Source organism: Ochotona princeps, chromosome 5 (assembly GCF_030435755.1).
Source record: "Ochotona princeps isolate mOchPri1 chromosome 5, mOchPri1.hap1, whole genome shotgun sequence".
NCBI classification, from domain to species: Eukaryota; Metazoa; Chordata; class Mammalia; order Lagomorpha; family Ochotonidae; genus Ochotona; species Ochotona princeps.
The window spans coordinates 77,771,567-77,985,305 of record NC_080836.1 but is presented as its reverse complement, the minus strand read 5'-3'; the positions used below and the strand labels follow the sequence as shown (position 1 = coordinate 77,985,305).

General features: G+C 39.5%; 1 protein-coding gene across 3 annotated transcripts; it reads right to left on the bottom strand.

Moving 5' to 3' along the window:
- Positions 1-11,365: 11,365 nt before the first annotated feature.
- Positions 11,366-187,094, bottom strand: NBEAL1 (neurobeachin like 1). Of its 3 annotated transcripts, none has more exons than XM_058664871.1 (55): positions 186,925-187,094; positions 152,987-153,078; positions 144,713-144,874; positions 137,355-137,436; positions 136,755-136,882; positions 123,958-124,040; positions 120,386-120,471; positions 113,474-113,780; positions 112,491-112,597; positions 102,007-102,093; positions 100,013-100,096; positions 97,640-97,738; positions 96,972-97,552; positions 95,124-95,256; positions 94,420-94,539; positions 93,574-93,877; positions 92,533-92,618; positions 90,977-91,066; positions 87,022-87,181; positions 86,226-86,359; positions 85,609-85,768; positions 85,405-85,507; positions 83,784-83,940; positions 82,686-82,844; positions 81,174-81,333; positions 80,458-80,546; positions 76,984-77,559; positions 76,517-76,692; positions 75,644-75,797; positions 75,221-75,349; positions 65,047-65,352; positions 64,807-64,956; positions 61,618-61,775; positions 59,872-59,996; positions 57,798-57,924; positions 52,359-52,507; positions 51,654-51,787; positions 48,812-48,913; positions 47,833-47,928; positions 47,331-47,455; positions 45,061-45,201; positions 42,487-42,617; positions 40,187-40,296; positions 34,195-34,312; positions 31,209-31,306; positions 30,010-30,126; positions 26,799-26,888; positions 25,130-25,239; positions 24,633-24,805; positions 23,596-23,690; positions 21,415-21,531; positions 20,883-21,044; positions 18,053-18,201; positions 15,814-15,949; positions 11,366-13,049 (listed from the first exon to the last, which is right to left on the bottom strand). In XM_058664871.1, exons 1-55 carry the CDS (start codon positions 186,973-186,975, stop codon positions 12,948-12,950), a joined length of 8,160 nt encoding a protein of 2,719 aa, XP_058520854.1. In that variant the 5' UTR covers positions 186,976-187,094; the 3' UTR covers positions 11,366-12,947. The 3 variants fall into 3 exon arrangements, with proteins under 3 accessions (XP_058520854.1, XP_058520855.1, XP_058520856.1); XM_058664872.1 differs by having other exon boundaries at positions 83,784-83,937; XM_058664873.1 differs by lacking the exon at positions 102,007-102,093.
- Between the last annotated feature and the right edge of the window lie 26,645 nt (positions 187,095-213,739).

Sequence of the window (213,739 nt, the reverse complement as noted above, 5' to 3'; positions counted from 1 at the left end):
ATATTTAGTCAGTTTAATTCCTAGGTATTTAAGATTCCTCTCCACTCATTTAAAGGAAACTGTACTTACAATTTCTCAGCCATGGTGTTATTTCTGTATTTTAGCACCACTGATTTGTGTTCATTAATTTTGTATCCTGTTACCCTGCCAAAGTCTCTTATGAGTTCCAATAGTCTTTTGACTGAGTATTTTGGTTCTCCTATGCAGAGAATCATGTCATCTGCAAATAGAGATAATTTCAATTCCTATTTTCCAATTTGAATTTCTTTTTCTTACCTAATAGCTCTAGCAAGGATTTCCAATACTATATTGATGAGTTGTAGGGAGAGTGGACATCCTGTCTGGCTTCAGATTTCAGAGGAAAAGCTTCAAATCTTTCTCCATTCAGAATGAGGCTGCCATTGGGTTTTTCATATATCACTTTGTGTTACAGAATGTTCATTCTATGCCTATCTTGCTTAAAGTTTTCAGCATGAAGCAGTATTAGAATTTGTAAAATGCCTTCTCTGCATCTATTGAGATGATCTTATGATTTTTATTTTTCAATTTGTTGATGTGATGTATGTATCACATTTATTGATTTGAGAATGTTGAACCATCTTTGCATGCCTGGGTTGAATCCCACCTGGTCTGGGTGAATCATCTGCCTTATGTGCTGTTGGATCCTGTTGGCTAGTATTTTGTTGAGGATCTTTGTGTTTATATTCATCAAGAATATTGGTCTGTAGTCCTTTTTTCTGTTGTTTCTCTGTCTGGCTTTGGTAGTAAGGTGATAGTGGCTTCATAAAAAGAGTTTGGAAAGATTGTCTCTCTTTATTGTTTGGAAAAGCTTATGGAGAATTGGGGTAAATTATTTTTGAAATGTTTGGTAGGATTCAGCAGCAAAGCCATCTGGTCCAGGAGTTCTCTTGGTATGGAGTGCTTTAATTACTGATTCAATCTCAGTCCATGTTATAGGTCTATTTAGATTATTAATTTCTTGAGTCAATTTTGGTGGATTGCATGTGTCCAAAAACCTATCCATCTCTTCTAGGTCTTTTGTTACTTGTAATAGTTCCTAATAATTATGTGTATGTCTCAGGTATCTGTTATATTTCCTTTCTCATCTCTGGTGTTATTGATGCATACCTTTTCCCTCCTTTTTTGATTAGTTGTGCTGGTGGGGAACCTATTTTGTTTATTTTCTCAAATAACCAACTCTTTGATTCATTGATCTTATATATTGTTTTTTTGGTCTCTATTTGGTTTATTTCCTCCCTTATTTTGGTTATTGCTTTTTTCCTGGTAATCTTGGGATTGCTTTGCTGTTGTTTTTCTAGTTTCTTCAACTGTAAGGTTAGCTCATTTTATTGGTGCTTTTCTAATGTCTTAACATAAGCATTGGTTGAGATGAACTTTCCTCTGAACATTGCCTTGATTGTGTTCCTTAAGTTTTGATTTGTGTGTTGATGCCTTCATTTGTTTCAAGCAATTTTTATACTTCCCCTTTGTTATCCTTGCTAACCCACTGATTTAGTAGCATATTATCCAGTCTCCATATATTTGCATGTCTCCATATATTTGCATGTTTTGACTTCTTGGTCTCTAGTTTTACCCCATGATGGTCTGAGAAGATGCATGGTATAATTTCGATATTTTAAAATTTGCTAAGGCTTGTTTTGTGGACTATAACATGATCAATTCTTGAGGAGGCTCCATGTACTGATGAAAAAAAAAGTGTATTCACTGTCTGTAGGATGGAAGGTTCTGTAGATATCAACTAAGTCCATTTGCTCCAGTGTTTGGGTGAGTTATGTTGCTTCTTAGCCGAGTTTCTGTCTCATTGATTTGTCCTCTGATGTTAAAGGGGTATTAAAGACCCCCACGATTATTATATTGGAGTTTATTTCTCCCTTTAAACTCATTAATATTTGTTTCACGTAGCTAGATGCCTTGCCATTTGGGGCATATACATTTATTATGAGGATCTCTTCTTGTTGAAAGGATCCTTTGATCATTATGTGGTGTCTTTATCTCTTTTAATGGTTTTCACATCAAAGCCTATATCATCTGATATAAGAATGGATACATCTGCATGTTTTTCCTTACCATTAGCTCAGAATACCTTTTTCCATCCTTTTGTTTTGTTTCCTTTTTGTTGGTGAAAGGTGTCTCCTGTAAGCAGTAGATATGGGTTTTGTGTTTTAATCAAATCCTCTAATCTATGGCATTTGATGAGCTTAAGCCATTTACATTCAATGTTAATATGGATAGGTGGCAGTTTGGTCCTGTCATTTTAGCATTTAGCAATGAGATGTTCTTTGATTTAGTCTTCTGTTGGCCTTTTACTGGGATTGTTCTCCACATTTGCTTCTGCTTTTAGTAGTTGCTTTTCCTTTTCTCTGTCAAGAGAACATCTTTGAGTATCATTTGCTTGCTCTTGGAAAGCCGCTTGCTACATCTAACACGAGGATCAAAATGACCGTTTCTGAGGTGAAGATGAAATGAAGAACGTGTTATATAGTGCTAGCTGAATAGGTGGGACATAGGAAGTCACAGGAGTAGGTTATGTGGGCCTGATGAAGCTGGCTGTGAAGCAGTTGTGGGAAGCGAATGAGCGATCAATGTCTATTTCAGTAATTTCTATGGTGTGATTTCTCAAGGAGATTGTTTGGATATTTCCTTTGTATCTGTTCACAGTTTCTTTACCTTACCACTGTGAATAAAGTATACTTTATGTCTCATTCCATTCCTATGTAATTTCTGTAAACCATATGCTAAAATCATGTATCTCTATCTTTTGTTTACCAGAACACTGTAGGACTGAAGGATTCCTGTTGAATGAGCATATTTGGGCAGTTTAGAAGCAGATGGGAAATGGCCTGAAAGAGGACACGTGGTGTGGATGGGGCTGAGTTTCCAAGGCATCAGTAGTCTTTTAAAAACAGAAGACAAACAAGGTTGTTTGAATATCATGGGAACAAAACAAAACTGGTACCTTGGAAATAAGAAGTGGTGCTGGTTTTTGTTTGTTGTTTTGTTTTACTTCATTTTGTTATTTTATGATACAGTTTCATAGGCCCTGGGATTTCCCTTATCCCTTCCCCAATTCCCTCTCCCTCTCACTGAGTTCCACTATATCACTATAGTTCTTCATACATAGACATATGTCCATCATTGCGGACATGGACAATGGCAGAGAGTCCAGCATCCTATTGTCAAGATATAGTAAACAGTTTAATTAGCAGTCCATCTTTGTCTGGAAGTAAAGATGCATGCTGCACTATATCCTCACATCTGGATATGAGAGTCTCCATGACAGAGTTACTATACATCCCCTTAAATGAAAAGCCACAAAACATAATCAACAACAGGAAGAAAGAAATTAACAACACTAGGAAATTAAATAACATGCTACTGAATGACTAATGTGTTGCTGAAGAAATGAAAAAGAAAATCAAGAACCATCTTGAAGAAAATGATGCTACTGTATGATCTGTGAGTCACTGAAATTAATGAAGAAAGTGGTTTGAAGAGGTGAAACTACCAAGAAAATCAAAATCCATGAGATAGAGTTTCTGCTGACCTTTGTTGGTGAAATGTGTCTCCTATAGGCAATAAATAGATGGGTTTTGTTTTTCAATCCAGTCTACTAACTGTGATGTTTGAGTGATGAGTTTAAGCTATTTACATTCAGGGTTAATATGTATGGCTGGTAATTTTGTCCTGTTGTTTTAGCAATGGGTTGTTAATTGACTTAGTCTTCTGTTATTTTACTGGGATATTCTTCACATATGCCTTTGGTTTGGTGGGTGTTATTCCTCTGTCAAGAGAACATCTTTGAGTATCATTTGTAGGGCAGGTTTAGAAGAGGCGAATTCTTTGATTTTTTCTTTATTTTGGAAGAATTTTATGTCCTTTACAAACCCAAAGGAAAACTTTGCTGGATATGTTATTCTGGGCTGAAAATGTTTCTTTTTTTAGAATCCAGAATATGCCACTCCATTCCCTTCTGGCCTGTAGTGTTTCCTCTGAGAGGTCAGCTGTGAGCTTGATTGGAGTTCCACTATAAGTCACTTGATTTTTTTCACAAGCACATTTAAGGATCTTTTCCTTAGGTTAGTTTGAAGAGAGCTTGATTATCATGTGTCTATTTGACAGCTGTGTGATGTCATGGACTTACTTTATGAATGGAAGGCAGTCTTACTGAAGCCTGTAAGTAATTGAGTTTTGACTGTCTAATGACCGAGAATCTTACCAGATGACTGATGCACCCAGTGTCCAAGTCTGATGAAGCATCTGAAGGAAGGTGTTGGATAGTGGATGGATGATGCAAGACACAGGGTAGGCCTCATTTCTGTTGTCCTACTAATCTGAATCTAGAGACAAAATTAAAAGCAAGAACGTGGAGCACAATGTAAATTATGTCTTATTGCTGGTTAGGTTCTAATAGCCTTAACAAAAAAGAATGTATAATGTGAAAAGCTGATGGACAAAAAGACTATATAGACAATGTTTAAAAAAAGAACCCTCCGACTAATGTATTATTTCTTTAATCATAAATACTGACTATGGCACATGACTTTTTATTATGAGATAAAAATGTAGATTTATTTTGTGGTAGTTTTAAAATGAATAGCTAACTGCACCATTATATAAGGGATTCAATAAATGAAAGGAAAGATGGAATTAAAAGGTAAAGTTTCCTGTGAGAGATATCCTGTGAGTTTAATTGGCATTCCTTATATGTCAATTGATTTTTTTCACAAGCACATTTAAGGATCTTTTCCTTGTGTTCAATTGAAGAGAGCTTGATGATGTGTCTTGGTGAAGATTGCTTTTGATCAGGCCTGTTGGGAGTTCTGTGCCCCTCCTGGATCTCCAGGAGATCCCTCACAGGAGATCTCTCACAGGAAACTCTACAGGCAAGAAGAGAATGGAGTGACATATTCCAGATTCTAAAAGAAAAAAAATTTTCAGCCTAGGATAACATATCCAGCAAAGCTTTGTCTTTGAAAATGAAATAAAATTCTTTCACAGTAAAGAAAAGCTAAAAGAATATGCCTCTACCAAACCTGCCCTACAAATGATACTTAAAGATGTTCTCTTGACAGAGAAGAGGAATAACACCAAACAAAACTAAAGGCAAATGGAAAGAACATCCCAGTAAAATGACAACAGAAGACTAAACCAATGAACAACCCATTCCTAAAATGACAGGACCAAAGTACTACCCATACATATTAACCCTGAATGTAAATAGCTTAAGCTCAATCAAACATCATAGATTAGTAGACTGGATTAAATAAACAAAACCCATGTATTTGTTGTTTAGAAGAGACACATTTCACCAACAAAAATCAGTGGAAACTGTATCACATGGGTTTTGATGTTTTCAATTAGTTTCATCTCTTCAAAACACTTTCTTCTGATTAAATTCTTCAAAGACTCATAGATCATACAGTAGCATCATTTTCTGCAAGAAGGTTCTTGATTTTCTTTTTTTCAGCTACATGTTAGTCATTTAGTAGCATGTCATTTAACTTCTTGGTGTTGTTAATTTCTTTTTTCTTTCCGATGTTGATTTTGTTTTGTGGCTTTTCATTTAAGGGGATGTATAGTAGCTGTGTAATGGAGACTGTCATATCTAGTAACATGTTACTTAAACTCATGGCATTGTGAATTGCTATCTTTCTTTCTATTGTTGATTTTGTATTATGACTTTTCATTTGAGGGGTGAAATGAAGACTAACATATCCAGATGTGAGGATGCAATGTAGTATGACTTTCTACTTCCAGACAAAGATGGACTCCCAATGAAACTGTTTACTATATCTTGACAATAGGATGCTGGACTCTGCCATTGTCCATACCCACAATGATGGACATATGACTGTGTATTAAGAACTATGCATTAGTAACGAAATGGGGGGGGATTGGGGCTAGGATAAGGGAAATACCAGGAGCCTGTGGAACCGAATCATAAAATGATAATAATAATAAAATGTAAAATGTGAAAAAAAAGGTAAAGTTATCCAGGTATCAACAATTTTGAAATCTATGCAGTTTTGTCCTAATGCACATTTTCCATGACCTTTTGAAGACTTCTTATATGCATAGATCTCAAAATTTTTTGCACCAAAATAAACTTACCATTTAACTCTATTCTCCAGACTTTTTGAAATGTCATTGTTTATGACTCAAAGAGGTCAGTTAAAATAACCTTGTGACAAAGAGGTATGGAAGAAATTCTGTCATATCAGAAATAAACCATCAATTTTCTGCTTAAGAAATACAATATTCAGACTTTTGTCTACTCAAATAAGACTTACTTCAGATGATGAAAGTAATAAAGTTTTTATCTGATTCAAACCCATTTTCATATACAAAGCTAATTTATTATGTACAAAATAAATGCACATTTGAAACTCTTAGAATACAAATCTCCAAAGGATTAAAAAAGTGCAAAATTTTCAATTAATTTTTTCAATCATGCTATACAAAAACAAATCACATCAAGCATTAGCTCATATACACATTGAATTTTCTACTATATCACAAAGTAACAAATAAAAGATAATCTTACAATATTTAATTTTAAAGAATGAAGAAAGAATGTATTGCACCAAACTAACAGTGATGTCATTATAAGAATAGTAATCAATATTATTTACATATTTATTTAGTCTTAACTTGTTCAACTTCAAACTTTTTTGGCATATACATATCCACTGAGTCTCAATTGCACAGTCAATATTTAGTTATAAATAAGAATTAGTATTATCTTTCCCATGTTCAATTCCAGTAGAATAAACGAGAAGGAATATTTTAAGATAAATATACAACTTTCTGAATTTTTAAATATTTAAGTAGCAGCACAATTTCCAAGTAATTTCAAAAAACAAGTCATTCTCCATTTTGAGCTAGCTCACTATGAATCAACCAAGTATATACACTTGCATTTATGATTGCACCGCATCTGGAACACTCCAATGCTATTTAATCTGACCAGAAGGATGAGTCTCGTATGTTCTGCCCTAACAAAACTGCTTCTGTAACAACAAAAATTACAGAAAAAGGCTGTATGGCCAGGTATCTGACTACTTTTTCTGACATGTTTTATTTCAAGTCTATAAAAGCCTTTAGGGGAAATAAAGCTCCACTTTTTAATAGCTTCTGAATAAAACAGAAGAACAATGCATTTTTCTAAAAAGTTTGCTTACAGAAAGCTAACTAGAAAGTAAGAAGCAGCTATAAAAATTGTGGATTATGTTTATGAATCACAGTCTTTAAGAGTAGTAAAAAGCAGAATAGGAAGAAAGTAAAAAATAAAGAATTGTGACAGAGCTGTGATATGTTACAGGAAGTAGCATAGAAATTATTACAAATAATTAAAAATTTAAGAAAACAATACAAATTCCAAATGAAGAAATACTCTTTTTAAACCCTATATAAGAAATTTTTAAAAATTAAATCTGACTACTGTAATTTTTCTACCAGATCACTTAAAAGTGCCAATTGATTAAGACTATTTTAACATTAAAGATAAGGTTTTGTTCCTTTATAAATTTGTAAATGGAGCCACTAATTCATAAAACACACTGCTTAGATAATGTGGGAAAATGTTATGAAAAAAGATTAAGAAAAAAGTTATTTTAATATTGTCTGGTAATATAGTCACTACCACAAACCCTCTAGTTTTGATATACATTAAACTGAAATATATTATTGCCAAAATAAAATCCAATTTTTACTTTTTTCTTCTAAGTTAATCAATAAGGTATAGTTTTTTTTAATCACACCTAAATACTATCTTTTCTCATTATAATGCTACATAATAGCAGTACAAGCAAGTAATCATTTTGTGTAGCTGGAATTATAAATATATGTAAATAATAAAGTATATATTATTTAAATAAACACAACTGTACTAACAGTCATCTCTCAAACAATAGTAGGTAACTTTTTAAATGGTAAAATTGTGTTATTATTATTATTATGGTCATATTTGCAAAATTGTAGATTTCCAAGGAAACACTAGAAAACTGTACCAAGAAAAACAAAGGCTATATTAGTGGCTTTCTATTGTCACTTCCGTTCTGAATTTTCCGTTAAATTCAGATTATGGCTATGAAGACAAAGGTAAATGCCACTGTGTCCTTCACTTGGAACTAAGACATTCGCGTCATAAGTCCAAATCCTGCCATGTGTGTAGCAATCACCCACATGGGACAAATGTCAGTGAGATAAAACATGAAGATGTGCCTATGTAGTTATTGTCTATCAGCAAAAGTGTCAAATAATGCAGACATTTTTACAAAACGTTCCTACACTGAAGGAAACTATACAATTCTATATTTTAAGATAGCCTTATGCTTTTTGAAAGTGGAATCATTTCCATTTTAAACTTCAATTCCTTAAACATTAATGCTTCATTTATTGTAACATCTACTAAAAATTAAAGATTATCTTCCTACTGAGCTGTATTTATGAGAGCCTTTTGAAGTACCTAGAGAATTTACCCAAGCATCTGAAGTTATTTGAAAAAAATGTATTGATTATAACCCTCAAGAGAGAAAGATTCAAATTCCATTTTAAGTTTAGCATTTCTTACTTGTGCTTTTAGTTATTTAATATATTACTCAACTTACTAATGTAAAATACTCACTGATAGTCATTTAAACTAATATTAATAGACATACTTTTTGAGGTAAAGATTAGTTGCTTCTTTCCAATGCGAAAAGTTTGAAGAGTGTTCTTACTAAGAAGAATACAATTCAAGAGTGTTTGTTTTCAGGTACGAAAACCTCAGTGATATGACAGCTGATAACACGGTACTACTGCCTACTGTCATCAGAAGCAGCACCTCTGACACAGCAAAACTACAGAACTATCTGTGTACAGTTAGGTTTGAACAAATCAAAAATGGGTGTGTAAGGTAACTAAAATCAGGCAAAGGAGTATGGCAAATGGATAATTAAGATACAAATGTTTAAGACTGTTTACTGGTTGGAGAAGAACAATTTCAGCTGAAGAGGGGAACAAGCTCTAAGATTGACAAATGAAAACATCAGATTAAAATCATAAAGCACACCATAAAATATTTCATTTCTTATACCTTGGTCAAAAACTGCATCCTTAAGACAGATTTAACAATGTACTTAAACAGAACAACCTTTACACACACAGACACACACATGTACATTCATGTTAAATATATTAAATATTACTATTCATCTTTAATATAGTCCAAGCACCTAATATATTTTCCATGGTAAAGACAATGCCACTTACGGATATGAACATATAAAAGGAGTGAACTTATTTAATTAAGAGATTCCCTTAGTGTTTTTTTTTTTTTTTAGTGATAGCAACATAAAATGCATTTAAGGCAAGGGCCATATCTTTACTGTCATTAAATCCAAAATCTGGTATCTAGCTACTTTTCTCTGCACATTACAAAAGGACAATTTTGATATGCAATAAAAACACAAAAAAGGGGCTGGCGTAACAAACTAAACCTGCATCTGTGGCACCATCATGTGGGTGCCAGCTGTAGACCAGGCTGCTACACCTTCAATCTTCCTCCCTAAACATAGACTTGGAAAGTAGTGGATGATGCCCCAAGTGTTTGGGCCCCTGGACCTAAATGGGAGACCTGGAAGAAGTTCCTGCCTCCTGGCTTTTCAGATAGGACCAGCTCTGGCTGTTGTGACCATTTGGGGAGTGAACCAGTGGATGGAGTGTCTCTCTTCTTCTGTACCTCTCTCTCTCTCTCTTTTTTTTTTTTCCTGTAAATCTGCCTTTCAAATAAAAATAAATACATTTTAAAAAACTAAATAAAAGCTAGTAAAAACTCATGTCCCTTGCTCATAACAAAATAAACACTTGTTTTTTTCTCCTACAATTGAATGCACTGGCATATAAAGAAAGCTAATAGAAGCTTCTCACAACTGACAAAAACTACACAGGCTAAAAAAAGATTTGAAGCCAAGTGACCAACCTCATTTTGACAAAATTTCCTGATTTTCAAGTCCTGATCAAGTTTTTCTTCTTTCCTCCAATTTCATCTAAGTTATGACAGAATATACACTGGGAAAAGCTGTAAATAACTGGCTACATCTTCATTTACTAAGTGCACTCAGCTTTTGCATGCTTTAATATGTCTTTACTTTCTAAAAATAGATTCATTATCTTAGCATAATCCTCTCTTCATCCCTAACATGCTGAGATTTTTATTATCATCATTGCCAGCATCAAGAAACACAAGTAGATGAAAAGTGAGGTGATAATAGATTTAATAACAGACAAGCTGAAATACTAAACCAATTAACTAAATGCTAACCTGTTAGCCCATTCTGATGATACTTTTCCTCTCATCAATACAGAAATGATTTACCTTTCATCTCATCAATACAGAAATAATTTCTATAGATGATAACTAAAAAGTTCCATCTTTCCAATTACTTCGCAAAAATATTTTTATTTTGTAAGATTTATCTGAAAGGCAGAGTGACAGAAGAGACAAAGAGAAGTTTCTTCCATCCTCCACTTCCCTCCCTGAATGGCTGCAGTAGCCAGGAGCAGGAAATAAGGAGCAGCAGCCAGGAAATAAGAAATCCATTGAGGTTTCTGACAAGCATGGCTGGGGCCGGACAGATGCATCTAGCGAGCTGGATGGGAAGAGCCAGGACTGGAACAGGCACTCTGGTGAGAAACACAGGTGTTGCAAGTGGTGGCTCAACCAGCAGTGCCGTAACACTGACCTTTTTCCAGTAATTTCATCAAGTGATTTTTAATTCAGAGGGTTATGTTTAAGTGAAGAATATACTACTCAGTGTATAGTTCCACATTTGCTTACATTTGTAGATAAAATTTAAGTTTAAAGCAGAGAGCTGGAGGGAAGTGGAGCAGCTGGAATACGAACTGGCGCCCATATTAGATTCTGGCGCACTCAAGGCGAGGACTTTAGCTACTAGGCTACCATGCTGGGCCCTTAAAATCTATTTGAAGAGCAGAGAGGAGAGACTAGGGATGGCAGAGAGCTCCCATATGCTGGTTATTCTGTAGGGCTTCCAGGAGCCAACACTGGGTTGAACCAATACAGTTTTCCCACTTGGGCGGCAGGGACCCAGTTACCTGAGCCATCACTGCTGCCTCCCAGGGTCTGTCTGATTTAGTTGGAAAGCAACTAATCTTAACACAGAAGCCAAGGCAGGGCAGAGTCTGATATGGAACATGGACATCTCAACTGCCATCTTAACTACTAGGCTAAATAGCCACCCTATGAGCATCTAGTATTAATCTGGGTAGATTATAATTAGCTCTACTGACTTGCTTTGAGACGTACCTTAAAGGCAAACACCTGAAGTCCTCAGAAAAGGAAACCTTAATATTTGCAAATGTTCTACTTATACACCAATTCAATACTGCACTTTTTACCTAAAACACTGCTGCATGTTTCTGAATAAAACAACATTTTAATTAATTGGAGAGATAACCCTTCCGTAACTTGTATTAGCCCTGACTCATAACAAATCAAATCTTTTCACAAGATCCCCCCAAAACAATCCTTCATTTCACTCACAGGATGATAAAGGGTCAATAGAAAAAAGAAACTGCGCTGAGAGAAATCCTCCAAGAATTCATTGAGAAGGAAATTTGGTTTAAGAAAACCTATGATTTCTGGAAACACAGACCCATCCCAGAAAGCCATGCAGTCATTCTTTCTTAAAAATACAATTAACATACAAATTTCTGCACAATTTTAAGGACTCATGAATTCTTCCAAACCCACAGAATTTCAGATTAATGACACTTGTGGTTGTAAAACTTTCTGACCTAACTGAAAAGATGATAAACAAAAACTAGGTTTAACAAACACCTTTGAATTCCAAACTAAATCAATCAGACTTTCACTTTAAAATCTTGTACAAATATACAGCAACATTTAACTATATGATAGAATGGGCCATAATCCTAAAAGTTGTACTCAACATGAAATAAGTATATTTTTATAAAATAACTATTCCTAAATTATTTTAAATTATGCCTATCTTTTCAATTCATTTATCAATGGGATGGATAAGTGAATTGAAAAGTAAAACATCTGAGTATAATTGTTAATTAATTGTTTCTAATTCAGAAAACAAAGTACTTGATTTCACTATCTGAAAAAAAAACAAGAGATTCTAACCTTTACAGATGTGAACTGTGCTGCAAATTCTACTTAAAGGACCTAATGGTCAAAACAGAAAGCATTTTAAAGTTATACCATTAATGAAATACTTACTTAAAAATATATCTCTAGTTTCTCTTTTCCCTATTCAACTTTTATTGTAATAGATAATACATCTCAGTACGCATAGGAAGACACCAGGTAGTAACATAATGAGCCAATCTATCAGTTTCAGTGCTCTTGTTTTAATCTTAACACATCAACTTGGAACTTCGCTGAGTGTTGAAAACGTGAGTATGTCACAGATTCCTTTGAATATATCTCCAACTAGAAATTCAATACAAAAATGCATATTTGTAATGGTGATCAGTGAACAGGAAAATGATTCAATAAGGTACTACAAGTCCTGTCTCTCAACCGCCTCATTTTTTTCACCTTGTTATTAGAAGAATTATATTAAAAAGTTCCCATTTAGAATATGTAAACAAACTGGATCTAATGAAAAAAATTAATAATCTTTAGAAATGGGCTACTAAATGGAATCAAATGATTTTCTTAAGTCTATCTTGGTATAGATCAGTAATTGGCTGATCAGACTGGATTCATGAATGTTAATCAGAAATTTTAAAAGCTGATAATAATATAGCTATGTGTTTTTAAGCATCATACCAAATTATAATCTCTAGATGGTTTTCAGGGATAAAAGCACTAAAACATTTCAGAGTTGAAACATGTGTTAAAGCGACAAGGAATAAATCACATTAACCATGACAGAAGCTGGAAGCAACAATCACTGGGAATCTTGAGTTTTATATTCAGTTTCTCCAGCTGAAATCTGGGTGAGCCGCTTGCTGGATCCCCACAGCTTTCGAGAAAGTTGACCTGAACGCATCTGTTTAAGATAATCCAGAGAAATGAACAAATATTAAAAAGAAAAAGAAAGAATGAATGAATATATAAGACAACGACTTTGTAGAATGTAGAATGAACAGGTTTTGTTAGCTTAATCATTAAAACTCTTAAGATTCTTCATTAATAACAAAGAAAGGTTTCTACATTGATTAGGTCTTTCAGATGAAAAAGGAGGTCTAATGCCAACGAGTAAATTGAAAATGTCTCAAGCACATCCAAATCACCAGTCACCTCTGCTTTATATAACCAACAAAAGTGTTGATCACTTCACAAAGCCAGCTTTTCAAACTAAGCTTAATTAGTCAAGACATATGATTTTGGGGATTTAAAAATTTTATATTTGAAGTACTATTAATGTTAATCATAGACAAAACATGTAAAATAATATTTTGATAGAAAGCAACAATTTTGATTTAAAATTAAAAAAAACATTCTAAACATTCTACTTAGCAAAAGAGTGTTAGAAAACAAAAATATCATAAACCTTTTGAGGTAAGAATCACATTTTGTTCTGTAACAAATATGTACCGCCTACCACTCTTCCCAGTATACAATCAATATTAATTGAATTAGATAATAATGTTCTTGAAAAGTGCTTATATGTGTGTGTGAGTGCATAAAACCTCATGTGATCTGCTATAATTATTGTCACCAAGCACAACACAGCTACTGCTAATTAATTCTATTTATTTAAAAGGAAGAGAGAGAGAGAGAGAGATCTTTGTTGCTTTATTTCCAAAGAGCTCTTAATAGCCAGGGCTGAGTTAGGCTGAAGCTAAAAGTCAGAAATTGTACCTGGGTCTCTCACACATGTGGCAGATAGCCCAGCACTTGGGCCATCATCTGCTCCCTTCCAACTGGATTGGGAGAGGGGAGTAGTAGCCAGGGCTCTCACTGGGACTTCAACCTTGCTCTATGATATGGACTTTAGCAGCCAACTGACTTCTGAAAATAACTGTGCCCCACAGCCCACATCTGCCACCATCTCTTCTTGATGGTAAACTTTCTAGGATGCTCTTACAGGACTGATAAAAGATTAACCTTGTATGAACACATCAGTAGTTGTGGTATGCTTGCTTCCCAGATGTATTTTCTGAAGCATTATTTCCATAACCTTGCCATCTTATTTATAAACATGAATTTCACACTGACAGAATAATAAACTGGTGCATTTAAAAATACACATTAATCAAGATTCTGATGTTTTAAATAGAAATAAGTCTTGAAACTAAATGTTCATCTATATCATATTCTGGGTTGTCACATTTATAGAATGAACTATAAGTTAATTATGCAAGTCTAATTAATAAATTAGCTACAGAATATTCAAGATATAAAGGAAAGATGCTTTTATTTCCAGTCTTTACATAATTCAGATTGTATGTGTTAAAGACTACATAAATTTTTCAATGATGGAAAATAATCAAATTTATTTGATGAAGAATGCAGAACATTAATTTAGGCCTATAAAATAAAACTACTTATGATTTTTTTCTAATTTAAAAGCAAAATTTTAAAAATGGTAATTTAAAATTTCTTCAGTAAACTCATAAGCTGACAAATTTACCTAAGGTAAGGGAGGGCAGGCAAATTTAAAGACACCTGAACAAATGAGAGAGCATGAAACGCACCTAATGAATAAAGCTTGAATGCAGGTTTTACTTAAGCAACACATTAGCAGAGGCTAGGAGGGCAGCACAAATTTGGGAAATACATTAATCAAGAAACTCAGTACTAAATGTGAAATCATGCTTAAAATTCTTTAAATAAATTGGAAATACTGAAATAGAATGGCTGACATTGCCCAGGGAATCTTGCCTCTGAAAGCCAATGTTCTAGTTACTTTAAAAACACCTGTTTGGTGGGGGTGGGCTGGCGGTTTGGGTGGGTATAGTGGGGGATAGAGGATGAGGAATGACAGGAGGGGGAAAAGGGGAAGAAGAAAAGGGATGGGGAGGTTGAGCCCTTAGACCTACAAAGCTATATTATGGAAAACAAAACAAAACAAAATTTCTATCAAAAAAAAAAACATGAGGATTAAAGAAATCTTAAAATATTTATAAAACAAATATTTTTAAGACAATATGATAGTAATTTCTTCTCTTGAAATCACTGTTCCCAGTAGCATATCAGATTTCTAAGATCAAAGATGACTACAAAAATCATGCTTAATTCTATATTATTAAAAATTTTGGAAGAATCACTGAATTACTTGGAGGATAGCTACCACATTTTCCTAGGAATAGACGGATATCTGAATACTAAGTAATTAGTAAATCAGTGGCAATTACAGCTATTACAAAAAACACTGAAAATAATCACATTCTATGAGAATACTTGTAGTTCCAAATAAGAAATGATGGTTTTATAAGAGAACACTGAATTATGGTTGTGCTACCTATTTTTAAAAAATCAATAGTTTTACTGAGACTGCATTTCATTTTATATAAAGCCTTGATGTACTGAAAATCCAGGTAGTGGTCTTGAATCTAGATTTGGAATAAAAGAATTTTCTGATACAAAGTAGAAGATGGAAACTACCAAAGGTGTGCTTTAAATTATATAATGATAAGAACATTCTTGAGTGATAGCTTTATTTTTTCTTTTCACTTACTGCCTTGTGGAAAATAAAATTTATGTAATGGGGTTATCCATAATGGAGACTTTAGAATCATTTGCAACACAGAAGAACCAAAGGAATCTGCAACAGTACGAGAAATTGGATTCATGATGCTAGGTTTTACCTCAGCTGGCTTTCCAACACCTACTACAATCAATTTGCCATCTTCTAAGCCTACAAGGATATGGCTGTGTTCTTTGGTCACACAAATGCAATGGATAGGCAACCTCATGAATAATGGGTTGATGCTGAGATTCAAACTAGAAGAGAAATTTAAAAACACATATAGTTAGATGTATTAATATTGAATCCATAAAAAATTACATTTGGAAAATGATGGTCTGGCTCTGATTTCTAATTTTACAGCTGTGGAATGTATACTCAGGAAGCAGAACTGACTCACGTAACGGGTTTCATTTACAGCATTACTGAGGTCTTCACTGTCAATATCTGTTTTTTGGCTAACCAGGTAGTGATAAGATCAAACAGCAATAAAGCAACCATATAAAAAGCTTGGTTATTCCCCAGACAATCTAAATCTGTTTCTTCAACTTCTCAATCTATTATAACAAATTTTCTGTTTCATAATTTACCTCAGTAAAACATTCCTGTCTGCTCCTTGACAAAGAGTTACTGCAGATTGGAGAGAAGTCACAGACAAGATAAAGAAACAAACAGGCAGGATTCTGTGTGGATATTAACTAGATTCCTGTCCACAGATTATCACTGGACACTAGTGGTCTTGCCTTGACCTTACCCCTGAAATCAAGTACAGCACAAACTGTACTCACTACTGCCCAAACTTCATTTTCTCAAATCTTCCCTTCCCACTTTCTAAATGCAGTCCACTCCACCTTCGACCTTTCTTTTAGTTTCTGAGCTTTCATCCAGGCTCCTCTGACTACTCAGATCTTAATGTTTTGAAAATTTGAACTGTATACCTAAACAGTACTAGATGATTTAGTTTTTAAATTGCTAGCACACATACACTGCTATTTCTCCCACAACTCTTAAAATTCTTCAGTTATTTGAGTATCACAGTACTGAGCACACACATACTCTAATAAAAGTGTTTTTCATAGAGTTGACTAGTTAGTGAAAGTTGGATAAGGTGGCCAAAACTCTCAAAAAGTATGTGTGGGGGAAGGGATCCTGAGGTTGGTTTGCTTTGCTGTTTGAAAAAATGTTTACGGGCCTAGTGTGAAAGCCTAGTGGCTAAATCCTTGCCTTGCATGTGCCAGGAACTCACATGGGAGCCGATTTGTATCCTGGCAGTCCGATTCCCATCAAGCTCCCTGCTTATGGCCTGGGAAAGCAGTCAAGGATGGCCCAAAGTCTTGGGGCCATATGGGAGACCAAGGAGAAGCTCCTGGCTCCTGGCTTCAAATTGGTTAATTATTTATGACCACGTCGGGAGAGGAAACCAGAAGATTAAGATCTTTCTGTCTATTCTGTCTGTACATCTGCATTTCCAATTAAAAAATAAAATAAAATAAATCTTAAAAGAAAAAATACTTATGATTATTCTTTGATTAAGAAAATAAAAAACTGTGTCACAGGGTAAACTTATCTAACCTGAAACTTTCCAAACAGTATTCCCAAAAACCAAACTTTAAAAAAGAAACTGTGGGAAAGATGGGATTGGAATGGGGACTCAATGCTCCATCACTGAACAAAGAACAACAAAAATAAGGTAGAAAATATAAAAGGAACCCAATATGGAAGCAATAGCACAAAATACCCTGACTAGCAATTTACAAGTAAGGCTTTTTCTGGCAGGTTGGGGAATCCACATAGCTACAGCATACGAAGGGAAGAAAACAATATATTTAGGGCACCTATGAAATAACAGTGCTTTTTACACTAAAAATAGTAAACAAGAAGAACATCAAAGTTGAAAACATACCCATCATTTAGATTTTCCTCTCCTTCACTCAAGTAAATAACAAGATTCCACTACCAATTTTATACACGCAACTACAGATACATGCACAAATATATTAACCTTAAAATGTGTATTTTGCAGCAATTTTTAAAAAAGCAGTTCTCATTCATCAAAGTTTAACTGTAATGTGGACAAACTTCCAAATCCATAATCCAGGTTTGGCAATGTAAGCATTTTTTGCTGGGTCCTCATACTTCTAAAATAATTTTTAAGTTGTGGTTGGAAATATTCAAAATTCACACATTTCATAATCCAGGAATACACTAGTGTTCCAATTTATTTTACAGTCATTGAGAGGCATATTTTGTAATAAATGACAAACCAAAAGAGTAGCAATATTAGATTCTTGATGTTCACTCTAAGCTGGAAACACTATCACCTTTTTCTAAGCACTACTTCAGTCATTTTTAGTATTTACCTGTGAAGATCTCTTATAGACAAGAACCCCTGTAGGCTGCCTGTGACAATGTGTTCTCCAATTATACACATATCTGATACTTGTTCCTTCAGGATTTGAGATCCCAGGTACTTGCCATTTACAGAAAACAGATGTAATGCATTCTTGTCCTGTGAAGAATAGATTAGGAAAATTGAATTGTCTCAAATGAAAACAGGTTTACACTGTCAGTTAAAGCTGTGACTGTAACAATGGCTACTTGGTTTAAGATGCTGAAATAAAAACGTCGTTAATTTAAATAGAAACTGTCATACATTATTAAAATGATTTCAAATCAGCCTGGCAAGCAAATTTTAAATAAGACATTTCACTCCATGCAAAAGAAAAATTAAAACTTCACCCAGTATAAAAAGTCCCTACATCATTAAAGCAAAAGAAAAATGTTCTCTTAAATTTTAAGGCTTTCATCCTGATAGTCTAGTGGGCACCATATGGGCACCAGTTCATGTCACTGCTGCTCCACTTGCCATTCAGCTCCCTGCTTGTGTTCTGGGAGAGCAGTTGAGCACAGCCCAAAGCCTTGGGACCTTGCATATGCATGGGAGACCCAGAAGAAATTCCTGGCTTCAAATCGGCTCAGCTCTGGCTGGCCATTGCAGCCATTTGGGGAGTGATTCAGCGAATGGAAGATCCTTCTATATATCCTCTTCTCTGTGTATCTGCCTTTCCAGCAAAAAAGAAAATAAAAAAAATAAAAATTTAAAAAAAATTTTAAATCTTTATTACTGAAAGAAAATAAACATAGAACTTGAGGCTTATTAACTCATTCACTGCCTTTTGCAAAAAGAATTTAAGTTAGCTAACATTTCAACTTCAGCTTATGAATACCCACATAATGAGAAATTATAGGCCTATTAGAATTCCTAAATTGAAACAGAAAGGCAATACCAATATGGTGGTAGAAATCTGTCTAACGGTAGAGAGAGCAACTAAATGTTGAAAGGAAAAACATCCTCTTTAAAATATGCGCTTTAGTTTGGCTCATTTGATGTCTCTGTACTGCAAGCTGTTTTTTTTTTTTAGGGTTGTCCTGGGTTCTTAGTTCTTTCCAGGTTGCTGGGGTATGTTGAGTCCAACACTCCTTTTCCTGAGAGCCAAACACTTACTACATGTAACTAGACTGCTACCAAAAATGCTTAACTCAGCCTCTACCCCATAGTCTTTTTGAATGTCCACTGAAGATATGTCTCAGGATTGAGCATCTCATTCTGGCTATCCAGAAACACAACAAATGACCTTGGTAGTTGACATTCAGCTCTACAAGCAAATTCCCTTCCTCTGGATCAGAAGATCCAACACAACAGCATGACAGAGATGAGAAGATGGAATAAGCCCACTCTTATCTGAGTGGAAAGAAAGGCTGCCAATGCTGAGATGCCTGTTAATGTGTATTCCTAGCTTAAAAAGAACAGAGACCTTGGTCTTAAGGGAGTTCAAACAGGATCAGGACCTGAGCCTTTCAGATGCCGCTGTAGTTACTCTCTATTTCACAGAAGGGACCCTCCAGATAATGCTAGGATAGGAACGGGTTTTGATGAAGAGTTGGTTTAGGAATAACCCTTAGTACACAGTTCTTGTGAATAAATAAATTATTTTATGTTAAGATAGACTTGTACACCAGTAATTTTGATAACCTATGACATTAGCTGTGATTTTTTTTAAAGATTTATTTATTTTTTTTATTACAAAGTCAGATATACAGAGAGGAAGATCTTCCGTCCCCAAGTGAGCCGCAACGGCCGGTGCTGCGTGGACCTGATGCCGGGAACCTAGAACCTCCTTCAGGTCTCCCATGCGGGTGCAGGGTCCCAAAGCTTTGGGCTGTCCTCAACTGCTTTCCCAGGCCACAAGCAGGGAGCTGGATGGGAAGAGGAGCTGCCGGGATTAGAACCGGCGCCTATATGGGATCCCGGCATGATCAAGGCAAGGACTTTAACCGCTAGGCCACTGCACCAGGCCCTAGCTGTGATGTTTTTCTCTTCCTACCTTAGTACCAAAATTTATACAAAATTTGTAGTTTAAATGTATTTGCTTTATTTTTAAAAAATATTTATTTATTTAATTTTTTTGAAAGTCAGAGTTACAGAGAGAAAGGAAGAGATGGAGACACATTTTTCACTCCCTGGTTCACTCCCAAAATGGCCACAACAATCAGGACTGAGCCAGGCAAAAGCCAGGAGTCTGAAGCTTCTTCTGGATCTCCCACATGGTGCAGGGGCCCAACCACTTGGGCCATTTTATGCTGCTTTCCCAGGAGTGTAAGCACGGAGTTGGATCAGAAAGTGGAGCAACCAGGTCACAGATCAATGCCAACATGGGATGCAGCTTTACCTGCTACTCCAAAATGATTGTTCCGGTTTGAATGTATTTAGTTTACGTTATTTCTTTTTTGCCTTTTTAATTAGACCCAGAGAAACACCAATACCTTTCAAATATTCCCTATGTGCTTTACAAGACCAAAGTCAACAAGATGGAACCCAGCACCAACAACTGAAATGCAAAAATAACTTGCGGAAAGGAACGTAAAGAAAACACTGGATACTTCAGCTAGAGCATAATAAATAGGGTGGATAATTAGGTACTCTTGTTTTCAAATGTTTGAACTGCAATAAAAGGAAATTCTGATGCATTTTTTGCAATTTTCAAAGCAGATAAAAGAATGGATAATTTTATTAAAATCATCCAATTTTTTTTAAAAAAAATAGAATGTTCTTTCCTTTTTAATATCCCCAATATGAGGGAAAAATGCATTATTGATCATTTATCCCAAGTGCATTAAATTGCTGCGTACCTTGATGGTGGTCTTTTCTTCAATGCTGGAGTAGACAACAATTTGTCCTTCCCAAGACACAGCCAAGCTGGGAATGGTCAGGAGCAGAGAACTCTCACAAGGTGGCCGTAAAGTCCTCAGGTATTGGCCTTTCTGGATAGTATGTACAATCACAGTGCCATCCTGGCAAGCAGAAATATTTGAAAATGAAAAGACAAAGAACAAAAAGTAGTAGATGGGATAAAGAAATCTGCAAATCTGAGATTTATTAAAACAATGACATGTCCTTTAGGGACAACCCTAATTGTGAATTTCCAATTCACAATAGTAATTTATTTCATAGTATGTTCCCTTCTAGAAAAAATGGTGCTGACATCCAGAAACAGAATCCAGTCAGGTTTTCTTTTATACTTCTTCACTTTTGCAAAGTCCTACACATACATTGTAAGTAATTTCTACATTTTTACAAATTGCCCTAGGAAAATTTTTTAAGATACAAACATTGCTGACTTGGTAGAAAACATAATTAGTATTTTTAAAGGTGAAATCTTACCCTTGATCCTGACACTGCCATGTCTAGTTCAGTGCTGATGCCAACACTTAATACTTCATCGGTGTGTCCGTAAAGAATCTGAGATGGTTTAGAAGCTAAGCCAACGGGAACACCTCCCTAATATTAAAATAGAAAAGCATATGTAAAGGAGTTTTCTGCTACCTAAATATTTCACTTATTTATTTGTTTTAATGTCAGAGTTACAGAGAAAGAGAGAAGGAGAGAGAGAGAGAGAGAGAGAGAGAGAGAGAGAGAGAGATATTTTCTATGTGCTGGTTCACTCCCAAATGGCCACATTTGCCAGTGCTGGGACAAAATGAAGCCAAGATCTTCTTCCTGGTCTCTGTGAGGATGGCAGGAGCACTGGGATCATCTTTTACTGCTTTCCCAGGCCTATTAGTAGGGCGCTAGTTGGGAAGTAGGGAACCAGGACATGAAGTGGTGCTTACATGGGATGCTGGCACCGCAAAAGGAAGTTCTCGCTACTATGCCACCATGCTGCTCCCTACTCTTCATAGGTTTATACTGCTATACCTTGTAGGCACAAACTAATGCTGCACAGTCTATCCACACAATAGTTATCCAGAGTCTGTCTGTTCATAGAAATATTTGTGTTTCCTATTGGATTCCCAAACTGTTTTCAATTATTTCCAATTCATTATTTGTCTCAAGTTGATAATCTTGGCCTAATTTTTCCAGGACCCTTTTCAGAAAATCTGTTTGTTTATTTGGAAAGTAAGAGAGAGAGAGAGAGAGAAAATGAATATGTAAAAGACATTTAGAGAGCAAGAATGAAATCTTCCATTTGTTGCTTTACTCCCCAAATGCCTGTAGTAGCTGGGGCTGGCCCAGGTCAAAGCCAGAAGCCCAGAGCTCAAATCTAGGTCTCCATGAGGGGCATAGGAGCTCAAGATTTTAAGCTAACTTCTGTTGCCTCCCAAGGTGTCCATCAGCACAGAGCTAGGATCAGATGTGGAGCTATATCTTGAACCCACACACGGGGCTACGCAAATATCTCAACTGTCATCATCACTGCTGCACCAAACAAACAAACAAACAAACAAGGCAGCCAGGACTTAAACCAGCATTCTTACCTGTAATGTGAGTCCCAAGTAGTGATTTAATCTACTCCACCACAAAAATGCCAGCCCAGCCCTTGTCTTGAATTTCTTATGGTTATTAATTTTTCTAACTGGCTAAATCTCATATGTGTCCCTCCCAATGCCCTCGCTTTAATCTTTTTCATTTGTACTCACTTTATTTCACAACTTTCTTCCTCATCATTAATTTGGTTGCAATCATATAAAATCTGTTTCTTAACATTTATGAATATTTAGATTTATATTTGTGATAGTATTAGTTTTAACCTCTGATCTTTTATAATCCCCTTCTCATTTATCATTTCATCTTTGAGCAATTTCATGGAACTGTTTTCTATGTGCTATTCTTAATATGTTTCTATGATCTCTTTAACTACTGAAACGTAAAAAACACAACTAGTGAAACCCAGTAGCAAACACTTTACTAAAACAGAAAATAGTAAGGTCACTTCAACAAAAATCTGAAAAAAATCAGAGAAGTTCAATAATGCTCTATTATACACACACACACACACTATGAAATATCACTCAATCATAAAAAAGAATGAAATTCTAAAAGACAGATGCAACTTGAAACCATTATGTTGAGTGAAACAAACCAGCCTCAAAATAGACAAATACCCTATTTTTTTTTTTTTCTGAAGAGCAGCAGCTCATTTAGAATACAAAGAACTAATGCAATGAAAGGAAATGGTCACTTTGGGAAATGAATAACATTTTTAGCTCATCCTAATACTCCAGTGGAAGTGTGGTCTTCTTACTTTTTACTTGCTGAATTGTACGATGAGTGGTGACATATGCCTCCAAGTGTGGCGTGTATTAAAAGCATGCCTTCACAAGGACGGACAAAGAGAGGGAAGGGGGAGAGATTCTGAGGGAAGAACAGGGGAGTGAGGGAAGCGTGCTTGTCTTCATGGAACTGACCTTATGAAATGTACAAAAATTCTCTTTATATTAATACATTTTAAAAAAAAGAATAGGTCAAACAATTATTCACAGTAGGAGAGATATATTACCTTACTAAAATACTTTAATGTTTTGTTAGGGTGGTCTAAAAAAAGAAGATTTAATGTGTGACTACCTGCTGTGTTATTTGCCAAATCATACATGTAGTATCTCTGGAACCAGAAATCAAATGTATTCCACAGTAATCCGTAGCTAAGCAAGTCACAATGTCTGTAAGAAAAAAAGAAATTCAATTAAATGGCTTCATTTTTCATTAACAGCAACTTAAAAAAACTAACATTCAAAATATTATTTAATCTGTTATTCCATCAGGGAGGAAAGTAGGAATGATACTGGGAAAGAGTGACGTAGGAAATTGGCAATGTCAAAAACACGTAGGAAAATTTCCCTTGAGATCAATCAGCAATAGACGTTGGACCTGGGGAATGTCTACTAGAATTTACGAGTATGTTTGAGGGTTTGAAATGGGTCTTCAATTAATTCCCATAAACTCCTCTGCATTCTCATCCCCCAAATCCTTCAATTTCCTATGGGAATTATAAGACTATGGAAAATGCAAACTTAATAAACATAGTACAAATTATGCTACAAATTTACAATATAAAAAATATCTAACGAACCATCAGCTGCTGAGCCAGGTGACACCTTAGGGGTCGGGGGCACAGAATTAGCAATAGATTGCACTTCCCTTTCCTAATGGGCTTACTGGGGGGAAAAAAACTACTCAGTACTTTACTTTTTTTTTTTAAGAGTTATTTATTTTTATTGGAAAGTCAGATATACAGAGAGGAGGAGAGACAGAGAGGAAGATCTTCTCTTTTTCCAACTTTGTTGTTAGTACACCAAACAGTTTATGTCTTACTTTGACACAATTATTACATTTTACCTTAAAATTCTTATTTCTGTAAGTCAGTTTTAAAAAGACTTAGCACTAGCATCTTCTAGACATTATGAGGACGTACTTAACTTAAAAATTCCTTTATTGTGCCTCCAATATTACTCCTATAGAAAAGCACATATTATTTATAATATTGTACTATCAAAAAGTCAGCTTCAAAAGTAAATTTTAATAATCTTTTCTAGGAATATGTATTATTCTTTAATTGGAAAAGTCATAAAATTTTAGTTTTCTTTATAAAGGTCAATGCTTACCCATATGTCTGATATTGTGTGAAATAATTTTGCCTTTTGTAAGGGACATCACTTGGATGCTATTATCCCAGTGTCCAGCACTGAAGAGCAACTTTGCATCATGCGATACTACAAACAATTTGGAAGTGACTTCCAGCCCTGGAGCAAAAGGACCATTGACACTACGCTGAGTTCTGTAAACACAATTAAATAATATTAGATTTTTCCTTAAAGGGTTACTTGTATCAATAGCTACTCTCATAAAATCTCTCCAAAACGAAAAAAGAAAAATGAGTCCCAAACTTCTGTTAAGAATGCCCATTACTAAATAATAAAGATTTTAGGAAATACATTTTCTTATGTTCTTCATAATTTTTTAAAAGTTCAGTAATTCATTTGAATAAGCAGAGTAACAGGGAAGGAGGAGAAGGACTTGAATAAATTAATGCAGCTGCTTTTTCCTAGCAGTGAGGTATTGTATGTTGAAGCTGCTCTGACTTACACATTGATTTACTTACTTTGGATTTGTCACAGTTTGATCCTTGATGAATGTGAAGTAATTAGAAATGTTTCTATCATAAGGCAGCCATCCATGCGTCCCAATAATGTAATTCATGCTTACTGTTACCTAAAAAGGAACAGATGAAGACAAAAAGAGAATAGTACAGAATAACCAGCTGCACAAGAGGTCATCAATTATTATTTTGGGAATATTATGGTATGGTGTACTTCATCTTGAACTCATTAAGAAAGTTTTAAATGGATAAAGCGCTAAATGTCATTATAAGAAAAGGTGTCAAATGCAATCTCTAGTATGATTATTTTTTCCTCATAAAATTTCTCAAACATCATTAGCACATATTTAGTTAGAAAATTTCAGGGATGAGTATTATTAGAAAAATGAGGCACATAAATATATGTATCACTCAGAATACAAGACAGAAGAAGAACTGAAAGTGTCCCTATAATGACAGTCCTAAGGCATATATTCTTGTCAAAATGAAAAGCTATTAACCAAAGAGAAAAAGACAAAACAAAACAACAAAAAATTATTAACTATCTTGATCATAAAAAAAGTAGTTTGAACCTTTCCACTAAATTAAGGTATCTTAAAAAAGACATGAAAACTGAATGTTACAAGAATTCTGCCATGCAAAAAACATTGTTTTTGTATGTCTTTCTAGATAGCAGGCATTAGCACAGGCATGCTTCTGAATTCTCTACTACTTGCTGTGCTATTTTCCATTTTTATCATGTCTAAGTGACAAAATACAAATTATCTATACGTAGGTCTGGTGTAAAAGTCCCAGATCCCCTACTAGCTAGCTCTGGCAAGCTGACTTTTGCTCTTGGATAAGTTACTTATCTGAATTTTAGTTTCTTATCTATAGAGGGAAATAAATAATACAACATATGTCACAGGACTTGAGATTAAATGAAAAATTCAGAAAAAAATGCTCACCCCATATGCATACTTTGGTATATTTTGCATTATTTATCAAGATCATTATTACAACTTTATAGTAAATTTTAATACAAGATGCTATCTCCTGCTTTTCTAATATAGAATTTCCTGGTTACTACTATGTGTTCTTTCAGATAAACTTTAGAATTACAACAACAACTTTAAAACTATGTAAACAGAAGATAAATTTGCAGATTTGCTCAAGTTTTTTTTTTAAAGATTTATTTACCTTTATTGGAAAGTCAGATATACAGAGAGAAGAAGAGACAGAAAGATCTTCTATCCTCTAGTTCATTCCCTAAATGGCCACAAAGGGTGGAGCCAAGCCTATCCAAAAGCCAGTAGCAAGGAGCTTCATTCTGGGTCTCCCACGCGGGTGCAGGGTCCCAAGGCTTTAGGCCATCCTCCACTGCTTTCCCAGGCCACAAGTAGGGAGATTGACGGGAAGTGGAACAAACAGGACACAAACTTGCACCCATTATGGATCCCGGCTCATGCAAGGTGAGCACTTTAGCCACTAGGCTACTGCTTCAAGCCCAAGACTAAGGTCAACTTTTCCATAAAATTTTCTCTACTATTTAAAAGATTTTTTTTCTCTTTCTTTCTAGTAATTTCTAATGGATGTGCATATAACATGTATGTATTAACATATATATTAACACATATACATGGACATGTATATATATACACACATAGTATGCAAATGGTATAAAACTACTTACCAGTAACTCAGGACTGCCTTGAGACATAAAAGAACGTGACTGATTTTTGGGGACAACAGCCTTCAAGAGTGGAATACCATCACTAATACCCTATAAAAGAAAAGAGGCTTAGTGGCTGGTTCTGCTCAAATGTATTAGGTATAGTAACTGACAATTTCTATCTGTTTAAATAATGATGACTTCTATAGCTTAGCACTTTCATTCTACCAAATAATCATTTACTATCAGATGTGGAGAAGGCACTATACAATGCATTTGGATGGCCAACTGGAAACTTCTGATTTCGATTTCTAAGATCAGTGATCATTTAAAAATGCCAGTGTTTTAGGAGCTTTTTCCCTTACTATCCTGATTGGGACATAAAATAGAAAACAGACCATGTATGAATACACTTCTCAAATAAGTCAAATGGTAAAAATCGCTGTAATTTAAAGAAATTTCCTTATGGGTATAATTACAAAAAAAGAAAACTAGTTATATTCTCTTTAGTGAGGTACCTCCCAAAAAGTCACAAAAGCATGAGTAAATGTAGTTCTCACAAAACGTCTGCCATTATTTTACTACAATGTGAAACAATGCTTTGAATTCACTTTCTCCATGTGATTAATAGCTCAAAAATTATCCCTAAAATTCATTAGGCAAATGAGAGCATTATTATTGGGTATATATTATGCACCAGGACTTTTTCTGAGAGCTTCAATTTATAAAATTTTTAAAAATCAGTGTTTATCTTTTCTCCTTATAATGTGAATTAATGAGTTGAATTTAAGAAAGGATAAATGAAAATGGTGTCTAAAAAAAGTCATTCATTAAAACTTTGCTTTCACTACCACATTTTCTTCACCATTTTAATATTTATGAAGAGGCAATCCACAGAGGCCTTCTTACTTCATGTAAATGCATGAGGAAACATGTCTCACGATAAAAAGGGATTAACAATTTACTGGTACTCAAAGATCCTGCTGTGTGTTTATTATCCTGTTCCTAGGGAGAGCTACTGCATTGATAAGTTGGGCACAGAGAAGTGCAAATGTGTACTCTGATGATTAGACACAATAAAACAGTTCTATCAGCATCACACAACAGTACTGCAGGCCAATCAGATTATGGGTAAAATGGGGTTTCATGGATTGTCTTAGGTGCAAGTAAACAGTTAATACAGCAGAGCTAAGGCTGCTGTCCGTACAAACGCCTGCTGCAAGGTTGGCACTCGGCTGGTATTTGGGACTTGGCTCAGAAATATGTTCTTTATAATGATACAAAACTTTCCCTAAATAACAAGCCCAGCTCATTATGCCTAGATGCTCTGCACAAACAATATGGTTTATGCTGAACACCTGCTTTTCTTCTGGAATCTGAGTACTGTTTCAATGTGTTCTGAGTTCTAAGGAACTATCTTAGGCACTTCCAGAAATCAATCCTTTATATAGTTTGTATTATTAAACAATAACCTCCTCAATCGACATGAATCTAGGAAAAGAGTGATATTAAGTTTTTCTATCTTTTAAAAAATATTCAATTCATAACACTACTCATGTGAATATAAAATTCATTATAATAGCATAATTGTTATAAACCTTAGATTTTTATACTAAATCATCAAGAACTTCTATAATGTTTTCCTATTGTACAGAATCTAAGAAACATTTTATGCTGGTACCCTAGTGCAGGGATTTACAAACTACAGCTTGTGAACAAATTATCCTGTCAGAGTGTGGGTAAAATGTTATTGTTGGGCAGTGTGAGGTTCCTTTGTGTGGAGAAAACTGCTACTCTGCTAGGCCAGGAGGCACCTGGACTTTGGGAGGAACCCGTATTAGTGATAAATCTGTTCTTTGCCGTCCTGCAACTTTGTGAACCCAGGTGCGGGGGGGGCAAGGACGCAATTCTTCTCTGGTCCCAAGAACAGGAGGAAGATAAGGGTGTGAGAATGGGATGAGCCACATAGATAATGGGTATGGGAACAGAACAGGCTGCCTGTGCCTGAAGGCCATAAAAATTAACATGTCTAAGGTTGTTACTTTTGATGTATTTCCCAGCCCCAAAGGGCCTATATAAGCTTCTGTCTTGGGCTTGTTCCAGGTCCGACTGCCCTGCTTGGCTGGCCTGTGTGCCTCAGGTGCGGTCTGACCCCAACATGCCAGCACAATAAACTCTGCTTGCTGTTTGCATTACCAGCGAGACTCTTTGTCGTTCTCTGGGGGTTGAACAGCTCGCACCCTGATGTCCAGGGCTTTAGCCCGGACTCTAACAATCTCAATTCCTATTTGTAGGTGGTGAATAAGCTAAGCTGTTACATCTTAGGTGGTTACACACAAACCTACGTTCCATACTAACTTTGCCTCAGTTGACAAACCATATCTCTACAGTATTCTAAATAAGTTAGTAACTTTTTAATCTTTATTTTTTGTTTCAATCATAGATACGAATGCAGCTCATAATATTCTGAACTATTAAAAATCATTCAGTATGTATATTAAAACACTTATTTTAAAAGTTATTTAGTTTCATTTTATTTTAAAGGTAGAGATAAGCATCTCCTATCCACCAGTGTATTCTCCAAATGACCACAAGAGTTGGGTCTGAGCCAAGCAGCAAGGAGGCACCTAGAACTCAGTGTGGGTTGTTGTTGTGGGTGGCAAGGACAAAAGTACCCAAATCACCACCTGCTGCCCCACACGGTACGCATTAGCAGAAAGCAGGAAGGGAAGCAGAGGCAGAATTTGGACTCAGAGGCTCTGATATGAAATGCAGGTGTCCTAAATGGCATCATAATCCTCGTGCCACAAACCCAACTCATATTTCAATTTTTTGTTTGAATCAGAAGCGACTTTTTCAATTACAACATTAACTAGTCATATTTAACCTGATTATTCCTCTGACCCTATCAATTAATCATATGATTTACTGTGATATATTTTACAGATATGCAGGTGTCATTAACTAAGAATCATGAAAGTATAACCTCCTTCTACATGTAACCTCCATTGTCACAAAAAGCATCTTAAATTTAATTAAGATGAAAACAAGCCAGCAAAAATATCTCAGAGTACCACAGAACAACATATTCGATAAAAAATTTTTGTAAGTCCACAAGATCATTACAGAATAATTCACTATTTGAATAAATAATCCAAGAAAGAATGAAATCAAGGTAAGGCATATAGAAGTCACAGAGCAAACTTTCTGATATTACTCAGTTGGATTTTACCTCTATAAAAAATGACTTGAGTTCAGGGAGGTGCTGAAATAGGTTTAAGGCTGAAGTGTCAGATTTGGTCTGCTTCTGTATTGCCTCCTCTGCTGACAGTCTAGGAGGGTGTGGTTCCTTCAAAATAATTTTCAGGAAAAAAATCATTAAAATAATTGTATTGACACATCTCTTACTTGGCTTATTCCCACACACTGGACTCCAGCAACAAAGGGTGACCACGTACTGTTGACAATTCCCTGCCATTCTCTCAGCAGAGTCACCAACCTTCATCTTCAGGTCTATGGAAACCCATTCTACTACAAAGTTTTTACTATAGAATCTCTCCTGAATGTGTAAGTCAGAATTAATAACTCTTGTCTGCTTATTTCCTTGGTGAATTATTTACTACCCATTTTAGTATTCATTTATTCCTATATTGGATTATATACAGTTACTCCCCAACTAGCTGTTGGTCTCTTCAAAAAAATATTTTATGTATGAGAAGCAGGAAGAGAGAGAAACAGATTATTATAGAGGGCTACCCAAAGCTAAAAAAAAAAAAGGCTTATCTTGGGAACAAAATATAGCCATTTGCTTCTAACTGTATCAGCCCAGGCTCCTCAGCACAGAGCAATGGTATTAGATGATGCTAAAACAGTGTATAGTTCAGTATGCATGTGGAAGAATTGTTAGTATATCTAATATTTCCAAAAGAAACTGGAAAAATTATCAGTAATTATGTATACATATAGAGTTTTGAATCAATTTCCATAGCTGTCACAGAATATTAAGATATCCAATCAAAAATGTGTATAGGGCCCGGTGGCATGGCCTAGCAGCTAAAGTCCTCGCCTTGAAAGCCCCGGGATCCCATATGGGCGCCGGTTCTAATCCTGGCAGCTCCACTTCCCATCCAGCTCCCTGTGTGTGGCCTGGGAAAGCAGTCGAGGACGGCCCAATGCATTGGGACCCTGCACCCGCGTGGGAGACCCGGGAAGAGGTTCCAGTTTCCTGGCTTCGGATTGGTGCGCACCGGCCCGTTGCGGCTCACTTGGGGAGTGAATCATCAGATGGAGGATCTTCCTCTCTGTCTTTCCTCCTCTCTGTATATCTGACTTTGTAATGAAAATAAATAAATCTTTTAAAAAAATACTGCTAGTTCTACTCCTTAGCAATTTAATTCTATACTGAAGCTGTTCATAACTTATATGATTTACCTTTAACAACTGACAAGGTGTTTGTCCAAAATTATTAATCATTCCTTCCAAAGCTTTTCTTTCCTTCTCATCTGTCAAGGCATCCAGATCCACAGCTCCTAAAACCACAAGTAGTCAACTCAGTTAATAAAAGAAATCAACAATCATATCAACAATTAACATATCAGACATGGATTACTATATTCTCAACAAAATGTTATTCTCTTCTTTAGTTTCTAAATACTGCGAAAATTTAATTCTCTTTAAAATAGCAAATCTCCAAGCATTAAATATTTATACATTTCACCATTTACTTGGAGCTGAGATATTTTTTATATTAAAAAAAAGAAAAAGTATTTATTTGAGACAGAAAAGAGAGTGAGATTACAGGATTTTATTCATTGATTTACTCTATAAATAATTAAAAGCCAACTGGGTATTCCTTTGCTTCCTTTGCAAAATTACACTTAAAGTACGACTAACTGTCACCATCATGATAGTCAAGCTCAAATTATAATAGTAACCAATGACTCAAAAATATAAAATTTTAAGCTATTACTTAAAACAAAGGTTGGGGGTGGAGGGCGTTGGGATGGCTCAGTAGCTAAATCTTCACCTTGCAAGTGCCAGTATCTCATGTGGGCACCGGACTGTGTCCTGGATGCTCCACTTACAATCTAGCTCCCTGCTTGCAGCCTGGGAAGGCAGTAGAGGGTGGCCCAGAGCTTTGGGACCCAATGGGAGACATGGAAGAAACTCCTGGTTTGGGATTGGTCCAACTCTCACCATTGCGACTATTTGTGAAATGAGCCAGTGGACAGAGGATTTTTCTGCTGCACCTCTCCTTAAATCTGATCTGCCTTTTTAATGTATTTATTTTTATTGGAAAGTCAGATTTACAGAGAGGAGGAGAGAAAGATCTGCTGTCCACTGGTTCACTCATTAAGTGGCCACAATGGCTGCAGCTGAGCTGATTCAAAGCCAGGAGCAAGGAGGTTCCTCTGGGTCTGTTATCAGGGTGTAGGGTCCCAAGGCCTCAGGCCATCCCTGACTGCCCTCCCAGGCCACAAACAGGGAGCTGGATGGGAAGTGGAGCAGCTGGGACCTGAACCAGTACCCATATGGGATCCTGGTGCATGTAAGGCAAGGATTTAGCCACTAGGCTATTGCACAGGGCCCAAAGAATAAATCTTATAAAACACACACACACACACACACACACACACACACACACACACACACACACACACACAGAGGTAGGGAAAAGTGATACTCTAGTTAACAGATTATACTTGAAAAAAATCTGAGTAGGCATGCCATGTGTTAGAATCAGTCCAACCATTTTTTTAAGGTTCATTTCATTTATTTGTAATGCAGAGTCAGAGACAAAAAGAGAGCCAAAGAGGTCTTCCAATGGCTAGGGCTGGGTCAGGACCTTCTTCCAGATCTCCCTCACAGGTGCAGGGATTCAAGCACTTGGGCTATCCTCCACTGCTTTCTCAGGCACATTACCAGAGAGCTGGACTGTAACTGATTCAGCCAGGACTTCAACTGGCATTCATATGGGATTCTGGCACAGGCTATATTTACAGGTATGGCTTAACCCACTATGCCTCAATGCTGATCCCACATTTTGCTATTTATAAATATTTATTTATTTGGAAGTAGAGTAACAGTGAAAGAAAAAACAGAGGTGGGGCAGAGAATTTCCACTCACTGGTTCACTACTCAAATGGCAACAGTAGCCAGGGTCAGGCCGAGTGGAAGCCAGGAGCCAGGACCTTGTTTCACCTAGACCTCTCACATAGCTGGCAAAGGCACAAGCATGTGGGCCATTCTCTACTACGCTAAGACACATCCTCCAGCAGCTGGATCAGAAGTCAGGCAGCCAGGACTTTAACCAATGTCCATACGTAATGTTAGTGTTGCAGATGGTAGTTTAATATGCTATGCTAAAAAGGCTGGCCCCTTAACTGATCACACGTTTAGTCATACCTAATGTAGGTTTTGACATGTCTAGTAATTGTGTGAAGTCACTAAGTCCAGGCTCTTAACAGCCATCCAATATTATCTCCTTACAAATCTATTACCTGAATGGATATAGATACAGCATGTTAAAATATGCTTGTTTATTTACCAAAAAATCATTTTAGCTCTGCTCTGGTTCACATAACTTCACATTATTATTAACCTTGGAACTAGAAAAGAAAGAACTATTTATTAAAACCATCAGCTTTTGATCCTGAGCTAAACAGTGTCACCTATCATGTGAAGAATTTATTTGCAATTGTGAAGGCTTCATTTCAAAGTCAGGGAATGGTTTGCAATGACCCTTTCAGTGACAATTTAGTCCTAACAATACCTGCTTGTGACAATTTCTGTCACCTTCTATTGACAATTTAATACAACACCCAACTGAATGGAAACGTATGCTAGAGAGCAGAAATCAGAAACTTATGACTGTACTGAGATTTATAATTAAATTTGCATATACATGCTTTTCATTAGTACTAATCTAAAAAAAGCATCAGATTCTTAATCTGTCAAACAGAATGCCACTTTTTTTTAGCTAATCTTTCTCATAGTTAATATGTTCAAAACACTATGAATAAACATATTGAATAATAGCTCCTGTCAAAATAATGCAAAGGGGTACTGTTTGGCTAATGGTGTGATGCCAGTTAAGACAACTGCAACACACATCTGGGTTCAAATCCTGCCTCCATTCCCAATTCTAACTTAATGCTCATGCGCATCCTGTGAAATGTCAGGTCATAATCCAACTGGCTTGGTCCTTGCTACCTACATGGAAGAAGTAGATTAAGTTTCCAGCCCCTTACTTCCACCTGGCAAAACCTGGCCACTGTGGGTATCTGGGGATAAACCACCAGATGAGAGCTGTGTCATCTCACTTCCCCTCTCTTGGTTTCTATTACTTGTCGTCTATCTCGCCCTTCCAAATAATAAAAATAGTAACATGAAAGAGAAAAAATATGTAGCTTTATACCTTCATAACTACAGTAATAGAAAACATTGAGCGCCTCCACTGCCGCTGGACCTCTTTGCTTATAGCCAAAAATCAGATCTATCCATTCATGAAGATGAGCAGAAACATATTCAGACTCCTAAAAAAAAACACATTTAATAATCAATAGAGATACTTTCAACTGTAAGTAAAAAACAAAAGAAACATTTTCATGTACAAATCTAAATGGCTGTAAATAAAACTCTTAAAGTCATATAAAACATTCATTCAATATCTATTACATAAACTGGTTATTCATACCCACTATGACATACAGCATATTTATTAATATTGACACACTTGTCTCCAAACAATGGGTGGGGAAAATAATACAATCTATTAGTAGCCAGAATGTCAGTAACTAAAGAGTTCATGTTATTGTGAAATGTGCCTTTGTGGTAATGTTCCTACGGCAACAGCTATCTAGAGATTTTTCATTTAAGAAAAAAGAAAGGGGGCCCGGCGGCATGGCCTAGCGGCTGAAGTCCTCGCCTTGAATGCCCCGGGATCACATATGGGAGCCGGTTCTAATCCCGGCAGCTCCACTTCCCATCCAGCTCCCTGCTTGTGGCCTGGGAAAGCAGTTGAGGACGGCCCAATGCATTGGGACACTGCACCCGCGTGGGAGACCCGGAGGAAGTTCCAGGTTCCTGGCTTCGGATTGGCGTGCATCGACCCGTTGCGGCTCACTTGGGGAGTGAACCATCGGACGGAAGATCTTCCTCTCTGTCTCTCCTCCTCTCTGTATATCTGGCTGTAATAAAATGAATAAATCTTTAAAAAAAAAAAAAAGAAAAAAGAAAGGGTATTTGCTGTAGTGGTTAAGTGTTGCTGAGGACTCCTAGTTAGCGAGCCTAGGTTAGAGATGTGTACCCAGAACGGCAGCAAGTGATGGCACAGCACCTGGATCCCCGCCACCCACATGGGAGACGTAAATTGAGCTCTAAGTTCTTGATTTCCACTAGTCCAAGCTTGACTGTTTCAGAAATTCTGGAAGTGAATCAGTGAGTAGAACATCTGTCTGTCTGCGTTTTTGCCTTTTAAGAAAATAAAACTAAGTACATTTAAAAAGAAAAAAGAAATAAACATATCGAGGAAATTAAAAAACCACACTGGGGTGGAAAAAATAACTGTCAGTGACTCCCCCACCAAGCCTGCTCATGAAGAGGTTGACTGGGTGGCAGGCAGAGACCTGGTGCACTCTGCATAACTCAGCTTTAAAGACTGGAGGAGAGGCTCCCATGGTTTAGTTACTTGAACTCATGGACTCAGGCGTGGAGACCTCTTGACAGAATGTATGACAGTGACAACTGGCTTCATTTAGCTGCCTATAATAAAGATTATTAGGAGTGTCCTGATTTTCTACATGTTTTGAATGGAAGTATATACCCTATAATAAAGGGTAGGATTGGTTAAAAAATTAACTACTTGATTTTGAAACAAAAGAAACTAAGATCTTGTTGACTTTGAAAATAAAACTAATTTTTTTATAATTTTCAGCATATAAATGATGCTCAAAATGAGAAATGATCTAATAACTGAATCAGAGTATCACCATCAAAATATGACCTCAGACAAGTTTAGTCAGTTCAGGGACTGGCTGTGAAACAACCTGTTGAGGACCATCGTAGTGCAGTGGGTAAGCTACCACCTGTGATGTCAGCATCCTAACAACCTATTAAAATATTATAAATTTAAGGTTGTATCTCATAGGCCCAGTCAGCTGAAAAGTCTAAGGAAATTTTTTTCCAGAGCAGCATCCCATCTAGTCTGGAGTACAGGCTGTTTTGTTTTCGTTTTTAAGACTTATTTATTTGGGCCCGGCGGCGTGGCCTAGCAGCTAAAGTCCTCGCCTTGAAAGCCCCGGGATCCCATATGGGCACCGGTTCTAATCCCAGCAGCTCCACTTCCCATCCAGCTCCCTGCTTGTGGCCTGGGAGGGCAGTTGAGGACGGCCCAAAGCATTGGGACCCTGCACCCGCGTGGGAGACCCGGAAGAGGTTCCGGGTTCCCAGATTTGGATCAGTGCATCGGCCCACTGCGGCTCACTTGGGGAGTGAACCATCGGATGGAAGATCTGCCTCTCTGTCTCTCCTCCTCTGTGTATATCTGGCTGTAATAAAAATGAATAAATCTTTAAAAAAAAAGACTTATTTATTTGAAAGATAGAGTTTCAGAGTGAGACAGGGAAAGAGAGAGATCTTCAGTTTGGTGGTTCATGCCACAAATGGCTGCAATGGCTGGAACTGGGCCATTTTGTAGTCAGCTTTCCTAGGCACATTAGCAGGGAGCTGGATCAGAAATAGAGTAACATAGACTTGAACCAGCGCCCATTTGGGATGCCAGAGCTGTAGGTAGCAGCTTACACTGCTATGCTAGCCTCAAGAATGGATTATTTTGTAAAGTAGTGTCCAACAGAGTTGATAAAGTAGTTCAAAAAGAACTATATTAGCTCAGAATAAGAGATAGAAACTGTATATGAAAAGAAAAACCTTTGCTTTACAACCTACTGTGGTTAGGAAAGAAGCTGACATAAGACACTGATGCCAAAAAAGTTCTTTTTAATTTAAAATAAAGAATTAATACAGCAAGCCCAAAACTCAAATGCTGGTCCTAGAGCACTTAGCAAGCAGCCTGAGGAGGCAGAATCGAGATAAGCTACTTAACTGCAGCTGAAGATACAGCTGCTCCAACATGCCTGGGAAAGTGGCTACACGTGACCAAGAACTTGAGCCTCTGCCAGCCCGGAGAGGCCTGGATGAAGTTTCTGGCTTTGGCCTAGCCTAGTACCAGCCACTGTGACCATTTGGGGAGTGAACCAGCAAATCAAAGATCCATTTCTCTCTCTCCCTTCCTCTGTAACCTTTTTTCTTTTTAAACATAACTTAAAGAAAGAAAACAAAACAAAACAAGAGAAAACCACATTCTCAAGAAATAGGACAGAACCCTAGCAGAAGATGTGAGAACATGTCTGTGCTGGCATTCTCAACTGGCACACCAGTGATCACTAGCAGCCTCCTGTTTTTCTCCCTGTTCTGGATGGGGAGTGAATGCCATGGTTCTTCTGCCTGTCAAACCACTGCTTTGTGGTCAGTGAGGGCAGATTACTTCTCTCTTTACATTAATCTTCAAACCCAAGGAGTCCCATTTGAGCAGTGTCACTCACACAAAAACTTGATTTAGACAACATCCTGAACTCTAAACTCTAGACCTAAAGCCCTAACACAGCAGTAAACAAACTACGTCTGTAGGTTGAATCTCACTCGCTATTAGAGTTATGCATTAGTAGAACACAATCTCATCCCTTTCTGCATTACAATGACAGAAGCAGTTGCGGCAAATAAGAGCCTTTGTCTTTTATAGATACTTTGCCAATCTCTGCAAGAGATGTGAGGGGGAAGGCTGAAGAGGCAGAAAGTATATTTGCCTGTAGGAGAACCATGAGTAATTTATGGCCCAAAGAACAGATTCTTTATGGAAGCAGAGACAGAAACAAAGCCCTTTTTTAAATCTCACCATTTAAAGGGTAGAAGGCTTGTTGCTGGCACTGGTCCTTGTTAATGTTTAACCTTTGTAAGAAAGAAATGATATTATGCCAACTCAGAATCATAACTGTTAAGAAAGCATAAAAATTTTCACTGTTGCACTCTAGTGGAACCTTGAGTGCCATGTAAAAGGTCTGGGGTCTCTCCACAAACAGGAGATAACCTGAGTTCACATCTCAGGGTTCCTGCATAATCTCTTGATGACTCCAATCCCAGTGGCCGTAAGTGCATGAGACCCTCAAGCAAGACTGACACTTCTGCCCAACTGAGACCAGCCAACTCACAAAAACGTGAGAAGTTAAAAAAAAAGAAAGCCTTTACTTTTAAGCCACTGAAGTTTGTGGCAATTTGATACGCAGCAATATATAACTGAAACACATATTTCTAATATTTTATTAATAGGAAGTACACTTTTCCAAAATCCTAGATTCTACTTCAGGTTTTAAACAGTACTGCAGGAAAGGACCTAAGAACCTTTTGGCTACCCAGTAGTGGACTATCTTTAAAAATTGGATTATTTTTTTTCCTAATACTTATCACACATAGTTTTTTTTTTAAAGATTTATTCATTTTATTACAGCCAGATATACACAGAGGAGGAGAGACAGAGAGGAAGATCTTCCATCCGATGATTCACTCCCCAAGTGAGCCGCAACGGCCGATGCTGTGCCGATCCGAAGCCGGGAACCCGGAACCTCTTCCGGGTCTCCCACGCGGGTGCAGGGTCCCAATGCATTGGGCCGTCCTCAACTGCCCTCCCAGGCCACAAGCAGGGAGCTGGATGGGAAGTGGAGCTGCTGGGATTAGAACCGGTGCCCATATGGGATCCCGGGGCTTTCAAGGCGAGGACTTTAGCTGCTAGGCCACGCCGCCAGGCCCACACATAGCTTTTTGCTTACAAATATAACCTAATGCTAAATTTCGTAAATTTGATAAGCATGTACTAACAACAGGAATGTTTCCAAATATTGGCTTAATTAGTTACACAATCTGCAACATTTCAGTTTGGATAGACAGTGTTAGCAGTAACTGGCCTACTGTGCAGAAAAAAAGGAAGCATATCTAAGATAGTAACATAATGTCAATGTTAAATTAATCCTCCGTACTCCTTAGCTGAAAACCAGTGACAGTTGAAATTTACCCTTCTTATCAGAAACTTAGTGAGATCCTTCAGGATTAAAAAAAAATGTGCTCATCCTTGGTAGATCTTAAACACATGTGGAAACTTCAAAACATCAAATTATTCCAGCTTGGTAATCAGGAAAGTTACTCACACAGGAAAAAACAGTTTAAGAACAGGAGTATCAGAACTAAGTATCCCTTATTGGAATGGCTTGGGGCTGGATAAGTTTCTAATTTCAAATATTTAATTTTTGAATATTTAAATAGACATAATCAATTTCAATTTCAAACAAAATTTAAACTTTTAATATTTATTTTATACTACTTACTTGAAAGGCAGAGTCACAGAAAGAGAATGAAGTAGATGAGCAGGAGAGAGAAATTGGGAGAGAAGAAAGAGGTATCTTCCACCCACTCGTTGACTTCTGCAATAGCTACAACAACTAGGCCCAAGGTCAGGCCAAAGCCAGAAGCCTGGAGCTCCATCCTGATCCCCCTTATTGGTGCAAGATCTGCTGCCTTCACAGGCACATTAGGAGAAAGCTACATCTGCAATGGAGGAGTCAGGACTTGAACCAGCACTCTGACAGAGGTTGCCAGCATCACAAGCAGTGTGCCTCAACGCTGGCTTCTACATCCAAATCTGTGAACATCATGTTAGTGCCTGAAAAGTTTCCAATTCGGGGTCATTTTAGAGTTAAGATTTTCGGATCACAGATGCTCAACCCCTAATTCGTTACATATTGATGGGGTTACACTATATTCTTGGTACCTCAGAATATTCATATTCTCAAAATAAATTACTGTATTATGCTTTCTAAAAGACATATTTATGTTAGATTACAAATTATTACAGGAAAATAATTAACAGATATATTTTGTTTCATGCTGTGAAAAACAATAACTAATGTTGTGTATGAACTAAAATTGAAACGTCAATGAGGTGACCACAGAATGTGGTTAAGAAATCACATTTGTTTTTAACATATTGGTTACTCAATACTGTATCAATTAATTCCACAACGAAGTTAATTGTTGCTGATGGTATGTTGGAGCTTTTACTTGATCGGGATGATACTCTGCTGGTTCTGCCCTCAGACCAGCATGCTTGCAAAGAGGAAATCTCAACTGAACTTGAACTGTGGTTATGCAACAAGGTGGAGGAATCCACCATGGGGGGAGGGTGTGGGGAGGGGTGGGGAGAATCCCAGTGCCTATGAAACTGTGTCACATAATACAACATAATTAATGAATAAAAAAAATAGTGAAAAAAAAAAAAGAAAAACAATGATAACTAAAAGTCTTACCAGAGCTTTTCTATGTTTATAGATGAAATCTTCAGGAGACTTTGCCCATTTGGGGAGAATGACATCATTTACCAGTTCTTTGGAAACTTGTAAGCGACCCAAGTTAAACTCTAAGACATGAAAAAGATAAATGGATCAAATAATTTGTCAAATTACTGAAGTAAAACAAACACAAATGAAGGCACATTGCAAAGCAAATAAGTGGCATTTTTTCCTTATCTAGTAGAGTGTATTCTATTAGTTAATTAACAATAAATAAAAATGAAACAACAATTTTATGGTAAGCGAGAACAAGAATTTTTGCTCCTGAGAAAAGCAGGGAAAATTATGTAATTCACCCTAAATTATCAAAAAATGCAATACCGAGTATTCCTCTTATACTACAAATAAATAATATAGTTCTTCTATCAGCTAATTTAGAAAATACACCCATAGAGCTTTTTGGTGAAACTAATACTTAAAACCCACTCTGAAGACTTACAGCTGTCTTATGGAAAAATAACATATTTACATATCACTATTTTAAGTATATTATTGCATAATAATTTGCACATATAGACAGAATACAGCATTTTGACAAAAAAATTTCCCAAGTATAAGGTTTTCTTATTCATACAATGTGGGAGGAAAAGTGTTAACATGAAAGAGCTTCAAATAAGATTCTTAAAATTCCAGTCCTATAATAGCAGCATGCTGCTTTAAAATACCACTGTGTCTCAAGCTGGAGAGGGGTTTAAATGTCATGGAACAGCAGGATGTCCAGGATTTGGGCTATGTTAACCCAACCACTGTGGAGCAGATACTGCTTGCTGTCCCCCTTTCTCTTGCTTGGTGAACCCTGATTTTGCTTGTTTAAAAGCTTTGCCCTTTATCTCAGGGTCCGTTTTAGGCGCCTGACTTACTGACTGGAGCATGACTTAACTCTGGAGAATGAAGAGGGGTTATGACAAAGGGTTCCTCATTCAAGAGAGGACATAGTTGTTCCTTCACAGACACCAGTGAGCCTATGATTCACCAAGCTGCTTTTGTCATCTGCAAAACGTGACAGGAAACAGCCCAAGACAAAGAATGGCAGAACAAAAATACGTAAAGAAATTGTCCTTTACAAAAGCACCACACCTCGAGGTTTTACCAGGGAAATCATTACAATTCCTTTGTACAATTTGAGTTGATTTTATTCATCTGTTCATGAAGGCATACTGTCAATTTGCTTTCTCTCAGTTCATCTCTGACAATGAGGATACAATGGGAAATGGAGATAGCATCTGCAGACAGCACCTGGCTCTGATGAGTATCATAAACTGTCAGGCCAAAAGCGGCTTCAGTTCCACATTCAATTTCAGTCTGCACTAGGTCCAGACTCCAGTCAGCAGGTTCACCTTATTTACCTTTCCTTAAACTCCGTCTGACTGCCTTACTGTGAGAATCTGATGCCCTGTCTCCAGCACGCTGTTTCACAGCACAAGACCAAAATGACAACGCTGTCTCCAGCGGAACAACTGATTCTACTGAACAAGAAGGTGTGAAACTTTCACATTACACATGACAGAAGGAACCACAAAGTTAGCAATGACCTTTTAACACTGCTGAATTGAATAGTCAAAATCTCACCAGCATTTTATGCTTAAAAACATAAAATTACCACGTGTAGAAAGTATTTGTATATTTTTGAAGACTGTATTTAGCTCCAAGTTTCCTGATTTGAAAAACATAATATGGATTTTCATAGAGTAATAACATACCCTGTCATTATTTTCAATTTGATTCCTCTTACAGTCTCTAACATATGAGTCAGCAAATTTTTCCTAAGGACTAAAATATAAATATTTTTAGCTTTGTAAATGATGTAGTCTCTGTTGCATCATAGTAACCAGCTATAAATGCTACATAAATGACTTGGCGGGTTTTATTCTAATGAAAAATCTAATAAAAACTTGAGTTTGCCAATGGATTTGGTCCAAGCACTCCAGGCCTAAACCTGCATCTTCTCTAACTCAAGACTCCGAAGCCAAGTGGGATACACAGCTGAAACAGTACACGGCCACTTGCATTTCTCTAATGAACACCTTATTCTTAACCAAAGTCTCTTAATTAAGTCTGAGTCATTTATCTTCATTCTTAATGGTACTTCCCTAGTAAGTGAGCCGTGTGCCTGAGCCTCAGTTATACCTAGTACAGAGTAAACTACAGACAGAATGAACCTAAAATAACCCATGCAACACTACAGAGCTGTCTTAAAAGACATTTTTTTCAGTGTTCTCCACTGGGACATGATTAACTTTTTCATCCATATTTCTTACGATTTTGATTCTCCAAAAACTCTGGGAAATAGAAGAATTCAGGAATAAGTTCTTTCACATCATTTGGATTATCCATGAGAGTTTGCCAAGTAGCAGGGAGAGAATGGAACTGTCGATCTGCGCAGTCAAATCTGCATGTGAAAATGGGATGAGAGCAAAAAGAAGGCATGAAGCAAATGTTTTAAGATCCTTCAGGTTTCTTACTATTACTCTTTTTCTTATTCTTTCTCTTTAATGGCTAAAACACGATTTGTTCCATTGTTAAAATATCCTGTCTTCCAAATTATATCATCAGGACATCCATGCTCTAATGCAATAATTTTAATCCTGGTAAAAATGAAAACATACTCAGCCCTGAGAAATTTCAGCTAAATTTTGAAACTTTTCAAAAAAGATTTATTTATTTTAATCGGAATGTCATATTTCGAAACAGAAAAGGAGAAACAGAAAAAATCTTCCCAAATGGTTCAATCCCCAAGTGGCTGCAACAGCCAGAGCTCAGCTGATCCAAAGTCAGGAGCCTGGAGCTTAGTCCAGGTCTCCCACGTGAATGCAGGGTCCCAAGGTTTTGGGCCATTCTCTACTGCTTTTCCAGGGCACAGGCATGAAACTGGGAGAGAAGTGGAGCAGCCAGGATATGAACTGGCCATATGGGATTCCAGCACATGCAAGGTGAGGACTTTAGCCTCTAGGCTACCATGGTGGGCCCAAAACTTTTTTTTTAAGCTTTAGTTACTTGATAGAGTTACAGAGAGAAAAACAGAGAAAGAGAGAAAGAGATATGGATCCTCCATCTGCTAGTTCACTCCCCCAATGGACTCAACAGAGAGCTAGGACCAGGCTGAAACCAGTAACCTGGAAATGCACCTGTATCTCACATTATGCTTAGCTAGAGCCCTCCACTCCTTTCCTGGATGTAGTAGCAGATAACTGGAGCAGAGGTGAAACAGCTTCCACTTGAAACAGCACTCTTGTGGCATGCCAGCATTGCCAGTAATGGCAGCTCACCCAGTTGCCTCAATATTGAGAATTTTTACCTATGTTTAGTGGACATGTGTATGTCTTCTTTGGAAAAATGTGATTAGATCCTCTTTCACATTTGGAAAAATGGGAAAGTTATTTCAGTAAGTCAGTTTGAGACGCCTCAAACCAGCCTGGTTATTTATTATCTGTTCACTGTCATTTTATTTTGAAAATGTATTTATTTTTACATACTTGAAAGGTAAGAGGAACAGAAACGGCAAATTCAATCAAAATGGAAAAAGAATTAGATCGCAGGCACTCCTATGTGAGGCGCAGGTGTCCCCAGCTGCATCTCCCACCAACTCCTCTTTGTTCGCTTCTAATTTCAGTTATTTGCCTTTTCGTTAATTAGTTGTCTGTATATATTTTAGATGCAAATCCCTTGTCACATATACAGTTTTCAATTTCTTCACGGTGTCCACTGACATCAAAACAGAATTTTAGAATTATGAGAAAAAATAATTTATTCATAAAATGACTAATATCCAAAAAGACTCAATCACACTTTCTTGCATATTGAGGGAGGAAAAATTACTGGTTATCCCAGTAAGCATAACATCTGGGAGTGGTTACTAATCTTGGGGACAGAGTTTCTTTTTTCTTAAGATTTATTTTTATTTGAAAGGCAGATTTTACAGAGAGAGAAGAAGACAGAGAAAGAGGTCTTCCATCTGCTTGTTCTCTCACAAGATGGCTGCAATGACCAGAGCTGAGCTGATCCAAAGTTGAGAGCCAGGAGCTTCTTCCCAGTATCCCACATGGGTATACAGGGGCCTGAGGACTTGGGTCATCCATCACTGCTTTCCCAGGATATAAGCTAAAGAGCTGGAACAGAAATGGAGTATCTAAAACACAAGATATCCAGCCTGACAGAATCTCTTTTTAAAAAGTGAAGTCTCATTGGACATCAGGCATGGAAGTCTGAGGCTAACTGTGAGAGATGAAGCTACAAGGAAACAATAAAATAGGCAATGTTTAAATGGTTATTGATTAGGTGGGAAAGGTAAAATGGTAATGGTTAAAGAACAAGGCAATTCAGAGGTGTAGGGATGCAGGTAGCTGGAGGACACAGCAGGAAGGGTATTCTCAGAGAAGTCAGTCTCCTCAGGATCATCAGGAGAATATGAAAGATTGTAGGTAATGATATTCACAGGCACATGTTAACACAGTGGTATCACAGATCTGTCTCAGCTGCTACAGTGTTGAGAGTTTCTCTTGCCAGCTTTTTCTACGTCTCTTGATAAATACTCCTGGGAGGATTATGTAGGAAGTGGTTAGGTTTGACTCTCAGGCATAGCAGATCCAATTCTAAATCTCTGCTAGGGTCCTCAACACAGTATGGATTCCAAAGGTATTCTGAGATCACTAAGTGAACAGCAATTTCTGTGAAAGTTATTTGTGCAAGTCAGTTTGAGACCCCTCAAACAAACTTGGTTATTTATTATTTAAACTGAAATCTAACAGAAAGCATAAAGGGCAAGACATTAAGGGAAATGGTTTACAACATTAACCCATAATCAAAAGGAAATAGAGTATTTACCCAAAACATACCTTCCACTCTGAAGCTGGATATGAAGGCTGGTGAACGGCTCTACACGAATGAGATAGTGCATGACCCCCGCAGAATTTGAATAGTGAGTACCATAGTGAAACTTATCAATAGTTCCCATAGGATCCTCAAAATTTTCATATCTAAAAAAAATTAAGGTTTTTATAGCAAAATACTAAAATTACAAAAGTGAGAGAAATGTAATATATTGCTGAAAACACAGCTTTTTTCTTCTTAAGATGCATTTTTATTTGAAAGACAGAATTAGAGAGAGAAGGGAAAGAGAGAAAAAAAGATCTTCTATCTGCTGGTTCATTCCCCAAATAGCTGTACAGGTAGAGTGGGGCCGGCCTACAGCCAGGAGCCAGAAGCATCCTCTGGTCACTCCCATGGGGGCAAGTGCCAAGCATTTGGGCCATTCTCTGCTGCATTCCCAGGCCATTAGTAGTGAAGGGGATCAGAAGCATAGCTCCCGGGACTAGAACTGGACCCGAACAGTTTGCCAGCAGAGCAGGAGAGGCTTAATTTAGAACACCCCAGTGAGAGTCCCCAAAACAGAACTTTTTAAGACAATGCATTTGTATCACCACACCATAATAATAAATGAAGGAAATTTTATTCTTTAATATTTTTCCTAAAGAATGAAATTTCAATAATACTAGATTCTAGAACCATTTAGTGTTATGCAATAACACAATATTCATGATACAAAAATTTAAAAACATGGAGAATTAAAATACAAGAAACTTGAAGTCAACAATAATTCCATTTCCCAGAGATAATTAAAATTAACCTTTTGGTGAATATTCATCTAATGCATGAGTCAATAGTTAACATTCAGTTTCAAAATAAAGGTATTAAACATAATTTGTGGTTTACAGGTTATTTTTGCATCTGAAGACATTTTCAGTTTAAAGTTGTTTATATCAAGACTAAGCTATACCATTAAAAGTCAAAACTTAAATCTTTGGCTGCCAATAAACTGTTATCTATACTGGGCCCGGTACTGCAGTGCAGTCAGTTTAAGCCACTGCCTGTGCGTGTGGCATTCTATAGTGGAGACAGTTCAATGCTCGGTTGCTTCCACTTCCAGTCCAGTACCACTGCTAATGCACTTGGGAAGGCAGCAGGAGATGGACAAGTAGTTGGGCCTCTCTGAAGGTCCAGGTTCCTGGTTTCAGTCTGTTCCAGTATGACCTTCGCAGCCATTTGGAATGTAAACCAACAAATAGACAAAATTTTCTCCTTTTACCCCACCTTCTCTTTCTCTCTCTCTTTCAATTACATAAATAAATAATTTAAAAATAACTTATATGATTATTTCCTGTTCCAGGTTTTTTTCTCCTTCTATCGTTTTTAACTTAAGAAGCACAGAGAGAGGGACAGAAAGAGACAGGCAGAAAGAGAGGCAATTATTTACTCACATCTACTGGTCACCACCTACGACCCCACAAGGGCCACAACGGTTGGGCTTGAACTGGGAAATCAATCCCAGATGCCCTTGTGGCGGGCAGGAACTCGATTATTTGAGCCATCCTTACTCCCCCCCAGGTCTGCATTAGCAGAATACTGGCCTTCTGATGTAGCACGTCAGGCTAAACACCCACCTCTAGGACAATGTTATTTTAAAAAGCCAAAAATCTTTTGGTCATTGCTAGGAAAAAATGTTTGGCTAATAGTGGTGTTAGAATATACATACCTAAGGGCCCGGCGGCGTGGCCTAGCAGCTAAAGTCCTCGCCTTGAAAGCCCCGGGATCCCATATGGGCGCCGGTTCTAATCCCGGCAGCTCCACTTCCCATCCAGCTCCCTGCTTGTGGCCTGGGAAAGCAGTTGAGGACGGCCCAATGCATTGGGACCCTGCACCCGCGTGGGAGACCCGGAAGAGGTTCCTGGTCCCGGCATCGGACTGGCGCATACCGGCCCATTGCGGCTCACTTGGGGAGTGAAACATCGGATGTAAGATCTTCCTCTCTGTCTCTCCTCCTCTCTGTATATCCGGCGTTCCAATAATAATCAAAAAAAAAAAAAGAATATCCATACGTAAAACAAATGTCCAGTGGTAAAATATACTTTACAGCAAAAGTACTGAGGAAGATTGCAAATGAAGAATTTAAAATATACAATAAAGAACCATCCACTTAAACAAATTGTTAGTTAACAACTTATAATATTATTACCAAAAGTCATTAACTGAACATTTATCTACAAGATCACAGACAGAAAAGGGGAAATGCAATGGGTATCTTTCAAAACACATCAAAAGCACTTACTTTTCTCTCATAGTTTTGGCATTTTTATCATTAACTACTCCAATTGGTTTGGAAAGATCTCGGAATACAGCAGGGTTATTAAGGTCCAATTCTTCTGAAGTATAATCTTGTAAAATCCAGGGAAACTAAAAGAACAATTTACAATACAGACATTCCTTCTTGGGAAGATTATGTTCCCATATTTAGTATCAAATGCTTATCTAAAGGCAAAAGGGGATAGTGTTTAGAAATATTTTTTTCTGTCACTAGCATTTATTACTCACTAGTTCAATAAATCAGAAACATAATTTCCTATAAATCCATTGGAATACATACAACATAGTGAAAGAAAAAATATTTTATTAAGTTACTCTTCATGCTTGTACACTTCTTAAAAATCACAGAACAAAGACATACAGGAAAAAATGATATTTATTAAACATAAGAAGAAATCTGCATCAACTTTTATGTATTATAAAATTATAAGGCAACTTCACGTTTACTAGATTTATATACAACTTACCACAGGATACTGTGCAAGGTCATTGTAGGTCCGTCCTGCCATTGTATTTATCTGAATGAGGTAGTCAAAATTTGATATCTCTCTGTTCACCCATTTCTAGACAGCACAAACAGAGCAACACCAAAATTTTATTTTTTTTAATCTCATAGAAATCAGCAACTATCACTGATAGGACTAATGCTACTTTTTGTAACCATTATCTACCATATTCATACTGAAAAGGAATGGAGCTCAGCAAAAGTAAAGGTTTATTGCTAGGGAGCTAAATCTGCATGCATTTCCTAAATTAACTTCTTTTTTAAAATTAAGAAAAAGAATGGAAATGCAATATATATATATATGTATATATATTAATTTTTATTGCAAAGTCAGATATACAGAGAGGAGAAGAGACAAACAGGAAGATCTTCCATCTGATGATTCACTCCCCAAGTGGCCACAAGGACTGGAGCTGAGCTGAGCTGATCCAAAGCCAGGAGCCAGGAGACTCTTCTGGGTCTCCCACGCAGTTGCAGAGTCCCAAGGCTTTGGGCTGTCCTGGATTGCTTTTCCAGGCCACAAGCAAGGAGCTGGATGGGAAGTGGGGCTGTTGGGATTAGAACTGGTGCCCATATGGGATCCTGGTGCATTCAAGGCGAGGACTTTAGCTGCTAGGCTACCCTGCAAGCAGCACATTAGCAGGGAGTTGGATTAAAGTGGAGCAGCCAGGATTTGAACCAGTACTATGAGATGCAGGCAATGTCTTAACTCTTTATGCCACAATAGGAATCCGAAAGGAAAATTAATGAAGGGTATATACATTAACTAATTGACATAAGAGATAGAGGGAGGGCCCTGTGCGCAAGGCAACAAAAGGAGGATTCAAACATCGTCAGCTAATAAAAATTAAAAGAAAACAATCAGAAGCATCAGGTTTTAATTTCAAGCAACTATTTGAGATATAAAAGGAGCATCCAAACAGTGATGTATAATTTCTTACCTGTGTTAATCCTGATGCTTTAAATAATTCTTGTGGTGATCTGGTTCCGTAACTATTTGGAGAATGAAGGGACAACAGTCTGCTATATATTTTGTTTCTAACCTAGAAAAACAAGGATTCTATTTTAATTGATTAATTCATTTGATTAACTGGTTTAATTTAATTCTAATTGATGCATTAATTAGACATACAATTCAACACATATATAATGATAACTCGACAAAATGTGTAATACTCAAATAAGAGTAACTACCATTCCTCATATGCTTGTCATTTATATGTATTGGAAGTATCAGGTTTTTTCTAGTTACTTTAAAATACAAACAAATTTTGTAGGCTACAGTTATTGTACCAAACTACAAAATACTAGAACGAATTATTCCCTAATTTGAATTTGGAAGCCATGATTTAATCTCTCTATCCTCTGTAATCCTCTAAGTCTTTAGTGATCACTATGCTATTTTCTTTTTCTGAGATGAACTATTAACAATGGCACTTAACAGTTTAAAATGTGATGAAGAAAAACTTAGATTAGTCTTCATGACAGCTCTACTAAGACAACTCATGCTTTAAAGTACAAAATTCAGTGGTTTTGTAGGATATTTAGAATATTAGTCACGAGATGGTAGCACTATATTCTTGGACTTCCCAGCTTCCAGAAACATGAGCCAAATAAGCTTCTATTGCTTATAATAATTACCCAGTCCAAGGTTTTAAACTGAAACATTTCATAATGTCAAGCCATGTATAGTTTGCAACAGTTATAACTGTGTAATGGGAATATTAGTAGGTTTGAAGCAGAAAATTTTCTCAAGTTTAGCTCAAATTTAGTCCTCCCATTAATTAGATACCTTGATAAATCAGATTACTTAATCTAATTTATAATAATCTTTACAGTATTGTGAATTACTCAGAGCTACACAAATGCAAAGTGCCAAAGTTCATCTCTGTATTTTAGCTTTTTCATCCATAAAAAATTAATGGAATTTTCCATATTTTAATTACAAGATTGTCATTAAAATTAGATTCAGCATACAAATGCACTTTAACACGTATAAAGTGGGGAGCTGGTGGCATTGTGACATTTTGGTATTGCTGCCACCAAAGAAGTACACATTCCTTATGGGTGCCAGATCAAGTCCTGGCTGCTCCACTTCTGACCCAACTCCCCGTTAATACACCTGGGAAAAGCAGGGCAAGATGGTCAATGTGCTTGGGCCCATGTTACCCAAAGAGGAGACTCGGATGAAGCTCCCGGCTCATGGCTTGAGCCTGACCCAGCCCCAGTCAATGTGGACATCGTGGGAGTGAATAAAAGATTCTCTCTCTCTTCACTCCCCTTCCCACATTCCTTTTCTCTTCCTCCCTCTCTTCCTGCCTCTTACTCTTTCTGTAACTGAATCTGAAATAAATACATAAATCTTTAAAAAGAAAAAAACAATCTGTGAAAAGGGCTGGGTATTTGGTATAGCAGTTAAGACAGTGCTTAGGATACCCAATGCCTATAAAATTGTGTCACATAATGCAATGTAATCAATAAAAAAATTAATAATTAAAAAATAAATTAAAAAAAAAGGATATCTGCATCCATACTGGAGTGCTTTGGGTTTATGTCTCGGCTCTGCTCCTAACTCTAGCCTCCTACTGAAGTGCATCCTAGAAAGTCAGTACATGGTAACTCAGCAGTTTGGTCTCAGCCACGCATGTAGCAGAACTAGACTGAATTTCCAGCGTCTGATTTTGGGCTTGCTTAGTCCTGGATATTATGGACAACCAGTGGATAGAACATGTCTATCTGTCTGATTCTACGTATGTCAAGTAAAACTAAAATAAACAACTTAAAAAACATTTGTTTTTAAAAGCCTGGTAACCAAAGATACAGAAATATATGGCATTAAGAGATAATAATACATGGCATTTATCAGACTTAAATTACATGACACAGCTTTTGATATTTTGATAGTTTATATTTTTATACAAAGGAGTATTTTAATAATAAAAGGTATCCTTATAAAATAGGAAATGTTATTAAATGTTCTATTTAAATAGAATATAAAGAGAGGAAAAGAGGCAGGACTGCACATAAGATAAGGTATGGACAATATCAACCTATTAGTGACCTCTTCCATTCTTGTAGACAGAGGCAGGGAGCTAATCCAAATACAAGCCTCACTGCATACAATAGGTGGACAAGGAAGGAAAAAGGAAATAACAGAAAAACATCACTGCACAACGGACTCCCAGCCCTGGGAGCTCTCTTCCATTTGGGGAGCTTTGTTACTTATCCCAAAACAACTCACATTCACTTTCACATATGACACCTAAAAGAGTGTATGCTAAGACAAGTGTAATACAAGTGTGACTCCAAGTGATCAAGAATGGGAAGGTTGGAACTGAGTGTCTGAAGTAACAGGATCAAGATTACACAGCTGGTGATGGAGTTAGACCTTAGCCCCAAGTAATCTGGTTGCAAATCTGTGCATCTGTGCATGTTAACAGCTACACTATTTAAGAATTTATTGCATTTCTAGAAGAAAAAGATGCCCCAAAATTGTGGATACACAATTAGACTGCATACTCTCGGACTCTTATTCAATGCTCTACTGACTTTTTGATCTATTCATTTATACAAAAATCAAAAAGCACCAATGTTCTGACACTCAAAGATAAACTCCAACAAAACTTCATACACTGATTAGCCCCAGGGTATGTCTTTTTCCTCTACTTTGTCTTGATAAAAGGTTATATATAGTCCAAAGTGCCATCAGAGCTCACTAGGCAGAAAATTATTTCAAGTGAATGCTTTAGGATTGCCAGAAAGGTAGCATTTTATATTACATACTTCTTTTCTGAAATTGAGAAAGTAATTGGATTGGTCAACATGAAAAATCTCAAGGGCTGATCTCCTTAAGTTGTAACGCCGTAAATGAATCTCTCGAACTTGAGAATGAGGCAACTTGAAATCAAAGCCTACCCCTGAAAAAGAAGAAAATTTGTCATGAAAATACCATATAAAATTACTCAGCTAAGCAAAAATACCTCCGAAAAAAGGTAGCACTTAAGGAAAAGGAACTCAGTTGCTGTATTTCATTTTAAAAGCCATTTGTTCAATTTATTGGATGTTTAAATTTTTCAAAAAAATATTTTAGAATTGTATAGCTAATCTCCTGCCTTTCCAAAAGAACAGAGAATAACAAAACTTGTTGTATCTTAGAGACAGTTTTTCCTTTTCTCTTTATATTGGCATCTTAATCATACAAAAGATTGGCTGAGAAGCCCAAGAATAAGTATACATACTGAGGCAAAATAAAATAAATTTGTGCTTTGTAACCTTAGATCCCGCAATTCTCCATGGTCACATCTACTAAATATAATATTCTCCCTAACAGATTATTGAATGATAAATTAATCCGTGCTTACATTCACTTCTACTTTTGCATGATACACTAAAATTTCATGTTTCCTTCTGTTTTCATCTCATCCCACGACCGATAAACTATGTATTTAGCCAGTAAACAACAGAAATCATTCTCCCCAAACTTCTCACCATCCTCTTTTTCGATACTGCCATCATGGAAGTAAATGTGCTGAGTAGTGATTTCCAACCTGCCAGGAATTACATCAATTATTGTGATGAGTTCACAGTCCTCCATCAACACTAATTTTTCTTTTTGATCCTGTTCCTCTTTCTCGTCACTATGAAAACAAATTAAAATACACCAAATGAACAAAAAATACTTTTACCAATTTATTTTGCCTAAATGGAAAAGAATACCATTTTAAACTACATATGCTACAGGCAGTGGCTTCGCAAGCAGTGGCTTTACACACAGAGATACAATATTGGTCCTTAACACAGGTTTTCAAGAGAATTAAAAACTGACCCTCTGATACACAGAAGATTTTAGTTTCTTTCTTTTTTTTTTTTTTTTAAGATTTTTAAATCTTTTTTGAAAAGGCAGAACCACAGAGAGAAGGCAAGACACAGAGAGATCCTCCATCCACTGGTTCACTCCCCAAGAGGCCACAATGGCCAGATTTGAGCTGACCTGAAGCCGGCAGCCAGAGGCTTCCACTGGGTCTCCCACGCGAGTGCTGGGCTGTCCTTGACTGCCTTCCCAGACCACAAGCAGGGAGCTGAATGGGAAGCGATGCCACCGGGATTAGAACCGGTGCCTACATGGGATCTTGGCACTTGCAAGGCAAGGACTCTATAGCCGCTAGGCTAAGGCGATAGGCCTGATAGTTTTTTTTTTTTTTAGTGTTATGAATATGTCATCTCTACCTTCTATCCTGAAGTAAATAGAAGACTTACTCATCTTAAACAGAATTACCAAAATACTTTGTATTATTGGGTTGGAGTAACTTTCATACTATATACATACATTACTTCATTTTCTACTTGCCACTATAAAAACCAAAATTTTGCTTTTTAAAAAAAATTTCTTTGCTGTAATTAAAAACAAACAAACAAACAGTAAAAAGAATTTTATTCCAAAAGGAGTCACAGGAGAAAACTCTGCAGGTATCACCAACTTTGCTGATGATTTTCTCATGTGACTCCTTTTGGGATAAAACTAGTCTGAGTCACTGTAATCCTGGATGTAAGCAAAATATAGAGTATCTAGAACCAAAGAGTAACTGTCTTAAAGTACTTACTAAATGACATTATGCTAATGAGTAGAGTTCCCCTTCTTTCCTTCCTTTCTTTTGATTGATGTGTTTGAAAGGCAAAGCTAGAGAGAGAGGAAAGGGAAGAAACAAGGAGAACCTTCCATTCTTGGGCTCACCATCTGAATGACCGCACTGGCTGAGGCCAAGCCAGACTGAGGCCAGGCCAGCATGAGGCTGAGAGCAGGATGCGAATTAGTGCCCATACAGGATTTTGATGCTACAGGAGGCAATACAACCCACTATGCCACAATGCTGGTTCCTGGAGTTGACATTTCTACACTTAGCAGTAAGTCACCTATGTCACCAATAGGTTAATTGTTCTTTCTAGTTTTTCCTTCCAATTAAAGCATTCCACCCAATATAAGGTGACTCAAGTTTAAGTGAGCAATGGCATTAGTAGATCTATTTATTGTCTCCAGTTCCATTGTCACAAAGATGTTAAAGTACTGACACTCCAGTGCTTAATTAAGTTGATATTTCATCAAAATGAAAAACAATTTACCCAATTGTATGGTATTTTTTGATTCACATTTTAATAAAATGGTTTTTAATGTATAAACTAACTGTACAAATGTTTATACAAAGAAGTATATAAATGGCCAAGAAGTATAGGAAAAGATGCCAAGTCTCATTAGTTGTTAGGGAAATGGGAGAGTACTTCATCCAAACCATTGAATATGGTTCTGATACATTTTTTTAAAGCAAAATAAATAGAACAATACGAATTAGATACTCATGGGGATATTAGAATCCCCATACATTGCTGGTGTAGCCATTAAAGGACATCTGGCAATTCCTCAAAAAGTTTAACACAATTACCATGTAACTAAGCAATACTGTACATAACTGAAAATACTAAGTTCACACAACATCTTCCATATAAATACATATGTAAATATTGTTAATAGCCAAAAACATAGAAACAACCTAAATACTCATCAATTGAGAGATGTAAACAAAATCTAATAATCCACAAATTTAGCTATCTATTTTTTATTCAGCTATATAAAAGGAGCAATGTACTACTCAATGTACAACATTACACAAAACAAAGTAAATAAGCAGAGGCCACATATTATATGATTTATAAGGAAAGTTTAAAATGGGCAAATCTATCGCAACCAAATTCTATAAAACACACAGGACACATGAGGAAATCTCAGGCTACTACTATAAGGTTCAGGATTTTCTTCTGATTATGATAAAGTAGGAAACAGTGATAGTTGAGTAATATTGTAATATAATAAGACACCACCAAATTATACACTTAAAAGTTTTAATTTTGTTATGTGATATATATTTAAAAAAAATGTTTACTTGACAGGTAGAGTTACAGAGGGAAAGGGAAAGACAGAAATCTCGAATCTGCTGGTTCATTCCCCAGATTGCCACCTTGGCTGGCCTGGGCCAGACTGAAGCCAGAGCTAGGAACTCCATCTGGGTCTCCCCTGTGGGCAGCAGGGGAGCATCTGCTGCTGCTTTCACAGACACATTAGCAGGGAGCGGGATCAGAAGTGATGCATCTGGAATTAGCACAAACATTTATATGGGTTTTTGGTGATGCACACAGTAGCTTATGCTGCACAGTTCTCATAAAAAACAGCTAGACTATAAAGGAGCCAAAACCAGAAGACAAAGTAAAAACCTTCCCAAAAAAAGAAAGACTAAAGTGCAGCTATCAGATTTTTCTTTGAAGAAATACCAAAGGAAACTGTTTATGTTGAAGGCAATATGATACCATGTTACAAGTGATTCTATGATTTCATAACAAAATAAATAAAGTGCTTAAGAATGGTACTTATGGGCCCGACACGATGGCCTAGCAGCTAAAGTCCTCGCCTTGAACACGCCAGTTCTAATCCTAGCTGCTCTACTTTCCATTCAGCTCCCTGCTTGTGGCTGGGGAAAGCAGTCAAGGACAGCCCAAAGCTTTGGGACCCTGCACCTGCGTGGGAGACCTGGAGGAAGTTCCTGGCTCCTGGCTTCAGGTCAACTCAGCTCAAATCATTGCGGCCACTCGAGGAGTGAATCAGCAGATGGAAGATCTTCCTCTCTGTCTTTTCTCCACTCTGTATATCTGACTTTGCAATAAAAAAATAAATAAATCTTAAAAAATGGTATTTGTGTAAGTATATATTAAAGAAATTATACATATATATTTTTCTTCCTTTAACTGATTAAAAGGCAACTACACAAACTAGTAAAAACATCCTTGGGCCTGGCATGATGCGTTAAATGGTTAAACTGGCTAATCCTCCCCTTGAAAGTGCCAGGATCCTATAGGGGCACCAGTTCATGTACCATCTGCTCCACTTCCCATCCATTCTCCTTTTTCATGGCCTGGGAAAGCAGTAGAGAAAGGCCAATGATCTTGAGACCCTGTATTCCCATGGTAGACCCTGACGTCTGTCTTTAAATTGGCTCGGCTCTAGCCACCACAACATTTGGGGAGTGCATTACTGGATGGAAGATCTTTCTGTCTCTCCTTCTCTCTGTAACTCTGCCTTTCCAATTAAAAAATAAGTAAGTTTTCAAAGTGTACTTTTAGGTTTAATAATATCTAAAGTTCTAATATATGAGATTATTAGTAATATAAAGAGGTAAGGAAACTACAATGTATATATATTTTTCAAATTTCTTTATTTTTCTTGGAAAGGCAGATAAGATTTACATAGAGAAGGAGAAACAGAGAAAGAATCCTCATCCACTGGTTCACTCCACAAGTGGCAGTAACGACCAGAGCCAAGCTGATTCAAAGCCAGGAGCCAGGAACATCTTCTTGGTCTCCCACAAGGCTGCAGGGTCCCAAGGCTCTGGGCCGTTTTCCTCCGCCTTCGCAGGTCACAACAAGGATCTTGATGGGAAGTGCAGCATCCAGGACCACAAGATGCGAAATAAGGATTTAGCCACTAGGATATTATGCTGGGTTCAACTACATATTTTCTTTAGGGAAGTTTTAGTATATGTGCTACTGAAGCAAGCACATAAATTTTTAAGCTACAAATTCAAAATTTTAAAATATGCCAAAAGCTATTCAAGTTATCTTTTTTCTACAAGAAAATGTACTAATAAGTGCTTTCACAGAATTGGTTTCATTTAAGTTCAAATTTATTGGTATAATGCCATCATTATCAGTAGTATTCCTATTAAATCATTTTAATATTTGTACTAATATTTCCTCTTTCATTCTGGAAAACGACAATTTCTGTGTTTTGTTTCACCCCTCCACAACCTGACTATTGGTTTACATTTTAAGCTATTTATTTTTTAACATCTAGTTTTTTGTTTTCTTTAATCTTGTATTTTCTTTCATAGATTTCTTCTTTTAAAATATTCTTTGCTTTTACTTTTCTTTTTTTTTTTTTTTAAAGATTTTATTATTATTGGAAAACCGGATATACAGAGAGGAGGAGAGAGAGGAAGATCCTCCATCCGTTGTTTCACTCCCCAAGTGAGCCGCAACGGGCCGCTGCGCGCCGATCCGAAGCCGGGAACCAGGAACCTCCTCCAGGTCTCCCACGCGGGTGCAGGGTCCCAAAGCCTTGGGCCGTCCTCGACCGCTCTCCCAGGCCACAAGCAGGGAGCTGGATGGGAAGTGGAGCCGCTGGGACCAGAACCGGCGCCCACATGGGATCCCGGGGCTTTCAAGGCGAGGACTTTTAGCCGCTAGGCCACGCCGCTGGGCCCTGCTTTTACTTTTCATGCTAAACATTTCCACCTATGCACAACTTTAGCTATATCTCACAAATATGATACTCTGTTTTCATTAACAATTGAACTGAATTTTTTTCTACCTTCAAGTTATCCCAATTTTACAAAGCTTTCCTCAATAGTATCAGTAAAGAGTGACAGATTCCTAACAGCTGATACCTCATTACCTGTTGGATATTGCAAACACATAGTATTAGTATTTCAAGCAAATATCTTCTGCAATTTTACAATTTCATTTCTCAAAACAAAGTAATCTAAAATTCTGGCTGTCAGCTTTGCGGTGTGCTACTGCCATGGCACCCACATTACACATGCTCTACTTCCAATCCAGCTCCCCACTAATGTACCTGGAAAAGTAGCAGAAGAAGGTACCAATGGTTGGACACCTGCACCCACATGAGAGATGGGCAGAAGAACCTAGCTTTAGACTGCCCTTGCTCCAGCCTATCTGACCATTTCGGGAATGAACCAGTACATCCAGTGGATGTATGATCTCTCTCTCTTTCTAATTCTCCTACCCTCCCTTTCTCTGTAATTCTGGTTTTCAAGTAAATAAATATTTTTTTAAAAAATTAAAATTCCTTCAAGTAATTATACATACATATTTACTCTGGCTGTTAAGTCTTCCTCAAGAAGTTCCAATTTATCCTCCTCCACATCATTAACTTTTACTTGTTTTACTACTTCCAAAAGCAATGAATCACTGGAAGGCTGAGAATGCTGGACACCTGTAAAATACAAAATATCTACTAAATACATTACAAAAAATGGTATTATAGTTCATCCATAATTTCTAAATGGAACTTTGATAGAGTAATCTGATGTTTCATGATAACCTTAAAATTTTGCATGTGATATGTTATCTAGTTTTAAATTTTTTACTGTGCATCTGTACTACAGAAATACTAACAGGGCTCAGTGCAGTAGACTAAGGGCTAAAGTCCTCGGCTTGCATTCGCCGGAATCCCATATGGGGGCTGGTTCGTGTCTTGGCTGCTCCACTTCCCATCCAGCTCTCAGCTTGTGATATGGGAAACCAGTAGAGGATGTCCCAGTTGAGACCCTGTACCCCCATGGACACCCGGAAGAAGCTCCTGGATCCTGGCATTGAACCAGCTCAGCTCCAGCCATTGCAGCCACTTGGGGCAATGTACCCACAAGGAAACCTGGAAGAAGCTCCTGGCTCCTGGCATTGGACCAGCTCAGCTCCAGCCATTGCGGCCACTTGGGGAATGAACCAGCGGTTGGAAGATCTTTCTCTCTGTCTCTACTTCTCTCTGTAAATATGACTTTCCAATGAAAATTTTAAAATAAATAAATCTTTTTTAAAAAAAGAAATAACAAAGAACAAACTAATTGGAAGATAATATACAATGTGAGTTGAAGTAGTATTTCCTGAATACATAGAATGTAACAGAAGATTCTGATACATACATAAGCAATAAATAGCATATGCTAATATATACATCCATATATATATATACACACACACATAAATGTGTGACAGGGAGTACTGCCATCTTTTAGCTTACTCCCCATGTGCCCATAGCAGTCGGAATTCAGTACAACTAAGGCCACGTCTACCACACGGGTTCCAGGGACCCAACTACATGAGCCATCACTTGCTGTCTCCAGGGTTCATATCAGGAGGCAGCTGGAATTGGAAGCCAGAGCCAGGAATTAAATTCAAGCATTCCAACATAGGAATGCAGGCATCTTAACTGACAGGTGAAAAACCTGCCTTTAAATATAATATTTCTCCAGACTACTGATTTTGAAAGAGTTACACAGAGATGGAGAAACAGAGAGAGACTGATCTTTCATCTGCTGTTTCATTCCCCAGGTTGTCATAATGTAAACAGGAGTCAGGAGCTTCATTTGGGTCTCCCACATAAGTGGAAGGGACCTAAGAACTTGACCCACTTTCTACTACATTCACTTCATTAGCAGTGAATTGAATCAGAAATAGAATAGCCAGAATTTGAACTGGCAGAGCATATGTGGGAATGCTTGCAAGACAGGCAGAAACTTAAGCTACACAAACGGTGCTTTTCGATATAAATATAAAATAGAACTAATATGTTATAAAAGGAAGATCTAAAGGATTTCTGAGAATTCTATTTAAATCCAATATAAGTATCAACAAGAAACAAACTAAGGAAAAATGACATTATTTCACTACAGGAGACACAGCAGTTCAAATGAAGTATAGAATAATTTTAAAGTATTTTTTTTCCTTGAATAATTACTATCAGTGGAAATACAAAGTCAGCACAGATTTATATTAAACGTTACAGCATGAAAAAACTTAATCACTTAAATATCAATCATGAAATGCCACCCTTGGGAGCTGATGTTATGGCACAGAAGGCAAAGCCATTGCCTCTGATGCTGGCATTCCAAACAGGCAGGTTCATGTCCTAGTTGCTCTATTTCAAATCATGTTCCTACTAATGGCCTGGAAAAGCCAGCTAGAGTTGGGCTAAGTGTATGGGTCCCTTCCATCCATGTAGGAGACCTGGAAAAATCTCCACTCCCCTGGCTTTGCCCTGGCCCATCCTATCTGTAGTGGCCAGCCGGGGAATGAACCAGCAGATACAAGCTGTCTCTCTCTTTTTCTCTCTAACTCTAATTTCAAATAAGTAAGCCTTTAAAAATCAGTCATTAGAACTCACCTAAATTATCTCTCAAAGCACTAGCTTCTTCATGGGTTTTGAAGTTGTAGTTTGGAACCAGCTTAAGTTTCATGCGGGAATAATTTTCTACGTTGGCTAGTTTCCAGTGAACTGGATTCTGTTTCCTAAGATTATTCATAAGCAAATAAATTTAAAAAATTAGTGAAAGTTACAAAGCCTGGTTGACACAAATAGTACTTTACAATTGCTTTAGCATCATTTTATTTAAAAGTTCATATTTACTGTCTTAAAGAATATTAAGCATTTGATCAAAAGTTATTAGAAAGAAAAGAGATCAATATGCAAATCATATCTGATAAAGACCTATTAAAGAGAACATATTTGTACAGAACCTCTTACAAATCAGTAAAATGTCAAGCAACTCAATATTAAAACGAGCCAGTCATTCCAGTGAATATGTCTCCCAAGAAGCTATACATCAAAAAGTGTGTGTTATTGTCACTAGGAAATGGAAAGCAAAATTAAAAGACACTTTTCACTAGAACAAGGGTAGGGAACCTTTTTGCTGCTAACAGCCGTTTGGATATTTATAAGTTCATTTGAGGATAAATAAAATAATCTATTAAAAAGTCAGCATGCTAAATATAGATTTATTGAATTTCTCCCCTTGAGGTGGGGAGAGGGTAACAGGGACTAAATTGAAGCAGCATGAATCCTTTGGAGGTGATAAAAACATTTCAGATAGTAGTGATTAATGTATATTACAAATGCACTGTGTATCCGATACCACTGAACTGTGCATTTAAAATGATTAAAATTGTAAATTTAATGTTACATGAATTTCACCACAGTTAAAAAAGGGTTTTTAAAGGAATGGATAATTCAGTAAAACAAAACTAACTTAGGGCCAATTAAAAACATTATAAAATATTCAAATATATTTCTTCCTTAACCCTAGCTTAAAGAGGTGGTATCAGAAAGACAGACATGAAATGGACCAACAAACTTTATATTATGGGATCAAGGAGGAGAAATAATCACATGATTAAAAAAATACAGACAGACTTCCAATTATTCCAAATCAAATTTACAAAAAGACAAGAAAATTCCCAACGACCAGAATGAGCATAAGCTAATTGGTGTGACGGACGGTGTTGGACTGTGTACTAGCAAACTCGCACAAGAATCAGGCCTGGGATCATCTCAGATGAAGTTTCTTTGGAGATCCCTCCAACTGAACTGCTGATCTTAGAACCCCAACCATGAAGAGACTGTCAGCCAGTGGATTCTGAATAGGGTTCATTGCGAATGGAACTGAGAAACTGGCAAAAAACCAGAACTGATGAACTATCAAAACTGTATGAGCAGGACCCTCAGAGCGCGCCTCCCGTTGGGGATCTGGGATGGGTGGGAGGTGGGGTGGGGCTTTTCCCTTTGTTTTTTCCCCTGACCCCAGATACAGGGTAAAATGATATTGATGTGACTGTGTCACATAATACAATGTAATTAATGAAGTTAAATAATAAATAATTTTAAAAAAAAGCAGTGATAAAAAAAAAATGATATTGATGTGGAAACAATGGTATTACCCACTTTCACCCTGTAGCCCTTGACACTTTGTTCCCTAATCAACTAAGTAAGATTATTAAAAAAATAATTTAAAAAAATAAAAAAGAAAAAAAAGACAAGAAAATTAATTAAAGGTACTCTTTCATAAACTGGACATTATAAAAAGCAGCAGGAGAAGGTACTGGAAAAAAAGAGTAAGAAATTACATACTGGTACCTTTCGGCCCACGGTCCCCTTTCACATGTAAGGTAGAGCTGTACTGCCTTCCACTGCCGAAGAGTCGCTAACTGTTGACTGCTAAGTTGTTTCAGCATATTATTATATCTCAAGTTTTCATGGCGAGCTTTTCGATTAAATGGCTCCACAAAAAACTCCTGAGAGAAATAGCAGTAAGAACAACAGAAGAATCTATTTCTAAGTTTTCAAATTTAACCAATACAAACCATGCACCATGAGAAAGCAGCTTGCGTCAATATGCTTTTATTAGATTACTTGATCACACATGATTAACTCTATTTATGAAATTATACTTCTAGCTAAAATCATAAATACCTAAAGTCTATAGAATTTGGAGATATTAAATTTAAATCCATAGTTGAATTTTTATGTTGTTTCCTGTTTCTTAATCAACAAGTAGCAAAAAATGCACATCTTTATGCTTCTGTTATGACACAGATTCCTGCAAAATATACTATCAAAAGTTTTAAAATATAAAATTATACAGAAGGAAAAATTTTAGCTGTAATATTTTTGCACTTATTTTTCCATTCATTTTTATTTATTTTTATTGGAAAGGCAGATACACAGAGAGAAGGAGAAACAGAAAGATCTTCTGTCTGCTGGTTCACTCCCCAAGTGGCCACATGGTCAGAGCTGAGCTTACCCAAAGTCAGGAGCCAGAAGCTTTCTCCGGATCTCCCACTCGGGTGCAGGGTCCTAAGGCTTGGAGCCATCCCTGACTGCTTTCCCAAGCCACAAGCACAGAGCTGGACAGTAAGTGGAGCAGCCAGGATTAGAACCAGTGTCCATATGGGATCCCGGCGCATGCAAGGCAAGGACTTTAGCCACTAGCTACCGCTCCGGGCCCATATTTATATTTTAAACTCAAAATACACCCAATAATAAATAAATATTTGTACTTTACTAATCACTAGTGATTTGAACTTCTTATGAGCTTATTTGTTACTATGTATCTTTTCAATGATGTTTTATTTAAATATTTTACTAATAAAACTGATACTGTTTTCTTCCAGTGAGTTTTGCACATTTTTTATTTATTGTTTGTCACCAGGTTATTTGCAAAAAGTTCTCCCTATCTATGGTTTGGTTTTTTATTCGTTAACAGTATTCTTCAGAGAACACAAGCTTTAAAACATTCATTTATTCAACAGAAAGACAGTGAACTCCAATTGACTGGTTCTCATCTCAAGTACTTGTATTAAGGCAATGCCAAAGCCAGAATCTGAGGCCTAGAGTGACAACCTGGTGGCTAAACCTTTCCCTTCTTTGTGCCAAGATCTCATGTGCATGATGGTTTGTGTCCCAGCTGCTCCACTTGCCATCCAGCTCCCAGCCTGTGGCCTGGGAAAGCAGTCAAAGATTGCCCAAAGCCTTGGGACCCTGCGCCCACGTGGGAGAACTGGAAGAGGCTCCTGGCTCCTGGCTCCTGGCTCCTGGCTTCAGATCGGCTTCTGGCCTTTGCGGTCACTTGGGGAATGAACCAGCAGGTGGAAGATCCTTCTCTCTGTCTCTCCTTCTCTCTACATATCTGGCTTTCCAATAAAACCAGTTTAAATGTCATGTGGGAGTAATGTTTTATGTTGGCTAGTTTCCAGGGAACTGGATGGGAAGTGGGGAGCTGGGACATGAACCAGTACCCATAAAGGCGTGGAGGGCAGAAGACAGCCAGTTGAGTTATTGCGGCAGGCCCAGTGTTGAAGGTTTTAACACAGATTCTGTACATGGTTTCTGGCACTATATCTGCCTATTTCATCCTTTCTATAATTGTTGTATTCTAATGTGTAGACAGATTGAATTTGTGTATTGACTTTATCTTCTACAACCAGGTGAATTCCTTAGGATTTTCTCCAGAGAATCATGCTATCTACACGTGGTTTTCACTTTCACCTTCCCAATGTGAATGCTTTTTTCAATCTTTTATATCCTTATTGCATTTGGTAGATGCTACAATAGCATAATGCCTAACTACAGTGACAATTAACATTTCTGCCTAGCTCCCCTATCCTGACAAAAAAGACTAAATTTTTCACATCTAAATATGAAACTAGTTGAATTTTTTGGCAGAGGTTAAGACAGGGTCCTTTATTACTTGTTCTATCATAAGTGGATGCTGAGTTTTGCTGATTTTTTTAATCTGCTGATATATTAGTTTTTTCTTCACAAATGATTAACGCAGTCTGTTACATTGATTGATCTTCAAATGCGGAATCAACCTTACACTGCTAGGATAAATTTCATGTGCCGTATTTTATACATGTATGTACGGCCAGATTTGTATCTGTGTGAGAGATACGGTCTGTGTTTTTCTCGTCCTGTTTTTTTATGTTTTCACTATAAGGGAAATACTCCCCTTATAAAAGAAATTGGTAAATGTTCCCGCTCTTCATTCTGAAGAGATTAGGAGCACTTGATAAATTATGCATTAAATGTTTGATAGAATTTACTAGTGTAATCACCTAGGCTTCACATTTGCCTCAAGCCTTTAGTGTAAATTCAGTAATGGATGAAGCTATCCAGGTTATCAGTTACTGCTACCTGTGGAATTTCATGTCTCTTAAGAAATTCACCCATTTCCCTGAAGCTGTTCCCTACACAAGTTCGTATGAAGCAGCTAAAGTTCATGCATGTGGAGTCAGTGGTGATATCAACTATTACATTACTGCTATAAATTTTTCACTTAGCATTTTTTTGCTTTGTCAATGTAAAATGATCAGAAATAATTTTACTAATATTCTATAGAACTAGAATTTTATTTCTTTGGTTTTCCTTACAGTTCTTCTGCTTCAAAATTTCATTGAAGCTATCTTTACTAGTTTCTTTACCACCACTTGTTACAGCTTTTTATTACTTACCCTTTTCCAACTTCTTAAGGTAAAAACTTAGTTATGAGTGAGGCCTACCGTCTCTTCTAATGTGAGCATTTAACACTGCAAATTTCCATCTAAGCAATGTTTCACCACCTCGAGAGGCATTCATTAATAAACTATCAGTTTAATATATTTTTCACATAATATGAACAGAACATTTTACTGTTGTTTCAGTTATTGACCAGTATTTTCTCCAATTCCAAAATAATTCTCAAATTATATTATTTACATTCAAATATTTGGCTTGCACTATTCTTATTTGAAAATTAAATGCTTTTATAACATTTAATGATTTTACCTGAAATTTGAGCTTGCTTTCTCCTCCTTCCCGGTCTCGTTTATGCATATTCACCATTAACGCTTCATAACAACCCTTCCAGTAAAGTGCCATATTTCCACGATCATCATAAAATGTATGTGTTTCATACTGCTTCATATAAGGCACAATCTTGCATAAAAAATATATTAAAAGCTTAATACACATGTCTGTGAAAATGATAAATTAGCATAAACAGCTCACACAAAAAAGATAACTTACATATTTTTCTATGTAAACTTGCCATTCATTTGAATTGCAATATACTTGAAAATCTTCAAAAAATGAGGAGCTACCATTTGTGAAAGGCAAAGAAGGTAGGTGCAAGTGCATGAAGAGAAGTTCATAAATTTTGGAAACCAATGTCCGAACAAGGGGTATAAGAAATGAGTAGATTTCAGTCTGTTCCTTGATTGACTGTCTTAGAACATGTTCCAGTTTTCCTAAAATATAGCATGCTTCATCCTGATTTTCAATCACTTTGGTTTGAAGAAGGGTATTTAGCTTTGCTGAAGCCACCGCACAAACCTGGAGAACAATTGAGGTGAGAAAAAGCAAAACAAAGCAGACATTTAGTGACAGCAGAAGTTCGCACTCACTCTACAAGTTCTGAATTTTTATATACTACCAAAAATTGTGGAAGGTATCATATCTTATTTTACTTATAAGTTAATAAGTTAATCTGCTATAGTTTTACAGATGTTGGAAGAAAACAAAGAGATCCTGGTTCAGAGAAAGATCTACAGCAAAAGCAACAAAGTGTCAGAGTTTGGATCTGCTCCCCAAAGTGCAATTGCTACAGTGAGAGATGCAGAGGGCTAGATGACGCATGCAAATGGACTGCTTGTATTACAGGAGAGCAACACCATCAACAGGGAACACAAAACTTTTCTTTCTCAAATTTAGTTTTGCTTACATGAAAGGTAAAGTGACAGAGACAGGCAGACAGAGTAGATCTCATCCATCTGCTGGTTAATTCCCAAGATGCCTACAACAGCCAGAGCTGGACCAGGTCAGGCCAGAGCCAGGTGCCTAGAACACCATCAGGCTGGAATTCAACTGCCAGAGCCACATCTGCTGTCTGTCGGTGTACACACTGGCAAGAAATTGGATCAGCATAGTTGTGGGCCTTGATCCCTGACAACTCCATTATAGGATGCAGGCACTCCAAGTGGAAGTCTAACCCTGATGAACAACAAGGCATGTCCTGGGAATTCTAAAATCATTTAGGCTGAATCATAATCTTATTGGATGTTGTTATAGAGGGAGACATTATCTTGACTAAAATGAACAGTAAAATGACATTCTTTTTGTTCTAGAAGGAGGTAAGGTCTTTAACTTCCAAAGTTGTTCACTATACAAACAACCTTAAAAAAGACAATTTATAGGCCCGGTGCAGTAGCCTAGCGGCTAAAGCCCTCGCCTTGAGCACCCCAGGATCCCATATGGGCGCTGGTTCTAATCCCAGCAGCTCCTCTTCCCATCTAGCTCCCTGACTGTGGCCTGGGAAAGCAGTCAAGGACAGCCCAAAGCTTTGGGACCCTGCACCCATGTGGGAGACCTGGAAGAAGTTCTTGGCTCCTGGCTTTGGATCAGCGCAGCACCGGCCGTTGCGGTCACTTGGGGAGTAAATCATCGGATGGAAGATCTTCCTCTCTGTCTCTCCTCCTCTCTGTATATATGACTTTGTAATAAGAATAAATAAATCTTTCTTAAAAAAAAAACACAGTTTATAACAAGGCAGAGTCTTACAGGATATGCAAACAACAGATTCCTGGAGAACACTTTACCAATTACTATTGGAAGAAGCACTGTTTTGCTCTGAATACTGCTGCTGGTGGCCATTTGGTGTTCCAAAGTGATGGCACTTTAAGACAAACTGACACATGATCAATGGCCAAGTTCTAAGGGCCACCATTGTGGTGCATCAGGTTAAACTACTTTCTGGGCTGCCAGCACCCCACACTGCAGTAATAATTCAAGTCCTGGTTGCTCTACTGATCCACCTCCCTGCTCTTGTGCCTGGGAAAATAGTAGGAGATGGCCCAAGTACATAAGCCGCTTCACCTATGTGGGGGATCTGGAAGAAGCCCCTGGCTCTTGGCATCAGTCTAGCGCAGCCCTGGCCATCGTGGCCATTTGGGAACTGAATCAGTGGATGGAAGAAATTCTGATTCTCTAATGCATTCAAAAGATAATCCTTTTAAGAAAAATCACAGAAAATACATATCATGAAAGAAATTACATATAGATTTCAAACTGTTTTTGCACCCAAATACCTATGAATTTCTCCAATACTCTCTTATGTGGTTTGGATACACAAATCTTTAATAGTCTAGGTAACAGAAGAGGTCTCAGGAAATCTTTCACATAAACCTTGCCAAAGCAAACAACACTAGAATCTCTTATGTCTCAAGGTATAACTTGAAAATGAGGCATTAGGGCCTAGCAGTTAAAGTCCTTGCCTTGCATGCCAGGATCCCATATGGGATCCTGGTATGGGCGCTGGTTCTAATCCCGGTGGCCCTACTTCCCTGCTTGTGGCCTGGGAATGTAGTCAAAGACAGCCCAAAGCTTTGGGACCCTGCACCCACGTGGGAGACCCGGAAGAGGCTCCAGGCTCCCGGCTTCGAATCGGCACAGCTTCAGCCATTGTGACCATTTGGGGCATGAATCAACAGAAAGAAGATCTTCCTCTCTGTCCCTCCTTCTCTTTGTATATCTGACTTTACAATAAATTAAAAAAAAAAAGGAAAAAGAAAATGAGGCTTTACCACTCTTCCTATATTTCCCACCAACCTCCCTAACTTTAGTCTTTGAATGTAACCAAATGAATTTAATTCCAATAGAATCCAATAAAGAAAAAAGTCATTACATTTCTACAGCCAGGGAATAAAAAGACTAATATTCTGGGGTTTATTTCTTTCTCTCTTTTTTTTTTAAAGATTTATTTATTTTTATTACAAAGTCAGATATAGAGAGGAGGAAGAGACAGACAGGAAGATCTTCCGTCCGATGATTCACTCCCCAAGTGAGCCTCAACGGGCCGGTGCTGTGCCGATCCAAAGCCAGGAACCTGGAACCTCTTCCAGGTCTCCCACGCGGGTGCAGGGTCCCAAATCTTTGGGCCGTCCTCCACTGCCCTCCCAGGCCACAAGCAGGGAGCTGATGGGAAGTGGAGCTGCCGGGACTAGAACCAGTGCCCATATGGGATCCCGGTGCGTTCAAAGCAAGGACTTTAGCTGCTAGGCCACTGTACCGGGCCCTGGGGTTTATTTCTTATGTATTTTTCAAAAATGCTGTTCATGTAAAAGATAATATATTCAATGCTTTGCTTTTAACTTAATATCATGACATTAATAAAACTGAATTCACACAATTAATTAAATGTATAAATATGCTTCCAAGGAATACAAGATAATGTCCTTGATCAATGCCCTAATTCTGAATATATGTATACAATAAACACACACAAACCTAACTTACAGGGTTTTCAAAAACTACATGGAAAATGCTTACTATGAAAAAACTGCATGAATTTTAGGCTTTTTTTGTACCAAAATAAACATGTCTTAATTCCATTTCCCCTGAACTTTTTGAAGTACTCTTGTATGTTTCATTCCAATACCCGAGGAACTACAATACATACTGATGTTCTATCCCCTATTCTAAAGTAATTACTATGAGCTATGCTCCACACAGGTATTTTCAAAAAGTTCTTCTAGGTAATGTCATGTGTAGCTACAACAGGTAAGAATCATTGGCAGAGTACAACTAGGAGGTTAGGGAACCAGACCAAGCTGTACAGATTCTTCATGTATTGAAATGAATCAACAACTACGCAGTCCTTTGTTCTTTTGAGATAACCAGCAAATCTTCCCCTTTTATTTTTTAATGTAATATCTCCTAATGCTTACACACTGGCAATGGAAGAGAACAGTTTGCTGGCCAAATTGACTTTGCAGGCAGCTCCATCCTAATCCCTAAAATGGAAACAGATTCCTTTCCTAGCCTGTACATGTCAGTATCTCAGAGAAAACATGTTTTTCTTTGTGAGAGAATGAAATGACTAGGGAGATTAGTCTTGGGTCTGTTAGTGTTGTAATAGCTCATCTACTCATTTAATGAGTGTTTACGGCATCCCTACTGTGTATTGAGTGATGAGTTAGGCAAATAAGCATATTATCCAGAGAAATTTGATTTAAAAAAAAAACACTGTGCAAAACTAAAGTGGAACAAACAGAGTTTCCAACAGAAGTATCAGGGGGCCAGTGTTGTGGAGTAGCAGTTAAAACCAACTCCTGTGATATTAGCATCTCATATGGGCACCAGTTCAAGTCCCAGCAGTACTACTTAAGATCCTGCTGCAGGCTTGAGGCCTAGGTAAAGCAGTGGAAAGTGGCCCAAGTCCTTGGGACCCTCCATTCCATGCGGGAGACCCAGATGGAGTTCCACAGGTTCCCTGTTTAAGCCTGGCCTAGCCTAGGCTGCTACAGCCATCTGGGGAAACACACAAACAAAAAAACCCCAAAACCACAGCAGTTAGAAGATCTCTGTCTCTCCCCCTCTCTGTAACTTGATGTGCAGATGAGTAAACAAATCTAATAAATTAAGTCTTTTAAAAATAAAATACAACCATTTTAACATCCATTGTGTTAACATTAATGAAAAAAACCAAGAAAGCTATCCTTGTTCTATTTCTTAAGAAAGATAAAGAAAAGAGCTATGATGAACATACATGACTATAAAAATTGTTCAGTATTTCAGATTATCTCCTTAGATTACATGACTGCAGAGAACTGCCTTCCGGCCTTTAGTTAAAACTAAGTGAATTTCTTTAGCAGACAATCATCATTTTAAAAAAATATTTATTTTTATTGGAAAGGCAGATTTCCAGAGAGGACAGATAGAGAAATATCTTCTATCCACTATTTCACTCCATAAGCAGCCACAATGGCTGGAGCTGATCTGATCTGAACCCAGGGGCAAGAGCCTCCTCCAAGTCTCCCATACAGGTTCAGGGACCCAAAAGCTAGGGGCCATTCTCCACTGCCTTCCCAGACCACAAGGAGAGCATGATGGGAAGTGGATGAAGCAGCTGGACATGAATGAGTGCCCATTTGGGATGCTGGAGATTGGAGGTGGTGGATTAGCCAATTGATCCATCATGCCAGATCCTAGAAAAATCATTTTTAAAAGTTCCCAGTTCATATATTTAAAAATTATTTTTTAAAACATACAATTCAAACATATATCATTTGTGTATCCTAATGTTGATTTTTGCCTAGCTTCTCTGCATTTTCCCAGACTTCCTACAATAAAAGGGATTTGTAAAATTTTTTATAGCAATATTTCTTTCTATAATAAAATGGGAAAAAAAAAACCTATTTTGAAAAGAGGGAACATGGAGCAGCCAGAGTTGCAACACTGGCATCCATACTGTTTTTGAGTCTGGCTGCTCCACTTATAATTCAGTTCACTGTTAATGCTCCTGGGAAAGCAGTTGAAGATGGTTGAAGTGCTGAGGCCCCTGTAACCATGAAAGATCTGAAGCTCCACGAGCAGCTCCAGGTTCCTGGCTTCAGCCTGACCCAGCCCCAGTCATTGTTGCTATTTGGAGAGTGAACCACCAGGTGGAAGATGAATCATATTCTCAGTTCCCTTTCTTCCTCCCTCGACTCTTCCTCTTCCTCTGTATAACTGCCTTTCAAATAAATAAGCAACATGGGAACACTAAGAGAAAGAAAAATTGAACAGAAGATTTTCAAAATGTATTATAATTGCAATCAGCTGAAACAAATATTCATAGAAAAAATGACAAGAAGGAAACAACACACTAAGGCTACAACTGTTTGCTCGTAGGCTACAGAATGTTGAAGAGCTTATCTGCTTTTCCCTCTGCATGCTTGTATTTTCCAAAATGAGCACACACTACGTTTTAAATCAGAAACAAACACATACCTACCAAAAAACAGAATCATTAGACTACAACTGTTAAAACAGCATGTATGCCAGAATCTTAAATTTGATTTACAAAAAATATTTTACTCATATAATTCAAACAGTTACAGGAAAAAAAGGAAGAGGCAGACAGATATCCCATGTGCTGATTCACTCCCCAAACGGCCACAACGGCCAGAGCTGAGTCAGGCCGAAGTCAGCAGCTATATGCAAGTCTCCCACATAGTTGGCAGGAACTCACACACTTAGACTATCTTCAGCTGCTTTCTGAGACCATTTCAGAGGGGTGGATAGAAATAGAGCAGTTAGCATTATAGGTGGCAGCTTTACTTGCTACACCACAACATCAGTATCTTCTCAATGTTCTTAACAACGTATCTACTTTATTTATGCTTTTAGAGCCTAGTTCCACTTTGAACCCTCAACCAAATTTTTTATTTCTTTCCTTAAGTTTTATTTCTGATGATGTTTACATAGTTCACTAAGGTGAGAAAAGTGCGGGGTTGGGGAAAATGAGTGAGACAACTGTTTCCACATTTTCTTCTTCCTGTGTCTGAGGGAAGAGGTGAGGTAAGGGGAGAAGCTGCACCAAGCCCTCCCCCTATCTCAGTACTCAGGGATGGGGAACGGCCACCTGATGCTATCACAGGGCCCCCAGTGGAGCATGTTCCAAGAGTCCTGCTCAAGTGTTTTTGATAGTCCTGAAATGCTGTCAATCTCTCAAATCCAAGGATGAGGAAATCCTTACAAGGTCCATTGGCTGACAGTCCACTTCAAGTCTCCATTCGCCCATATATTTGTTGCCAACGTTTGGCTGGGGTAGTGGATCAATTTGTTCTGCTCTCCATCCTCTGCTATGGCATTAGGTGTCTTCTGCAGGCTCCAATGTACTGCCATATTCTCCCTGTGCATCTGGGTATGCCATCCACTGCTCTGTCAAAGCCATTGAGGCCAAGTTCTGACATGCACTCCACGGTCAGACCACAGAAGCTGCAATTCTCGTGGTTGGAGTTTAAGTCCAGCAGTTCAGCTGGCAGGATCCCCAAAGAAACTTCGTCTGAGGTGATCCCAGACCTGATTCTTGTTTGTGCTTGCTTGTACGGGTTCTGACTCTTGTCACCCACATCAGCCTACACACACACACTGGTGGTTGCAATTGCGTGGTCAGTTCTGTCTCCACCCGTCTCCTACGCAAACCAATAGGTGCTATGGCTGGCAGCACTAATGCTGGCACAGGTGCCACCACCTGTCTAGCCAGGCCCATCCCCAGCCCTGGTTCTCAGGCTCACCAGTGAGAGTTGCAATCCATCAGAGGTGCTCACAGTTTCCCTACTGGGCCCACTCCCAGTTGTGGATCTTGCACTCCCCAAGTGATTCTGCAGTCTAGCTTGACAGGATTTGCCCAGTCCCAGCACTTGCCAGCTGATGCTGCGGCAAAGTCTAACCCATACACACTCTGACTTATGCATATATCAGTGGGTACAATTGATTAGCCCAGCCTGGTTCTCCCCCTAACACAACTCACATACAAGTCAACAGGTGTTACAGCCCTGCCTGGCCTGGTCTACCCCCATCCCAATTCTTATGCTTGCCAATGGGGACAGTGCCTCAGCAGGGGAGCCCCAAGGAGCCCCTACTGTGCTTGCACCCCAACCTCCGGGGTCTCACGTGTGCTGGTGGGTGCTGCGGCCCAATCTACCATGACTCACCTCATGTTGGCATTTGCCAGCCAGTGTTGCAGCTTAGCCCAACCCAGCCAGCTCCAAGTTCCAGTCCTCATGTGAACTGCCTAGTATTATGGCCTGATCCAGCCTGTCTTGTACCCCTTCCTGGTTCTCACGTCTGCCCACAGGTGTTATGGATGGGCCCAGCCTAGCTTGCCCCCAGACCTGACCCACACATACGCCAGCAGGTAAGGTAACCTAGCCTGGTCTGGGCTGCTCCCAGTCTTGGTTCCTGTGCTATCTACAGGAACTGCATCCTGAGAGGAGTTCCCCAAGCTCCTATCTCAGGTCTCCTCCAAAGTGGCAGATCTCACATACTGGTGCATCCATGGCCCAGATTTAGCCCACCCCTGCCATGGCAGGAACAGTGGCCTTGCTCAACCTGCCCACACCCATTCCAGTTCTTACTATAGCCCAGCCACACCAGGTCCACACACAGACACAGCTCTTGTGTGCTTTAGTGGGTTCTGAGATCTACCCCAGTCTGTCCTACACCCACCCCGGCTCTCACAAGCACCAGTGGGTGCTGGAGTGTAGCCTAGTCTGGCACAACCCAGACCCAGTCTAAAACCCATCGCAAGGGATACTGCAGTTATGTCCAGCCCAGATCGCCAACCCCATTCAGGTTCTTGCACTCACCAATGGAAACCACATCTCAGCCAAGGCATCCCCTTAGTTCCCCACCCAGGTCTGTTCCCAAGCACGGATATTGTACACACCAGCGGTTGCTCTGACCCAACTTGGCATAGCCCATCACCCAGCTTGGCCTTCACTAGTGGATGCTGCAGCCTGATCTGTCCCAGTCTATTCCCACTCCCAACTCTTGCTGGTGGGTGCTGCAACCTAGCCCTGCCCAGTCTGCTGCCATCGCTGGCTCATACAAACTGACTGGTGTGATAGCCTAGCCCAGCCATCCTGGCTCCTGCACCTGCCAGTGGGCTAAGTTTGGCCCAAACTGCCTGGTACACCCCTCTCCAGAACCAACCCACACACTTGCCAACAGGTGGAGCTACCTTGCCCAGCCTGACCAACACCAGGTCTGAACCACATGCTCTCCAGCGGGAACTACCGCCCACCATGGGAGTTTCCCAAGTTCTTCCACCAGGCCCACTCCCAGACGTAGATCTCATACTTAACAGCAGGTGCTAGGCCCTTACCTGGCATAGCCTGCCTCCTCTGTCCCAGCCTTTGTATGAGCTGGTGGATGTTGTAGCCTGATCCTGCGCAGCCTGCGTTTGACCCCAGTACTCATGTGGTCATGCCTAGCTCAGCTCATCACCACCCCCAGGTTCTTAAGCAAACCGGCAGAAACTGCAATTCCACTGAATTGGGTCCACATATCCCCCACAGAATCTACCTCGGGACATGGTTCTCTTGTGTGCTAGTTAGTGTCATGGCCCAGCCTAACATGACCCATCGCCTATTCTGACACTCACTAGTGTTTACTGTGATCTAGCCCTGCCAGGCAGGTTCCCAACCCTAGCTTTGTATGGGCTGTTGTGTGGCAGTTGGCACAGTTTCATGCTAACTAGTCCAGCCCCCATGCCTCAGTCTGACCCATAAAGGTCCTCTGGCCTCTCCCCTCCAAACTTCCCAGGCTCAGCCTCTTCACTTACCTATAAGTACAGTAACCTTGTCACTGGGAATCCCTCAGAAACTATTCTTCACCTGAAACACACTCCCTCAGGGGTCCTCTCTTCCCACACTCTTCTGCCCCTTTCCCTAACGAATCTACAGTTGCTGTGCCTAGGAGTGCATAGGTTCTGCAGTCCAGCCTTGTGAAGATGAGTAGGTTGTGAGCTGGTCTAGAGCTCTGCCTGCCCACCAGGGTCCCAAGTTCCTGGCAGATGTGTTGGCCTGGGACCTTACTCTTCTACACACTCAAGATCCAGGCCCACTCAAAGTTTCCCAGGCCTGATCCACCAGCACACTATGCCAGCATACTGGGGCTGCCCCCTCCCCTCTCACCTTGTCCAGAACCAAGTGCATGGGGAAATTCCCAGATTCGCTCCGCCTGCCAGGACTTGAGCCCCCAGGTCTCCTCATGCACCTGCCACTACTATCCCCATCGTCCCCTGCAAGCGTGCACCCCAAGGTCCCAGGAGCTGGCTTCTCCCAGGCACCATGGGGAAGGAATGGTGCAAATTATTTTTAAAATCAAGCACAATGGGGCCCGGCGGCGTGGCCTAGTGGCTAAAGTCCTCGCCTTGAACGCGCCGAGATCCCATATGGACGCTGGTTCTAATCTCAGCAGCTCCACTTCTCATCCAGCTCCCTGCTTGTGGCCTGGGAAAGCAGTCGAGGACGGTCCAAAGCTTTGGGACCCTGCACCAGCGTGGGAAACCCGGAAGAGGTTCCAGGTTCCCAGCTTTGGATCAGTGCAGCATCGGCCCGTTGCGGTCACTTGGGGAGTGAATCATCAAATGGAAGATCTTCCTCTCTGTCTCTCCTCCTCTCTGTATAACCTGGCTTTCCAATAATAATAAATCTTTAAAAAAAAATCAAGCACAATTCTCAGTACTTAGGTATTTGGAGTTGGGTGAACAAAAATCATCAGACACAATGTAAAATTACGGATTGAAATCATGGACCTTTTTTTTTTTTAGAATAGAAAGATCAAAACACCAAAAAAAGATTATCATTCACTTGTCACATAAATAACACCTATGCTGCATGCAAGTATAGAAATTAACATAAAAGAATCAACAAACCTGCAGATTGCCACTCCCAATGAATCCTAGAAGCAACTGGATCTGAATTTGAGAGAGTTTTATCCATACTGGATTTTCAGCAAACCAGACGGACAGACAATCAAAGAGTAGCATGATATCTTCTAATAGCTATTGCAATGAAGAAATTAAGAAAAAAAGCAAGTTCAGAATTTTAAATTTATAAATGATGACTTTCCCCCCATACCAATCATAAATATTTCAAAACTAGTCCAATATTTACTTGGCAAAGGCAAAAGTGACTATGCTAGTAACATTTAACAAATTCTGTATGTTCATGATATCTTATCAGTGTTTACCATGTCTGATTAAGTACTAATGAGAAACAGTAGAGAGATATAATATTTCTTTCTTTGCCATGCCCTTAATTATCCACACTATAATTGCAAAGGATTATTACGGCACCTTTTCAGTCCACATGCTTGAATTAACTAGTCCTTCTGACTGCAGAAAGTCCTGTATGATCAGCATGAGTCGGAAGGCATTTTCAGCAGTTATTGGATTTGTTTTTGCGTCTTTGTTTTCTGTGACTGCCCATTCTAACATCTTCTGTAGCAAACTAAGCGTAAAACAAAGTCCTCTTAAAACCACTGTAAGCTTAGAAAGGCAGAAAAATATGAAAAACAACAACACTTAATTACTAGTAGCTTTATATTCATCTCTCCAATGATATATTAGCATTGAAAATATAATTACGGCATTGTGGATAGGATGTAATATTGCAACAACTTTTTCATTATGTATATTTCATTATGTATAGTTAACTAAAAGTTATGTTTTATTTGACTAGGCAAAAAGCTATGGCAATGACTTATTGCCCAATCTACATGAAATACTCCAAATGGTTTATTTAAAGTTGGAAATTGGGAAGGTCAGGGAAAAAAGCCTTATTATTGTTTACAGATGGTCCAGTCCTGTGAAAAATAGTGATATATTTTTCCTAGTGTGCTACTATTACAGAGTGCCATCATTCACAGGGGAATCTAAATGACTTAAAAGAGAAATACTTTTCATGAAAACACAAGTCCTTTCCCATTGCATGGAAACACTTATTGTGAACAATACTGTAGAACACAGTGCAATAAGTGCTCCAATATTGTAAATCTCACACTGTAGTTTCTGTTTTTTTCTCTAGACCCCAGAAGAATGGTAATAGTCAAGAAAAGGCATGGAGCAGAATTTTTCCTTCCCCCCCTCCCATTGATTAACATATTATTACTATTTTCAAGTCCTGCCCAATCCAAAAAGTGGGTGGAAAATCACTAACTGATGGCTTACGTAAGTTTTATTTCATCTGGTGGTCGAAGTAGCTCACTGGATATTCCTGGTTTGGTTAGTGCCGAAAACACTTGTCCTCGTTCAGTCCAAGCATCATCATCTGACTTTTCTAGTCCCTTACACATTACATAAATCAAAATACTTGTCAGTAGTTGAAAAAGCTCCTCCTCACACCTCTGTAAAACAAAATAATATTAAATTACTGGAAGGAAGAGATTATTAACGTACATCATAAGAACTACCACATATATTGATTTTAATTATCTTGTAAGTGCCTTGATAAACCTAGAACCTTAAAAGATCCTTATGCTTTGTTCTCAAGACTTTCAGGTTTCTAGACCTTATGTCATGAGACTTAGAACATGAATATGATACAAAATTGTTAAAATTGCTTAAGTATTTTGGAGGAATAAAAGTACGTAGTCGACATTAACAAGATAAACATTTAGAAAAACAAGGAATTTTACCTCTTGGCTTTCAAGTAAAGAGTAGTCATCACTAAAGCCCGTATCATTTGTGACGCTGCTTTCTCTGTCAGACTGTACAGAAAAGGACTTCACAGACTCCATTGGGGATGGTGTGCTAGGCAGGCTGCCTGGCATCAGACTGCTACTATCACTCAATTCACATGAGTCAATTCCACTGAGATCTAAACTCAAATGCGAAGGGATACTGGGACAAAATTCTTCTTGATTCTCTGATTTAAAAGACAATTCTCCCACAGAACTATCTTCCTGAAATAATGGTACGTTTGAATCAAGGGATTGTCTGTCTCCCAAACTCCACTGATCTGAAGATACATTCCCTGAGGCAAAAGAGTTGGTTTTTTCCTCATCTGTCTTTTCATCGAAGTTCCTCTTAACATCTTCTGCTGATATATTTTGATCATTGTCTTTCATTGGAACTGCCTTACTGTACTTATGAAAAGTATTTCCATTTTCAAAGTTTGTTTTTAAAAACAGTCTAACAAATGTGTCTTGCCATCCCACTTGCTGTGATATTTGATGGGCCGCATCTGACTGGGACTTCAAAATCTGTAAAACCTGCACAAAAATTAAGAGTATAAAATTATTTTTAAATCTATAATTTATATCAAAATAGGGTCTTTTCAATTACGTTAATGATACACTGTGGAAGGATATATTTTCAAAAGATTATGTTCTTAATTAGATTAAGAACTCTTTGGGGGACTAATATTATTTCTTTTTTTTTTTAAGATTTATTTTATTATTTTTATTACAAAGTCAGATATACTGAGAGGAGGAGAGATAGAGAGGAAGTGGAGCTGCCGGGATTAGAACCAGCGGCCATATGGGATCAAGGCAAGGACCTTAGCCACTAGGCCACGCTGCCAAGCCCGACTAATATTATTTCTAACTAATTTTCATATTACTTATCATACACAGCAGAGATGTACTTAAAACAGTGACAGAAAAACAGGCATGTGGAGCAGCAGCTGTCAGGCAGCCCTGCTCATGAAAGCAGGTACCCAACACATGTGCCTTCCCTGTTACCAAGATCTCTAAGAGCAAAGTCAGAGAAGGAGGAGCTGAAGAGCAGGTGGATGAGGAGTCAGCCAAACATGCTCTGGCCAAAGTGGAAACAAAGCAAAAAAGGCCACAGGAAAGGAGGAACTGTAGCACCAATGTCAAACGTTTAAATGCCCTGCTTGGGATGTCCTCAACACCTGTCAAAGTGCCTGGGTTGGGATCTTTGATAAAAACTGCCAAGAATATTTTCCAGTCTCATATTTTTTCATGGTAAAGTTTATGATTACTTTTGTAAAAATACTTTTTCAGTAACAGTATTGTAGAAACAAAACAAAAATACAGCTTTAATTCCAAATTGCAGACATATAATAATAAAAATGCTACTGCTTAGGTGGAGTGAGGCAAAATTAAAGACTAGACACTTACACACCAATGTGTATGATCTCTACTATTTTAGTTCAGTGCTTTAAAAGTAAAACCAAGTTTTTAAAAAATTGTAAATTCAGTTAAGATCTTTACAGCGTTTTTATCACAAAGCCATGTAGAGGAAATAAACTTTACCTCTTGGGGTTTTGAAAATCTCTCTTAAGGCGCAAAACCAGCAGGTGACAATAAATGTTAAGAACTTCAGCATGACAGCACTAACATGAAAAGAAATGAGAAATAGCGACACCTGTCTGTCACTAACGTTATAGTCAGTAAATATACCATTGTTACAATGATGCAGAACATCATTTTTCCCTCCAGATTCGGCTTTGCTTGGCAAAAAATAATAACTTTTTCTTGATTTTATGATTTTAAGGATTTCATTAAAAAGGACTTATTTTATGTCTGTTACACCTATAATGGAGCAAAATCAAGCCACACTGAGAACTATTTTTATCTATTACACACTGAAACCAATCAACCTGTAACCTGCTTCAAATTTTCAAGAGTTGAGTTTGAAAGGGGAAAAATGTCAGTATTACACAGTATTTGGAAATATTAAAATAGCAGTTACTCTGCATAATTTATCAAGATGTCAAATGTGAATACCATTTGGCACAGCTAACACATTTCAGAGTATATTCTACAGGTGAATGACTACAAATAGGCAAAGATATACATAAAACATTCTTAATAGCAGTTTTTTAAAATGATTTATTTATTTTTATTGGAAAGTCAGATATACAGAGAGGCGGATAGGCAGAGAGGAAGATCTTCCATCTGTTGATTCACTCCTCAAGCTGCCACAATAATTGGAGCCTAGCCAATCCAAAACAAGGAGCCCAGAACCTCCTCAGGGTCTCCCACGCAGGTACAGGGTCCCAAGTCTTGGGCCGTCCTCCACTGCTTTCCCAGGCCACAAGCAAGGAGCTGGATGGGAAGTGGGTCGCCGGGATTAGAACAAGCACCCTATGGGATCCCGGAGCATGCAAGACAAGAACTTTAGCTACTAGGATACCGTGCAGGGCCCTTAATAGCAGTTTTGAACATGGGAAAACAAGAGCAACTCAAATGTTTATCAGTAGGCATTCAGATGATGTTTTTTGATTATTGTGGAGAACTACAGAGAGAGACAGGGAGAGAACGAGAAGCGTACACACCAATGAGCCAGAGCCAGAACTCCTAAGTTAAAGGTTAAATGTGTGTTTAAGACACATCACGGTTGGCATAACTGTACAAATATTTTAAAAGTTTTTGCACAAAGTCCAAAAGATTCAGAAACTCTGAAATAAATATGAATTACAAATAATCACTGAAATTTTCATACAAACTATTCTTTCATAATAATTTTTTTACTCTAAACAGGGAATCTTTCCAGGGAACAATGTAGGGCTACGGATAGTAATTCATGTGTTATGCTCACTCTGGCAGCATATATACTAAAATAGCTCACATATTGATTTATGACTATATGAATTTAATTCACTTCAAAAAGAAAACTGTTGGGCCTGGCACCGTGGCCTAGCAGCTAAAGTCCTCGCCTTGAACACGCCAGGATCCCATATGGGCGCTGGTTCTAGTCCCAGCAGCTCCACTTCCCATCCAGCTCCCTGCTTGTGACCTGGGAAAGCAGTCAAGGATGGTCCAAAGCTTTGGGACCCTGCACCCGCATGGGAGACCTGGAAGAAGTTCCTGGTTCCTAGCTTTGGATTGGCGCAGAACCAGCCGTTGCGGCTCACTTGGGGAGTGAATCATTGGACGGAAGATCTTCCTCTCTGTCTCTCCTCTCTGTATATCTGACTTTGTAATAAAAAAAAATAAACAAATCTTAAAAAAAAATGATCGAAGTTGACAAAAAATAAATAAAATAGCATTAAAAAAAAAGAAAGAAAACTTGACAAAATTATGTTACTTGTAAAATAAAAGAAATGAAAACTTGTAGCAGTGGCAAACAGCTTAATATAAAAGTTATTTGCAGCATGATGATGATGCTACTGTTAAAACACGTCTGAAAACTTCACTAACCTTTCTGCAGATGACCACTCTGACATTTAAGTATGTTCTGTGAGACATATATACCACAGACAACAGGTCTTTGAAATTAATAACTGAATCTGTGGTGGAAAAAACAAAAAAATTTAAATTATATTTCAAATATAATCAGAGAAGAAACTTAGTAACTACATAAAGGCTGAGACAATTATTTCGCTCTAGAGTAAAAATTACAATGTGCCCAAATTTCATCAACACCACTAAGTTAAACCTAAATGATTATATTCATTGTCCTTAACTGCCTGAACAAACTGCCACAATGTGTGTCTCCTTTACTATTACTTAATTTTGAAACATGTATTATCAACAAGATTATAGACCACTCATGGCAAAACATCTTGTCCATGATTCTAAATTCCCTGCATATGGCATAAATTTTATTTGTAATAAGTACTAAAAACTTTACATTAAAAATCAGAAATTTAAGAGTATTTGAAATTTATACTTAATCCAAATTTAAGCTCCATAAAAAATCTTTTACACTTATTTTTCCTAATTTCTTTTTCTTCTTAAGTAGAGTCAATTATGAACTAAATTTTTTAATCCACAAGAATTTACTGAAAACTACATGAGGCAACTTCTAAAAAAATCCCTTCTAGGTCAAGCATTAGGTAACGTAAAATAGTAGGAAAATAGAGGGAAGAAACACCTTTTGATGTTTCTTAGTCATATCTTAGCCTTAGTCATACCTGTATTTATGATCTGATGGGTGAGGTTTCTAATAAGAGAAGTACTGACAGGTGCTTCATTAAGGAGGAGCCCCAATCCAGAATAGCCAACTTCTCTGAGTCGAATACGCTGCTTGCTACGTTCGTAAACATTTGTACACTTCAACATTTGTTCCAAGACCTAGAAACAACAAGTAATACATTCCTCTAAATACAAAAAACAAGAATAGCTTGTCACGTAGGTCAATACTGAATATAACATCATTGTATATTGGTTTGTAGTGCATCACCTTATTCCTCAAACATAAAAATGCCTACAACATAAACAGAGAGGAATACTTCACAATATACCATTGTGAAAAAAACGAAATTAAGAGTACCTGGGCTGAAATGTGTCTGTATTTAAGTAATTAGTGTTTAAAATGTTAAATATGGCAAATAACAGAAATTAAACTTTTCATTCTTGAGGGCTAAGGTTTAGTAAACTGATCCAAATATCTTTCAAAAAGACAAAGATCCTTCAGGAAACTTCTGGATTAATCCATTTATGAAATGGCTGTCAAAATAATTTTTAAAAACAAACCAATATTTGTGAAATAATTTACTCATATGCTAAAAAGGTAGCTAAAATCAGTCATCCTACAGTTCTTGAGGTGACATCAATGTTTTTTACAAGACAGACACTGTAACCCTACATGGTAAGAATAATTTTTATGGACTATCCTGAACAATCCCTTGAAAGTTAATGGTGAAGAAGAAATACCAAATCTCCTCAGCAGAACTCTTGCACTGTGGAAAATTAGCACCAGACCATTTTTATTGCACCTTTGTTTTTGAAAGTTTAGGAATTTCAAAACTAGCCTCATAAGCAGACTTTGTAGTGTAACTCTAATGTCAATAACCAAATAGTCATAACAAGAATAAACTATGAAAACATGCTTCTGCTTGTAGAAATATGACTGACTCCTCTACTCGCAGTAGCAAAAAGCTGGAGTGTTTCAGCCTAAGCTCACACTTTGGGATAGTTTGAATAGCTCCACAAACTATATTCTTTTTTAAAAAATCTTTTTTTATTCTATATTCTTTGATAAAACAGTGATCTCTCTGGCTTCAGTTTCTTTCTGCCAGACAGGAATGAACACCCGCTTCATAAAGTCATTGCAAGAAAGCTAAGCACAAGGGTTTGGTGCATGACTTACAGTGGGAACCACATAAAGTTAGTCATTATTAACTGACAGAATGTTCTGCACTGCCACCCAAACACAACATCAGTTATAAAGGAGCTGAGAGCCTTTACGTTAAAGATGGCACCAAAAATCAGATGCTTGATTGAGAAAATTTATCAGACTACTATAAAACTAATTTTTGAATGTTCAAACAACTGAAACATTAAAATACATCAAAATAAGCCAAACAACTTAAAATTAAAAATATATATGAAAAAAACAACTCGGCCATAGAAGATGATATGTTGCAAGTAAATTCATAACATAATTGTTCCTAAATATAAAGATACTCATGAAATGTTTGTACCTTAAAAACGATTTCTCGCAGTCTGTCAGAGTACTTCTGATTCAACAGCAAGGCATAAATTATGTCAGCATTTCCTGGTTCAAACAGCAGTAAGAAAAGCTGACCTCTAGTTGGGCTGGTACGCAAGAGACTGAAGAGTACCTCCAAAATTCCAAAGAGCTTTTAACATCGAACAACACAAAACAAACAACCACACACAAATATATTAGCACCATAAAGTCATAAACCACCAAGGTTGTTTTAACTAAATCCTATATTTCTAACAGTTTATCTTAACTACACTCTCAGATACCTTCTGAACCATTCCTACTCCATCCTGCAAACATGCTTTTGGCTTACTACATTTCCTCTCGTGTGTCTTCTTGTGAATCTCTGGATCTCTGGACCTGGGATGCAGAAGTACTGTTATATTACAAAGACTCAGAGGACCGGGGATCAGGAGTCCAAGGCAAAAAGCTTACTGCAAGTTATTCTTATATCCACTCTACCCAGGTCTCTAAATAATCTTCAGGAATAGATAATCCTAGGAATGTTTTGGTTACCGTCGTTTTCCAAGGACTAAGGGAAAGGGGGCCAGAGAGCACCGTGGCAGACCCTGTCGCCTATGCAACAATCCAGGGAGCCTTTCAAGTGCCGCTTGTCTGCAGCCCTTCCCAAGGACCAAAGGTACCCCCAAGGTTCCCAGCCTGAGCATGAGGCCCGCACTCTTCCAAGCCCCTCACAGTTGCATCTTCTAACTATCTGTATTAACCTAACGAATCATTCCTGTGCTGCTTGATCATTATGAAAAACGACCTCTTTCTCTTTTTTAAATGTATGTATACATATATATATTTATTTTGAATGAATTATGTGGTATAATTTTGTATAGACTGGGATTCCCCTCCAAACTCCCATCCCTGACAGATTTTCCCCATGTTACTACAACGATGTAGTCCTTCAGAAAGAATCATAATTCCAACAGTCTCTTATTTAAGTGTACCCCGCCACTGCTGGTACAGACGACGTCAGACAGTGCAGCATCCCACTGTCTACGGATGTCCAATATGGCATTCTAAATGTTGAGAAGGAAAAAAAGTTTCATCTCAGCTGTAATACCTGCTCTTCTTCATTGGTAGCAGCTATGTAACCTATAATACTTTGTATTTCCTCATGAGTTCCACCTTTGCACAGAAAATACTTAATTAGTCCATACAAAGAAGTTCTTATTGTTCGAATGTCATCAAGAGTTAGTTCATCATATTTACAACCACTTCTGAAAGATAAAACAAAAATGCATTGAAGTTTTAATATCTTATTTTTTTATACATTTTATTATTATTATTATTATTTTATAGTACAGTTTCATATTTCCTTATCCCCTCTCCAGTTCCCTCCCCACCCAGTTCCTCTATATCATTACTAACATATAGTTCTTCATACTCAGTCATATGTTCATCATTGCGGGCATGGACAATGGCAGAGAGTCCAGAATCCTATTGTCAAGATATAGTAAACAGTTTCATTGTAAGTCCATCTTTGTCTGGAACGTAACACCCATGTATATTAAACTCTGAATGTAAATGGCTTAAGCTTAATCAAACATCACAGAGTAGTACACTTGATTAAAAAACAAAACCCATCTGCTTATTGTCTGGAGGAGACACACTTCAACAAAGATTAGCGCAAACTATATCACATGAGTTTCGTTATTCTCTGTTAGTTTCATCTCTTCAAACACTTCCTTCTGATTAAATCATTCAATGACTCGTATATCATACGGTAGCATCATTTTCTTCAAGAAGGTTCTTGATTTTCATTTCTTCAGCTACACATTAGTCATTTAATAGCATGTTATTTAACTTCTTGGTGTTGTAAATTTCTTTTTTCTTCCTGTTGTTGATTTTGTTTTGTGGCTCTTCATTTAAGGGGATGAATAGTAGCTGTGTAATGGAGACTGTCATATCTAGTAACATGTCATTTAACTTCAGGCACTGTAAATTTCTATTTGTTGATTTTGTATCATGACTTTTCATTTAAGGGGATGTACAGTAGTTGTGTAATGGAGACTGTCATATCTAGTAACATGTCATTTAACTTCATGGCATTGTAAATTTCCTCTTTTCTTTCTATTGTTGATTTTGAAACATGACTTTTCATTTAAGGGGATGTACAGTAGCTGTAAAATGGAGACTAACATTCAGATGTGAGGATGTAGTGTGGTATGCATTTCTGCTTCCAGACAAAGATGGACTTAATATTTTAAAAACTTTTTATGAAATGCAAAATCTTTTACAGAATCATTACAATTCATGGTATCTTTTAATTTCTTTTACTCTGAAAAAAAAATCAGTTGAAGAGTTTCAATGACAAAAAATGGTGTATTAAAGTTTACATTTATGTGACATTGAATATATAGCAGACATAATTTTAAGTGCTTTACACATAATGAATTCATTTAATGTAATCCCCCAGAAACAACCAGAAAAGTCATAGCTTTATTATCTCCTTTTCACAAGGAAACTTACCTGAGAGAAGCTAAATAATTTATTTACAGCTAAACAACTAGTGGAATCAGGATTCAAATCCAATGTATGTAACAGACTGTTCACCAATTTAATTCTATATTATCCTGCCTCTCAAATATTAAAAGGTATTAGAATTACTAGGGGAGAGAAAATCTTCATGTTCTAATCAGTAGCAGAGGGAAAACAACTGAAAATGAACAAGGACACCATACCCATAGTAAACCCGAAGTGTATCCAGGAGAAACTGCACACCATACTTCTTTCGGAAAACTCTCCGGCTGTCTTTAATGATGGTTGAAAGATACTGTATATGACCTGAAAGCAAAGTTCACTCATAAACTACAGACTCAAATAAATTCACACAAGTCTTGATAAATTTCTAAAATAACTATAAAATTTTATCAATCAGTTCTCACCAATTCGAAAAGGAAAATCTCCACGGTTCCAAATACGAAAATCAAAGAGCAAATACTGATACATTTGTTGCAGAAGCTGCAGATTTTTTTCTAGTGACACTTGTTCAATTAGCAATTGAACTGCCATCAATACATTAACATCCATTAAGGTGCCTGGCACCTAAAATCAAACAAAAGGATACACAAAGTTCAGTATAAATAATTTTCTCAAATCAGAATGTCTACCTGAAGTAAAAATACAAAAAAAAGTTTGAAAAATATAAACTTAAAAAATATATATAAACTTAATTATTAGTTTTTCTGATGTATCACTGGAACATGTTTTCTTAAGGCCACATTCTTTTTGTATCTAAAATTTAGCTAACAAATAAGGTTATGTAATTTGAAGCTAGCAATTATGGTTATATAATTAAAAGATTATACACCACTTATGAAGTAATTCTTGCATAAGGTGATTACAGAAGTTTTAAAAAGTTGTCCATGAAACAAATAATACTTATTAATACCATCTAAACTATCAGCTATAACCCTTAAACACATTATCCATTTATTAAGAAGATCCCAGCACTAACTGTTAATCTTATAATCTAGTATAGCAACATGTTAGATTGATTCACCTTCTGAAGTAAGGTACCAAGAGTTGCAACTCCATGGGAGTGAATAAGATTTTCCTGGTTGATAGGATGCCTTTGAACGAAGTGTTTCATAATCAAAATAAATGTCGCAACTAGGTTTCTCTCTAGTCTCGACTCTGTAGAAGTAAGAACATGTTAAATATCATAACTAAGTTAATTGCTTTCATCTTCAATCCACTGTTGACTCTTGAAGTGACCATAATAGCAATGTCTGTGTGCCACACTGAAACCAGGAGACAGGAACCCAATCCAGGTCCTCAGACAGGTGGCAGGGACCCAACCACATTACAGCATCACTTGCTGCTTCCCAGAGTACACTTTAGGAGGAAGCTAGCATCAAGAATGGAGCTCCCATATAGAACTCAGGCATCACAAGCAACATGTCAAGTACTATACCAAATGTCCACCCTGTTAATCATTTTTATATCACGTTTTTCTGTGTCACAATACATAACAAAAAGGGAATTAATTCAGTAGTTTGCTTCCAAAGCACATCTGTGCAAAAACAACTGCATATTGCATGATTATATGCATATGTAAATATTCTCTCTAGTTCAAATTAACCATGTGGTAGTATTTCCACAAAGAGTATAAACTAAAGCGTTAAGAACAAAATCAACATCTTCAGTTTTAACCAAAGTATTAGGCACTTACTGAATGACAGTATAAAATCAGGAACAGCTGCTAATAGCTACAAATGGTGATGACATTTTAATCTACTCTTCACTCAATTCCCAAATGTCTCAATGACAATTTTGTGCTAACTTAATCTTTATACCTGATGCCTTTGTGGAGGTCAATACCATCCAATCTTCTTCTACAGGTGTTACTAATTCAGGTTCATTCAATCTTCCAGGAATCTGTCCCTCATTAAAGTGGCTGATTTGCTCCAACAAAGGAAAGAGCACATTTAGTCCACCTATGCAGTTTATGACATCCTGAAAAGAAAATTCTACTTTAAATTTTATAAAACAGGGACAGTTTTATTATTTAATATATACATAGCATGTATGAAGTGATACAACTTTGCTAAACTTTTAAAAAAGATTTTATTCATTTGAAAGGCAGAGAGAAAGAGTGAGAACCAGAGAGAGAAAACTTTCAAATGCTGGTTCAATTCCCCACATGGCCACAATGGCTGGAGCTGGGCCAGGCTGAAGCAAGGAGCCAGGAGTTTCTTTTGGGTCTCCCACGTAGGTGCAGGGACCCAAGCACTTGGGCCATTCTCTGCTGCTTTCCCAGGCACACTAGTAGGGAGCTGCCTTGGAAGTGGAGCGGCTGGAGCTCAAAGGGACACACAGATGTAATCTCCACATAGCAGGTAATGGCTTACTCCATTACACCACAATGAAAGGCCCGCAATGTCCAGGAGAGCCAAAACTGAATAAACACTTGTGAGAGAAGACAGGACAAAGCACAGCCAGAGGGGCTACCACATCAGACTACTTTCACTGCACTTGCCAAAGCTTAAGCATTTCAAACAAAGGCATTCTAAACATAATTCCATAAAAAAAGATTTTATAATGTAATTCTAATAATAAAAGTGCAAAACAACTGTCACTAGAGAATCATGCTCTCAAAACAGGAGAATAAATTATGAAAAAAATTTACTGGTAGAAATGACTGATTTCTCTACTTTTATAAATCTTTTTTTTTTTAGATTCACTTATTTTTATTGGAAAGTCAGATATACAGAGAGAAAGAGAGACAGAGAGGAAAATCTTCCATCTGATGATTCACTCCCCAAGTAATCACAATGGCTGGTGCTGCGCCGATCTGCAGCCAGGAGCCAGGAACCTCTTCCAGGTCTCCCACACAGGTGCAGGGTCCCAAGGCTTTGGGCCGTCCTCGACTGCTATCCCAGGCCACAAGCAGGGAGCTGGATGGGAAACAGAGCTATTGGGATTAGAACCAGCGCCCATACGGGATCCTGGCACGTTCAAGGCAAGGACTTTAGCTGCTAGGCCACGCTGCCGGGCCCTGATTCCTCTACTTTTGACTAACAAACAAGGTGAGGTAGGTGGCTTCAGTCAAAATTCAATGTTTTGGATAACTTAATGAAATACATTGTATGGCCTTTGATAAATTGTTTCACTGAAACAATAGGTATATTTAAATGTCAGACAAAAATTTAAATTTATCATCAATTTTCCTTTTATAATTTAATATTTAAAAATTTTTATTTAAGCTATAACTTCCATTTAAGATATCTCTTAGGGCCAACTGGTTGTACCTTGGCTGCTCTATCACCCATTCAGATCCCAGCTACTGGCTGGGAAAAGCAGTGGGAGATGACCTCAGTGTTTGGACCTCTGCCACCCACATGGGAGGACTGGAAGTAACTCTTGCCTTCTGCCTTTGGCCAGGCCCAGCCTTGGCCACTGCAGCCACCTGGGGAATGAGTCAACAAACAGAAGATCTCTTTTTCTCTGTCTTTGTCTCTCTCTGGAAATGCTTTCAAACCAACCAACCAACCAGCTAACCAACCAATAAGCCAATCAGAACATAAATAAAATAAAATAAAATAAAATAAAATAAAATAAAATAAAATATCCTTTTTAGGGAAATAATACATTTTAGGAGTATAGATTATCTCTGATTTTCATGTCAACCTAAATAACCCTTACTAACTTAACTACTTGGTCAAAAATTCATTGTACATTCCCTGCACTGAACAAGAGGGAAAGGGCCTGGTGTGGTAGCCTAGTGGCTAAAGTCCTTACCTTGCATGCCCCAGGATCCCATATGGGAGCTGGTTCGTACACCAGTTGCTCCACTTTCTATCCAGCTCCCTACTTGTGGCCTGGGAAGGCAGTCCAGGACGACCCAAAGCCTTGGGACCCTGCACCAACATGGGAGATCAAGAACCAGCTTCTGGCTTCTGGCTTCAGATCAGCTCAGCTTCAACCATTGTGACCACTTGGAGAGTAAAGCAGCAGACAGAAAATCTTTCTCTGTCTCTCCTCTCTGGATATCTTTCTTTCCAATAAAAATAAATAAATTAAAAAAAAAACAGTGGGGGGAAAAAGCAATTGGAATTTTTTAAGTACTATGGGAGAGTCAGGCAAACAGTTACTATATACCATGATTAAATGACATGATACTGTACTAAAGATAGCATGACAAGCACAGCTAATTCAGTCACAAAAGTAAGCAGCAGTTTCTAAATGGAAGCAACATTTAATGTATACAATACATATGAAACCAAAGAAGAAGGTAAATAAGAAATGATAGCAAGAGGGCAAGTTAGGAAAACAAAATGTTACTCACTTTAACCCTCAGAGAGGTTAAACCTTGTAGACAGATGAATAAAAAGAAGTATCTGATACAGAAGGAACTGAAATCTGCCACCCTCTGTTCATTGATGCTCAATTCACTACACTAAGATATGTAACCAACCCTGTGGTCATCAACTGATGAAGGGGTAAAGAAAACGTGAGATATATATCTCAATCATCATCTTTTGCTGCAGGAAGTTGGATTTGAAGTGGAGCAATCTGGACTCAAACCGGCATCCACATGGGTTGCTGGAACCACAGGTGGAGGCTTCGCCTGGCATTGATTCCACACACAGACAACATTTTATTCCACTTTATGCTCACAGGCTTAATTGGCCACTGATCCTAATACTTAACAAGTGAAAAACAAGACACCACATGACCACATTTCCAGTGGAGTTTAAACATGGGCTAATATCCCAAAATGACCATTTCATTCCTGCACCTATTTTTGTGTTTTATATTAACTTCCACAAATCCGAGAAAACATATGGTATTTGTGTTTTTGCAACTGGCTTATTTTGCTAAGCACAATGATTTCCAGTTGTACCCATTTTGTTGTAAAAGGCTGATTAGCCCAGCTCCGAGCACTTAGTTCACTGGGGGAGTAACCCAGCAGATAGAAGATTGCTCTCTCTGTCCCTCCTTTTCTCTATAACTGCCTTACAAATAAAAATAAAAATAAATCTTTTTTTAAAAAAATGTATGTCTGTGCAAACACTGTTGAAGAAAGGGAAGGGAAGGAGTGGAATTGAAGCATAGAAAAGGCAGGAGGAAAGTGAGATTGTCTACATGGAACTGTACCTATAGAAGACATAAAATCTGGCCCCTTTAAATTAACTAAAAAAAAAAAAAAACCAAAAACTAAAAAACCTTATGGGACTGGTGCCATAGCACGGCAAGCTAATGCTCTACCAACATTAACAGCATTCCTTATGCATGTGGGTTTGAGTCCTGACTAATCTACTTCAGATCCAGCTATTGCTGATGGCTGTTAACAGCAGTAGAGTGGACAAAGATTTTAGGCCCCTGAAACCACGGATATCTTACACTGCTTTCCTAGGCACATCAGCAGACAGCTGGATCAGAAGTGATAGAGCCAGGACTCAAGTGGGTGCCCATATAGGATGGCGGCACCACAGGTACTTATAACAGTACAGCGCAGGGCCCAAGAATAAACACCTGAAGAGTGAGGCAATACTATGTAGCCTATTTTTCTTATGCAGATTGTTAGGTGCACAGAATAGTCAGGAGGGTAATTATCTCCAAGCAAGACAATCATTCAACCACTATAGTCATTCAACTACTTACTTGTTTATCTTTCCAATTGTACATCAGCATAACATTTTAATTGAGACTTACCTTTCATATCAATCTACTGGTGCTTAAACATCTTCAAAAGGACAGATAAATGAGTGATAAAACATGATGCCCATTGTTTATTATTTTGTTTACCTTAATGTCCCAATTCACTACTTTGTTTCCTGTTAATCTTCCATGCAGGCAGTTAGTAGATAAATCAAGACAGATGGAATTTTTGCAGGCCTAAGGAAAAAAAAATACAAAACAAAAACAGGAGAACCATAGTTAACAACTAAGTGCAATTAGAACAAAAGACAACTAATAATATATGGAACATTTCGCCATTACTGTAAATGTCATACAGCCTAGTCAATGATAAGACGTTAACCACATGAATTTTACCATGATTGCTTTCTGTCTCAAAAAAACCAGGAACTAGATGCCACAGCATTCACTCATCAAAGATCAGTCACTCTCCCTTGTCATCTGAGGCATGAACTATAGCAAAAACTTAATCCGAAATATCAGGAAGCTAGAACTGGGAGGCAGATCTAGAAATCAAGCCCAAGCGCAGGGATGTGGGATACAACCATCTGAACCACTAAGCTAAATATACCCATTCCCATAGCCTTTTACTTCTAGCAGTTTAAACACGACAGGGCTCAGGGCCTGGCACATAGCCTAAATTCTGACCCTGCATCTGCCAGAATCCCATTTGGGTGCTGGTTCATGTCCTAGATGCTCCACTTCCCAACTACCTCCCTGCTTATGGTCTGGGAAAGCAGTCGAGGACAGTCCAAAGCTTTGGACATAACCAATGCAATGCACAAAATGTGAGGAGATTTATAATTGACTTATTAAAGGCTAAACATTTCTGAGAACATCTGCAAGCAGATCAATATCAGATGAATCATGTCTCTTCGTTAGGTAAATGAGTATGTAAAGATATTTAGTGATGAAGTGTCCTGATAGCAAGGTCAATGTGCTTTCATAAATGATTTGAGCTGGACAGAATCAGTATGGCAAAATGCTAGCAATTGATATATTTAAGTGAAAAGTACATGGAAAATCATTTTACCACTGTTTTAATTTATCTCTAGACTTAAAATTTATAAAACTAAGTAAATTTTATTAGGTCAAATATAATCAGTAGTCAAAAGTAATAAAGTTACCAGCGGGCTAACCTAGAAAAAGATATTCCATAACCCATAATCTCACAGTTGAAGCACTGTTGAGATAATGTAACACTGAATATAATGAAGGCAGATGAGGCTGGTAGTAGTAGTTTATTTTTTCTCCTTCTTAAGTAAACATTACTTTTTTTCCTCTCCTTCTTGTACTTCCTATATCACATTTTAAAAGCACTCAGATTGAGCGCAATTGTTTCATCTTTCCTTCAAAAAAAAAACTAGAATACAAGTTTAAACGGCTTCATTTATTCAAGCCAGCCAACGCTATGAATTCCATCCTTGGTCATTCTCATTCCTGCTGTTGAATGATACAGTAGCATCTATGCTGTAGCTCAGGAGATGTACCTTAATATTTACTGCTTCTCACCTTCCTTTGAAACTTCCCAAAATTTCAAAAATGCTAATTCAATTAAAGCCTCTCCTTCTTAATTTCCTACTGCAATGACAAAAGGAACACAAAAGGAATTTTCATTCACAGCACAGTTACAAGTAGACAGACAGTCCCGTGATTGCTCTGACCTTCGCTGTGTAGTGCAGAAGGACGTTACCAGGCAGGTCGGCTATGTCAGACTCTTGACATTTCCAAAGATTTAAACAATTTGGACCTGAAAATTATTTATACACATACACACACATCATTGAATATGGCCTCCTTGGTTCTGTGTCATTAGAACAAAATTTAAAATTCAGCTGCTTAGTTACTTAAATAATGCAATTAAAACATTAAGATATGTGCTTTTATATTACCTCCAATTAATCTAAAACCTTGGATCAATTTCCACTATATATGAAACTTTTACATAGCATTAGAGAATTAACATAGAGAAATCAATCGATTAGTTTATCTCGTGTAAACCAATTCAACTGTCATAGACAAACTTACAAACCATTTAATCAAAAATCTGAATAAACACAACAAAAATGAAACAGTAAATGAGTAAAAAAGTATTCTTAATTTTATAAAATATCAAAGAAATATGAATTAAAACAAGGTTCAACTTCACATGTAATAGCAGAAGGAACAGCATGGACCATTCTATCCTACTGAGATGGTAGTGAATCTGGAACACTTATGTGTTACTGACGGGTATTGGGAATTAACCCATTCCTGCTAACTCATTAAGCAATATGTATTCTTAGCCATCAGTATATTCACTCACTTCAAATATTTATCCTGCGAGTTCATACTTAAACCCACAAGAATAAGAAATATCATATGTACAAACATTACAATACATTTAAAATGTGCTGTTTCTATCAATATTAAAATGCATAGGAAGCTTAAGTAAATCACGCATTTTGAACAAAAGAAATGAAGTAACTATAAGAAATAGTAATTTTTATCGCTTTTCAGCCTAACATAGTAAGTGTTAAGGATATTCCAATACTTTCCAGAAGTTTGCTCCTCCACTTGTGCCTTCACATAGTATATGATGCTGCTTCTTCCCTTTCATCATAAATTAAAATATAAGCATTAAATAAAATATACTGCTCAGAACATATTTAGACAATAGGAAAAACTCTTAAATTTAATTAAATACTATAAGTGTACATGCTCACCTGCTAAATATAATGCCTTCACTTGAGGAGGCTGCAGTGCTTCACAGAAGACAATAACAGACCCCAACTGACCCTCTAGAGATGTGGGACATCCCCACTCACTGTCTTGGGTTCCAGCTGATATCAATTTGGTAGTTAACTTTGATTTTTCAGGTGATCCTCCCCAGGCAGCTGATGACAGAATCCCGCCAAACGATGATCGATGAGGGGTCATGGGAGAAGAAAAGGGAGGATCTGGGATTTGGGATGGTGGAGGAGTGGTAGTCCTTTGCCCAGCTGAACCAATGCAGCAGGAAGTAAAAGGCTAAAAATTAAGAAACACAAAAACAGTTTCAATTAGATTCCTAGCCTCATTTTAAAAATGAAACATTTCATGAAACTACCTCCTATGAGTGCTACTTCAAGTCCTGGCTGCTCCACTTTCAATCCAGTTCCCTGATGATAGGCCTAGGAAGGCAGCAGCAGCAGCATGAGACAAGTGCTTGGGCTTCTGCCCAGCCAAGTGGGAGATCCTCCTGGCTCCTCATTCAGGCCTGGCCCAGTCCTGGCTGTTGCAGCCATTTGGGGAGTGAACCAGCACATGGGAGATTTCTCAGTCTCTTCACTTCTCTGTAATTCTGACTTTGAAATAGCCCTGGGACAGGTGAAGCCAAAAGGCAAGAATTCAATACGTCTTCCATGAGGTAGAAGAACTCAACTGATAAGAGCCATCACCACTGCATGACCTACTACAGTAGATAAAAAATACTTTGAAATTTTGAGGAATAGGTTCAAAGTAAGCAGAGCCTTCTAACACTAACTGAAACTTTCAAGAGTTCTCCATAAATCTGTAAAGGTTACACTTACTTCGTTCATGGCAGGAAATTTCAGAGGAGCAGAAACCTTCTGTTGTCCATTGTCATAGATATAGACGAGACTCTGACCGAAGGGTCTTTTTCCAGGCATGTGAACAATAGTTACGTTGTGCTGATGAAGTAAAACATACATTTAAACTATATTAGTTCTTTGGAGAAACAAAACTGTTCAGAGTACTACTTTGCAATAGTTTGTACAAACTATAAAATATTGAAGGTAAGCTTAGTTAAATGCTGACTAAAATGACATCCTTGAACATCAGTTTCTCCTTAGTACTACAAAAAGTACTTAGGTCTATGCTAGAAAATCTGTACAAATTTGAACAGTGTGTTTGTGTACTGTCCAGCAGAGTATCTTTCACAATCTATTTTTCCAAAAGGAAGTTTTAAATTTAAAAAATCAATAGGCATGTATTGTTTTTATCAACTTACTGTTTCAGTTCAAACTCAAATTCAAAACTAAATTTGCTTCTAGAAAATTGTAACAGATACCATAACATTTCATTTTAATTTTCAGCAGAAAAATGATCACTGCTAAAATGGTAACAGCTAACTGCTTATAGATTAACTTCAATATGAGCAGAACTTTTAAAGTGAAAAATCTCTCAAAAACCACACACACACACACACATCTGATGCTAACTGCTTTTTATAGGAGAGAATCAAGAGATTCAATACGATGTCCTAAGGCCATACCCAGAGGGAATCGCAGAAGCTGTGCTCTGGAAGCATCACCGTGGCATATTCTCTTTTCGTGCACACTGCCACAACCAACATACCTGAATAAGTGATAAAAGCTTCAAAACCCATTCCACTTCCTGTAAAAAAGCTAACAAAAATAGCTATTATCAGAACTTTTGAAGCCAGTTGTTCAGTTTCGTCAACACTGAAGCAGCAGAACTATAAACTATCAGTGACACATTCAAAATCAATTCCCTGGGGGCTGGCATCGGGGCTATGACATTTAAGCTGTTGCTTGCACTGCAGACAGCCCATACGGGAGCACTGATTCCATTTTCTCCGCTTTCAATTCAGCTTTCTGTTAATGCACCTGGGAAGACACTGGGATTTGGCAGATGGCACAAATACCTGGGCCCCTGACACCCACAAACAAGAGCAGAATAGAGTTCCTGATGCCTAGTTTCAGCCTAGCCCGTCCCTCAGCTCTTATGGCTATGTTGGGTGTAATACAGGGCATGTAAGATTTGCCTTTGTGTCTTTCTATTGCTGTCATTCTGTCTTTCAAATTCACAAATCTTCAAAAAATATATAATTCTTCAGCTTATTTTTTTAAAAAGATTTATTTTTATTGGAGAGTCAGATATACAGAGAGGAGGACAGACAGAAAGATCTTTCATCTAATGATTCACTCCCCAAGTGGCCGCAATGGCTGGAGCTGAGCCAATCCAAAGCTAGGAGCCAGCAGCTTCTTCTGGGTCTCCCACATCGGTGCAGGGTCCAAAACCTTTGGGCCGTTTTTTGACTGATTTTCCAGGCCACAAGTAGCGAGCTGGAAGGGAAGCAGGGCTGCCAGGATTAGAACCAGAGCCCATATTGGATTCCGGCGTACAAGGTGGGAACTTCAGCCACTAGGCTATCACACCAGGCCCTCTTTGGCTTAAATTTTTTCTCCACACATTCTAACCTTTTTTCAAAGACATTTTCAAAATCTTTTGGGGGGATGTAAGAATTTTAAAAATATGGGCCCAGCAACGTGGCCTAGCAGCTGAAGTCCTCGCCTTGAATGCCCCGGGATCCCATATGGGCACTGGTTCTGATCCCGGCAGCTCCACTTCCCATCCAGCTCCCTGCTTGTGGCCTGGGAAAGCAGTCGAGGATGGCCCAAAGCCTTGGGACCCTGCACCCACGTGGGAGACCTGGAAGAGGTTCCTGGTTCCCGGCATCAGATCGGCACAGCACCGGCCGTTGTGGCTCACTTGGGGAGTGAATCATCGGACGGAAGATCTTCCTCTCTGTCTCTCCTCCTCTGTGTATATCTGACTTTAAAATAAAAATAAAATAAATCTTAACAAAATTTTTTTAAAATATAAAATGCAGTATTATAAGTGGAATTTCATTAGCAAAATATATCAGTAACAGAAATGTACAAAATTCTTACAAATAAGATTCAGAAAATACAATTAAAAGTCTCAAAATCATAATGCATATTATAAACTAATAGGTACTTGAATCTGGATGTATATACGCACACAGACTTTGAGTCTTCACACAGAAGCACCTTCAGGGCAACAGGGCAATCATTCTCTAAGTTTACTGTTCCTTTCTGTCCACTTCTATACTACACTTAGCAAACAATTTCCGGACTAGCTTAAGATTTTGAACTAAAGGATATTTGAGAAATACAGTTCTCATTATAAAAATAATAAATCACTTCTAACTGAACTGTGTATATTCTAAGAATGAAAATGTTTCAGATAAACTGCACATTTAAAAACCAGATCCTTGCTATATGATTTTGTTTAAGATTCATAGCATATTTTATTATAATAGTGTTCACTTATAATCTATAACTTGTACCAGTACCTGTACAATTGTTTTCTCTTTCCTCCTTTGTTTGCAGTGCCAACAGTCAACTGGTCCTGATCTAAGCAAAACCATGCGCTGAAAGAAAATGCAGACCCAGGCCACTTCTGTATGGAAGGCACAGAAATTCCAGCCATACTGTGAGACAGATTAAAATACTGCAGTGCGCTCTCCAGGCTTAGTTTCCGGGCCATGGTCAGAACTGCCCGAGTGACAGGCACAGTGTAAGGGTGAATACGCTCAGCTTCATCCACTCTCAGCAAGCGCAGCAGGCGACGGATTTCTTCTGCACTCACGGACTGACTCCCCAGGGAACCAAGGATTGCAATCAAGTTCTCAGCACAAGTTTGATGGAGGGAAGAATGAGAATCAAGAGTTTCAATGATTTTAATTCCCATGTTTGCATTGACACAAGTAGTTCGACTCTGTCTATTGATACAACAAATTCTTTTAAGCCAATCAGAGATGAAGATTTGTAAATCATGTGACTCTAGTTCTGGAAGCCACTGGATAAGAATCAAGAGAGGTTGGACATTACTTATACCCAAAAGACCAACCGTAGTATGGTCACCCTCTACAGCCTGAAAAGCAACAAAGAAGATAAAAGGTCAGTTACCATTTATGAAACACGGATGTGAACTTCTTTTAATAAAAGTCCAAAAACTTACCATATTCATAAGTTCTTTAAGTAGTTCTAATGCTGGCTGACCCATAGATTTTAATACTTCAAACATATGTGTATAACCAATTCTTTCTTTAAATACTTCCTAAGAGAATGGGAAACAATATATTAAAGCAGATTCCCAATAAATGAATTTAATAGAATTTTAAATATATTAAATAATACCCAATAAGTTAATTAGCTTAACAGTTTAAAAAATAAGGAACTGAAATCTTAAAAACCATATTTCTTTTTTTTAACATATATTTTTATTGGATTTGCTTTTTTTAAAAATTAATTACATTGCATTACATTGCATTATGTGCTACATTTTTTTATACACTGGGATTCCCCCCGCCCCTCCCAAAACCCTCCCCCCATGGTGGATTGCTCCACCTTGTTGCATTTCCATAGTTCAAATTCAGTTGACATTCTTTCATTGGAGGTATTTACCAAGCATAAAGTCCAGCATCTTATTGTCCTGGTAAGTTCAATGGAAAAACCATATTTCTTCCTAAAATCTTAAAAGTTCTATTTATATATGTGTTGTATAGATACATGTATACATGTACATAAATAGAACTTATAAATAGAACTTATTTTAAGATTTTGTGTATAGATATGTAACCCACACATCTACGGTATAAAACTTATAATCTACCAAAATACAAAATAAATGAAAACAGAAGTAAACGTGTATTACAGAATTATTATACAACTTACATATTAGGTCATACAACACTATATTTATTACTAAAAAGCATTAGGTAAAGTCAAAATGAAAACAGAAAAATGCAAGCAGACTTTAGCAATACGAAGAATCAGACAGTAGGCTAAAAAGACTGAAGGATCCTGGCAATTCTGAGTACCGGTGTGAAAAAAAAAACTGATTATAAAAGCTCTCTCTCTGTTCTTTGTATATAAGTAGTCTAAAATATCTGGAACACCAAATGCATTTAAGGAAGTTCCAATCACATTGATTTCTGAACCAGTTACGTTTCAAAAATCATAAAGTAAATATGAAGAAAACTGGTATATTTACTTAGGCAGAAATATAGATACAATATAATCAAAAGACTTAAAAAACTTAAACAAAACTAGTTGTGGTTGCCTCTAGAAAAGAAATCAGTTGAAAATGAATAAAACACAGCATGAAAAAATTTCATTAAAAAAATGTAGTTACTTATTTTGACTCAGAAACCACGTAAAGTATTTCACAGTTCAAAAATCATATTTTTAAAAGAGATCTGACCGTATTTTAGTGTGATTTTTTAGAAAACCATATAGGCCACCTACTGTCCCATAAACCAATTATGTAGAATTAAAGTGATTTCTTCCTTAGAGAAAATATATTAACTCAAGATTAAAATCAAAAATCAAACTGTAAAAATTAAGATATTACGTTGCATGGAAATCTTACCAGGAGCTATAGCAACCAAACTAAGGCAGAGATTAAGTCTCCTAACACAAAATAATGGAAACTAACAAATATAATTGACGGCAAACTCAGGTAACAGGAAATAACTAATACATTTCAGGTACCAGAAAGGTGAATCATGAAGGATATGATATTTCAAAAGTTCATGGAAAAATAGAATTAAAAAATAAATTAATTTTGGTGCAAAAACTTTGAAATATAGTTTTTTTCTCTTATGACATATTTTCTATGAACTCTTTGAAGACTCATATTACAGGTGGTAGGTCAGAATGTAAGATAATAATAATAGCTAGGAACATTCACTGAGCACTTACCATAAGCCTACCATTTTACATGAATGTCCCTGCTAATCTTTGTGACTGTTCAATGAGCTACCTACCAGTATAACGTGGCAGAGGACTCTCAGTGGTAGTGAATGAGAATGGACATCAAACTCTGAGTATTAGTGACTATAAAATCTGAATTCCCAAGACCATTCAACCGTGAAAAGCCATTCCTAGATTGATCTGGCTCTTCACACATGAAACATGTTTATCTTATAGTCAGTCATACACCAAGGAGACAATACAAGGAGTGACTGCCTTATCAATAGAGGAAAATATGACATAAAACTCAATTCTTTCAATTAATCACAAATTCACTTAAACTGAGCATTTCTACAGTTCAAGCACAGTGCTATCTTCCCATTCTTTGACCAACATTATAAATCTCTATCAGTTTGTAGCTTGGTCATAAATGTTCTTTTTAACATGGCAAAGTAATGTCATCCAGGTCTATCTTTAAAACTATCAACAAACTAATTTTTATACTAAGATATTTTGTAAGCTATCTCACCAGGAATTAAATCATTAGTGTTACAGACTTCTATGCACCATTGTGGGACAGATATAATGGAAAGTGGAACATCTACCACCTTTTAAAGCTTGGGGTTATGTGTTTTACCTTAGCAGCTGGTGACTTGTTCATTACTGCTGTCAAAGCCTGAATGGTTGATACAGCCAAACAATCCAACTGTCCCTGAAATGCCTAGCAGAAGAAAAAAAAGCCAGAGATAAGCAAATGTGTCCAAGACTTTTATTGTTCATTTAGGAAACCATTTGCCCGAAAACCTGAAAAAGTAAATATTTGACATGCACTATATTCCACTTTCAATGAAACGTATTTCTGAAACAATAAAACCTGCAAAAGAAGTTATCTACTTAATAGAAAATAAGGTACACGTCAAGAAGGATAAGGCCACATTCACTCATTACATTAAAATATTTTGAGGAGAAAACATTAAGCTCAATACATGCTTTTTAAAAATAATGGACAATCTCTAGAGGAAGGGAGGGAAGTCAATAATTGCAAATTCAATTTTGTTTTCATTTCTTTTCAAAAACATACTTTAAGTTTCTACACTTTAATCTATTAGTGTGTAAAGATGACTTAAAAATTCTTGTTCACAGGTTGACAGTAAAGTTGTAAGTGAGCATGCCAATTAGTTATGTTACTTACAAACAATAAGGTATATCTAATTTCACATAAAATGCAAAATTTGAGGGAAATACACAAAATGAAATATATAGCTATGAGCACTGTCAGGACTTTGGGAAGGCAACCTTTAGTGCCAAAGTTATAAGACAAAATAAAACTAGCTCTGTGTTGCCTGTCATTATTTCATGTGTTAGATTTCAGCATAGTACATTCACAGAAAAATTAACACCAACAATATCAGAAAAGTGAACAGGACTGTTTACCCATACATAAAATGGTTACCATGAAAACACAGAACAAGGACAAAGATGTTATAAAATAAACAGTCCTAAAAATTTGCTTTCAGGAATACTTATATATGATTTGAAGCAAGTTATTTCACAATAAGTGATTTTCCTCTTTCTCCTAGAAGAATGTGAGTACTAAGGGACTGCTTATATCCCTGTATAGTTGAGCTAAGCTCTTCCCTTTTAGAAAATTATTTAAACAAAGTCCTAATTTTTGTTGAGGTTATTTGTTAAAAAAATACACAGAATAAACATGTTATACATGTAATGAACATACCAAAATGTCTTAAAGCATTCTGCATACAGCAGAATTACAAACAAATAAGACCCGTGCTATGCTTCATCCAAGTAGGAGAAAAAGACCTCATTTAATATATAATTTTGAATTGTAACATTAAGTCTCCAAGGGACTATAATAATTGTAATCTAACACTTTGAAAGAAATCTAAAATAATATAATACTCTGCAACTTCATATCTGGTTTTAAGAACATAAAACAATAACTACAGTATCCCTTTTTATTTTATATCACAACTACTTATGTTAATAAGAGATCTTATAACTACTCTCAAAAAAACCAGTAATTTTTCTCAAACAGAATGTGAGAGCCAATTTAAAAGACTCATTTTGCTTTACTACACCTATATAGAGTTGAACTTTTGTAACAGAAAAATATTACTTTATTCTAAATTATCCCTTAAAGATTCAGAATATTCTTCCCTTCCTCCAAGATTCTAGTTGTCCATTGAATTATAATCATCACTTGTCAATAAGAAGCAAAGAATCAAGATGTTAACAATGACCATACATATTCACAAACAAAACCCTAAGACCCCAATACACCGCAGTGCTTAGAAAAGGAAGCTCCCAAATAAGAGTCACCACCAGGTGGACAGCATTGATAGCATCCCATTCCTGTACTTCGTATCTCCTCAACAGGGCACAATGCACAGAGATAGAATTCTACTGATCTTTTACATCAACCATCATGACACTTGTCCTTGAGACAAAAGCAATTTTTAATTCTAATTTTAAATAATTTCCAAAAACAGTGGATATTAAAGCTAAGTAACATTCATATACTTAAAAGACAAGATGAAAAGTACAGGAATAGGTGCTCTGATTGACTGATTTTGGACTTCAGCTGAAACAAGATGCAGGCTTTGTAGATACCTGGTCCTCATTCATTTCTGTAAGTAATTTGTTGGCAAGGTCTTTCTCGCTCTTGTCTGTCACCTTATTGCTAGCATTTAAAAATAGCTGTTAAAAACAGAGACAAGAATAAGACAGAAAGGACATTAAATTTTCACCTATAAGCAGGAATGAACGGATTTCCATGTCTCTTGAGGGTGAATTTCAAAATCCACTGGGGAAGTACACCACCTTCAGCAACTAGATTACCTGCTTTTATTATTACAAACCAGTACTAGTTTTTATACTATGTAATTGGTAAAAAATAGCTGATATTCTTAAATTATTACAGAATTAACAGAGAATGCCTCACAGAAAAGAAGGAAAGTGGCTAATGAAACAGACTGAAGATTCTGTATCAAATAATGAATAGTATGTGATCTATAGCCAAGTGAGTTTGTAAATAGTATTAAACTAACTAAACCAACTAAAAATATTTCTTTCCAAAAATACTTATCAGAGTCTCAAGTATTCTATGAGGAATGTCAGTGTGCAGCATTTCCCCAAGTCATCTGATAACACATTTCTCTGAAACACTATAAAAGAGTGGTCTCCAAAGCAATCAGGAATTTGTCTGCAAGGGATTATCTGCTTCTGAATAAAATAAAGGAATTAGTCAGCATCCCAAAAGGCCTTCACTTTGACAATACTTTACATAAAAAGAGACATAATGCATAGGAAAGTAAAAGAGAGAGAAAATTTTGCAAGGAAACTTATTAACAGCAGTATAAGAAGTTCTTAGGTTTTTCATTTCAGAAATGAGAAAGCAAAATCTCAGTGACACACTGAAATAATATAATATAAAACAAAGCAAATAGGGGGCCAGCATGTGAAGTAGCTGGTAGGACTGACACCTGCAATGCTAGCATCCCATAAGATCACCAGTTCCTTTTCCTTCTGAACCAGAAACCTGCTACCAGTCAGGGTCAAGCAGTGGAAGACAGCCCAAATAACTAGATCTGTGTCTCCTCCATAGGAGACCTGAAGGAACCTTCTGGCTCCTGATATTCACTGTGGTCATTTGGGGAGTGAACCAGCAGATGAAAGATGACTTTCTCTCTGTCACACCTTCTCTGTAACTCTGACTTTCAAAATAAATACATGAATCTTTAAAACAAATAAGCTGAATAGAATGGTATGATATTAAATGCAAAAGTATGCAAAACTTAATATATACATTATTATACATAATATAAGGGGTCTAAGAAATTTAAGAAAAGTAAATTCATGCTAGTTTATTAGAACTACATCTAGCACAGAGCAAGGACTTCACAAATAAAAGGAGGAACCATTAATACCAATAAAGATTTAAACAGTAATAACACTCCATATTTCCTAGATGCAGGGAAACAGGATTGCTCAAATAAGCTGAAATTAAAGATTAAAGTCTTTCTAGCAGAAAATCACAGTAATCTATATAAAGAATCTTTATTTATATTTCTCAAGATCTACCCTAAAGAAATGTTCAGAAAAACACCAAGATGTGAAAGTTTAATAAACCATGAAATGATTTTGAACCCTTTCTTTAATACTAAACACATGTCATGGTCTTTTTCTTCTCATTAATTCAACTATCCTTGGACAGCTTCCAAAGATTTCTACATTAAAATTCAAATTAAGTCTTGCAATATAGTAAAGCAAAAGTAACAGTTAAATGTTAAATTAAATGTATGATTCACTTAGTCATACTGTAAATACTTAATATGTAAATACTTGGTATGAGAAAACTCATTTTGCCTAGCTCAGAGACTTTACACAACTACTTAGGAAATTCATGCATAAGTTGCTCTGTGCCTGTATGCAAAAAAGACAGCAGGGAAACTTTAGCAGTAAGCTCAAGGCTTTCCATCTGACACATAAATTATTTATGACACTTTAAGTTTAATTGCCAATGTTTCCGATGGGCCTGAATGCTTAAACAATAAAACTATCTAGAATCTACATTATTGCATAAAATTACTAACAACAAAAAGTTAAACAGAAAGCAATCATTAGCCACCTGTACCACCACACAATACATGTAGAGACACACGGAGGATATGGCAGTACACTGAAGCCTGAAAGGACACCTGCTACCATAACAGAGGACAGAACAAGGTGATCAACTACCCAGCAATGGGTTGGCAGTGAATACTTAGGCACACAGAGACTCTAAGGTGGACTATGTCAGCCAGTGGAGTTTGGAAAAATTGCATCATGATTGCAGTGACAAGATCAGCAGCAATACAGAACTGTTGAACTGTCACAACCACTTGGGCAGGACCCTCAGAGCATGCCCCACACTGGGGACCCTGGGATAGTTGGGAGGCTAGGTGTGGCTTCTCTCATTATCTCTCCCCTCCCCTCATATACAGGAAGGAAAAATGAGAATGTCAAAGCAAATAATGGTTTCACCTACTTTCCTCTAGTCCTTGACCTTTTGCAGCATAATAAAATATGTAAAAATTATCAAAAATAAAATTTATATGATTTTGAAAGGACAATAATTACCATTTCTCACATGCAAAACTGTAAGACAAAATAATATCACATTCTAATATTCAAATCAGCTATTTTGTAATAACTGTTTTAAATAATCAGTTCATACATCAAAAAATTAATCTTCAATATATTTATTTTTAAATTATGCCAAAGAATAGCTGTCTCAGGATTTAGGAATTCCAAAAATACAAAGTTTTTCCAAAATTTACTTTAAAAAACTGTCCTCAATGTGGCAGCAGTATATATTTCTTACCAATTACATTTCATTTCCTTTAAGATTAATATTGAAAACACAATCACTTTCAGTGACAAAAGCAAAGATGTTAGTATATTTACTCATCTAACACAAGTATTACATCTATTCTAACATCCATGATATCCCAGAGAAAAAAGCTGACCTACATGACAGATTATAGAACTCATCACTGATCTCTTCATCTCCTTATCATTTATAAAGATCACGGTGCTTCATCTGAATTTTAGAGCTCACACTTGTTAACGACCCCTAATTGTCACAGCAATCATGTTCCAACATGTGTCACACTAGGCATTTTAAAACTAACTAATCTGGGTCTAGTGCAATAGCCTAGTGGCTAAATCCTTGCCTTGCATGCACCAGGATCCTGCATGGGTGCCAGTTTGTGTCCTGGCTGCTCCACTTCCCATCCAGCTCCCTGCCTGTGCCCTGGGAAAGCAGTAGAGGACGGCCCAAAGCCTTGGGACTCTGAACCCAGGTGGGAGACCTGGAAAAAGCCCCTGGTTACTTGCTTCAGATCAGTTCAGCAACAACCATTGCAGTCACTTGGGGAGTGAACCAGTGGACAGAAGATCTTTCTCTCTCTATTTCTTTCTCTCTGTATGTCTGCCTTTCCAATAAAAAAAAATTTTTTTAGAAACCCTCTAATAAATTTGTACATAAATGAGGAGTAATCTTCCATTATAGTTTATATCATCTAACACATGATGCTGCTATTCTAATAGTTCTACAATAAGCTTCAGTTTGCACACTTAAGGCGAGGTACTACAGTGGTGAAAATCAGCAACAATACAGGTACTTCTGTACTCCAAAAGGACTGTTCAGATAAGCAAAACTTCAAATACATTCTATTGTCTCTGTTGCTGCTGCTCCTAATGTATGACAAAGAAGTAATAATAGGAAAGAAAATATTGAAGTCAGAATGCTTATATTTAAATTGTTCACTGTTCACATGAAATCAAGGGTGTCACCCCCACAGACTTGCAAGAGGTAGTATCAATTATTAAAGAAGAGTATAGGAGTAGTTGTTCAGCTTTGAAGTGAAACTGCCTATGTTCCACATGGGATTCTCTGGGTCTGAGGCCCAGCTCCAGCCCCAGCTCCTGACTTCAGCTTCCCACCAATGAGACATTGGGAAGCAGCAGGGGACACTCAAGAAGCTGGGTTCCTGTGACTCATGAGGGAGATTTGAACTGAGTTCCTGACTCCTGCTTCTACCCCTCAATCTAAATCTCAACTATTACAGGCATTTGAGAAGCGAACCAGAGGATGAGAGCTCTCTCAGTTTCCCAAAATTTTAGAAAATTAAAAGCAAAATAAAGAAACGAGAGTGTGGGGCCTGGCATGATAGCCTAGCAGCTAAAGTCCTCGCCTTGCACACGTCAGGATCCCATATGGGCACCGGTTCTAATCCCGGCAGCTCCACTTCCCATTCAGCTCCCTGCTTGTGGCCTGGGAAAGCAGTTGAGGATGGCCCAAAGCCTTGGGACCCTGTAACCGTGTAGGAGACCCAGAAGAAACTCCTGGCTCCCGGCTTTGGATCAGCTCAGCTCTGGCAGTTGCAGACACTTGGGGAAGATCTTTCGATTTCTCCTCCTCTATATATATCTGATTTCCCCCCACCCCCCAAAAAATAAATCTTCCCAAAAAATCTAAGTATTCCTAGTAGCTCTAAGAATATCAAGGAGACAAATGAACAAGAACAAGCATGATTACCTCAAGGGACCACGAAGGGTTTATGTAATAAAAAACTCTAAGATTTCTGAGCCATTTCTTAGAGCTTTGGTACAACTCATGGCAGAGAGACTTAAAGACTGCTCAACTGCTTAAATGATACACAGAGGACATTTGAAGCAACAGACTATCATTATGATATCAGCGGGTAAAAAAAGATGTTTTTGGCTTCGGTGTGAAAGAGTAAGACTGAACTGAGAACAGAACAATTGGAAAGACACTGCAATGACATGGAAAGCAGACTAAAAAAAAAAAGCAGACACACATGAGAGGTATTTAAAAAGTAAAATCATCAGAACTTGGCAAGACAAGCAGACCTAGAAAAAGAAAGTAGGGAAGATTTAGGATGACTTGCGAGTTTTTCTCTTGAGAAAGTGAGAAGCTATTGGTGCTTTGGTCTTTTTTTTTTTTAAGATTTTTTTTATTATTATAAAGTCAGATATACAGAGAGGAGGAGAGACAGAGAGGAAGATCTTCCGTCCAATGATTCACTCCCCAAGTGAGCGCAACGGCCAGTGCTGGGCCGATCTGAAGCCAGGATCCAGGAACTTCTTCCAGGTTTCCTACATGGGTGCAGGGTCCCAAGGCTTTGGGCTGTCCTTGACTGCTTTCCCAGGCCACAAGCAGGGAGCTGGATGAGAAGTGGAGATGCCAGGATTAGAACCAGCACCCATATGGATCCCGGCGCGTTCAAGTCAAGGACTTTAGCTGCTAGGCCACGCTGCCGAGCCCTGCTTTGGTCTTACACTGGAAATACAACAGAAGTGACAAGAGAAAGAGGCAGAAGGAGGAGGAAGACAAAGGCATTCCATTTTTGATGCATACATTAAAGATTTCTAAGACTGAATGCAGTGGAATTCTTCAACAGATGTGTTTATTGGGGAAAACAAGGAGGATTACAGATGATATTTAAAGCTGTTACGTAGTTGACAACTCCTAAGGGTGAGCAAAAACGAACAAAAGATTGTATGACCAAACACAAAAAGTCTGCATCCTAAAAAAGGGAATACTCCAAACCATCTAATGAATAGGCAGTGTTGCACAGAAAAAGTAAATGTGTGGGTAGTTTCAATGTTTCAAGAAGGGAATGGTTAACAGTAAATATCCTGGGAGACAGTAGATAATATTTTAAGTGCTTAGGCATTTGCCTCCCCTATGGAAGACCCAAAAGGAGTTCCCATCTCCTGGCTTTGGCCTGGTATAGTACTAGCTGTGTCGGGCGTGCCAGGAGAGAACCAGCATATGGAAGGTCTTTCTTTCTCTGTCACTTTGCCTTTCAAGTAAACAGGAGGAAAATAAATTTTAAAAGGATATTGAATGTAAAACTTCCCTACAGTCTTTTTGTTGTTGTTCATTTTTTTAAGGACAGAAAATGTTTATTTCAACAAGTAGAGAAAAAAAAAGGGAGAAAGAATTTAAACATTTTATTTTTCTAAAGATTTATTCTATTTGAAAGACAGAGTTAGAGAGGAAGAGAGAAAGAAAACTTCCATCCACTGGTTTACACCCTGAACAGCCACAATGGCCACGACTGGGCCAGCCCAAAGCCAGGAGCAATGAGCTTCTTCTTGGTCTCCCTTGTAGAGCAGGGGACAAGATGATGGGCCAGCTTCCCCTGCCTTCTCAGGCGTACTAGTGTGGAGCTATATCGCAGTGCAGGCTCCCAAGGCCTTGTACGCTTTCATACATGTCTTTATATTTTGCTAACCAAATGCTTTCTTTTCCCAATTTTATTCATACATGCTGTTTTTCTTAAATCAAAGCCAAAATGTAATGTGCTCCACTTGTGAAAATTAGTCACGTTTTCTCTCTTGTGATTTTGCTCCTTAACATCTATCACATGTAGTTCTCTATGTACTCTGTTCAGTAGCTCTCATTTCCTATCAAAACACTGTTATACTGAAAAATATAATCTTATATTGTTCAAAATCCAATTACAAACATAGTAAGTTTCTAGAGCCTGCACTAATTTGCTTAGCCTCCAAACACTCAAGGAGGTATTGCTGACATTGGAAAAGCATCAAGTAGACAGCTACTTAAAATTTTGCCTGTATAATTATTGCTAAATGGTTTAAAGATATCAGAAATTAAATTATTAATGCCCTCTACTGATATAACTCAGTTTGGTCTTGGTTCTTAGTTTTTCATTAATGAAAGCATATTTTGTATGTAAGAAACTACATAATGTATATGAGGAATTACCTAGAGGCAAAAATTTTAGAATTAATATATTTATTAATGTATAGGAAAAACTGACATGTTTTCAATGTTTCTGTGTTACTATAAGCCATATATTATTTGAATAATTATAACAAATGTTATTTAACATTGACAGTGCATCAAATTATCTGTGAAATCAGAATTATGCTAAAAATATTACATGTTTGGGAAGAAATATGGAAATATACAAAATTATTGTTTTAGAAAATACAGGGTATAAAAGTTAAGAACGAAGTTGTTAATGTCAAAAAAAAGAGCTGCACTGATATTTTAGCTCAGCCACTTCCTGCCTAATCTAGAAAGTGCTCATTGTAAGGATAATATATAGAGGCCATCACTATGGCACAGCTGATAAAGTCCCCATTTACAACATCAGTACCCATATGGGTACCAATTCAAGTCCTAGTTACTCTAATTCCAATCTGGTTCCCTGTTAATTCACCTGGAAAAGTATTAGAAGAGATGGCTCAAGGCATCAGGTCCTCTGATGTGTGAAACCTGCAAGAAGCTCTTGGCTACTGACTTATGACCACACACAGTTCTGGCCATCATGGGCATTTGGGGACTATATCAGCAAATGGAAGAACCCTCTCTCTGTAATGCTAAATTTCAAATAAATAAAACAAATCTTTAATAAAAATGGAGGGGGCCCAGGGGTTCAAGTCCTTGCTTGAATGCGCCAGGATCCCATATAGGTACGGGTTCTAATACCAGCGGCCCCTCTTCCCATCCAGCTCCCTGCTTGTGCCCTGCGAAAGCAGTCGGGGACAGGCCAAAGCCTTGGGACCCTGCACCCATGTGGGAGACCTGGAAGAAGCTCTGGCTTTTGGCTGGGCTGAGGCATCCAGCAACGGGAACCAGAGTGGGGTGAAAGCCAGCCATGAAAAGCCACTGTTCCTGCTAGGACAGAAGGTGAACTGAGAAGGGTTGGCTCATGGACCCCCTGGTATGCGCAAAATAAGCACAAGAAGTATGATAGGAAACAGCCCAGAATGGGCCATGGAAAGTTTCCCACTGGCATACATTTGGCATGGGTCAGGGGCAGACCAGGCTGAATCAGTTCATGTCATCCACTGGCAAACCCGGGCACCGGAGGAGAGTGTGGGTCGGGCCAGGTTTGGTCGCGACAAAAACCAGTACACATTACGGAATGCCAGGGTGAGATTACCTGTACTGGATTTGAATGCAGCACCCAACCAACACGCGTGAGAACCAGGAAGCGAGAGGGCAGAGCCAGCAGGGCGATGGAAGGGCTGGTCCCCTCGCCAGTTAGCTACTCCCACTGGATAGTGTGGGCTGGGATGGGGACAGACCAGACTGGGCAGGGCTGCAACACCTGAGTGCCGCATGTGGACTAGATCAGGGAAAAGCCAGGTTGGGCTGATTATTCCTTCTGCTTCTAGCATAAATTGGAGTGGGTGAAGGTTGTTTGGGCTTAACCACAGACAGGTGGCAGAAGCTGGTACTGGGGGCTAATTCTGTCAAGTCAAACCACAGAATCACCCAAAGAGATCATAAACCGGGGCTGAGAGAGACCCAAGAGGGAAGTGGTGGGGTTCCCCCTCTTGGGTCACTACGCCCGAGGGAGGGCATGAAAACTAGGACGGGGGCTGGGGTGGCTAGAAGGAGAGGCACTCAGCAATATCCGTGAGGACTGGATAGTTGAGTTGGTTGGAGGGAACTAAGCTTCAATGCCCATTGACAGGTACTGGAGCCAAATGGGAAGCGGGACAGACTGGACTAGTCTGCTATGCATACTGGCAGGCCAGGGTGGGGGGTGGGCCTGGTGGGGGTTATTGTGGGTCGCCCCGACTGGGCTGCAGCCCCCACTGGTTGATGAAAGAGTCGAGTGCATGCTGGGCAGAACCAGGCTGGACTGCAACACCCATTGGTTCCAGTGCAAGTCGGGACTGAGAGAGGAGCCAGCCCAGCGACTGCAACCACCAACTGATCGTGGCGATGGACTGTGCCGAGCCCGGTGCTTGCTGGAATATGCGGGAATCTGATCTGGGAATACCTCAAAGTTTCTTTGGTGATCTCCCCAATCGAACTGCTGGACTCAGAGCCCTGGCTAGGAGAGGACGGAGGACGGAACAGGTCAAACAGGGTAGCGAAATACTGGGCAAATGAAGACTCTGTGATGGACTGTGACAATCAGTGGATTCTTCAATGACCTAATCGAGCTGGGAGTGATGTGACTAGAAGCGATCCATAAATGGAGGACTATTAAGACCACTTGAGCAAGTATCTCAGAGCATGCCCCACATCCGGGACTTTGGGCGGGTGGGAGACTGGGTGGGGATTCTCCCTCAATATCCCCCTTCACCTCAGATACATAAATAGTATAATAAAAATATATATTAAAAAAAAAAGAAGCTCCTGGCTCCTGGCTTCAGATTGGCTCAGCTCCAGCCGTTGCGGTCGCTTGGGAGTGAACCATCGGACGGAAGATTTTCCTCTCTGTCTCTCATCCTCTCTGTATATCAGACTATCCAACAAAAATAATTAAATCTTTTAAAAAATGGAAGAAAACAAAATAATAAAATAATAGATAAGGAGGTTTTAAAACAGACTAAGTATATTATGGAAAAACTGCAGTGATTTCAAGTTTTTATTTTTTATTACACAGAATAATCTCAAAAAAAATTTTTAAAGCTTTACTTTTATTGGAAAGATACATCACATTTATGGAGACAAGGAGAGACAGAGAAAAAGATCTGCCATCCACTGATTCACTCCCCAAGTGACCACAATTGTCAGAGCTGAGCGATCTGAAGCCAGTAGCCATGAACCTCTTCTGGGTCTTATTAATGTGGGTGTAAGGTCTCGAGGCCTTGGATCATCCTATACTGCTTTTCCAGGGAGTAAGCAGAAAGCTGGATGCACACAAACCAGCACACATATGGGATCCCAGCATGAGCAAGGCAGAGATTGAACTATTGAACCATCATACCTGGCCCAATAATCTCAAATTTTAACTTGACTCTTTCAAAATTTTTTAAAGTTCTCTTATATATTGTATAAACTCAAATGCACAATCTTTGCATTTCAGAGATCTTCTGTCCACGGATCAAACCCCAAATGGAAAAGCAGTCAAGGACGGCCCAAAGCTTTGGGACCCTGCACCCACATGGGAGACTGGAAAAAGCTCCTGGCTCCTGGCTTCAGGTCAGCTCATCTCTGGCTGTTGTGGCCGCTTCGGGAGTGAGCCAGCAGAAGGAAGATCTCCCTCTCTTTCTCTCCTCTCTGTGTATCTGACTTTGCAATAAAAATAAATAAAACTTAAAAAAAAAGTATCTAGATGGCTATGCCACTGTAGTAAAGCAGGTGAAGCCATTGTCTGTTAATGCCCACATCCTGTACAGGTGCCAGTTGAAGTTCTGCCTGCTGTACTTCCAATCCCTGCTAATGGCCTGAGAAAAGCACTAGAAATTGGCAAAGATCCCTAGGCCCCTGCTACCCACATGCAAGACCAGAAGAAGCTCCTGGCTCCTGGCCTCCACCTGGGTGACGCAGACATCTGGATAATGAACCAATGGATGGAAGAACTATCTTTCTCTCCCTTGCTCTCTGTTTAACTCTGAATTTCAAATAAATAAATAAATAAATAAATCTTAAAAAGAAAATATTTAGTGATTAAAAATGATACAATAATAATTTCAAGACAAAACTTGGTTACATAACCATAAAGTTATTACATGCCCAATTCGAATCAAAATATAAACATAATAATAGCTACTTAAAAACAAAGACAATAATAGTAACAGAAAAATACCTTGCAGTTCTGAAGCAATCGTATGAGATGTTCAAAGCAGTTACTGTTAAGAAAAATGGCCTGAAGAACAGGTCTATCTGTACAATCTAACATGGCAGTAATGGTATCTAAAATAAAAAATAAAGTAAAATCACCTATGTCAAAGTGAAAATTTGAAATCATACAAACATTCACACAGATTTTTAGTCAGTTTTTCAGCTGACAAAGTAGGAGACCTGTAATTATTACTTTTATACTGCCTCATGTTTCTATGGAAGTAACATATATTTCCCAGAGATTCATTCAGTTGTTTTTCCATCATCAGAGTCTAACTAATTGTGCTGTACATCTTGACATTTATAAGCAACAACTGGTTATGTCCGGAAACATAGTTTCAGCTATACATTAACAAAACAGCATATGGCAATTTTGAAAATAAGACTTAGGTAAGGAACTACATTGTGTTAATACCATTTGCATTTAACATCTAACATGGGAATATCATAAAAAATCATACAAAAAATAATGAAAAACAACCAGCACAAAGACAGGGAAAGAGGTACAGAGATCTTGAAGAAAAACAACAAAATCAGGAGACTTCTAGAGCAAGGAAAGAAACAGAAGTGACCTTGCCAGAGATGTTATAGAGACTGTATATAGACTGTATATACTTCTGCCATCCAGTCAAAAACCACAATTGACACTTTGAGAAATTCTACTAGCAAAATTTTGAAATCATAATCAACTTTGCTTTTAATACTGATGGTTTCAGTGGATTATATATTCAAAACAATATAGGAATGTGATTTTGTCACTGTTACAGATGTTACAGACAAACCAATTCTGTATTAATTATCTGGAAGTCAAAATATAAACAGTCACATAATGTCTAAATCAATCAACCTTTTCCACACAATGACCAATACTTCAACAACCATAAAAAAAGCAGAAAATAGGAAAATAAAAATTTGACCCAGAGCAAACTGTCTTTATGCAATACTTACTCAACATTTTGATCTGTACAGCTATGAACCGTCTTTCCCATTGTCTGGATCTCCTTTGGTTAGGTAATGCTGAATGATCTGAATTTAACAATTTAAAATAATTCTCCAAAATAGTGCTGGTTTCCACTTGCCGCTGGTCAGAGCTGCTTGTGAGAAGGATATGCACCACTTCTGTAAGGCACTTCAGGGTCAGTTCTATCTTCCTACCCACTTCTTCAGGCTCTCCATCCTCCCAGGAATCACAATCCGCCAAAACACGCATAAGAACTTCCATGGTGGCTGGAGAAATTGCTTGCAAAGCATTCTTCTGAAACATCACAGGCGATAAAAATGAAACTCAAAAACCTGGATCAAGTGTTGCATGTTTGCAACCACAAACCTAAATTTAATAAATCTATAGACAGTTTTCATCTTAATAAGTCAACATATTAAAAACCTTAAACAGAAACTTTAACAGACACTACTACTGCTTTACAACTACTAAGTCGGGCCCGGTGGCGTGGCCTAGCGGCTAAAGTCCTCGTCTTGAAAGCCCCGGGATCCCATATGGGCGCCGGTTCTAGTCCTGGCGGCTCCACTTCCCATCCAGCTCCCTGCTTGTGGCCTGGGAAAGCAGTCGAGGACGGCCCAAAGCTTTGGGACCCTGCACCCGCGTGGGAGACCCGGAAGAGGTTCCTGGTTCCTGGCATCGGATCGGCGCGTACCGGCCCGTTGCGGCTCACTTGGGGAGTGAATCATCGGATGGAAGATCTTCCTCTCTGTCTCTCCTCCTTTCTGTATATCCAGCTTTCCAATAATAATAAAATCTTTAAAAAAAAAAAAAAACCAACTACTAAGTCTACCCTTCTGCACCACCCACAGAAAAATCCCTTTCTACATTGCTCTGCAGCTAGGGGTATCTTTGTGACACAGTTATGTTCAGGGACATAAAATGGAAGGACTCTGCCCTTGACACTCCCACTTAACTCAACCCATTATGTGGACTTAATGCCTGGAGCTATCTTTCTATCAGGAGGAGATAAATTCAAGAATTAAAACAGGCTACAGAGAGCAGAAAAGGAATATTACAGTATCTTAGCTGTTGGTCTCATCACTGAGCTGCTGGATTAATGGCTACGCAACTGCATTTCTTAAGTAAGAATAAAAAGCAAAACAAAACAAAACACCGTCAATTTGGTAGAGCCTCTCTCAGGTTTTGTTGGTTATTGCTAATCCATACCAACAGATTTAGCTATACAGAAGGTGACTTAGTTGGCACTGATTCTATAAATATATTTTTGAAATTTAATAAATTAACTGGTAGCTATATGAAGCTGACCCATTAAAAATGGGAAATTAAAATTACTGCCATAAATCACTAAATTGAAATGAGACAGAATTAAATTATGCCAAGATTATCTGAAAATAATCACACTTTCGTCATTAAGACTGGTATCACAAATAACTATTAATATTATTAACAGTATCAAAATAACAGGTATAAATGCTGCTGTAGAAGAAACTGAAGGACACATAATATTCAGTTTCTATCTCCATGAGTATAGGTAGAACTTTTGACATTTTCTTAGACATAAAGCTCTCCAGAATAAAGATCACATTCCCTAACCTCCCTTTGTTGTTGAGGTGTTGGGGAAATAGGCCTTATAAAATTTTAATCTGGAAAATGCTGCCTTCTTTGTACGCAAAGAACAAAATCTGGCAAAAAGCCAGTTTTTTCACTATCTCTTTAAATGACAGCTGATATGTACCACTTGCTCCTTTCTTCATTATCTTCTTCCATCTTTGCAACCCAATGTGATTAGCATGGCCAGAACCCTAGAAGCAATTTGAATTATGACACAGAACAGTAGGGACAACAACTGACAATCAAGAAGAACTTGAGCCTCTAAAGATCCCAAGTCCCCAGGTAAATATTGGCTATTCATTACTTTTTAAAATAGAGACAACTAACAAAATTGGTACAAGCGTATGGTTAACTATTATTTATAGAAAACAATAAAACTGGATTTATTCTTTTACAAGCACTGTGTTTAGTGGTTTATTTATATTCTTACAACTGATATGGGATAGGATAGTGAGCTGAACTTCAGGCCACAAACCGCAAGTTCCTGCCCCAAACAACTGTATCCTACTTGTCCCATTGAATACCCTCTTTGCTAGGATGCCCTGTTTTCAGGCTAGGCCTGGGAGAAAGTTGCCATATAAATATGGGTGTTAAGCTCCATGTGAAATCTTACAGAGGCAAAAAATTCCCAGGTGACTCCATTACCTCACAAAAGGGGATACTGGAAGGGCCTTGTCCCTGTTTCTAAAATTAAAAGAGGTGCAAAGCTGCTTCTCTCTCTCTCTCTCTCTCTCTCTCTCTACTTCCGTTTTTCCAACCCTTCCCTTCCTTTCCATTCCTCACCTATGCCCAGGTGTGTTGGGGGTTCCTTTCCCACCTTTTAAATAAACATTACCATCTAGGGCACCCTCTATGTATCTGCATTTAAAATGCTTCTCTAAGTAGAAGGTAAGATCATAGAATAAAAAAAACTACACTCTATATCCCCCTCTTCACAACTATCCTATAAATGTTAGTGTTTCCACATTTTAAAAAAAGAAGAAAAAAGAAACAAAACGCATATAAACAGTTATAAAGTCAGTAATGAGATAAACCTAGGTCAGCCTGATTTCAAAAGTTCTGTTCTTACTGGATCAGGCGAAAGTCAGGCTGAGTTGACTGCTCCTGCCAGAGTGGGTGCGGGTAGGTTGGGTTTGGCCATAGCATCACTTGGCAGATGCTGGCACAGGGGACAAATTCTGTCAAACTGCAAAACCACCTGGAGAGTGCAAGATGTGGGAGTGGGAGTGGACCAGTAGGGAAACAGTGGGCACCTCCCTTCTGGGTTACTACTCCAACTGGTGAGCATGAGAAACAGGATTTGGGCAGGCATGGCTAGACAGAGAGTGGCACCCACCAACAGGTGTGTGGGCTGGAGAGTGGGGCTGGTTCAGCTGAACTAAGTTTCAATGCCCATTGACATGTATGAGAGCTGAATGCGATGCGGAACAGACTGGACCAGTCTGCTGTACATACTGGCAAGCACAGAAAAGAGGGCAGGGGTGGGCCTGATTGGGGTTATTGTGGGTCTCTTCCATTAGGCGTAGCTCCCACTGGTTGGCGTGGGGGCAGAGTATGTAGTGGGCGGGATCGGGCTGGGCTGCAACACCCATTTGAAGATGTAGAAGACAGAGCTGGAGATAGAATTAATACAGCAATTGCATGTGCAAAAGCCGACTGGGGTGACAGATTGTGCTGGACCTTGAATGGGTAAGCACACACAAGAATCAGGTCTAGAAGACCCAGAACAGTAGCTAATGGCTAAAGTGCTCGCCTTGCATGTGCCAGGATCCTATATGGGCACCAGTTCTAATACCAGTGGCCCCACTTTCCCATCCAGCTCCCTGCCTGTGGCCTGGGAAAGCAGTCAAGGACAGCCCAAAACTTTGGGACCTGCACCCACATAGGAAACCCAGAAAAGACTCCGGGCTCCTGGCTTAGGATCGGCACAGCTCTAGCCATTGCAACTGCTTGGGGAGTGAATCAACAGACTGAAGATCTTCCTCTCTGTCTCTCTTCTTTGCATATCTTACTTTCCAAATAAAATAAATAAATCTTCAAAAAAAAAAGAATCAGGTCTCATCTGAGGGATCGCCTCAAATAAAGTTTCTCTGGGGATCCCCGACTGAGTCACTGGACTCAGAATCCCAACCATGGAGAGAACTGCAGGTTCCATGATCTGACCGTGCAGTGCATGTGTCAGAGCTGGGCATCCTCAGTGGCTTAGACCGAGCAATGGACAACATATCCAGGTGCACATGGAGGATATGGCAGTACACTGGAGCCTGCAGAGGACACCTGGTACCATAACAGAGGACAAAGACAGAACAAACTGATCAACTACCCCAGCCAAGTGTTGGCAGTGAATATCTGGGCGGACTGTAAAGTGGACTATGTCAACCAGTGGATTCTGGAGAGATATCATCACGCTTGCAGTGGTGAGATAAGCAGTAATTCAGAACTACTGAACTAAAGCCTCTTGAGCAGGATCCTCAGAGCATGGCCCACAGCAGGGACCCTGGGATGATGTTGGGTGGCTGTCCTCCATCCCAGGTACAGAGGCATTTGGGAGGCTGGGTGTGGTTTCTCCCCTTCTCCCCCTTTCCCTTAGATACAGAAAGGAAAAAAAAGAGAGTGCGGAAATAATGGTCTCACCCACCTTCCTGTAGCCCTTGACCTTTATCACCCTAATCAACTATGTAAAAATCATCAAAAATAAAAATAATTATCAAAAAAATGCTTTGTTCTTAACATTATACAAAGCAGAATATGGTTTTTATTTTATTTTATTTTGTTGTTTTTTTTATTTTATTAGAATATGGTTTTTAGATATTTAATTTACTTCATTTTCTTTTTCGTATTCCCAAATCTAAAGAACAAATACGTCAATGAATTGATGTTTTGGGAAAGGAGTCTAGTCACTGGACTTCAATTTAACTGTAGCTATGCCCTCATCACAAGAATCGGGCATTTATAGTAAATAAAACAACAAATTTGAACTCAAGTATCTTCTAAATTTTCATGTTAACTTTTCATTAAAGTGATCTCTTAGGACAAGCCATACACACAACAAGCCTTTTCATATTCAAAAAGAAATAGGATCCAATCAGCTATACACTATTCATCAATAACAATGCCACTTCTATGTTCACCTATAAATACTTATAATCCCAACAATAGTAGAGAAATGATGGGAAGGGGTGATACCAATCTAAATGAAAGCTAACATTTAATATAGAAATATCACCAAGCAAACAAATTGGAACATAAGATTTTTGGTTACCATTCCTTTCAAGAAAACTCGTGATATGCAGGGTGAAAAGGAGAAGACAAAGCCAAAAGGAAACCTAAGTAGGTATTGTAGAGTTGAAAACAAAACAGAGTAAACATGGTTTACTGCTAACTGCAATACTTTTCACTTTTGTAACTTCTGCTTTGCTTGCTTAGTTAAGAACTGTGTGAGTTCACAGGCCAAGCAACCTACATGACCTTTAGCACTGATGGGCCTAAATTCCCATGAATCAAGGCCAAAGTCTGGTTATCGCACAGATGGCTTCAAGGCTGGAGTCTGGTTACCTTAATTACTGGACCTGAGAAGAACCACACACAGGCTCTCCAACCAAGATAGGCAAAAGAATGTGTGGTCTTTCCTTCCTCACCTTACAAACTATTGTAAACTGCCTCTTTCAAGTTGTTGCCTACTACCCCTATAAAAACCCTGTGAACGTGCTGTTCAGGGTCACACTCTGGTATGGGGTGTCGGTCCCAGTCTGTGGGTCAGTTGGTCAATGGGTCGGTGGGTCCACTGCCTTATCTCACATTTTATTAAAACTTTGTTGATTGTCACTGATGTATGTAGCATTCTGTTTTAGCGGTCCTGAAGACACAACAGGGATTATGGCCAGGAACCAAAAAAGGGACAGGATAAATTAAACAAAAGAGAAGGAAATTTCAGTGGTACTCTGAAAGCTACAGTAAGAGGAAATACAAGCAAATAGGAAAAACACCCATGAAGTACAAAGGCCATGTGATGAGTATACACAGGGAAAACAAAAGACAGAACAAACACAGGGAGATAAGGAGAGCTGCTCCAGTACCAACAGAATTCTTATCTCAACACGGTTTTATAAGATCAAATCCAAGTAAATAAGTAAAAATTGGACACATTAAATTGAAAAATGGTCACCTAACTATGCATATATTATATATGACAATATATATTTATACAAGCTTATATAACTATAATTATGTTTCTCTAAAAAGTAAAAAATATTTTCTCAAATCTCCAAGAACAGGAAATGAAAAATTATCAAATAAAGAGCAACTTCCTATTGCTGTAATATTTAAAATTTCCTTCTGATACAAAACAACGCAAATAATGTCAAAATATCCATCTTAGCTTCTGTGGCATCTTCCTGCGTGTAGTCAGAGATTCTTTCCTAATGCCTGAAATGATATTGCTTACTATATTACTGGTATCACTTTATATCTTTAAATAAGATTTAAGTTTTTAAAAACATAATTTCTCAGTTTTAAATTAAAGCACACCTTTTAAAATTGATGTATCATTTGAAAGGCAGACAGAGAGGTCCCACTTGCTAATTTGTTCCCCAAATGCTCACAAGGGCTTAAGCTGGGCTGGAGCCAAACCCAGGAGCCCAGTTACTTTACTACCACTGCTGCCTCCCAGAGTCTGCGTTAGCACACAAAGTCAAGAGTCAGAGCTGGTATCAAATTCAGGAACTCCAATATGCAATGTGGGTATCTTGACCACTAGGTTAAATACTTAACCTTAGATGATAATTTCAGCATATAATCTGTTATGGCAGTATGAAGAACACTCACTGTATAATAACATTAGTAAGAGAATGTATCACATGAGAGAAAAAGTCAATACTTAAAAAGAAGGAAGTAAAAACTTAAAACTAAGAGGAAAAAAGAGGAGGAAACAGGACAAAGTAAGGAAATTTCAGAAATTGTCAGATGTGAATAGAAAATTAGTATATTTCTATTCATCTCTAAGGCATATTTAATACTACTTCCAAATTTAAATACAAGTAATAAAGAATAGCTATGTAAGGGCAGATACTGTTAAATATGATTATTTATCTAGTATTTCATTATATGTGCTAATTAGACTTTTGAAAGACAAGTAAAATAACTAAAGAGATGAGTTGTAAAGAAGATACACATTTTAACAAAAGTTTATGGTTAATAAAAGTATAAAAAGAAATACATCGAGTAAACCATGGAAAGCTTTCCAGGCTGTCAGCTATCATTTTAAATACAAACTTTCAACTTTTCCTTACCTGCCCCCCAGCTACAATGGCTCCAAACAGATGTAATAAGCAACACTTCAGACTTTCCTTGAGATGTTCACTTTCCTGAAAACACTCTGTGAATGCAATACACAAATAAACAAAAATAAGAATTCTCTTTCACAAGACATTTACCTCTAAGGAATGTCTGACATAGAAACATAAATAACTACTTATGAAACAACTAAGATGTTTTAAAGAAAAGTTGAAAATGAATGTTTTCATAGGAAAGGATAAGATAAACCATCTAAGAGGTAGCATTTTAAGCATTTCATTTATTTATTAAGCATACTCATTTAATTGTCATTATACTTCACACAGGATGATAATCTGTGCCCATGTCTAAATGTACAAAGGAAGTTCTGAAGTTAATACTTGCCAGAGGTGGTCACATAACTATTTATCAACAGTTAACAATTACCCAAACCTGACAAAAGTTTTTTGTACTACTATTACAATGACAACCACCACCACTACTGCCTCAGTTATAATTTTTGCCTGCAGATGGTCAATCATAAAACAAAAGTATTGAGCTAAAATATTTTCTAGGTCTGTTCCAGGGCGAGAATTTGAAAACTCTAGTCTCAATAGTAACCTTTCTCCTAACATTATTGATTTTTTAAAAAAATAAGACCATACGATGGGTAAAACAAAGAAAATTAAAACCAAGACTTAACAAGGGAAAGCAAGCCTTTCTGTGACCAATCCTTTAATCCATCACATTACTTCCACCTTAAAAACAACAGCTATGCATATGCAGGCACCCCAGGAGCTGCCCCAGCCCAGAGAGAAACCACTTCCCCATGTATGCTCAAAGTTTCTATATCAAATGCTGTAATATCCACAGAGAATCTTCTACATATTTCTTCATATTCTTTAAATCATCTCTGAATTACTTGAGAAAAAAAAAAAACACTAGGTCTCTGGGCAGCCATTGAAAAAGAAAGAACTGGGGCTTCGTGTGTGCGGAGAAGTGTAGACAAGAAGGTGGGGGCAGCTGAGTTAAGAGTCCCAACTCCTGGGTCTCCATTTGCTATTTTTTTTTTTTCTCCTTCACACCTAGCTGGTGGCAGTAGGTGTTTATATTTGTGTTTATTTTCACTCATTTCCAAATCTTTAAAATGTTCAGGGTTGGGTGAATCCAGACGTCAAATAGCAGGAGAGTGTGGTTTCTGGCAGCACAAAACCACAGCCATCAGCCCAGCATGGCCCTCACCTGGCATGCGCCAGGATTCCATGAGCCAGTTTGTATCTAGGCTGTTCCACTTCCCATCCAGCTCCCTGCTTGTGGCTTGGGAAAGCAGTCGAAGATGGGCCAAACACTTGGGCCTTTGCACCCATACAGACCTGGAAGAAGCTCCTGGCTTTGGATCAGCTCTGACTTTACAAAATACATGCATACATACATACAAAACAAACCATGGCTTATCAGCGTGCGCCCACCCGAGCTGCCACTCGCCTTGATCTAGGCGCCCATCTGTCACTTTAAGAAGGTGGGTGAGAGAGGAACCTTCCCAAATAAATAAATAAACCATGGCTAACACACTGAGACTATGTTCTCTCATCATAATGGAATTACATTAGAAAGTATCTGGAGATCTGTGTCATCAAGATGATACCAAAAGCATTGGCCTGGTATGACAACCAACTGGCTCAAGTCCTTATCTTGTATTGTGGCTTTTCGTTTAAGGGGATGTACAGTAACTGTGAAACGGAGACTATTATATCCAGATGTGAGAATACAATGCAGTATGCATCTCTACTTCCAGACAAAGAAGAACTCCCAATGAAACTGTTTACTATATATTATTTATTTATTTATTTTAATTTTTTTATTGGAAAGACAGATATACAGAGAGGAAAGTCAGGGAGGAGTTGAGCCAATCCGAAGCTGGGAACCTCTTCCAGGTCTCCCACACGAGTGCAGGGTCCCAAAGCTTTGGGCTGTCCTCGACTGCTTTCCCAGGCCACAGGCAGGGAGCTGGATGGGAAGAGGGGCCGCCGGGATTAGAACCAGCGCCCATATGGGATCCTGGCGCACGCAATGTGAGGTCCTTAACTACTATGCCATCGCGCTGGGCCCTGTTTACTATATTTTGACGATACGATGCTGGACTCTCTACCACTGTGCATGCCCACAATGATGAACATATGACTGTGTATGAAGAACTATGCTATAGTAATATAGGGAAACTCTATGGTTTCAGCCATCCACACTGGAGACATGTAATGAATGCAAGCTCATTCTGGCCCTGTCCTAGCGATAGCAGACCTTTGCAGAATGAACCAGCGGATGGACAATCTATCCTAATTCAAAAAGGTCACAGAAGATCAAGGCATGTGGCCAGGTGGCTGACACCTGCACACCACATCAGCATGCCTGGTTTGTACTCTTGGTCTCTGCTCCCAGCTCTAGTTTCCTGCTAATGGGAACCCAGGGAGATAAACATCGACAGCTCAAGTAACTAGATTGCTAATACCCATGTGGGAAACCTGGATTGAGTTCCTGGATCTTGGCTTCAGAGGCTTGTAGGCCCTCAGAGTGAACCAGCAGTCTGTTCTCCTTGACAATCTACCTTGTCTATCTTTCAGAAAAATAAATAAAGTAAAAAGGTTGTAGAGAATGAAATAACAAGGTAAGTTCATTTTCAGGTAAAAATTTTTTAAATTATGTGTATGAAGTGATTGAAAAACTCAAAATGTTTTATGGAAATCTACACATGGAATTCAATTTTTTGTGTATACTGATATACAAACATTAAAAAGATTGTGGAAAAGAGAATTAAAATATGCTTATCTTGCTGCAAAAAAAATCTGAAGCCCATGGAAAGTCTTCAAAAAGTTCATGAAAAATGCATATTATGAAAAATTATATATGAGTTTCAAAACGGGCCAGGTTGATTTTATTTTCCACAGAATTTTTTTTTTTTAAGATTTATTCATTTAATTACAGCCAGATATACACAGAGGAGGAGAGACAGAGAGGAAGATCTTCCATCCGATGATTCACTCCCCAAGTGAGCCGCAATGGGCCGATGCTGCGCCGATCCAAAGCCGGGAACCTGGAACCTCTTCCCGGGTCTCCCACATGGGTGCAGGGTCCCAATGCATTGGGCTGTCCTCGACTGCTTTCCCAGGCCACAAGCAGAGAGCTGGATGAGAAGTGGAACTGCTGGGATTAGAACCGGTGCCCATATGGGATCCAGGGGCTTTCAAGGTGAGGACTTTAGCCGCTAGGCCATGCTGCCGGGCCCTCCACAGAATTTTTGAAGTACATTCACAAACTTCTGATGTCAAGCTGCCATGAACTTTTTAAAGCACCTTTATAATACTATATTAAAATTTATCTATTATCAAAAGGAAAACTCAGAACAGCAAATCCAATAAATTCAAATCAATACAAAATTCAGACCAAAACCAAAAAGAAATCAAGTTACTCCAATGATAGGTTCTAAAGAACGCTCTCTTATAAAATCACAAAGGTCAATCAAGTAAGGTCAGAATAAGAAATAACCAAAATAAGATGAAAAATTAATGTAAGATAAATGAGAAGTGTTACTTACGATAAAAGAAAGGGACAAACTCTACTGTAAGAGAAGCTGGTTTATATTTCTGTCTGCTCTTTTCCACCGTACTGAGGATTCGACTATCATTAAAAAACAAGATAACAACAAATTGTAACATACATTACAAAACACTTATAAAACAAATTCAATATTTTACTTTTAATATATGCACTGCGAGAGCAAGCACATAATGTTTCACTTTTAGAATCAAAATTGCAGACATCTCTAAGACTGGCATAATTTTGAAAGTCTAGCCAATAATTTAAAAGATTTCTCCTTTTGAATTATGCAACATGGTAACCAGGTTAAAACTTAAAATAACTGCAAATTTAAAAAGGACCTAACCCTTAAATATCTCAATCTTTAAAAGAACCCTTTAATGGTGCTGCTAGAGTAACAACTAAGAACAGTAGCTAATTATCGTGTTACACTAGAAATTAATCAGAAATGGAGGCTTCTCTGCTACTTTCTGAAGTTTTGTCTGGATACAACAGATTCATGTAATTAGCTTCTTTCTAAGGGTATAATTCTACTGTGGAAATCATCTTTGTTTTTAATAACAATTATAGTAGTTTTCATAGATGCAATGTTATCTACAGTCTTGGTTTGGGCAATACAAATCACATGGGATTTCACAAAACACTGCAAAATTCAAGAAAAAAAATGAATCTCTTACATGGATACAGCATTGCAGAAATCAATGAAAATTAAAACATAAGGGCCAGCAACCTTGCATAGTAGGCTGTCTCTGCCTGCAGCACTGGCATCCCATATGGGAGCCAATTCGTGTCCTAGCTGCTACATTTTGGATACTACTTGTTTATGGCCAGGGAAAGCAGAAGAGGATGGCTCTGGGGCTTGGGGCCCTGAACCCACATGGGGTTCGTGAAAGAAGCTCAGAGACCTAGAGAACTATTACATATAACAGAAATTTGCTATTAAAATTAATTCAGAATTAAAAATAAAGGGGGTTAACATTGTATGCTTTCAAAAATCAATGTGGCTGAAAATGACTCATCTCGTATTATTTTTAGAACACAAATCACTTGTAATCTGCTGGAGAGATTTTAAAACCATAGCATGTTATTTTCCTTTTTAAAATCTTCCTACTAATTCTTGATTGACCCAATATTTATAATGATGTATGCAAAATGTAGATTTCCCTCTCCAGCATACTTTCTACATTTACAATTGGTACTTGGTACTCCACTACAGGCAAGGATCTTCATTTAATCTAAATATGGCTAAATTAACTGGAGGACATGAACCATCTGAGAAACTGCATGTATATTAGCGTCTGAGAAACTGGTATGTATTAGCTTCTGCCAAGTCCTATATTTATACTTGCCTTATCTGTCACATCTCTAATACGGACTCATAAATTCCTTTTGTTTTCTTTTTGTTACTGTAATCATTTTTGCACAGATATTATCCCAGATATGAAAAGTTGGAAGTCCCAGAGAAAAAATTTTTTTGAAGAGAAAATAAATTTTTTTAAGATATCCAGCTTGTCCAGCAGGATATCCTATTACCTGACATGATGATGAATCAGCAGAGGGGTCACATTAGGCAGGGCCATTACATTAACTAGCATTTGAGAACCACATCCGGGGGTAGATTCTCTGGGGGATGTGTGGGCCAAACCCTGTGGAATTTCTTGCCCCACTGGTTAGCTCAAGAGTTGGGGTGGTGATGGACTAAGATAGGTGTGATCAAGGAGCTTGCCATCAATCACAGGTAAAGGAACTGACAACAGTCTGGACTGGTCAAGGCAGCAGCACCCGAAAGTGCATCCTGAATAGGGTGTGGGGTGGGCCGGGCTGCAACATTCACCAGCTTATACAAGGCCAAATGGAAGGCCAGACTGCACTGGGCACTGGCCTAAAACCCAGTGGCATGTATGAGAACTGGGTCTGGGTTCGGGCCTTGGGTTTGGGGGCAAGTGCCGCTCCTCACAGTGTGGCAGCTGTGGGGGGTGCCCCTGCCGGGTCGGACCCAATGCTGGGGGCTCACGCCAAAGACACTGCCGCAAGGCAGTGAACGAGTCCTCGGCCTCATCCAGGACCCAAGAGAGCTCTTTCCTCAGGGTAAGTGTGCCATGAGGGAACTTGGGAACTGGGTTAAAATTCCTAGCTCCGCCCAGCTGCTAATATCTTGAGGCTAGGAGAGTTTGGGAGGGGTTCGGGCCTTGGGTTTGGGGACAAGTGCCGCTCCTCACAGTGTGGCGGCTGTGGAGGGTGCCCCTGCCGGGTCGGACCCAATGCTGGGGGCTCACGCCAAAGACACTGCCGCAAGGCAGTGAACGAGTCCTCAGCTTCCCCCAGGGCGGCCAGTGCACCATGTGGTGCCAGGCTTTGCCTGCTGGCCCCCCGGCGGCCTGCTCTGGGGTTTTTAAAGATATGTTTGCTGCCTGGGGACACCCATGACTAAGTCCAATTTTAGTGAAGGTGAGTAGTGAATCTTGGGTGATTCCCAGTGACAGGGTCATGGAAGTTTTAGGCATGCATGGGGACTGAGACCTGGTGGTTTGGAGGGAAGCACCCAGGAGACAATTACGGTTAGTCAAATACACCAACCCAATTTGGAATACAGGAATGGCCTGTTTGCCTAGAACATCACTGATCGTCACACACCAACCCAACCCAATACTATGGATGGGGGCCTCTTTGGCAGTGATGGGTACCATTACCCAACTGTTTGGTGGAGTGGTGGAGTGGTCACATTTGGCAGGGTCAAGACTGTATCCAGCACGCGAGAGAATTTGGTCTGGGGGTAGACTTTATGGGGTTGTGTGGGCCCAACCCTGTGGAAATACAAGTTCCCCTAGTTGGACACCCTAACAGGGTTGAGGTTCCCACCAAGGGGCACGTGTGCTGGAATGGGGGTTGCGTTCTATCTAGGAAACAGTTGCAGTCACCCGAGGCACTAGTGTGGGCTGGGATTGGATGCACCAGGCCAGTTCAGACCCCAACACCATCTGGTGTCATGGAGAACCAGGGTAGATGTAGGACTGACTAGGCTGGGTCTCAACCCCCTACTGAGCCATGTGTGAGCTCTATGAGGGTATGGACGAGCCATGGCTGGGCTGAAACATCCAACAACAAGAACCAGAATGGGGTGAAAGCCAGCCGGGAAAAGCCACTGTTCCTGCTAGGACAGGAGGTGAACCGAGTAGGGTTGGCTCAAGGACCCCCTGGTATGCGCAAAATCTGGCATTGGGAGGGGTTCTGATGGAGGAGCCAGGGCAACTTCTCTGGCAGGACACAGACCCGGCAGGTAAGCGCAAGAAGCATGATAGGAAACAGCCCAGAATAGGACAAGGAAAGTTTCCCACTGGCACACATTCAGCATGGGTCAGGGGCAGACCAGGCTGAATCAGTTCATGTCATCCACTGGTAAATCCGAACACCAGAACAGAGTGTGGGTTGAGCCGGGTTTGGTTGCGACAAAACCAGTACACATTATGGAATGCCAGGGTGAGGTTGCCTGTACTGGATGTGACAGCAGCACCCAACCAGCATGCGTGAGATCCAGGAAGGGAGGGACAGAGCTGGCTGGGGGATTAAGGGGCTGGTCCCCTCGCCGGACAGCTACTCCCACTGGATAGTGTGGGCTGGGATGGGGACAGACCAGACTGGGCAGGACTACAACACCTGTGCGCTGCATGTGGCCTAGATCAGGGAAAAGCCAGGCTGGGCTGATTATTCCTGTGGGTGCAAGCATAAATTAGAGCAGGTGAGGGATGTTTGGGCTTAGCTGCAGCATCAGCTGGCAGAAGCTGGCACTGGGGGCTAATTCTGTCAAGTCAAACCACAGAACCACATGGAGAGGGCATAAACCTGGACTGAGAGAAACCTGGGAGGGAAAAAGTGGGGTCCCCCTTCCTGGGTCACCACTCCCGCAGGAGGGCATGAAAACTAGGGCGGGGGCTGGGGTGGCTAGACAGAGAGGCACTCAACAACATCCGTGAGGGCTGGATGGTTGAGTTGGTTAGATGGTACTAAGCTTTAATGCCCATTGACAAGTACAAGAGCCAAATGGGATGGGGGACAGGCTGGTCTACTGCTACACATACTGGCAAACCAGGGTAGGGGGCGGGCCTGGTGGGGGTTATTGTGGGTAACTCTGACTAGGCTGCAGCTCCCACTGGTTGATGTAAGGGCCGAGTATGTGCTGGGCAGAACCAGGCTGGACTGCAACATCCACTGGTTCCAGTGGAAGTTGGGGCTGAAAATAGAACCAACCCAGCAATTACAACCACCAGCTGATCGGGGTGATGGACTGTGCCGGGCCCTGTGCTTGCTAGAACATACAAGAATCTGGTCTGGGAATACCTCAAGGTTTCTTTGGTGATCTCCCCAATCGAACTGCTGGACTCAGAACTCTAACCAAGAAAAGACAGAAGACAGAACAGGCCAATCATTCATCTCAGCTATATGTTGGCAGCGAAATATGGGGCAAACGGAGACTTTATGATGGACCATATCAATCAGTGGACGACCTCATCGAGCGAAACTGGCAGCGATTCATAACTGGAGAACTATTGAAACCACTTGAGCAAATATCTCAGAGCATGCCCCACATCCAGGACTTGGGGTGGACGGGAAACCGGGTGGGGCTTCTCCCTCAATATCCCCCTTTACCTCAGATACATGATGGAAACAATATGGACATAATAGTATTACCCACTTCCCTATACCCCCTGAACCCTTTTTTTTTAACCACAATTAACTATGTAAAGATTGTCAACAACAATACAATAAAAATTAAAAAACAGCTGAACCTCCCCCCCCCAAAAAAAGAGAGAACTGGGTCTGGGAGTGGATCAAGTGGAGGAACTTGGGAAACTCCCCTGGCAAGTCATAGCTCTCGCTGGTGAACATGTGGTCCAGACCTGGCGATCAGAAAAGCTGGGCAAAGTAGCTTCAACACCTGGCTAATGTGTGAATTGGTAATAGAATAGGATGTTGTTGGGAGCACTGCACCTGTGCCCTGCCCTAAGGAGAGCCTGGACCCTACTTCCTCTTGGAGACAGGTTTCAGGAAGTGCCCTGTGATTGGCCCTTTACTGCTTGCCTCAGGCGTGTAAGCTGATTGGAGGATTGAGAGATAGCCAGGGGCCTCGGGGGAGGGGGGAGGAGGTTCTCTGTGTAACGGAAATAACGGACTTAACTGACTTAACTGAAGGCTTCTGGGTAACGGATTTAACGGATAGGAGGGATATATAAGCCAGGGGCTTCTGCCCCAAAAGAAGGAACTGAAGGTTGGAATAAAAGTGCCTCTGAAATGCTCTCCAGTATCGGGTGATTTCTTCCGCGGGACGGGAGACACAGATATCTGGTACCGTGACTCGGACAGAAGTTAGCTGGTGAATACCAGGAAGGTAAGTAGCTGAGCAGATCGCTCAGGGAGCCGCTTACAGCGGGAATTAGTTTACAACTGAGCCTTTTGCTCAGGAAGCCGCACTAGGCGGGGACATGCACATCAGGTTCGCAGGTTAGCGACAAGAAAAACAAAAACAAAAATAAAAAGGTTCACGGTTGGCGACAATAAGGTTCACGGTTGAGTGACTAGAGAAAAGTTAGAGCAATGGGGAATTTGTCCTCCACAGTGCGCATGCAGCACCTGCTGCAGAGATTGTTAAGTGAGTCAGGAGAGTCAAACTCGGAGGATAAGGAAGAGGCCTCTGGAAGTGAGTCTTCTGAGGATCCTCTACCCATTAAAAGCTTGGCTAAATGCTTTGCTCTGATAGTAGTTCTTGGGATGCTGATTTTGTTAGTCAGGCCTTATATTGCTACAGGTGGCCGCTTTTTGATTCATACAGACCTCCATTACTTGACCCTAAGTTTTCTGTTGCCTTGTTCTCTACCTTTTAAATATCTTTTTAGTATGATCAGAAAGAAAAGGTCAAGAAAAAAAAAAAAAAAAACACAATTTTATCTCTTGTAATTCTTAAGGTTTCATTTGTGATGTTTTCAAAAATATAAAATTTTATTGCAAATAATTTGTTATAGAAGTTAACTGTAATTCACTATTAAATTATTTCAAGGTATAAGTTAAATTAATGTGGTATTTATTTTATATAAAGCATTTTTAGAGTTTAAAATAATTCTTGTGTTTTCGGCTGGTTATCAAACTTCTCACTGCTTTAAATTGGTAAAGATTTTGTATTTGTTTTAAAGGTATTTGAATGATGATTTCATGTCAATAACGAAACCTAACCTATAATGTGTTATACTAACAACAACAAAAACCTTCTTCCAGATATTTTTAGCCATCCTTAAAGGGGCATCCCCAAAAGTTTCCAATTCTAGGGTTTCCCTTGGTATTCTTATGAGGCCTCAAGAATGCCAACGGATTTATCTCCCGTTTTGTGGAGACAGTTAATCAGGTTGATTGGATTAAGATTATTGCCAAATGTAGTAAAATTTTGTCGTGTCAAACTGTTGTATACATCCATGGAGTTTTGAAGGTTTAAATTTTAGTTTGCACTTTTAATGATTTAGCTCTACAGTTGTATCTGGTTGTTTACTACATATTCTTAGGATAGCTATATTACTGGGAAGACTAAAATTCGCATTCTTGCAATGATGAAAAGATTTCATAGCGGTGACTTTTCTTTCTCAAGGTCTTTGTTCAAGACTATTTACTTGATGATTTTACAGCTACTGGTTTCTGGAGAACACTACTATTACTAAGTTTAATTGAGAATAATTTTTTTAAGTCTCCAAAAGCATGTGTCTGTGTGTGTGTGTGCGCGCACATGTGTGTCTTAATGTTTGTCATCTGTATAAATTGTTTAAAATTGTTATAATGTGTTACTGTCTGTTTGTTGGTCAGAAAATATTCTAGCTTTTGTGAATTAAGTTTAAACTTCCTGTAGGAAACATTTTAAAAAGCAGGTAAATTAATGCATACATATAATTTGCATATCAACAGCAAAAGCAGGTTGCCTTGAGCTCTGAATTCTGCAGACACTCCCAGAGCTTTCTGATAGGATTGTAAAAATATCTAAGTGATTTTAAACCTTTGCTACAAATTCATTTACTTTGAATAAGATTACTAGTTAACATGGATTTCTTCAATTTATGTCATTTAAATTACTAATAATTGTTTTAAAAAATATATTATATCATTGATACATTTATTATTAACCTGTATTCCTGTCTCATTTATAACAGGAAGTAGGCCTTTGGGATAAATGTTTAGTAAAGCTATTATTTGACAGTTTTCACTTTATACTAACCCTGTAAGAGTAAGCAACCTGGTACCTCAGACCCAAGGCCCAGATCCCGTCCTCATTTGGGGGAGAGGATCAGTCTGTATTTTCCCAAAATACGAAAATGGTCCGAGGTGGATTCCTGAGAGGCTTGTACGGCAAGCTCCTGCTGCTGAGTCTTGTGAAAGCTCGGGTAGTGGCCAAGATGATGGCATTTCAATTGGAAGATCGACGGGACAAGCAAGTATATTAGGCTTTTATATATTATATATCAGTATTTGTTAAGCATTTAGGTCCTGATATTTTCTGCCAGTTTCTCCTTAAACCAGACTATCAGATTGTCTGGTGTGTGACCCCAGCTGTTGGGGGTCTGGAGCTCTTTTTATAAATGGCTCAATTTCTGCCCATGCTTTTTCTTGGAAGGTGGCATACCAAGAGTTTTGTTCAGACACTGCGCAGCGTAATGCTGCTGCAGAAAACCCCCAGTGGAATTTAGAACAGGCAGTGGGAATCTACAGGGATGTCTCTCCAAAGTCATTCAAGGAGCCAATGAGCCTTATGTTGATTTTGTAGCTAGACTTATTCAAACTGCCTCTAGAATTTTTGGGGAGGTGGAGTCAGCAATGCCTTTGGTAAAGCAGTTAGTGTATGAACAGGCTAAAAAATGGTGCTGAGAAGCAATAAAGCTGTGGAAGCGTAAAAAAAAAAAAAGATTAAAACTATGCTATATAAACAGAAAGGGGGAATAGGGATCAATATAGATCCCTAAAGGACAAGCTAGTTATTATTGTTTCAGGTGAGTATTAATACTAGTAATTTTACTGTGCCATCACCCTGCATTGTATTGACTAGTTAAACCTTAGGAATAGTGGCCATTCTTTTACAGATAAAAACAGTACATTTAGAGGACATAAGTATTCCTACTAAAATCCTATGCAGAGTATAACCACAAATTCTTTTGAGGTGAAGCCTCCGTTTGTGCTGTGGAAGCAGCAATGTCCATGATTTTTGGAGGCCAGTTGCAGAATTGCTTTTATCCGTTTGTGTTTCTTGTTAGCAATGCTAGTTAGGCAGAGATTCACTTAACTTGTGGAATAGATTGTTTTCTTTCAGAATGTTGGAATACAACTGAGTACCCGCTGGCTGTGGTGAGGTGCGTGCCCACCTATTTTCCCAGAACGATGACAGTTAAAGAAAACGACCTGTCAGTCCACCTGCGGCCAGAGTATGACTTCGGGGTTACCTCTGCCACTGTAACAGCAATAGCTACCGGCGGTTATGACTGTGTACGCCCTGGCGTGGCAGATCTCTGTGGTTCTTCAGACACAGGAGCAGTTTAACCAACATGTTTGGACTGGCTTGCTAATCATAAGCTGATGAGTGGACTTAAGAACAGGTGGACATGTTATCTGAGGTCCTCTCAGTTTCCAACTTGCAGCTAATCTATTTAGAAGCCTTTCAGTTTATTTGAATGGGACTTGAGATGTTTAGTTTGATAATTTACACGGTTTATTTGTATGGGACTTAGGATGTTCAGTTTGATATAATTATACATATGGTAATCCTGTTCAATCTGTATCTGCCCAGCCCTGGAATGCTTGGGTATTGTGCACCAGTAGGAGTAGTTGTTCAGATATATCAGATTTTGCATTTATTGATAAGGTAGTGATAAAAAATTGTAATTATAGTAGTAATAGTTCTAGAATATGGGAAGATGTTAAAGTTAATTGCAGTCGTGATGTTATCTATAATGCTATTTATGTATGTGTACAAGCTCCATTTACCTGGATTGTGTGTTACTCCTTCTATTGTCACCAATGGGTCCTGAGCATTGAATTTGCCCAGAAAGTCATCCGCTATAAATAGCACCAAAGTAGAGATTGCCACGGTAGAGCAATGGACAAATTGGATACTAAAGGGTCTTTCCTTTGCACGCCAATGGGCCGGTATAGTAGGCCTGGGCCTTATCTTATTAATTATTTCTTTGGGGTCAGCGAACACTTCATACAGCGGCTGCTAGTGCAAGCTTGCTTGCCCTTCACAACAGAGAATCCCCAGAAGTCTGGCTAGGCATGTTGGACTGGTAGTCAGAGACGGGTAAGTATCCGAAAAGGCTTTACCAACCTAAGACAGGCGCCACGTTCCTAGCCACGTGGTTAGCCCATGACGGGTAAGGGGAGCCTGAACTCGGAACACCTAAGACAGGCACGGTCCCTTGCTTAATAAAACAAAAAGGGGGAGTTGTTGGGAGCACTGCACCTGTGCCCTGCCCTAAGGAGAGCCTGGACCCTACTTCCTCTTGGAGACAGGTTTCAGGAAGTGCCCTGTGATTGGCCCTTTACTGCTTGCCTCAGGCGTGTAAGCTGATTGGAGGATTGAGAGATAGCCAGGGGCCTCGGGGGAGGGGGGAGGAGGTTCTCTGTGTAACGGAAATAACGGACTTAACTGACTTAACTGAAGGCTTCTGGGTAACGGATTTAACGGATAGGAGGGATATATAAGCCAGGGGCTTCTGCCCCAAAGAAGGAACTGAAGGTTGGAATAAAAGTGCCTCTGAAATGCTCTCCAGTATCGGGTGATTTCTTCCGCGGGACGGGAGACACAGATAGATGTACTGGGCAGGACTGAGCAAACCTTAGCCTACAAGCAAAACTAGAAACCAGCATGGAGCACAGGTCATGCCGAGCTAGGCTCATGCACCTACTGGTCTGTGTGAGCCAGGGACACTAAGCCACAGTGTCTAAGGCAGACGCCGGGACAGGTGAAGGACTGAGCCAAGCTGAGTCAGAGCAACCACTGGCATGCGTGTGATCTACGGCTGGGAACAGGCCCGGTTGGGGAGCTAAGGGGACACCCTAACTGGGTGGAGGTTCCCACCAAGGGGCACAGGAGCTGGAATGGGTGCTGCATTCTGATCTGCTTTCTGAACGGTTGTAGTCTCCCTTGGCACAAATGTGGACTGGGACTGGAAGCACCAAGCCTGGCCAGACTCCAACACCATCTGGTGTCCTGGAGAACCAGGGTAGACGTGGGATGGACTAGGCTGGGTCTCAACCCCCTTCTGAGCCACGTGTGAGCCATATGAGGGTATGGACAGGCCATGGCTGGGCTGAAACATCCAACAACAAGAACCAGCTTGGGTTGAAGGTCAGTCAGGAAAAGCCACTGTTCCTGCTAGGACAGGAGGTGAACTGAGTAGTGCTGGCTCATGGACTCACTGGTACGTGCAAAATCTGGCACTGGGAAGGGGTTCTGATGGAGGAGCCTGGGCAACTCCTCTGGCAGGACACAGACCCGGCAGGTAAGCGCAAGAAGCATGATAGGAAACAGCCCAGAATAGGCCATGGAAAGTTTCCCACTGGCACACATTCGGCATGGGTCAGGGGAAGACCAGGCTGAATCAGTTCACATCATCCACTGGCAAATCCAAGCACCAGAACAGTGTGGGTCGAGCCAGGTTCGGTCACAACAAAAACTAGTGCACAATATGGAATGCCAAGGTGAGGTTACCTATACTGGATGTGACTGCAGTGCCCAATTGCATGCGTGAGAACCAGGAAGAGAGGAGGCAGAGCCAGCAGGGGGAATAAGGGGTGGTTCCCTTGCTGGACAGCTACTCCCACTGGAGAGCGTGAGCTGGGATGGGGGCAGACCAGACTAAGCAGGACTACAACACCTATTGGACTTCATGTGGACTAGATCAGGGAAAAGCCAAGCTGGCTGATTGTTCCTACTGGTGCAAACAAAATTAGAGTGGGTGAGGGATGTTTGGGCTTAGCTGCAGCATCAGCTGGCAGAAGCTGGCACTGGGGGCTAATTCTGTCAAGTCAAACCACAGAACTACCTGGAGAGGGCATAATCTGGGAGTGGGAGAGACCTGGGAGGGAAAAAGTGGGCTCCTCCCTCTTGGGTTACCACTCCCGCAGGAGGGCATGAAAACTAGGACAGAGGCTGGGGTGGCTAGACAGAGAGGCACTCAACAACATCCATGAGGGCTGGATAGTTGAGTTGGTTAGATGGAACTAAGCTTCAATACCCATCGACATGTACGAGAGCCAAATGGGATGGGGGACAGGCTGGTCTACTGCTACACATACTGGCAAACCAGGGTAGGGGGCGGGCCTGGTGGGGGTTATTGTGGGTAACTCTGACTAGGCTGCAGCTCCCACTGGTTGATGTAAGGGCCGAGTATGTGCTGGGCAGAACCAGGCTGGACTGCAACATCCACTGGTTCCAGTGGAAGTTGGGGCTGAAAATAGAACCAACCCAGCAATTGCAACCACCAGCTGATCGGGGTGATGGACTGTGCCGGGCCCTGTGCTTGCTAGAACATACAAGAATTTGGTCTGCGAACACCTCAGACAAAATTTCTTTGGCGATCTCCCCAATCGAACTGCTGGACTCAGAACCCTAGCCAAGAAGACAGAAGACAGAACAAGTTAATCAACCACCTCAGCTATATGTTGGCAGCAAAATACTGGGCAAATGGAGACTCTATGATGGACTATGTCAATCAATGGATTCTTCAACGACTTCACCGTGCTTGGACTGGCAAGATTGGCAGCGATTCATAACTGGTGAACTATCAAAACCACCTGAGCAGGTATCTCAGAGTATGCCCTGCATCTAGGACCTGGGTGGGTGGGAAATTGGGTGGGGCTTCTCCCTCAATATCCCCCTTTACCTCAGAAACATGAAGGATACAATATGGAAACAACAGTCTTACCCACTTTCCTATAGCCCTTGAACCTTTTTACCCTAATTAACTATGTAAAGATTGTTAAAAATTTAATAAAAAATTATATTTAAAAAGATTTATTTATTTTTATTGAAAAGGCAGATACACAGAAAGGAGGAGAGACAGAGAGAAAAATCTTCCATCTGATGACTCACTCCCCAACTGGCCACAACGACTGGTGCTGAGCCAATCTGAACCCAGCAGCAGGAACTTCTAGGTCTCCCATGTGGATGCAGAGTCCCAAGGCTTTGGGCCATTCTTGACTGCTTTCCCAGGCCACAAGCAGAGAGCTGGATGGGAAGCAGGGCCACGAGGACACGAACTGGGGGTAGGCACTGTGTCCTGAAGTCACTGTCTCTGAATTACCACAGCGTCTCACTTTTGCCTTTGTAGTTCTTTAAATGTTTGTTTGGTAACTTCCTTGCATTACATTGCCTTAATATCTCATTTTTTTTTCTGTTTTCCTAAATGGATTTTGACTAGCACAAGATCGCCAACTAAAAATAAGTGTACAAAATACTGACAAGAAGTATGTTTCAAATTATGAAATACACTTTTTGAAAAAAAAACATTTTTGAAAAATATGTTCTCCACACTTGTTGTTACCATGCTTTTAAAGTTTTCTTATCAGATTATGAGTATTCAGTTGCACTGAAAACACAAATTCAGACAGGGAATGCAATGAATTATTCGGAACTTAACCATTAACTGATTGCCTTTATCATGCTATCTATCTCAAAGTTAAATTTGTGGGTCTCATAAACATCTTTTTAAAAGTTCTCATAGAGTTACCATGGGTTTCATGCTTCAATTGAACATTATGATTTACAAAACATACCCCGAGATTCTATGTCGCCAATTCCTATATGGATCATACAAACTTTCACAAAATGCCAATGCATGAATCACAAATTCTTCAATAGGAGTCTGATCTGCCATTTCCTTTTCCTTTTTTTTGCTTTTTAACTGAGAATAAAGTTAAAAATAAAATTAAAAGGCATGCTCACTCATCATCTAACAGTAAATTATTTTTGCTCAAATTAGCCTATTTTCCCCACTGGGTCTAAAAGAGCCTTTGATCATATCAACTATATACAGCAAATCAAATTTTAAATTTTTCCTAAGACAGGTATAAACGATAATCATTATCTTTTGAAATAAATATGCTCTGTAAAGAGAGACAAATAAACAATGAACATATAAAATCACAAACTGTGTCATTTAATTTATAAAATACTGTAACTGCTTAATTACAACAGGCAACATATATCTTTAAATACATTAAGATTTCTGAAATATATTACCCAACAATTCTAATTCTCTTCTAAATTATTATTGCCTCTGAAAACATGTTACTATATTCACTAAAACTAAAGAAAGCAAAATCTATTTAATCTCAGTAAAACAACAAAAAGGAAATATATTAGTTTACACCTACTTGTTGAATATAGAGTGTTGTCATGGTGATGACATGATTAATATACGAGCAAGTCCCAATTTCTTCCACATTTGACAGATTTCTATGATTGAAAAAAGAACAGTGAATAGAAGGTATGCTCATATATTTAGTTTGAATTTTGAAAATATATTTTAGTAAACAATGTACAAATGACACTGCAACACAAAATCACACTTCTGAGTGCTTTCCCAGTGAAAATGCAAAAAACACTACAAGTAACATTTAACTATGTTGTGTAGGATGAATGTGTGAAACAGCATCAATATATTACAGAAAACTGAAAAATGTCACAAAGTAGGAAAAGAAAAAAATTCACCAACTTTTTTTAACTCAAACATTTATGTCTAAATTTTTCTTACAAGTTTCTCCACAATACATTCAGTTCAATTTTGTGTATGCATTGCCATCATACTATATGCATGGCTTTGTAATTTTCATGTTGCTTTTGGTATACCAGATTTCCTTGACTAGGATAAAAACCGTTGATAGGGGTCAGCACTGTGATATCCAGCCAAAGCAGCCAGCTGGAGAGTAAATCCAATAGATGGAAGGATCTCACTTTCACACACACACACACACACACACACACCCTTATTCCTTCTTTCCCTCCATCCCCCAATTTTAATTTCCAAATAAATAAATAAATCTTTAAAAAAATTTGATTGAAAGGGCAACCAGCATTGTTATACACTAAGACAGCACAATATCCTGTTTAAAGCAGTAATTCAACAGGAGCTTGATGTTTAACTATAATATGGTATTCATTTTTACTGTACAAGACTTGAATATCTTCAAAATATGCTAATATTTACTACATTTAAAACCATTTTCACATTAAAAAGGTAGTTTATTAATTTTCAATTCTCACATACTTTTACCTTGTGAAATAATTTATAACTAAATTTAGTCGATGCTAGGGGAACATTAAAATTAACTGAACACACATCTTTTTAAAAATTATTTACTTATTTATTTACATATTTGAAAGCAAGATAGAAAGAGAGTGCTCCCATCTGCTGGCTCACTCTCCAAATGTCTATAATGCTGAAGCTGGCAGCAGGAAACTCGATCCAGGTCACCCACATGAGTGGCAAGGACCTAACTGCTTAAGCCATCATTCCTGCTTGAGCCAAGAAATTGAAACAAAGAGCTATAGTTAGATCCAGGTACTGAACACAGGCACTTGATGTGGGATACAGGTGTCTTAACAACTAGGTTAAACACCTGTCCCTGAATTAATAGACTTCCCACCATAAAAATTCAGATAATCATGACATCTTGGAGAAAGTGAAGAATAAAAACATGGGTAAAATCAGAAGCCTTTGCAGGAGTTCCGCACTCAGTAAGGGTGAAAACAATCTTCTTCCTGAGAGCAATTAAAAATGATGGACAGAGCCATCACATGAAAGTTGGCTTAAGTCTCTGCTGCTCCACTTCTAACCCAGCCCCTGCGAATGCACCTGGGAAGGCAGCTGAAGGTGGCCAGACTACCTGGGCCCACGCCACCTTTGTGGGATACCCAGACGGAACTCCAGGATCCTGTCTTGGGCCTGGCCCAGCCACACCTGTCACTGTCATTTGAGAAGTGTACCACAGTTGGAAAGCCTCCGTCTCTGTATGTCCTCTGCGCTTGCTATAACTGTATTTCAGACAAACAACTAAATCATTTACTTTTTTAAAAAAAAATCACTCGTCCTCACAAAATGTAAAGGCTATTAACTGAGAAATCGATTCTTACAAACATCAGAGACTATATAAAAAAAGCACAAGAATTAAAAAGGAATAAATGATGACAATTTTTAATTATTCTTCAGAAATTTAACATAATCGTTCATTCAAAACAATGATAACAAACATGTTGGATGAGAATAGCTTTAAAGTGAAATGAATTACAACAATAATAGAAGAAAACACGCAAGAAAATCTAAGTGACCAAGAGTTTGCTGATGATTTCTTCAGACATTTATTTAGTTGAAAGAGGTGGAGAAGGAGTGGCAGAGCGATCTTCCACCTACTGGTTCACTCCCCAGATGGGATAGGCCAGGCCAACAGGAGCCAGGAGCTTCATCCAGACCAGATACTTTGGCCATCTTTTGCTGCTATTCCTAGGCCACCAACAGGGAGCTGGATTGAAGTGGAACAGCTGGGACTCAGACTGGCATTCATATGGAATGAAAACTGTGGCTTAACCCACTGTATCACAATGACAGCCCCCTGCTTATGAGTTATCAGATACAAAAAACAAAAAACATTACCATGGAAAACAAGCTGATAGACTAGACTTCATTAAAATTATCTACCCCTAAAAAAGACTGCTAAGTCACAGACTATGTGAAAATAGTTCCAAAACACACACATGATAAAAAATTGTATCTCTAAATATTCAAAAATCCTTTAAAACTTAACAGAAGAAAAATGTACGACAACTTTTAAATGGGCAAAAAAATTTAAATAGGAACTGAACCAAAGAATATTTAGGTACAAATAGCCATATAAAGATGCTGCACATCTTTGTCATTAGGCAGTTACAAATGAAAACAAGATACCATAAATATCTACTAGAATGACTAAAATCTCAAAGAATGGTATCACTGATAATCGGAAAGAACAGGAACAAAAGCAACTCACAATGCCAGCGGGAATGTAAAATATCCAAGGACTACGGGGCCAGGCTCTATGGCACTGGCATCCCATATGGGTGCCAGTTCCTGTCCTGGCTGTTCCACTCTCCATCCAGTTTCCTGCTTATGGCCTGGGAAAGCAGCAGAGGATGGCACAAGGCCTGTACACATGAGGGAAATCCAGAAAAAGCTTCTGGCTTCAGGTCAACTCAGCTCTGGCTGTTGCAGTCATTTTGAGGTGAACCTTCTATATCCACCTCTCCTTTGTCCTCTGTAAAATCTGCTTTCCAAATGAAAACAGATATTTTTAAAAAGATACAAGCACTGTAGAAGACAATTTGTCAGCTTCTAGTAAAGCTAAACATAAACTAACCATAATATACTGTAATTACATTCCTACGTTTTCATAAAATGAATCAAAAATTTTTATTCATGTCAAAATCTGCATATAGAGGTGTTTTTTTTTCTTAATCTTATTTGAGGAGTCAGTGTGTTCACACATGCAGCATGAAGAGGTAGGGAGAGAGATTTCATTCATGGTTCACCCCTCAACTGTCAGAGCTGATAACATGCATATGTCAAATTCTATAGAAATACACAACTCAAACAATAATCTACAATACGGACTTTACTCGGTAACTGGTTCATCAATTATAACAAATGTACCATACTAAAACAAAAGTACCATACTAAAGCAAGATATTAAAATACAAAAAAACTAGACAAGAAGGGAAGAAAATATATGAGAATGCTCTGTAAACTCAGCTTATTTTGAAACACAAGATTTATTAAAATGCTTAACAGCAGTTTTAAAAAATAAAGTAAAAAAGGGCCTGGCATGATGGCTCCTCATCTTGTAAGTGCCAGGATCCCATTTGCATGCCAGTTTTAGTCTTAGCTGCTCCACTTCCCCTCCAGCTCCCTGCCTGTGGCCTGATAAAGCAGTAGAGGGTGGCCCAAAGCCTTGGGACCCTGCACCCACGTAGGAGATCCAGAAGCTCCTGGCTCCTAGCTTTGTATCAGTTCAGCTCCAGCTGCTACAGCCATTTAGTGAACCAGGGACAGAAGATCTTTGTCTTTCCTTCTCTCTGTAAATCTGTTGTTTCAATAGAAAATATATAAACAAGAAAGGAAGGAAAGAATAAAAAAACGAAGGAATAAATAAAGTCAAGTCTCTGGAAACAGAAACACAGCCTATAACTGGCAGTTAATGAATATGAAATTTATCAGTAGAGAGTAACTTCTACTGAAACAACAAACCCTCAACTGAAAAACCTGTTGACCATCCCTATGCTTCCTATTACTATCAAGAACTAGGTATAAGGGAGTTAAGACGATTATCTATGTAATCATCAACTTTCACAAATCTACAGAAAGCAGTGCAGCAACTGCAAATAACTACCACAGAGCCCTAGTCACATTTTACTGCCTGAGTAAGCACTTTTCCCCATAACCTGTAAAATGCTTGCATTACTTTTCTAAAGATGAGGAAGAGCATGAAAACAAAAGTATGACTAAGGGTCAGAAAGAGATGAAATGTTTTTAACAACTCTTCTCAATTATTCCATCCTTCTTTCAATCTAAGGCAAAGAGCTACTACACTAAAAAAGATTAAAAGGCCAATTAAGTCACTATTCATCAACTAATTCATTATAAAGTATTTATAAAAGAAATTATGTACATGATGGAAAGGGGATTCAAAATAAGCTTTCATCTGTGTGTTTCTACTAAGCTTCCAAACGGATCCTCCTGCATCACAAAATTTAGTATCAGACATATTCTGTAAACCTTGAAACTAAAAACTTCAACAACAATTATACTTGATACAGTAAAATCATAAAAATATTTGGAAGACATGATGCATTTTCATAAGCAATATCACACCATAACAAAAATGCATATAGTTATAAGTGAGAACCACAGAGGAATAAAAATGTATACATAATCCCAACCAAATTGCCCAAAGCATTCTTCATGGAACTGGAAACAATGATCCAAAGGTTCATCTGGAAACACAAAAAACCACGGATAGCTAGAACCATTCTCAAGAACAGGAAGTTAGCAGGGTAGGGCAGTGGTTATCAAAACAGCCTGGTACTGGCACAAAGATAGAGAGGAAGATCAATGGAGCAGAATAGAAACACCAGGTGGGAACCCAAAGAGGTACAGCCAAATAATCTTTGACAAAAAGACAAACGACAATCCAGGCAAATGGGAAGGTCTGTTCAATAAATGCTGTTGGGACAACTGGTTAATAGCCTGCAGAAACAAAAAGATAGATCCACATCTCTCACCATACACTAAGATCAGACCTAAATGGATAACAGATCTAAACCTACATCCAGAAACCTTCAAACTTTTGGAAGAAAATGTTGGAAACACACTGCAACACTTAGGGGTAGGCCCTCACTTCCTAAAAAAGACTCCAAAAGCAGTAGAAATCGAGACCAAAATAAACAATTGGGACCTCATCAAACTAAGAAGCTTCTGTACAGCTAGAGAAACAATCAACAAAGTAAAAAGGCAACCCACAGAATGGGAGAAGGTCTTCCCGCACGACATAGGTGATAGAGGGCTAATCTCCAGAATATACAAAGAGCTACAAAACAACCAAAATGTCAAAACAAGCCACTCAAGAAATGGGCACGGGAAATGGGCAAACACTTCACAAAGGAACAAACCCAAATGGCAAATAAACATATGAAAAAATGCTCAAGTTCCCTGGCAATAAGGGAAATCCAAATTAAAACATCAATGAGGTACCACCTAACGCCAGTAAGACTGGCCCACATGAATAAAAGCACCAACAACACTTGCTGGCGAGGTTGCGGGGAAAAGGGGACCCTACTCCACTGCTGGTGGGGCTGCAGGCTGGTACAGCCTCTATGGAAATCAGTATGGAGAACATTCAAACAACTCAAATTCAACATACCGTATGATCCGGCAATAGCACTCCTAGGAATATATCCAGAACAATTGTTTTATGAGAAACCAACATGCACTCCTATGTTCACAGCAGCACAATCAGTAATTGCAAAAACATGGAAGCAGCCAAAATGCCCATCAACAGAGGATTGGATAAGAAAGCTATGGTTCATCTACTCCATGGAATACTACTCAGCTATTAAAAAAACAAAATGCAGTTCTTTGTGGCCAAATGGGCCAAACTGGAAAACATAATGCTAAGGGAAATGAGCCAATTCCAAAAGGTTAAATACCACATGTTTGCCTTAATTTAAGATGATATGATGTTATGTATAACATGTTATGTTGTGTATGTTATATGTTGTGTATAAACTAAAATTGAAATGTCAATGAGGTGGTCACAGAAGGTGGCTAGGAACTCGCATTTACTTTTAACATATTGGTTACTCATTACTATATCAATTAACTCCATAATGATGTAAATTTTTGCTGTGGTATGTTGGAGCTTTTAATTGATCGGGATGATACTCTGCTGGCTCTGTCTTCAGACCAGAGAGGGTATACCTAAGAAGCCGTTGAACTTGACTGGACAATAAGATGCTGGGCTCTATGTTTGGTATATGCTTGCAATGGGGGAATCTCAACTGAACTTGAACTGTGGTTATGCAACAAGGTGGAGGAATCCACCATGGTGGGAGGGTTTGGGGAGGGGTGGGGAGAACCCAAGTACCTATGAAACTGTGTCACATAATACAATGTAATTAATGAATTAAAAATAATAAATAATTAAAATAAAATAAAATAAAATAAAATTCTGGGACTGCAAAAAAAAAATGTATACATAGTTATAAATGAGAACCACAGAGGAAAAACTAGTATAATAGTTTTCTTTTGGAGAACAGCAGTGACCTAGCAAGCTAATCCTGAAGCTGCAGCACCAGTCTGTGTTCCAAATGTTCCACTTGCAATTCAGTTTCCTGCTTGTGGCCTGGGAAAACAGTGGAGGATGGCTCAAGTCTCTGGGGCTCTGTATCCACATGGGAGACCCAGAAGAAGCTCTAGGATCCTGGCTTCAGATTTGCTTAGCTCTGGCCATTGTGGTATTTAAGGAGTGAACCAGCAGACGGACGATCTCTCTGTTTCTCCTTTTTTTTGGTAAAACAGCCTTTCGAATAAAAAGAAATGTCTTTAAATTTTTTTTTTATTTCTTTAGGATTTTAATCCTTTACTTGAAGGAATTAAAGAGAAAAAGGAAGAGACAGAGACAGAGATCCTTTGCTTCCTAGTTCTCCCCAGACGGCTGCAATGGCCAGGTCTGGCCAGTCTGAAGCCAGGAGCCAGGAGCTTCAGCCAGGTCTCTAAGATTTGTGGCAGGGGCCCAAGCATTTGGGGAATCTTCTGCTAAGTTTTCCCAGGTATATTAGCAATGGAGATGGATAAGAAGTGAAATAGCCAGGTCTTGAACCAACACTCATATGGAATGTTGATGTAGTATACAGAGGCTTAATCCACTGTATCAAAACATCAGTCCCTGCTGTAATAATCCCTTCCTTTAGTGCAAACTACTTTATGCTGTAATACAAATTTTTAAAAATCTTGTTTAGACGTCTTTATAACTATGTTTGGCAACTAAAAGACATCCCAATATACTGTCAAATTGCAAGCCTATTGCAAAATGGGGCATTCACTCTTTCAGGTTTTACATGAATGACAAACATCATTAATGCATTATTGCTATTATCTTAGTAATAATTATTTTAAAACAAATAGGCTACTTTTTGTACCAGTTACCTGCAAAGAATAATGAAGAACTTGACAAGCAAAAGGGACAAGGCTTGTTGTTGTTCCTCTAAACCGTCTGCCATCTTCTGAACACACTGCAGCAGCTGGAGCCTCAGAACCTGCAGAATATTATCAGGAAGCAGAGATATTCCTGGAGGCATATCATCCACCCTACAATGAAAGGGGGAAAAGGTAAGTGCAACATAAGAAAATCTCTGATACTTAAATGAACTGCATGTTCAGCCCCGAAGAAGCCCTCTGTGTTCATTCCAAACACTCTGTGCCTTCTCATCCTTAATGGCCCATCACATACTCAGTTAAGTAAGTTACTAGACGATCACCAGAGCAAAGCAATTAATCTGACTTCAGAGGAGTTTTGCTTGGTGGGGTGAGCAGATGGAGGCAGTCACAGAGGCAGGCAGATATGGGAAGAAAATCAGAGAGATAAGGAAAGGGAAATACAATCAGGTTAGTATGTTCACTTGTTTTATTGTCAACTGAAATATTTAGACTAAAAGTAAATGTACTTCCCAATTAGAAATATTAAATGTGTATATATACTGTTTCTAAAAGCTACCTTAACCAGTGATTAAAAACAAAGTACCTAAATAAAATTTAGTATTTGTCATCTGCTTTACTGTAAGTGAGATTAATCTACATAATGACCACAGCAGCCATGTATTTAGAAGAGGGAAAATGTATTACCAACAAAAGGGAAAAAAGTAAAATGAAAATGTAAATGCAGAGGCCTAAGGATGAGCATGAATGAAAGCTGTTCTTTAACATTTTGAAACTAACAAAAGCCAACTTCTTACAAAAATGGCCACTTTGGTGTGTCTCTTACAATAAAAACCCACACCTAGATCGAAAGTCTAAATACCTGGGTACTAAATCCATAAAATAGAACTGCTCATTTAATCTTTGGAGTTTCTATATCTATATAATTTTAACACCATCCATCCTATTTCACATGTCTCTGACACCAACCATTATGCATCTGTAAAACACAAAAAGAACTACAAAAAGTAGCATATTTTAAATATATCGTCACTAAAACTTAAGCATCTGGTCATAAACCACTGGATCCTAATTTTCCTATGTCCATTAGAAAAAAATTGGCCAAATCTGCTGAGCACTGATTTGGGTCCTGGCTGCTCCACTTCCAATCCAGCTCCCAGCTTATGGCCTGGGAAAGTAATACAGCATGAAGTCCTTGGGACCATACCCACAGGGAAGAACCAAAAAAAAAAAAAAAAAAAAAAACAAACCTCCTGGCTCAGGTTTCAGATCAGCACAGCTCCAGCTGCTACAGCCATTTGGGGAGTGAACCAGTGTATAGAAAATCTTTCTGTCTTTCCTTCTCTCTGTAAAATCTGCCTTTCAAATAATAAATAAAAAAACAAATATTTAAGGAATAAAAAGACCAAATATGCAGACAGCTCTCTGAAGGGCTCCTATGATTAAATAATTATATCTTCCAGTAGTCTCTTCTGCAGATAACATTTAATGTGAAATATTACTAATATCTTTAAACTGAGTAAAAGACTATTTGATTCACTGCAGTCAGAAGAATTTGAAGATATCACCAGCAGTTACAACAATTCACATGATAAATGCATTTTGCCTCTTTATGACCCAACCTACAACACACAAAGGATGTGGTTTTATAAAATGAACATCTGATTTTAACTAAATTACACAGGAAATAATTTACAAAGCACATTACAAAGTATCAAATTCTATTACCAAGTTACAGAAATATCACGGTTTTGGCACCATGTCACTTGAGACCTTGGATTCTTTCACAGTATCATGTTTGTAGGCACTACCAGAAGGCCTCTCATTTTCACATACAGTCTGTTTCTGCCAACGAGCTAAAAAGTGGTGATTGCAAAAACCACTGTAGCTTTGAGAGACTGAAAAAACAGTTAAACATAACTAATTTTCAAGGCTAAACTATCCCTTGCACTTCTCAAAAAACATGTCAACAAGAAAGGAAACATTAGGTTTTCCAATATTTTACCTAGTTACTTAGAAGTATTTCCCTTTGTCATTGGTCCTGACCTTCTATATTTGCAACTTCAAATAAATATATAAACAGTCTAAGAAGTTACCTTCCTTTCTAAAAACAAAGTTTTTTTTATTATTTTTAATTGGAAAGTCAGATTTTCAGGGAGAAGGAGAGACAGAGAGAAAGATCTTCCATGCACTGATCCACTCCCCAAGCGGCCACAATTGCCAGAGCAGAGCTGATCCAAAGGCAGGAGCCAGGAGTTTCTTCCGGGTCTCCCACACAGGGTGGTCCCAAGGCTTTGGGATGTCCTCAACTGTTCTCCCAGGCCACAAGCACGGAGCTGGATGTAAGTGGAGCATCCGGGAAATAAACCAGCACCCAAGTGCAGGCAAAGTGAGGCTATCATGCCAGGTCCCCCCAAATTTTTCTTCTAAAAAGAGAAATTTTTTTACTAATTCTCTTTGTAAAGCTGAGGCTTAATTAGAACATATGTAGAGATGAAGCTGAAATTTTGGGACTATTTTCCTACAGTGATGAGCACTGTAAGAACTTGGAAGCATTTCTTCACATCTGGGTCTTTATTACACAAAATTCCATATTCTTGTTGCAAGTTCCCAAACTCCAGAAATATGTTTCATGTCTCTGCTTGACTACTGAATACCTACTGTAAAAACCAACTAATGGTTGTCGATGTCTAACAAGAAAGAAGTCTAAGTTCCAAGGTTTTAAAATCTGGTAAAAATCCCTGTTATGAATTTTCTTCTTGAGAAATATTTCAAGTCAGTTTAAACAAGAAATACAACCTTATCCGCATTAAGGTAATGTGGCTAGCTTATTACACTCTTGCATATAACATTTACTTGCATTTTTTAATGACTTTACTAGTAAAATCTATTATTTATGCTTTAAGATTGGGGAAGTATCTGTTTCTGAGAGTCAGAGAGAAACAGACAAACTGAAAGAGACAGCTGCCATCCTTGGTTCACTCCTCCGGATGCTGGCATTGGCTGGGATGGGACAACATTGAAGTAGAGGCCCTGAAACTCAATCCAGATCTCCCATGGGAGCAGCAGGAATCCTATTACTTGAACCATCACTGTTGCCTCTGAGGGTCTGCTTTAACAAGAAGCCAAGATTCCAATGTAGGACACAAGCATCTTAACCTCTAGACCAAATGTCTTCCCCACTCTTTAACACATACTCATCTGTGGTTAGACACATTGTTAATTTAAAATGTAGCATTTTCGGAGATGACCTCCCAGAAAAGGAGACATTTATACTTTATGATAATAACAATTGCACATTAGAAACTTCAACAAAGAAAGAGATCCCATTCATTGTTTCAGTCTCCAAATGAGCACAACAGCTGGGACTAGGAGCCAAGAATGCAAGTCTCCCACAGTGGCAGGAATCCAATTACATAAACAGTTACCACTGTCTCCTGGGAATCTAGTTGGAAGCTACAGTCAGACAAATGAAGAAAGTAACTGAACCCAACGCTTTGATATGGGAAACAGACATCTTAAACTGCTAAGCCACCCAGCTATAGACAACTGCCCAGGTTGCACTGTACCTAAGCAAGTGTTACACTGCTAGGAGAAAAGTAGCTAACAGCTGGTGGGCATCCTGGACCTGATTAATGCCAAATCCACGTTAACTATATCAGCATAGTTGCCTATTCTATTTTTTTTTAAGATATGTGGGGCGTAGATACCAGCATGCCAACAGACAGTCTAGCACCCGCACACGCACGGGCCCTGGTTGGGCAGGTAGAGCTCAAGGTTGGCATGGCTACCAGCAGAGGACCGGGCTTGGGGATCTACATGCTCACAGACAAGGGAGGCTGTGGATTGCTTAGGGAGGCAAGTCTGGAGATGTGTGGGAGGGGGGACTGCTGAGGAAGAACTTGACAAGTAAGGAATGACTTCTAAGGGATTTCCACCAACCAGGCTATTGCACTTGTAGGTAAGCAAGGGGGCTGAAACCAGGTGGCTTAGAGGAGGGAAACTGGAGGATTTTTTAGGGCCAAATCAATACATCTGACCTCACGGAAGACCTGAGCTAGAATTGTTAGTACCAACCACTGCCTCCCAGTGCATGAATTTGGGCTGTATAGTGGGGTTGGTCAGGTTGAGATAGGCTCCTAAACCCATTGGTGTGTACAAGAGCCAAATGGGATGCAAAATCAGTCTGCTGCACACACCAGCATGCATAGGAACTGGGCCTAGGTGTGGGTGTGATGGGGGTTATTGGGGATCATTCTGACTGGGCTGCAGCTCTGGCTGGTGTGCATAAGAACCCAGTGTGTGCTAGGCAGGATTAAGCTGGGCCACAGCACCCACTGGTTTGCGTATGAGATGGGACTAGGGACAAAACTGACCAGGTGACTGCAACCACCACTGTGTGCACAGGCTGATGTCACTGATGTACTGAACCAGGCCCTGCACTGGCTGGCACAAACAGGAGTAGCCTAGGGTCACCTCTGGCAAGGCTTCTTTGGGGATGTCCCCAACTGGATCACTGGACTCAGAACTCCAACCACAGCGAAAATCACAGGATCTGTGGTTTGACCATGGGGTACATGTATCAGAATTGGAGCGCCACGACTGTTGAGGCCTGTGCAGTGGATGGCATGCTCAGATGCTCAGGGGGAACATGACAGCCAGCTCACTGAGGCCTGCAGAAGACATCTAGCACCATGGACATCTAGAGGATAGAAGGAAGAACAAATTGGACAGCTCTCCCAGACAAGCGTTGACAGGAAACCTCTGGGTGAGTGGAGACTCTAAGGTGGACTATGCAGCCAATGGACCTTGGAAGGATTTCCTCAGCCTTGGAGCAATGAAATCCACAGCATGTCAGTAATATCAAAACTACTTCAGGGCCCAGCACAATAGCGTAATGGTTAAAGTCCTTGCCTTGAACACGCCGGGATCCCTATGGTCACCGGTTCTAATCCCAGCGACCCCACTTCCCATTCAGCTCTCTGCTTGTGGCCTGGGAAACCAGTTGAGGCCGGCCCAAAGCCTTGGGACCCTGCAACCAGGTGGGAGACCCGGAAGATCTCCTGGCTCCTGGCTTCGCATTGGCTCAGCTCCAGCAATTGTGGTCACTCAGGGAGTGAATCAACAGATGGAAGATCTTCCTCTCTGTATATCTGCCTTTCCAATAAAGATAAATAAATCTTAAAAAAAAAAAAAAAAAAACCTACTTCAGCTTCCTTGGAACATGTTCCACATCACGGACCCTGGGATGACATCTGGTAGCTATCCCCCATCCCAGAGTATGAGGATTAGGCTGCTGGGAGCAAGCCTCTCCTCTTTTTTCCTACTTTCCTGGGATGCAGGAGGATAAAAAGAGATTGGAGGCAGGTGTTTTGTCTGCTTTCTCCCATTCCTTGACCCTCTCCAACCTGGTCAGTGGTCAACATGGGCATGCATCCCTCTCAACTATGTAAACATTATCAAAAATAAAATGAATTTATTATTTAAAAAAACACTGCTGGCTAAACAGCTGCTCCACCTAGAAACTTTAGAAGCTTTCATTCCAATATTCTAAATGAAAATTGAAATCCTTACACATTAACATCCATAGGCATATTATTTAAAGTTAGCTGTAAATCATCAAAATACTAGTACATCGGGAGTCACATTTGACACTAGAATACCACATGTCATACTGGAGTATCTGGTTCAAGTCCAGCATCCTCCACTTCTTATCCAACATCTGTAACGTATATCCAGGGAGGCAGCAAGTAATGGCTCAAGAAAGTGGGTTCCTACTTTCCAGATGGCAGACTCAGGTTCAGGTCCAGGTTCGTTGCTTCAGCTTGGCCCAATTCTGGCTGTTATGGGCACGTAGGGAATGAACTCGGAGGTAAAAGAACTAACTCTATGTTTGTGTATCTATCTCTCTGCCTTTCAAATAAAGTGAAAATAAATAAAAATTTCTCAAGTATTCTAAAGTACAAACAAGAATGCTTTTCTTAGAAATCATTAATACATAATCTTATTTTGATGACAGTTCAATATGTAATACTTTCCAACCTCTATAAACAAAATATAAGGAAAAATCTGAAGCTACATATTTATAAAAATTAGTCCTTTTTTAGCAATATCAAATCCTTTTTGAGTTCAATATATTGTACACAACTCCAACAACCTCTTCTCTGGATTATTGCAATTATTTCTTAATTTCTTAAAGGTTCTTGCTCTAAATTCAAATATTCTCCATAATCTCTATAAAATGAGACACAGAGACAGAACTTCCATATGCTGGTTCACTCCACAAATGTCCACAATATCCAGGGCTGGGACAGGACAATAACAAGAGTCCAGAACTCAATCTGTGTCACCCAAAAAAGTGGCAGGGATCAAAGCATTAGACTCATCCTCCCAGTATGTGCATTGGCAAGGAGCTGGAACAGAAGTGGAGACAGGACTTGAATCCAGGCACTCCAACATGAGAGGCAAGTGTCTTAACTGCTGTGCCAAAGTCACCCTCTAAAATAACTATTGAAAAACAAAGTTGATCAGGATAGTCTCATATGGGAAAAATTTTAGTAGCACTCTTATCCATTATAAAAGGAAGAAGAGGGGTTTTATTTGCTTCTCTATTCTACATTCACCTGGTATCCTCCAAGCAAGTTGTTAATTTTCCAGGTACCCTTTTTCATCATTAACTATCATAATTCCTCACTTTCCTTCTCATCATATAACTGTAACTGGAGTTCCTTTTGTGGCTAAACACCTGCCTTAGTTCTCTTACTTATCATTCTACCCAACTTCTGCTACCTAACAACTATAAGGCTTTCAAGAAAGCTTGAGTTACAAAGACACTGACAAGTGGACTCACAACTGCAGGAAACCAGAACATGAATGGAGTAATGAAGATTTGTACATTTTTAATACCATTTGAAATTTTCCTTTATGATTTTTAAATCTAGTTTTTTAAAGCCTCACTATCTTGCTACTCCTCAAGACTCCTGTGACTGCATTCTAAGGCCAGAAACAGAAATAAGTGTGAATTTGCATATCTATCTATAGTAAAGAATATATATCAAATCTATATGCTAGAGTCCCAGCACTGAGTTTCAAAAACGTTGGAATTTCTGAGTGACAAGAATATCTTTTGTTACATCTAACAAGTCACTTGGGATTACACCTGATTTCATATAAATGAAGTGACTCATGTGGGCCCTTACATATTTTTCATCAACCAGAAAGATCAAACATTAACAGGATGAAACTTTTAGCCTTACTCACATCAATCCTCCGGAAAGGGAGAGGGACTGTATGTGGAGCCCAGTCACATGGCCAATAATGCAGTAAGAGCCCAGTGACTCTCAGGACACGCAGAGCTCAAAGAGTTTTCAGAACACACTTTTTTTCAGGCACAGTGCTATTTTCTGACTTAATAAAAAGCAATAAAGTTCTGCATCCAAGACTTTTCCATATCTTGTCATATGACAATAGGACATTTTTACCAGATATAATCCCCAGCCCAGTACTTTCTCCAAAATGCCTGAGTCTAGTGCATTATTAAACCTGAGAACAATCTGAGAACCGTGAATTACAGCTACTTAGTCAGAAGTGCATGCGGCCCCAAAGACCACTCATGAGAGCAGCCCTGTGAAGGACCTCTGTCCTTGATTTGTCAGCCTAGGTGCTAACACTGATAACTCTAAGAAATAAAATGAATCAGAGGATGCTCAGTTGGTAGTATCTCACTAAAGTCTAAAAGTGGTTTCCAGAAGCAAGCCAGCTATACCAAGAAAACTGGTATGATCAATTAGCAATGCATGCCATGAGAGAAAGAATATCAAGAGTACAAATGGGCGCAGCGTGGTAGCCTACCTGCTTAAGTTCTCCCCTTGCATGCACCACGATCCCATATAAGCGCCAGTTCTAATCCTGGTGACCCCGTTTCCCATCCAGCTCCCTAATTGTGGCCTGGGAAAGCAGTTGAGGACGGCCCAAAGCCTTGGGACCCTGCACCCGCATGGGAGACCTGGAAGAAGCTCCTGACTCCTGGCATTGGATTGGCACAGCTCCAGTTGTAGCAGCTCACTTGGGGCATGATTCATCAGACGCAAGATCTTCCTCTCTGTCTCTCCTCCTCTCTGCATATCTGACTTTTCAATATAAAATAAAATCTTAAAAAACAAAAGTGCAAAACAATTGCCATTCTTGCCACATGTCATCAATAAAACCACTGTGACAAAAATGAATAAATTCACTTAAGGGTAAGAAATTAGTGCTTCTACATACCTGGTAGGCAGCTTTTCAAAGTCAACATCCAAGAATTGTTCATAGCTGGAAACAAAATTGTCCAACCACAGCTTCAGATAATCTGGATCTTTCTGAAACAAGGAACATATTACATTAAATATATTGTTAAGGGACAAGAAAGGAGACATCCACTTCAGACAAATATTTAAGGAAGCAATAATGAAGTCTTTTGATACTGAAGAAGACATACACATAGACCTGTTGTTGCATTTTTTTTTAATTTATTTATTTTTATCAGAAAGGCAAATACATGAAAGAAGGAGAAACAGAAAGATCTCCGTCTGCTGGCTCACTCCCCAAGTGGCCACAACAGCCAGAGCTAAGCTAATCCAAAGTCAGGAGCCAGAAGCTTCTTCCAGGTCTAACATGCAACTGACGGGTCCCATGCCACAGGCAGGAAGCTGGATGGGAAGCGGGGTAGCCAGGATTAAAACCGGTGCCCAGATGGGATTTCGGTGCATGCAAGGCGAGGACTTTGGCCACTAGGCAAAAGCACCAGACCCCGCAACCATAGCTAGTTACTCTAAATAACATTGGCCTCCTTGGCTGTTCCTGAACCATACCAGACATGCTCCCACCCAACAGGCCTTTACGCTGGCTGTATTTTCTACCCTAAACAACTTCTCACCTAAATACAGAAATGGCTAACTCCCTCACCTTCTTCAAGTCATTCTTTCAATGATAAATTTTCTTTTTTTTTTTTTTAGATTTATTTTATTTTTATTACAAAGTCAGATATATACTGAGAGGAGGAGAGATAGAGAGGAAGTGGAGCTGCCGGGATTAGAACCAGCGGCTATATGGGATCAAGGCGAGGACCTTAGCCACTAGGCCACGCTGCCGAGCCCTCAATGATAAATTTTCAATGATGCATATTTTTAACCACCTTTCTTAGAACTGCAAACATTCTCACTGTCCTTCGCCTTATCCTATTCTGTTTCTCAACTCTATGGTATTCAATATACCCCATAATTTACTTATTTACTAGATTATTGACCATTACCCCAGGAATATGAGTTTTACAATTGCACGATTTTTACTTTACTAGTTATTACCATAACAGTGCTTAACAAAAAGGTATTCAATATTTGTTAATGAGTTAATAATAAATATAAAACATAGAAAGCCAAATTAGAAATGGATTAACATGAACATTAAAACTAAAACAAAATCTTCTACGATATAAAATATCTTTCCTACTTTGAAGATAATCAAAAATTTATCAGAACAGAAAAACTGAAAGCAAAATTGTTGCTGATTGAATGTAAAACCTATTATTCATCAGAGGGCACAATTAAGAGAAAGGCTAAGTACAGGGTTTGGCTCAGTTAAGGCACTGGTTAAGTTGCATACGTCCCACACTGTGGTGGTTGAGCTCAACACCTGGCTCCAGCAACCTAGCTCCAGCTTCTTGTTAACACAGATTCTTGGAGGCAGCAGCAATGACTAAGCTACATTGATTACTGCTCTCCATGAGAAGATCTGGATTAAGTTTCTGGTTGCAGGATCTGCTATGCCCAGTCCCAGCCACTATGGGTTCCTGGGAAGTAAACTAGCACATGGGAACTCTCTCTCTCAATTTTTAAATGGTATCCTCACTTGAAAAAAAATTTGATGGTATCTTTCCTTTTTTTTTTTTTTTTAAAGATTTAGTTGAAGGGCAGAGTAATTAAATCCCTTCTAAAAAAAAAAAAAAAAGCACTGAACCACATGGACTCACGGCTAAACTCTACCAAACTTTCAAGAAAAACTTACCCAATTCTCCACAAGCCATTCCAAAGAACAGAAAGGGAGGCAATCCTTTCAAACTCTTCTATGAAGCCAATATCACCTTAACACCAAAGCCAGATAGAGACCCAACAGAAAAAGAAAACTACAGACCAATATCCCTAATGAACATACATGCAACAAAACACTAACCAATAGGATTCAACAATGTTCAGGCATATCATTCACCTGGGTCAGATGAGTCATCCCTGGCATGCAGAGATGGTTCAACATTCAAAACTCAGTCAATGATACACCGCATCAACAAATTGAAAAATAAAAACCACAGATCATTTCAATAGATGCATAGAAGGTATTTGACAAAATCCAACACTGCTTCATGCTGAAAACCTTAAGCAAGATAGGCATAGAAAGAACATTCTGTAATACAATCAAAGCAATACATGAAAAACCCAACACCAGTATCATGCTAAATGAGGAAAGACAGGAAGCTTTTCCACTAAGATCTGGAACTCACCACTGCTATTCAATATAGTATTGCAAGTCCTTGCCAAAGCTATTAGGCAAAAAAAGAAAAAAAATTCAAGGAATTCAAATCAGAAATGAGGAATTGAACTATCCTTGTTTGCAGATGACATGATTCTCTACATAAGACACTACTGGAACTCATAAGAGACTTTGGCAGGGTAGCAGGATACAAAATTAGTGAACACAAATCAATGGCACTAGTGTACACAAATAATCCCATGGCTGAGAAAGAAATTCTAAGCACAGTCCCTTTTAGAATAGCAGAGAGAAATCTTAAATATGTAGGAATTAATCTAACTAAATATGTGGAAGAAATCAATGATGAAAATTATAAAACATTTTTAAAAAGAAATAGAAGAAGACATTGAAAAGTAGAGAAACATGCCATGTCCTGGACTGGCAGGATCAACATCATCAAAATGTATATGTTACCAAAAGTAATATACAAATTCAACACATTCCCAATCAAAATCCCAACATTATCAGAAACAGAAAATACAAAAGCTCATCCGGAAACACAAGAAACCATAAATAGCCAAAGCTATCCTGAAGAATAAAAATCAAACTAGAGGAATCACAATTCTAGACCTCAAGACATAGTATGGAGTAGTGGTCATCAAAACAGTCTGGTACTGGTACAGATACAGAGAAGATCAATAGGAACAGAATAGAAACACCACATGGAGCCCACACATGTATAGTCAACTAATCTTTGACAACAAAACTGAAAACAATCCAGGGAAAAAGCCCAGTCTCTTCAACAAATGCTGTTGGAACAACTGGATAACAGCCTGCAGAGGTAAGAAACAAGAACCCCACCTGTCACATAATAAAAAAATCAGCTCTAAATGGGTCAAGAACCTAAATCTGCACCAAAAAACTATCAAACTATTAGAGGAAAACATAGGAAGCACTCTACAATATATAGGAATGAGGAAAGACTTCTTGGAAAATACACCAAAAGCACAGGCAGTCAAAGACAAAATAAACTAATAGGTCCACATCAAACTAAAAAGCTTCTGTATAGCAAAGGAAACAATTAATACAGTGAAGAAGCAACCAATGGAATGGGAGAAAATCTTTGAACACTACACAACTAATAGGGGACTAACACCTAAGATATTCAAATGGCTAATAGACATATGAAAAAATGCTAAGGCTCCTAGCCATCAGGGAGATAAAAATGAAAAACACATTGAGGTTCCACCTAACTTCAGTGACACCAATATACATTCAGAACTCTACTAATAGCACATGCTGGTGTGAATGTGGAGAGAAAGGTACCCTCCTTCACTGCTGGTGGGATAAAATAACTGTTGTACAACCACTATGGAAGTCAACATGGAGAATGCTAAGAGAACTAAAAATAAACTTGCCATATAACCCAGCTATTCCACTGCTGTGAATATATCCAAAGAAAATGAGATCTGCATATGAGAAAGGGATCTGTTACCCTATATTCACAGCAGCACAATATACAATAGCAAAAACATGGTATAACCCAGATGCCTGTCAAAAGAGGAGTGGATAAACTGTGGTGTATCTACGCCATGGAATACTACACAGCCATTAAAAAGACTGAAATTCTACCATTTGCAATCAAATGGTCCGAACTACAGACCATTATTTTCAGTGCAATAAGTCAATCCCAAAAAGGCAGATATCATATGTTCTCCCTGATAGAAGACAACCTTCATTCAAAATACAAGATCAATAGCCCTTTCAATACTGTTTTTGCTGTAACTCATGGTTTTTGACATTATTATTTTCATTTTCATTTCTTCAAATTGTTTCTTTTCTATCATTAAACTTCAGTGAGTCATTGTTCATTCAGTAGCATGTTATTAGCATGTTATTTAACTTCAAGTTGTAAATTTTTAAACTTTATTCCTGTTGCTGATTCTGTTGTATAGCTATTCATTTAAGCGAATGTATAGTAAATGTATATTAGAGACTATCATGTCCAAATGTGAAGATACAACACAGTAAGCATCTCTACCTCCAAACCAAAGATGGACTCCCAATGAAGCTGTTAAATATATCTTGATAGGGGGATGCTAGACTGTCTGCCATTGTCCATATCCTCAATATCAGGATATATATAGATAACAAAATGATGGATTTATGACTGTTTGTGAAGGACTATACTATTGTTAAAATATGGGGAAAAATCAGTGGCAGGGGAGGGAGTTTGGAGAGGGGACAAGGGAAATGTATCAAAAAATGAAAAATTAACGTAAATTAAAAACAATTTTAAAAATTGTGGAAGGACAGAATTATAAGAGTGTGAGAATGTGTGTGTGAGAGAGAGGGAGGAAGTTCTCTATCCACTGGTTCACTTCCCAAATGGCCAGAAACAGCTGGGCCTCAGTCAAGTCAAGTCAGAGGAAGTACTCAAGCAATCAAGCCATCTTCTGCTGCTTTTCCAAATACATCATCAAGGAGCTGGATCGGAAGTGGAGCACCCTAGAATCCAACTCATATGGGATGTCAACATTGCAGGGGACAGCTTAACCCGTTTCTTTTAAAGTTAAACATACACAGATCAAATGATCTGCTACTTCTCTTCTGGAGACATGAAAACAATATTCATAAACACACTTATATAAAAATTTTCACAGAAGTTTTACTTTTAATAGTCTAAAACAAAAACTATCAATAGGTTAATGAATGAACACAACATGATAGATTTATACAATGGAATGTAACTCAGGTAAAACAAACAAACAAAAACTCCTGAAAACTACCGACAGAACACAAGCATTGAAAGCATCTGAGCAAAAAGATGCCAGGCATCAAAGCATATATCCAGAGGATTTCATTTATTTATAACAAGTTCTGACAAAGAGGCACTCAACAACAAAGAGGCACTCAACAACATCCGTGAGGGCTGGATGGTTGAGTTGGTTAGATGGTACTAAGCTTTAATGCCCATTGACAAGTACAAGAGCCAAATGGGATGGGGGACAGACTGGTCTACTGCTACACATATTGGCAAACCAGGGTAGGGGGTGGGCCTGGTGGGGGTTATTGTGGGTAACTCTGACTAGGCTGCAGCTCCCACTGGTTGATGCAAGGGCCGAGTATGTGCTGGGCAGAACCAGACTGGACTGCAACACCCATTGGTTCCAGTGCAACTCGGGACTGAAAACAGAACCAACCCAGCAACTGCAACCACCAGCTGATCGGGGTGATGGACTGTGCCGGGCCCTGTGCTTGCTAGAACATACAAGAATCTGGTCTGGGAATACCTCAAGGTCTCTTTGGAGATCTCCCCAATCGAACTGCTGGACTCAGAACCAGGAAAGGACAGAAGACAGAACAGGTCAATCATTCATCTCAGCTATATGTTGGCAGCGAAATATGGGGCAAACGGAGACTTTATGATGGACCATATCAATCAGTGGACGACCTCATCGAGCGAAACTGGCAGCGATTCATAACTGGAGAACTATTGAAACCACTTGAGCAAATATCTCAGAGCATGCCCCACATCCAGGACTTGGGGTGGACGGGAAACCGGGTGGGGCTTCTCCCTCAATATCCCCCTTTACCTCAGATACATGATGGAAACAATATGGACATAATAGTATTACCCACTTCCCTATACCCCCTGAACCCTTTTTTTTTAACCACAATTAACTATGTAAAGATTGTCAACAACAATACAATAAAATAAAAAAAAATAAATAAAACATGAGAGAAATGAAAAAAAAAAAAAAAAGAAGTTGTCAGGATCGCTCCTGGTTCCCTCCATATGCCTTTGTAGTTTTTTTAAAAAAAAAACAAGTTCTGAAAAAGCTATGATGACAAAATTGAATCAATGGCTACTTTTGGAATAACCGACTCCAAACGACACAGAAGAGAACTTTCCTAGGTGATGGAGGTTTTTTGTTTTTGATGTAGTGGTTACAAAATGTTTGCACACGCCAAAATCACTATTCTTTGTTAGGGTCCAGCCACCAACATAGGCTCATGGCTTCTGCCTGACAGCTGGGGCGCATTTGGGAAATGAACCATCAGATGGACAATACTTCTTCTTTCTTTCTCTCTCTCACTCTATTTTTCAAGTAAAATAAATAAATACATAATTTTAAATGTGATCATCTTTGACATTTCAAACTGGTTTATTTTATGGTCTGTAAGTAACAAATCAATAAAGCTAAGTTAAACACACACAAACACCCCACACACCAAGAAAAAAAAAAAAACTAGAGGCCAATTCTGCATGTTAAGCCTCCCACTGCAGTGCCAACCTCCCATAAGGACATTGGTTCAAATCATAGCTATTCCACTTTTAATCCACCTCCCTGCTAATGTACCTGGAATGCAGCAGAGGATGGCCCAAATTCTTGGGTCCCTGCACCATGTGGAAAACCCAAAAGCAGCTCCTGGTTTTGGCCCATTCTCAGTCCCTGCAGTCATTAGGGGAGTGATCAGAGCACAGAAAATCTATCTCTCTGGGCCCAGCGAGATAGCCTAGTGCCTAAAGTTCTCACCATGTATCCGCCAGGATCATAACTCAGCGCTGGTTCATCTTCCAGATGCTCCACTCCCCATCCAGCTCCCTGCTGGGAAAGCAGTCAAGGATGGAATGAAGCCTTGGATAGCAGTATCTACTTAGGAGACCTGGAAGAAGTTCTTGGCTCCTGGCTTTGGATCGGCTCAGTTTTAGTCATTGCGTCCACTCGGGAAGCGAACCAACAGATAGGTCTTTCTGTCTCTCCTCTCTATAAAATCTGACTATCCAATTAAAAAAAATTTTTTTGAAAAAAATCTGTCTCATAAAAAGATCTTAAAAATGCAATACTCTGGGCTCGGCAGCGTGGCCTAGTGGCTAAGGTCCTCGCCTTGATCCCATATGGCCGCCGGTTCTAATCCCGGCGGCTCCACTTCCTCTCTATCTCTCCTCCTCTCAGTATATCTGACTTTGTAATAAAAATAAAATAAATCTAAAAAAAAAAATGCAATACTCTAAGATTAAACATTAAAAATGTAAATTTTAGGAGTGATATGAGGCACCAGTTTAAATCACTAACATTGGCATCCCATTCAAAGTGCCAGTTCAACTCTCAGCTGCGGTGCTTTCAATTCGCTTCCCTGCTAATGTGCCTGGGAAAGCAGCAGAAGATGGCCCATGGAATCGGGACCCTATCATCTAAATGCGAGACATGAATGGAATTTCAGGCTCCTGGCTGCAGTCTAGCCCACCCCCAGCCTTTGTGGCCATTTGCAGAATGAACCAGCAAATGAACAATCTCTTTTCTGCTTCTCTTTGTTTCTATTAAATTGCCTTTAAAATAAATAAACTGTGTGTGTGTGTGTGTGTGTGTGTGTGTGTGTATACAAATATATATGCAAGCTACATCTTAAAAAGCACTCTAATTTTTTTTTAAAGATTTATTCATTTTTTTTTTTTTTTTTTTTTTTTTTTTTTTAAAGATTTTATTTTATTTTCATTACAAAGTCAGATATACTGAGAGGAGGAGAGATAGAGAGGAAGTGGAGCTGCCGGGATTAGAACCAGCGGCCATATGGGATCAAGGCGAGGGCCTTAGCCACCAGGCCACGCTGCCAAGCCCTAGATTTATTCATTTTATTACAGCCAGATATACACAGAGGAGGAGAGACAGAGAGGAAGATCTTCCGTCCGATGAGTCACTCCCCAAGTGAGCCGCAACGGGCCGATGTGTGCCGATCCGAAGCCGGGAACCTGGAACCTCTTCCAGGTCTCCCACGTGGGTGCAGTGTCCCAATGCATTGGGCCGTCCTCAACTGCTTTCCCAGGCCACAAGCAGGGAGTTGGATGGGAAGTGGAGCTGCTGGGATTAGAACCGGCGCCCATATGGGATCCCGGTGCGTTCAAGGCGAGGACTTTAGCCGCTAGGCCACGCTGCCGGGCCCCACTCTAATTTTTTTAATTGTCTTCAACAAGTGATTCAGGAGTTTACATCACTTGAGTCATTGACTACTTATCTAAGCACTGATATTGCATGAAGAGAAACCAAGCAACATCTTTCTTTTTTTTTTTTTTTAAGGTTTATTTCTTTATTTCTACTGGGAAGTCAGATATACAGAGAAGAGGAGAAACAGAGAGGAATGGATTCACTCCCCAAGTGACCACAATGGCCACAGCTGAGTCAATCCGAAGCCAGGAGCCAGGAGCTTCTTCTGGGTCTCCCATGTGGGGGCAGGGACCCAAGGCTTTGGGTTATCCTCGACTGCTTATTCAAGCCAACAGCAGGGAGCTGGATGGGAAAGTGGAGCCACCAGGACACGAACCGAAGCCCATATGGGATCCTGGCACATTTAAGGCAAGTACTTTAGCCATCAGGGTACTGCACCAGGCCCCCAACATATTTCAGGAAAAGCATTACACTACAAATCAGAATCTAAAAGAATGTTCCCAGAATATGCAGGAACTGCTGACCTTTTGTGTATTTGTTTTTCTATTAATATACTGTTCTAAACTCAGCTTGAAAATTACCACTATTTGCATCATCACTGAGAAATCAGAAAACAGAAATTAGATAAAAACAACCACCTCTTGTAAGAAATTTGTCAAGTTTCGTAAATTTTTACATTCCCAATCAAAATGTCATTCATTTATTCACTCATTTTTCCATTCAAAATAGAACTGCACAAATAGAATCAGCTGGAGATACCCTGTCATTGTTCCTTTCTAACAGAAATTAGACATAAAGCAGTCACTGAACACTATAAAGAACTCATGCATTTTTCTTCTAATTTTATTTATAAAACTCTATACATCTAAGAATCAAGATGCCAGAATAGGGTACAGACACATTTAAACGCAGAGAAACATTAGCCAATATGAAGCAAGAAGGCACATTCCAGGAAACAGGAGAGGACAGAACAACAGCAGAGGGATACCTGGAGACTGACACACACAGGAAAGCAGTGAAAACAATGGTGTGGTGTTGCAGTGAATGATACACCAGCAGCATTCAGCAAACACAATCTGAATTGCACCAGCAGCCAGAAATCCACCAGCAACAAGGAACTTTCACCGGGAGCTCAGGAGGTAAAACCAGACAAAGAACTGCCCATCCTGGGCCCCGCAACGTGGTCTAGCAGCTAAAGTCCTCACCATGAATGTGCCGGGATCCCATATGGGCACTGGTTCTAATCCAGGTATCCCCACTTCCCATCCAGCTCCCTGCTTGTGGCCTGGGAAAGCAGTCGAGGACAGCCCAATGCTTTGGTTCCCTGCACCCATGTGGGAGACCCAGAAGAGGCTCCTGGTTTCCGGCTTCAGATAGGTGCAGCACCGGCCATTGCGGACACTTCCGTGATTCATCAGACAAAAGATCTTCCTCTCTGTCTCTCCTCCTCTCTGTATATTTGACTTTGTAATAAAAAAAATAAATAAATCTTAACAACAACAACAACAACAAAAAACCCTGCCCATCCTGCTGGTCTGATTGATTTGACCAGGAGCAGAAACAGAGCAGCTGGTCCCAGACAAGCAATGAGGGAACAGGGTGGATTTCACACCCTATTCAGTCCCCTACAACCATATAGGGAGCCCTTTTGTTTAAGGAGGCAAGGGCTATGGGACAGGACTGAACATGAACATGAGCTGAGAGTGAACTCATTTCTGGCTCAGTGAACTGCAACAACGTGACATCCTACAGGTTCCACCCAAGATAGGTCTGGGTAGCCCTCAGACGTGCCGGCCAACAGATCAAGAACTCCAGTAATGGATCATCTGGTGCCATTTTATGAGGTGTGGCAAAAAATTTAAGACTGCAGGGACAACAGTGAGCTGTGCATGCGCTGAGCTCGGCAAGGACTCACTTGGGGAGTGAATCATCGGATGGAAGATCTTCCTCTCTGTCTCTCCCTCTCTGTATATCTGACTTTGTGATAAAAATAAAATAAATCTTTCAAATAAATAAATAAATATTTTTAAAAAATCAATTCTGTAGCATCTGGATTAAACTCTAAAGGTCAGGGCTCCCAAGTGTTAGCCAAGCACAAAGTACCCTAGGGGTATTGAAGATTTCTCTGCACACCCCTCCTAAAACTGTTCTGCACCTCAACTGCTGACATATGTCTTGTTAGAGTTATAAGCCAGTCTAGACTACCCAAAAAAAGGCCAGGTTCAGCAAAATTATGCTTCAATGCTATAAAATGCTAAATATTATAATGAAAATAGAAACAGGACAGCTGAACAGTAATCTATAGCCATTTTAAGATGTATAGAACCTGGTTGAATATAAACTAAAATTGAAATGTCAATGAAGTAGTCACAGGATGTGGTTAAGAACTTGCATTTTTTTTTTAACATATTGGTTACTCAATACTATGTCTATTAATTCCATAACGTTACAAATTGTTGCTGATGGTATGCCAGGGCTTTTAATTGATCGGGATGATACTCTGCTTTGGGCCATCCTTGACTGTTTTCCCAAGACATAAAGCAGAGCCTTATCAGAAATGGAGCAAGCTGGCTATGGCACAGTAGTCTAGTGGTTAAAGTTCTGGCTTTGCATGTTCCAGGATCTCATATGGGCACTGATTTGTTTCCTAGGTGTTCCACCTCTCTTCCAGTTCCCTGCTTGTGTTCTGGGAAAGCAGTTAAAGACAGCCCAAAGCCATGGGACCTTGCACCCATGTGGGAGACCTGGGGGAAAGCTCCTGGCTCTTAAGTTTGGATTGGCTCAGCTTTGGTCATTGTAGCCACTTGAGGGGTGAACGAACCAGTGGATGGAAGATCTTTCTCTTTGTCTCTCCTCTCTGTAAATCTGCCTTTCCAATAAAAGCAAATAAATCTTAAAAAAAAAAAAAAGTGAAGCAAGTGGGACACAATTTGGTACCAACATGCAAGTGGAGGACAGTTAACTGAGTCATTGTGCCCTTACTTGGGTCATTTGATTTCTGGCTTTGGTCCCATAACCTGGGTTATTTGATTCCTGGCTTTGGCTCCTGACTCTTTACCTACTACCCTGCTAATGCAGACCCTGGGAGGCAATTGTAACGGCTTCAATGACTGGGCTCTGTCTTTCTAAATGCCCACAACTGGGTGAGGCTTAAGCAAGCAGCCAAGAAGGCACTCCAGCTCCCCAACAGTCTCAACTACTTGGGCCGTCAACTGCTGACTCCCTGGGTGCCTAGCAACAGGAAACGAAAAGCAGAAACAGAGTTGAGACCTGAACCAGGACACTGCAATACGGCTGTGGATATCCCAAGCAACTGGGTTCCTGCCCTTCACTTGAGAAACCTGGCTTGAGTTGTCAGCTCCTGTTTCAGTCCAGGTCCTCCCCATCCACTGTGGGCAGTGGGGAGTGAACCAGTAGATGGAACAATCTTCCTGTTGCTCAAGTTTTTTTTAAAGTACATTTAATATATGTACAGAAAACACTGCATTTATGCCATTCACTGCAATATATATAAATATATTAAACAAATATAAATATATTAAATTTATATTTCTCTATTTATTTGAGAGGCAGGGAAACAGAGAGTAAGATCTACAATTGGTGGATTCACTACCCAGATAGCTGTTACAGCCACAGTTCAGCAAGGCCGAAGCTGGGAGCCAAGAACTCAGGGGTAGATTCCTATGTGGATGGCAGGCACCCAACCAACTGAGCCATTACTGCTGCCTCACAGGTATACACCAGCAGGAACTTGGAATCAGGAGCTGGGGTGAGAAATGGGACCCAGGAACCCTGATGTGAGCGATGGGTATTTTAATCAGGGAGGTGGCTCCTTTACCAGTGGATTACCTTCTTAGTTAACCCCTCCTCCAAAACATTAAATTTAAACCTATTGCTTAATACATGCCAAACTTCTGATACGTGTAAATTTCCTGAAGTAACTGAATACAAATACAATAAAGCTAAGAATGTTCACATTACAAAGACTGCAATTCCCTTCATTTTCTTCTGATTTTGTCCTTATCCCCCTAAATGTATGAGTTGCCCATTTCGGCATAGCAAGTTATTCTACAATTTGATAGCTTAAAACAACAAACAATAATTATTTCACTGTTCCTTGGGTCAGGAATTCAAGAGTGACTCAGAGGTCCTGTGCTGTGACACAGCCTTGTAGGGCCAGCATCACACATGGCTCCTAGCTGCTCTACTTCCAATCCTTCTAACACACCCGGAAAAGCAGAAGACAGATCAACTCCTTAGGCCCCTGCAGCCACATGGGAAACCCAAAAAATGCTCCTGACTCCTGGCTTCAGACTGAAGAATGGCTAAGATAGGTGGTGCCGTCTCAGCCATTCTCATGAGTTTGTAATGATTACGTCACCTGAAACTGCACTCCTGTGTCCAAGCCTGACTGGACTGGAGGAACTCACTCATGTTAGTGGGTGATAGACTTTATTCCTTCACAACATGGGTGTCTCCATAGAGATAGCCAAATCAAAGCAAATGGCTCTCCGCACAGGGAATGATGCTTTAAGAACAACCAAAAAGCCATACCTGAGATGGAAATAACATTATCTTTAATAACCTCATTTCAGAAATGATATAATACAACTTCTGACAAATACTACTGATAACAAGTACCAATGTGTTCAGGAACTATCCAAAGCTATAAATATCAAGAGGTAAGGATTATAGAGCCTGGTTTTCCAATTAATTCGTCAATGTCCAGCCTTTATTCTATTTCTATCATACATATAAATAAAACCAAAAATTCTCCTCAGGGATGTCATAATGTCCCTCCCACAAACTTGTTATTTATTTATTCACTCATGGTTTATTTAGAAAAGGAGACAAAGAGAAAGCAGTAAGAAAGATCATCCATCTGCTGGTTCAATCTCAAAATACCCACAACAGCAGAGACAGGCCAGGCTGAACTCGGAAGCCGGGAACTCAACCCACTGTGTGTGGCAATGACCCAAGCACAGTGGGCTTGCAAAGTCAGATACACAGAGAGAAGGAGAGACAGAGAGGAAGATCTTCCGTCCAATGACTCACTCCCCAAGTGACCGCAACAGCCATGACTGCCAGAATCGAAAGCAGGAGGCTGGAGCTCTTCCTGGGCTCCCACACAGGCGCAGGGTCCCAAGGCTTTGGGCCATCTTCAACTGCTGTCCCAGGCTACAAGCAGGGAGTTGGATGGGAAACGGGGCCACCAGGATGAGAACTGGCATCCATATGGGATCCTGACGCATGTAAGGCGAGGACTTTAGCCACCAGGCTACCACACTGGGTCCTCTAAAATGTACCTTTTAAAAAATTGTATTTTGAGCCCAGCACGGTGGCCTAGTGGCTAAAGTCTCGCTTGAAAGCGCCAGGATCCCATTTGGGTGCCAGTTCTCATCCTGGTGGCCCCGTTTCCCATCCAGCTCCCTGCTTGTGGCCTGGAAATGCTGTCAAGGATGGCCCAAAGCCTTGAGACCATGCACCCACATAGCAGACCTGGAGGAGGTTCCTGGCTGCTGGCTTTGGATCGGTGCAGCACCAGCTGTTGCAGTCACTTGGGGCGTGATTCATCAGATGGAACATCTTTCTCTCTGTCTCTCCTCCTCTGTATATATCTGACTTTGCAATAAAAATAAATGAATCTTTTTTAAAAAGTTATAATTTTGGGGTCCAGCACAGTAATCTACTAGCTAAATCCTTGCCTTAAAACCACTTAGATCGTATATGGGAGCTGGTTTGTCTCCCGGTTGCTCCACTTCCCATCCAGCTCCCTGCTTGTGGCCTGAGAAAGCAGTTGAGGACGGCCCAAAGCTTTGGGACCCTGCACCCACATGGGAGACCCCCGAGGCAGCTCCTGGATCCTGGCTTGGGACTGCTAAGGTCCAGCTACTGCAGCCACTTGGGGAGTATATCAGCAGATGGAAGATCTTTCTGTATCTCTTTCTCTCTGTTAATGTGCCTTTCTAACAAAAAAGAAAAAATTAATCCTTAAGAAAGTTATAATTTTTCCTTACGTTTTTCAAATAAGGTTTAATTTTAAAATGTATTCCTTGGCTTCCAAACACTACGGATTTTTTTTTAATCCTCTAGCTATCATTTTCTTCCATAACTACACTGGGGTCAAAGCACATGTAGGCGTTTGACATTGTGGCTAAAATACTGTTTAGGACACTCATATCCCACACCAGACTGCCCAGTTCCAAGTGCCAGCTCCTTACCTGATGCCAGCTTCCCACTAATGCGCAGCCTAGGGGGCAGCAGGTGACAGCTAATACTTGGATCCTGCCACATTAACGTGTGATCTGGGTTGAGTTTCCAACTCCCAGCTTAGTCCTGGCCCCACCCTGGCTAATGTTATAACCACTTGAGAAGCAAACCAGCAAACAGAAGGTTTCTCTCAAAGAAAAAAGACAGTATTTTGAAAATTTAGAATTTGTTGAAGTTAGCTTTAAGGTCTGTTTATCATCACTTAAAATATCTGTACTGAAAAAATATATATCTGTACTTATTTGAAACAATGTATACTGGGTATGGGATTTACATAAATTCATTATAATAAATTTGTTAATCCCATTATTTAAATCCTCTTTTCTGTCAACTACTCAGAAAGGATTATGTTTTAAAACCACTAAAAACTTTTGAATAGAATAAAATCTACTATGATTATCACATATTCATTTCTCTGTAGTGCCTAAAATATGTATGTTAAAATTACATCTTGGGGACCAACATTGTAGCACAGCAAGTTTAGTGGCCTGTAATGCTGACTTCACATACAAGCACCGGTTCATTTCTACCTGCTCCACTACCAATGCAGCTCCCTGTTAACACACCTGGGAAAGCAGAAGATGGCCCAAAGCCTTTAGCCTCTGCACCTACAAGAAAGACTCAAAAAGAAACTCCTGTTCCTAGCTTCAGGCTGGCCCCAGCTCTGGCCTTTGTGACCATTTAGGAAATGATCCAGCATATGGAAGATTTCTCTGCCTCTCTTCCCTCTCTCTATAACTCTTTCAAGTAAAATAAACACATCTTTTTAAAAAAGCAAAAGACTTTCACCACTTTAAGTTTCTTCAGTCATCTAAATTAAATCCATCCAATAGCTACTAAGGACTATTACTAGTTTTGGGGTTTTCCCTCCAATTTCTAGACATCCCATTTCTTTTTTACATCTGCCAGCTCATGTCCTTCATTTCTATGGTTCTAAGATACAGATCCTGTACATTTTGCTAACTTTGACATTAAAATGCACTGATGGAAGCACCTGAAATACTTATAATTACCTAAGTCCTTCAAAGATGGTAATGGGTTCACACTGAAGTCCCTTCACTAGTTTTCATATGCATAGTTGGTACTAAACTTGTCAACTACCATTCAAAATGTCTTCAAAAAAACTTAAGACTATGAATAGCAATGAAGTTATTGTGTACACAGAAAGGAATAAAAACGGAGCAGCAGGGTATAATTTAGCATTAATAAAGCAAATATTCATTACTATAAGAACTGCAAAAATTGTGTTTTCTTTCCAACAGTTAAATGCTTTATAAACTTGATAATAAGCAATACTCTCAAACACAGGAAACTGAAATATATGTAAAAAAACTATCTTACGCCAAGAAAGGCAAATGCAGACAAGAGAAACTACTAAACTGCTACCAAAAAAATGAACATTTTCTAAATAATGAGAACTTAGTATGGACAAATCATCCATTATAAATTAAGTATTAAGCACAGTTTTAACTGCCAATAATATTTAAAGTGTTACAAGAAGTAAGTAATGGTTTATCTTTCAATCAAATTTCTGCTTCCATAAAACACAGAATCTGGAGCTGACATTTTCTTTTCAATCATAACAAGCACAGCTACTTCATACACTGTGCCTTCTCATACCAATACATAAAATCTTTTTAGATCCATTTCTGTTCTCTACTTCTCCTGGATCTTTCTCATAGCACTCTTCCCTCAAATCCACTAGTGAAAGTAGGAGACTTAAATAAGTCTGAGTGCAGTTACACTGAAGGTGTAAGCATTTGGGATCACAAGGAAAATTTGTTGACTTTTCACACTGTCAATCCCTTGACTTTGACATCTATTCACTCACAACACAACAAAATCAAAAGTCTTAGGCTCACGAGACAAAAATGGTTTCCACTAACACACATTTAGGCTCTACTAAGATTTGACTTACTGTACCTTACCATCTTGCCAGGTTTTCGAAACTTTTAAGATGCTTTTTAGGGCCCGGGGCAGTGGCCTAGCGGGTAAAGTGCTTGCCTTGAATGCACCGGGATCCCATATGGGCGCCAGTTCTAATCCCAGCAGCTCCACTTCCCATCCAGCTCCCTGATTGTGGCCTGGGAAAGCAGTAGAGCACAGCCCAAAGCCTTGGGACTCTGCACCCAGGTGGGAGACCTGGAAGAAGTTCCCGGATCCTGGTTTCGGATCAGTGCAGCACTGACCGTTGCGGTCACTTAGGAAGTGAATCATTGGACGGAGGATCTTCCTCTCTGTTTCTCCTCTTCTCTGTATATCTGACTTTGCAATAAAAATAAGATAAATGTTTAAAACAAAAAGATGCTTTTTAAAATTCATCCAAAATTTGTGCAATTTTCAGAAGGCTCAGTCCAAACAACCTAGCCTATTGAATTACCGAAAAAGAAAACCTATACTAAGACCATTTTCCATCATACTTTTTGGTTATAGCTTATGCTCACCCAGACTAGTCTTTGGTGCCTATTACTTCACTCTTTAAAACCCTGATTAAAGCTACTTCCACTAAGCCATCCTTGACGATTTTGTCCCATTTGCTTCGGGAAATTGAATCTCGTTACAAAAGTACATCCTCAGATGATGCCATAGTAAATTAAATGCACAGAAACAAAACTTTTATGAAAGAACAGCCAGTTTTAGAAACCATATTAGCACAAACAAAAGAAATGCTCCAATTGTAAAAGGCTTATTTATAAAAGTAGGTTTGGAATACACCAATGCTGGGGCTGGCATCATGGTGTAGCAGAAAAAGCTACCACCTGTGATGATGGCACCCCTATGGATCCGTTTGAGTCCCAGCTTCTCCACCTCTGATCCAAATCCCTGCTAAAGTGCCTTGGAAAGCAGTGGAGGATGGTCTCTGTAACTCAAGTGGGAAACCTGGCTCCTGGTTTCAAGCAAACCCAGCCTTTGGCTACTGTAGTCATTTAGCAGTGAACCAGCAAATGGATAATCTCTCTGTGTCTCTATAACTCTGCCTTTCAAACAAATAAAATAAATAATTTAAATAATACCAGTTCCGGGCCCGGCAACGTGTCCTAGCAGCTAAAGTCCTCGCCTTGAACGCACCGGGATCCCATATGGGCACCGGTTCTGATCCCGGCAGCTCCACTTCCAATCCAGCTCTCTGCTTGTGGCCTGGGAAAGCAGTCGAGGACAGTCCAGAGCACTGGGACCCTGCACCCGCGTGGGAGACCCGGAAGAGGTCCCTGGTTCCCAGCTTTGGATCAGTGCAGCACCAGCCAATGTGGCCACTTGGGGAGTAACTCATCGGACGGAAGATCTTCCTCTCTGTCTCTCCTCCTCTCTGTATATCTGACTTTGTAATAAAAATAAATAAATCTTTAAAAAAAATACCAATTTCTACTGAGAAAGAATTCAAATTTCACCTTAGCTACTTAACTATTAAAAAGCTGTCCATTCCAAAAATAATGAAATTCCAGATCTGACCACTACAGTATAGACAAATTACAATATAGACAAATTATAGTACAGACAAATCAGGACATGATCATATAGATATTTGTAATATTAGTTAAAATATCAAGTCAATGCATGAATGTTATGTTTATTTGGAATTTCAAACATGATGGCCAAGTAAAGAAATGATTGATCCAAACCTTTTGGAAAAGTCAATCAAGAACCATGGTATTTGATTAACAGGGGATGTGTGTGTTTGTGTGTGTATGTGTGGAGGTAATGGGCACACAGGAACTCTTGGTACTTTCTAATTTGTTGTGAATCTAAAATCACTCTTAAAAAATTTATGATTTTTTAAAAAAAATACATACTTGGGGTTTTGGGCCATGGTGCAGTAGTCTAGTAGCTAAAGTTCTTACCTTAAACATGCTGGGATCCCATATGACCACCAGTTTGTATCCTGGCAGCCCCACTTCCCAGCCAGCTCCCTGCTTATGGCCTGGGAACGTAGTAGAGGACAGTCCAACACCCTGTGACCCTGCACCCAAGTGGGAGATCCGGAAGATGCTCCTTGCTTTGAATCAGCTCAGCTCTAGCCATTGCAGCGCTTAGGGGAGTGAATCAGCAGATGGAAGACGTTCCTTTCTGTCTCTCCTCCTCTCTGTATATCTGACTTTCCAATAAAACAAATGAAATCTTCAAAAAATAAAAAAATTTAAAAGTATGTATTTGAGGGGTTTTTTTGTTTGTTTGTTTGTTTGTTTTTAAAGATTTTGGAGTTACTATAACAAGAATGTATTCTTTTTCTTAAAGATTTATTTTATTTTTATTACCAAGTCAAATATACAGAGAGGAGGAGAGACAGAGAGGAAGATCTTCCGTCCGATGATTCACTCCCCAAGTGAAAGCAATGGGCCGGTGCGCGCCGATCTGAAGCCAGGAACCTGGAACCTCTGCCGGGTCTCCCACACGGGTGCAGTGTCCCAATGCATTGGGCCGTCCTCAACTGCTTTCCCAGGCCACAAGCAGGGAGCTGGATGGGAAATGGAGCTGCCAGGATCAGAACCGGCACCCATATGGGATCCCGGGGCTTTCAAGCCGAGGACTTTAGCCACTAGGCCACGCCACCAGGCCCGAGGGGGGTTTTTTTAGCTTGATTTTATTTTTATTTGAAAGGCAGTGCTACAGAGAGAAAAGACAACACAGTTCTTCCATCCATTGATTTACTCCCCAAATGGCCACAATAGTCAGAGTGGGCAGATACAAAAGCCAGAAGCCCTTTCCAAGTCTCCCACATGAGTGCAGTGGCCCAAAGACCAGGGCCCTCCCCTACTGCCTTCCCAGATTATTGGCACAGACTAGATCAATATTGGACCCTCCAGGACTCTAACCAGCACCCATATTGGATGCCAGGGCTGCAACCAGAGGCTTAGCTTGATACACCTGATATCATCTCAAATTTAATTTTCAAAACGTGACTGGATGCAAATTTAGAGATGTAAAATAGAAGAGATGAAATGAAAGTAAATAACAAATGTATACAGTAGGCATCCAATAAAAATAACTTTAATTGAAATAATGTGAAATCATTAGCAAAGAAAAGCAAATCCTTATATATGTATTATTCAATGAATTAACATGTATATGTTGATATGTGCATATATTATCAATATAACATTGATACTTGTTAAGTGGATGTTAAACCTAAAAATAATGAAGTACCACATGAAGGTAGTTTTTCAAGTTTAATATCTTCACAAATTGTAGCATAATCTGCCTCATTTTAGACATCCTGCAAAACTACAAATGCATGTGTGAATTGTTACCTTCATGGAATTATATATGTGGCTGTGGCAAATGTCTTAGTCTACATAGCACACTATGTATAATCTATCTATAATCTATAGTTTGTTCTCCACAACCAATAGATTTTGAGTGACCAGAACAAAACTGCCACAAAAAATGAATTGCATCTTCATAAAAGAAAGCAAGAGTTTCTGCAATGTTGAAGCCTCTGAATACAAATCCAAAAAAGCAAGTAAACCACACTGAGTATATACTCACTTATTATAAAACATTAAATTTTGATTTATTCAACATTTTTACTTTTTTTTAACAAGCCTTATTTATTTTTATTTGAAAGGCAATAGGACAGAGGAAGGGGAAGAAGAGAAGAGAAGGAGGGACAGACAGGAAAAGACAGAGAAAAAGAGAAAGAGATTTCCCATGAGCTCTTTCACTCCCCAAATAGCAGCAATAAACTGAACCAGGCCAAGCAGAAATCAGGAGCCCAGAACTCCATCTGGGCCTCCCACACGCAGCCCACCACCTGGCCACCATCTTCTGCTTTTCCAGGTGCATCAGCAGGGGACTGGATCAGCAGTGGAAAAGCCAGGGTTCAAACCAATACTCAGCTGGCATTACATGTGGCATCTCAGTGTGCCATAATGCCAGCCACTTTATATCTTTTACAATGAAGGACTGTTAGCATTTGAGTGCAGCACTTGATTTCAAAAGCATCTAACTTAAAATCTATAATGAAGATTTTAATAAAGGAAAATATTTCAAATAGAAACTACTGAGTTATAGTAATTATTTTTAGTTGTGTGAAACTTTAGTATTTTCCCAAAATTAAATCAAATTGTAAAAATGTAATTATATAAATTTATAACATACTATGTACACTAACAACTCTTTTATAAATATATATACTTATTTGAGAGGCAGAAAAACAGAATATGGAAAGGGAGCTCCCATCACCTGATTCACTTTCCAAATGTACAACAGGTAGGCCTGAAGCCATAAACCCAAAACTCCATCCAGGTCACTCACAGAGACAGGTGGAATTCAAGTACTTGCACCATCGTACTATCTCCCAGGATGTGCCCCAACAGGAAGCTGGAGTTAGGAGCCAGAGCTGAGTATAGAATCGAAGTACTATGATGTGGGAGGCAGGGTCCCTAATAGGTATTTTTTATTATTTTTTAAGATTTATTTCTTTTTCTTGGAAAGGCAGATATACAGAGAGAGGGGGTAGGGAGAGACAAGTCTTCCATCTGTTGGTTTACTACCAAAGTGGCCGCACTTGCTAGAGCGCAGCCGATCCAAAACCAGGAACCAGCAGCTCCTCCAGTCTCCCATGTGGGTGCAGGGTCCCAAGGCTTTGGGTCATCGTGTACTGCTCCCAGGCCACAAGCAGAGAGCTGGATGGGAAGTGGAGCTGCCGGGACATGAACCGGTGCCCACACGAGATCCTGGTGCATGCATGACAAGGATTTAGCCACTAGACTATTGCACCGGTCCTCAGTAGGTATCTTAACTGCTAGCACCTAAAACTACTTTTAATAACTGTATAATATATTCTAACAATGCCAAATATGCAATATAAGAAATACCATCAATAATCTAGAAAACATGGGCAAGGAAATAAAATATGTAGCATTATAAATCATATTTTTTAACTTGTATTTTCATTTTACTTGAAAGGTAGAGAAAGAGATAGAGAGACCTTCCAGCCATTGGTTCACACTCCAAATCTCCACAACAGCCAGGGACAGCTCGGGCCAAAGACAAGAGGCTGGAATTCAACTGATGTCTCCAATATGAGTGGCAGACTAGAGTGTATAAGACATCAGCTGCGACAGTGTGCACATGAGCAAGAAGTTGGAATAAAAAGGGTGGGCTGAAACCCAACCACTATGATATGGAATGCAGGTATCCCAAGTGGCATTTCAACTGTTATGCCAAATGCTCACCCTTCATCTATGATTTAAAGTTGTTAAACACAGATAATACACACCCCCAAATCTAAAGCTACTATGGTAGGAAAACTACATTTGTATTCACTAAGACGAAGAATGAAGCCAGTATGCCTATTATTTACACTACTATAGAATGTCAAATTGGAATTCTCAGACAATGCAACAAAAGATAACTAAAGGTAAAAAAATTAGAAGGGAAAGGAAGCTCCCACTGTTTGCAGACAACTTTCCAATGCAGAGCACAGGCTGAGGGATCTGCTACGTCACACACAGCCTTCAAAGCTCTCTTAAGAGTCAAAGGAAAATGACAGACAAAACAAGAATCTCCACAAGTATAGAATACATGGATGGTGCTGACAGCTCTTCTCAAGGCCCAGACTGAATCAGATAGTGGAACACTCCTTCTCTAAGCGTACAGGAAGCAGGGAACACTTGGCCCACAGCATGTACCCCTCCTTGCCCTTTCTGAAGTCTTCACTGTGGCATTCCTATAGTTTCTCCATTCAGCACTAAAATAAGCAGGGAGTATGGGGATATTGGGGACGCAGACATGAATCATATTTTCTGCATCCACAGGTCTCAGAATCAACAGAATCACAGTTTGACCTGATACATGTTTCAAGACCACGATTCAGAGTTCTGGAGATGTAATGGGAAGACACACTCTACACTTAAAAGAGGTAGCAACAGTTGTGACCAAGAAAGCGGACTGTGGCAGGCTGAGATTCTTGGTCCTTATTCCTCACTCCTTTATTAAAATTTGCCAGCTAATTTTGAGTTAGGAAAAGAAAACTGTAGGAAAGGCAGAATAGTAATATGCCAGATGTAACAGCCAATCAAGGTTTGTTTCTGAAACTGGGATCCATGAATTCCTAAGATTTATTGAGAAATACTTTCAGGGAAATTTTTCCTTATTATTTCATTAAATACAGTTGCAAACCCAGCTTCTCTTCTGCACCTTCTGGTACTCTCGTAATTCTTATATTTGGCCTTTTAATAGTGTCTTTCTTTTTTTTTTTTTTTAATTTATTTATTTTTATTACAAAGTTAGATATACAGAGAGGAGGAGAGACAGAGAGGAAGATCTTCCGTCCGATGAGTCACTCCCCAAGTGAACGCAACGGCCGGTTCTGCCCCAATCCAAAGCCATGGACCTCTTCTGGGTCTCCACGCGGGTGCAGGGTCCCAAAGCTTTGGGCTGTCCTCAACTGCCCTCCCAGGCCACAAGCAGAGAGCTGGATGGGAAGTGGAGCTGCCGGGATTAGAACCGGCGCCCATATGGGATCCCGGTGCGTTCAAGGTGAGGACTCTAGCCACTAGGCCACGCTTCCGGGCCCTTAACAGTGTCTTTCAGTTCTTGAATACTTTAGCCTGATCCAGCTCTGCTTCCAGCTTTTTGTTTGTTTCCCCCTCGTGACAGGAAATATCTTCTAATTCTGAAGTTCTTTCTTCAGCCTCCTTCATTCTATTTTGGAGATTCTTCACTGTACTTTTAATTTGCTCCACAGTATTCTTCATTTCTGATACATCAGCTCCCATTTGATTCATTTCCAGTGTGACATACTCCTTAAACTCCTTGAATGCCTGCTTTATGTGCTTCTCGCTGTTGACAAGAAGTTTTATACCAAATGTTTTGAATTCTGTATCCCCCATTTTCTTGATGTCTTCCTCAGTGAATTCTGAGGTTGACACATTAGTCATTCAGTAGCATGTTATTTAACTTCATGGTGTTGTTAATTTCATTTTATGGCTTTCATTTAGGGGGATGTACAGTAACTGTGTAAAGGAGACTATCATTTCTAGTAGCACGTTGTTTAAAATCTTGGTGTTGCAAATTTGTATTTTTATTCCTGTTGTTGATTTTGTATTGTGGCTTTTGGTTTAAGTGGATGTATAGTAACTGTGTAATGGAGACTATCATATCCAGATGTGAGGATACAATGCAGTATGCATCTCTACTTCCAGACAAAGATAAACTCCCAATGAAACTGTTTACTCTATCTTGACAATAGGATGCTAGACTCTCTAACATTGTCCATGTCCACAATGATGGACATTTGATTGTGTATGAAGAACTACACTATAGTAATGATATAGGGGAACTCAGTGAGGGGGAGAGGGAATTGGGGAGGGGATAAGGGAAACCCCAGGGCCTATGGAACTATATCATAAAAGAAAGAAAGAAAAAGAAATACTTTCAGGGATCACATTCTGTAAAAGAAACTGTGTGTCCTTAACCGATCCTTAATTAGTCCAAGCAAATTAGGGATGACTTTTCTGGACTTGTCACAGTTCCACCTCAGTGGTCACATGTGTGCTAAGAATAAATGACTATCGTTGGCTATTCAATTTTATAAAGGAGTGCTTTTCAGATTACAGAGCTCTGAAGTTACAGGGGAATTCATAAGAATCTGAGAGTTCCCAGATGCTCAGGAGAGTACCATGCAAAACATGATACACAAACCAGCAAAGGTCTTCTACCCATTTGGTACAAAATAATTAAGAGGAAACATCTTTAAATATTCACAGCTTTCTGGCAGCCTTTTTTTTTAAGTAGTCTGAATTCAATTTTAAAAATTGGTAAGGGTAGGTAAATGGTACAGCACTGAAGACACCACTTAGGGGGTTGCAATTGTGGCACAGCAATTTAAGCTGCCACCTGTAACGCCAGCATCCCCTACACAGTTCAAGTCTGACCTGTTTTGTTTCTCATCCCTCTCCCTGGAAATGTAGTGGCATAAAGGCCCAAGAGCTTGGGCCTCTCTGCCGCACACATGGAAGACCCAAACAGAGTCCCATGTTCTGGCTTCAGTCAGCTCAGGCCTGGCCACTGTAGCCGCCTGAGGAGTAAACCAGCAGATGGAAGCTCTCTTTCTGTCTCTCTTTCTCTGTAACTCTGCTTTTCAATTACATAGACAATTTTTTTTAAGATTACTTTTTTTGGGGCCCGGTGGCGTGGCCTAGCAGCTAAAGTCCTCGCCTTGCAAGCCACTTAGATCGTATATGGGTGCCAGTTCTAATCCCGGCAGCTCCACTTCCCATCCAGCTCCCTGCTTGTGGCCTGGGAAGGCAGTTGAGGACGGCCCAATGCATTGGGACACTGCACCCGCGTGGGAGACCAGGAAGAGGTTCCAGGTTCCCGGCTTCGGATCGGCGTGCATCAGCCCGTAACGGCTCACTTGGGGAGTGAATCATCAGAGGGAAGATCTTCCTCTCTGTCTCTCCTCCTCTGTGTATATCTGGCTGTAATAAAATGAATAAATCGCTTCGGAACCTGGAACCTCTTCCGGGTCTCCCACGCGGGTGCAGTGTCCCAATGCATTGGGCCGTCCTCAACTGCTTTCCCAGGCCACAAGCAGGGAGCTGGATGGGAAGTGGAGCTGCCGGGATTAGAACCGGCGCCCATATGGGATCCCGGGGCTTTCAAGGCGAGGACTTTAGCTGCTAGGCCACGCCGCCGGGCCCTAAGATTACTTTTTATTGAAAAGGCAGATTTACAGAGAAAAGGAGAGACAGAAAGATTTTCTGTCTACTGGTTCACTCCTCAAACGCCTGTAATGACTTGAGCTAAGCCTACCCAAAGCCAGGAGCCTCTTCCAAGTCTCCTATGTGGGTGTAGGCTCCCAAGGCTTTGGGCCATCCTCTACTGCTTTCCCAGGCCTCAAGCAGGGAGCCAGATGGGAAGTGGGGCAGCTGGGACACAAACTAGTGTCCATATGCGATCCTGGTGCTTATAAGGCAAGGATTTAGCCACTGAGCAATCGCACCGGGCCCTAAATAGATAAATCTTAGAAAGAAAAAAAAAGTCATCATTTAGAATGCTCCCATTCCACAACAGAATGCCCTGGCTCTACTTCCAATTCCAGCTTCCTGCTAATGTACACCTTGAGATGCAGTGGCAATGACTCAAGTTGTTGTGGCCCTGCTGCCCACGTGGAAGCTCTGGATCGAGTTCTAGACTTCTAGCTTTCGTTTGGTTGTAGTAGATACTTGGGGAATGAACCTGCAGATAAAAGATTTATGCTCTTGTTTCTCTCTGTTTCACTTTTCCCTCATGCCCACCCCATCTTTGAAATCAATTAAATTTATTTTAAATTAATCAACTGAGGACTTGTATTTTTAACATTGTTCCTCCCATAGGATTCAAAATTGCTTTTTTGGAGCCATTAGCAACCTCCAAAATGTCAAATTCCAAAAATGCTCCAAAATGCTTTCCCTGACTGCTGTGTTGAGTGTGGCCCAGCTAACTACCGCCTTCCTCATAATATCCCTCAACTTTCTGAAGCAACCACTCATTCTTGGTAGTCTTCTCATCCTCCTTATAAACTGTTCTTCCACTCTCTTCTTAAATGACAATGTTCCAGGACTTCTGACTTCGACCCACTTTTCTTCTTACACTGCGAGTATATGTCAATATGACTGCCAATATAATTTCTCAAATCATTATTTCTAGCACAGATCTCACTTCTCAACTCAAGATTCATTTGCTAATGTTCTCTAGAAATTAAAATTGAGCATGCTTACCTGAAAAAACTTTACTAGGCTAACTGTGTGAATGGTGGGCCCATGTAGCAATTTTTAAAAAATGGAAATTATTTAAGGTTCTTCCACATCTAGACAGTATGCTACATGACTATACATTAAATACTACCATTCCGCCATCTGTCAGGGAAATTTCAAAATGTTCCTGCTTCTTAGCTTTTTAGAATACTATATAAGCTCCTCAAATCAAACCACAAAGGTAATTGCCTGAGTGTTACCCTCAGTTCTAGCTGTAAAGAATAACTTTTTGGTTTCACATGTAACAAGCATGGAACTATAACTACTACTACTTACTGCTAAAGATTTTTCCTGTAAAGCCAAAAATTATCTCACTACAATAGTATCAGTGTTAAGTCATAAAAAGCAAGAGTCCTTTCTATATTTTGCACATGCAAGAGACTTATGAAATGAGGGTTAAATTGTTAATTGTTTAGTCCACCTTATTAAAAGCTTCTCTAGGATCATAAAATTGCATTGTTATACTGATAATTTTCTTAATCATTCATTCAATTTTCCCACATCAATATTCAGAAAGAAGTATTTGCCTTTTTATCTGAATAAAATACTTCTAAATCCTATTTTCTTCATGAAGAAAAACTTATTCTGAAAAGGAAAGTTACTCTGACTTCACTGCACAACTATCCATTTCAGTCATATTCCAGATTTAGCAGGACAAAGGGCAACAGCAGGAAATGGAGCATCACCAAGGTCCAAAACAAACTTGGTTTAGAATAAAGGAAAAAACCTCAAATCATTATTCAAGATAATCAAGCACTGTACTTGAAAGCAAAAACAAGACAGCTAAAAAAAATTAAGAAATTATAGGAGCTTCATTTATATTTATAAAAAGGGGAATATTTCTTCAATTATTATATAGAAAAGGGAAAATGGGAGTCATCATGATACATAGACTAATACATGTTAAGTTACAAATAGAGGTTTGTAAATAAACATGTAAGAAACAAAAAGAGGCTACACTTTTCTACTTCCTCTGATTAACCTACATTTAAAAATAATCATTTTTCTCAACAACTTTCAGAGTTGTAAATTAGCTATTTTTTCCTTTGACAGATGAAAAAGCTGAGATGAAAGGAAACGAAGTAAACTGTTTTTGGTCCTTAAGATCAGCCGGAGAACTGAATCTAAATCTTGCCCCCAATTCTGGAGCTTCACGGAATTTTTCACTATAGATACAATATTAAGAAAGATGCTGGGGGCCAGGGGTCTGAGCAGCAGGCTAAGCAATCCCTTGCAAAGCTGGCATCGATTATTAGAGAGTTAGTTCCAGTCCCAGCTGTTCCACTCTTTCTCCAACTTCCTGCAGATACATCTGAGAAAGAAGATCTCTTTCTGTCTCCCCCTCTCTGTCACTCTATCTTTCAAATAAGTAAATCTTAATAAATAAATAGGCCAAAGAACCACATACTTCAACAAACTTCAAAACACCATGATTTTGGGGACCACGATGTAGTATAGCATATAAAGCTGCCTCCCATGATGTCTGCATTCCACATGGTCGCCAGTTCAAGTCCTGGTTGTTCCACTTGTGATCCAGCTCTATGTAAATGCATCTTGGAAATCAGGATAGGATAGCCCAAATTTTTGGGCAGTTGCACACTGGTAAGATACATGGCTGACACTCCTGGCTCCTGGCTTCATTATGACCCAAACGAAGCCATTGCAGCTATTTGGAGAGTGAATCAACATATGGAAGATCTATTCCTCTCCCTGTAACATTGCCTTTCAATTTAAAAAAGGGGGGTGGGGCACAGCAGTGATAAACCAAGCTAAACCTCCACCTGTGGCACTGGCATCCCATGTGGGTACCAGTTTGAGTCCTAGCAGCCCCGCCTCCAATCCAGCACTCTATTCACAGCTTGGGAAATCAGGCAAACATGGCTTAAGTCCTTGGGTCCCTGTATCCATGTGGGAGAGCAGGAAGTAGCTCCTGGTTTTCGACTGGCCCAACTCCAGCCAATATTGCCATTTGAGGAGTGAGAAAAGTGCTTAGAAAATTTTTCCATGTCTCTCTCCTTCTCTGTAATTCTATCTTTCCAATGAAATCAAATAAATAAAAATAAGAACTCCACAACTTGGTCACTTTCTTTTTTAACTCAGTTAATGCATTTGATACTTTACACCACACAAAATAAAAGACAAAAGTAGCTTAATTATACCCAAAAATCTGAGCGGTCCCCCTTGTCTTTTCTGCATATTCTGGTGACCAATTTCAGCACTCCAAAAAGGTTAAACGTCTAACAAAAATACATCCTAATGTTCATCAAAAGGTAACCATTGAGATAATCAGTTTACAATATATGCTTATTTTTCTATGTAAATATAACAATACAACAAAAAAATACAAAAAAAATCAACAAAAAAGTTGTATGGTAATACAGGAAATCAAAGCTGTCACAGCATTATCTCTCTTACACTAAGTACATTAACAAAAATAAACAGCATCAAAAGATAGTCAACAACCTAATTCCCACTACATATAACAAAAACTAAAAGCTTTACACATTAAAAAAGTCATTCTTATCTCCTATACTTAAGAAAAACGTCAGACATTGGCTAGTTAAGTACTAAACTAAACCCCCACCATACAAGACTATACCTGTTACTAAGAGCTGTAAGAAATGCCTTGCTGACCAAATCCTTGGTGGGAATGATTATCAGGAGGCAACAAGGCTCAGACTACAACATTTGAACTGGGAGTCCTACACACTACTGAAAGAATCGCTAGAGATCACAAATGTTGGGAAATCACACATTACCTCAGCTGTATCAGATTAATAATCTAATTGTCAGATTAGATTATTAGATGTTTAACTATTAATCTAATGGGTTAATAATCTATTAGGAAGTTACATGTTTCTAACAGTGCAATTAAATCTTACTCCTATAAGAAAGTGAAAGACTGAGCCAGTGCCAGCTGGATCCACTTCCTGATCCCTACTTACGCTCTGGGAAAGCAGTGGAAGACTGATCTATTCCTTGGGTCCCTGCACCCACATGGAGACTCATTCACTCCTGACTCCTGGCTTCCCAGCTCCAGCTCTTTGCAGCCAGTTGGGGAGTAAAGCAGCGGATGAAAGATCCCCCTCCCCTCTCTAATTATACCCATCAAAGAAAAAAATAAATCTTTTTTTAAAAAGGTGAAAAGTTAGGATAGTTTAATAACAAAACTGCACACTACAAAGAAATGTAAGTGTATGAGATAACAGATACGTTAAGTAGCCTAATCTGGTCATTCCACAACACATACATGTATCAGAATATCACACTGAACCCCAGAAATACATAATTACAAGCCAATTAAAAATCAAATAAAACTTCTTGAAAAGAAACTTTTGCCAAAGTTTTTGTACCAAGGTTCTTTTTAATATTGAGTTTAATAATATATACAAAATCTGAGTAACTTAGTTCAATTTTATTTAAGTTTAAAATTTATTTAAAAATCTATTTAAAAACTAAATTAGTTCAATTTTATTTAAAGGATTTCAATCACTAGCGTTTCAGACAAATATGCAAAAGATTAATAAGCAAAGATATATTCCATTAGCATTCTTTTCATCAACTAGGACTATATCTGAATTAGTCCGTCTATTTACCACAGCTGTTAAAACTTTCCTACTGTTCAGTGACAACTTTTACAACATTACATTAAGCACTGTGTTGGCACCTTAATGATGATCTATTGTGGTGGGGACTACATGGAGCGCTGAGCTTAGCAAGACCGCAAACACAGAGGACAACTTCTGAAACAGATCTTCATCAATGTCCAGAGTTATAGTCAGTCAGGTGTGTAAACATGTTGACAGCAAAGCAATCAGAGTAGCAAAATGGCAGACATCCTGCTTAAATTTTAATCTCTAAAGACAATCTTAATACTTGAAAGTAACTCGTCTCCTTGGGAGAATGCTAGGAAATCAAGTCCTCGTTCAGAAACACTGACAAAGAAACTCCAACATTTATGCTACCTGCCTTCACTTTCGGAACTATCGTCGTCAAATAATTCATGGAGGGACACATCTCTATGAGCTCAACTAATAAAGAAATATGAGGAGAGCATTACAGTTGTTGCAAAATCCTAATAAATTTATGCACATGAAGGAACACTGTGGCCCCTACACTTAGCAATTACCATCACTTTCCCAATACCAAAATAGAACCTGAATCAATGAACTCTAGACCTCCCAGTACAGAGCCACCACTGGAAGAAAGGAACAAATAAAAGCAAGGAAATTCAATAAGCAAAATCTAGATCTCAGAAAAATCCAAGACTTCTTTAATAAATAAATAGCAAAGAATGGCACAGTAAAAAGAAGGGAAGCCACAGACTAAAGGACTAACAAACATTTTCAACAAAATACGATATACACTACTTAAATACTGACTCAAACAATGGAAAGATTCTAACACCAGCAGGAAAGTTTTGCACTGTTGACATATCTGATAAATTGTGCTATGATTTTTTTTAAAAGATTTATTTATTTTAATTGCAAAGTCAGATACACAAAGAGGAGGAGAGACAGAGAGGAAGATCTTCTGTTCGATGATTCACTCCCCAAATGACTGCAATGGCCAGAGCTGAGCCAGTCTGAAGCTAGGAGTCAGGAGCCTCTTCCGGATCACCCACATGGGTGCAGGGTCCAAAGGCTTCGGGCTGTCCTCGACTGCTTTCCCAGGCCACAAGCAGGGAGCTGAATGGGATGTGGAGCTGCAGGGATAGAAGTCGCCCATATGGGATCCCAACACGTTCAAGGCAAGGACTTCAGCCACTAGGCCATCACACTGGGCCAAAATTGAGCTATGATTGTTTTGAACACTTATTTTCTAGATGTATTTTTAAATACTTATGGGTAATATCCTATGTTGACTGAGATGCGCTTAAAATAATTTGGGGTGTGAGGCTAGGGAAATGGAAGTTTATAAGATGAAACATGATTGAATATGAACGGGTAATTGTTTTCTTTTTAAAGATTTATTTATTTTTATTGGAAAGTCAGATATACAGAGAGGAGGAGAGACAGAGAGGAAGGTCTTCTGTCTGATGATTCACTCCCCAAGTGATCCCAACAGCCAGTGCTGAGCTGATCCGAAGCCAGGAGCCACGAACCTCCAGGTCTCCCACACCGGTGCATGGTTCCAAGGCTTGGGCTGTCCTCGACTGCTTTCCCAAGCCACAAGCTAGGAGCTGGAAGGAAAGTGGGGCAGCTGGGATACGAACTGGTACCCTTATGGGATCCCAATGAGTGCAAGGTGAGAACTTCAGCTGCTAGGCTACTCCACTGGGCCCTTCTCTGTAAAGTTTTATTATGGAAATTTAAAACATGCCTAAAGTAGAAAAGAAATTATAGTTAGCTGTTTTGTATCTCTCCTGCATCTTTAACAATTACCAGTTCTGGGCCCGGCGCAGTGGCCTAGCGGCTGACTTGTCCTGAACGTGCCGGGATCCCATACGGGCGCCGGTTCTAATCCCGGCAGTTCCACTTCCCATCCAGCTCCCTGCTTGTGGCCTGGGAAAGCAGTCGAGGACAGCCCAAAGTCTTAGGACCCTGCACCTGCAGGGGGGATCTGGAGGAAGCTCCTGGTTCCTAGCTTCAGATAAGCTCAGCTCTGGCCATTCTGACCACTTGGGGAATAAGCCAGTGGATGAAGATCTTTATCTCTCCTTCTCTCTGTAAATCCGACTTTCCAATAAAAATGAACAAATAAATCTTCAAAAGTTTACAGAGGAAAGAAAAGTTAAAAGCATCCTATAAAACAAACAAAAAATTTAAATGATGATTAAAACAGCATTCTCCCCATACACATCCTCACTCAGAAAGAAAACTGGAAACCAAGAGGTTAGGTCTTACTCAAGGTAACAAAACAGCGAGACACAAAACTAGACTACAACACAGAACTCTACTCCTCAAAGAGATCTAAGAAGCTCTTCAAACTAAACCTATTAAAAACATCTTTCTAAGAACTAAAGAGTCCAGAAATCTCCTAAAAGTCCATTAAAAGCTTTTTTTAAACATCTAAAATGTTTACCAAGTAAAGGGGGAAAAGGCAAGCAAGCAGGGCTTAAATTTGAGCCTTTAAATCTGTAATATTGGTGGGCTTAAGAATTTACTCCATGAAGTATATATCTGGTCATTATCTGATTCAACAGACTGGCAATAGAAAATTGTGCACCCATGAACTTATGAAGTATAAGATCATGTTGTAAAATAGCTAGTCTTTACACATACCTGAAAAAAAGTTAACCTTGCTAACCACACAAATGATTTGCACATTAATAAAAACAGGATTTATCTTTCACTTACAGATAAGCTTCAAAATTTGACCATGAAGGTCCTTCACTGCTGAGGACAGACATTTCAAGAGTAAGCATTCACATCTATATTAAGTCATTAAGAATACAATGTTGTGTATGTCTGTGAACTATACTAGCCTTTCAGTAAGTACAGCCTCACTTAAATAAAATATTAGCTCTCCCTTGAACTTTAATTAATTAATAAGACAATGTAACCCCATTTATCTTTTAATATTCTAAAAATAGAGGTAGCAAATTTAATGTATTTTTTTATTATTGTTAACCTACTGGGCATTTATGTTACATATACACTTGATTTTTGGCAAAGATGTCAGTGACTATTGTAAAAAGTATCTGATGAATTTGACTGCTGCTCCTTTATTGGAAGAGATGTTTATTTCGAAAAGTAATTCTGGCGTTAAATTACACAAAACTCGAATTTAATTCAAAATCCCATATTAAACATTTCAACACTTACATCCGTTTGCAATTATAATAAATATCAAACCAGGATACCACATTCAATTCCAGTGTGAACTCTGAAATTTAGAATTACATATGAATGATATCACTGTTTGAAAAAATAACTTGCTTTTCAGAGAGCTTAAGTATAAAAGAGAAAAATGGAAGAGATGATACAGCAACCAGAACCTGCTGATTGAGAACTTCACGTAGAGTTAGGAGTGCGCAGCTGACCCTCATCACTCCTCATGACAGTAAAACAGCTCCTCATTTGCAAGAGGTGTTTAAGTGGTGTCCTTCTCAGAAACCTAAAGTCAAAGCCACCGCGGAAACATTCCCAAAGACAAGGAAGGAAAAGGAAAAAAAAAAGCCACACTGGATGGAACCATGGACTTGAGTCAGAAGGCGATCCTGAGTGCAGGCTCAGCTCCACCCCGCCGTCCCAGCAATCTCCACATCAGTTTTCTGCTGAAACTGATCTGAAGCAGGAGAATTTAACACCTGCCTGCTGAAGTGTGGTGAGGATCAAATAAGGCAAGGTTCCCCGAGTGCTAACAAAGTAGCCATCACACAGTATCTCCAGCAATAATCTTTTTACACTATTTTAAAAGTTAACCAGGAGAAAAATACCTAGTGCCCTTCCCACAGACACAGTTATTTCACATCTACTATGAAAGTAAAAGCAAGGCATAAACAAAAACAAAAATATTCTACATTTTCCCTTATGAGCATAATTTTACTTACATAATTCTGAGATCACTGAAGGATAAGCATCAAACAACAACAAAAAAAGTCACTCTATGGTGGTTAATAATATGCCAATATTTATCTACATGCTCGAATCTGAAAAGCAGAACAGAATCCCTTGTCTGTATTTTTAAGGCCGGTTCATTAACATAAACAAATACACTGTTCAGTAAATGACAGCAAGGCTGGTTACAAATTTTATAAAAACTATTTTTTAAACATACAAATAAAAAGGAAAGCATTTACCTTTGTGCAATAAAGCATCCAAAGTTCAAACAGCCTCTCTCTAGATGCCATTCTGATTTTCACTTGTGCACTTTTATTTTTCCGCAAAAAAAAAAAAAAAATATGCTCAATACCGCAGCATGTTCATTTTATTTTTTAAGTTTTCATCCACCACAGCAAAGCTCAAAAGAGTTGGGAATAAAAACAAAAAGTGGAAAAAACTGACTGTCTTCTGGCCAGGATGCGAGTCTCCAGTTGTTAACTATAAACTATCTTCATCGGTGGAGGTCGGATTTAAACAAACCTGTAAAAGAAATACCCAAAGCTCCATCAGAAAAGGGACCACACTGAACGATCCAGACATTTGAGAAGTTTATCAGGTTGCTTTGCTAAAAACAATCGGGTGAACTTTTCCACCGATTGCTTCGACTTCACAGAAATTTCTGTGTTTCAAGAAAACCTGAAACACAGCTTGTCACACCAGTGTAACAGCAGAGAACCCTCCAGGGTTAGACTCACAGAGATAAGTATTGATAGATAACCCAACACTGCTTTGAGGCTTTAAAAAGATTGCCCTGCCACTCAAAAATCCTCCACGGAGGTAAAGACTAGGCGTATTATTCGAAGGCAATAGGTCAAATACACAAAACCTCTTAGAATTTTCTAGTCAGCTTCTTAAAGTTGTGGGGAATGTTTGCTGGTTGCAGGGCAGGGCTCGGCGCGGGGCGGGCCGGGCCGGAGGTGGGGGGTAGGGAGGAAGAATTCCTGGTTTGTTTGTCTTAACAATCCTCGGGGTGAAAGTCAACCTGCCCACCTGGGCCTCTCTACGCGCACCCTGGCGGGTAAAACACCCCGAGAAAGCCCCCACTCAGGGCTTTCGGGATCTTTGCATTTCCTCCTGCCATCCTGGGGAAGGCAGTCCAAGATGTGCCAAGCTGTCAAGAAAAAGCTTTACAGATGGGGGCGTCACCAGCCGAGCGATTCTGGAACCGCAATCCACGCCAGCGCGACGGCTCGGGACACGCCCGAGACAGCCTCGCCCCCTCACAGCCGCCCCTCACTCCACAGCCTCCGGAACCCGGCACCCGAGCCCTCCCTATGGGTCGCCACGCGGCCCTCCTTTCCCCGCCGTCCCGCTTCCCCTCACCGCGCTCCCTGCGGGATGCCCACCGCCGAGCCCTGGCAGCCGCCTAAACTTGCACCGGTCGCCCCCTTTTTTCCCCAAGGCGAAGCCCCGTGTCACCTCACAGCTAGGGAGGCGGGGGCCTGAAGGAGGCGGGGCGGCGACGGCGACTGGTGGGCGTGGCCTGGGGCGGGGCGGGCCCCTCGGCTAATCATTCCGGTCGCTGAGGTTTCGCCCGGCCCTCGGGCGCCGGCCCTTCAATGGTTGCGCCGGCAGGGGATGGGGCGGGGCGTCACGGAGCCCCGCCCCACATACCCGCGCAGCCGCAGTTCGCCAGACTCCGGTAGCCCTCCGGGAGACTGGCGCCTGTTGGGGCGCGAGGGTCAGTCTGGTCCCAGCCGTGCGTGTAGGCGGGCCGGCGTGGTGACGTAAACACCCCGCCCCTGTAGGGACGGACCAGGGGAGCTTTAGGCTGATGGCGTCATTTCCGGGAATCTTTGTGGGGCGGCGGGACTGGGAACCCTATTGGGACTTCTGTAAAGAACGTCAGTGAGTTTGAAGTTTATAGTAATGTAAAAGGACAACAGACTTATCCCCCAGGGAAAAAACCTCCTTTTCACTAATCATGCTTGTGACCCATCGTTTTGCCGTCCCGGAGTATCAAACCCAAAGGATTTGTTTTACAATCACGAAAACCTCCAAAAGGGTTTTCTGTCAAGACGGAGTTCGGGGGCGGGGTGGTGTGGGGCATGAGAAGCACATGGCTGCGTTCACTAGCAATAAGAGACTTCCAGGTTTTTGTTTTGTTTAAGAGAGGAAAAACACTTCAGTTTAATGACCTTTGTTAAATCTGAGTATTTTTTTAATAGGGTAATTGTGAAAATGTGTAAGCGTATCCAAAAACAAACTAATCTAATGAAGTCCCATGTGCCATCACCTGCAAATGAGCAACTTCAGAAAAACTGAGCTCATAACCCAGCTTGGCACCTTTGCCTTTCTGTAGCACCTTTGCTACTTGAACTTTCTGGTCTGAGCTCTCACCCCTGGCAAATGTTGTCTTTACAGGAACTCTGCCTGCAGTCTGAGGTTTCTACGAACAGGTCCTTACCTGGAATCTGCCTCCACTTAGGAGTTGAGGTATGCAGGGAAAAACAATGATTCTTAAAGATTTTTAGGACCAAGCATCCCTTTTCTCCAAAGTCAGCTATACAAGGACAAAGGAATGTCATGACCCCTGGGGACCCTGGCTGGTACTTACCATCTGTTGTGGTTCATCACCTCTTCCTGACAGGTGCACTTGCAGTCTCATTGGGCACAGGCAAGATAGCTTCTCTCTCTCTCTCTCTCAAAATATTTATTTTTATTGGAAAAGCAGATTTGCAGAGAGAAGGAGAGACAAGAGAAAAATCTTCCAAATACTCTTTCACTCCTCCAAGTGGCTGCAATGGCCATAGTAGAGCCCATCTGAAGCCAGGAGCTTCTTCTTGGTCTCCTATGTGGGTACAGGGTCCCAAGGCGTTTGGTCATCTGCCACTGCTTTCCCAGGCCACAGGCAAGGAGCTCGATGAGAAGTTGAGTAACCAGAACACGAACTTGTGCCAATATGGGATCTAGGCACTTGCAAGGGGGAGGATTAGCCAATGCAGCCATTGTGCCAACCCGAAGATGGTTTCTTTATAGCTCTAGTTCTCCACATTCTCAAGTTCCCAGAGCTCATAATAAATTTACTTCCTCTGGTTCAATACCTTGCCCTTGAGTTTTCGACACTGTCATGCAGCCCTCAGATAAGCTTGAAGACACCACTCTGTTTCACCTACAGCCATCTGCAAACTTTTCCTCTAAAGAGCCAGAGTAAATATATTGGGTTTTTCATATTCTGCTTGCAACTTCCTTAACAAAAATCAAAGAGGGATGGGCATGTGACGTAATAACCAAGATGCACTTGCTACACCTGCCTTGCTTGTTGGAATGCCTGCAGCTCCACTCTCAATTCCAGCTTCCTGCTGATGTGCACCTGGGAGACCAGATGCCACCTTGAGTAGGCGGGTCCCTGCCTCCTAGTTGCTGACTCTTGGCTTCAGCCCCAACCAGCAGACATTAAAAGCATCTGCAGAGCGTACCAGTAGATGACAGATTTCTGCTGTCACTCCCTGTATCTCTTTTACTGCCCACTCCCTCTGCTTCTCAAGCTTTTAAGTGATTACAATAAAAAAGAATAATAGTCTGTTATGGGTGAAATTTAAGTTGCAGTGCTCACAATTGCATCACAACACAGTGATGTCTGTTCCTCTACTATGATCAATAGTCCTTTCGCCCCACCATGGCAGAAATGGAAGGGATTACTTACAAATTCGTCCTTCAGTTTTGGCATGCTGAAACTACATTTTACATTCAGCATTTCTCCTGGATGGTATAGCAAAAGTGTGAAACTTAATATGTCAAAGCTTCTAGGGCTAAAGTTCTCTTCCAGTGAGCTTTTTCCATTTTAGTCTTTAGTAACTTCCTCCTTTAAGTTGCTCAGCCCAAGAGCCTAAAAGGTATACCTGCCATCTCTCACATATACTTCACATCCAGCTAATGCTTTCAGCTATATCTTCAAAATATATTTCTAACCTGGGCCCAGTGTGATAGCCTAGTGACTAAGGTCCTGCCTTGCACATGCCAGGATCCCATATAGGCACCACTTCCTGTCCTGGAGGCCCCACCTCCGATCCAGCTCTCTGCTTGAAGCCTGGGAAAACAGTCCAGAATGGCCCAAAACCTTGGGACCCTTCACCCACATGGGAGACCCAAAAGAGTCTCCTGGTTCCTGCCTTCAGATTGGTTCAGCTCTGGCCGTTGTAGCCACTTGGGGAGTGATCAGCAGATGAAAAATTTTCATCTCTATCTCTCCTCCTCTCTTTATATCCGAATTTCCAAATAAAATAAATAAAATTGTATATATTTTTAATTTTATATATTTTTTTTCTTCTAACCCACAAATTTCTGCATATCACCATCACCTCTACTTGCCCTGGTGTGAGTTGCCACAGAATTTTCTCTGGATTATTCTAATAGACTTTCAATCTGTCTCCCTGTCTCTGCCTACATCCTCTCCCCACCCACAGACTATTCTTAATATAGCAGAGTGATCTTTTAACATTTTGCTTTTAAAAATTCACTTCAATGTCTAAAACCCCTCAATGGTTTCCCATCCTTCATGCAGCCTACAAGGCGCTTTTGTTCCAACTTTCCTCGGCCTTCTGTTGCTACTCAGGTCTGGTTTTATCACAGTGCAGGCTTTTGAGTGCTCCTTGCTGCTTCTCAAATGCCCAAAGTACAGTCCAGGCTCAGAGATTTTTCACATACATTCCCTGTGGCTGGAATGCTTTTTCTCTGGCTATCCACAGCAATCTAAAGCATTCCCTGACTTTTCTTCATGAAATAAGAATCTATCTTCCTCATTTTCTTCGCCACCTGTAGGACCTACCAGTTGATGGAGAATTTGTCTAGTTAGTGCATATTCTCTCATAGTATTTTGTAAGCACTGTGAACATCTTTCTTCATTGCTATTTTTAGGTGCCTGAACAGTCTCTTTTATATACAGTAGGAGCTCAAAACTATTTGCAACAAAATGGTTCCAACTAGAGACCATTATGCTCAGTGAAATAAGCCAATCCCAAAAGGAAAAATACTGTATGTTCTTCTGTTATAAGGCTACCTCATGCAAAATACAACATCATTATAGGCAAGTATACCTTGAAGTGGAAATACATTGCAGTATGCGTCTCTACTTCTGAGTAAAAGATGTACTGCCAATGAAACTTAAGCATATTTTTACACTAGATTGCTAGACTTTATACCATTGTCTATACCTACGAAGTCAGAGTAGCAGAATGATGGACTTGTGACTGTTGGTAAGGAACTGAACTATTGCTATAATGTGGTGGGGGGCGTGGGGACAGGAGGGTAAAGGGAAAATCCCTGAGCCTAAGGAACTGTAGCATAAAACTAAAATAACTAAAAAAGAAAAAAAAATCTATTTGGTGACTATATGAACAAAATCATCTTGTCTCATTCTAGCATTATAAAACTAACATTATAAGACATTAATTGATTTGTAAATCAAAGCAAAAATCACTAGGACAAATTGTACGCAAAGGGTGACAAAATTGAACACATTGTTTCTCAAATATGTAATTCTCAAATTACATAATAACAATCAAGGCTCATGTTAAAATGCTAATTTTGGTCCAATGGCAAAAGAATGAGTGGGTCAGCAGGTATCACTCTTTAGTCCCAATCCAAAGTTCTATCTATATGTTATTCCTATCCAGTATTCCCAATATCCTCCCAGGAAAAGAGGGTGTGAGCTCATGCCCCTCCTTCTAGGTTCTGCAGCATTTAGGAAGCAGCAAGGTGTCAGGTAGATCCCAACAGTCTATCTCTTGTGAGGTTTCTGATGGCATGGAGGTGTTGAAAGGGACAAGCTTTGGCTGCATGAGTAGGCCCTTCAGCAACTTTTAGGCATGTCTTCACCAGTGGGGCTGCAACTACTTTTTCTCCTATAGTACCTCAAGATAATCACATTTATCATTCTTAGAACACTTTTTTCAAAAGATTTTTTATTATTATTGGAAAGCCGGATATACAGAGAGGAGGAGAGACAGAGAGGAAGATCTTCCATCCGATGTTTCACTCCCCAAGTGAGCCGCAACGGGCCCATGCGCGCCGATCCGAAGCCAGGAACCAGGAACCTCTTCCAGGTCTCCCAAGCGGGTGCAGTGTCCCAATGCATTGGGCCGTCCTCAACTGCTTTCCCAGGCCACAAGCAGGGAGCTGGATGGGAAGTGGAGCTGCCAGGATTGGAACCGGCACCCATATGGGATCCCGGGGTGTTCAAGGCAAAGACTTTAGCCACTAGGCCACGCTGCTGGGCCCCCCTTAGAACACTTTCTAAAATTTTTTATTTACATATCTTTTATTTGCAAGGCAAATTTACACAGAGAAGGAGAGACAGAGAGATTATCCATCCACTAGTTCACTTCCCTAAATGACCACAATGGCCAGAGCACAGCCAAAACAAAGTTAGCAGCCCAGAGCTTCCTCCAATCTCCAGCATGGATGCAGCAACTCAAGGAACTGGGTCAACTTCTGCTGCCTTCCCAGGCCATAAGCAGGAAGCTGGGTCAGAAGTGGAGTAGCCCAGACACAAACCAGCACTCCTACAGTTCTCTGGTGCTGCAGATGGAGGATTAGCTTGCATGCCACTGCAATGAATCCAGAACACATTTTCTTAATAAGACTGTTGCCTATCAGCTTCTAAAAACAGTCTGACCACTTATGTTAAAAGCATATTTCTGGCCTGTTTTTCATGACAAAAACCCTCTACATTTAAAAAAAAATTTAAGATTTATTTATTTTTATTGTAAAGGCAGATTTACAGAAAGAAGGAGAAACAGAAAAACCTTCCATCTACTAGGTCACTCCCAAAGTGGTCCTAATGGCCAAAACTGAACCAATCTGAAGCCAGGAGCCAGGAGCATCTTCTGGGTCTCCTACATGGGTGCAGGGTCCCAAGGCTTTGGGCTATTCTCTGTTGCTTTCCCAGGTCAGAAGCAGGGAGCTGGACAGGAAGTGAACACCCGGGATATGAACTGACACCCTTATGGGATCCTGGCACATACAAGGTGAGGATTTAGCCACTACACTACCGTGCCAGGTTCTCCAAATTCACTTAAATGGCCCTGCCTATATTCACTGGGTGTTCCTGTGTTCACATATTCTAGTTGGAATTTCATTTCACCTCACCAGGCAAATCATCTTTGAATGCTATTAAATTAACAATGAAAAATACACCTGCTAATATAATGGAACCATTCATCTTTATTGCTCATAGCAGTATACCCATGGAAAAAATTAAATTAGGATATAAAATTACAATCTCAGGATTGCTTGTTCATCATGAGTCAGGACAAGTAAAATTAATTAGACTATTTTCAGTGCTTAGTGTCATCCTTTATAACAGCCTGTATGCAATCTGCCAAGTGAAGACATACTTAACTCTGCTAGGTACAATATATTTTCTGCTGGACAGACATGGAGATGTCCTGATATGTTTTTATTTCATGAGCTTCCCTCTCAGAAATCCTGTTTCTGTTCTCTGAGCTTCCTAGATTTATGGTTTGGAATTATTCATCAATTTGGGAAAATTCTCCATCATAATTACTTCCATTTCTCCTCTTTCTGAACTTCCCATTCCACATAGGATACATTTTTGTAGATATTCCATTGTGCTTGGGTGTTCTTTATTTTTTTTTTTTAACTTTTTAGCTGGAAAAGAAAGGGAGAGAAAGAGATCCCATCTGTTAGCTCACTCCCCAAACGCATGCAACAACCAAGTCAAGATGGAAGCACCGAAGCTAGGAATAGGGACCTGGGAACTCAATCCAGGTATCCCAGGTGGGTGGCAGGAACCCATTAGTTGAGTCATAGCCTGCCAGGGTTTGCAACTAGCAGGAAGCTGGAGTCAGGGACTGGACCCTGGAATCACACTCAGGCACTCCAGATTTGGAGATGATCATTTTTATTCACATCTTAATCTTGAGAACAAATATCTGTCTCAATCTTGGATGCTCTGATCCATTCTATTGCATCTATTTTTCTTTTCTTTTTAATTTTTGAAAGTTCTAGAAACACATCCCAAGCTCAGAAACTGTTTCTTCAGCCATCACTAATACATTTAATGAACATTCCTGTCTCCTGTTACAATAGTTTTTACCTGAAGTGTTTTTGTTCTGTTTTTTTTTTTTTCTTTTCTTAAATCCTTAGAGAATTTCTCTCTGTTCGCATTGCCCTTTTATTCTTGCACTTGGTCTACTTAACCCATTGGGGAGCTCTAAACATACTAATCATAACTTTTAAAATTCCCAATGTGATAATTTAACATCCTTTTAGGGATAGGTGTTGGCTCAGTAAAACGTTGCATGCTTGGGTTATCTGCCTCCCACATGGCAGTGCCTGCTTTGTGCCTGTCTCCTCCACTTCTTCTGCTCCAGTTTCCTACTAATGTGCATCCTGGGTGGCAGGGATTGATGATATTACAATGCTAACTCTTGGGCTCGGCAGCGTGGCCTAGTGGCTAAGGTCCTCGCCTTGATCCCATATGGCTGCTGGTTCTAATCCCGGCAGCTCCACTTTCTCTCTATCTCTCCTCCTGTCAGTATATCTGTAATAAAAATAAAAATAAATCTTTAAAAAAAAATGCTAACTCTCTGTCACCTGTGTGGGAGACTGGAGCAACCAAGACATGAACTGGCATCCATATGGGATGTCAGCACTGCAAGGAAGGATTGGACTACTATGCTACCATGCAAGCCCCAGGGGAATTTATTTTTTAACTCAAGGGAATTCTTTTTTTTTTTTTTTGAAGATTTATTTATTTTTATTGAAAAGGCAGATATACAGAGAGGAAGAGAGACAGAGAGGAAGATCTTCCATCCGATGATTCACTCCCCAAGTGACTGCAACAGCCAGTGCTACGCCAATCTGAAGCCAGAAGCCAGGAACTTCCTTCAGGTCTCCCATGAGGGTGCAGGGTCCCAAGGCTTTGGGCTGTCCTGTCCTGTACTGCTTTTCCAGGCCACAAGCAGGAAGCTGGATGGAAAGTGGAGCTTCCGGGATTAGAACCTGCATCCATATAGGATCCCAATGCGTTTAAGGCATGGACCTTAGCTGCTAGGCCATTGTACCAGGGCCCTCAAGGGACTTCTTAAAGGAAGAAAAGAGTCACTTAATGACTAGGGTAGTAGAGAGATGCCACCAAACTATCCCAATGGTTATGGGATGTTTCTAGTGAAGAATGTGCTGAGGTAGGCCTTAAAATAATTTGAGAATGTTGGTGTCCAAAAAGATAAAAGAGAAAAACTCTGAGAAGAGAATGCCTTGAATGAAAGTTAGAGTCCTGGGGGAGTTCTCTGCATTTTGAGGAGAACAGGACTTTCCTGAACTGCCTATGTGGAGTACAAGCTAAAGTGAGATGAGATTGAGATTATATAAATTACAAACTGCTCAGTGTGTCCTTGAATGCTGACTCAAGGACTTAGATTCCTTTCCATTAACAACAGAATGCTCAGCAAGAGCAGGCATGTGACAAAATGGGAAATATGTTTGTTGTGCTACACCTTATGATATCTTGCCCAAGGCAATAGGTAATCATACACACATACCTGCATGTGTATACACACAAAGAGAATATAATAATTAAAGGGCAAGTTTCTGGAACAAACATTAAGTTTTGCTACTTGGGACACCTTGAATGTCATTGGAGTGCTTGGTTTGAGATCTGGCTTCTCTGTTTTTTTCCAATTCAGTTTCTTGCCAGTGTGTATCAGGGCAGAAAGTGATGCTGTGCTGCCTATGAGGGAGACCTGGAGTGATTTTTGGTTATTAGCTTCAGTTTAGTAAGTCCTTGCAGTTGTGGGCATTTGTGGAGTTAACTAATGATTGTAATTTCTGTAACTCTCTTTCTGTCTCTTTTTGCTTGAAACACATGATTATTTTTTTTTTCCAAAAAGAGTACAATGATTAAAATGAAGTTACCCCTGAGAATCAAAACGGCAATATATGGTAAGGACATGTTTAAACAGATGGAGAAACATTAACCAGAGTAAAGCAGAGAGGGCACATTCCAGGAAATAGGAAAGAACAGAACGACAGTAGAGGGGTACCTGGACACTGAGAGACACGGGAAACCAGCAGAAACAACAGTATGGTGTTGCAGTGACTGAACTCCAGCAGCATTCATCAAGGGGTGATCTGAACTCCACCAGCAACTAGGTGGGAAGGTACATTCACCAGGAGCTCAGGAGGTGAACACAGACAAAGAATTGTTCGTTCTGCTGGCCTATTTGATTTGACCAGGAGCAGAGACAGAACAACAGATCCCAAGCAGTGCGGGAACAGGGTGGATTTCACAGCCCAGTCAGCCCCCTAGACCTGATTTGAGCACCGTTTTGTACAAGGAGGCAAAAGCATTTGGACAGGACTGTGCATGCACATGAGCTAGGAGTGAACTAATTTCTGGCTCGGTGAACTGCAACAACAGTGTGGCATCCTACAGGTTCTACCCAAGACAGGTCCAGGTAGTTCTCAGATCAAGAACTCTAGTATTGGCTAATATGGTGCCATTTTGTACAGTGTGGCAAAGGTGTTAAGACTGAAGGACAACTGTGAGTTGCACATGTGCTCCTCGGTACATTGCACTGGTGCCACAGGAAAATAATACCAACTTTGGCATCATACAGGTCAAAATAGGATCGTGTGGACCTCAAACCTAGTGACCAACAGGTTCCAGCAATATTACCACCATCAAATACCTAGCTACATAGGACACTTGGTGTCTCCCTAATCCTAAACCTACTCCAATCAGAAGTGGGAGAAAGGTTGTACAGACAACGGTGCAGCCTCAGCACAGTATCACAGGAGATGGAGAGTGGTGAGCCAAGAGCTGGGCTACAAAGACCATGGTGTAAATCTAACATAAGAACCCCGACCTGAAACTTGCTGGAGAGAGTGGCACAAGTGACTGCAAAGAAAGAGCCATGTATCAACTGCAATAAGTAAAATCAAACTGTAGGCCTGTGGGTAACAGAGCTTATAAACCTGCCCCAAGGAGAAGAAGCTGCTAACCAGAAGTACAATGACCAAGAGCAAAAAAAGAGACAGAGGCACAATGAATATTACTGAAGACTCCCCTGCAAAGGAGCAAAAGCCTTTGCCAACCTCAGAGTTAACAGGAACATCAAGAAAATGGGGCATACATGATTCAAAACACTTGTTATAAAGCTTCTTATCAACAAGAAGAAGCACATAAAGCATGCGTTCAAGGAATTTAAGGAACATGTCACACAGGAAATGAATTCAATGAAAGTTGATATATCAGAAGTGAAGACTAAAATGCAACAAATTAAAAGTATAGTAGAGTGTCTCCAAAGTAGAATGAAGAAAACAGAAGAATCAATAAAAAAATTAGAAGATATTTCCTGTCACCAGGGGGAAACAAAGACAAAGCTGGAAGCAGAGCTGGTCAAGCTAAAAAAAAAAATTATTCAAGAACTGAAAGACACTATTAACAGGCCAAAACGTAAGAGTTAAGGGAGTCCCAAAAGGTGCAAAAAGAGAAGCTGGGTTTACACATGTATTTAATGAAATAATAAGGGAAAATTTGCCTAATCTAGAGAAAGAATTGGGAAACAACATCCATGAGGAGCACAGAACTCCCAACAGGGTAGACCAAAAGCTATCTTCACCAAGACACATGATAATCAAACTCTCTTCAATCAAACATAAGGAACAGATCCTTAAATGTGCACATGAAAAAAATCAACTGACATATAAAGGAATGCCAATTAAACTTACAGCTGACCTCTCACAGGAAACTCTACAGGCCAGAAGAGAATGGAGCTACATATTCCAGATGCTAAAAGCAAAAAATTGTCAGCCTAGGATAATGTACCCAGCAAAACATTCCTTTGTCTTTGAAAATGAAATAAAATTCTTCCACAGTAGAGAAAAGTTAAAAGAAGATGCCTCTTCCAAACCTGCCCTGCAAAGGATACTTAAGGATGTTCTCGTGAAAAGAGGAATAGCACCCACCAAAATCAAAGGCAAAAGAGAAGAATATCCCAGAAAAATAACAACGGAAGACTAAATCAATGAACAACCCATTGCTAAAATGATAGAACCAAATTACCACCCATTCATATTAACCCTGAATATAAACGGCTTAAACTCATCAGTCAAACATAACAGATTAGTAGACTAGATTAAAATAACAAAACCCATCTATTTGTTGCCTGTAGGAGACACATCTCATAAAGATCAGTGGAAACTATATTTCATGGGTTTTGATTTTTTTCTTCTTAGTTTCATCTGTTCAAAACAAGTTCTCATTAAATTCTTCAATGACTCATAGATCATGCAGTAGCATCATTTTCTTATTATTCATTTTTCTTATTTTCTTTTTCATTTCTTCAGCGACACATTAGTCATTCAGTAGCATGTTATTTAAATTCATGGTGTTGCAAATTTGTATTTTTATTCCTGTTGATTTTGTATTCTCATTCATAGTAACTGTGAAATGGAGACTAACATAAACAGATGTGAGGATACAATGCAGTATGCATCTCTACTTCCAGACAAAGATAAACTCCCAATGAAACTGTTTACTCTATCTTGACAATAGGATGCTGGACTCTGCCACTGTCCATGCCCACAATGATGGACATATGACTGTGTATGAAGAACTATACTATAGTAATGATATAGTACTATAGTAATGATATAGGAGAACTCAATGAGGGAGGGGGGAATTGGGGAGGAGATAAGGGAAATCCCAGGGCCTATGGAACTGTATCATAAAATGATAATAATAGGAATGATAAGAAGAAGTAAAATATTTAAAAAGCAATAAATAAATAAAATGAAGTTGGAAAAATGAAAGGAAAACACTTCCCTGTCATCTATAATTAATTTCCATGGTAGCTTAGAACTTTGTTGAAAATTAAGAAAAAATTTTTAATCAAGAAAAAAGACAAATTACAGGAACATCTTATGTAAGCAATAGCATTTTCTCTTTTTAAATTCTTCCTTTCTTTTTTCTTCTTTATGAAGAAAAGGAAAATTTCAGATTTGAGAGACATTTCTCGGAGTCATTCTAATCAGGCAGCTTTGCTCAAAGTGTGATGGCTCTAAATCAAATTCCAGTGTGTTTAAAATCTATCTCGGGCCCGGTGGCATGGCCTAGCGGCTACAGTCCTCGCCTTGAACGCCCCGGGATCCCATATGGGCGCCGGTTCTAATCCCGGCGGCTCCAATTCCCATCCAGCTCCCTGCTTGTGGCCTGGGAAAGCAGTTGAGGACGGCCCAAAGCCTTGGGACCCTGCAGGAGGTTCCAGGTTCCTGGCTTCGGATCGGCACACACTGGCCGTTGCGGCTCACTTGGGGAGTGAGTCATCGGACAGAAGATCTTCCTCTCTGTCTCTCCTCCTCTCTGTATATCTGGCTGTAATAAAGTGAATAAATCTTTTTAAAAAAAATCTATCTCAAGAACATTTCTCTGGGGCCTGGCACAATAGCCTAGTGGCTAAATCCTCACCTTGCTTCCACAGGGATCCTGTTTGGGAGCCAGGTACTCATATCCCAGCTACTCCACTTCCCTTTCAGCTTCCTGCTTGTTGCCTGTGAAGGCAGTGGTGTATGGTTGAAGGCCTTTGAATCCTGAACCCTGTGTGGGAGCCCTTTAAGAAGCTCCTGGCTCCTGGCTTTGGATCAGTTCTTTCTTTCTTACAGCAATATATCTTTGCAAGAGTAAAACAACAAAATAAAAAAAACCCACTCTATGTCTGCTGTGCCACCACATACCCCCATTCTCCTTAGTTTCTATTTGCAAATAAAGAATGCTTGATGTTTCTTGGTGTTAATCTGTTAGTAGAGCTAGGAACTGTATCTGGAACCCTTGTTTTCAGTTGTTTTGATGTGTATACTATGAGATTTATTAAGCACTTTCACTTTTTATATTGAGTAATTAATAGATTCATAATTATAAACTTATTTTGGGTCAAAATTATAAAACCTAAAGTTTTGGGGATAACCACTCATAATGTTTTACTTTTTCAGAGAGTTTGGGATGATGAAGGCGATCTGAGTTCTTATTTCTTATCAAAGAAAGCTTTCCGCACAGACAGGGGCAGTGAGCAAAAAAGATTTATTGAAGTGAGACATCTGTTGCAGCAGCCAGGAGGGGGCTCCAAAGGAGGAAGTGTCCTGGGAATCTACAGGTACTGGCCCCTTTGATGCACGAAAGTGACCTCAGAGAGTTAACCAATCAGGGAAAGAACAGATTGACAGGTAACAGTCAATCAGAGGGATAGAACAATAACCAAGAAGAGTGTTGGCATAGTAATGAGTCAGAAACAAAGATAAAATTCACTAGAGCTCTATAATTGGTAATCCTGTTGAGCTTAGTTCTATAGTAAAGTTAAGTTTGTTAAAGGTGGCCTTTGGGTAGAAGCAAGCACCTTGCCTACTCTTAAAGATTGACTCTGCCAGGTTTCTCATTTTGACAGGAACCTGACCTAAACTGCCTATTAGCCTATCTCCTCAACATATCATGCAAGAATTTTAAGGTAGTAAACTATTTAACAATTAAAATATAAGTCCAAGGGGCTGGCATTGTGCATAGCAGGTTAAGTCTCCGCCTGCAGGACTGCCCTCCCATATGAACACCAGTTCAAGTCCTAGAGGCTCCATTTCTGATCCGGCTCCCTGCTAACACACCTGGTAACGCAGTGCCTTAGGAAAAGCCCAAGTGCTTGGGCCCCTGCTGTCCACATGGGACAACCCAAAGGGAGCTCCTGGCTTCAACTGGCCCAGCCATGGCTGTTGTGGCCGTTGGGGAGGCAGAAAATGGAATATAGTGCTTGCTTGTGCTCTCTTCTCTCTCTCTCTCTCTCTCTCTCTCTCTGTCTCTCCATCACTCTTTCAAAAAATCTTTAAAAAAAAAAAGAAGACCCAAGATCCAATTTTTCTCCCTTTAGTGCCAAATTAAAGGTAGTCTACTCCACAATGACTAAAATAGTGTTTCACAAAGTTTTATAAACATTCCTGAAGGAAGTCACATATTTCATTTTCCCATTGTCATAGATTTAATTTAGGGGAAAGATCTTTGATTGCTCTCATATTTACTTCCTGCAAAAGAGAAATTGTCACATGACTCATCACCATTTAATAGATTAGCAGCTCAAAATTATGATTTCTTAGTGAATATGCAGATGGAAAGCAATGCCCTAAAGAAATGTTAATAAAATCTTGTTTCAGTACACATTTGAAGAGAGGAAATAAAACTGGAGTATTTTTGTTTCCAAGTGAGAAATCAGGCATCTGCTTAAATATACTCTTAACAAAATAATTTACTGAATACAAATGGCAAGATCCTGTTTTCCTAGATATGTGTTCTCATTGTTGATGGAAGTTAAAAGATTTCTGCTGTTTTAGTGGATACAGGAATATTATTTTAGGGATAGGCATTTGGTACAGGGGTTAAGATATTGCCTGAGATACCCCTTTCCCATATCAGAGTACCTGGGTTCAAATCCTGGCTCTACTTCTGATTCTAGCTTCCGGCTAATGCATTCCCTTGTAGCCAGCAGGTTAAAGTTCAAGTACTTGCATCCTTGCCATTCATGTGGGCTAGTTGGTCCCTGGATTCAGATTGGTCCAGTCTCAGTTATTTTTGGCGTTGGGGAGTAAATTGGTGGGTGAAAAATCTGTTTCTCTGCACCACTCGAATAAGATGAAAAATGCTTTTTAATGTTAAAAATGAAAGATCATTTCATTATTTTAAAAAAGAGAATTATTGGGGTTGGTTGGGAAAGGGGGGGAGTTATTGTTTACTGGTACAGAGTCTCAGTCCAGGATGATGAAAAGTTCTGGAAGAGGACAGTGAATATAATGAATGTCAATGAACCATATATATACTTTAAAATGGCTTAAATTATAAATTTTAGGCATAGTTAACAATAACAAAAGAAGAAAAGCAGGAAAAGTTTATGGGAAAAATGTAATATATTCTAAAAACCAATTTAGAAATTTTGTGCTATTTTAGACATTGTAAAATTTTTCTATGATAGCTATTAAAAATAAATACAGAATATTTTCAAATTTTAGATACCTGAGTAATTACTAAGTCACAAATTGAGTCAGCATATAGAGAAAGTGAGACAGAGACACACAAATGGAGATCTTTCATCTGCTTGTTGCTCCCCAAATGTCTGGAAGAGCCAGGTCTGGGCCAGGCCAATCCAGGAGTATGAAATCCATGTCCTATATAGATGGGCAAGGAACCAAGGAGTTGAGTCATCACCTGCTGTGTCCCAGTGTACACATTAGTAGGAAGATGGATCAGAATCAGAGCTGGGACTCATCCCAGACATTCCTGTGAGCGGGAGAGGAATCTCAAAAGGCATTTTAGGTGCAAGTGCAATAGCTCAATTGGTAAATCCACACCCCAGCATGGAAGTGCCAGCATGGCATATGGCAGCCAATTTGTGTCCTGGCTGCTCCACTTCACACCTTGCTCCCTGCTGGTGACCTGAGAAAGCAGTAACAGATGGCCCAAAACTTTGGGACCCTGAAGTCCTGTGGGAGACTCCAAGGGGACTCCTGGCTCTGGATGGGCTCAGTTCTGGCCATTGGTGCCATTCGGGGAGTGAAGCAGCAGATGAAAGATCTTTCTCTCTGTAGTTCTTCCCAAATATGCCTAATAAAAATATTTTTAAAAAGATATTTTAAACTGCCAAATGCCTGTCCCAGGTGTTTTTTTGTTTTGTTTTGTTTTGTTTTGTTTTGTTTTGTTTTGTTTTGAGGAGAAGGATGTGAAGAGTCTGAGGGGTTGGGAGAACTCAAAGATGTGCTGAGACTGAATGAAATCTGACGTCCTCTGCATGAACCTTCCTGTCACTGCAATCCCTGAAAATAATTTGAAGCTTTAAAAGGTCTGTATCCACTTCCTCATCCAACAAACACTTTTTGAGCAGCTTTTAAGTGCCTAACTTCTGCTCAGTTCCAGAAAAAAAGCAGCAATCAAAATAGATTTCTGTGTTCCTGGAGCTCACAGTCCTGTGAGAACAGCCGAGAATAAGAGCAGGTTCCAGGTTCCAAACCCAAAATCTATATTGAAAACCAGGCCAATCATGGTACGCCAGTAGACAGCCTCTGAGTGGGGAAGATGCTCATCTGTGAACTGAGCTGGCTCATAGGGTGTCTTCGTATTCTCCCTCCCTTTGTAAGAGGAGAGAGCTACTGTGCATGGCTGAGTTTATTCATAACATGATGACTGGTACTCTCATAACCAACACTGCCGTGAGTTACCCTCTTCTCTGCTCACAGCCATGAACTGTGACCTATGTACAAGATCCTGAAGGATTCCATAGGAATAGAGCCTCAGCTATCTATTGACAGAAATTCTAGAAGAGGGGAAAACACAAAAACAACTGCCAGAACAAACTGGGTGATCCTTTGCCATCACTTTGTCACCACAGTTCTCTGACACTACATGGAAAGAAGAGACCAAGGGGAGGGCAGGTTAGAGAAAGAGACTTGGTAAAGTGGTCAGGTCACAGCCACAAGTGTTTCTTAGAAGTTTCTACATATGGGGCCCAGCTGCATGGCCTAGCAGCTAAAGTCCTCGCCTTGAACGCGCCAGGATCCCATATGGGCGCCGGTTCTAATCCCGGCAGTTCCACTTCCCATCCAGCTCCCTGCTTGTGGCCTGGGAAAGCAGTCGAGGACGGCCCAAAGCTTTGGGACCCTGCACCCGCGTGGGAGACCTGGAAGAGGTTCCTGGTTCTCGGCTTTGGATCGGTGCAGCACCGGCCATTGCGGCTCACTTGGGGAGTGAATCATCGGATGGAAGATCTTCCTCTCTGTCTCTCCTCCTCTCTGTATATCTGACTTTGTAATAAAATAAATCTTTTTAAAAAAAAGCAGTCGAGAAGTTTCTACATATGGTGTGAAGTGAGCGTGGAATGGGGGAAAGGCTATGGCCTGATGTGTTTGAGAGAAGAATCATTCTGGCAGTTCAGCTTCGTGGCTGAGGGCCACAGAGAGTATGGAGAGCTGTTCCCATCGTGAGCCATGGAAGCTGTGTACAGCCCCAGAGCAGTGTGACCTGCTGAGCTCCCCAAGTGTTTCTGCACTCATGTGCCTTGGTTTATTTTATTTAGAGATGACTAGGTCTGGCATAATAGCCTAGTGGTGAAAGTCCTCGACTTGAACACACCAGGATCCCATATGGGCGCCGGTTCTAATCCCAGCAGCACCGCTTCCCAGCCAGCTCCCTGCTTGTGGCCTGGAAAAGCAGTCGAGGATGGCCCAAAGCCTTGGGATCCTGCATCTGTGTGGGAGCCCTGCTTCCCATCCAACTCCCTGCTTGTGGTCTGGGACAGCAGTTGAGGACAGCCCAAAGCCTTGGGACCCCCCTGCACCCACATGGGAGACCCAGAGGAGCTCCTGGCTCCTGGCTTCAGAATGGCTCAGCTCTGGTCGTTGCAGTCACTTGGGGAGTGAACCATCAGATGGAAGATCTTCCTCTCTGTCTCTCCTCCTCTCTTTATATCTGGCTTTCCAATAAAAATAAGCAAATGAATCTTTTAAAAAAATGAAGAAAACAACAAGTGTATTCTTTCAGTCCTGGAGTAGGTGACAAGTCTGAAATCATGGGGTTGGCAGGACCATGCTATGCTGCCTCTCAGGGTTCCGGACAATGTTCTACTTTGCCTCAACTAGTGCCTGGTGGCTGCTTGCCGTCTTCTGGGTGCTGGAGCCTTTTCCTTGGTTTGTGGCAGTTCAACTCCACCTCCATGTGGCCATGTGCCCCCGGGCATGTTTCTCTTATGAAAACACTAATCCCTGGATTAGGATCTGACAGAAATTTATTTTAACTTGATGATATCTGCCAAGACTCCAAGGTTATACAATAAAGGTCTGTCAAAATTAGGCCCCAGGAAATAGGCTCCAAAGTCACATTTATTTTTTTAAAGATTTGTTTATTTATTTGAAAGGCAGAGTGACATAGAGAGTGGGACAGAGACCTTCCATCTGCTAATTTACTCCCCAGTTGCCCCTATTACAAGCAAGGCAAGGCCAGTCTGGAGGTAAGAGATGGCAACTCTACCCAGGTCTCCCATGTGAGTGGCAAGAACCCAAATACTGGGGCTGTCATCCACTGTCCCCCAGGCGCAGTAGGTTAAGCTACTGCTTGGGACACCTGCATCACAAATTGGAGTGCTAATTTGGATACTCCACATTTGTAATGCAGCTTTTGGCACAGTAGCAAGTGATGGTCCAAGTGCTTGGGTTCTTGGCACACATGGGAAAGCAGATGGAGTTCCTGGCACCTGCTTTCAGCCTGGCCTAGCTCAGCTATTGTGAGCACTTGGGGAGTGAACCAATAGATGGAACATATCTGTTTCTTCTGCCTGTATCACTCTACCCAACAAAATAACCAGCCCCCCTCTCTTTTGTTATTATTTTAGATGATATTTACATAGTCGATCAGAGTGGGAAGGATCTAGGGTTAGGGAGAAGTGGGTTTGATCATTGCTTCCAAACATTTCTTCTCATTTCTGTGGGAAAGGGAGACAAGGGAATAGACCATACCCAGCCTCCTAACCATCCCAGTACCCATGAATGGGGAAAGGCCACCTGATATCAATCCAGGGTCACAATGTGGTGCATACTCCAAGGGTTCTGCCCAGGTAGATGCAATAGTTCTGAAATGCTGTCAATCTTGTTGATCTATAGATGAGGAATCCATTCCAATGTCCATTGGCTGGCAGCATTGACCTTAAAGTCTCCAATCACCCAGATATTTGCTGTCATTGTTTGGCTGGGGTAGTTGTCCATATGTTCTGTTATCCTTTCTCTGCTGTGGTACCAGATGTCTTCTGCAGGCCCATTGTGCTACCATATCCTCCATGTGCACCACGCTGGTCAGCACTCCATCCTCTACACTGAGGACCACCAGTTCCCTTATGTGAGTTCAGGGACCTGAGCCATGAGACCCGGGACCCGCTGGGCAGCCCACCTCCAGGGTTCATGGACATGACACCCAAAACGTAGCTGGTCCTTAGGACCTGGGCCAGGAGACCCAGGGCCCTCTGCATTTCCTATCCCTGGGACTCACAGATCCACTACCCATTGTGTAGGCAGGCAAAGGGCCTGAGGTAGGAGACCAAGCCTCACAAGACCCTCCACTCCCGTGGCTCACAGATCCAACACCTACTACCAGGTTCAAGTGGGCCCTAGAACCTGGATCAGGAGACCCAGGTCCCTCCACATCCCCTACTCCCAAGGATCAGGGATCCAGTACCACCATGCAGGTGAGCCCAAGGCCCTGAGCCTTGTGACCTGGAACCTGCCGAATTCCCCACACCCAGCAATCACGGGACTGGTACCCACCACATAGGTGCACCCAAGGCCCCATGCCATGTGACCCAGGACCCACTGGATACCCACTCCTGGGGCTAATGGACCTGGCACCCACCATGCACGTAGGAACAGGGCACTGGTTTCCTGGATCTACTGGAAACCCACACCTGAGGGTCACGGATTCAGCACCCACCTTGCAGACAGGCTAAAGTGTTCCTCCATCTCTGGGGCTCACGGACCTGGCACCCACTGCCCTCAAACTGACATGGCTCATCTAGCCCAGCTATTGTGAGCATTTAGGGAGTATAACAGTAGATGGAATATATCTGTTTCTTCCACCTGTATCATTGTACCCAACAAACAAAATGAGCCAGTCATCTTAAAAAAAAAAAAAAAGAAGAAGAAAAGAAAAGGAAAAAAGATTTTTAAAAATATTTGGGCCTGGGTCCAGCACAATAGCCTGGAGGTTAAAGCCCTCACCTTGCACGCACTGGGATCCCATATGGGCTCTGGTTCTAATCCTGGCAGCCCTGCTTCCCATCCAGCTCCCTGCTTGTGGCCTGGGAAAGGAGGTGAGGAAGGCCCAAAGCCTTGGGACCCTGCACCCGCGTGGGAGACCTGGAAGAGTTTCCAGGTTCCTGGCTTTGGATTGGCACAGCTCCAGCCATTGCAGCCACTTTGGGAGTGAATCATCAGACAGAAGATCTTCTCTCTCTCTCTCCTCCTGTCTGTGTATCTGACTTTCCAATAAAAATAAATAAATCTTTAAAAAAATGTTTATAAGATAAGTTTATTTAAAAAAAAAAAAAACAAGATTTGGGCCAGGCATAATAGCCTAGTGGCTGAGGTCCTCACCTTGCATGTGCCAGGATCCCATATCGGTACCAATTCGTGCCCTGGTTGCCCTACTTTCCATCCAGCTCCCTGCTTGTGGCCTGGGAAAGCAGTCAAGGACAGCCCAAAGCTTTGGGACACTGCACCCGCGTGGGAGACCTGGAGGAGGTTCCTGGTTCCCGGCTTCGGATCGGCACGCACCGGCCCGTTGCGGCTCACTTGGGGAGTGAATCATCAGACGGAAGATCTTCCTCTCTGTCTCTCCTCCTCTCTGTAAATCTGACTTTGTAATAAAAATAAATAAATCTTTTAAAAAAAACCCACTGTTTATCAATTTTATAGAATAAAGTCTGACAGTAAAAAAAAATTGTTAAAGATTTTGAAGTAGAATTATTGTACACAGTGAGAGTGTAAATCAGTATGATCAATTTGCATATCTATCTGGGAAATCTACAGATATGTACAGCCCATGGCTCATCAACTATTTGTACACACCCTGAAGAAACTGCATATGTGTACCAGAAGACACACATGTACTATCTGTACTACTCATTATCAGTCCATTTAGTTCTGAGACTGGGTAATTTATAAACAAAAGATGTCACAGCTCTGGAGGCTGGGACGTTCAAGACTGGGTGGTCACGCACTGCCTCAACTCACGGTGGAAAAGTAAAGAGGAAACAGATAAGTGTGAAAGACACAAGAGAGGACAATCTCACTTTACAAGTACATGTTGTTCCAGTAACTGAGCCAGTGAAGCCAGTCCTGTGAGCAAGGTATTAATCCTCCTTAGTAGCCTTTATAAAAGACCCATCTCTCACCTCTAACACTGCCACAATGGCAATCAAATTTCAATAAAAGTTTAGAAGGGGGGCTCGGCAGCGTGGCCTGGTGGCTAAGGTCCTCGCCTTGATCCCATATGGCCGCTGGTTCTAATCCCGGCAGCTCCACTTCCTCTCTATCTCTCCTCCTCTCGGTATATCTGACTTTGTAATAAAAATAAAATAAATCTTAAAAAAAAAAAAAGTTTAGAAGGGAACACAACCTCACTCAAATTTTAGCAACTATATCATCTCCTCAGTAGATGCAGTAAAAGTGTGACAAAATTGATTTTCAAAATGTAAACCTTTGATAAGCCACACAAGATCTACAGTTTAAAGAGTTTCAAATATGCGGGCCTGGCGCGGTAGCCTAGTGGCTAAAGTCCTTGCCTTGAATGTACTGGGATCCCATATGGGCACTGGTTCTAATCCTGGTGGACCCATTTTCCATCCAGCTTCCTGCTTGTGGCCTGGGAAAGGAGGTGAGGATGGTCCAAAGCTTTGGGACCCTGCACCCACGTGGGACACCCGGAAGAGGCTCCTGGTTCCTGGCTTTGGATCGGTTCAGCTCCGGCCGTTGAGGCCACTTGGAGGGTGCATCAATGGACAGAAGATCTTCCTCTCTGTCTCTCCTCCTCTCTCTATATATGACTTTCCAATAAAAACAAAGAACTCTTAAAAGATATTTAAAAAAGAGTTCCAAATATGCATGAACTATAGGATATAATGCTTAATTTTTGAAATTAAATATCTGATTTAATATGCAAAAAAGTCTAAGAGACTACTTCAGAGCTTAACTCCTTAGTGATTGTCCCTGGGCTCATTACATTTTTTAAAACAACTTTAGATTCTTTTGTTCCAAGGCATCTCAAGGATGAATGCAGGTTGAAAATAAAATTACTGATGCTACTTTTAGAGAATCTCTTAGTTCCAAAATTAGTATAACACAAATGCCACAGTTCTTTTCATTCTCTAGATTGGCAGAAAGTATACCCATTATTATGGTGAATATTAACAGCTCTGTATTGTTAATGTAGCGTTAAATATAATTGTAACAAGCACTTAGGAGTAAAAAAAGTTTCGGGTTCATATCTAGGTCTTGGTTTTCTAGACACATGACCGTGAGCAAGGTATTTCATCTTTCTGATTTTGTTTTCATTTCTACTCAAATGGGATAGTAATATTCAGAAAGGTTGTAAGGACTGATAAACATAAAATACCTATCACTCCATTAATTGTAATTTGTTATTTTTAAAAACTAAGCTAAAGGAATGTACGCTAAGTGAAGAACACTCTTGTTCTTCAGGATCGTTACTAGTACAGTGTTACAGAGTTGGAGTGACAGCCATGTGGCAAAGGAAAGCAACATGCTGGAAGCACTGGGTGATTTTGTTAAAATGACTTTTTGAAACAGGAAGCTGTGTATTGCAGGCTCCACATTATTGGAAAGTAAATGATTAAATATATCCTCATTCACTGTGTATTTAATTTTATATCTATGAGCAAAGTCCACGCAGTATTTCACAGGTGCACATAATTCCTGTTCATAACACGTGATTCTGCGCAGTTCTGCTAATTTTTCTCTCTAAAATAAATGCTTTTTGTTCTTCATTGTGAACAGAATTACTGTAAAGTTATAGTAAGTTAAGAAAAAAAACTTTAGGAATGGATATTGTAGTGAAGTGGGTTACGAGGTAGCCTGCAACACCTACATCCCATAGCAGTGTACCCGGCTCCAAATGCTCTGCTTCCTATCCAGCTTCCTCCTAATGCGTCAGACAAGGCAGCAGGTGATGACCTGAACACTTAGGACAGAGAGGCACGTCCAGGCTCTTGGCTCCAGCCTCGTCCATTCCTGTCTATTGCTGGTATCTGGGGAGTAAAATTGGCAGATGATGAATTTTCTTGTCATTCTACCTTTCAAACAAGATCTTCTATCCACTGGCTAACTGCTCAAATGGCCAAAATGATAGGAACTGGGCAGGTGTGAAATAGAAGCCAGGAGCATTTGGTGAATCTCCCCTGTGGGTGCAGCCAAAGGAGTTGGCTCATCATATGTTGTTTTCCCAGGCACATTAACAGACAGCTGGATCAGAAATGTAGGGTTTTAAAAAAATGTTTAATACTAAAAACAACAACAACAAACAAAGTAAAGTAATGGCTAAATCCTCACTTAATTAGTACCAGTATCCCATAAAGGTACTGGTTCCTGTCCCAGCAGCTCCACTTCCCTTCCAGCTCCCTGCCTGTGGCCTGGGAAAGCAGTTGAGGAGGGCCCAAGGCCTTAGGACCCTTCACCAGCATGGGAGACCTGGATGAAATTCTTGATTCCTGTCTTTGGTTCAGCTCAGCTCTGGCCATTGCAGCCACGTGGGGAGTGAGCCAGAGAATGGAAGATCTCTATATGTTTCTCTTTGTCTCCATAAATATGATCTGCCTTCCCAATAAAAAAATAGGTCATTAAAGTAAGGGCTTGAGGGGCCTGGCCTGTTAGCATGCACTGGAATCACATATGGGCACCAGTTTGTATCCTGGCTGCTTCACTTCCCATCCAGCTCCTGGTTGGTGGCCTGGGAATGCAGTAGAGGACGACAAAACCCTTGGGATCCTGTACCCACAAGGGAGATCTGGAAGAAACTCTTGTCTCCTAGTTTCGGATTGACTCAGCTTCAGCCATTGCGGCTAATTGGGGAGTGACCCAGGGGATGGAAAATCTTTCTCTCTGTGTCTTCTTCTCTCTGTAAATCTGCCTTTCCAATAAAAATAAATCAATCTTTTTTTAAAGGCTTGAATCAGTGCTTATATGGGATGCTGGCATCTCAGGAGGTGGCTTTACTCTCACTGGCACCATAGCACCAGCCCCAAATAAACAAATTTTTAAAAAATCTTTAATACTTAACGGTTGTGGTTTAGATAATCTCCAATATAAAAATTACTCAGCCAAGTCTCAAAAATGATCTCTAAGTGATTATGAAAACATAATTCCAACTCCAAACTACTAAATGTAACATAAACATATTCCCTACACTGAATGTCTTCAACTATAAAATAGGAAATATTTACACTTGTCCTGATCACAGAAATTTTGTTAACAGCATGTAAATAAAATTTGAAGTACAATCAATAATAAGTTCTACCTATCTTATTGGAAAAATATAAAAGTGCACATGAAATATAGTATATACTGTGTACTCTTCCATAAGTCCTACAACAACTTTGTAAGATTTTATTACAACTACTACTGTAAGAGTGCACTAATCAAATACAATAGTATCTAAAAGGAAGCTAAATATAAAAAATAAGGTACAGAAGTATGTTTAAAATGCACACATAAGTAGCAGAAATGTGTTACTATATAAAGTAGTTAATGCTGATACATGTAGTTTTATCTGATAAATATGCATTTAGGAATGTGTGAAAAATATTTTTACGATTTTACATAAAATTAAATTTCAAGACATCCCCTTTATTCTATTTTTATAAAGATTTATTTTTTTTATTGGAAAGGCAGATATACAGAGGAAGAGAGGCAGAGAGGAAGATCCTCCGTCCGATAGTTCACTCCCCAAGTGACCGCAACGGCTGGAGCTGAGCCAATCCGAAGCCAGGAGCTCCTCTGGGTGTCCCACGCAGGTGCAGGGTCCCAAGGTGCTGGGCCATCTTTGACCGCTTTCCCAGGCCACAAGCAGGGAGCTAGATGGGAAGCAGGGCTGCCGGGATCAGAGCCGGCAACAATATGGGATCCTGATACATGCAAGGCAAGGACCCTAACCACTACAGTATCGCGCCGGGCCCATCCCCTTTATTTTAAAAGCTACTAAAACGAAAAGAATGAAAAACAAAAATTAAAAATACAACAGAAAAAAATCAAAACTGTCCCATAAACAAAAAAAGCTTGACATATTCAGTACACAAGAGCACTGGAGATAGTTACTGCAGTTGTGTTATATATGATCAAGAAACTAAAGAAAAGTTTGCAGAAGTAAAGCAGATGTGTCTAAGCGTGTAAAAGCCACAACCTGTGTCACCAGCATCCCAAATGGCCTCATGTTTGTGCTCCACTTTACTTGCAATATAAATTCCTGCAAATGGCTTGGGAAAAGCATTGGAAGATGGCTCAAGTGCTTGGGACCCTGCCACCCATGTGGGAAACTGGATGGACTTCATGGTTCCTGGCCTGAGCCTGGCCCAGCATTGGCCACTGCAGCTATCTGAGGTGCACACCAGCAAGTGGAAGATCTTTATTTCTCTCTCGGGCTCTCTCTCTTTCAAATAAATAAATAAATATTTAAAAAGATGTTTTGGCAATTGTGGTGGTGTAGTGTACTAATGCTCCACCTGTGGCACCAGTATCCCAAATGAGCATTAATTGGTGTCCCAACTGTCCCACTTTTGATCTAGCTTCCTGCTTGTGGACTAGGAAAGCAGTGGAGGATGGCCAAAGTCCCTGGGTCCCTGCCACCTACTTAGAATACTGGAATGAAGCTCCTGGCTCCTGGCTTCCGATCAGCTCAGCTTCATCCTCCACAGCCATGTGGGGAGTGAACCAGCAGATGAAAGACTTTCCTGTCTGTCTCTTTCTGTAAAATGTGCATTTCAAATAAAAATGAACAACTTTTTTTTTTAAAGAAAGGAAAAACGAAAAAGATGTTAAGCAGTGATGGAGGATACAAAAATTCTAAATTAAATTGCACAGATAAAAACTGCAATGTTTGTGATGAAAAGTACCCTGAATGTATGCATGAGGTCAAGTTAATGTGGTGTTAACAAAAGAAGAGACACTCCAGCAGTGAAGAACATTGAATTTTAAGACAAAGTAATACAAACTATACAAAATGAACAAAGATTCAAAAGAGATGGAAAAGCAAAAAGTATATTAATGAGATATGGAATAATTTCAAGCTGCTGAAATACACATAATTGGAATCCTTGATGAGAAACTGAGGAAGAGGTAAAAAACATGGCATGTGGGAGACATGGAAGAAGTTCCTGGTTCCTAGTTTTGGATTGGCTCAGCTCCAGCTGTTGTAGCCACTTGGGAAGTGAACCAGTGGATGAAAATTCTTTCTCTGTCTTTCATTTTCTCTGT

Coding starts and splice junctions, on each gene's coding strand:
- NBEAL1 (XM_058664871.1), bottom strand. CDS start 186,975: ATGGCATCTAGAGAGAGGCTGTTTGAACTTTGGATGCTTTATTGCACA. Junction 86,360..87,021: donor GACCTCCACAAAGGCATCAG/GTATAAAGATTA, acceptor TTACTTCTACAG/AGTCGAGACTAGAGAGAAAC. Junction 34,313..40,186: donor ATAAACATAGAAAAGCTCTG/GTAAGACTTTTA, acceptor GTTTTTTTTTAG/GAGTCTGAATATGTTTCTGC.